The sequence below is a fragment of the Triturus cristatus genome, chromosome 9 (assembly GCF_964204655.1).
Source record: "Triturus cristatus chromosome 9, aTriCri1.1, whole genome shotgun sequence".
Lineage (NCBI taxonomy): Eukaryota > Metazoa > Chordata > Amphibia > Caudata > Salamandridae > Triturus > Triturus cristatus.
Genome location: NC_140592.1, coordinates 1167901959 through 1168190316, shown reverse-complemented (window position 1 = coordinate 1168190316; position 288358 = coordinate 1167901959). Strand labels below are relative to the sequence as shown.

General features: G+C 44.7%; 1 pseudogene; it reads left to right on the top strand.

Moving 5' to 3' along the window:
• The first annotated feature begins 115533 nt into the window (after positions 1-115533).
• LOC146799571 (metalloproteinase inhibitor 1-like) lies at positions 115534-277918 on the top strand (annotated as a pseudogene).
• The last annotated feature ends 10440 nt before the right edge of the window (positions 277919-288358 follow it).

Sequence of the window (288358 nt, the reverse complement as noted above, 5' to 3'; positions counted from 1 at the left end):
GAGAGAGATGCACTGACAAGCTTAGATCAAAGTAGGAGTATGGAAGATCAAAGCTCTTTGATGGGAAACGTCCTTTAGGACGAAGCTCAAATCACGCTGTGCTTTCACAGCACTGGTAGCAGAACAAATGCATCTTTAGCATGCAATCTTTCTGCACACAAGTCCTGGCTAAGTGGCCGTTGAAAGGCAAGTAGTAGTCCTGATTCAATCTTCCTCGTCTTTTCAATAAAGTGAGCGGAAAAATCATCACCACTAGAGAGTGACAAACTATCTTCGGAGTGGTGGCTAAAATTGCCAGTACCTTGGTGTTTAAGGATTTCAAAAAGTGTTTTAGGTCTGTTTTTGGTATTGTCCAGTTGCGTCCTAAAGTATTCAGCTTGGGAGCTAAGGATGAGTTTGATATAGGAGCTTCTTATTAACCTCAAGTACTGGAGGTGAGTTGTGGAGAGAGAGATTCTCTGATCGCTCGGCAAGCCTTAATTTACGCCAAGCCTCATTAAGGTGGCTGTTAAACCAGGGTTTGGAATGTCTACTGGGTATTCTTTTAAGCTGCTTCGGAGGAATTGTATCCAAAATGTCTGACATGGATTGGAAATAATGTTCAGTGAGGTCATTCACTTTCGTCATGTTTGAGGGAGGATGCAGGAGGTCGTTGCTAATGAAAGTTAGATTGGTTATGTTAATATTTCCCAGGTCTCTTGACCATTGTCTGGTTTTACCGAGCTGGCCTTGTCTAATCAGCACATTTTCCAAGAAGATGAAGGAGATTATGTAATGATCCAACCAACCATAGGGTAAAAGGATTCCAATTGTATGACATTGTCCTTGGCGATGAATAGTTCGAGGGTGGAGCCTCTATTGTGGGTTGGGCCATTACAAGACTGGGTCAGGTTGAGGTCATACAGGAAGGCCTTGAAGGTGTTTGGTATGGGGCCATTTGGGTTGTTCTAGTGAATGTTAAAGCCCCTTAGGACGATCTAGTCGGGAATGGTGTGTGTGAGAGGAAATAGTTTCCATTAATTGTTCAATGAAAGTTTGATTATTTCCTGGCCGATGATAAATTGTGTGGAGTTTGCATACCATCTTGTCCTCGGTCCGTTTTCGATGCCTAGGTATTCACAGGAGGACATTGGAGCAATTTGCGCGTTTTAGGGTGAGTATGGAGCGATAGATGCATGCTAGGCCGCCTTCAACACTTTCAGTTCTATCAAGTTTGATGATGTCATAGTTAGGAGGCATTAGGATGTCTAAAATGTTTGCTGAGGTGTTACTGAGCCATGTTTCAGTTAGGATCAGGAGGTCAAGGTCATATGCGAGAATGAGATCCGTAATGTCAGCTGCATGTCTTACCACCGACCTGCAATTAAGTATAGACTTGATATGTGCATTACAGCCTGGGTGGAGAACATGCCCAGGCTTCCAGTCCCCGTCTGAGCGCCGAACCATGTCGCTCAGACCAATCACAACGCTTGATAGGCTTAGGGGAGCCTGGGTGCTTCCTGCTTCTTGCTTCCACAGAAGCCAGGAAGAGGATGGAGAGGACGGAAGAGAGGTGCAGGCTGGCTGGTAAGTGATTTTTTTTTTTTTACCCCCTCCCCCAGCATTCCCGTTCCCCCTCCCCGCCCTGCTACAGCCTCCCAGGAGCAGGTGCCACTGCAATTACCATACTCAGAATCTGCTGTTGGTGCTTTACAGGAAAATTCATCTTTTTTTGCAATTTCCTAAGGTGGGTATTTTTTTGAATTGTCACTGCTGTTTCAACAAATCTTTGCATTGATTTCCATACTTTTTAACCACAGCGCTTTGTAATTGAAAATTATAGAATTCTTGCAAAATGTGATTCGTTTGGAGTTGATAAGAGATGGACTTTTAGTGTTCAGGGTCCACCTTTTTCCAATTGCTTTCTCATGGCAGCAATCTGATATTTGCTCATTTGCAATATTCTTGATTTTTAAAACCGAACATTTTGTTTATTGTTGTGGATGATCATCACTGTTGGTTCATGCTTCTTGAGCCAAGCCTTGCTGCATACTCTAGGAGGCAAACAGGCTGATTACTGGAATTACAGAACAACCTTTGCACCTCCTGAGCAAATCTAAACTTGTTCCAGGGCGATGCATTTATTTACCAAAGCTGCTGCTTCTTGTCCTAATAGTCTTAATAGAAAACAATTCCTCAAGTACAGAAAGCCAGAACGCTTATTTTTATCCTTATCAGTATTTGTTGATGGTACGGAATGTGCTCTTTTAAGTGGACTAAGGTCTTATTAGAAAGCTGAGCCCTTCTTGGAAACAGAACCAAATTGATCACATCAAGTCATTTGAGAAACATTATCTTTTGTGGTTGAATCGTAATTTAAGACTTCCAGGAGATCATAAACTTCAAAAACCTTTTTTTTTGTACCTATTCAGGCAGCTCTTTCTTTGATAACTGTTCCACTTAAACAATTCCTGCTGCTTTATATTTCACTAACAATGTATATGTTGTCCTTACTTTTCAGGTCATAGTTGCTGCTCTGTGCCTCCTTCTGGAAAGGCATGTGTTTAGCAGGCGCGCGTTGAACACAAGGAGGTGCATCTAGAACAATGGGTTGTGACGACGCGTATACTTTGCATTAGAAAATACGCCCCTCTTTGAGGTCTTTCCCATTACTTCACTTGACATACACCTTCAGGGTTCATTTAGGATTGTGGAGGAAGTGGTAAATCATCCATCATAGAATTCGTAATCATTGGAGAATTTGTCAAATAAAATTGCCGCCATTGCAAGGATTCGGGGGCAGAAGTGAAATCCAACAGAGGATTTACCACATTCTCCACAAATAGGTGGATTTTTCCTTACCATGAAGTCTAAATCAGCCTCATGTTGTCCTAGGCACCATGTTGGCCAGTACATTTATCAACCACTGGAACTAAGTTCAAGTGCCAACCTAAATCTTTGCATCTGAATAGGCCACTCTTAGGCAAAGATATTTGTAAGCCAACACATTTTACTCCTTCAAGTTTGCTGTGCCTAGTGTTACAATTATGGTCATGTGCAGTTTTGAAACAAAATAGGTAAATGTGTCTGTCTTTCTGCTACACACCCACAATGTTGAATGATACTATGGCCCTTTCTTCCTCCCATGATTAAATATCTTTGTCATGACTAGGAATCATTGTTTCTTTGCAGCGTTTCTTCCTCACTTTGTCAATGGTTTCGGGCACAGACATGAATCAAAAGGCACTTGTTGAACTAGTACCAGATGGCTGGTGCCCATCGATGACCCAATAAGGATGTCTTAGGTGCTGTTTACCACTCGGAGTATGATGCAAGAACTTGAAAGGGTGCAGTTCTGGATGTTTGGATAATTCGAATGGGGTGATGAAAAATACATCTATGGGGGGAGTTTTGGGTACAAAGCTTCCTATCCTATGGTGTTCCTACGTGTAGGAGAGGGCATGACTGGCTCAGTAGCAACAGATTATCCTGAATAAAGGGTGGCAGGACAAACAGGATTTGCCATGGGAAGGGGTTCTGCAAGAGAGATGGCACACATGGTACAAGAAAGAATCCTGCAGAGAAGGCGAACGGTCACAGCTCTTGCCAATAAATGCTTCTTGTAGCATAATAAAAGTAAAGGCTATTTGCTAGGGTAAAATGTATTATGCAACATTTAGCCGTATATGCATTTGGCCTTCTGTGGTACACAGTAAGGAGAAAACTTCACAGATGTGACTCACCCTACTACCCCAAGCCCAGCAAGTCTGTGCAAAGTATTAACTGGGATTAGTCCAGTTAGCATGTTTGGATCATGGACGTTGGTTTAATATTCTGAGACGATTGGTAAGGTAAAGGGGTAATAATGGACTCCTGGTGTATGCAGATCCACAGGACTCTATGCAGAGAGATGGCCATGTCACAAGATGGCCAACCAAGTAAGTGAGTGCTCTGTGCCAATGAATCCACCAATGGATCTAAACCACTCGAGATGGTGGTGTAGGGGCAGTGGTAAATATAGTACTCAGATAGTAAGATGCAGCACCTAAGTACAGTTTTGGGGATGACAGCTTAATGTGGTGCCCATACACTTAGGGCCCAATAGCAAAGATGCCTTTCAATACCCTCATCAGAATAGCACTTTAAGAGGGAAAACATGGTCATGATCCCAGTGGTGAAACCCCCATAAAAATAACCCACAGTAACATCCACATCAGTCAAAAACAGAATACTGGAGCCTTACCTGGAGCTTACAGAGCAGAAGGATATGTCCATACCACCTGGATCTCTTGCACCTCCTGGGTCTCTTACATCTTATGGTTGGAAGATGGATAAATAAGCTAATATTTCCCTGTGCAACCACAGTTTGCCTGCTGGATGGTCCAAAGACCAGCAGGCACTGGTTTTTGCAGGAAGGGCGCTAAGCGAGCCTAGCAGAAGTCTCCTAGCTGAAGGGAGACTCGCCTCAATGATGCATAAGGAGGGCTGTCCTTTACCAAACATGCACCACCTTGCGGATAGAGAAGGGTCATGGCCTGAGGAGGAAAAACCTTACATCAGTGTATTGTTTTCAAAAGGTCTCCTCTATAAAAAAAAAAATAAGAGGCCTGTCAGTGAACCCTTAAATGCCCTTCCTTAGTCGTGGTGACTGTCATCTGCAAATAATCAATTCCTGAGGGAGAAGAAAAGCTCCATCCATTAGGCATTTTGGTTACCTCAGAAAGTACCCATTACCTCCCAAGGCTGCAAATGTTGATATTATGAAACTAGGCCTAACCATGCCTCAAGCTCAAGGGATTAAATGAGTTGAGTGACCATCACAGGAGACTCCTTAAGGGGGCTGCCAAGCCCCCTTTCCTCTTGGCTCAAGCAGAGCTCACTGTAGAGCTCTATGCAAACTCCCAGGGAGCCTTCTGCTGTGCAAATGAAATGCACCATGGACCATAAACCCCACATCCCTTAGGGACCATCTTTTGATAATGTCCTGCAGATGACTCAGCTGAGAACATGATTCAAGGAAAACAGTCAAAATATCACAGATATAAATAACCAAGTTGATGCACAAAAACTTTAGCATGGCAGTGAGATATGAAAACTGATTGCAAATCCTTTGGGGAGTCAGTAGGTGGTGAAAGGTTTAAATATCAAAAGTGCTTTTTTAAGATTGTTTGGATATATAAACTATGAATGAAAGTAACCCCCAGGTTTGTAATCTCTTGCATGAGATGTAGCTGCACCTCCCTCCCAAAGAGCCTTACATGTTTGAATTACCTTTGAATTTTACACCTTCAGTAGCTGTAAACAAAATGGAAATTGATTAGATAAACTATGCAGAGGAAATCTTCAAAGCAGTGTCACCAACTACAACTAACAAATCAGCTTCAGATGAGAGAGAACCCAGAGATGACAATGGCAATGGAATTACAACAGGAAGGGGCAATAATCACAGGAGAATCAGGGATACGAGGAATTTAGAGAGGCGAGAAACAACCTGCACATTGACACCACGACCTTCTCTTCTCAAAGCCCTCCAATCCTCTGGGGTACCCACAACCATCATGGCAGCTGGCCTCTTGTCATTGTCTCCATTGATGACCGTGGGCTTTGTCAATGCTCCATTCATTTGCTGTGGTTTGGGTACTGCTGCATATTGCCTATTTTGAGCCGTACTAGATCTCCAAGATACGCGGGTGCATGCACTTTAGTGCTAAAGGAGGATCATTGGTTGACAATCATCTCACCTTATGGTTCACCATAGTCTGTTATATGAAAAACAAAGAGGGCCCCTGCTTACAGCCGAACACCTTGTGAATAGGCCAAATGCATATACGGCTAAATGTTGCATAATACATTTTACCCTAGCAAATAGCCTTTACTTTTAGTATGCTACAAGAAGCATTTATTGGCAAGAGCTGTGCCCATTCGCCTTCTCTGCAGAATTGTTTCTTTTATCAGGTGTGCTATCTCTCTTGCAGAACCCCTTCCCATGGCAAATCCTGTTTGTCCTGCCACCCTTTATTCAGGATAATCTGTTGCTACTGAGCCAGTCATGCCCTCTCCTTGTGAATAGGCTGCATCATGGATCAGCATCCACCGATGACTGCTCCGCTGGGCTTTCTGCTCCACACCTGTGTGCAACGATGACAACACCGTACATGCTCACTATCAAACATCACTGTGGGTAGGGGGTTGCTGGTATCTATTTAAAGGGACCACCAGTGTAGATCAAAATAAAAGGTATCTTTACTCAGACCTGCACCAACAACAGGCTTTTGTTTGCTGATGTATGCTTGGTGTTGAGACCTGCTGTGACATCATTAACTGGACCATCCATTTTAAAGGGAAAAAACTGTTCAATTTCCCGTGTCTTGCATTGCTAACAATAACCAACTACAGGAACTCTGGAATGATCCTTTGTTGATGTCAGCTTGGGTTCTGAGATATAGTGCAACATCATTCATTAGAGGTCCATTTACCTTGGACTCATAGTAGAACAATGGACGGTTGAGAGCTGGATTGAAGACAATGACGTGGCTATGGCAATGAAAGCTGGAATTGACTTTGTGCTTCAGCAGCTAATGGTTCACATATTGCTTTTCCCTCTATAACCCCTTCGCTGCTAGGCTGCCCCCGCCCCCCATGCGAAGTCATTTTTGGGCTATTTGGGGTAGTTTGCACTCAGGCGCCTGTAACTTTTTGCCCACATAAGGTATCCACGCCAAAGTTTGCATCCTTTTCTTCCAACATCTTGAGGATTCTAAAGGTACGCAGGGTTTGTTGATTCCCCTGGAGGGGCCCGAGAAATTGGCTAAAATACAGCAAAAAAAAAATTCTTCAGAAAAATGGGAAATATTTGCAGCAGAAGAAAGCGTCTGCTGTTTTCCCTGCAAAATGTATCAACAAAGGGTGCAAGGTGCTAAAATCAGCATATTCCCAGCTTTCAGGAACAGGCAGATGTTTGTCAGAAAACCAACATTTTCCACACAATTTTGCCACTTGACTGTGACCTAGTCTATTTTTCCTATTTTTTGTGTTTTCAACCTCCTTCCAGTTAGTGGTAGAAATGGACGTGTAAGCAATAATGGATCCCACAAAACTATATTTTATGAAAGGTGGACACAACAATGAATTCGCTTTTGTCACTGGGGGCAGGTTTTGCAGCAGTGCTGCAAGATCGGCCCCCCTGTAAGAAAAGCAGGAGTGGTGCTTTTTGCTAACACCCCGACTCCGCCCACCGACCCCCCACCCCACTCCCAGGTCCACATGGGCAGCAACCTGCCAGGGCTGGTTGCTGTTCCCAGTCCGTCCCTGTTTGCAATCCCCAAAGGCAGAGCAATTTATGTTTGCATTTGGAAGCTCTGCCTTTGGGGGCTTCAAACAGGGAATCAAGATGACATGACATTAGACACCTGCCTGAAGTTTTATGGAGAGGTATGTCAACAAATAAACTCATGACATGTTCATATTAGATGTACAACCTTAAGGGTTTTTCTATAGAACCAGATGAAAACTATAACAAAAGCAACATGCAAGCTCTTGCGACACAAATGTTACAAAAGCCTATTTTAGTGCTTTAAAATTGGACAAACATGCTCTGAGGCCTTGGGAGAAAAAGAAAGAGTAAATTGTTTGATAACTTAATTTTGTGTAGGCATGGGAAGATTAAGTGAATTGCCCAGAATCACAGGGTGTTGAGTCAGGCCCGAGACTCGAACCTGGTTCCCCAGCTCCAAAGTTGGCAGCTCTGGCCAGTACACCACATCCTCTCTTCTGGCTTGCTTGCCGATATCAGATGGTAGATAAACAGGATTACATTGCTGATGATATTTATTATGGCAATAACACACACAATGCCACTATACATAATTCAACCCTACTCTATGTCACATAATTACATTTCACCTATTTCAACTCCGCATGCTTCAACAAAACTCCACACAATAAAGTGCCACATAGTTCCATAACACACAAATCTACACCACGAAATTCCACAACACGCGACACATTTCAACATCTCGAAATTCCATGCCACACAATTCATCTCCATACAATTCCACATCACATCATTCCACTCCATGCCACAATTACAATCCAACAAATTCGACTCCACATAGTTCCACTCTGTTCCTTGCCACATAATTCCACTTCACATAATGTCACTGAAGGCACTTTTGCCAGAGTTCGTTTTGGCAGGCAAGGTCAGTTAACCGGACCATTTCCGATTGAGAAAGGCATTAGACAGGGCTGTGTGCTTGCCCCGTCCCTGTTTTCCCTCTTCCTCAACGGGCTTATTGAAGATCTCCTTGCCATAAACGACATCGACTCCCCCAAATTGGCTACCCAAAGATTTCCCGCATTAATGTTTGCGGATGACACGCTGCTGCTTTCTAAATCCCCAATGGGGATGCAGCGGGTGTTGAATCAGTTTGCCAAATTCTGTAATAAAAGGAACCTGGTGGTCAACATAAATAAGACCAAGTACATGGTTTTTAATGCTAGTACGGTTAATTGCCCCCATCCAATGGTGGAAGGTAGACCCCTCGAAAGGGTTCCAACTTTTGATTACCTAGGTTTAACTTTGAATGACAAAATGGGGTGGGGTCTTCTATTGGCCAAGGCCAATTTAAGATTAACCCAGGCAGCTGGGGGTATCCTAAAAGTGCAGAAGAATTGTACCCACAAAATAATAAGTGCCCCCCTTGAAATCTTTAGAGTTCAAGCCAGGGCATCATCCCTTTATGGGGCGGAACTCTGGGGACATGCAACAGCAAGTGACCTATCTATAACAGAAAATAATTTTATAAGGCAATTACTGGGTTTGCCAAAAAGTACTCCCTTGGGCCCGCTCAGATTGGACTTGAATATTCGCCCAATCGCAGACGCTATTGCTGCTCGGCCCCTAATTTATTGGAGGCGGCTGTGAAGCACCCCTGAGCTGGTGAATTACAAGGAGGAGCTCAAAGCAGTCATGGCTTCATTAGGATCTGGTAGGATCCATTGGCTAACATTTGTAAGACAATCACTTACAATGACTGGGCTCGAGGATCTCTGGTTAAATCCCGAGGTCTCCTGCCCAGCCATTTCTAAGAAAACCATGACATGTGTTGTAAAAGACTTTAATTTAAGGAATCTCTTCCGCCCAGTAAAAACCTCAAGCCTAACCGACATCTTTTTGGATGTTAAGTCTTTTTATAGCTTTGAGCCGGAGATTGATGTAATACAACCCACTTTGGCGAAGAAGCTCTATTTGCAATTTAGATATGGCACCTTGCCTTTCTACTCTAACACTGATAGGTGGACAGGGGGTCCGGCACGCCCTTGCCCAGGTTGCCGAACTGAGGAAGGAACCACTGTACATGTTATCCTTTTCTGTCCAGCATATGTTAACATCAGGAGGAAATGGATAATTCAGTTGTGTAAAAATCTGGGTGTAAAGCAATATTTGTTTTTTTTAGGATTCTAAAAACTGATACCAATGCAGTGATTGTGTCTGCAGTAGCCAAATATTTGCTTTCTATGTGGTCAATTCGAAGGAATTTGATAATTAACATTGCTACATATCTGCACTAAGTCTATTGGATATTGAGAGAACAGATTGTATTTTATTTAGCATAATGATCATTGTTTTAACAATTTTAGAGTCCTAGACACTATTTAAATGTTTTAAGTCTTAAAGGATATGTTTAATAACTTAGCTATACAACAGTGATTATATGTATGAATCATATTGACTGATTAATTATTGAATAGAATTGTTTTACTCTTTTTTATGTGCTTTTATGGTAAACCAAACCGCAATAAAGCTTGAATGATGATGAAGATAATAATCAAAAAAGTGACACGCGCATCTGCGTGTCAAAAGAGTTGCACAGCCTGATACACATTTGTAATCCATTGAAACACGTACTCCGTATTTTTTCAAAGTTAATCCCATTTATTTTCCATTTTAAATCCATTTTTATCCGTCACGTCAAGGATGTAAAGTTATTTTTTCAAGCATTTTCATTAGCGCAGGAATTGCCCATCCAGGCCTATTCACAGGCACGTATAAACTTCATTCCTCTGTATTATACAAGTTAACCCAATGCATTTCGGTCATATGAGACCTTCTTCAGGGGTATCTAAAAAGTAGTTAAAAAACTTTTGTTAAATGAGAACTTTTTGATCTCACCCAAAATAAAGACTGAATGCTATATTTATAACTGTACCATACTTTGTGTCTCTCCCTCATCCCTCAAAACCTTAACATAAAACATAAAGCACTCCCCCTTCAACCTCCCATTCCCTATCTAAAGCGTCTACAAACATAAGAGCCACGATGTTCCTCTCGCCTTTCAATTGATAAAGTTTTCCATTCTAAGCCGCCCGTACTTCAAACCTTCTAACCCTTCTTCTCACAATTCTATCGAATTCTTTTTCACTTCAAACTTTACTGTACGGTCAATACCCTCCCCGATGTTTACCTCTCGACAACTTGCATTCTGCTCGGTCGTTTTCTCTCCTAATGTTTAGCGCGTTGGCATCGGAGTGATTTTATTCAAAAACGTTTATCCGCTACACCTGTAGTCACCTCGTGTCACATGGTACACCTACCCCTCCTTCCCCCAAATGCACCTCCCACTGAAAACCAAACTACCCACGTTACCCAAACTTACTATTTGACTACATCACCCACAATACCTCATAATACAAAGAAAACTCAAAGAGAACAAACTACGTGGAAAGCAAACATAACAACCCTGTGTACTTCAGTTCTTCACCGTGACGGTTCACATTGCACAAATGTTCTTGTATTATTATATGACACAGAGAGTCCTTGGCGTGACATCGTTGCTTCGTGAATTTTTTACTTATTTCTTCCTTCTTTGGGGTGCTGCCAACGCGCAGCACCCCAAAGGCCGTAGGCACAAGAGTCGCAAGAGGACCTCGAGTAGCTCACCAAAGATGCAGGCCCACGGTGCAGAGGATGTGGTGAGGAAGCACCACTTATGACAGATATAAGCTTCCTTATATCTGAGGTCACTACGCTTAAAACCCGTAAGGCAAGCCTTTTAATCCTGGAGGCAGGGTGCTCGTTTATAAGTGTGAGGGTGTCCCTGCATTTGGATAAGCACACTGGGTTCTAAGCAGGGTGTGTAATGCAAGCCCCTGAAGCACCTGCAACATAGGAGGTCCCACAACCATTCAGGGCCCCCGCAGCCCTTCAGGGGTCCCCATTCAGTCAAATGAAAATATGAGCTATATAGGAGACTGAGAGACCCCTCTTCACATTCTGAAGGGGGCATCATCATTTTGCGTTACATCACTGGTTGTAAGCCCTATTCAACTGCTACAATACAAATACAATGGAATGAAACTCTCTGCAGCTGCTGCACCCCTTCCTGTGAGAGAAGTGTGTCCCAGTCCTATTGCACCTTGGGCATCCCATTCTCCTCCCTGCTTTCCCGCCTTATAGGAAGCTTTCCTGCCTCCTGTGTGACGCATCTGCTCCTGTAAGGAATGCCTCAATTCTGTTTAACCTAAACACACTTTTTCACAGCACTGGAAAGGGAGCTGGGGTACGGGAGCCGGGCTCCACTTGGAACTCTCCTATTTACAGAGGAGATGAATTAGCTTTTGGGAAAGTGGCCTTTGATCCGCCGCATCCTGGGTTTGCCCACCTTAATGCACTGAGCGGCAGTGGTCTGCAAGAGCAAACTCACTCAAGGGCGATAAAGTTTGGGACTGCTTTGCCTTGTGAAGTGGCGATGGGTTCCCAGAGGACCTGTGGCTTCCTGTCCTGTTTTCTTTATTTTTTTTTAAATCCGCTGTGATATCTTAAGAGGCAAGCTTCCAGCAGGAACAGGCCGCCTTTGTTCTCCTTCCTCTAAGTGGACTTTAACCCAGTTACTACAGACGGATTCACTGTAAAAACAAAGCAGCTGAGCACAGCTATTCTGCTGGCGGGCGCTCAGTGCCAGGGAAGACACACTACACCGCACACGGCTAGGTCTGGTCTTTTCTTACCCAAGAAGCTTTGCGGCTTGGTACAGCTCTATCAAAAGCACAGACTGCAACTTGCAAGGCTGCGATCTGTATTTTACATTTTCACACCAGAGCGGTTTGTATTGCTCCGAGTCAAGAATGGATCCTCTTTTTCTGTCAAAAAGAAAAAAACTACACATAGAAAAATGGTTCAATATAAAAACTGCACTTCTCTGTGCAATATGGATTTATTTGCGTTTTTGTGAAGCAGGCCAGTTGTTGGCGCACTGTCCTGTAACTGCGATCAGTAAAAGAATTAACATGTGATTGCTTAACACCACCTGTGGAGTTGGGCCGGGGCAGGACAATGAAAAATTTGCGAACATCCTGACAAGAATTGTCAATTCTATTAAGGACAGCGGAGGCGAGGATTATGCTTCTCATTTCTTTGCTTTATTAGAATAGCAGCCAATAAAAAAACATCTTTTTTTTATTCCAAACTACAAATACCATGAATCTCATGTACCACAGTACCATAGAGACTATCACTATATAGAGTCTATCTGAGGCAAACACCTCCTCTTTCTTTGCGTGACTGTTAGCTGTTAAGTCCAACACTTTAAACCAAAACTACTCCTTCTTGAACTGAGATCGCTAACAACTGTCCGTGTAAACCAAACATCCGAGAACCAACAGGCGAACTTCGGCTCTGAAGAATGAATTTTTGACGTCCAACGCAGACGAACGAGCTTCACATCGTGAAGGGGAAAACCATTCTCAACTATATCCTGAATCGAAGGCACTTCTCACTTGCCACTGGAATCTGAAACAAAGATAAAGTTCCGTAATAACGGTAATCCCCACATCATGCTCCAACCTCAAATGCTACCACAAAAAAAGGGGGGGGGGGAAGAGACACTGAAGTGGAATTGCTTTTGGTGCGTCTGGAAATAGTAAAAGTCACCCCTTCTGGGGAAAACCGACAACCTGCGAGATCCAAAGCTTGAATATCAGAAACTCTCTTGCAAGAGACCATACATTATAACATCGCAAGTTTGGCTGAAAGCTGTTTCCGTGACAGGTGGTCGTTAGGTGTCCAAGAATCCAAAAAGCGAAGCACCACCGTAACCTACCACAAAAAGGAGTACTTTGGGCACGGGGGCCTGATCATCCGAATGCCCCTAAGTAATTTACACACCACTGGCTTGCCTTCTAACGGGGCATGCCCAGCCGAAATAGCAGACCTGTAATTGTTTACTGTCTTATACGCAAAACCCGATGATGCCAAAGAAGCCAGGAAATTCATGACCATGGAGACATTAGCTGTAGTGAAATCGACGTCCCGTTGAATACACCAGCTACACCACTTGTTCCATGCTGATGAATACCGCTTAAGGGTATTATCTGACCATGCTTGCTTGACAAAAGCGGAAGCGTCTGTCAAAAGACCTGGGACCTGCCACCTGTCCCTGAAACTCGCCACGCTACCAGAGGCAGCTGATCTGCGACCACTAATGGATGAGGGGCCTTGAGCGGGTCCAGCAACAGGTTCCACCTCTGGGGAAGGAAAATTGGTACAGCACAAGACATTTCCAGGGCTATCGGGAACCAAGCTTGGTCTCTCCACAACGGTGTAACCAACACCATTTCCATCTGTTGGCGTCTGGCTTGAGCCAGGACCCTGGATATCATGACAAATGGTGGGAAGGCATAACAAAGGACTGGTGGCCAGGTCTGAAGAAACGCATCCGAGGCCAGAGCCTCCGGATCCGGGCGCCAGCTGTAAAAATCCAGAAGTTGCCTGTTCAGCCGTGAAGCGAACAAGTCCAACTGGCAAGGTCCCCATAAGAGGTTCAGCATTCGGAAGACTCGAGGGTGTAATCGCCAATCGCTGTAGTCCCGTAAGTAACAGGAATGCCAATCGGCCACTTCGATCTTCCGGCTTGGGAGGTACTCCGCCAATTCCCGACAGATTGTACTGAAGGCAATAATGCCAAAAATCCTTGGCAATTTCCGCCAGGATGCGAGATCGTGTACCTCCAAGTTTGTTCACGTACCGTACCGCTGATATATTGTCCATTCTTAGAAGAATGCAACAATTCGTCTTCTGCGGGGAGAGGCTGCGAATTGCGAACGATCCCGCCAACAACTCTAGGCAATTGATATGCAGGGAAAGCTCCTCCGGAGACCAACATCCCCCCGTCGAGATTGGACCGCAGCGGGCTCCCCAGCGACTGGCGTCCGATTCGATCACTACCTCCGGTTTGGACCCGAAAATGGCTCTGCCATTGCACGACTCCATGTGGTCGCTCCACAACAACATTTCCAACCTCGCCTCCTCTGAAAGAGGAACCTGCTCGGCATAGCTGAGGCCTTTGCGGAGATGTTGAATCTTTAAGCGTTGGAGAGCACGGTAGTGAAGCGGGCCTGGAAAGATGGCCTGAATCGAGGAGGCCAACATGCTCACTATCCGGGCTATGGATCTCAAGGACACAGTCTGCTTGCTCACTATCGATCTCAATTCTTTCTTGATCGTTCTGATCTTGATCGCGGGCAGCAGGAGCTGGCAGCTGCGAGAGTCCACTTGAAAGCCCAGAAACTCTTTAGCCTGCGTGGGTACCAGAACGGACTTCTGAGTGTTCACAATGAAACCCAGGGATTGAAGCAGGTGAATGGACCATTCCAGATGCGTCGTCAGTAACCGCGGACACTGCGCCATGATAATGATGTTGTCCAGATAAACGATCAGCCGCACCCCGCGCGAGCGCAATGACTCTATCACTGGCCGAAGGAGTTTCGTGAAGCACCATGGTGCTGATGAAAGTCCGAAGGGAAGAACCGCGTACTCGTAACAGACGCCCTGCCAGAGAAACTGAATAAAACGGCGATGAGGGGCGTAAATGGGCACGGACAAATAGGCGTCCTTCAGGTCCAGCCGGATCATCCAATCGCCTTCCTGCAACAGGTCGCGCAGTAGGTGGACGCCTTCCATTTTCAAATGGCGGTAAACGACCCAGCCATTGAATTCCTTGAGGTTCAGAACCAACCTGGACCCGCCCCCTTTCTTCTCGACAAGGTACACATTGTTGAGAAAACCTCGAGGATGAAATTGAGACTAGACAGTTGCCCCCTTCTCTCAGAGGGACTGAATTTCGTCCAAGATAAAACTCTGATCGAGACGGGAAAAATGGATGGGAGGGGCACGCTGAATGGGGGTGTTGTACATTTCCAATTTGTAACCCTGTACCGTTTCCAGGATCCAGGGATCCTGCGCGAGCGTTTGCCAAGCGTGCAGGAAATAATGAATGCGACCCCCAACTTCACCTCTGAACAAAGGATAAGCCTCACCTACTGATCCGGAATCTTGGTGGTTTCCCTGGTTGCCACCAAATCTTCCTCTGCGGAAGCGGTTCCGCGCTAGTCTGGAGGGGTAGAAATTAGAGTTTCCGGAAGAGTTATCCTGAAATCCTCCTCTGTGGTGCTGCTGACCATGCGGGGCGCCTTAGGAATGACCTCGGCCGAACGACCGCCCTCGATTTCGTCCGGCCCTGGCGAAACCCAGTCGGTAGGCCCGTCGTAGCGATTCCTGTGCCTTATCCAGGCAGCTGATAGTAGCCACGAATTTGGTAAGTTCCTTCAGAAAGGGTTGCCCGAAAAGGAGACCCTGGGCTACTGGCCCTGCTTCCGAGGAAGATAACTCCGCCAGTTTAGGATCTAGCTTCAGGAGGATAGACTTCCTCCGTTCGCTAGACATGGCGCAGTTTGCGTTGCCTAATAGGCACACCGCATGCTGCGCCCAACAAATGAGGTCGTCGGGATCCACTCCTTTGCCTGGAGACCCATCTCGAGGATTTTGGTCAAAGGCCCTGACAGATCCAGAAGTTTATCTTGGCATGACCGCCAACCACGGTCAATGCCCTTATTCGGGTCCTTAGAGTATTTGTTAAGATAGGTTAGCATGGTCGGGTCCACTTCTGGGGTCTCCGCCACGCGAGATGCTAGGTCCAGAACCTAAGGTGCACCCTGACATCCTTGTCAAAAGGGTGTCGGAGATTCGACTGGAGATAGTCCGCCACTTCGTGCAAGGGCATCCATGCTGTAGAGTTGGGATGAATGATATCCGTGGGGTCGAAGGTCAGATGTTTACGTGGAGGATTGGTCTTCACATGATGCTCCTTCCTAGTCTTTTTAGCAGGTTGAGCGAATTCCTCCTGATCGGAATCACCGTCAGCTGAGGAATCCCCCTTGTCTTCGTGGGAAGACTCAGTTTGTTCAGTTTGCGCCGGAAAAGCGTGGTCATTCGCTAGGGCCCTGGATAGCCGAGCAAAGTCCTCAGAGTGAGGGTTAATATTTTTCTTACTCGTTGGCTTGGGGTGGGTACTTGCGGCTGGAAGCCAACCCTGCTGCAGCACGTAATTATTAAGATGCCGCTTAAGGGGTGCAAACGCCCTCACAAGTGCTGAGCTTACCGAATGCTGCACTCCAGCATCTAGGGCCTCAACGAGGTCCTGCTCAAACGAGCCTGAAGGCTCTGAATCAAAATACTCCTCCTCATATGAATAATCAGCCATGGTATAAGCAGGGGCTGACACCTTTAGAGCACAACAATGGCTCGAAGGCAGGAGCTAATAAGGGGGAGAGGAACAACCCCAGGCAGGCCAGGCAATCAAGCCTCAAATAACGATGTTAAATAGTGGAGGGAGGGCCTGCCAACCTCTCTAGGCAGAGCCTATGCAATTATTATTCAGCCCACAGCCACAAACCAGTGTCGGGCGTCAATGGGGCAAAATACGGGCTTGTTTATTTTGAATAATGAGCTTTTCCCGCTCCGAAACAAAACCTCCGGTGAATTCCAGTCGGAAAATGGCCGCCGCGCATGCGCGGTAATGGCCACCCGTAAAAGCAGAAAGAGGACGCGCGCAAGCACAGACGCACCGTCCTCAAGCCCCAATACACTCCCACTCCACACTGAGACGGCGACGGGCGCCGAGCGCCCGGCCGGGGAGGCCGAAGTGCTCCCAAGGTTGCTGCACTGAGATGACTTGCGGGTAAGCAGACAGCGCGGAGGCAATCACAAAGAAGAACAGTGCTTAAACTTTAAATTGAAGCAATGTAAGTGAGCGCTAGCAAACAGGCAAACCGCTTTGGTAAAGCAGTTCCAGCACCACATAGACTAAACATAGAGACATAAAAAGGCAATAATTCAAGCAGTGCCCCCAAGACCCATACACCACAGTCATACCAAAAGTAGTAAGGGAGAGGCACTTAACTGGCTGCGGAGCAGCAAAGAAAGAGGAGGTGTTTGCCTCAGGTAGACTCTATATAGTGATAGTCTCTATGGTACTGTGGTAGATGAGATTCATGGGATTTGTAGTTTGGAATAAAAAAAAGATGTTTTTTTTATTGGCTGCTATTCTAATAAAGCAAAGAAATGAGAAGCATAATCAGAGCCTCCGGTCCTGACATAGAATTATTGGAGACCACACACTACTTTACTCGTGTGAGCCAGAAGTCCCATGCGACTCCGGCTCGGTTATTTAAGCTCTCTGGCCACGTCTGGCCAGAGAGTGATACAATGTGCAGGGGTCCTTCCGGGCTGGGGTCACGGGTCTAGTTAACAACTAAACCGCTACACCACTCACAAATAAAATAAGAGCAAAGGCACACAGAGGACATATTTGGAGTAAACATTGCTAGATAAAACACGATGTCTGGCGTAGCTCTCGAGAACAGTAAAGAGCCATTTACGAAGCTGGCGGGGCCTAACAAAATCTAGTTGTATGCATATTTCCATAATGATATGATGGTGCTGACACGGTAGATGTATACGGACAACCATATGTAGAAAATGCCGGAAGCCCGGTGTCCACGAAGGAGACCCGCTAAGAGGGCGGCCGCCTTAGTGCCACAAGTGGCCCAGGAGGCAGCCTCCCAGTGGTTAGGACCCTCATGGGTCTGGCGTGCTGCGTCACTTCCGGGTAGAGGGGGTGAGGGGGTGAGGTACATAGACCTCTCCTCGCCCACTGGCCGCCCTCTTTGCCCTCTACCCTGACGCTGTTTCCCACCCTACCGCATACCCGGTGTTCAGGCAGGGTGTGGGGGGTGGGTTTTATTCTAATGTATTCTTTTGTGTTGCAGGCGGAGTTACAGGGCGATCCAGAGGCTGTAAGGTACAGAAGGGTACCCTCTGCACGAGCACAGTAAGGGTGCTAAAGCCAAATATCCACAGGGAGGTCCTCGCGTTGGACCCTGGAGGAGCGACGGCGCCCAGTTAGTCCTACGGGCGGTTGTGGACCTGAGCAACCAGGGGTTGCCTGGAAGACTTCGCCCCCCTCTGGGGCGTGAGCAAGGGAGTGGACTCGTGGTCCACCGGTGGGAGGGGTCGCCCCTCCCCCAAATCTGACTGACACAGATTGGATTGGCCACGGTGTAATTTGGCTCATCAGGTGGCAGACGGCGAGGGGCTGTCTGCCTTGGGATCGCCCGTAAGCTAACCCACCGATCTTGGCATTGTGTAATGCTAATAAACCTGCAGCAATTTTCTCCACAAATAAGGTGTCTTGTCTGGTTATTTTGCTGAGAGATTGCTGTATGGGGGGGATGGTGAGTGTTGCCGATATTGGCACTATACATCCTGCCTGGACATTAATGTGTAAGATGCACAAGCAGCTTTTACTCTGAGTACTTCCCAAACTTTTTATAAAATGTTGTTACCATCCCACCTTGCCCAGCTACAACAAGCTTCTAAGTGCTCTCACCCAACAACTACTTGACAAGGAACCTCACAGCAGCGGTTGCCCTATCCTCATCAGACAACCAGGCACAAACGTCATGTGGCACTGCCCACCTCCCACCCCTCATAAAATGGGAAGGACCACATATATATGCCTGGGTTTACGCCCGACCCATGGACATTCCCTCGGTTTGTGAAAAGCTTTTTTGGTAGCTCAGCAGAACTGAGAACAGATACAGTAGAGGATTCTCACTAAATAACTGTAATGTGTGGTATTTCTATTGCTTTTCCTGATTTTGTTTCTCTGTGCCTACTGGAATGTGAGTGATTGGTGCACTATGTAACTACAGTTTGCGACCTGCACCCCTGTCTGTCTATGGCCATTAACACTAGTATTGATCTTCCATAAAGGGTGTCAAATCCAGCTATGGGCACAACTCTGGAGGAGGCTTTGGTCCAGCTGGATTCTTGACTCTTGGAACAAGTTGCAACCACAATACTTCAATGAAGCGGTGTAAGGAGGCTCGAGGGCCAGACTAGTGGTATGGAAGAAACCAGTCAGTCTGTGGGGTATTTTGGTGGATACTGTTTATTAACGTATTCGCCACAGTATGAAGGAGGCAGTCTGTGTTAAGGAAACAACTGAAGGGTCAAACAATAGCAGTCTCCGAAAAGAATCACTATAACATCTGGGTTGAAAAGGTTTAGTCCCGCTACCACTCCTTTAGTTATTCCAGGTTGTCTTTGCCTTCCCGTTTCTCTGTCTGGTTTTGCTCTCTCTGGGGAACACCAAAATAGGGCAGCAAAAGAAACAAAGAAAAGAAACACTCGGGTTAGGCTTTATCTCTTCCTACTCAGCGATTGTGCCACCGTCACCATAACGTCGTGAGGGAAAGGAAAATGGGAGTCAGGGAGGGACCTTTAAGGGGTGAGAGGGGTGTGAGTGGGGTATACGGACTCCGGTAGCATGCAGCTGTGTTTTAACTCCTTTTGGGCACCCCAGCTACCCACCAAAAAGACCCTCTGAGCGGCACTTGCCTGGGGCCACAACCCGTGAATAGGGCCGTGGCAGCTGGACCCGGGGCGTCCTCTCCCTCTCTTAAGCCACCGGGTTTGTACGCGGTGTACTCCTTCCCCGTTGTCGTCGCGACCTCCGCGATTCCTGCGCCTGGTTCTCCGGCTTTCTCCGGTCTTCCCCTCCTCCGTGGATCTTCGGAAGCGCCTCCGCCCCTCCTCTCGCGTACCTCGGCTTCTTCTCCTCTTGTTGCTCATTGCTCCGCTGTCCTCTCTCCTCGGCTGATCTCGATCTCCGCGTTGCTCCGGCCTCTCTCGTCCCAGGTTCCGCCCTTCTTGTTCTCTATTGGTGGATGCGTCCTGACGTCACGCATTCCTAGCGCGACTAGAACGCAAGCTATTTCCGGTGTCTCCTCCATGACTTCGTCCGTGTTTCCCGACTTCCGCCGGGCTGAGCCGTCCTTCTTACAGTCGTCCCCCCTTTGGAATGGACGTTGGGGCCATTCACAGCACGGATGCCTGGACAAATAATCCGCGCTCAGCTGCTTCATCCCCGGCATGTGGAGGGTCTGAAACGAGAAGGGTTGCAAGGCGAGAAACCATCGTAGTATGCGGGAATTGGTGTCTTTGTTCTGTGCGAGCCATGTCAAGGGAGAGTGATCAGTAAGGACAAGGAACTGTCTACCTAAGAGATAGTATTGTAAGGATTCTATAGCCCATTTGATAGCTAAACACTCCTTCTCTATTGTTGAGTAGTTCGTTTCCCGGGGGAACAGTTTTCTGCTGATGTACAACAGGGGTCGCAGTTCTTCACATGAGTCCGGTTGGGACAAGACAGCCCCCAGTCCGTGGTCCGAGGCGTCAGTTTGAAGGACAAAGGTACGTTCAAAGTCGGGGCATCGTAACACTGGGGCGGTACAAATAGCTCGTTTGAGGGCCTCAAAGCTGGCTTCTTGTGCTACGTTCCATGTCTGAATGTGTGTGGGATGTGCTTTGGACAGGAGTTCGGTGAGCGGACCAGCTATGGATGAAAAATGGGGTATAAACCGCCTGTAATATCCTATAAAGCCCAAGAAGGAACGGATTTCGTTCTTGGTTTTTGGCCTGGAAATAGTGCGGATGGCCTCAATCTTATCAACTTGGGGCCTGATGTGTCCTTCCTGTATGGAATATCCCAAATATTGTATTTTATTGGTCCCTAAGAGGGATTTCTTTGGGTTGATGGGGAGGCCTGCGACCTGTAATGCTAGAAATATGGATTTGAGATGTACCAGGTGTTCCTCCCAGGTGTGGCTGAAAACCACGATATCGTCAAGATAAGCTGCGGCATACTTCTGGTGTGGTTTTAGTACGTGGTCCATTAGCCTCTGAAATGTGGCTGGGGCCCCATGTAACCCGAACGGGAGTACCTTGAAGTGGTATAGACCTGAAGGTGTGGAAAACGCAGTTTTTTCTTTGGAGGTGAGATCTAACGGGATTTGCCAATACCCTTTCGTTAGGTCAAGGGTTGACATATATCTAGCTTGTCCCAGACGTTCTACCATATCATCTATCCGGGGCATTGGATAGGTGTCGAACTTTGTGATGGCATTCACCTGTCGAAAATCAATACAAAAGCGCAGACTGCCGTCTGGCTTTGGCACGATTACAATTGGAGAGCACCAGTTGCTCTGGGAAGGCTCTATTATCCCTGCCTGAAGCATGTCTTCCACTTCCTTTTCCACTGCCTCCCTACGGGCTTCTGGAATACGGTAAGGCTTCTGTTTTATGACTTTCGGGTTCAGGGTTACTTTTTAATGTTGGACCAGGGATGTTAAGCCTGGGTTTGTGGAAAATAGGTCTGGAAAGATGGTTAGCAAAGCGCCTAGCTCGGCTTGTTGTTCCGTGGTTAACACTTCTCCGAAGGGAACAGGGTGGTCCAAGAAGTCGCGGTCCGACAGGAGAGGAATGTCTAACTGCGGGGAGCTGCAGGCCAGCAAAGCAGGATTTTGTTCTCCAGTGGGCTGGGATTCCTCCCATTTTTTCAGGAGGTTTATGTGGTAAATTTGTTTACCCCCGGCTCTGTGGGGCAGTAGTATGCTGTAGGTGACAGGGGTGATCCTTTTTTCGACCACATACGGCCCCTGCCACTTCATTAATAATTTATCTTCTGTGGACGGGAGTGATAAAAGGATCTTGTCCCCAGGCTGAAACACCCTAAGCCGACTGTTACGGTCATAATATCTCTTCTGTGTCCCCTGCGCTTCCTGCATGTTCTCATGTACTAGTCCCCATATGTGGGTTAAGGAAGTCTTCAGGTCGGTAACATACTTCAGCAGGGGTTTCCCTTCCCTCCCCACTGTTCACTAGCCATATCCAATAAGGTTCTGGGCTTTCTCCCAAACAGCAGCTCAAACGGGGAAAACCCAGTGGACCGCTGCTCGTGTGTTTGTAAAGCGAAGAGAACCAGGGGAAGTTTAAGGTCCCAGTCTCTCCCCGTGTCAGAGACGACCTTGCGGAGCAGGTTTTTGATTGTTTTGTTGTACCGTTCCACAAGGCCGTCGGTCTGTGGGTGATAGACTGATGTTCTTATTTTCTTTATCCCGTGTAGGGTACAAATCTGGCCCATCATTCGTGACACAAACGGGGTACCCTGGTCAGTCAAGATCTCAGAGGGAAAACCGACTCGTGAAAACAGGGTTATCATGGCTTGTGCCACAGCAGGGGTAGTCATGCGAGATAACGGGAAGGCCTCAGGGTATCGACTGGTATAGTCGACTATGACGAGTATGTACCGGTGTCCACGGGATGAAGGGGTTAAGGGCCCAAGTAAATCCATTCCAACTCGTTTAAAGGGGATGTCTATGATGGGAAGAGGTTGTAGGGGTGCTTTGGTGATGGACCCTGAGCTTGTGTATTGGCATTGCGCGCCGGCAGCGCAGTGTTTGGCAACGTCCCTATAGACACCCGGCCAGTAGAACTTCTCTAAGAGGTATTTCAGGGTATTTTCCTTACCATAGTGCCCACCCCCCATTTTGTTATGGGCCAACTGGAGTACATGTTCCCGGAAGGATTGGGGAACAAGCAGTTGGGTTTTTTCTACAGACTCTTTTTTTTCAGCTCTATATAACAATCCCCTGTTTGCAATAAAATAAGGTCCTACCTGGTCTGGTGGCTCTTCCTGGACCTGTTCCCAGGCGTGTACGAGCGTTTTGTCATCCCGTTGGGCTGCCCGGAAACTATAAGGAGTTGTTCCATCGGTATCTGCAAGGGAAAGGGGAAAGGCAGTCCGTGATAGTTGTGAACAAAAAAACTCTTTTTTATCTCTTCGCCTTTCCCTTCTACTTTTCTTCTCTCGGGTATCTAGTGCTTCTATCTCGGTAGTACAAAAAGGTGCTTCGTCTAGCCAAGTGTGGGTATTTCTCTTTGTTCCCTCTATATATGCTTCGAATTTTGGGTGGTCGGTCCCTATGATAACGGGTTCTGGTAAAGAGGGAATCACACCCACCCTTTTTACGTGAGGGTCGTTATCAACATCCAAGACGACTTCCGCCGTAGGATACGACTTTGTATCCCCATGGACGCAAGTCACCTTCACTTGCTCTGTGGTTTGCAACTGGTGTTCCCCAACCAGGGATCCGTCTACCACTGTGACGTGGCACCCGGTGTCTAACAGTGCCTGTCGCTTCTTGCCATTTAAATACACTCCCGTTCTATAGCGTTGATAACCCTCCCTTGTTAACAGGATCCTGCCCCTGGTATACCCCACTTCCATGGGTTCAGCAGACGGCACTCGGTGTGGACATTGTCTGGCTATATGGCCCCATTCAGCGCAGCTGAAACATTGAGGACCTTGTCCGCTAGCACCTGCGGGAACAGGGGGTGTTTTTGGTATAGTGCGGAGGGATGGTAATGGCCTTAGGTCGGGTTTTAGAGGAGGTCTAAAGGAGATATGCAACTGGGGTCGTGAGAGTGGAACCGGAGTCTGGGGTTGTGTATTGCCTGCTCTAAAATCTGGGGCCCTATGGAAGGCACACGCTATTTCCACCGCAGAGGCGGTGGTGAGATGCGGGTGTTGTTTCACCCATGACTTCGTGGTGGGTGGTAGGGCATCCAGAAACTGTTCCAGGAACACCTTTTCAACTACCTCTTCTATAGTGGACATGTGGGGTGTCAGCCATCTGTTACCTAAGTCCCTTATTCTATAATACAAAGCCCGAGGATTATCCCCAGTAGTCCATTTTTCTTTCCTGAATATATTGTGATAATGTTCTTGATCGAACCCTAGTCTCTCTAGGGTCGCCTTCTTTACATCTACATAAGCAGTAGTCCCATCGGGATTGGCGGCTTGGTACGCAGCTTGTAACTCTCCGGAGAGGAGCGGGGCGATGTATTGGCCCCACCTCTCTTGTGGCCAGGCTGCTGTGGATGCCACTCGCTCAAAATTCAGAAAGACATAATCAGTGTCTTCCCCTTCCTTATACTTTTGCAGGACCGTTCCTGGGCAGTGGGATGGACTCAGGTGTGTACTATAGCGTCAGTAAGTCGTAGTATTGCTGTGTCCTGCACCTGTTGATTCGAGGCGACTACCGTTGCCTGGTCCTTAAGGGCTCCCTAACGCTTCCCTCTCTAGTCTAGCTGCCTGTAACTGTTGCTCAAACACTAACTGTAAATGTCTTTGTCCTTCGGCCAATTGTGTGAGCATATCTTCCAGAGGCACGGGCTGTGTCATGGCGTCGACACACAGGGACCGGGACTCAAGGATCCCACTTCTGACACCACTTTGTAAGGAGGCTCGAGGGCCAGACTAGTGGTATGGAAGAAACCAGTCGGTCTGTGGGGTATTTTGGCGGATATTGTTTATTAACTTATTTGCCACAGTATGAAGGAGGCAGTCTGTGTTAAGGAAACAACTGAAGGGTCAAACAATAGCAGCCTCTGAAAAGAATCACTATAACATCTGGGTTGAAAAGGTTTAGTCCCGCTACCACTCCTTTCTGTATTCCAGGTTGTCTTTGCCTTCCCGTTTCTCTGTCTGGTTTCGTCCTCTGCGGGGAACTCCAAAATAGGGCAGCAAAAGAAACTAAGAAAAGAAACACTCGGGTTAGGCTTTATCTCTTCCTACTCAGTGATTGTGCCACCGTCACCATAATGTCGTGAGGGAAAGGAAAATGGGAGTCAGGGAGGGACCTTTAAGGGGTGAGAGGGGTGAGTGGGGTATACGGACTCTGGTAGCGTGCGGCTGTGTTTTAACTCCTTTTGGGCACCCCAGCTACCCCACCAAAAAGACCCTCTGAGCGGCACTTGCCTGGGGCCACGACCCATGAACAGGGCCGTGGCAGCTGGATCCGGGGCGTCCTCTCCCTCTCTTAAGCCACCGGATTTGTACGCGGTGTACTCCTTCCCCGTTGTCGTCGCGACCTCCGCGATTCCTGCGCCTGGTTCTCCGGCCTTCTTCGGTCTTCCCCTCCTCAGTGGATCTTTGGAAGCGCCTCCGCCCCTCCTCTCGCGTACCTCGGCTTCTTCTCCTCCTGTTGCTCGTTGCTCCGCTGTCCTCTCTCCTCGGCTGATCTCGATCTCCGCGTTGCTCCGGCCTGTCTCGTCCCAGGTTCCGCCCTTCTTGTTCTCTATTTGCGGATGCGTCCTGACGTCACGCGTTCCTAGCGCGACTAGAACTCGAGCGGTTTCCGGTGTCTCCTCCATGATTTCGTCCGTGTTTCCCGATTTCCACCGGGCTGAGCCGTCCTCCTTCTTACAAGCGGCAAGGATGTGGCCTAATGGCTAGGGCGGTCGACCTCAAAGCTCAGGAACCGGGTTCGAGTCTCAGCAGTGACTCTCAACATCCTGTGATTCTGGGCAAATCACTTAATCTCCCTTTGCCTCACAAAAAAGTATGTGTCCATCTGTAACGCAACTGGTGCTCATGTAAAGTGCTCTGATACCTTCGGGTCTAGTTCACGCTGTATAAAATAAAATACATTAAAAAAAATCAGTACTGCACATATTTGTATTCACAAACATCGGGAGTATGAGAGAGGGCAGTCACTGAAGCTGCTTTTCCTTAGGTGAAATATTCAGCTTGCCAAGATGGGATGAACTTTTGCCTAAACATTGATATTACAAGTGTTGTTTCCAATCTATTGAATTATTTTAATTTCCACAAGCTACTAGATGGCTTGAGTAAATAAAGTCATATGTCATTGATGATTATTGTTTCTTATGTTTTTTTTTTATCACTGCTACTTTCTATTGATTCTCCAGTTCTATTTTACACCTGCTGGTAGTGTATTGATATGACTTTAGTACATTTAGTGACTCCTCATCGATTAATTATTTCCTTTACATGTTCTAAATTTGTATAGGGTCGGTGGAGCTGAGGGTCATGTGTGCAATTATTTCAATTAATGATGCAATTAAAAAAGCCTGATTCCATGACCCTTAGAGCATAGGCTGTGCCTCAACATGATCAGTGCGTCGCAGTCATGAGGCTGAAACCATGCACCGGTGTAGTTCACCCTAGACCTTGTCCACATAATCCCAGCATGTCATCCTCCTCAGCTATTAGCTGAGGCAATCAATTATTTGTCTGCCTTGCGCAATCTACTAGACAAAACTCATCAGCGGCGAGAGGCAGTGCAATCCTCATTCTTGTCATCCCCTTCCTAAAATGTTTGACCACTTGAGTTAGCCACACTTTCCCGCCCTTCTACATCCACACCCTCACTTCACAGGCACCCTACACAACACAGTTTCTTCAACCCAATAACCTGTTGCCCTGCCACTTTGCATCAACAGGCAGAAAACCCTCGGTCATTAAAAGTTAGGCACAACATCCCAAGACATCTCCCCCTATTTGGAATGCTGATTCAGTCACAAAGCTGTTGGACTTCCATTGAACTCCATTACATTTCTCAATCACCGCAGAGACTTGGAATGAGCTAACAAATTTTGCAGCACACTATCCATGCCACCTTCTCACTGTAGGGCATCAACTGCCACAACAATAAGGGGATAGATGGAAGGCTTGAATTAAACTCAGTTACTAGAGATCGCTTGGATCGCATTCCAGTCCATTATGTTTCACCCACCATGCCACTGTAGACAAAGGTCCACCTTATGCAAATCAGTACCAACCCTGCCCGTCATTAGAACAGACCATACCGCAAGCAACCCCAGGCTACTTTTGCCCTATTTGGGGCTCGCCAGTAGGGCATAGCTTAAGTCCAAAGCCACAGTGACCACAAGACCCAGGTCTGGGCATACCCATTGCACTTGGGGCATCAATTGCAAAAAGGTGATGTAATGGTACATCTTTTGCCAGGGCAAAGAGGTTGGTCAGCTCATTGGCAGTTCACTGTGGACCATCATGACCTGTCCCTTCCCTCCTCTGTGGAATTCCACTTTGTTACTGTCATTTCTTTCTTCAAAGCTCACACAGTGGTGGTGAGTCACCCACCGGGTACAAATTAACTATACTTTATCACCTTGAATTGTCCGCCAAAGTCATCAAGAATTTACAAGCACACATTCAAATATCTCACAGCCACTCTTGAAGGAGCTGAAACCGACAGCTTCTCCTGATGCAGATTATCTTTGACCTTTGAAGTTTGGCCCTTGCCCCTGGTAGGGTAATATTTTTGTATTGTTATAAATGCTTTGTTGGGTCATAATTTTTTATGCTTGTATAGATGGCATATATAGAGGTTTTTTATTATAATACTATTAGTAATCCTTATTACTATTATTACTTTTTTATTTTATATAGCAATAATAAGTTTAGTCTCAGGTAGTTCCATGTGTAGCATCTGACCATTCAGCAACACCTCTGAACTTTAAAATACTACAACACCCCATTACTATACCTGGTCCCACTCTTCTTATTAGTGCGTGGGCCAAAAACTAAAGAAGAGACCATAAAACTACCCTACGTCAAGATATCTCTTTCATTTGTAAAGCCATCGAAAAGGGTAGTTCTGGGCTTCAATGACTGGATAGCTAAAGAATTAGAAACAAATTTCCCCAAGACGTCCAAGTAAATCAAAAACATAAAGCCTAGCAGCCCCTGAATTTTTGGAAGAAATTTCAAAGCCAGAGAAAATCTAAAAGAATTGGAACAAAAGCGGAGAATAGCATATGATATTGCAGTTGGATCTCTCATACAAATAGCTTATAAAATGACAAGAGCCACATATTTTACTTCCCTGATCACAAATGCTAAAAATTCTACACATAAGGTATTTAAGATCATGAAAGACCTCAGGGAGCCGGACACAGAAGCAAATTCTCTGTTATTCTTGCAGGAACTCTGCAATGATCTTTAACGAAAAAATAGGAAAAATATATATGAATTTAGGCAATTCCAAGGCTGTAAATCTAGAGTCTCTTACTAATAAGAATTTTGTGTCTGACTTCAGGCCAGATCTTAGCACGGAATGAGCACTAGTGGCTATTACAGACTCTCTAAGAATAATCGTAGACAAGGGTTGCTCTGCCGCCCTTGTGCTCTTCGATTTATTAGCAGCCTTTGATACAGTCTGCCGTACGACCCTGCTTTCTAGGCTAGCTAATGTTAGGATATCCAAACAAGCAGGCAGTTGATAAATCTCAGAGGATGAAACTGCAATCATTACAAAATGCTGCGGCATGACTGCTACTGAACATCCCCAAGGGTAAATCCACTTCGGCGGGCATAAGATCACTTCACTGGCTCACTATCCAGCAACGAGTAGAATTTAAGGCCCTCTGCTTAGTGCACAAGGCACTCTATGAAGATGGTGCGGCGGAGATCCAGAAAGTGTTCCCTTGGTACACCCCCTCCAGCACACTTAGATTCACTAATATGGGCCTCATCCACACTCCTAAAATTCAGAGAGCTTGATAGGGTGGTCGGAGTCTATCATACTGTGCAGCCAGACTGTGGAACCAACTACCATCTACCATGAGACTTCAACCCAACCGGCAGTTTTTTAGGAAAATGCTGAAATCTTTGCTGTTTACCTCACATTAAATCACTGGTTCTACTGCCCATTTTTCCTCTGCACACTCCTAGCGCCAAGACGCCCCGGCATTCGAGCGATTTAAAAACTTCCTATCCTATCCTTGAATAGCCTCTTCCCTGACAGGCCAGAAACAGACAGTCAATCTTCCCCCATCAATCTCCCCCTTTTACCATCCGTTGCAGAGTTATACAGGGTTTTTTGTTGAGCTCTACGTTGTTTAATGTACATAAATTCCCCAGTTGCAGACACGGGTAGATATTTTGGGTTCAGGAGCTTAGCCTATGCAGATGATACAGAAACTAAGTATAAATAGCGGAAAATCATGAGACCACTAGAATCATCTTTTCTGAATTTATATTGACAGTAGCCTTGTGGATGAAACAAAACTAAAGCTAAACAGAGAAAGAAAATGGAGGTCCTTGTTTTTGGTAAACAATCTCCAAAGTGGCCGACAGCATGGTGGCCTACAGAGTTGAACTCTCCACCCATACCATTAGACTTGTCCGCATACCCTAGAAACCTGGGAATAACTTTTGAAACCCAACTCATCTTTCATCTCAGATCAATAGAATAACTGCCCTTTGTTTCCTGATTCTAAGATCTGCGAAAAATGGTCCTGCTCCTAACTGGTGGCTGATGCAAGACAGTGGTTCAGGCACTCGATGAGTCCCGCCTAGACAACAGGAATGCCCAACATCTCAGCATCACTCTCTTGCACAACTTCAGGTAGTGCAAAATGGAGTAGAGAGGCTATTACTCTGCATCCCAAAAATCCACATCCATCAGCAACCACCCCAAAAAAGTTACATTGGTTACCAGTGGGTTTAAGTCAATCTACCAAATGCACAAAAGCCTGATAAGTGTGGACCCGCTATATCCACAAGAAGCACAATCAAAATCAACAGCTGGGCTTTCTTGGCCCCTTTATGCTCCATCTTCACGTAATACCCAGAATGAAACAATGGATCAAAGTGGAAGAGCCTTCGCGGATCTGTCAGCTAAGATGCGGAACTCCCTTCCTCTACAGATTAGGGAAATCCACAATCAAACATCTTTTCAGATAACAGCTCTTTCAGTTTCCATAATTCCTGGCAAGCAGCCACCCCTCCCTCAGGCTAGAGTAATCTTTCAGCACCAGATTCTTGATTGGGTAGCTGTTTGCTCGGTAGAAACCTTCATTCATGTATTCACCATGCTATGTACTCACCGCTTTTGTTCTCTAAAATCTTGTGGTTTCTTGTCTTCAACAGGCTTACTCATCACCTAGCAAACCTCAGACTTCTTCATGCTCTTCGGTCTGCTTTTCATGCTTTTGCACTCCACCAATAATGCTCTCCATTATATTTCCTGCATCACCTCAATGCATTACAATCATCAATCACCAATATTACTCCTCTTCGACTTCTCAGACTCTTTTAAAACAATCGCCCATTCGATCTTGCTAACACCTCTTACATCTCCTGGTATTGTCAGCATCCATCTGGAGTGGGTCTCCGGCTACATATTGAATCAGTCCTTGTTTTTCTCTTGGTGCTTATTAATTCTTCCTTTAACAAGTCCTTCTCTGTCTTTGGTGATGAGAACCAATTCATCATCTCCTTTCTGTCCCTCAATTCTCTGCTCCGGGCTTGCATCCCTGACAGCCTAATGACAATCAGGCACTGGGATCGAACCTAGAGAAGCCCCTTTTTCCTGTGCTGGACTAGTGGAATGACGCATAAGTGAGTGAAGCGTTTACCAGGTCAAATGATGTACCTGTGCTGGCGGAATACACGCCTATATATTATAGACACTCTGCTGCAGAAGCTGCCCCAGTGAACTGAGTGGTCACATCCATTCTAAGGATCCGAAGGACTTTAACTCTATCTACAAGAGGTCTCTTGGGGTGAGAGTGGTGGTGCAATGCAGTATCATCTTCTCAGGGGCCCATTGTCTTCCCTCTGGTTCTGCAGCTGCAAGAGTGACAGAGACAGTAGCCGCACAGACATGGGGTCTGCAGCATGGTGATGAAGAGTAGTATAAAAGCTCCTCTGTAAGGTTCCAGCCAATTTACAGCAGCACCCTCCAGGAAACAGAAAACTTATCTTTGAGCAAAGAAAGAAACATCAGACACCATTTCTACTTGAAAGCAGACACAGCTCGGGAAAACATCTGTGCCCAGCAGAAGACGGCAAGAAGCAATCAGGATGTCGTTTTTATTGGGTAGTGGCCAGTGGGTCTAACTTTGAAGGTTGAAATAAAGAGCAAACGACTACGTACAACACGACAAGTTAACTGCTCACCATGGTTAGAGGTATGACTACGTGTTCATGGAATGATGACATTAACAGTCCCTCTCAGAGATATGGTTCAGCCGGTGAGATGGTATGGAACAAAAACAACTCCATAGAGACAATTTGTGTTCTGGTCAGAAGTAAGGGCTGCAATGGAATATGAGGTGGCTCAATGGGTCTCATCTGAATCATGCTGTGGGGGGGTTGTGTCTTTCTGTAGAGACATTTTGTCTGCTGTTCTTTTGGTGTAACTACTGATTTCTTGGCACAGAGAGGCTGTATTGAGGTGCGGTGGTGGCGACAGGGAGGGCTGGGCATTAGGGCATATATTCCTTAAAGTATTTCGGTCTGTGCAAGTGTAGGAGGAACCTTGTTCCATGTTATGGCCCAGACTACCTTGATTTACGCGGGCATTAGTTTGTCTGATTTATTTCATTGAGTGGTGTGGGTGCATTATAATGACCAGGATTGGATTGGAGAAGGTCAAGCTACGGTGTCGTAGTCAGGGCAAATGTTGGGCAGGGCCCTAACTGTGGTTAAAGCCTTCCAGGCAATCAGGGTATAAAATTAGATTAAAGGAAGGGTTACAAGAGAACATAAAGGCCAGAGAGAGTGTGGAATAAGGGGTGGGAACAGGAGTGTTCCTTAGGGGGAGGCAAATAACTATTAATGTACTGAGCACCTACAATTTATTTTATTTTATTTTTTATACAGGTGCAGGAAAATATGTTCCTCTGCTTGGAAAATATTTTACACGTGGATACACATTTTCAATATTGAGGTGCATCTGTATTTTGATATTTTTATTGTTGTTTATTATTTGCGTGACGCAGCTTTACCAGTGCTTAATTTGTAAATAAAAAACATAATGGTCAAGGCTCTCGTCAGGAGGCCACTGCAGCTTGCACCACAGATTGCCCCTCTCTTGCTGCCAAGTATAGTAACATCATAACTACTACCCATCACACTACAACAAGTGTGAAAATTCGGACTATTCCAGGTCTCCAAACTTTTAAGAATGGCTTGAGCCGCAGATAATAGTCATTTTAAATGTACATTGAATTAATAATTTCCCGTTTTTGTTGTCATCTCTAAACTAGTCGCCCAGTGCCGCCTTGTGGAACACTGTCACAAGCGCCAGTGTTGAAAATTAAGTGCCGGTGCTGAGCACTGGACACCACCAGCTCAAATTAAGCACTGGCTTTACCACGACAATAAACATAAACCGCAGAAATTTTCACAAGAAGAAAACCCACTCGATTAAGGACAGCCATATACATGGAAATTTACAATTATTGTAGATTTCCTGTCATAAGATGAAGATTTGTGTATATATAAAGAAACGTGTAACTTTACAGCAATCATAAGTGTAAAGTTAGAATGCTTAAGTTCTTAATTTGTCTTTGAACCAGCCACACAGCATATAAATAATTGAAAACCGGACCGAAAAACAAATAGACATAAACAATTTTATACATGAAACTGCCTCACGACCCAATTAAAAACAACCAACTGATTGCTTGGAAATTTGTAGAAACATCCTGGACATTCTAACTTTGCAGAAAACCAACATTTTCCAACATTTTTAGATTTCTGAATATACAAACAAATGCCACATCTCCAAAGTCTTTTATGCAAACGTAACTCTGTCACAGTTCAATAAAAGGAATGAAAGTCGTTATCTTATTTCCACCTGTTTACTTTGTTTTTTTATTTCATTTTAATATTTTTAAATATTGACAACCAGCTCAATAAGTACTGCCTAATCATGTCAATATCTGGAATGCCTGTTCAATGTGTTCTGGGATATCTCTGTTATCGTCTTTGATGCCTGTTACAGAGCCTGCACATATACTGACAGATATATTTACTCTTTTTAAAAAAAAATATGTATTTCAATAGCATGTATTCGTTCATTATAAGTGTGCATTATTGCTTATCAAGTTAACATTGCAAAACATGTTTACTTTTATAATATCGTTAGAACTTGTGCTGCTATCCCCAAAATATTATCCAGGCGAACCCTTTAATGAGTCCACCTTCAGCATCTTCTTGATTAACGCATCTGCCTTCTGGCTCAGTATTACGGAAAAGATGTCTGGTTTGTAGTCGTGTTTGACCTGTAACTCCCCGTAAAAGTGGGGATCACCACAGGATATAGCTTTACATCCATCACTGCTTTGAAGTTGCAGGGTTCTGAGGGTGAAATACTTGGGTCTAACAGCTGGTTTAACCTCTCGGGCACTTCCAAATAACGCAAGCGCGTGAACTTCATGGTCCCTGAGTTACACGGCCATAAGGGGGCCTCAGAATTATTGCAGCGCCTCTGCTCCACGCATCTGGAACAAATCATGTGACCATATATAAAAAATAAGAATAGTTTGTCCGCGCACATGGTGGGCTGTTGCCCACTTGCTCCAAATTGTGGACCTCTCCCTCTTTAGATATTCTTTTGGTGAAGGTGCCCCTTTCGTACCAGGAATCTGTGCCATATACTTTCAATGCCAGTTCATAAAACTTCACTATTGGAACACAGATACAGGCTCAAAATAAAGTTATTATATACACAGTGGTGGCTCGCAGAGGGAGTGCTGCGGGGCGGGGATGGCCAGGGTGGGAGGGTAGTGGACTGGGACTTACGACGGAATGGAGTAAAGTAAGTAAATAAATATATAAAACTATTTACCTTGCGCGCGCTGCATCACCGAGTTAGCGATAGTCCTAAAAAAATATTTTGGAAGAAAAAGTTCAGAAGTTTCAAAAACTTTGAACTGTTGAATTTTCTTAACCTTTTATGCGTGTAATTTTTATTAGGACAGGCACATTTAAATGAAAAAGACTCAACTCCACTCCCTGGGGTGATCGTCTTTCCCTTGAGCTCATCATAACCACACCTCCAACGTTAATTCATGATTCACGTAACATATGACAATACTGCAGTGGGCTTCCCTGCGGAGGGATACTTGTGGCTTTGTCCAGTTCATGCAACATCCAGGATCTGTGGGTACATCAAGGCATCTCCTTGGGCTATGTCATGGAATGGCACGGCTGCTTTCCGTAGCCACTATTCCAACAATCTGAATGCCCTGGTGGGATATCAAGGTGAAGGCCATTTGAGATGGTGCCTGTTCTCTCCAGGAGACGTGGGTGACCAGCCAGGTCCCAGCTCTGGAGCAAGGTCTGGGCTGTTACTACACTCTGTTTCCACTGCCAAAGCTGGCAGGGAACTTTAAACTGAACATCAACCTGAAAGACTCACAGTTTCTATGGCTACTTTCCCTTTAGCCCAACATACCCCTTGTGCAGCAATGTGACTTCTTGACTTCTCTGGGTTTTAATGAAGCTGACTTCCCTATGCTGATTCATGCAGTCAGCCTGCCTGGGGTTTGCAGTTGAGAGGTTACATTATTAGTCTCAGGTCTTGCTGCTCCTTTTTGGCTGCATCTCAACCTGTTTTCACTGTGGTACTTGATCTGGTGGTGGCATTCCTCAATCATACGTGTAATCTTCTCTTTCTTCTTTGCGTCAGTCTCAATGTCTGGCCAATTCATGCTTCTTTTCCAGAAGCCTGAACAGAACATGTTTCAAGTGTGAAACACTTTTTCGTGCTGAACGATCACACGTCACGTGTACAGCCCTTGCTGGCCTGACTGTTCTCCTGGGGCAGACTCCAGATGCTGCTGAGGAAGGCCTCCCTCCGGATTGACAAGATGTTTGCTCTCCAGACTCTCTTCTGTGTCATTCTTCACTTACAGGAAGTCTCTACCAGGCTCTATTGGTGGCTGCTGAATACGTTTGTCGCCACAAAGGCTGTTGCTGTAAAGGCACATCATCACCTGAAGCCTTGGGGTTGCTTTCATTTGACACACTAAAGGCCCTATGTCTAGGATTTTGTAGAACGCATACCTACACAAGACCGGTCTTCCCAGTGCTAATAGGACCCAGTGAGACAAACACAATTTCAGTTAAACAGATGTGTTTTCAGCTGTTTCCTAAAGCTCAAAATCTGAGCAGTCATAGGTTGCACGATATTCATTCAGCGGTCCCTCTGCCACCTCATGAAGCCTCTATTTTTTTCCCCACTGAGGCAGCCCTCTGCAGTAGGGTTATACCTTGAGTGAGCCATCTCATTCAGACAATCGGCTACCTGTGGACTCTTGCCTACTGCCTAATTCATAAACGAATGAGTGCTGGTGAACAAAGCTCTGCTCGGAAGCCTGCAGTCGGTGGAATTAAATATTGGCACGCCAAGTACCAAGGCTGTGTAGACTTAAATCTACCTCAAGCCTCTTTAATCCATTAGAAGGCACTCACTGCCCCTTTATCTCACTCTTGCAGGTTCCTGCTTTCTCTCGTTGTGGCGTTTTTTCTGTCTTTCTCTTCCTCCATCTTTTCACTTTGTGTGTTTTTCCCTCTCTAGTTCTCAGTAAATGTCTGATATGGAAAAAATAAGTATATGAGTGCTGGTGGATCCAGTGGCTCAAATTAAGCTCTGCTCTTGCCATACCTACAGTTGGAGGAAGTTAATAGCAATTTGGTGTGCTGTTCTGACATTCGCTCCCTTACTAAATGGTCACTCTGTCTTGGTGTGCATGGAAGCTCAGGTGGCTCAGTCCTATGCCAGTCAATAGGCAACATGAGGGGCCCTGTTGAAAGACAATGCAGAAGGTGTGATCTTGGGCAGAGACCCATCAGAGGTCCCTCCAATTGGCCTACTTACTTGGCATGGCCAACATTCTGGAAGACCGGTTTAGTTGGGTCTTTCCATCTCAAGGACAGTACTTTTTCATCTTCTCACATTACTGTTGCAATGTCAGAAGTTGGGTATCTATGGCCTATACGGTCGTCTTGAAAGTCTGATGATTTTCTTCTATAGTTGTGCTGATTGTCCTATTGGGAGGGTGGATTTGAATGGTAGACGTTCTCTCCGTGAGGTAGCCTCAGACTGTGTTTCATGCCTTTACTTCACTTCCCATCCTTCCACCGGTACTGAGACAAATTCAGGAAGAGATTGTGTCATTGATCCTCCTTCCTCCATACCAGCACCTGCAGCTATGGTTAGCCTTTCGGCTGTAGTTGGCAGAACAGCTACTATTCCATTTTCTGAAGAACATCCTACTCTAGGTATTTGCTTTGTTTCTTCCCTTGGCAGCAGTTAAGCTGGCTGCGAGGGATGGACTGGTCCATAGGGCAACCAGAAAGTGCCCGAAGGGCTACAAGTCGTTACAATGACTTGCGCTGGAGGGCGCTGGACTTAGGAATAGTATGATTTACTATTCCAATTCCAGTCTACTTACAGTAGGGAAGGTGTTGGAATAGTAAATCATACTATTCCTTAGCTTAGAGCGCCATCCAGCGTGTCATTGTAATGACTTGCGTTGTAATACCCACGTTGTAAAGGTATTGCGGTGTAAGCACCGCGATGTAACCGATGTTTCTCATACAGCACGTCTTTAAAAGTTACAAACTGCCCCAGTTTGCAAGCAAGGATCTATTTTTAAGCGATCTAATTCACTAATGGGGTCCACTTTTATTTTGGTGCCTGGGCCTATTTTCTGTCCCAGTCCTGCCCTGGCTGGTCAATGGCGGTAGCATCAAAACATACGTCTTCCAGAATGCCCCCTACTTTGGCTTGCTACTTGCATCAAGGGCTGAGTACATCTTCTCTGGGGTGTTAGTTAGTGACTGCAATGGCCTCTATTACCCCTGGGGACTATCTGCTCACATTGGAGCAGATTACTAATCAGATGCTTCTTCGTTTCTGATTCTGGTAATTGCCCACAAATTTGAAGTTTATGGAAGAGGCATCCTTTCAGCCTATTAACCATGATGCCTTCGTTTCACTAGTTGTGTGCCTGTACTTCTGGAAATATTGTTTTGCTGACATTGTATTTGCTGGCCATAGGACTCTGCACACTTCACTGCTAACCAGTGCTAAAGTGTGTGTGCCCTCCCCTTGAAACATGGTTTAATTGGCTATCCCTAATAGGTGTATTTAATTTACTTGTAAGCCCCTAGCAAAGTGGCACTACCTGTTCCCAGGGCATGCAAATATAATGCTCCTAGCGGGCCTGCAGCACTGATTGTGCCACCCACTTAAGTAGCCCTTTAAAACATGTCTGAAGTCTGCCATTGCAGCATGTGTGTGCAGTTTTAAAACTGCATTTTGACCTGGCAAAGAAAACTTTTGCCAGGCCCAAACCTTCCTTTTTTATACATATAGGTCACTGCACAGCCCAGAGGGCAGGATGCAGTGCATTTGAAATATGGGACATGTACTTGTTAGTTTTACATGTTCTGGTAGTGAAATCTCTTAAACTAGGCACCTGGTATAAATATCGAACGTCAGACACCAACTCTTCGGTACACTTCTAGACCTGTGGAGACTCTGCCAGGAAGGAGGACTAGTGTGCTGATGGAAGGACTGCCACTCTGCTGGAGTGCTGCCATGCTGGACTTCAGCATTGATAGAACTGCTGCCTTGCTGGATTGATATCCTCCTACCTGATTCAGAGGGACTGGACCTGCACCTAAACCCAGGACTCCCAGAGTGACTCCTAGGGCTAGTAGTCTGCGAGCCTCATGCTCAGAGCCACAGGGACATAACAGGCCCCCCACCACCTGAAGCAGCACCTAGATCAAGCTAGAGTAAGCCTCTGATTCCCAAGAGGTGGCCCTCAGGTCCTGGATCTTCTGTGTGGCATCAGTGGAGCTGAATTGAAGTTTTTGGGCTCTTTGCAAACGTGCCAAAATCTTCACTCGCACTGCCTGCCAATGCAAAGTTCCGTCAAGTTGACTCTTTTAATAACAGCATTGATTACTCACGTGGAGTGCCACCTGCAATGCCCCGGGGTGACCATTCACAACGGGATCTTTGTAATATATCGACGACTTCAGGCCTCCCCCTTTCCTGGTCATTACTTGCAGTCACCCGCCCTCCCGCATTACTGGTTGCACCCAGCCCTCCCCTGTAGTTGCTTGCACACGCTCCCCTTCCCCTTCCATTGCTCCTTGCACTCGCCACTCTCCTGCATCATTGTTGCTTCCACCTGTCCCCCATTCCACTCTCTCACGTCGTTGCTGCTCTAATCCGCTTTCCGCGTTGTTGCTTGAGCCATTCCCCACTCAACCCCTGTTGTTGCCTCTTCCCAGTACTCAAACAACTGTCGCTGTTTGTCTGTCACAACGCTCCCTCCTGGTCATTGCTTGCACTGTATCGTCACCCCTTTCCCCATCATTGCCTGTCCCGAACCACTGCCTCATTGTTGATTGCCCCTATGCCGACAGTGACTTTCTACTATGTTTAGCTACCAAAGGGTTACAGGGAAGTGCAATAAATACAAAGGTAAACCAATGTTCAAAGTCAGTCCAAACTACTAGATGTCAGAAATCTACATGTGAAAGTAGAAAGATTTTGTCAAATATTAGACAGGTGTCCAAAACTGGTCAATGGGCTGTAGTTGAGTCTCAAGTCATTTTCACAAGGCAGGAGCACACCAGAATGATATGAGGATGCCTTAGCAGCAATGTTCAATTATAGTGTTTCAAAATCTTTTTTTAGAAAAATGCAAGACAACCTATTTTCTAATGTAGGGTTCTCCAGTGTCGACCTTGGAGGACCGGATCCATGCCAGATTTTTTGCATATCTACATTCAGATAAATGTAGTTATCCAAAAAATCTGGCATGGATCCGGCCCTCCAGTACCGACATTGGAGAGCCCTGTTCTAATGCATAGTTTGACCACAAGGAATTGATGAGTGCAGCTGGCAATGTAAAGCTCTTCTATATTCTGAGAAGTTTGTCTTCCAGGAAACGTGTGCTTAAGTAACACCTGTTTTCTTGACAAAGTAAGCTCCTCTAATGATAAAGAGGAAATCATATTTATGTAATTTTACCACCAGGACCATAATACAATTTTCATTGACACCACAGCTGGCGTTTTTTAGCATAGCTTCTTCTAACTGGGAAGAAAGCCTCTGACGTTTACTAGGAGATGATCAGGTTGAATTCAAACTAGGTAAAGCTAGGCTGTCCAGTGATTAAGTCTGACAAGTGCTAGTGTGTTAACCATGGACGATTTCACATATTGTCACTGGGCAATCGTCTGAAGACTTAAGAGATGGCTTCACTCAAGGAAAATCTTTGATCTTAGCTTTCTTTCAACACTGCACACGCTGTTTGGGAGCCGGCACCATAGATGGCTTAACGTTGGACATCAATTGATAAAAGAATGGTATAGCAGAATGATTACCATAACAAGGTATCTAACTTTTTCATTCTCAATTGAATGATGCCTACCAAATCAGGTGTGGGGCTCTTTAACTATGAAAGGTCAGATCAGTTAGGAAAGCCCAATGACCTTTAACCTTGTGATAAAGAAGATAATCAATCTAGGAAATTGTTTTATTAATGATCTAGAGGACTATGTTAGGGACTACGGTAGAAACAGTGTCTACAGGAAATGAATGATGGCTATGAGAATGATCTGAACAGATCCAACATAATCAATACAAAATAGTTACCCTTCTTCAAGTATTTGCAAGAAAACGGGTACCCACCAGGATGAGAGAGATCTGCTGTGAGAAACAGAAGCACAAATTGCATTTATATATATATATATATATGACTATTATAAGGTGGTGTTGCAGATATGTATTTGCAGACCACAATGTAAGATATTTATTTGCTGCTGACTACAACATTTTAGAAAAGCTCAAAATCTCTATGGCTCTCTGGCGTAGACTCCCTGAAAGGGACAGCTTATTAAACACTCTCTCGTACCTTCAGGAGTTCCTTGTCAACAGGCTAGCAAAGAAAAGGGGAAGTCAGGTATTTTCCTGATCACAGCCCACAAGAAGTCAGGCGTTACACTTCCAGCGTGAGGTGGATGCTTCTCGTTTGAATCTCCAGAAGCAGGGATAGGAGACGGGAAGACATGGGGACCAAAAAGGGAGAGCAGAGGCAGAAGGCGCGAACCAGTCTCTACAGTAGATGAAGAAGCCGAAGAGTTGCCAACAGAAGCCCCTTCTGAAGTGATGCTTCAGGAGAAAACCAGATGCCATGCTCATGAACTCCCCCTTAGGTGACAGAGATAATAAACAAATGTTGTAAGAAATCTTACAGATGAAATTTCATATCACATCACGCTTACCACTTTGGCATAGACTAGTATGAATATAGAATCATTGTTAGTTTGAGCATCTTTTGTTACTTATTTGCATTTTCCTTCTAGGTGTTGTCATTTATTGGATTTGGTGTGCAGATTTTGATTTGTGTGGCTGTGGTGCAAGTTTAAACCACAATTTGTTCATTTTTGCGGTTTTTCGTTTTTAGGTCGAGCCTAGAGCAGCGCGCATGCGCTGCTCTATGAGACTTCTTGTAAGGGCCTTCAGAAAGCTCACCACACTCTTGTGCGTGTGTTTTTGTTTTCTCACAGGCTATTGGCATTTGCGTGCGTCTTTCTATGAAAGACAGCACGTAATTTGGCAAAGGCGGATGCATGTCCCGCCCACGGCCTATTGCTTGTGGTTACCCGCAAGGGCGACATCTGTTTTGTATTATCGTGCCCAGACGCGTGCGCGATAATGCAAAACTGATGTCTCGCTGTGGCGCGTGCACCACTTGTTTCTCCTGGCTTATTTGTGCTTTCTCCTAGTTTCTTTGGTGGTTCCGCATTCCCACCACCAGGCTTCAAGCATGTCTTCTTTCCAAAGATGTTTTTGCATTTGCAGCACTCTTAACCCATGCGAAGTACTCGTTGGTCGCAGCGCCTTGCCTGTGATTTACCAATCTCGTTTTGGTTGCCACAGCACGCAGCATTTGCTGTTTTCTTCCTCTCCACCCCCTCACACAGGAGATGAAAAGCTTCAAGTTCACTCTGGGTTATCAAGATAAAGGTTCTCTTGTCTGAAACTGTGTGATTATCTGACCCTGCATCCCCTTTTACATGAAGCCTCCCTTCTGGCTTAAACTATCGCTTAATGGCGATAATTCGTCTAGTTTCTAATCTTTATTTTTAAAGTTGTCTCCACGCGCTGAGAAATCCCGGAGAACATATAGTCATCAACCGGGTCTCAACGCTCAGTGCTAAGGAACTGGCACTACAGGGCAGAAGGGTCACCTGGGGGAACATGCATGGTCCTTACTCAAGACCGTGGTTCCGGAGTGTCGCTTTCACTTTCGCGACAGCAGGGTGAAAATGTGACTTTCTTTCACAAATGTTGTCTCCCTCATTGAGAAAGGGGTGAGTGGAGTGCAGCTAAAGTCAACATCCCGGTTGTTGGCTTTTCTCATATCCTCTATTCCGTCTGACTAATTTCTGGCAGCATTTCTTTTAACAAGACATTTGTAGCCGGCGGGGGTGGTTTTGAAGAGAACGGCAGTCATTATTCCGAGTAGATCAGACGGCGATTCTCTGGGTAACCCAAGGAACACGCACTCGAACACAGCACCGGCAATCGCTAGACGGCACACAAGGCCATACTTCCGCTGACTGCATCAGTTCTCAACAGTATTTGGCAATGCAAGCACAGGGGGAAAGGGGTGGGCGACGGTTGCTCAATCCGCTTGCATTCTGTTTCATTTCTCGCTGTCCGCACGAGAAGTAGAAAGTTAGGCACCCTCCCCTCTCCGCACGTGACTGCCGGGGTTTAAACTTTGTACAGAGCGAGGTGCCCCCCCCTTCACCCACTCACTAGTTACTTTCTGCCTGCACTCCATTTCCACAGACAGCAGCAGCCGCACCTAGCGCTTCCTAAAACACAAGAGACTCCTCAGCCGCTAACATGGGCAGCCCGATTTTGTGGAGTTTAATTCTGGTGTAATCTGGTGAGTGTAGCGCCTTGAATCGAGCACTTTTGTTCATAATTGGTTAAGTGGAATTTTAAATATATACATGTTGTTCGTTTTAATATTATTTACGATACAGCAGATTGTTTCCCTGAGCTGCACGCATGAATGGTGCGGCCGCACAATCGCATAATTCCAGTGGCCCTGGTTATAATAGAACAATCCAACATAGAATGGTACCAACTCTCCCTGCTGAAGAAAGTTACACAAACATCAGGATAGCTGTCTGGGTCCGAGTGCCCTGGCATGTGGACGAAGGCACACCCTCCTCTCCCAGGGAGACGCCTCAGCTCGCTAGCAGGCACAGCTGCTGCACTCCAGAAAAGAGGTACCCCCACACCTCTTGCACGGCATCTCTACACGGACTCTGCTCACACTTGCACACTTCGACCCTCAGGCGGACCAGGGAGCTCCTCTCCTGCAGCGGCAGTTGATGCCCCTCCAGGGACGCCTGGCTTGGAATCGGGGCACCCGCATTTGCGTGCTCATTTGCATATGTCCCGCAAGCACCGGAAGCAAAGCTGTGTCTAGCTGTAAACACATGTGGTGTTGCATTTCAGAGGCCTCTACCGGGAGCCACAATCTCTGGCCCTATTCAAGTGTCTTTAATGTGCCCGCCTCGAAGGGGCTTTAATAAGATATAGTGCTTGACGGGGACGCACTATGTGATGATATCAGTGTGGCGTATACTGTGAAATCAGCTGTCAATGTTGCACTATTGGGCAGTATTAGGGCCTCGGGGTCCTCTCTCTGATTTGTGCGACCGTGAGAGCATGAAGATGCGTGCAAACATCCTTATATATGAAAAAGCATATATAATCAACTCCCGAATCCCAGCATTCCAGTGTTTGAGCCTGGTGTGAAGCTAATATGCGCTCGGGTTTGGAGTGTGGTTTTTTCTTCTTTTTTATAGACACGGGCGTCATTTTAAATGGAACTCATTTTACTTCCACGCTGACTCACACAACCCACCACACTAACTCTCCAGAATCACCTCCAAACACGGAACATACTCCCTAATAAAATCCCACAACCACGCGCCAATAAACAGTAACTGTAAAAGGTTGGCTCTGGCTGATAAGCACAAAAGAACTCCCAGATGAAGACAGCGCACTGATGCTATAATAAGGACTGAAAGCGCTATGCAAAGCCAGAACATCATACTCACTGAAGTACCGAGTGATGGAAGCTGTGTCTAAAGGGACAAACTATTCACCCCCTGTTGGTGTGATGGAATCGACTCGCCCGTCATTTATTTGTTGCACGAGTCTGTGAGGTGCCCTCCGGCTTCCCACGCTTCCAGGTTTATACAGCGCCAACTCGGCATCGGAGCGATGTGCTCATGTTAAGGTTTAACTTTGGGAAGAAGTAACGGGCACTGTTTTGATGCACACCCTGCCCACGGCCACACATGCTGCCCGCCTTGCCATCTTCCAGTGGCCTCACTTTGATAACACTCCCTGAGACCTATCGCTAGGAGCATTCATTTGGAGCCAAGCTGCTGGCGACTCTTCCATGTGGAGTTATATTTAGATCTTAGTAAAGTATTTGCGGAAAGCTAAAGAAATAAGTACAGGAAAAGTCATCGTAGCAAAGAGCCTAATTAGTTGTCTGTACCGAATTCTGATCCTCAAAATTTGCACCTCTGAATTGTCATCTCTAAGGGGAGCACAGTGGCATGCCTCCAGGGCAAAGGACTCACATACCCGGAAGTTTGGGCCAAGATTATAGCTCATGTGTTTTTAATGCAGCCTGTTCCTCTGGCTTCCCTTTCTCATGGACAATGTTGGTTATCATCCCCATTTTTAACAAGCATTGGCATGGACAGTAGGTCTCGCCTTTGGGACCTTACAAGTGTTTAGCCATGCAACAGTGGATGTTGTTGCACCAAGGATATTGTGATGGATAACTAAACACTTATAAGGTCCCAAAGGCGAGACCTATTGGCTCTGCCAATGCTTGTTAATTCATAACCAGGACTCTACTTTGACAGTGAATATCTGAGGTTTTTCAAACACAGACTGCACTTATCATTCGAATGATCATCAATGAAAAAAAAGAAAGATATACATCCATTTAAACAAAGGATTTAATTACTGCGACAATAAAGATTTCAAATAAAATATCGCATGGCCCAAGCACAATAACGAATGACACTTCTGAATACCTGTCTTGAAAGAAAGTATTGTTCGATTAATGAATAAACATATAAAGAGCTTTTAATAACAGTGCAAACACAAAGGACACCTTATGCTCCCACCTTCATAAGGATGTCGTTCAAGCCGCTGAGGACTGATGAGACCACAAGTCAACTGCTTTGTATAATTTGGCATTTTAATTTATTTTCGATCTGAAAACCAAACAAAGCCAGACAACTATGCATTGTAATCATTAGCTCAAGATATTGCATCTCTAAGCAGACTTTGTGATGGTTACTTTATACTGAGCAGTTACTGTGACTCTGATGCCTACTTCAGGTCAAATACGACATTCAACGTGTTTCGACTGCGATATCACAGCACTGAGTACAGGCCTTCATTCCAGATGAGCTTACAAATGATGATCCATTGATTCAGAGTAGCTGTATCTTAAGTAAACTTAATCAGGTCTGTTGTGTTGTGGGCCCTAGGCCCACATACTGCTAAAAGTAGACTCAGACACAGGGACTATGGTTGTTAACTGGCCCCGGGCATGTGCACTAGGCCCCTTTTATTATCAGGGTCACCTGACCGGTGATGCCTGTGATGAGTGGGTGTTAAGTGTGGGTACAGCAAGAGGCTGAACACTAGGACGTGTCCAGCAGGACACTACAAGGTCAACAAATGTCATGGCTGGAACTGCGGCGAGCAAGCGGGACCCTGTAGTTGTCCAGTGTTGATTCCAGAGGTTTCTCTACTAAGCATTGTGTTCCATTAGCCAATAGAGTCACAGTGGATAAAAAGACCGCCAACTTGTCTACATAGGGTTAAATAATGAGGTAGTGCGAAAATCAATTCAGATTTCTCCACCAAAATGTTGTGAAATTCAATTTAAAGTTTGCAAAATTATGCTTTCATAGCATACTGTGGTTTTCCGGTATCTCTCATCACTTTTTTTTTTTATAACCAATCGCGCACCTCGCTTAAAGAAGTCTCATAAAATATTGACAGGAGACTGGTTTGAGCAGAAAATATATTTTGGCAAGACACTTTCTGTGAAAGCCACCCTCCTACTGGTATCTCACAAAACATTTTAGAGGTGTGCTCTAGCTGAAAAAAACGTGCGAAAGTGTATAATGCAAAATGTCATACATTTCGGTAGTGTGATGAAACGTTTGCCCAGGCCTAGTACTGATGCATTTTTTCCTCCAACCTCTCAATCACTGACCCTTCCCTATTTCCAACCTACTGCTCTCAGGTTCCAGCCACAGGCAGACACTGAAGTACAGAAGATGAAGACTGATTAAGGGAAGAAGACTCTCTTGAGTGACTCTACTGTGAGCAGAGTGAATGGAAGTGAGCCACTCACTATGTCCACATTGACCTCAAGAGGGGCTCGGCGCCAGGTCCTTCCTTCTGGAGTAATCCAACTCCACCAGTTCTAGTCCAATCCCTCCAAGTGCATTCCCAGACTGTTGAACTGTACCGCGCACCACAAGCAGACACACACTTACATTTGAGGACCTTAGAAAGGTGATGGAAGGAGGGGGGGGGGGGGAGAGTTCCAAAGCATCGTATGAAGGTCAGTACTCAAAGCCTTGTGACCTGAAATGATGCGTGTGCTCATTAGTCATTCGGAAAGCAACGCATGGCAAACACAAGGACTCTAGATGTTCCACGACTTGCTTGGCTGCCCGGTGGAGTGATCTGTTTTGGGCTGAGTACCAGTCATGCGCGCCTCGTCCGTGTTTTTTCGGGTTGTTACTGAGTTGTTCCCCGTACTGCCTTCAGGGTCAATAGCAGCATATGCATCAAGTCCCAGCAAGAACATCATTTGAGCAGCAAAGAAGTTGCACGTATAAATATTGAGCTTTGGAAGTCGGTGTTTCTTGGAAAGGTGCCTAAGCAAATCGAAGGGCGGGCGGGTTCTAAGAGAACTGCCGGCATAGTCTTAAAAGGTCATTATAAAGTCCTAAGCCAACAAACACTGCAGAAACCAGCAGGCCAGCTTGCAGCCTGCCACAACAAGCTGTCTACCAAATCAGTCAACTGAAACATTTTTGTAGGCAGATGAAAAAGCAAACATTCAGGCACTGCTGTCTATAAAGACAAGCATGTTCAGCTCAAAGAATAGTGAACCAGAGCAAACCAAGCAGTGGCAAATTTAGAATCAGAAACCAGGCTAGCTGCGTCCTTCTGTTTGATAAATTCCCTGGTTGCTAGGAGAATATTGTAGGACCTCCATTTTCTCTCCCCTGATTGCTTGCAGATCAAGGTATACGCCTATAAAAGAACATCTGCACACACACATTCCTAGGAGTTTAACTCACTACATATTCTCTGCATCCCAATAATTGTGGTTTGTTGTTCCCGTTCTGCCATGTCCTGCCATTAACTTGTTTACTTTTGGTTACCAGGAATACAACAACATGCTGTGAGGGCAAACGACAAGCTGTTGGGTAAGCCAAGGACTTAGCACATAGTTAGCATACCCGTATACTTTACTCAAGGGAAAGAAATGCGTTGGATGTAGAGTAAGGTTTTTACTACGATGACTGGTTTATAAACAATTGGGTTGGCGATATTCATTTCTTTATATACGAACCCCAGCGGATGATAATCTGCTATGGCAGAGGAGCGCTGCCGCCCCCCCACCCCCCACTGAAAAAATGGGAAGAATAAAATGATAATAAAACCAATTTATTATCATTCTATTATTCCTTCCTCGCTAGAGCCAGCCAAGTCTGGATGGGGCAGGGCCATGATGACAGCAGGGAAGGAGTAGTGGAGCACTGTAAGTGTGCATGGCGGTCTTAGGCCGGCCAAACCATCATGCGCACTTAGGTTTCTCCAACACAGCTGTGTTGCACAGCCAGGTTGAAGAAACAGCACAGACTCCGGGGCACTGTCTGAGCAGCAAACTGAGCCGCTCAGACCAATCCTGGCGCTGCTCTCATGGTATTGAGAGCAGCAGCGGGATTGGGTGGGGAGTCCCTGTCCCAGGGACTGTTGGGACACTATCAGGGAACAAGAGGAGGACTGATCCGGATGGCAGCATCAGCTGCAGAACAGATACGTTTTTTTCTATTCTTATTATTTCCCTAATCTCCCGTCCCGTCCATCCCTCTCCCGCACCCCCTCTTGAGTTTTGCGGCGGACACCACTGATGCGCATAACTGATCACGTGATTTAAGCAAAAGTTTCAAATAGGAGATTTTAGAGGTCCACTCTCGGCACAGATATCAGTGCATGAAGAGCATCGTACAAGGACACCATCAGACACTTTGCTGACCTCTGCTGTACAGCTTCTTTTGTACGTAGAAGTACAAATTAGATGTGAAAAAGACTTCCATGTTAGCAAATGCCAGAACTTGATTCACAGAATCAGCGCATGCTGACAAATACGCTGGCAAAGGCAACTTTGTACCATAGAAAATAAGCTGATGGAGTGCATTTTCCACAGAATTAAATTTAGGGATGGGGAATGATCATTGGTCTTCCCAGGGGGAGTAGTAAAGGGTAGTATTGGTAAGGTACTGGATAACCCACAAAGTATGCTCACCAGTTGAGGTATACAACGCACAACATATATATAAATTTATATATTTATATCTATAGCTATATATATGTTCACAGAAAAAAAGGTTAAGGTGACATTATAGCTAGGAATTGTGATAACATGTTGCTTCACATTTAAATAAAACCTATAAATTCACTGAAAAAAGCAAAGTTTAAAAGGACGTTATAGATAGGTGAAAATGTGTGTTAAAGCATAATATTTCAAGTTAACAAAGCCACTGAACTTCACCAGTTATATAACCCCAAGTACCTATAAATCATGCCTAAAGTAACTTTTACTCACGCCTTGGTCCCCGGGGCCTGGAAATGGGCCATGGAGAAGGGGTGCACATCTCCTCTCCTTTATAAATTAGTTCTCCTGCCCCCTGCGTTTTTGGCCCTCCCCAACAGGCCTAGGGAGCCAGGTTATCCCTAGCCTGCCCCCTTATATATTTTTCTTTAACCTTCATTTTCAGGACAGGGTCTAAGTCCCAGAGATTAATATGGCTGCTGCTACATCTATTTGGATGTGATGGTAGCCCATCAGATCTTATCTTAAGATCTGTCAGCTCTGAGGTTTCTATGCAACATGAAATATCTATATTTATTTAATATTAATAACTCTGAAAGTACTAAATGACATTACACAAAATTACAACAAGCACACTTTCTGGACAAAGATCTAGCTTTCTGCTTAATTTGTTGTAATTCTGTTTAGCCGCTTTGGCTATAGCTGTGTCTAGTTTTAGTACGGAAAAATGAATGGGGAAAAAAAGGTGTTTTGAGACCCCCCCCCCTCTTTTCTTGGGCCCCTGCTTGATGGATCAACCATCCCAAAACTTTCCAGCAAGGGAGCCTAGGTGGATGAACTTTTTTTGGGAAAGTTTGTGAAGATTCGTCAAATGGTGCCAAGGTTATAAGCATACCAAAAAATGCTTATCCTATGTAAACATGGCCCTAACATTAATTATCCAGTGGCCACTACTACTGAATATATATATATATATATATATATATATATATATATATATATATACATACATACATAAATCGATATATATATATATATACACATATATATACATAAATTGATCTATATATACACATATATATACATACATAAATCGATATATATATATAAACAAACACTACAGATATATACACTACAGAGGGAGATACACTACAGAGGGAGATTTTATTTGCCTGAATGTATGACTGCTTGAAGGAGGTGGGATTGTATTTTCTTGGACATGCAGAGTCCATGTATTAATAGGAACGGAGGAATGCAATCTTGCATAATTCACGGAGGAGGGCTGATTTGAAGGGTGGAACTGAACAGTCCATAAAGATGCCAGTGGTCTCTAAGCACAAACATCTGTTAGAGTCATGAGCAACTTTTGGAAACCTAAGCAGCAGGAAAGCCTGCGGCACATCAGTTCCACCTTCATCAGCACAGTAGTGGTGGCTTTGGGGAAACTCAGAGGCCTCTAGACAAGTGGAGACTATTTGTACAAGAGCAAAAACGCAAACGACAGCACTTTTTGATAAATGGAAGTAGTCAGGAATGAGCTGAATTGCTTTCCTTGCTTTTTCTCCTTTCATGCTACACTGGTGGTTGTATGTTAACCAAAGTCATCAGACTAAGAAAACCAAAGTATCAACTGATGCAGCCTGTTCTCTTGGAAACTCTGCAACCCTGCTCCTTTTCACTGGGCAGTGAGCACATGCAAATGTGAATTTTCAGAGTTCACATACAACCCCAACTGAGCAGACAACAGTACAGTTCCCAGCTTGCGTACATCACTCTCACTGCGGCACGTCAAAGCAATTAATACAAGTACAGAAGCACCTTGGCAGTGCATCTATGCTAAAGTACATGGGAGAGAAGCAGCATGTGCAGAACTACTACTGTATTACACAGGAGTGCACACAACTCCAACCTCATACTTTCTGGAGGCCTTCTACTGGTGAGTGACTATAAGAAGACATGTATTGTACATATACATACATTACATTCTGCATTACCTTGATGCATTAATTGCTGCTTAACTTGTATCTGACTGGTGGTACTAAAATATTCCCTGGACCATCCCTGTAATCTTAAATTGCTTTCAAGTACATCCTACAAGTATGCGGAATATGGTATTACATCAGCTGTAAAGCAATGAAGAGACTGATTTCCTTGGGCAGAGCCCAGAATCATAATCTCAACCATTGATTCTTTATAAAGTCTTGTGGCCCTTGCAACTCTGAGGAGATCCAGGTCATTCGAGGGGAGGCCTAAGCTAAGCCAAACTCCTTCGCCCGAACTGGTTATAATAAGGGATGGAGAGTTCTACCCTATTCATGGACACAAGGTCTTGTCTGAGAAGATTTCGGATGACATCCCTGTGAAAGAGGTGCAGGATGTATGAGTATTCCAGGCTTCCCTTAGGTCCCCTCTACATATCCTTTCTAGCCCTGGTCCCAGCCGTCATGAGTCTGGCAGAAGAAACAGAAAGTAAACAGTACTCTCAGTTTCCTGTTCACTTTCTGTGGCTCTGCTGCTTGTCTTTCTCCTACTCCTCACCAGTAACTAGAAGGCTGTGGAGAGGGTTAAGGTGGATCAGGATGTCTACCATCTGATAGCTTCAAGTGTGAAAATGTGCATGATGTCACGCATACTACCTCAGGTATCTTGGCCATTTGAAGTCTGTGAAAAAAGGCATACAGACACTTCAATGATCCGTCTAGAATGAGAGTGTCGCCCAATCATCTTTTGTCTGGTTGAGCACATTGCACACAAACGTCTGTGCCTGGTCAATTTCTGGCCTCAAAGGTGGGATTGTATAATACTACATAAGTACTACTGGTCCTGTCAAACGGAGAATTATTTTCTTGCAGATCTTCATCATCAGACAATGTTGATTTGTTTTTTACTGTTCATTCCATTATATTGACCGTAAAGTGACATCACACGGGAAAGAAATGAGCTGCATCTTGTTCTGGATTGTGTAGTCTCAATAGCTGTTGTAAGATGTATACATCACATTTGTGTCAGTGGCCTCAGACATCTTCGATGGAGTCTTTATATCAAAGGATTACTATGTATTCTTTTGCCGCCGGCAACCATTTTGGAACCTCATCCTATAAATGGACCGTCTATTGTTTTGTTGGTTGTTCCTGAAGTAGACTTGCTTTGTTTCTAAGATCAAAGAAACTTTTTTATTTTATTTTGATACGTCCAAACCTACGTCCAAACCGCCACTTCTTCGCCCGTAAATGGGATGTATTTTAATTTTAAGGATGTTTTTGCAGCTCAACCTTTTTTTCATGCAACGATATATTTGTTTTAAGATTACACATGGTCTAGTACAAGAAAAGAAAGCAATGTTAATCTTGCAACATTTACATAGCATCAAAATAAATATTTCTCAAATCTTGCCATAGAACCATTAATAACTTACATTTCATTCATCTATAAGTTAGGTTTCTACTTACAGTACTGATCTTCACCCCTAAGTGATATTATGGTGTTGCAACCCTAATTCTTTAATAGTCTTGCCATAGGACAGAAAGGTGGGCGTTAAATGTCTTACAGGTTTAAAGTCAAGGAAGTATCAAGCCAGGTATGGCCCCAAATGATATGAAATATCTGCAGTTGGTCGTTTAGTTTATATATTAGTCTTGCGTGAGTGGTTGCTGTCACCATGTGTCACACCAGTCTTCCAGTGTACGGGTCGTAGACATCTTCCATCAGCAGAGTATACATATTTTCGTTGTTGTCAGGGCTGAATGAAGCCATTATTTTGATGGTTTGCTATTCCAGGTATTTGTTTGAGTGCAATGGAATATAGCCAACTCTACGGAAGGTTGGAGCGCAAGTTCACTGGTTCAAGTCAGTTTTATCAAATCATTGGCCAGAATTCCAGAATGGCCCGCAAGATCACAGGATGTGCACGGTGTCTCCTCTAGGCGCATTGCATCTCCAGCAAGCATCGCCGGTTGCCAAGTGCACTGGACACAATTTGTGGAGTGACAAATTCGTGTAGAATTGTGTCTTAGCTAAATTCTTACACTGTGCGTGGCCAAAAGAACTGCCCATACTTTGTCTGATAGGACTGTTTGCCCGTGTGGATGCCAACGCAGAAAGAGTATCAGGGATGTCGGTTTAGAGTTCATTTCTTCGAACAGTAAACCATACAGCTCCGAAATCAGCTTCTTTTACGCATCCCCCCATTTTGGGAGGAACGTATGTATTACAGTCTCTTACCTCATATTGCTTTCGATGAAGAACAGCATTGAAGCAACTCTGTAATTGTTGACAATGGAAGAGACACTGTTATCTAGGCCTTGAAATGGCTTTAGCCTTGCATCAAATAAGATCTGAGAAAGTTCCTACACGCTCTTCTGCTTCCATCTTCACCAGCGGAGATGCAGGTCCGGTTACCAAAAGATCAGCATTATCCCAGGTGGATGCATGGAAGTGGAAGAGGCTGTCTTGTTGAAGAAGTTGATGTGTTTTCTTCCATACCTGGAGCGTCCCATAAATTAGGGGGCTATCCTTGGCTTCTTTTGGGATGCTCCTAAAATAAGGCCATTGCACTTCTCTTATGCCATTCAAAAAGCCATTTTCAAGTATGACCCAGACCGGCTTTTCTACCTCTTGTGCTAAAGAAATAGGCCTTTTGCAACAGGTGTGGAGCTTAGTAGCATGTGGGATGTTCCGTAATCGGAGCCCTCTGGAAGTTGTGTCAGAGTACAACTTGGGCATTGAAAGTTGGGGTTTTTGTGCTTGCCAAATGTAAGATTTGACCATTAGGTCTATATAAAGCAGTTGCCATTCTGGACTGTTAGAGGTAGCATACATAGTATGTATTTGAAGCAGAGCGCCATAATCTTTTTAAATATCTGCACATGGCCTCAGTTATAGTGTTGCTCCTTGCTATTTAGATCGAGCCTGGGCAGCGCAGGAGCTGCTCTGCGAGGCATGCTGTATTCAGGTATGAGGTTGAAGCTCCGCCCCTCCACGCTCATTTTTAGGTCTCGCTGAGACAGCGAAAGCTGTCTCTTTGAGACATTTTGTAAGTGGGCTTTCAAAAGTGCTACCCACATGGTTTTGCTGGCCTAGGGGTTGAGTGCACAATGGCGTGCACGTGCACAGCTGCTCCTCTGCTCCTTGCATTCCCCCCTCCCTTCTCACCCAGCCCTTTGATGCTCTGCTCGATTACTTTCACTTTCGCCGCTGTGACCCTTGCACTCCCCCCTCCCTTCTCACCCAGCCCTTTGATGCTCTGCTCGATTACTTTCACTTTCGCGCTTTGACCCTTGCATTCCCCCCTCCCTTCTCACCCAGCCCTTTGATGCTCTGCACGATTCCTTTTCATTGTCCTTAAATCCCTTTGCAAGTCCATCTTGTTTGGGTCACCTTTGCTTCATTAGCTTTGCTTCATTAGTCCCATCTTTCCCGACTAGGAACCGGTTATTTTTGTCCACTCCCTTTAATTTACTTTAATAATAAACTCTCGCCTTAAGTGAAGCAATTGACTTTTAAATGTCGTCGTAATCTTACAGCCTTGTTCTCAAACAGGAAAACTCCTGTCCTTCCACACGTTTCCCATTCGGCCATCTTTTCTTCTGCAGTAGTTGATAACATTGTGGCCATGTTTTAACCAAAGCATCAGGTTTCTGCAATTTTGTAACGACGTGGTGATGCACATACTTTCTGTATGTTGTACATTCCGCTGCCACTAATGTGTCCGAGGTTTGTGAGCTGTGATGCATGCTAGCGCGATCCCACGCCATGCGCCTCTTCAGCCCTCCTAAAATACACCATCCTCACTCTCCAGGTTAGAATTCGACACTTCAAAAACAAACGTGTAGCAACGATCTTCTATTAATAATGCTATAATGGCAGCGCTTCTATGCATTCCATCGGAAATGTTCTGTGGAAAGTATTTTTATTTTATCATTTTGCAGTGGTTCCGATAGGTCGGCAGTCATTGATTCCTTGTTTGTGGACCTTTGCCCAGGGGCATTTCTTCAATTGGTGCAGCAGGTGCAGTGGCACCAGGGCCCACGAACGCTGATAATTTGTGTATTTAATATAACTGTAGCATATTGAGGAGGTTGGGGGGTCATTTAATTACTTGCCCTGGGGTCCATGACACTGAATAGGCTGGTGTTTTGCCACGTAATTTCATTGGTCAGTGTTTAGCATTCGAGGTTGTACTCCTGAGTGACGTGACATAGAATGTAAGCTTGATTGTGCCAGGGCATGAAAAGAAAATGCTGCTCAGGGCACCAATTGTGTAAGGCGTCTAGACCTCACATATGCTCTTCCCTCTATGTTTTTCTCTCTGGTCTCACATGTGCTATTCCCTCTGTATTTTCACTCTGCCCTCACATGTGCTTTTCCCTCTCTATTTTTCTCTCTTTCCTCACACATGCTATTCCCTCTGTATTTGTCTCTCTTCCCTCACATGTACTCTTCTCTCTGTATTTTTAGGTCTTGCCTGATCCAGCGCATGCGCTGGTCTGGCCGAGACATTTTGTATACGGGCTTTTCAAAGTGCTGCTGTGGCCTAAAGCTTCAGTGCACTTTCACTTTCGTGGCCGCGTGGCCAAAGCTTGTGTATTTTAATGCTTTTTTAATTTTAAAGCTTTTGTAGAATCGTAACCTCACTTTGGCGGCCGCGGCCGCGTGGCCAATGCTTGTTTTTAATTAGGCCACCATAGGAGCCCACCTCAGAGCTTCCAAGTAAGCCTACCTCATCCCCCCCTATTCGCGTTGAGCCCTCCCCCCAGCATTCACCCTCCGAGCTTGAATGCTGCGTTTCCCTCAACCCACCCTTTCCCTGTGCATAGAATGAGGCACCATCCATGTTGTTATATGGAAGAGGGGGAACATTTAGGCCCTTTTCTATGGCATTACTGACTGGCTTGCAACGATGATGTATCCACATTTCAAGCCTGTCAGTAATTATGTAGAAAAGGGCCTAAATGTACCACCTCTTCCAGATAATGAAATGGATAGTACCTCACTCCAGGCACACAACCAACAGGATTTTGTAAACATGAGAAAGCTGCAATAAAACATATAGCAATTTTTGGGTTACAAATCTCGAGTCATCCACCTAAATCGAGAGTATTGGCATGGATGCTGTAGTGAGGTAAAGCACTCATAACAGATGCCCTGTATCCCACTCAACTCCCTCACTTGTCTCCGCATCCCCTTATTCCTTCTTGCTAATAGTTATGCATGTCTTAGCTCCTCCCGCCCATGTTTCTCTATCCCTCACATATCCCAAACCTACTCGCAGGCATGTACACACTAATTCTCCTTCTTCGCACCATCCTTCGTCAACCTGTCAGTTTTCTCCATTATAAGCAGGAGACAATGAGCATGTTCATCTAGAGGCATGCTGGCCATAGAATGTCTGGGCAGGGCCATACGAGAGCCGTTCTGTGGGACTTAACCAAAACAGCAGAGCTGGAAAGAATAGTCATGTGAATACTCTCAATTCACTCTTATTCTACCTACCTGCCTCCTGCTTATTTCTCCCTCTTTCTATTGCTCGCTTTGCCTCTTCTTTTCCCTTTCTCTTAGTCTCCACTTTCTCTCACTTCACTCATCCCCCCTTCATCTTTCTCTCGCTGTATTTCGCATTCAACCCCCTGTGCCCCATTCACTCTCCTATCCTGTGCTCTCTGTTTGTACACCCTGTCCTGTGCTACCTTGTACAATGATAATGCCTCCAGCCAGCGTCTTCTGCCTACACTGATCCCAACCTCCTTCCTTTGTGCCTCCCCTGCGTCCCTCTTATACACTCATATAGCGTTTCCCAGGTCTCGCTGGTTGCAATAGAGTAGGGGCTGGCAGTGCCACTGGTCTTTTGCATTTGAATAAAATTCTAAATAACCAGCAGCGATACCCATCCTCTCCTTTGTTGCACCCAGAGCAGTTTGTCGACTGTTGTAATAGTGCATAATAGGGATGTATGAGAGGCAGAATTTGCAGCTTCTTGGTTTGTCTTTCTTTTTGTTTTAGAGTCAGAGCTGGATGGGGTTTTCTTCACAAAATTTGCTGAGACAGCACAAATGACTACAGAGCATTTTTATAAAGTGCAAAAGGAAAAGTCTGCTTCTTTAGGACAGGTCTGTAAACCATCATATAGAAACATATACATGAATACATTACCCTGCCCCACTTATCCAAATTCTCACATGCCTACCACCCTTAAACTAAACTGTGCCCACTATATCCCCCAGCTGACAAATAGCATCAACATTCAAACCTCACAACTCTTCAGACCCTTGCTCGCTCTGACTACCTGTTATTCTCTTGCTCCCCGTCACTATTATGTTACCACTGGCCATCTTCCCTTCAGCTAATGCCAGCCGATACCTGTTCTCCCCACCCAACCCAAGTTGGATATGCCCTCTCCAAATAGTACATCATCATTGCCTTCTCCTGCAGCCAGAGAAACCCTTAACAAATATTTTCCTATCCCCACCCGAACTTTGTGCACAGCGCTGCAGTAGCTACCTTTCCAACAGCTCCCAGCCAACGTTCACCCTAAAAATGCAACCCTACCCCCAAAGACTTTAGCAGTAACTACATAATCTTCAACAGGTAATACTTGTTCCCCATTCATCAGAAACACATTGAAATCATCCTGTGCAATCCTTGCATGTTGGAAAACCTCTGCATCACTCAGTTTACTTTCCTGTGGGCTTTCTTAATGGCATTATGCTTCAGTGAATCCCACCATACCCATCTCTGTACAATCTCTGCCCATACAACAACAGTATCTGACTTTAAAAGCTGTATTCTCAACAAGTCCGCTTACCTAACTTTTAACAATGTCAGGCCTGATAACTGGACAAGATAAATTTCACCCAAGCTAATGAGCAGCATGTCTAAACGAGCACTACCCAGTGTCAACTCTGCCAGCCATGGCGACAGCTGTTCCGGATCTCATGCTGCTGTACCCCACCAGTATAGAGGTCCCTTCACAACTCCACAGGGACACCCAGAAACAGTGTATGGTACGGCACCCTTTCCTTGCTTAATGGATTTTCTTTTATTACTTATGGGTACTGCTGAGAAAGTTTCGGAATTAAAAAAAACACCTTATTTGCAACGCCAATAGCTCAAAAACTCACTAATGCGAGACCTATTGCATTGCAAATGCTTGTTTCAATTGGCTCCTGTTACTGTCCTTTTAAATAGGCTAGTTAGTCCCGCCTTAGTAATGCTTTGCCTGCATTTGTAACCTCCCATGGGTTCTGGGTTTTTTACTTGTGTTGTTGCCCAGTCTGTTTTAGCTACAGTCTGTAAGCACTATTTTCTTTAATGTCTTTAATCTAGCTGCTTTTGCAGGCACAACAGGCTCTTCATAACTCATCCTGTTTTCATGACAACGTGGTGTCCGATCATAGATGCTGCACTTTATCTTTCAAAAATGCTCCTTGCACAGCGCGGGCTCTTCAGCATGTGCACATGCTTTTTTATTTTTAATGTACCCCATACCACTCTTTCACTTTAATGGTGGCTGCGCACTTTTCTTTAAATTAGCGGCGTGTAATGTATTGACATTCATGGCATTGCAAATGCTTGTTTGTAAAAGCGCCCTATGCTAGATCACCCGCGTCTAAAGAAAGGTGCGTGGCTGCCATTAAAGTGAAAGCGCGGCATAGGGCGCTTTTACAAACAATCATTTGGAATGCATTAGGTCTCGCATTTGCGAGAGTTTAAACTATTAGCATTCTAAATGACAATGCCTTTTATTTATGTTTTAAAAGCCAAAATATAAATAAAAGGCGTTGCCATTTACAATGCCAATAGCTCAAACTCGCTTAAATGCGAGACCTATTGCATTGCAAATGCTTGTTTTTTTCCTTGCTCATAGCTCTTACTTTTGATTCTGTTGAGGGCTCACACAGCCAGCCGGGGAAGTAGGCCGTTTGGTGCGCTTTATAGTGGTTGTGTACCATTTTTATGTCTCTTTCCACTTGTCTCTGTTATGGTTTTTTCAGTGGCTTGAGACTGATTTTGCATGATTAGGCCTGAAATGTACACTTTCCCTGCCACCCATAAAGTTTGCTTCAATGTGATATAATGTCCATCCAGGAATAAATAGTCTTCAAGTTGGGCCTTCGGGTCTTTCTTTTTATCGGGGCGCTGATAGTACTGGGTATTCATTCTCCATGATCTGTGTGGTGGATCTGCAAATCAAAAGTTAATGAGATCAGAGCGTGATCCGAAACTGAGCCTTCCACCAATGCTACCGTTTATCATTTTTAGGTAGAAGTGTTCTATACATTAGGAAATAGTCAATGCAGGTCTCGGAACTCTGAAGGCATGACAAGAATATGTATTCTCTGTCCATTGGAGTCTCTAAACACCAAAGATCGACCAATGACTCGCCTGACATTAGGTCTTTTTAAGACCCCCTTCATTTTTATTCTGAAGGCCTGGTCTATTGGAGTGATCTTGAATGCGATCAATCGTGAGATCCCAATCCCGTCCTGGAGACTGGAGTTCAACTAGTCTTCTGTTCAGCTGAACAAAGAAAGCGGTTTTCATTGTATTCAATGCATATACTGAGCCCACTGAAATTATCTGAGCATATATTGAAAGCTTGGCGTAGACGTGCTGATCATATGACTCCGACTGTGTTTTGCATACTCAAAGTGGTAGGTTCTTGTGGATGAGAATTGCTACTCTGTTTTTCCTGTCGGTGGTTGTATCAACGCCGATGGATGTGGTTCTGAAGTTGTTCTAGAAGCCAAATTACAGTCGCACTGTAATTTGGCAGATTCCACTAAAGTCTCTTGGAGTAACACAATATCAGGTTTCTTGGATCTTAGGTAAGTTGGTACTTTTTCCGCCGAATAAAGCTTGCATTGCATTGACATTCATGGTCCATACCGTCAAAGGCTTGGCGATTGACATTGTTCTTAAGTTAATGCCCGGCAGCAGCGGGCGTATGAGAAGTAGAAAGTTGTGGTAGCTTGTATCATAGCAAGTGATCACTGATAGTCGAGGGTTCTCCGATAGCCAACCACTCTGCAAGGTTTTGAATGTTTCTTTAAAATGCCAATGTAAAGTACAATACCGCAGAATTTACTGGGAGCTACTTTTTTGGTTTGAAGGGCAAGCAGGATTTATCTCTGGGTAGAGTATGTGGCTGTTCTTTGTTTCTCACAGTTCGAAGGCCCTGCATGTTTACCAGCGGCGTCAACCTCGGCTTCTTCAGCAGCTGGCTGATGGGATTCATTCTATCAGGTGAGACACCAGCGTTTAATGCACTTGTTTCAATGCCTGTTGGTAGTATAGCTTGCATGTAGTCTTCTCGAGGGGTCTTTAATTGTGAGAATCATTACAGCTGAGTGGAGTACACCATTGTGAATACCCTTTTGTTTGAGCATTGGTATCAAGGCTAGGAACTTCACTTGCAGTATATTTGTATCCTGTGAAAAATCTCCTGAAGAGGCTATTTTTGTGTCTTTATATTCGTATAGGCTGTGCCTTTTGCCTTCTTGTAGTATGAGCTGACATGTTGATAATGCAGGAGGCAGGCAATTAAAGGCCTAGGTGGCCAGTTTGGAGTATGTTTGCTTTATCGAAGTTTATGGGCCCTCTGAAATTCCAGTTGTGGACAGAAGGCTAGGTTTAGAAGGTGCAGAATACAAAGCTCTAAGAAGCGACTCATAGGTTCTCCTTACTCAGATTCTAGTGCACTGTAGATGCAAATATTATTATGTTCTCTTATCACAGGGGGATTCCAGATGGATTTATGGTGCAATTTATTCATTTTACAGGATTGAGTAGATTACTTCCCTTGCAAACTTTAAATACGACTCTCAGCTTACAGATGCACTTGTTTTGGGGGGCATAAACGTTGGAGATGGGCCCAGGAGCTTGCTTGCAGACCATTCCAAAAAGGCTATTTGCATGTTTTGATAACTGGTCTCGATCTAATTATTTGAACAAAAATTGCCAAACCTCTGTTGATGCATCACAAAGGCGCACAGTAGTGTTTACTGTCCTTGTTGGTCCCTTACCGGGTGGTTTCCAGGGAGGCGGGTTCAGAGATTGATTGTTTCTTTGGAGATAGATTGCGGAGTAGCACTGGCGCTGGCAACACTAGGGCTAAGCTCTATGTTGTTCCTTTTCCATATGGGGGCACTGCCTGGAGCCATCAGAAGCTGCTGAGTGATGGAGGCTTGGTCTACACTAGTGGCACAATGTAGGGTCTGTCCGCAGTATCCTTTTTCCAGTACTCCGTCCAGATTTCTTTTCCAGGGGCGGATTATTGCTTCATCTGACCCCCGGGTGATTTATAAGGGAGGCACGCTACCTAGATGTTCTAAGCAGGGTGGGGAAACTGAAAATTGATTTTGCAGGGCAGGTCGGCTAAAAGACTTCCAAGAGGCAGTGATCTTTCTTGCGTTCAAGCTCCGTCCCCTCTGCATTCCATCCTTAAAGTAGTCCACATGCCGATACCAAGACACTTGGTGGAGAGGGGCCAGACTACAGGTCTTGTTCACAAAGGTGCATTTACATGTGAGTGAATCTACATATGTAAATTTACCCATTCACTTTACAGGAAATGTACAGCTGTTCACCATTTAAGAGTGTAAATTTACTACAAAGTTTCCACTTGCATGTCTCCACCGCCTGAAAAAGAGGGTGTATCCAAATGTATGAGTGTAAAGGTACTACCAGTAACTTTTCACATGTAGGTGGTGCTCCCCCTATTGTAAATTTAAAATGTTTATTAAACTTAAAAAAATAATTAAAATATTCTTATGTTAAATATTAATGTAAACTAATTACATTTATTTCAAATGTAGAACAAAATTAAAAAAGCAACAGCACTAACTAAATTTTGAATTAAATGCATTTAAATATATTACATTACAATTATTTTTGTAATGCTTTAAAACAGAATTTTTTTTTTTTTATTTAAAGATATATACATGTTAAAATGAAATAGGTAATGGAAATCTTTTATAATAAAATGAAAATAAGTCAACTGTTTTACAGGAAAGAAATGTTTTCAGATTGTTTCAAATGTTAACAAATGACTTAACCCACTCATCTGAAGAGAAAGATACTCAATGTCCTCTAACTCGAGACACCATTTAAAACCTTGCAGTAAAATATGAGGACCATCAACAACTTTTCCCCTGCTGGTCTCTTAGATATTGTGGGAGCAAAGGTTTTGTGCACTAGAGACAGAATTTGAATATGGCAATGAAGCCTAAACAGGCAGCCTTTACAGTCCTTTTAAAGACTGTGTCGTGTGCCACCATACAGTCGAACATTCTGACATGTGCAAAGTATGTAACTGTGTCATCCGCTCCCCTTGGGGTGAGAATGGGACCGTCGTGAATGGAAAACACATTAATAGCTCCTAAATTATCTGCAGTTAGCATCCTGATATTGGCAACTACAACATCCTAATTCTGCAGAACAAAGAAAGTCCTGCTTGAAAACAATCACCCATCCTTCTCAAGGCAAAATTTCGTAAGTGTGCAGAATGTGCACCAATATTTCCCATTTTCACAGGAAGTACGCAGGAATGGAAAACATTCAGAAAAAAAAATCGGATTTTTCTCTAATGTATTACCTTATTCAGTACAAAGGTTTATAAATAAACGTTGCTGATATTATATTTTATCTTATTTTGTAATTGTACATCATCTTTATGGCGGTTCACAGTAATATTTTTTTCAAAATGCCAATAAGTCTCACAAACCAGTTTAATTTTTTTGGGTAAACTAAAACATTTTAGCCCGCAACAAAATTACACCAGAAAGCTCTAGCAAAATCCGTTTTTGACTAAAGGCCTAAAAAAGGCCCCTCACACGTGGTGTTAAGATGTGAACGCTTTGTGTCTGTTTAGAGTCATAATTTAAACATGGTAATAAGTAGAGAATTAATTATTGTCAGCTTCTACGTCTTTATTTGAAATGTGTGTTATTTGTAGAGTGGCTTGAAACGTTAATTTATTTGCAAAATAAGCAATACACGTCTCATGACTGTTTAGAGATTGCTAGTTGGAGTAAATCAAGTCAACATTTTAATGACTGTAGGTGACGGAAACCATGATTTTAGTGATGTAAAGATTGTGGTGTTGGTGGCCTTAGAAAGGACGTCTTCCATCAACAACATGATACATTTCCATTGCCCCATCGGTTTGCCCTAAGAGCTGTCAAGTAATGTTCTGTTTTACTTTACAGAGAAGTCAGATTTAAAAAAAACATGCTACAACTGCTTTGCATGGAGCTACCTGGCATTTGCATGGTGCAAACGATATCAGGAAATTACACACAAAAAATAATACCTGTGCTCGAAGTCGACTGATGTGTTAGTTTAAATAATCAAAGAGTGTTGTATTCGGGAAGAAAGCAATTGAACAGAATGGAGACCACCATGGAACAAATTGCTGAATGTCTGCGTGTGTAACGCTCATGGCAAGGGTGGTATTTTGAATTACACAAGGCTTTTCCAACAGTGAGTTTAAGTTTGAGTTTTATATAGTGCTAGCAAGACCCGAAGGTATCAGAGCGCTTTACATGTTCTGAGATCACGTTTACAAGAGGGACATAAGGGCCACTTTGCATTGTAAGACTTGGCGTTTGGCTGATACACTGACCAACAAAGTTGTCAAGACTTCCATCTGTCAACTAAGAACCCAGTGGAGAATCTTTCCGTTCTTGCACTTTGCTGTCTTGGTGCAGGCAACCATCACCCTTGGTACTCATCTGAGCACTGCAAGGAGCACTAAAAGGACAGCACAAAGCAGAAGATGCTGGTCCTTCCTCACTCGGTGCCACAACAAGAACAAATGGACTTCCGCAAGACATACAGGTATACTTCGCGTACCCTCACTGGCCCAGACGCGCCCACAACTCATTGGGCCACAATTAGAGTGCGTATTTGTTCCGCATGTATGTCACCCACGCACACATGCAGCTCACTTATCCTCATTGCAGACAAACATCCCAGCATCCTCATCACTGAACCAACACTATACTCAGCACCCCTATATTTGTGACTCTTCCGCTGCTGCAGTATGTTTCTGCATCACCCTGAAATACAACTGGAGAACATCACCTGAGCCTCCAACCAGCATCTAGTACCCCATAACATCAACAATCAACTCGAACCTCATCCTCGCATGCAATATCCTTCATGCTTTCCAAAGGGGAGTTGGTACCACTCTGGGGCCACGCCAGTGACAGCAAAGCTCTATACAAGGGAGAGGTGTGGCGCAGCGGCCAGAGCTGCTGACTCTGGTGTGCAGGGCTCAAGCTTCGATCCTTGGCTCTGGCTGCAGCTCAGCTCAGCATCATGTGACTCTGGGCAATAGCTCCCTTAATCTCCCCGAAGGCCCCCAGCGCCCTAAAACCCTTCAGGGGTGATATGTTCGCGCTTTACAAATACGAATCATTACTATTATACAAATGAAATAAAAATTATATGCGTGAAACTGCCAGCATGCATGGTGATGTCTACACTTCCAGTAGCATTAGTACACATTTAGGGAACACAACTGCAACTCCCAGAATGCACTGACATGTTGATTGAAATGACTGGCCTGTGAGCAATACGATGACTGGGAGTCGTTTGGAAACCAGGTGAAAATATTTAAGGAAAATCTGATGGAATGTATAGGAGAACGAGGCAGGGGATTGTCTATAAAAACGAGAGCCTGGAACTTATGATAAAGCTAAAGTCTTTTGGCACAGCTGTCAGTGACTGGACCCATCTGCATTTAGCTGAAAAGGTTTTGTTAGCATGTTAAAATCAGGCAAAAGAGCCTCATTAGTTTTGCTCAACTTGGACTGACGTCACATGCTGGAAAAAACCAGTTCTTGCCTGTCTGCAAAGAGCCCCTTTTATCTGCTGCTGGATAACAGTTCTGCAGAGATTTTCAGCGATTTAAAGTCCCAGGCGCGCCCATTTTCCTTGCGGCATTTTATCACAGGCCTAAGTGTACACAAGCGAAAAGGAAGTGTACCGTCTCGTTCTGTGCAGCTGTTCCTCGTCAGCCAGAGCGCGCACACGTGCACCGGTGCGTGAGAATTCTTTGAGTCGGATTAGGTAAAAGATCTGGCGGCGTGGCTGCGTCGAAGGTGGTGAACGAAAAAAAGGAAGCTTTAGACGTTTGGGGGGGGGGGGTTCTACTGAGCTGAGTTTTCATAGCAGGGCGGAAAGATTACAGTAGGTTCCATATTAAAAGAAAAGATTAACATGCCGCGGATGCCTTCCACGGCTTGAATGGGAATCGCTGCAGACGAGCCGGTTGCCATGAGCGACGCTAATGAAAAGCAGCCCTCGGATCTGGCGCGCAGAGGGCCGCAGCTATCTATCTGACCGCACCTTCCAAATATTTATAAACCCCCTCAAGAAACAGGAAACCCGGACGCTGCGCAGCCTTGGACGACTTTTCTTTCCAGGCTGCTTTGCCGAGACTTTTTAGTCAGCTGTATTTTCTCTCATAAAGTCTCAGACAAGGCACTCATATTTCCGAGTTCGTTTTGAGTTTAAGAGGATTTCGCATTTTTCCCTTGCATCTGTCCAGATTTAAGTGGATCATTTGTTCAAAGAAAAACTTTCAGAAAATCCTGACTAAAACTACACATGAAGTTATTTCCCTATGAACGTTTTAGTCAGACTGAGTGCACGCATGTCTGCCCCTCCTAGTGACTGCCACTGCTGGTTGATAAAAGGTGAGCAAGACACTGGAAGTTGGAGCCAGAGGCTTGTCTCTGGCTCAGCTCGAGGGCATCTTGAGCCCTCGAGCCTAAAACGAGCCTTCATGTGGCTCCTGCCTGGCACCCACCTGATGCCCCAAGAATTAAAGGCAAAGGATTCATTAACCTTTGATGTGATATGGGAGAAAGAAAGAGATACCCATGTAGTGGCTGAAGTGCTCAATGTGAAACCAGAAAACGTGGGATCAATCTCGGCTTCCCCTCCTGACCACATTGTGTGATCCTTGAAAAAGACTTTATTTCACGGTGCCTCCTTTTTTCCTTCACTATCTCCAATAAGAGCACCTTGAAACGGAGGAGTTCTGGATGTGTGCTACACCAAAATCTTTCTTCTGTTTGATTTAATACATTATAATGTTGCTAGGACACATGTAGGGTGTGGTGCGCAGGACAGCTGGATTGCCTCTTGGTTCACTTAATGGCATTGTCATCAGGGAGCTGAATGGTTCAAAGTTCATGTTTAAAAACCTTTTCGGAAACGCCTCCCAATGCAGTGATATCATCTGATGTTCTAAGGTGAACTGCTTCCACATTTTAAATTAATACATTTTGTAAAACATTTTGAAAAAACTCATTCATATTTGACCTTATGTTTGCTGCACAAGTTACATGCCAAACATGGTCATGGATTGGCTTGTCCACAGGTTCTTAAAGCACGGACAGACAATAGGCACACCTCTTGCTAGACCTGTGTTGTTAATTTGTTGACTTGCCAACCTCTACTCCTTGAAGGTCTCATCTGGCATCTTCTTCCCTGGGTACTATTTTAAGGTGGCCCAAGTTCATGGTGGGCTCTGTTTCCTGTCATGGACTTGCATGTGACAACACATCGGATGGCAAGGATTTATAAGCAAAAAGTTTAGGATAAGAAAGTGTCCATAATGTCATGGAGAGTTGGAAACATCTAGAGATCTAGTCTTATATCAGAACATATGGCCACTCAGGCTGGCCCGATCGGTGCCGTCACCAACCAAAGTGCATTATTAATCTTACTTTTGACCTCCTCAGGACCTCTACCAAGCTTTCACGGTTTCAAGGTCCGTTTGGTAGGAGCTCATTCTGTTGTGGAATCTTCTGTGCATTCTGGTACTTGTAATGGCAAAACAGAACTACAAGTACCAGAATGCAAAGAACAAGCCAGGATTGGATGATCAAAGTTGCATTTGACCCTGTGAAAGTTCAGTGCTCTGTCGGTAGTCTGCATTGCAGTCATTCTGAAGTGTTTTCCACCTTCCCGAGGGTTTTCGATGTGGGTCTCCCAACAAGTAGAGGCGCATTCATAGGTTTTAGAATCTGTTCCTCTTGATGCCGTAAGGGTTACAAAATGCAGATGCTATTTAAAATGAAGCATGAGAAACATGTCCACTCACACCTCAGCAGGCACTGTCATTCGTGCAAACTCGGCCCAGGAGTAACCAGTGACCTCATCCAAAGTTGCTCACAAGAAGGCCTGCCCTTGCACTGCATTCACCGGCAAACACACAACAGATGAGTCTCCCAAAGTGGGGAAGTGTTTCTGAAAGACAAAAAGATAATGCCCTGAGAAGCAGGATGATTTCTCGCTGCATGCAGAGGCCATTCTTGACATGCAGGGTTCTTTTTACCCCGACAATGCGGGTATGTGTGTGGGGGGGAGGGGGCTCTGCGTGACATGGCAGATCTGGGCATTGAAATTCTGCATTTGAAAGACAGCCCTAAATACAGACAACCTCCTAATGTACTAAAGGTGCCAGCCCAGTGACAGATGGACCACTGCCCATGACTATGCACTCTCATAGCCTCCCCCAGCACAATACATTTGGAGGGTGAACTGTTGAGGTATTAAAAAATGTGCTACTATGCCAAAATGTTTATGCAAGGTGTGCTTTCAAAGTCATTTCAAGTGGGCCTTTGCCTTATTTTTGGCTATAGTTCATGGGAAATTTGACAGGGTAAAGATGGTGTGGCATGGTCTGTGTGTGCTCTACAAATACATTGTCCATTCGTTCAGTTTCCGGTTGAGTTCCATTTGGAAGATGAATTATGGAACAGTCCAAGTCCCTGTCCATCTCCAGCGTCCAATCTTATGGTCATTTGTAAGATTAATCTATCTATTCATGGGTTCTCTTTTCAGAGAATCATTATCATTAGGACACTTGAACATCATCGATAGCAAGAAATTAAGATACTACTGTCACCAGGTACTGTCATTGTCCTTACTTAACAGTAAAAAAAAATAGAAATTAAGGCAACCCACAGTGCTCTCAAAAGTAACTAGATCCTAAAGCCCTACTTGAGAACTGCTACCATAATAAATCCCCCAATCCGTACATCCTAAATACCAAAGCTGGGCCTCCAATTAATTAACCAGCGTGAAATGATCAGAGTTGAAATGTACCATGAGCAACATGGAATTCCACTGCTGTGAGTCTCTGAAAGAGATGGACAAGGCCCACTACAAATGCCAGAGAAGATGCTACCAGAGAACGATTGACGAAACAAAACACTTACATCACAAAGTGCTTTATCTAGGCTCCCATCCCCAAAAAAACGAGGCACTTCTTCAGCATGGACCAGCAACTGGCTACCTTGCATACACCGAACAAACCTTATGCATCGCAATGACACTGTGAAGATCCTCCGAAGTTCTTTAAGTCTAAAATAAACAAAATCTGTCACTCCATCCCCGAGTCAAACAATCTAAGAATGACGCTACTGCAAGTGACAACAAGGCACTGCAAGTGACAACAAGTATTGGCAAAGCCAATAGCTCTCACCCGTGAGACTGATTGGCTCTGCAAATGTCTTTTCTTCATGGTGAAAGCAAACACAAGTACAAAAAAAACAGTCCCAGAATGCTTGTGTCCGGTCCAGGGAAGACCTGGCTTGGCAGTTCGGGCTGGGCTGTTTCCATGACGCACAGAGTCAAGACTGAGGTGCATATGGCTGTGACTGAACTGCAGTGGCAAAGTGATCAAAAGAAGAAGGATGGATTTAACCCAGATCTGTGACTGGGAGCGAGTGTCTGAAAACGTTCAGCACTCCGTCCATCATCTCCTTGTGTTTGCTTTGTTTGCCCTAAGTTGGCAGGGTATGCTCAGACGTGGGCCCCTTGCTCACTTTTCCACTGGATTCAATCTAGCCTGGCTGATGAGGGACGTTACCCCGAAACCGGTCCCAGGATGCTTGTTTCCGGTCAATGGAAGACCTGGCTTGGCAGTTCAGGCTGAGCTGCATATGGCTGAGTCTAAATTGGGGTGGCAAAGTGAGCTAAAGAACGATGATGGGTTCAACCCAGATCTGTGACTAAGAGTAGGTGTCGGAAAAGTTTCAGCGCTCCGTACATCATCTCCTTGTATTTGTTTTCTTCATGTTGTACATTATCAAAGCAATTGCTGTACAAAATGAAGGAAATATTTATTTATTTATTTTACAAAAAATGAATAAAAAGTAAGCACTATACCGCGGCGTCTGGGTCATGCCATTTTGTAGGCGCATGCATGCTTTATACACTCGTACACGCCTACAGAATGATGCAGCCCATCGGCCGCACCAACACGCTTTTTTTTTTTTTAATGGGGTCCAGTTGCAGGTTTGGACAGCAGCAACTGGAGTGGTAGGGGAGCAACATGCAAGAGAGTGGGGGCACAAAAGCATGCATGGATGAACTAAAGCAACATGGAGTTGCATGGGGCACAGAAGCACACGAGCAAGAGAGGGCAACAATAACGTGGGTGGGGGCAGAAGGGCACAGTAACAGAGCAATGCTGGGGAGTACAACAGCGCACAGTCTAGAGTTGGGGTGGGGGACAAAAGCACACAGCTAAGGGAGAGCGGTGTAGGAGAGTAGGATCTGCTTCTTATGGTTTCCCCACCTTTTGCTGATGTTCCACTGTTTTTCGACTTTAGTCTGGCTGGAGCCCTGCTAACCAGGACCCCGGCCTAGCTGTTTCCTCTCTAAATTGATTACCAGTACTTTAGGTACACTCCAGATTGGATTCTGGGGTACCCTTATAAGTCCCTAGTATATGGTATAATATGTACTCAGGGCATAGGTACCCCAGAGGCCTACCAGGAGCTGCAGCCTGTATTGTGCCACCCCTGGGAAGCCTTCCAAAATGACACCACAGGTCTGCTACTGCAGCCTGGGTAAGGTGGTGTATGCACCCCTTACTGAGATATAGGTTCACTATATCTCTGCATATCACTACACATGTAAACCTATCATTCACCCCTATGGCAGGCCTTAACAATCCTGAAGGCAGGGTGCTAGGTTTCATGTGAGAGGGTGCCCATGCATGAGCAGCGCCCTTCTGCAGCTCTCGGAACCTTTATTTCGGAGTTGTTTGTGATGCAGCCAAACCATATACTCTTAAGTGCATTATAACCAAACGGTAAATGCTAACTTTGGAATGGCTGCACGGAAACATGTTGTGTTTGGTGTCAAACACCTTGGAATCATACCCCCACACCAGTAACTGGTGTGGGAGTATGATCCCAACCTTCTAGAGGGAGAGACATGACAGCACTGGTATACCAGGTACCAGCTAACAGAGCCCTGGCATCACAAAATGGATGCTGCCAGCCACAGACACAAGTTTGCCCTCCTGCTGCTGGACGAAACTCCTGCAGGGGAGGCCTGGACAATAGGTTTCCTGTCACAGGGAGGTGTCACCACCTCCCAGACAGGCTTTAGTGTATTGGGGCTGGGTGGGTGCACTCCAAGAGTGCTTTGAAGTTCAGCACTGGGGGCACATTTGGTGTCCCTGTGCATAGTCCAGCTCAAACCGGTTGCAGGGGCTACCAGCCCCTGCTCTGGCGCGAAACTGGACAAAGGAAATAGGTGTAGCTACCCCTCTTTCCTGACCCTCCCATAGGTGGGTCCCTAGAGTTTGTCCCACCCCTTCCTTGGGTATGAGATAGGAACCCTGGGCTACAGAACTTTAGATTACACCAGCACGAAACTCTGATACTGAATCCTGGAACTTTGACGATCTACACTGAACTAGATGACTGAAGAATCTCCCTTGGAGAAAAGGAGTTACTCCCCTGCAATGCAGGCACCAAAGACGCATCTGGCCGGTTTGCATCTCCGAAGCTCCTGAAGACTCCGAAGAACTTTGCAACACAGGAGGTGGGTTTCTGGGGTCTTAGAGGTCGATTAGTGCCCCCAGCAAGTCTGAGGCCCGTATCCCTCGTGGCGACCATGCAACCCGAGCCCCTGGACACCGCGTCACTTTGCAGAAGCATCAGCTTTCCAACAACTCCTGCAGCTGAGCTTTGGGTTACTTGTAGCCCTGACCCCGAGCAGCATTTGCACCGAAGATTGCCCGCTTACACTCCACGAGTGTTCCGTGAGCTGGCCCTTTGTGTTTTCTCTCGAGGTCCCTTCACAATCCTTGGTCCATCAACTGGTGGGTCCCTGTGAAGGCAACTTTAATTGGGCTTCTCTGGTTGCTCCAGACGTGCCCTGACTTTTTAATGCTTGGGGAGTCACCAGGACCTTACTGGTTCGCACCGAAGCATCTTTACTCTTCCTGCGTTGGTTGCTGTTGCCAAGGCTTGTTGTGTTCTATCCGAGCACCGACACCGCAGCACTCGACATCCTTTGTGGGACAGCTCAAATCCAGCTCCTGGTTGTCGTCGACGCCTCCTGGTCCTCATGACTGCAGAGTCAAGCTTCACCTCTTCGCATCTGAATCACCCAACATCGGTGGGCATTCGTCTATCGTGCCCCTGGTCACTAGCAAGTGACCCAGACTCTGTCCCCTCTGCTTTCAGGTTCTTCTGATCTTTGATCCAGGCTTGGATAACACCGGACACTTTTCTCCTTCCCGGCAGCAGCACTTTGCAGCAAATCGCCTTTGAAATCAACGACAATTGCCGACACCATTTGACACCTATGCACCCGGCTTCCCTGGGTGAGGTAACTCGAGTATTCCAGTGCTCCCATGGGTGCTGGCCCTAGAACCCCTAAGTCTAAGGGGGTTTGCTCAAAGTCCTCTCCTAAGTGTCCTTGACTTCTAAAAATCCAACTGCGACTTTCCCATAGAATAGTACGGGGCTCGCCTTCTGTGTTTGCACACTGCACGCGTCCCCCGTGGGTCTCCTGTGTCACTACCTTGGGTGGTTCCTTGGGGTCCCAGTGATTCTACATGCTCTAGGCACTGTGTCTAGTCAAGTAGTGGTTCTTATACCAGTTTCTTAATATATGGTTTGGTTCGTGCCTAGGGCCCATTGTATATTGCGCTATTTACTGCCGTTTTAGAACTGTAGTATTGTGTATTTTGGACTCTAATCTCATAAAGAGATTAGTAGTGAGTGTTTAGAAATAAATACATATATTTTATATATACCTCGTGTGGTACTCCTTTCATTTAGTAATTCAAGAGGTTATAATCTGGTAAACCAAGCTGCTTTACACTCCTTCAAGACTTAGCCTGAAGGCTGCTCTCCATAGCTACCACTAGGATAGCTTTCAATAAAGGTTGTCTTTAAACCTATCATCAATAAGGGTTGTTTGGACTGGTACAAAGTGCCCACTATAACTAGTGGATAGCGTATACCAGGCCAACTTCCCACAAGTGGGTCAGAGCTGGGGTAGATGAAGCACTTAAGGGAGATAGCTTATAGACACAGGCACTGTTGTGGAGTGCTTCAACAAAAAAGAAACAATTTTGGTGTTAGGTGGACGTTGGTAAGCATTTTAACCCCTTCAGTGCCCCGCCCTTTCCACGCCCTGTGCCGGGCGTTTCATTAGCGGGCGGGGTTCATGACGAGCTGGACTCGTCATGGGCACAGCGCAACCGCGGCCCATGACGAGTCCAGCTCGTCATGGGCACAGAAGGGGTTAACTCTGTTTATCACAATCACAAGACATTGGTTGCAAAGCACAACGAGTCCTTGGAAAAATCATTGGTGAATTGGACGAAAATATGCTTTGCGCTGGAAAAATTGCACTCTCTCTCACCTAAAGACTGCCTGTCATACTGAAGCTGTGCATACTTATCCTTCTGTGAAATTACACACTTAAGGTCTTGTGGAATTCAAATTCCTCATTTTAGAATCTCATGGACAGGAAGTAAAATCATGGAGAAGTCCAAGTTTCAATATATTAAAGTTCTACACGAGTGTTCTCCAAAGTCGGTCCTGGAGGGCCGGATCCATGCCAGATTTTTAAGATAACAATAACTACATTTATCTAAATGGGGATGGGCTAAAAATCTTGCATGGATCCGGCCCTCTAAGACTGACTTTGGAGGTCTCTGTTCTACACAGTACTTGCTTAGTGCCAGAGTCCATCTGCTATGGTGTTTCAGGCACAACACACGTAGGCAATGTATCTGGGCTTTTAGAGTTTCATAAACTCTTCTGAACTTGCTTTTGTGTAGAGTAGTTAAAGACTGACAGCTGTCATGCACTGCACTAAAACTCAAAACATGAAGCAATATTATCCCACGGATAGGCTAAAGACCAGACAGGCCTGCTCGGGAAACAATCTTCAGTTTGGTTGGAACTCATGGCAAATTAGAAGCTTTTAAGCTGGTCACCGAGCTAGTCCACAAAGCATGTTTAAGATGTGACCATTTTAAAGGAAAATCCTTAGTCTTTGTCAACGTGATTTCCTGCCAGTAAACAACTTGTTGGGTAGTCTCCAAGTATCATATCCAGCTTACTTCAAGACAACATGGCAACAAACAAGACATGATGGAAAAATAGTTTCTCCATGTTGATTCTTATTGTCTAAACAAAAGGGGCTGACTCCTGAAGTGAAGTCTCGAGGCAAAGTAACTTTCCACTGTTTTGACACCAATAGTGAAAGGGAGTAGGGAAAGAAGCCATCTTCACAATAGGATAAAACTGATTTTCCCTCCTTGGGAAGCAATTTACCCCAGCCTCGAAATACCAATGCCTCATGCTTCAAGAGGTCACTTAGTTATCCATATTTAATGTCCAGAAATGGCAAAACACAAAATATTACTGTTAAGGTGGAAGAAAAACATATAAAATAGAGAAAGTATTTTTACAATATCATTTAGAAAAGGGTGTATTTGTTCTGAAGCACACCAAGAACCAAATGGGGCACAGAGGCACAGCTGACACCTTAAGTGATTAAAAGGCAAATCTAATGCAGTATGGGGCTTGTCACAAGCAGCAACATCTTGTCACTGTCAAAAACGTGCACTTAAACTATGTAACACTTCCAAAGTTACACTATAGCCGGGTAGAGTCTGTGACTAATGTCTTTCACTCGTATGAGGTGGCAGCCACACATGCATTAGGCGTTGTCTTGAACACAAAACACATATGGATCATACAGTTGTGCATATATGGCAGATCTAAAATACAAGTACAGAAAAAGCATCTTTGGGAAGCACAGGGGCAGATGGATTGCATACAGTTACTAGGGATGTATCTTCAGTGGGGACTACGTGGTGAAACACGCACCAAATATATCTGCACCCCGGTCACATACTGCTGTGCTCGTGCTGATGAAGTAGGGGCCTCTTTTTGCATTACTGTTGCTGTAGGGTAATTGTTCCCCCTATCAGATGCAAGCTTGTGATGTGGAGAGTTTGACATTGAGCCAAAGTGTAAGCAATCGGGTCCGTGAGCCCCCACCACACTGCCACTTGCTGCTTCTTCAGGCCACCACAGACTTGGTGTCAGTGCTCAATTTGTGCTGGTGTTTTCCAGTGCTCAGCACCGACACATTAATTGTTAACACCAGCGCTTACATATGACACTATACCACATGGTGGTGCTGTGTGTCTATTTTGGTAAGGCGCACATCAGTTTAACAATCAAATACATATTTTACAAATAATTCCAGAGCCTCCAGGCCATTCTTACTGCTTTGGGTAGTTTGGGATTGTCCAAACTGTCACACGTCTAGAAGTGTGACGTTTAGTAGGGAGTGTCTGTATTTGTGTGTGACAGTGATGGCAGTTCCAGTCAGTAGTGCAACCTGAGCAAGACCTTGGGCCTTGGTACTTGTTATTTACAAATGAAGCAGAGTGTGGTGTTAGGGCAATGACCTAGAAGGTCCCTGGAGATGGGTACCGCTTTAACCAGGGATTAGAGGCACAGAATAAAACAAAGTTGTTTTTCTGCATGGATACCCACTTAATAACGCGGTATACTGATAACGCATTCAAAATAATGGTTCTCTACCAAGTGTTACTCAGTAACTCACGTGGTTAATGTACTTACATGAGACAGGTGTATGTGTAATCTTGGGTCACTGTTTGAATCCATATATAATTGATGTCTGGTTGATGTGACTGTATATATGTGTCTCAGTGTGCCTGTCTGGTGGACCCATGTGGTAGGTCAGTAGGACAAGGTGTAGCAGTTGCAATGATGAAGTGCCGTGGTGAAACTAAGAAAGGATATCAATGATTTCTCCTAGTCAGGAGTTAGAGTTAGTAACTTTCCCAAAAATGTTCACCGACCTCCGCTCTATGGAGCGTTGATAGTGTAATAGGTCCTTCCTTCCAGAATAATATATATATATATATATATATATATATATATTTTTTTTTTTCCCATTCATTCCGAAGGTCAGAACCTATTGCATTATCAAGGCTCCATATTTGCCAAGTCTCATAGGTCCATGTGTGACGTGCTGTTATGCCATCATTCAAGTTTTTGGGGATTCTGGGATATGCAGTCCTGGTTTTATAATGAGATAAATAAGACTACAAGTCCCAGAGTACAAAGGAAAAAATGTAACTTCAGCGGCTAGTCACTCGTCGACCTGGTAGACCTGTCAGGGCTGATGCTTTGCTTGGCAATCATCTCTTGGAAGAGTATATGTGTTTAACAGATTGTGAGTAAAGAGTTTTGATGGAGATGTATTTTCCACAGGCGTGGAACAGCAGGGACAGCTGGGGCCGTATTGCATGAAGTGCCCGTGTGGCTACTTGCACGACCTCTTTTGTAATACATTTCATGCCAGTACACATATAGCACCGGCGCAATCGTAAAGGGCCATTCTGTCCTAAGCATGGGCATGGTCCCATGATAAAGGGGGGAACCACTCTGTCTCTGAGCCATGTTATGAATGCAGTCAAGAGGAAAAGTAACAGTCAGGAGATAAACAAAGAGGTAGTGCACAGTCAGTGATCCCCTGAGGGGGACTCCTGCAATTTGAAGGGCTATGTGTGACCATAATGGTTAGCATGGGCTGCTGAAAGATAGGAGGGAGGTTTATTTTGTAGTGGGGGCAAATGGAAAGAGATTGCAATGTGTCTCTCCATGTGCTGCCGTTCAGAGTGTGCTTGTGCTATTCATTTTATGTATTATTGGCTACAGTCTCAATGCTTCTTCTTGCAGCTTGTGAGAGGTGTCTAATATCAGAGCGGTGGCGGCTCTTGTGCAATGCTGGGTGTAGCTGTGTGGTACTGCCAGGTAGGACTCTTCCGATAAAGCATGATTTGTGGATGGCAAGATGGGAGGAGGCCATAGGCAATCTGGAATGAGACCTCTCGAAGATTACTAGTAATGGACAGCTCATATACTATCTGCCTCAGAAGACTAAAGCTCTGCTTGGGACCTGCTGAGTTGAAGAGAGGATGGGGCCTAACAACTAGAGCGGTCGATCTTGAAGCTGGGGAACTGGGTTTGACTCAAGATTCTGTGATTCTGGGCAAATCACTTAATCTCCCCACGCTTAACAAAATGAATGTGTCCGCCTGTAATGCAACCTGTGCTCATGTAATGCGATTGGATACTTTCCGGTCTAGTTCGAGCTATCTAAAACTAAAAAAAATGACCTGTGCATGAGAATCACCATTTAACAAGCCACATCAAGTGAGCCACCAGCATCAATACTCACTGCAGCTTTCCTGGCTTACTGGGTTCTCTGAGACAGACCAGGTGAGCAGAGAAAACCGAGTGGCAGTGTGTTGACCTATTGACACTGGAGTGTACTGCGAGAATGGGGAAACACAGGAAAAGATAGAACAAGAATAGGTGCAGGCATATTTCCCTCATAGGGCAGCAGATTACACTTTTAAGCAACCAAAGAAAATCGAGAAGCATCTTTCTTTATCTGGTGGGAGAAAAGGTCTATGGCACTATATCAAGGTCGATAATGCTGACCTTCAAAACTATTGCATTCTCTACTTTACCTACAAATACATAGTGAAAGTAAATAGACCGACACTATTTTACCTTTACACCACCCCTCTAACCGTATTAACTATTGTATTGTATTTATCTGTTCTATACCCTTACTTATCTTGGGATGTCGTGGTATAACAATGTAGCGGATGCAATATTATTGTTTTGCAATGCAACACATAGAATACAGTGTGTTTAAACTAGGAGAAGTCGCCAGAAAACCCCCCACACGTTCTCCTAGTCTGCAGTAATCGAAAGGTGTGCATGTCTCGCTCTGCAGTGAGGCATGCACCACAGTTTCTGAGCGCCCTTGCAGAGCTGCACCATTCTGCATATTTGTTTGTTTTCCCACAGTAAACCCCCTCGTTTATATGACAAAGGGCTGTCAGGCTGTGAAATCCAGGGCCATTTAAGTGCCACCTCGGAGGCAGATTTAACCTCAACAAAACTCACCCTGGTTTGTGGAGTAACAAAAAGCGCTTGCAGATTCCACTGTTACAGAGATACCAAGGTCCAGGGATCCCAATTCTGGAGAAAATTGCTAAATTTTTTTGTAACTTATTCCTTGTGGAGGATGACTCAAGACACTGGACCTCTATGGTCTCAGAAAAGTACATGCATTCAGTTGTGAGTCAATTCACTCCTTCTCAATTAGGTTTGAAGGACAAGAAAATCAATATAGATTGGTAAATTCAAATTATTATTTTATTTGTTCAAGCAAAGGACTTCTGTTTCAGCTAGTCCAATCATTTGGGATTGTATTTTTCAAATAAAGCGAACAAGCAGAAGTCAACAGCCGACACGTGTTTCACCCTTATGGCTCAATATCGGGCGAGGGCTTTTTCAAGGCTTAATATTCAAGGATGCAGCACGGTACATTAGCTTCACATATCACTATTCAGGGTCACTGCACAATACATTAGGTCAGACTTCAGAGTCAGAAAGACAAAATCTCTGGATAATTCCAGGCGCTTATTCTTCCCACCGAGGTATAGAAGAATAAGCGCCTGAACAAATAAAATAATAATTTGAACTTACCAATCTATATTGATTTTCTTGTCCTTCAAACCTAATTGAGGAGTGAATTGACTCACAACTGAATGCTTGCAGATTCCACGTTTGCTTAGATGGGGCAGTATAGGAGATCTGGTGTAGAACCTTTTAATCCACCTGGGACTAGGATTTGTTGACCCATCTGTGTAAAATACAGTGTTGTCACCACCAGCCAGGGAGAAAGTGAAAAGAGAAAGGAAGAGAGATTGAGTGTGTTAATGTGTGTATATGTTTATTAAACTGTAGCTGCTTAGAAATTATAAACCTCACGGAACACCAGGAAAGGACTGTAAAATCTCACAACTGTCCTCTTAGAATCTATGGCTTTTTGGCAAAGTTCTGTGACATGTGGGCTTTAAATGCACTATATTACCCTGTTTTTTGTTCTACTTTTATGTTGTGGAGAGATAGAGTAGAACATCTCCTTGAAGAAATCGGACTTGCTCGATGTAGGTCAGAGCAGCTATTATGCACCACCACTTGCAAAGATCACCAGCCCCTTCTGCTGAGAGTTTTAAACCTTCCTAAATTATCTCTGTAGTTTTGAATGTAATATATTATTACAAGCTGATAGTTATACAGCACTTTGTCCATTTGTCCCCCAGTTTCCACCTAGCTGAATTAGTAGCGTGTGTAGTCTCTGAATGCTAGACGTGCACCAGACCGTGTCTTGTTGCTACTGCGTCTGGTCTTCAAGACATCCTCTGCATGATGGTCTGTTGCTAGGTTTGCCCTGCTACAAAGCCTGCTCTTGTTGCCCAACATCGTTTGATGCTGGAGTGGGGCTGGTGCTAGACCTGCTCCCCTGCCCAACAGTTCTGTGCTAGTAGATAGACTTCTGTGGATGACATCCCCCCCATCCAGACTAAGGACATGTTGAGTGGCTGGACAACAATCAGACTGGGGCCTTGGAGGGGAACTGCTCAAAAACAGACTTAGCAAGAAGGAAGAGATGAGGCCACTTTCAAGCCTGCAAACACTTTTCTAGCTAATATCTGGTAAGACTGAATTTCCACCTGAATGCTTATCTTCTGTTTAAGGTATAGTCATTTTGATTCAGGACATATCTAGTTCTCGTAAATACACCATGTCGTTGTTTGGCCTATGACACTGGGAATTTTTAGTTCTCGACTACCATACAATGCAAGCTGTCGGCAAATTGACCTATTGTCAGCTTACAATGGGTGTAGAGCCCACCCACTGCTTACCAAGGGTTGGCTTTATTGCCAGTCCCATGTAATTACTTCTTATTCATTAGCTTGCATGGGCTTTACTTTCTCTTCTTGTGTTTGTTCGTCCCCTGGAGTATGTCCACATTTCCTGGGTTCTTCAACTGCTCTATTTCAGGCACAATTATTTTCGTTTTGTATGAGCACTCTATGAAAGTGCATGTGTTTTCTAGCTGTCTCCCTCGTGTACTTCTCCTGCCCCCCTCCGTGGCTCTATGTCGCTCTCTTTCGCCCATGTGCTTCTTCCTTGTCCCCCCTACATGATGTGCTTGCCTGAGTAATCCCCTCAAGTTGCTTTCTGGCCAGCGTGCTTCTCTTGCCCAGTTCCACGTTGCTCGCTCTTGCCTATGTGTTTCTCTTCTCCCTCATGTTTTGCGAAGCTCTCTTGTCACTTTTCACCTGTAGGACCTCCATGTTGCTTCCTTCCACATGCGCACTCAGTGTTACTACCATCCCCACTGCCCTCTGTGTTGCTTTCACTCCCACTGCCCACCCTGGTGTTCCCCACCACCTCCCGCTGTGTTGCTTCCGCCTATTCCCCCCCACCCAATAAAACAAATTGTTTTTAGGTTCCGTTTTATTTACCAACCCAACCAAGATCGGTCACTAAAAAACACTAAAATGCCTTGTGTCATTTTGTAGGCTTGTGCGATGTGCGCGCCTACAAAATGCCAGAGGTGGCAGGATCATAACTTTTTTTTCTCTTCTTGAGTAATGCTGCACAACATCTGGGATGCTATAGAGCATGTCTAAAAAAAACTTGGTTACGCCAATAGGTCCTAAAGGCAAGACCTATTCACTTTGCTAATGCTTATTTATTTATTTATTTTATTTTATTTATTTAACTTGTATGGCGCAACAGCTACCCAAAAAGGGTTTCCCGGCGCCTGGACGAAAATACTGTAAGGAAAAACTTTATTGGTTGAAAAGCCAGGTTTTAAGGGCACAGCGAAAGTAGGAATAGGATGGCTCTCTGCGCAGGGCAAGAGGAATCGAGTTCCACAGCGAGGGGCCCAAAACAGAGAAGGATTTACCTCCCATTCTAGAGAGTTTGAAACGAGGCACATCAAATTTTTCAAGTGAAGAGGAACGGAGAGAGCGGGTAGGTGCATACTGACGTACAAGAGTCTGGAGGTAGTCAGGTGCACGGCCCCATTTGATTTTGTGCATAAAGGAAAGGGCCTTAAATTCAACACGCTTGTCAATACAAAGCCAGTGCAAAGCGCGAAGATGGGGGGAGATAGAGGTGCGTCTAGAAATTCCGCACAAAAGTCGAGCAGCGGAGTTTTGCACGAGTTGCAGCCTACGTGTTACTGCTCTGTTAGCACCTAGAAACAAAACGTTGCCATAGTCCAAGCGGGAAGTACTAAGGGCATGGACTACGGTTTTCTGGGTATCTTTAGGCAACATCCAGATGATTTTACGCAGCCACTTCAGAATGGTAAAACAAGTGGCCGACACCTTGGTGGCATGATGGTGCATTTTCAAGGAATCGTCGATGAAAAATCCTAAATTACGAACATGGTCAACGGGGCGGGGGAGAGAACCCAACTCAATCGGCCAGTGACAGGCACCCCAAAGATCTTTCTGTTTGCCCAGAATAAGTACCTCAGTTTTATTTGCGTTAAGCTTAAGACAGTTGTTGTTCATCCAAACAGCAATTTGACGTAGACCCGAATGAAGAACAGAAACAGAGGAGGAAGGATCAGATTTGGAGAGTGAGAAGATGATTTGAGAGTCATCAGCGTAGGTGAATAGAGATAGGCCATTGTTGACAGCAATGTCAGCCAGAGGTCTAACATAAAGATTAAAAAGCAAAGGACTTAAAATGGAGCCCTGAGGGACTCCAAATGGTGATGAGTGGGTGTTAGAACTGTCAGATGCAGAAAACACTTGGAAGGTGCGATCAGCAAGAAAGGAAGATAGCCAGTCCAGAGCCGGACCACATACACCAAAGGATTCTAGAGTGTTAATTAGGATAGGGTGAGAGATGGTATCGAAAGCAGCGCTCAGATCTAATAAAATGAGCGCTACTGTCTCACCAGAGTCCAATAGGTGGCGCAATCGTTCAGTGACTCCTAAAAGTGTGGTTTCAGTTGAGAAACCAGCACGGAAGCCAGACTGGGAAGAATGAAGGAGATTGTTGGTGTCCACAAATTTGGCAAAATGAGTGTGAATGTGTTTTTCCAACAGCTTAGAAAAGATGGGGATAAGAGATATGGGGCGAAAATTAGACAAAACATTAGGGTCGGCATCAGGCTTTTTTAACAGGGGGATAACTATGGAGTGCTTCCAAATAGGAGGAACAATAGAAGATATAAGGGAAGAATTTAGGGCTTCCATGATTACCTGGAGATGGGCGGGGTCAAGTTGTTTCATTATGGAGGCCGGTAGAGGGTCATTAGGAGAACCCGATTTAATAATGCCAAGAGTGGAGATAAAAGTTTCCAAATTCAGAAGGGGCCAACAGGATAGTGTGGGAGAATCGCTGAAATGTTCTTGACAAGTATCAATCGAAATGGGAGAAGAAGTAATGCAGCTAAGGAGCGAGTTAGCAATTTCAGAGTGAATGAGTTTGATTTTGTCAGAAAAAAATATAGCCAAATCATCACAAGATTGCCTGGAAAGAGGCGGATGTTTAGCTATGGTCTGAGCGCCAGCCAGATTTCTCACTAAGCTAAACAGAGTCTTAGGGCGATTAGTGGCAGTGTTGATGATATTACAAGTGTAAGCAGCACGAGAGGATTTGCACAGATCATGATAAAGTTTTAAAGAGTTTTTGTAAACTATTTTCAGATCAGGGGCATAGTTTCGCCGCCATTTCCTTTCTAGTGCTTTGCATTTAGATTTTTCAGTCCTAAGACTATCAGTAAACCAAGGCGCAGGTGGGTGATGGTAAGTTGCTTTTTTTTTTTAACAGGGGGAAGGCATAAATCAGCAGCATGGGACAGCCAATTTTGGATGTTTTCAGCAGCGACGAGTGCCTGCATAGTAGCAGGGGGGGATGTTTCCCTTAGCAGGTTATTCAGAGCGTTGGTATCAACTTTTTTCCAGTCTCTAGTGAAAAACTTAGACTGTGGGAGAACTGGGAGGAAAATGTCAGGGGCCTGAATTTGAAATTTCTGTAGGAAGTGATCCGTCCAGAAAACAGGTAGTGCAGGTTCACATGCCATAGATGTGATGTTGGAAAAAATAGGATCTAAAAGATGGCCTGCGTTATGAGTGGGACCAGTATTACAAAGAAGCAGATTCATAGCCAAAAGATCGGAAATTAAATGGGAACTGGTGGCATTAGCAGTATCCTCCAAATGAAGATTAAAGTCGCCAAGTAGCGAAAAATTAGAAGAGGTCAGAAGAAGAGAAGAAACCACACTGGGCAGCGACGCCAACCACAGTGAAGAGGAGCCTGGAGGTTGATAGAGCAGGAGTCCAGAAAAAGAAAAATTTGGAGTAAGTGTAAGTGCAAAACGTGCGGCTTCACAGTTAGAAAGAGTGATGGATTCAAAGTTACATTGGAAAATATGTTTATAAATAACAGCAATACCCCCGCCTGGGCCCGTAGTACGGTCCAATCTAGCAATGGCATCGTTGGATGGTAAGGCAATGGCTATATCGGGGCCGGAACTGTTGTGAAGCCAGGTGTCGGTTAAGAAAAACGCATCTGGAGAATCTTCCAACAGAAGATCGAAGATGAAGCTTTTATGCTTCGGAAGAGAACGACAATTCAGACTCAGGAAACGAAACTTAGGAGCTGTATTATCGGACATCCTAAATGTAAGATCATTAGACTCCAAGGAGTGGGACAAGGCGAAGGAGCAGTGGGCCCCAGAGCATTGCTTGTTTGAACTGGGTTCTACTTTAAAGCACTCTTTTTAAAAATGTATGGCAGTGACCGAAACCAAGCTCAGAACTAGTGTCTAAGTGGCACAGTGCATGACTCCTATGCATACATACTAGTGCATTTCATGTGAATGTGGACTTGCTTTGTGGCATTGTAAGTCTCTAGTTGATACGCAGCTGGGCTGTAGGGCATGCACTTGGGTAAGGGTGTGTAGTTTTGTTTTCACCAGCTGATGGTTTCATATATACATTGATGTTGCCAAGAATGGGTATTACTTTTGTAAATAACTCTGAACGAGTGCCCCTAACTCCACCCACTCCATCCCAGACTCCACCCCTTACCCTTCCCACCAGCCGTCTCTCCCTTTTAGTTGGGAAAATCCTAATACTTGTGGGAAATGTTAGTCTCAATCACCCCCAACCCTCCTACCCCCCAAATAATATTGACTAAGCTATGCCACCGGCAGGTACCTAGTTCCAGTGGAAATGTGCCCGCTCACCTTGTCTAGCTACCTCCAAATCTGAAGAAAAAAACAATGACGTTAATTTCATTTCTTTCACTGCAGCTCTAAATAAGTTCTCAGTTTATGGCCACCAAATGTGCCTTGTTTACGTTCTCGCCATCATTTTTAGCATGTGCCACAGAAATCCAACGTACACAGAAGAAACTAGTCTTTTCCACTTGGTGTGTTAAACTGAATACAACTGGATGTTAAGGCTGTAACTCAAGCTCGCAGGAATCCCGAGTAATAAACTCAGCTGTTAACTTTTGGCATTTTGTCGTTCACTCAGAACATTCCACAGGCTACTTATGAAGTCAAATATTTAGATTTCTGGACTGTGTACACTGAAACCTTTTAGTACTGTTTACATGTTTTAAAACAACAATTATGTGCTCAGAATATTGAAGCATGTTTTGTATGCGCAGCCATTCTATATCCCGCTGCCAGCACTAGAAGCCTGGATGGGTGTCAGAAGGAGCTATAATGCCAGGCATTACATATCAACACCATTCTTTGAAACAGATACTGTTTTGTATCTTGTTTCTGCATATTTATAGTGTGCTGAAGCAGGAAGATGACTTCAGAGCACTACAAAGTTATTGTAAGGTTCATATGAACTTCAAGCCTCCTTGGTCATCCATATTTCCTTAAAAGTTTACTCAGAATATGATGGTTTCCCTACAAACTCTGAATTTCTCAAATGTGGAGTTCCCGATGGGGTCTATGGGAGGTCATTCCTGTTCCATCGGGACCATCGCCCTCCGCATGGGACGACTCCTGGTGGCCCCCGGCCCTAGGCACCGCACCCAAGCCAACAGACCACTCACGCAACTTGGGCTTCATCCTGGACTCCTCCCTATCGATGACCAGACAAGTCAACGCCGTCTCCTCATCTTGCTTCCACACCCTCCGCATGCTCCGCAAGATCTTCCGATGGATCCCGGCCGACACCAGGAAGACGGTCACCCAGGCCCTCGTCACCAGCAGACTTGACTACGGAAACACCCTCTACGCCGGCACGACAGCCAAGCTCCAAAAAAGACTTCAGCGTATCCAGAACGCCTCCGTCCGACTCATCCTTGATGTCCCCCGACGCAGCCACATCTCAAGCCACCTGAGAGACCTGCACTGGCTCCCGGTCAACAAGAGGATCATGTTCAGACTCCTCACCCACGCACACAAATCCCTCCACGACATGGGCCCAAGGTACCTCAACGACCGCCTGACCTTCTACACGCCCTCCCGCCAGCTACGATCCGCTAACCTCGCCCTTGCCGTCGTCCCTCGCATCCAGAGAGCCACCGCCGGAGGAAGATCCTTCTCATACCTGGCGGCTAAGACATGGAATTCCCTGCCTGTCCACCTGCGGCTGACCCAGGACCACCACGCCTTCAGGAAACAGCTGGCTGTTCGAGCAGTAGCATACCCCCTCCCCCAAGTGCCTTGAGACCCTTCCGGGTGAGTAGCGCGCGTTATAAGTTCCATGATTGATTGATTGTTTACTCCTAGACTACTACCAACAAGCAGCCTCCCTCCATCTTCTGCAAGGATGTAAGGGCTACAAACGGATTTCTATGGGGTTAAGGTATGGTGTGGGAAGGCCTGTACTATGTGACGAGCACTGCAGACATTTAACGTCAAGCTCTGAGCAGACTCAGAACTGAACACAGAGCCCTGCCCAGTAAAGCACCTTGGCCGAAACATGGAAAGCTAATAAAGCGCTTTCAGTGCATGCTCAATAGGTCTCTCTGCTTGAGGTTGAATGCCTATGACGATCCTAATTTTGCTTTTATGGCAACTTTATACATAATTTTTAAACTTTATATTTATGTAAAAGGAAACAGACAATTTACAGTGCAACTCACTGCGACCTTTTTATGGACTGCTTCTGTTTTCTAAAACAAATTATCAAAATGTTAAATCATAGATCCTCAGCAATTTCACTTGCATCATCTTTGACAAAACAGATCCACCCCCCCCTCGCCCCCCCAGCGAAGCCACAGAATGCACTTTTACCAAGAGAATCATATGGAAAACCAACAATGAACAGCAGGCTTCTTAAACCAGATCCCAAGCGAGCGGAAGCAATATGCACCCCATCCAAGGGCATCCTACTCCCTTTGGCATCCTTCGAATAGCCGAAGGCAGCATCATATTGAAATAAATTTCTGCCACGACAATACACTACACTACGGGCCTGATCTAGAATTTAAGGGACAGGCTACTCTGTCCCAAATGTGACGGATACCCCATCTGTCTTATTCCAAGTACATTATATCCTGTGGCACTTGCAATGCGGCACACAGGATATTAGGTGACCGAGCACCCATACCACACTCTCAATCAGGCTCCAAGCCCTTAACTGTGATGGCTGCCTCCGAGATGAGGTGTCTCCCACATCCCATGGTTACATTCCTTTTGACTTGTAGCAGCGCCCTGGCCGTATATATTCAGACGGAACTAGGAATATCTTCAAAATAGCCAGGCAGGCCAAGGAGTGGAGACCAATCTATGAATAATGGTAGATATCTCAGACAAAACCATCATCATCTCATTACTTGTATAGCTAGCCTACTATGAAGATGTTCAACTTAGGAATCATGGACTTGTGCCGTATTGCACCATCGATAGTATAAACTACCTCATGATGCTGCAGCTTCAGCATGCTCCGAAGAGCTAGATTTCATGTTGAGTTAGTTGTCCATTTAAGGTGTTACGCTTCTTTGGATATTGATCTTATGATTATCTTGGCTGAACACTTGTCTGTTTTTTGCCTCATAAGTGAGATCCCTGTCAAATGTAATGGCCTTAAGGGCTGGTTTTAAGGCCAATGCGGATTCCAAGAGTGGTGGTCATAGGAAAGAAATTGTAGGTGGACTGGAAGGATCACAACCTCTATTTTAAACTCATTTAGAGCAAGTAAACTTTTATTGGGGTGTGAGTATCTGTGATGCTGGCCACTAGCCAAATATTATTGCCATTGATTGTAGCCACAGTTGATGTGTTCAAGGCTCTGCCGCAGAGATCTCATCATGACATTGAGGCCTTCGGCAACCCTACACATCAAGTGAGGGGACCCAAGAGGAACGGTTACTAGATACAAAGATATCAAGTAAGAAAGATGTGAGAAAGAGCAGATCACATGCACACTTGCTTGTACTTGTAGCTCTAGAGCAGTGTTCTTCAATCTGTGGGGCGCGCCCCCCAGGGGGGGCGCGCCACCATTCCAGGGGGGGCGCGCACTCCACACGAAAATCTGATGGCTGATATTCGGCCGTAACGGAGGTTTTGAAAACAGCGGCATGGCAACCCTCACACCTTCAGCCCTTGATGAGCTGTTAAGAGGTGCTTGAAGGTGACTGAGAGGGAGGGGCTGCAGCTTCAGGCACAGGGGCATCTATTCAGATGCAAACAGCCCTGAATGCGTCTCTGCAATTTAGAGGGGCCTCACACATTCCCTTTCTGCCCAGGGCCCCAAACATCCTAGAACCGGCCCTGATTACTCCGAGGCAGCACGTGGTTCTCTTCACAGAGCTTAATTACTGTCACTAAATTGTAAGCAAACCTCGGTTCTGCAAACATGCAGTCTATAATTGGAATAAAATAAAGAAATGGCACAATCGCACCCACACTGAAAGTATGGAGGACAATCAGTTAAATCAGTTATCTTGGAGTATCTCCTTTAAGTACTGTACATCACAGTGGGGGATGGCAAAACTAACATTTTGGAAAGAGAGCCTGTCGTGAGGAGCCCTACCCCTCCCTGGAATACTTGAAAACTGCATGCCCACCCCTGTGCCCACCCTGGTGGATCCTGTCCAAGTCCTGGAATGGCTCCTGCAGCAAGGGTGAAGTTCTTGATGGGCCTCTTCTCAAAAAGGCTCAGCTCAAAATTAATATGAAAAGGTGGGCGAGTGAGTAAGTGAAGGGATGGGTGGATGGCTGGATGAATTAGTGAAAGGGTGAATGGATGAATGAAAGATTGAATAGATGGAGAATGAGAGAGTATGGATGGATTGATGAGTGAGTGGAAGGATGGATGAGAGAAAAGGTAAATAGCTGAATGTATGGGTGGAAGGGTAGCTGGATGGGTAAAAGGGTGGATGGATGAGTGAAAGGATGGATGAGTGAAAGGATGGATGATGAGTGAGTGGGTGGATGGATGAGTGAAATGTTGGATGGGTGGAAGGATGAGTGACTGGGTGGATGGATGAGTAAGTTAAAGGATGGCTGGATGGGTGAAAGGGTAAATGGCTGGATGGATGAGTGAATGGATGGGTAGAAGAGTGAATGGATGAGTGTACAGATGGATAGGGTGAAAGGGTGGATGGATGGATCGATGGATGAGTGAAAGGGATGGTTGAGTGAAGGAATGGTTGAGTGAAATGATAGATGGAAGAATACGTGATGGATAGGTTTGCAAATCGTTGAATATGTTTGGATTTGGCTGGGCTTACTTATATACTATGGCGTGACCTCCTCTGATGTGTCTGTAAAACGTACCTATTGTCCTGAAGTTTTGTCCTGAATTTTGACCTTCTGTCCTGAATTTCTGTCCTGAATTTTGACCCTTTGTCCTGAATTTTTACACTCACCGTTGGCAGTAGCAAAAATCCATCCACAGATTGACCGTCTCTGTGGTGAAAAACAGGCACACCCGTCACATTAATGTTGGTGGTGTTATTATCAATGTGTCATGTGTAAAACAAAGCATCCTAGTAAAAACAATTTGCACACATTTTATCTTGGAACATTTTGTTTGTTTTGAGCTGTGTAATAAGCCTGACATTAACCACACCCACTCACAAATCTATCGTTCACTAAACTCCCATTGCGTTGAACATTATTTGCCGGATATGGCCCGGGATATGCGGGTGGCAGTCAATTATGTAGTGTACAAGATTCCAGAAATTTCTGTCAGGTGGTGGGGGGGGCCCGACATTTCAAAAAATTCAGTTGGGGGGGCTCAACCTACAAAAGTTTGAAGACCTCTGCTCTAGAGAGATAAAAGGTTCCTGGCAAAGGATAATGTAAGAAGACCTCCTTAAAAGATTGTAGGCTATGAACATGATTTACTAAAAATAATTAACTGTAGGTGTTGTAGGCTTGCTTGCGCCAGCAATTTTTGTTAATGGTATTCACAAAAATCTATTCTCAACATTTTGCTGCATGGAAAATATTTTTGCACATCGGTAATTCCCATTTTTATACATCTCTGAAACACACTGAGAAAGCCATTGGTGATCAGTGATCAGTGTTTTGAAGAACACATAGTATACTACAACAAGGTGGGGCACATGATTAACAGAGGGGCTGTACAGCTTCTTTTGTGGTTGCTGAACAGTTGTGCGGCATGCACACGTGTGAAGAGTGCACAGCAAGTTTACTGTAACCCCCTTCAAAGTGCTGCTGTTTGGGGCTCTTTTCACATCGAATTTGCCCACTTGCTCCAACATTTTTGACACTAAAGTTATGTGCACAAATTGGGTGAGAAAAGCCATTGCGAGTGTTTGTGAGTCCTCCCCGTCTAGCCTCCCTGAATTCTACAACAAGGGATCTGTTGGCAGATTTTCAACAGTAATTTCATTTAGGCTCAAAATAATTCACCAATCCCCACTGATTCACAAAAACTTGGTAAACTTCCACCCCCACTTTATGTGATTCACCCAAGGAAGAGACAATAGTCCTCTGCCCATTATGATGCCAAGTTTTGTGCGCCCCTCTAGGTCGCTGAACAGGTTCTGGACCTCACGTTACCAGGGACCGGCCTAAGCTTCTGCGCACACAGTCGATCAGCAGAACGCAAGGGCTAAAAGAGAGCCAGATACTAGTTTCATGCAGTCGGGCACTCAGGCGGGGGTGCACTCCAGGGCACCATGCAGAGGACAGTCCCATCCCAACACATAGGAATCTCGTCTTGGGAGTCCAAGTTTTTCCATGATTGCACACATCCATTTTTCACAGACATTTCACCAGGAAAAACCTAGTGTAATTTGTCAGAGGGCAAAGAGTCAGAAAGAGACAAAACGTGTGGTAATCATGTGTTCAAACTCCAGTGCTGCATGTTTGACCCATTTAACCTGCAGGAATTGGAATTATGCGGTAATACCCCACCATGTAAATACTGGACTTGGCTGTATCAGTGTTTACCAGGAGTGGTATTAACAATCCGAAAAATGGGGAGCTAAGAATGAGGCCTATGTTAATTTGGATCTGTGCTGATTGCAGGAAAAGCCAAGTTTTCTTAATATTTGCTGCCAACGAAGGTATTCAATTGGTAAATTTGATTTTTACAAGAATGCCTGCACAAGAGGGCAAACGAGGGGGCTCATGGGTGGCAAACAAGGTCCTTAACACGTAGAATGTGGGAGGTATGGCTGCCACTCTGCAGTTTCAGGACATCACATCTGCTTCTAAACCTTCTGTGGTAGACAAACAATGCTGCACTGAGCTGAGTCCTGTATTTTTCTTTCTTTTAGTTTGTTTTAAGATCTGTTTAGAGAAGCTCATCTCCTGCTGATGCACACTCCACTGATCTTGAATGGACCTGCGAGCAAGCCTGAGAGCAGTTATTAAAGCTCGCTGCCAGGCCGCTTTGGAGTAAGCCCCCTGTAATCCCGCCTCGATTTCCCACCACAATGCAGCGATTAGGCGGGGATCAGCCATGCTCTCTCCATCCCCCATGAATTGTTCCTTACACTATCTTGTCATCTTTGCAGGCGTGGTAAACAGAAGGCACCGTGAACTCACTCTGGGCCCTGCTGACGAGGAAGGAGGTCAAAGGGCCCTGCTCTTTCTAGGAGGGCAGACCCTCCTTTGATCTGTGGTCACTCAAGTGCACTAGGTGCTGCCTTCAAAGGCTCCCTGGACATGGGCTTGGGAATCAATGAAGGGCACCACAGCAGAGAGACCCTTCACTGCCTTTGATCCTCAGAGCTTGCCACCTGTTGTCCTTGGAAATGGGACCAGGGCAATGACCTCTGGGAAGCCGGGGTCCTTCCAGATGCCTTCTAATACCAGATTTCGATTCGGAAATATTTTGTCGCATCAACACGATCACTAATTGGGGCCTGGCTGCATCTGCCTGCCCCTCTGTCCCACTGGTATGGAATGGATGCCACATATTAATGCACTGAGAACAGAATAATAACTTTCACGTTTGCTGCCAGCATTTGATAGTCTCTGGTTTGTATCTAGACATTAGGGGTTGTATTCTGTGCTACAGAAGGAAAGTCTTAAATGAATTCTATAACAAGTACAAAGGGGCACTGCTGAATTATGTTAGGGCATCCACAGGGTGCAATCCATGGTGGTTGAAAAGAAATACACGGTACACATAGCGCATGGACTCTTCGCTGGACAACAAAACCTAGAAAAGTCGCCATCACTAGCTGAACATATTGCGGAGTTTTCATGGTCAAACAGATGTACACAAAAGTTGCTGATGAAACTTTAGATGATCCAGTAAAAGTAACTAACATGGCGACTGAGATCAGGCAGACAACAGCAGTAATGTTTGCCTTGTCTCCAGGTCAGTGCTTGCCAAACCTTTTAGAACCACGACCCGCTTGTTAGAAGGACCAACTTTCGCAACCCACCGAGCTTTAATGGTCCTGAGGCGGAGGGTTTTTAGTGATAACCAAAGCATCGTGTGAGAGTGCACTGTCATTTAAAAGCACACATTTCCCTGTCATTGGCCACCACATTTGCACAGACTGTTTTACTGATAAAACTCACCAGCACCCAAATGATGTGTGGAAATCGGTTTTCAGTGAATATTTATAATTTGTACATCACTGAGTAAAGTGTCTAGATTTCTTTTATCCTATTCATATCTTTGTTCCATCACGCTTCAGAGGTACAAAAAAGTGCTTCATTTTTACTTTCTGAACTTCTGAATGTGTGCAGGTAACTTAAAGGTATTTACATTTTGCTGTGCATTATAAAACATGCAACCCGACAGTCTTTCGTTCCACAATTTCTCCACCGCCGCAAGACTGTCACATAGTTCACTTCACCTTTCTTTCTCTGAATGCAAAGTGAGAGGAGTTTGTAAACACCAATAGTCGTGTTAAAATAATAAGCAGCAATTTGTCTTTCAAGCACAGCAAATGTGACAAGTAAAAAACAGTTTAAAGGCATCATTATTTATTTCTTGTTCTTTCACTACCCATCAAAAATCACCTCACTATGATCCCCAGTTTGGGAAACACTTTATTATTTATAATCATAGGTCAAAGTGCTGCAGTGATTAGTATTGGGAGACTTCATGCTAATGTTCACTCGCAGTTAGAGACCAGCCAGTCTGAGCGGGGCACTTACAGGGCACCTTAAGTGAAAGTGCAACGACTAAGGAATGACGAGCTGTATAGGCAGGCAGCTACAGTAAGATTTAACGTCTTTCCATTTTACAGCACGCCATATATTAATACATAAACAACACAGCTATTTGTGAAATTGTCAGAAGTCAAGTTAGGTGTATTTAAGGATGGATGGATGAATGGATAGATAATCACTGCTTACAATTCAAGCCCTGAAGATCAGTTGAATATGCTAGCTTTTCAACAATAACTTACCTCTAGAGCACTTATCTTTACCACACATAGGATCCCATAATTGACACCACTAATGACAACATATCTAGTGACATCATATACCACATCTCCAATGACATCATTAGTTTAAATGAAAGCGGAGGGTGAAGTATTACTGTCAGCAGTCATGTGCCTTTGAAAACAATGCCTCAAAAAGATGGGGTGCTACAGTTAGACTCTGCGCTAACACATAGTAAATGTAGTCGGAAGTGGGGGTGGGGGGAAGGGAGTCCCTTTCAACTGAAAGATGTCTCTACAGTAGTTGCAGGTTATGTACAAAGACAACTGCATTTCGACATTTGGCGAGGACAATGGTCTGTGTTTTCATCGATTTCATCTGTGCTGAGAATGATGATGTGATGTAATCAGAAATAGTTTAAAGGATCACTTCATTGAGGACATGACATATCACGTCACCATTCTCACCACCAATCAACAGGGAAATTACAACCAAAGACGCTTTCGACATCTCTTTGATGACAGCGGGGATGCAATCTTGCTTCGAAATTGATCTATTTTGTTGACATTTCTATTTTGATTGGGATAATGCTGCCTTCCACATAAGGTGTTTAAATGCATCTGTTGCTTGAGCTGATGTGTCACAACCTTTATTAACCTTCTAGTCTCTACAGGGACATCTGGATGTTGACAATCCGTAATACCTGTTATCTAAAAGCGCAACCGCATCAGTCTCTTACAACAAGATCCCCTACCTATCTTAGGACAGCTGGATGCCAACAGCGGTCCAGCGCCTGAAAACTACATTTCATGTCAGCGAAGATATGTATGATTGTACATGACAGTGCAGTAGCCTTTTCCCTATATATCTTAATACAAAGGGTCATTTAGATGTTGATGGTGTCACTAGCTTCACAAACACATTTAGGGGTGTTGGTGATATGTATCAATTGGAAATATAATTACAGATTACAGGATCTTTTTATATGACCACACATTCGGCGTAAGGACATCTAGATGGTGACAAAGGTACTGCAGCCATACATCTCCTGTTAACATCTGTTAAATAATTAAGGCTGTAGCTGCAGTAGCAGCCTTTCTCCTCCACATGTTTCATCTGTGAGGATATTCATAAAGGAGTGAGTTGTAATGAAACGGTGTAGAATGGATCTAGAATTCCAAAGCCCAGTCAGGAAGGTGTCTTGGGGGTCTGAGCACACGATCTATGGTGGACAATACAAGGGCAGCACATGGATGCAGGTGTAGGCCAGTTTCTAGGGCCTGGGGCAAATATGGTGTGGGGGGGTTATAAACATCAGGGACCCTATAAGATGGAAATGACAAAAAGAAATCAGGGAAAAGAAGGTGCTGTACTAGTGTAAAAGTAGGGAATCAGGATGCTAAGAGATACCCATCTGGGTTTATTTTAATGTATTTTTCTTTATAGAGTTTTATAAAGCGCGAACATGACCAAAATGTTGGTGTCAGAGCGCTGTACAACCTAATAAATAGCATTAAATATACCAGTAGCAAGATATAGAAAATACAGCATGAAAAGATAATACAAAGAGACATAGTGAAAACATCAGCAAATAAATCAAATTGCCTCAGATAGGAAGGACATTATTCAGTAGTCTCATTTTTACTTTGTTTTTAAAAGAACAAATGAAGGGGTGGTCCTGATCTCTGGTGAAAGAGAGTTCCAAATTCTTGGGGCAATTCCAGAGAAAGATCTCTTATAGGTTTTCTTTTTGTGAAATTTGGGGGGTTTCAGCAGTAGGGAGCATGTACTACGAGACGCTCTATTCCTCCCGGATAGCACCAGTTTCTGAGCCAGGTAGCGAGGAGTGTTGTGGTGGATGGCTTTGTATGTAATGCATGCTATTTTTAGGTGGATCCTAGATTCATACGGTAGCCAGTCCAGAGAGTGGAGGGCTGGGGTGATGTAATCATTTTTCTTTACGCCTGTGATGAGCCGTGCAGCAGCATGGAGGATAGCCCTCAACAATGCTAATTTTATTTTCGGTAGGCCAACAAGAGTAGCATTCCGATAGATAAGTTTGGAGACCACAAGAGCCTGAACCGCCATCTTGAGATCTACATGGGGCAGGAAAGGCTTTAGTTTTCTTAAGATGTGGAGATGGAAATTGGCCACTCTGGTTGTGGAGCCGATGTGATTCATCATGGAGAGGTTGTTGTCTAGTGTTATTCCTAGGGATTTTGCTGAATCAACAATATGTGGGGTACAGTTCAAGGCGGTGAGTAGTGGGAGCCAGTCTTTGATGTTAGAGGTGGTGTTGGTAGGCGAGATTAATAGGAATTCAGTTCTGAGGGTGTTAAGTTTGAGGTGGTTAAGTGTTAACCAGTGTTGAGTTTTGTTCAAGATGTTATTGAGAGTGCTGATGTCGTTAGGAGAGGTAATCTTCATGTACAATTGCGTATCATCAGCGTACATATGGTAGGAGATGTTGGAATGTTTGAGGATTTCAGTCAGGGGTTCCATGAAAAGATTAAACAGGGTGGGCGAAAGTGAAGAACCTTGGGGAGGAAGGAAGACTATGGCAAAGTATTTTAAGTTGTAAGAGAACAGTGAGGGATCGAAAGACTGCCGGGAGACAAGGGGGATCAAGACACTAAAAGGCTCTAGAGATTACAAGATGGTGGTCCGGGAACAGGTCAAAGAGCAAATCAAGAGGAGACAATCAGAAATCAGGAGTGGCTACAACGCTGCATCGAGATGAAGAACCAGGAAGTGACAAGCACACAGGGGACCTTATAAGAGGGTAACAAAGAAGCGGGGTGTAAAATTGTTACTCTCTGAGTTGAAGGTCAGATACAGGAACTGATGAGAATAAGAGGGTCAACTGAAGAGCTTAATGGAAAATGTGGTATGGTCTTATTGAAACACTACTAAATGGATCACATTTCACACACGATCTTCATTTCACATTTTATCCAGACCAACAATGTCTTATATGTAATTTGTGATAAGGGGTTCATGCTCTGAGCCTACTTTGTGCCTCAGAGAGAGTTCAGATCACCACATTCCTACTGCATACCCCAGCTGTGGAGCCGCACTGCACCCATCGTGATAATTAGACTGACCCAATCCATGGAAAACGACTGGCTGATCCTACCTTTAAAAAAAAAAAAAAAATTGCCTCTAGATACAGTGCAGCAAAACAGTGAGGAAAGGGTGTCAGGGCACTTGACAATGCATGCATCAAAATAAGAGTGAAACAAGCAAAGAATGGGACATAAAACAGGAGTTTATTGAACGATTTTGTTATCTTTGTAGTGCAAATTTGTGGAAACCAGATTCAGAAGGTGAGGACAGGTTGTAGGAGGCGTTTCTAGAAGTGCTGTTTAAGGTCCTTTTAAAAGTGGCGATTGGTGTGGTCTGTCTGGTCTGTGACTCGTATGGCATTCCAGATTGTTGGTACATTTCTAGTATATGACTTTCAGAGTGAAGACTTTTTGAGCCTGGGGGCGCCCAGCTTGAGCAGACCGTGGCTTTTTAAAGTTTTGGCTCTGTAAGAAAGCTAAAGTTTTTGATATGCAAACTCCGTTATTTAGTTTGTTAAGTTTAATGTTTAGTTAATTAAAACCATTACAATGAAACTAATACAATAACATAAAAAGAAGAGAGTACACCACCAGGCTATGGTAAAACAGTACTGCACTAATGATAAAAGACATTGGTACATTAAAAGAAACCAATGATTCTATACTTTAACTCGTAATTAAAAGAGAAGGATGAAAACCGCAATGTGTATACAGTCAATTAGTTACTCCTACCTGGATAAAAATGTGTATACTACCACCCAGCGCATACTAGAATATCTATACTGTAATAATACTAACCCGGGCAGATCATAACAAATGGGTCTATAAAATGAGATGTGACATAATAAAAAAAGGTAGAATCTCCAGTTTAAATACCTTCAATTCATCATCCCAACCAAGCTGATATATATGTTTGATATATGTGTTTGTCAACAGATACAAAAAGCATGCTCTGGTTTGTCCAAGTAGCTGATGCATGCAGTCTCAAATGCAAGGCGACAGGCCACAGGAAGTCAACGTAGTGATGTGAGGCCTGGTGTTTTGTGCGGAGATATTTTTCTATTGGGGACAAGATGTGCTACCGAAAGGAGGATTGCTCTCAGGGGAGGTAGGTGCGGTTAGTAGTCTAGTCAGTCGCTTGTTTCCATTGTCTACAGCTGAAATAACTATAGCCTGGACGGACAGTTTAGGGTCTTATTTTGGGAGTAGGCTTTAGATGGAATCTGGCATTCTTGGACATCTCTTTGAAATGCATATCAGTCTGGAGCAGTTTTTTGAGTTTGATGGCAAGGGATTTAAGTTTTTGGTGCGGGGCCCATGTACTTGAATATGCCAGAACACTCGACTGGAGGTTCCTTTCCTTTGCATAGTGAGAGAAAGGAGATATTCAGACTTCTGATAGTTTAACTTGAGCAGCAGCGGCTCCTCAGCATTGGCGGAGGAGCATCGCCCCGCCTGCCAGCACTCTCAATAATGTGAAAAATAAAACGATAATAACGTTCTATTATTGTTTTATTTTTCTTATGCTGTGTCTTGGGGGAGGTGCCAGGGTGGTGACAGGCAGGGGGAATACTGGGCACTGCCTTCACTGCTCATGTGGTTTGACCGGCTGTCTCAGGCCGGCCAAACCCACTTGGTAAGAGCAGGCACCTACTCCCAGTCTGTCCTGGAGTGCAAATATATGAGAGCAGCTTCAGGATTGGCCGCAGGGCTGTCTGGGAGCCTGTGCCTGCCTGCAGTGGAGAGGAGCAGAATAGCGTGATCATGGAGGGCATCAGGTAAGTTATTTTTTAGTCTCCCTCGTCCCCCTACCCACCCCACCTTTTTTCCCCCAACACGAGCCGCTCCTGAATTTAAGATTACTATTTGCCCTTTTTCATCCAGTTTTGTATATTTCACATAGCTCTTAAGTTCCCCTCTCCACTTGTAAGTAGCTCATGCAGTCCAGGGAGCATCCCTGCATTCCGGTGCTTGCAGTCCTGTTTATCCTATGAGTACTGGAAGGAATGCGAAGGTAAAACCTGGCCTGGATCGCCGATTCACACAAGGACCTGGAAATCTAGGCCCTTTAAATCACATCAGAAAAATAAAAACAAACCAGGCAACACAGACACATTTTGTAGTAATCTTCAGGGCAGTTTTACACTCCTCAAAGTTTTAATCCCTTAATTAAGATTGGGCCTTGTGAAAATAAACACAATTAGCAGTTCATAAGAACTGGAGTACAAGGGGAGAAAGCAATTTCTTAAAGACCAGCTAGCGATGCAATAGTAAGGAAATAAGTGTGAGAGCCCAGGTGTGCCCGCGCCACAGCAGTGTGTCAAATCCAGACTGCACCACTTCCTTCCTGGGTGGAGGAATGGTTTCAGCATTGCCGTTCTCTCCATAATTCCCTTGTTTATAGGCAGGGCAGCTGGAATTATGTGGCAAAGGAGGAGCAAAGGGTAGAATACATACCTCTGCAAGAAAAAGCAAATAGTGCATTAGTACGCTACTCATGCTACAGCGGTATAATCATGCTGTTTTGTAATATTTGCACCCATTGATATAAAAGAGATGCCTTGAAGCATCGCTAAAAACCATTGGCAAAGCCAACTGGTCACAAAGGCGAGTCCTATTGACATTGACAATGATTGTTTTTGGCTTCAGTCTGACTCCGGAAACACCGCTTTAGAATTGCATAAGGGAAGTGTTTCACTGGGAGGCACAGTAAAATTCCAGACCCAAGGAATTAAAACGAGAAGCAAAATGTTTCTGATTTTTCTGTACTGTGAGGGCTCTCCGGGAAAAAAAAAGTCCAGTATTGAAAAGAGGTTCTGTAATGTATCATCAGTTTGCACTAATACTAAATCCGTCAATCTTTTATAAATGAGATATTCCCAACCTGTTGAATGACGTTGGAATATGTAAAGATGCTTTCAGTGCTACAGAAAAAAGCCCCCACCCCCCTCCATCAGTTTCAACTAATTTGTACAAGTTTATCCCCTGAATACAGCAATCAGCATCTGAAATGTGACCATTTAACCCTCCCAGACTGATTGTGAACTGCATCAGCTAGAAACTCTGCTTGTTGAAAGGTGCAAATTACGCAGCAGATCATGGGGCAAATGTAATAAACCGGTAATTACACAGGAAACGCGGTGGTTGCAGAATCACGTGGCTTGTTTGTTGTAAACAGAGAGCATCATTTTTGGTGAATAGTTCTTTCATAAGGGAAAGTCCTTCCAGTGCGAAACGAGTGACCAGTATCGGTATGCTGCCTCCATCGGTAATGTTTTTTCGGATACAGCAAAACATTCCAATTGAAATAAATTAATTTAAAAAACTTAGAATCAACTACAGACATCTCTTTGTCGTTTGCCTGCATTTCTGTCTCCAGCATGGCCAGGTTAGCATTAAAAGACATTGGTAAAGGAGCTCTACACAAGGACCAGGCCCGCTGGCTGCAAAGCCTGGGGATGCAAACGTGGCTGTTTGTGCATCTTTAGATGGGGGACAGTCAGATTGAGAAGGCGTTGACTCTTGCAGAGTGACTGTTTGCATGTGACCATCAGATCGAGTGTGTGTGCACATCTCCGGCCTCAGCCACTCATTAAAACATAAAAAACGCAGTCCCTGGGAGTAATATATGCTCTTAAGAAAGTCAACACAGGAAGCTAGGGAAAACAAATAAATCAGCGAGATGTAATGCACACTGGAAAAACATCAGAGGAAAGGGAAACATTGCAGAAAAGGAAAGCGATGGTGCCACCCGTGCGCCTCGAGTGCCCTCGTCAGGCCATGCGTGTCACTGCAGGGACAGATCGATTGGCAGGATAGGTTCATGCCGACCCCTAAGTGTAGAGTGAGGGGCAGATTTAATTTTAGCAGAGGAAGGGGAGGAGCCAAAACTCTAAAAGAAACGAGTAAACAAGTATTCTGTGGTTAAATCCAAGAATAATTGGAGCACTCAGCCCATGGGGACTTTGGAAAGATTACTTGGCATGCGCTCCTGAGAATCAGAACCCGCCCTGCTACCATCTTGGCACAGACTTGAAAGGCTTGAACGTTCAAGAGAGTTAGTAATAAGACCCTCGGTGCACCGTTTCATGCATTAAAAGACGAATTATTGCCAGGGCTTTTTTTTAGGCATACACCCTGTGATTTCAGCTCACTCAGCTTAAACAATTATTGTGTCACAAATATTTTTGCAACGATTAATCAGCAGAACAGACTTTTTTTCCTTCTCCGACTTGTGTAAATTCCCGCCTCTGGAAGGCTCAGGCCTGGCTCTGCACGCAGAGCTACCCTGCCCTAACACGACACTCGCTGCTGTACGGAAAACCTCAAGGGCTGGGCTTCCTTCATGTTGTGAGACAATATCAACCACCCACTGCAGCATTCACCACCCAATGCCCCTGCCATCACTACCAAAACAACTACTAACGCTCAGATACCTAAACGTTTGGCAGTTCAGACTATTTCAGCCTCCAAAGCTATGAGAATGGCTTTTGTGGCAGTTATTAGTAATTTCAAATGTACATAGAATTAATAAACAAGCGTCGTGGTGCTCATTGCTAAAAGCAAAAAACAATGCCACCATGTGGCAGCTGTCATAAGTGCCGGTGCTGACAAATAGGTGCCGATGCCGAGCACCAGAAACCACTGGCTCAAATTAAGCACTGAGTAGCAGAAGCCTGGAAACATCATCTTATGAGATAAATAGGCAATACAATGTAGGCCACCATTTTATTTCTACCAACCTGATGGGTGAGCACAGTATATGCGGGATCCCACTAATTTCCCAGGGAATTGGTTCTGATCTGACTTTGCACACAGTGACGTAAAGATACAATTAGGTGATATAGTCTTTCAACTTCCCACATGAGTAACACGTGTAGGGACAGATGCATGTGTGTAGTGAATGGTTTTGCACACGTGTTAACTATTTGTGTGACCTGGCTATCCGGATGGCTGCGGCTTCAGTACCTGAAGGTTGCCTTATTGATTGCGTGCATATAGCCAGGAAGATGGCTCTTTTATGAAAAAGTTGTGTTATTAATCTAGGCCTGAATAGGACACTTAACACCCATTCCTCCACATTGGGTAATTACTCGCTATTTGCAGCAAAACTTTACTGTGAGTGCCAGGAACAATGTGAACGGCCAGAACCCGAGTGGCTGCTGCTTGCGGCATTTGGGCTTCTGGAGCTCTTTGTAGCACGTAATGTGTCCCTGCATCAAACATTGACACAAGGAAGCATTCCACGATCAAATAAAGCGATAAATAACAGATTTGTGTTACGCATTATTGCAAGTAATTTCACGTAATTTTGTAAAGTTGTATAATTATGTGAAAGTAAATGACACACATTTCACACACCCCATAATTTAGGTGTGAAGTGAGGGGCTGGTAAAGGGGAAAATGAACAAGGGGTGACGCACTTGTTACAATGTATCTTGTCTCCAGTCTGTCTTCCGTTAAAGCTCTATGTTGCCCTTGTGTTCTGCTGTGTAAATTAGTAAATAAATAAAGAAACATGCCCATAGACCTTGACATTGCAGTGTTTTTAGGTTAGCCAAATGTCTACAATTCCAATATATCAAAACAGGCATTTTAACAGTGGCCCCTAATTCTCTGCGATGCTGTTTCACCAGAAAAGCTCATTCAGAACCCAATAGAAATCACTAACTAGATTATAAAATCTTGTGACTTTGAGCAAGCCCTCCATTCCCAGGCCCAACAGGCCTTTCCAGATTCCTATAATTGGCAATGTAGGTTATGAGCAGCATGTGCACACGCATGCACTCGACTTAGACGGCCTTTCTGAGTCACTCTTTATCAAATATGTCGGGTATCCTGAAGCTAACACTGGGAGTTGCCTACAGAGGCCACCAGATCAGCTGCAGTCAGAGCAAAGGAGGGGGATTTCAGAAAAAGAGCCTCGTTAGGTCTCGCCTGACCCAGCGCATGCGCTGGTTTGGCGAGACATTTTGAGAGGGCTCCAAAAAGTGCTACCAGGCCATCCTAGAGCTACAGTGCATGTGCGCGGGCGTGCGCGTCGCGCTTTACCGCGATTACTTTCACTTTTGCGGCCGCTATGATGTTTGATCACGATCACTTTCGCGGCCACACGGCCATTTTGATGTTCTCCGTGAGGCTTAAATAGATTGCAGCAGTTAAAATAAGCATTGGCATTGCCAATAGGTCTTGCTTTTGGGACCTTAGAAGTGTTTAGTTATGCAACTCTTGCATGGCTAAACACTTATAAGGTCCCAAAGGCGAGACCTATTGGCTATGCCAATGCTTGTTTTTAGTTGCTTCTAAAACTTGATAAAGGTGGAAGGTGGCTGATGAGGAAACAGAATAGCATTCCAATGCTTTGAGGAAAGATATGTTAAAAGAGACATCGCCCATTATGACCCAGGAGATTATCAGAACAGCAAAATGCAAAGTTATTAAATTTAGAGTGAGGCCTCCTCCTCGCTTCTTGAATTCTGCAAGAAGCTGAAGACCTGGCTCTTCGAATAATTATTCGAGGCTGACTCACTACACCCTAAGCCCTCACATACACCTGCTCCAGCACCCGGATAACGTATCGGGTGAGAAGCAGCACTTTACAAATTCAACATAACATAACTGATGTAATAACCCTAGTTAAAACTGAAACTCAAGCACACACACTAGTCTGATCTTATACTAACAAAAGGATAGACTTGTATACCTGAAGAATGTCATGAGATGATCCTACAATTCTGCATCGGCATTTTATATCAGATCTCGGGTAGCGTTCAGGCAGTCAAACAGGCCTATGTATTTCCAAAAGTCGCTTCTTGGTCATCTATTGGCTTCGAAGGTTTTGTTTATGGAGGACGTCACAGAGTCTTCCTCTCCAAAATGCAGCATGAGAATTGTTTTTCCCACATTAGAAGCCCCGGTGTCGTGGCACCAGCAGGTGGACCCTAGCATGACAGGTGTAGGTTAACCTTCAATGCTTGTCCACCACTATTAATACTGAAGTTCACCTCCAGTCTTGCGGGCAGGCCTATGAAGCAGTACACCCTAGAACAGTGACCCTGTCACTGAGATAACAGAACCCTTGAGAAGGGCCAGCTCTAGGGCGGTGCAACCGGTGTGACCGCACCAGGTGCTCACTTTAGGTGGAAGCATCATTTTTGCAAGTATATTATGGTTTTAAAAGCGCTTGCTGCCTCCTTCCTGGCCACCAGTAATTTTCAGTAACAATAAAAATGTCATGATGACTCTGGTGATTAATGTTCTTCCTAGAGAGAGATCGGAATTTTGTCTAATGGAAGATTTGACTCATGGAAAGGTAGCTCAGAGGGTTAATGCACCTGCTGCAAAGAACATGTACCATGCAGATCACAAAGTGCACATAATGTAAATAGGCCAGTGGGCTACTGCTTTTGTCAGAGATATCCTTTTGTTACTTGCAGTTTATAAGTTAAAATCCTAACATAGAACAGTGAGCTATTAACTGTCATCTACTCCGCAGCAACACAAGTCACATTTTTTATTGACTTTTGATACGTTTGAGCAACAAACAATTTATTAGTTTAAATGGTCAGATCATGCTGCAGATCTTGCATTATGAGGCAAATATGGCAGATTGAGAACAGGAAGAGCAGTTCCTATGGGTAGCTAGTTAGGGAGGGAGAGGAAGTGGGGAAGCACAGGTCTTTTCTTCGTAATGCCCTCACACACCCCAAGGGATGTCATGCTTCATCATTTGGGCATTTGCCCCTCGTCAGGCCGGCGCTGCAATGCCTGACGGGCTCCCGAAACCGGGGCTCTTTGTCGGGGATCTTTTGAAGAAGCCGTATGGGTGCGTGTGGGTGTGAGGACAGGGTAGTGCACGAGGAGTGAGATGTTTTAAAAAAGGTATAGGGCCGTCCTACTTATTTAAGTATTTTTATTAATGAGGTAGCTCTAGCCTTGGTAAAAAGAGGTATAGAAGCCCTATTTAGGAGTGATGGTCCGTAAGGGCTAATCATGTGAGGGTGTGGTCAACATGTTTCGTGCCCCAGCTGCCCCAAAAAGGGTCAAATGGCACTTCGTCAGGACCAAAAGTAGAACGTTTAAAGGTGAGTGCACTACCGTTTTAGCACTAGTTGCTTGGGACGGTAGGGGGTGAATAATAGGGAACTGGTACTGAGATGAGGATAGACCTGTGGTAAAGGAAACAACCAAAAAGGGGGGGGGGGGGGGGAAAGAAGGTAACAATAACCAGCGAATAAAACCAGCAATCAACATATAGTGAATGCACTGGACATTAGTGCGCCTCAGTGAAGAAACAGAGTACACAAGTCTACTTATAGTGCACTCTAGGTGTTATAGGTATTTTGACCAGTGGGTGGTGGAGAGACGGGGAAGATCCGTCATGGACCTTCTAATGGTAGGGTGTCAGACGTCGTGATCGTACCGACGGTGCCGTGCTACGTGGACGGACTATAGAAGGTCACTGTAACAATCGCCAGCAGTCTCACCACCGATTATGCCCCTTGTCAGGAAACCGGGAGTGTTTCCGCGTTTTCCCGATGTCAGGAATTCACGAACTACAAATCCCTGCATGCACTGGGGCGCACCCGACAACCCTGTCTACATAAGCACTTCCGCGGGAAGCGGACGGTGCTTGTCAATCAGAGAGCTTGTGGATGTTTGTGGCGGAAGGTGTTCCCCGCCGGATTCCAGCGAGAAGCATTTCAGCATCCATCCCTGTGACGGGCCGTGTCCCGCGTTGCCGAGGAAGCCAGCCCGTCCCGCGTTCCCGAGGAAGCCAGCCGTCCCGCGTTCCCGAGGGAGCCAGCCCGATTCAGCGGCGAGCGAGACGCCGAGGTATTTGGGAAGGTAGTTTCTTCAGCTATTCTGGTAAGCCACGAGTGTTGCTTCGTCAACATAACTTTATTGACACCGTGAGAGACATTGCAATATCCCGGATTACTTGTTCCCTCTTTGCCTGGACATGGTGGGGTCGGTGTAATGTAGACACGGACACTGAGTGCCTCATTGCCGTCCTGCCTCGCAATTGGAAAAGTATCCACGAAGTCCCGAGGAAGGGATTATCATTTGGTTATTTGAACTTTACTTTCGCTGTGACTGTGCACGTACGGAGGGCTCCCGCTTGGACCCATTCCGTCATTGGCTTGTGGGGGTGAGAGAGTATCACTTCCCGAAGACCTAGTGCTTTCTAGTGACATTGAAGTAGGGGATTGTGGAGTAACCCAGGAAAGGGTGTGTGCGGCTAAAGGCAGTTAAGGGGGAGCCACAGTGAGAGTTCCGCAAGAAGAAAGGTACTTATCTTCCCAGAGGAGAGTACCACCCCGACCTTCATCCTGGAGAGTTCCTATCCCTGGCCTCATCTATTTATGTTATCCACTTCCCTTTTTCCCACAGACCTGATCTCACGCAGTTAGGTTACCTTCCGCTGCTGGGGAGTAGGTTTTTGGGAGTCAGGGACCTTCTCATCTATCGTCTCTGCTGGAGTCTACATTGCAGGTTAGTGGCGGGTTATTGGCTTGGGCGCTACTGACAACCTGGCAGACCTGACAGATTGACAAGCCCACGTTTACGCCCAGCCCAGACGATGGATACCAGTGTAGTGCTCACCTCTCTGCTGGACAGCCTGACGGCTCTACAGCAAGAGGTTCAGACATCCCGACAAGAAAATCAGAACATCCAGAGAGAAGTAAGCTCCTTGAGGAGAGAAGTGGCAGGTCTTTCTCGCAGGGGTCAGGGGGAGAGTTCTTACATTAGACCAGCAACCTTGCCCCCTCCTGTCTCTACCACCACTAACCCGTCTCCTGTAGGGGGCTTTTTCACCACCCCTCATTCCCACGCATCTACAGACATGGTTCCTACGGTTCACGTGGTACAGAATACCAGCATTCCGTTAGCCCCACCTGAACGCTTTTATGGGGATCCGAAAAAGTTCGAGACCTATTTAAATCAGTGTAGGCTTCATTTTCTCTGCAAACCTACAGTATTTCAGGGAGATGCAGCTAAAACGGCATTTATGATGTCTTATATGGGGGGCAACGCAGCCAGTTGGACCATCCCTCTGATGGAAAGAAACGATCCAGTCCTCCATAATTTCACGGAATTCTGCTTGGCCTTACGGAAACTGTTTGACAGAAAATCCCACATGCTGTCACTGGATCGTGAATTACTCACCTTACGACAGGGATCATAAGTCCTGCTGTCCTACATAACCACGTTCAATCGGTTGGTGGTGGAGACCGAGTGGCCCCCTGACAAAAGACTAACCCTGTTTTATCAAGGACTCAGGGGGGAGCTCAAAGATGTCCTAGCCCAAGTTGTGCAACTGCCACAAACATGTGAAGAACTGATCGACTTAACCGTCCAGTTGGATCATCGTCTCCTAGAGAGAAAAGGGGATAAGAACCGAGGGGAAAACCGATTTTCCTATACTCGGCCACGGAACGTCCCGGAAGAACCACCTAAATCCCCAGAGGGGGTGGAACCCATGCAACTAGGAGGTCTTCGAGGCCCTCTCACCCCAGAAGAGAGAGAAAAAAGACGAAAAATGAAACTGTGCCTCTACTGCGGCAAGAGCGGCCACTTCATACGAGAGTGCCGTGCTCGGACGCCAATCGGTAGCAAAACACCAGTGTCTCGAGTACAGGCTGCTATGAAACTGGACGAACCGACGGAAAACTAAAATGTCCGAATCAGGTTGAGGTCTCTGGTTTGGACGTTCCTAGTGTCATGATCTCATCGGTAATAGCCAATACCCTGCAAGCAGCTGTTGCCCATCTGAATATCGGGGTGTCTTTGTGGCTCACGCCCCAGAACATGTTGGAAGTAGATGCGCTGTTGGATTCTGGAGCCACAGGAAACTACATAGACCAGGAGTTTGCCCGGCAATTAGGGATCTCCCACGAAATGAAAGAGATTCCGGAGCATGTAAAGACAGTAGACGGAACAGCCCTTTCTTCCGGACCGGTGACATATCGGACCCTGCCTCTGAGAATGACTATCAAGCCAGACCATCACGAGTATATCCAATTCGACCTCATAGACGCCCCTCAATTCCGTCTAATCCTAGGAGTACCGTGGTTGACCTTACACGACCCTGACATCAGTTGGGCAGAGCGCACGGTGAAATTGGCCTCCGTGTATTGCCAAGAACATTGTAAAAGTCTAGACAGTGAGGATCCTGAAGTAGGGGAAACACCGGCCGCTTATTTAGCGCTTGCCTGCGAGTCAGAACAGTCCAGTCGCTCCAGCACCCTGCCGGATGACTACGGCATGTATCGCGATCTCTTCGATAAACAAAAGGCAACTACCCTTCCGCCTCATCGAGAGTACGATTGCCGCATTGAACTGATACCAGGAGCACCCATTCCATGCAGTAGAGTGTACTCGTTGACTGAGCCGGAAACCCTTTATCTCAAGAAATACCTCGAGGATAATCTGGCCTCCGGATTCATCAGACATTCCTCCTCTCCCGCTTCTTCTCCTCTTTTCTTCATTCCGAAGAAGGACTGCGAAGAATTGAGGACGTGTATCGACTACCGTGCGTTGAATAGGATAACCATCAAGAACCGGTACCCACTCCCTCTCATACCGGTACTGTTGGACCAGCTAAAAGGGGCAAGATACTTTACCAAACTTGATCTCCGAGGAGCCTACCACCTTGTCCGAGTTCGTAAAGGAGATGAGTGGAAGACCGCTTTCAGAACTAAGTTCGGTCTTTTTGAGTACCGGGTGATGCCCTTCGGGCTCTGCAACGCCCCGGCGGCTTTTCAGTTTTTTATGGATGAAGTACTGCGGGGTTATTTGGATACCTTCTGTGTAGTATACATAGATGATATCCTAATACATTCAGCAACATACCAGGAACACCTAACCCATGTTAAAGCGGTGTTAGCAAGATTACAACAACATTCTCTGTATGCTAAACTGGAGAAGTGCCTCTTTCATGTTCAGGAGGTCGCATTTTTGGGATACATCATCAACGCCCAAGGATTTCAAATGGAAACCTCTAAGGTAGAAGCCATCACTCAATGGCCTACTCCCCAGAATATCAAGGCCGTGCAAAGCTTCCTTGGGTTTGCCAACTTTTATCGGCGCTTTATCCAAGATTTTTCAAAGGTGATCCGCCCCATCTCTGGGTTGCTACGAAAAAACGTTCCTTTCAGGTGGGGAGAGGAAGCTGCGCGATCCTTCCAGGAGCTGAAGGACAAATTCACTCAAGCCCATATCCTACGACATCCTGATACACGGCTCCCGTTCATACTGGAAACGGACGCTTCACAACACGCCGTGGGAGGGGTACTATCTCAGCGTCATCCTGAAACGGGACAAATACATCCTGTGGCGTTCTATTCCCGAAAACTTACTCCGTGTGAAGTCAATTACACCATCTCAGACAAGGAACTCCTGGCTATAAAGAGAGCTTGTGAGGAATGGCGACACTACCTCCTGGGGGCGCAGCACACGGTAGAGATTTACACGGATCATAGGAACTTGTTGTTTCTGAAGACAGCCAGAGCTCTGACCCCTCGTCAATTACGCTGGACCTTGTTCTTCTCGGACTACGATTTTGTTATCAAATACCGGCCTGGACCCCAAAACGGGAAAGCGGATGCCCTTTCTCGCTTGGGAGAATCAGACAACAACATCTCCCCGAACGTAGATCCACCACCGTGTATACTCACCGAGAACAAGCAACCCCGACCTACGATAGCTCTTCTCACCTCTTCCGACTTCCTCGAAGATGTGAAGGTGTCGTTAGCAGAGGTCGACGTGCAAGCCTGGATTCAAGAAGAACCCGAAATCAGGTCGGAAGTAGAGGAGTTGGCATATCGCTACCAGGCGCTGTGCATTCCTCATCCCAGTCAACAGCAGCAGGTTTTGCAATGGGCTCACGACTCTGTTTTGGGCGGACATCTCGGAACCTATAAGACTATCGCTTGTGTGGAACGATCGTTTTGGTGGCCAGACCTGCGAAAAGACATTCATGACTACGTGAAGAATTGTGCTGTTTGTGTGCAAGGCAAGGCCAGACATGTGAAACCAGTAGGGCTACTACGGTCCTTGCCTATTCCCCCACGACCTTGGCACACAATATCAATGGACTTTGTAGTTGAGATGCCCCCCAGCGATGGGAAGACAGTAATATTGGTGCTGATTGATCATTTGACCAAGATGGGTCACTTCATTGCCTTGGGACGGTTACCCACATCCCAGGAACTATCTGGGGTTTTTCTACAGCATGTGATCCGAGCTCATGGAATACCGAATGTCTTAATTACTGATAGGGGGACACAATTCACCTCCCGTTTTTGGAAGGCTCTCTGCAAAACATTGGCCATCGATGCACGTCTTTCATCCAGTTACCACCCCCAAACAGATGGCAAAACAGAACGCCTAAATCAAACCATGGAACAATATCTCCGCTGCTTTTCTTTGCAAAATGCCATACACTGGCCTACCTTGTTATGGATGGCGGAGTTCGCATACAACAACGCCACACATGCCACCTTGGGTTGTTCCCCATTTTATTGTAATTATGGTCATCACCCCAACATGCTCCCGTTTGAATGGCCAGTCAAAACCCCCGTACCCAGTATCCAAGAACATCATGCACACCTCAGGGCCGTATTAACAGAAGCTAAACAAAATCTAGCAGATGCCCAGGCCACTCAAAAGACCTATGCAGACAGAAAGAGAACAAGAGAACCCGAGTATCAGGTGGGGGACAAGGTGTGGCTGTCGACAAAAAATCTACACTTAAGGGGAGTGAATAAATTTAAGCCCAGATTCGTGGGACCCTATAGTGTAGAAGAAATCATAAACCCAGTAGCCCTGCGACTGTCCTTACCTAGGGCCTGGAAACTCCACCCTGTCTTCCATGTCTCTCTTCTTCAACCCTGTCTCCCCAGCACTAGATTACCAGCAAAACCGCAGCCCCTAGAGATAGAGGGTCAGGAGGAGTATGAGGTGCGAGAAATCCTGGATTCTAAGTTGGTCCGGGGGAGGGTGCAATATCTCGTGGACTGGGAAGGTTTTGGGGTGGAAGAGAGAACCTGGGAACCTGAGGAGCATTTGCATTGCCCAGATCTGGTAGAACGGTTTCATGAAGAAAACCCAGGTAAACCAGGTCGACCGCCGAGTCGTCGGTCCTTGAGAAGGGGTACTGTAACAATCGCCAGCAGTCTCACCCCCGATTATGCCCCTTGTCAGGAAACCGGGAGTGTTTCCGCGTTTTCCCGATGTCAGGAATTCACGAACTACAAATCCCTGCATGCACTGGGGCGCACCCGACGACCCTGTCTACATAAGCACTTCCGCGGGAAGCGGACGGTGCTTGTCAATCAGAGAGCTTGTGGATGTTTGTGGCGGAAGGTGTTCCCCGCCGGATTCCAGCGAGAAGCATTTCAGCATCCATCCCTGTGACGGGCCGTGTCCCGCGTTCCCGAGGAAGCCAGCCCGTCCCGCGTTCCCGAGGAAGCCAGCCGTCCCGCGTTCCCGAGGAAGCCAGCCCGATTCAGCGGCGAGCGAGACGCCGAGGTATTTGGGAAGGTAGTTTCTTCAGCTATTCTGGTAAGCCACGAGTGTTGCTTCGTCAACATAACTTTATTGACACCGTGAGAGACATTGCAATATCCCGGATTACTTGTTCCCTCTTTGCCTGGACATGGTGGGGTCGGTGTAATGTAGACACGGACACTGAGTGCCTCATTGCCGTCCTGCCTCGCAATTGGAAAAGTATCCACGAAGTCCCGAGGAAGGGATTATCATTTGGTTATTTGAACTTTACTTTCGCTGTGACTGTGCACGTACGGAGGGCTCCCGCTTGGACCCATTCCGTCATTGGCTTGTGGGGGTGAGAGAGTATCACTTCCCGAAGACCTAGTGCTTTCTAGTGACATTGAAGTAGGGGATTGTGGAGTAACCCAGGAAAGGGTGTGTGCGGCTAAAGGCAGTTAAGGGGGAGCCACAGTGAGAGTTCCGCAAGAAGAAAGGTACTTATCTTCCCAGAGGAGAGTACCACCCCGACCTTCATCCTGGAGAGTTCCTATCCCTGGCCTCATCTATTTATGTTATCCACTTCCCTTTTTCCCACAGACCTGATCTCACGCAGTTAGGTTACCTTCCGCTGCTGGGGAGTAGGTTTTTGGGAGTCAGGGACCTTCTCATCTATCGTCTCTGCTGGAGTCTACATTGCAGGTTAGTGGCGGGTTATTGGCTTGGGCGCTACTGACAACCTGGCAGACCTGACAGTCACGAGTGACTAAGTCGCATACCAGTTTATAAAAGGTACTGTGTGATGCTATAAAATCCTGTGCTGTGCGCGTGTGAATCCATCAAACCGGTATCCAAAGGCAGACAGGAATGATTAGGAATAAAAACGATAAAACTAGTGACATAATGTCAACGTGAAAACGAAAGAGAGACATTAATTACAACGATCATTTACCGGTCAGGGAAGGTGAAGGTTGTTTGTGAACTAGTTCGCATACTAGTGTGAAGGCATGCCACAACGCGCTGATTTTCGGACATCCTACACCGTAAGCGAAGCAAAATTTAGATGGACTCACCCCTCACGACCTAGTTCCGAACAGACGGGGATAACACAGAGCACAATAGTTGCTCCGGTTTCTATGGAGAGGCCAAACACAGATGGGAGGAACAGGTAGGAGAGAAAGGAGGTTAAAATTACGTTTGCATACTAACCAAACTGACGAACAGGCTTACCAACGGGATCCAGTCATACGTTCACGGTACTCACGTAGGTAGACTGGCAACTTGCTGGCGTCCTACCCTCGCTCTGGGCCCCGTGCAGGATACTTCCCTGGTGCATCTTAAATAGCGTTTGTTAAAAAGACGTCCCTCGACGTAGTGGCCATGTTGGAATGGGCTCTACTAGCGCACATGTCATGTGACATCCGGCGCGTGTGGAAGTAAACGGCGGCCATGTCAGAACGGGGCAACTACAGTTCTGGGATAGTAACTGAGTCAAAAAGGGTTAGAAAGGGGGGGGGGCGGGGAGGGTAGGAGTGATTGCAACAACTCGTCGTGTATATTGACACGTGTAGTTATATAAGATACCTCTCTTGGAAAAGGATATAATATATGTCATTATTTTTATAAAAAATAAAAATAATAATTTCCTTTTCTGGTTGTGATCCCTGGGGGTATTGCACATGTCGGTCATAGAAACCTTAGGGCACAACCCAAGATGAACAGGAGGTAGGTGGAGTAAGGGGGGTAGGTTGATGCGGACAAACCTTCAGGATAGCATAGGAAGGGCTAGTTTTAGTGATTTGTTTCAGCCAGAATATTAATTTCCTTTTCTGGTTGTGATCCCTGGGGGTATTGCACATGTCGGTCATAGAAACCTTAGGGCACAACCCAAGAAGAACAGGAGGTAGGTGGAGTAAGGGGGGTAGGTTGATGCGGACAAAACTTCAGGATAGCATAGGAAGGGCTAGTTTTAGTGATTTATTTCAGCCCAAGGTATGTCATCGTTCAGGCCCCTCGTGTGTGACGCAAGCTTGAACACCCAGCATTGTTCCTTTCTAAAAAGGGCTTCTTTGGTGATAACTGGGAAAGCCTCTAAAATAGTCCAATTTAGCTCATTTGGTGTATGATTATGTGCCGCATAGTGAGAACACATCTTGGTGTTAGTTTTTTTGCAACGTACATTGCTTCTGTGTTCGGTTAGTCTTGTCTTCACTGGGCGTGTGGTCATCCCAATGTATTGCAACGAACACGGGCATGTAATTAGATAAATGCAATTGCGTGTGTTGCAATTTGTGTGTTTCTTCTGGGTCCAAATCCAGTTGGTAGTCAATTGGACTGTTTTACTTACTCGGGTGAGTGGGCAAACCACACATTGGCCACAGGGGTAATGCCCGCTTACCGGAGGCAAGTTCCACAAGGTATTGGAGACTGTAGGGGCCGGTGGTTTGGGTCTAGTGTTAATTAGGAGATCCTTGATGTTGGCTGTGCGTTTGAAAGCAAATCTCGGTTTTCTTAGAGACAGATCACCCGAGTCTAGTATTCGCCAGTGTTTATTGATGACCCTTTTTAACAAGTTAGACTCTGGAGTGAAGGTGGTCACACATGTGATGAGGTCTGATTCTGGTTTTGTCTGTGATTCGAGAAGGGTTGACCTATTGGTATTGCGTGCTCGTTTTTTTGCATTGTTGATAATGCGGGCAGGATATTGTCTCAGAGTTAGATTCCTACCAAGTTCAGATGCTTGCTTATTGTAGTCATCTATCTTGCTACAGTTCCTACGGATGCGTAAGAACTGCCCGTAGGGGAGATTGTCTTTTAGTGCCTTGGGGTGAAAACTATTGTATTGTAAAGGACAATGGCTGTCGGTGGGTTTTTTGTAAGTTATCGTCTCCAAGGTACCCATGTTTTTAATGATCATCAGATCGAGGAATGGTAGTTCCTGTTGGGAACAGGTTGCAGTAAATTTGAGGAAAGGGTTCAGACCGTTCACCCATGACAGAAAATTCGGGATAATATCCATGCTGCCTTTCCAAAAGATTAAAATATCATCAATGTAACGTCTCCAAAGGAGAACGTTACTCAAGAAGGGATTGGTGTCAGTGAGCACATGTTTGCCCTCAAAGTCTGACATGTAGAGACATGCCAGGCTCGGGGCGAAGGTGCTGCCCATCGAAGTTCCTTGGGTCTGATGGAACAGTTGATCCTCAAATAAAAAGAAATTCTCAGTAAGAGCAATATTGGCACATTCCATAATAAAGCTCACGGGGGTTGGTGAATCCCAGTTGGTATTGAGCAGGATCGTCTCCACCACCTCAAGAGTGTCAAGTTGAGGGATATTGGTGTAGAGGGCCTCCACATCCAGAGTGAGAAGTACATCTGGATATGGGCCCTCCTGGTTAGTAAGTTCAATCAGTTTTAGAACATCTCTGGTGTCTTGGAGAAATGTGGGGGTGGTTTTCACCAATGGGCGGAAAAAGTAATCGCAAAATTTGGATAGAGGTTCCAAGAGGGACCCTATGCCGGACACAATGGGTCTCCCGGGGGGTGGGGAGACCCCTTTGTGAATCTTTGGCAAAGTGTAAAAGTAGGGTAGTCTAGGGTTGGTATTGACTAAAAAGTCAGCTTCGTTTTTTGAAATCCATCCTTGGTGGAGTTTCGCCGTGACCATGGAGTTGATTTTGGTGGAGAGGCGTGGTGTAGGGTCTGTAGTGAGCGGTGTATAGTAATTAGTATTTTGTAGTTGGCGTAGACATTCCGTCCGGTAGTCTGTGCTAGCCATGATAACTATAGCACCACCTTTGTCAGCTTCCTTGATAGTAATAGAGGCGTCATTAGCTAAGGTTTTTATGGCTAATGTCTCAGCTTGAGTGACGTTGGAAAATTTTCGAGATTGAAGTTTCTCAGAAATTTCTTTGAGAACTGCTTTCTCAAAAGTCAAGACTTCTGGAGGCACCATACTTGAGGTGGGTGTAAAGGTCGAGGGTTTACGTAGGCCAGTATCCGTTGGAGGTAGGTTGGGTTGGTTGCCAAAATGGGCCTTCAGGCGGATTTTTCTGAAGAGATTTTGCACTTCAAGATTAGTCCGAAAGACATCCACTTTGGGGGTAGGTACAAATCCTAGGCCCCTTTTCAGGACGTTAGTTTCTGTGTCAGTCAGAGAATGTTCTGACAAGTTGACAATTAGTTTCTCTTCTCCTGGTGGCTCCGTAATTCCATATGTGGTGGTGGTTGCTGAGCCTGGTCCTGCCATTGTACTTGTTTCTGCTGGTTTTGTCCGCCTCTTCTTCTTCTGCCTCGCCCCTTGCCCCAGCCTCTGCCTAAAAAAGGTTGTGGTTGGTAGGGAGGAAACAGGGGTGGTGGTCCTTGTGGATATTGCCACATCGGTGGTCCATGAAATGGAGTGGGTCCCTGGTAGGGGGATGGTCCTTGGAATGGTCCAGGTCCTTGATAAGATTGTTGACCATATCCGTACATGGTATTGGTCGGTCTTCTAGGATATTGGTTCTGATGGTAGGGACCTTGCGCCTCAGAACTGGAGTTACTTCCTGAGGAATTTGTACGACGGCGAGAGTTAGTACTTTCGTCGGATAGGTAATCATCTCCAGAAGGCACAAAATCATCTTTTAAATAAGGATATACCTTTTCCTTGCTGAACCGCGTGATGTCCTTTTGAAGTTTCGTAACTTTTTGTCTCATCAGGTAGTCTTTATTGTCATTGATCTCTTTCGTGATCTCGGCCAGCTTAGCCTTGAAGGCGGCGTTAGCAATACTGGCTTTGATATTGCCTTCCGCTAAGGTGATTTTTTGTAGAAGTTCATCTGCCAGCCTTTTGGCGGTCTTAATAATAAGTACCAAAAGATCCCTGGTACATTTCCATGCCACCAGGGACCATTCTTCCTTGAATTGTTTATCTTCTAGAAAAATCCTCGGGGTATTGGTGACGATCAACCCATTAGGTGCTATATTGGCACGTAGGTATTCCGTCATGATGGCTCCATGCATGATAATTTTCATGAGTTGCCTTTTCATGTTTGTGATGGTTGTCCAATCGCCGGCAGAGCTACTGGTAGAAGCTCCTCCATCTGGATCCAGTAACGAGGGTCCACTCAGAATTTCTGAGACACATTCCTCATCAAAGGAGAGACCTTGATTATTATCCATGGTGGCGTAAGAGAACTGGCTACTATTGGTAGCAAGAGAAAGAACAAAGGTCCCACGGCTGAGCCGCCGCGCTTAACTTTTATATTCAGAGAGGGACAAGGCGCCTAGTTTTGAATCAGGTCCTGCTCAGAAGGCACCAGAGGAATATTGAGAACAGGAAGAGCAGTTCCTATGGGTATGGGTAAGAGCCATTATTATTTAGAAAACATTTGCAAACTAGGATTTTTAGCCCTTCATGTTTGAACTGCTGTTTTGGAAAAGGGAGAAGTGCTGATGACAGAAACTCCATGGCTCGGAGACAAATGGCTTGTGCTTCCACATTTTATCGTATTTGGGGACATTCTGTGATTAGAAGCATATCCCACTTTGTGAACACATTTTACTGTCAATAACTGTTTATAACCTTAAATAATCATGTGTATCCATTGGTTGATAAAACTGGGCAGTGAAACCAAACAAATACAAAAAATTGGGATGTTTGCGCATTCTGGCCACGCCTCTGGCTCTGCCCACTAATCCAATCCTTGGGTTATTCCCGCCCTCTGATTCTCCGCCCACAGTTCCCCTACTTTTTTCCCCCACTTCGACCACTGATATATCGTGTTGCTGGATAGTGGGAACACCACACCAGTAAAAAGTACCATACCTATGATATTATAAATTCCAATAAACTGTTGACTAGCAGGTAGCCCACTGTACAACCTGATTAATGAATCATTATCACACTGTTGTTAACAGGCACATTTTGTAAATATAGGACCTACATTTACAAACGTTACTAAGGATTCTGTATGGTCCCGTTATTTGCCAACTGTGTCCACTGGCAGACTCGGGGCGGACTCGGTCCATGCGGTAAGTCGTGAGGGGGTGACACCATGAGTTACCCGCACCGGGTGACACCAACCCTAGTGACGCCACTGGCTGAAGGCAAAGATGCACCGGGGTCCAGGAATATGAGGGGCTCACTGCACCTCATGCATCATTGCTCTCTTACGATTCAAGTTGAAGATTGTAAAGTCCATTAATGTTCTGGGCAGCAAAGCAACATTAAGAACTATCCTCAGACAGTAGACCAGGTCCAGAGGAAGGCTAAATGTATGAAGCTTCACAGAACTGAAACCCAATAACATTACCAGATTGACCAAAGTATTCTGGTCTTATGTAGGAAGCATTTGAACGCACAAAATGAAATAGCAAGTGACATCAAAACGAAAGATCTCATTTCACAGAAAAGTTGTAGTTGTGGGGGAAATGATTGATTGCATCTGCCAAAGGTTAGAGGCCCAAATTGATGGCCCATGAAGGACCAAGATATATCATATTAAAATTAATCTGTAGGGCAGTGATTCATAATCTTTTGACTTCTTCAAACCCCACTGAGAAGCCAGTGACCCCCAAACCACTTCTACAATTTTTACCTCAACAATAATACACAAAAAAGTATACTTTATATGAAATCTACATTCTTCTGCTACCGTATGTTTAAATATGAGAGCAACTACAGACCAGGACATTTTCACAAATCAATAGGGAACAATTTCAAATCCGAACAATCAGCAGAAGTGGTGGGACAGAAGTAGTACCTGAACTGACATTGGCCTCTGACAGACACAGGGCACCAATCAAGCTTAATATGGATGAAGCTGGAGACCATGAAGCGTCTTTGTGTCAAAAGGTGACAATGGCAGTGACTGTATAAAAGTTAGAAGGCCAAGAGTTAATTATTTCAGAAACAGTGCTGCCCACTGGGAAGTGGTGCTCTGCCTGCAAAAGTATTTCAAGTCTGCTGAAAAGTGCAGGCATGCCCACTTACCAATGTAGATGCTTGGAGTCTAAGTGCTGGCCCTTTAATGGAGTGGATGGGAGAACCTGGGGTCTGGAATGGTTTTTGGCCAGTGTACCTGTGAGTACATACCTATATTAGATGTCTTTCGAACACTGGCACTCAAGTTTGTTGAGGATTATGATTTTCTAAAAAGTCATAATTATTTCGACATTGTTTTTAGGCAGTAGACGATTGCTGGGTCAGGTCAGGTGCACATTCACCCAAGATTTGTCCCAAGGTAGCAATCCGCTTCTGACTAGCAACGTTTTAAAAATGCTTACGATTATTTTTTGTTCACATATCATTATTGGTTTTATTAATACGTATCAGATGCATGGCGGGGGGCAATAAAGAAGACTTAACTAAGTTAATTAGGTAATTAATGTTACTTGCTCTGTGTCTCCTTGGACCCCTGGGAAGCCGCAGGAGCGTCGTAACGGTCAACAGACATCAAGAAGGTTCTGACAATTCCCATCACCATGGAGGCCAAGATCCGGTTGTGGCTTGTAATGGCTCTGATGTCCATTTCAGCTTATCCAAGCACAGACTGCTGCAGCTGTGGGCAGCACCACCCCACAGGCGGCCTTCTGCTACTCAGGTTTTTTTATTCGAGACAAAGTTCTTGGTGCTACCTTCACAGATATAGTTGAAGAATATGGCAGCAACTACAGGTTGATTCGGTATGAAATTGAGACACTTAAGGTGTTCAAAGGTGGCTCTGAGATCCAGCACCTGAAATTTATCTACACCAAAACACGATTCGGCTGCGCATATTACTTCCGTCCGGATGATTACAATAAAGACTACTTGATAACAGGTGTAATGCAGAATGGTCGTGTGGACCTGAAATCCTGTAACTACATTGTGGCCTGGAGTCAGTTGTCTGAGGCCAAGAAAAAGGGGATGGAAGGTGCCTACAGTTGTGACTGCGAAATCTGCTATTCATCAGAGTGCAGAGACGATACAAGTAATAAAAAAAAAAGATATATATATAAATATAAATTAATGTTACTTGACAAAACTATTATCCTATTAGACGGAACCATTTCTATATTTGATATTTGGTTCAAAATGCTCAAGATTATTGACAGAAAGTAATGGTTATCGGTCGTATGTGTCAGCAGACCCCTCAATCATGGTCCCAGACCCATCATAGGTTAAGAACCACTACTGTAGGCTGTTAGAGATATCCGTATTCCAGTTGCATGTATTGCTGTATCTGACACGTACAGGCTTTGCGATCAAAGCCTAGTCTGAACTCTTTCACTTTAAATGCCCCATACCGGAGCAGCTTAGAAGATAAGCGCACTCCCACAGGGAAGCCGAGGCACAGCACTACTTCTTACCGTGTCTATGCTTCCCCTGTATCTCCTTTCCACATATCGCCACACCATCCCATTGGCTTGTTCCTTTTACTGGACAACATCGTAGCTCCGAAAGAGCGGAGGGAGGTGGATCCCAGACGTTTTACAAAGTGTACATTTTCTCTCCTGCCCTTGTACCCGCCTACATGTCCTCCATCCCTCCCTCCCCATGCGACTGCCTGCCTCGCATGCACCGCCGTCTTCTATATAGTCTTCGGCTGATACTGTTACCATGTTCACTGCCCTGCACTTGAGCTGGCCTTGGGTATGGCCCATGAAAGCAATGGAATGTTCTCTTCTACTGCATGGAAAGTATATTCCCGACACAGGCCTTGCTCAGACCCGAGGGATCAGGAGCAGGGCCTTTTCTGCAAGGCCAATCAAAACTTTTCTACTGAACAGTGGCAGCTGCCATAAAACTAAAGTGGGGACGCGGGGGAGAGACGGATACAGGGGGCAAGGGATGGGGAGTTTTTTATTTTTGTTTAACCTTACAGTTCCTTTCGCTGCCACTGCCTCAGACGCCCGCCTCTGTGGTCTGCCAGCAGTCTCTGGGAAAGCAGGCTCCATACCCAATCCAGACGCTACTCTCATGCTATGAGAGAAGCACCAGGATTGGTCGGAGCCACCTGGTCTGCCACACAGACAGTTCCATTGGAGCCTGTGGCTTTTCTCCAACCCGGCTTTGATCACAGATATATTGAATAAATAGAAATGTGCATGTCTGTTTGGCAGGCCTAAGACGGTCGGCTGGCCAAACTTGCAAGCACACTTCTAAGTGTTCACCACTCCTCCTGGCCCCGCCCACCCTACAAGCATGCCAAAGCCAGTCGGAGAACAAAATAATTATGTTTTATTATCATTTTATTTTTCTGACTCTGACGAGTGGGGCAGCTCTCCTCCACCATTTCGGAGGAGCCGTCCCTGCTACTGAACTTGGTGAAGAAAATTGTTACTGTCTCCTCTCTGGCAATATTGAATGAGTTTAAGGGTTTATCTGGTAGCATCCTAGGCCGCCGCCTAGCCTCACCCTGCACTAGAACCAACCCTTATGTTTTGCCATTGAGGTTAGTTGGCAAAGCCATTCTTCGCTGCCATAGATGTGACAGCAGTGCATGTTTACATCACATACACTAAGGTTGTGGCAGAAAAGTACAGGCCCTGTGGAAAAATATACATATTACTATGTCACACAATCCACCTATACTAATCTCACTATGGCCAGTAATGTAGCAAGGCCGCCATGGACCCTAAAACAAGCAAGGAAAATGTCTACTCGGTCCTCCGTTGGGCTGGTGAAATACAGCAAATCTCATGGTTCAATGGACCCCTCTGGACTCTGGCACCGGTGCACTGCACCTGCTGCACCAACGGTAGCTACGTCCCTGACTATGGCAGGTCAAAGCAACAGCACACAGCGCTTCTATGGCAAAGTGGGAAACAAAGTGTCTTTTTTGTGCTGGGCACATGGGTGACCTGGTGAGCCACAAGTTGGCCTCTTGTGAACAGCAGGGTCATATCACGAATGCAGAGCAAATCCCTCAACACTGGAGCCCTTGGCTCAGAAAGGATCCTGGCAGAATTAGCAGGGAGACCTCCTCACCCTAGGAGGGTGGTCCCATCAGCCCGGGTCAAGGTCAGGCAGAGTGCGGAGGAGAGAATCACAGACCACAGCTGCCTGTCCGTCCTGGCTGGGACTGCTCATGACAGACAGACACGCTGCATCCGATTCTCATGCCTGTCGCTTCTGGGCACGCGTGGAAGGAAACGGGGCTATTATCCCTAAGAGTTCCTGCAGTGACGTCAGCCTGTTTCAGAATGATATTGAAGAGTAGTCAAATCTGCAAAACATAAAAAGTCCACAAACTGCAACAAGAACCTTTTTTTTTTTTTTTTTACAAAAGTCGAATACTTTTAAGCAGAGTCAACTCAGATGTAACAATGAAGAAAGGAAGAGAAACTCATACCATAAATGAAAGATAAAGTGTGAGTCAAAATAAGGAACATTTTAATTAACACATTTGGTATATTTAGCGGCCTCCATACCCACTGGCTGCTTACATTGACAACTTCTAGAACTTTTATACATTTTGGGCCCTGTGAGCTGCCTTCTCACTTCTGAGAATCTGTCGGCCCTTTTTCTCAAGCTACATTCTTGTGGGGTTTCAGACGCGTAACAGGAAATCATAACAAATGCAGCAACAATAACAGCGATGTCAACTTAGATTTGGCCTTTTGAGAATTAAGAAGGAGTAAGAGGCAAAGCACCTGGAGCTGGAAAGTAAAAGAGGCCTGAAGCGCACACAGCAAGAGAAACAATACTGGAGAAACCGAGTCCATGGATGAACTGGAACAGGAGGGCTTTAAAGATATCAATTAGCTGAAAGTTTTGAAGAAATATATATATATATAAAAAACTAAATGCGAGTCCTACTGTAGTCAAAAGCAGTAACTACCTGGGAAAGAACTAGCGGTCTCGTATGGCTTTACACCATCACATTTATGCATTTATATCAAATATTCCAGTTGACAGCAATGTGGCTGAGGAGCACACCCCTTAGCCAGTGAAAGGCACACCCTCCATTATTCCAAAATACCAGAGAGGATATTGAAACAGGCAAGGTTTATTAGCACTTGTCATGGCAAATCGAATAACGCACATCCGATGGTAGATACTGCTTCCCAAAAATTCCCAGGATCCATTAAATATGAAAAATAGTCCCGTTGTTGACACGCCTCATGTTGACGGAGCTTTACACCAGAGCGAACAGTGAAATGCATAGACAGGAACTGACCTGATGGCGGTTCCTGTCAATGCATTGCAACTTATATCCAATAATTAAACAGGGCCATAGTTTCAAATGGGGTTAAACGTCAATGCACACTTCCAGAATAATAATGTATTTTTTACACATGGCATAACATTTTTCTACATCACACTATGTGGTCTCTGCACTGTTCTACTTTTAAGTGATCCGACAATGCCCCATCAATAAAACCGATCTCTAAGCCCACCAGGTACTTTGCAGTATTTCCACATTACCAAGGTCATCAAAAGTTATTATATGAACAAACACATTAAAGAGTCTGACTAGAAGAACACTGCAAAGTAAATCAAAAGAAAGGGCGCGAAAGAGGTCAGGATACGGAGGACTCAGCCTCCTTTATTCAATCTAACAACCAAGAAGAGTCCCTCTGCTGTAGTGGATGGGCTATCTTTTCATTATTCTTTATACTTAAGCAAAACAGAAGGTTTTTCTTAAAATAACCCTCACCCACCAAGATGTCCCATGGTGGCATGCTTCATCATAGGGTGCGGGACGGGGCATGCTGCAGTGAACCTTTCTGTCCCCCCTTCTACTATAGGGTTTGGATGCCACCTCGAGTGTGTGCACCAAGGGTAAAGTGCCACTAGCTCACCCGTATGCCACTTAGCATCTCAATTGATTATCCATAGAATTTGCATAAACCACATTTGCACTGATAATGTATGTATGTGGCACGTAATTTAAGGAGTGCATGTGGAATGTGTTAAACTTTGTCTTTGTAACAGTTGTCTCTTTTCAGGAACGACGCTGACCAGCAGAACTCTTGATTGGTTCAAAAACCTACTAGGTGGTTGTATCCTTTCATAACCACCAACCGATTTTGTATTTGTGGTTAACTCACCTTATTTTTGCACTTTCATTTGGTCCTGAAGAAAACCATGTCACCTCCACAGAGGGAATCACGGTTAAAACATGTCGACCAGTTAGAGACCATGACAGGTTGAATCCTCCTGCCATAGCCTACACCTGGTTTTATCCTGGCCCCTGAATGTCCCATTAAAGCTTCTCCTAACATGCCAGGTAGTTAGTTTTACTTCACTTTCACCTTCCTTTCACACTCCCTCCACGCCCGGCTCATCTGAAGGTTTTTAGAATAGCTCTCGACCACATCGACAAAACTTCCCTGATCTGCTCCCTCTCAGAGAGGGGGTGGTAGCCCGCACTGCAACTAGGTTCGCAGTGCGAGGAGGTTCCCAATAATAAAGCATGACACCTACGGGTGGGTGAGGGAAACCGTCCTTTAAAAGGGATTGCCCCGCACTTCCCCCCTTTCCACTTTAGACCCAGGAGTGCTTTTCTGTGTTGCCATATTTAATTAGCGGGGGGTCGCCCACTGTTGGCCGTTAAACCTCCACAGGCCTCTATTTGTGTGTACAGTAAGTTTTTATTATGCCTGCAAAATGTCTGAAATTTCTCAAAATTTCAGATTATGCTATTTCACATGTTTGTTTTTATCTGAGTGTGCATCGCGTGTTAAACAGCATCACAAAATACCAGAGGAGACTGCTACAAGTAAAACATGGCTCACTGAGGCACATTTTCTACTCAAACCATTTTCCTAGTAGTATCTCACAAAACATTTTAACACGAGATGTGCGTTCGGTAAAAAACAAAGCGAGATAACATCAATTGCAATTTCACTCCAAAAGCATAATTTCATGGAAAAAAAAGTATGTGGTTTCACCCAACCCTAGTTAAAACAGAAACTCAAGCACACACACTAGTCTGATCTTATACTAACAAAAGGATAGACTTGTATACCTGAAGAATGTCATGAGATGATCCTACAATTCTGCATCAACATTTTATATCAGATCTCGGGTAACGTTGAGGCAGTCAAACAGGCCTATGTATTTCCAAAAGTCGCTTCTTGGTCATCTATTGGCTTTGAAGGTTTTGTTTATGGAGGACGTCACAGAGTCTTCCTCTCCAAAACTGCAGCATGAGAATTGTTTTTCTCACAAGAGTAGCAATAGATCATGTTTGATCAATTTTCACTGTGCATAGATCGGCGTGAGGAGGGCACATAAGAGTTTAATTTGGGTAACCGCCCAGATCTAGAAAGCTCTTCAATAGTACTGTAAGGTGGGGCCTTTAAATACCCAATATCAGAATGTGCTGTCTGTAGTGTCAAGAGAACCAAATGTCTTTTTCTCCGTCCACTATCATCAGAAGACCCAGCTGGCTCAGAAATGTCTGTGGGACACAGACACAGACAGACAGACTGACAGACAGACAGACACACACACACACGTTCTGTACTATTAAGGAACTGCTGAGGTAGACAGTCTTGGTAGACAAGGGGTCCAAGTCTTAGGTGAGGTGACCAGCTGCTTCATAGAACTTGAAAGGGCTATCCACTGAGTACAGAAGGAACAATGACACCACAAGCAATGGCACCACTGCCCTAAAGTAGTGACACATGACATGGGAGACCGCTCTGGAAGTTCTGATAACGGTACATTCAAGAGATATGTTAACTACTGGGGCCTGGTGTCAAGCGCCTCATTAGAGTGACTGAACTTGCATTATGTGACAAATCTTCTAAGCTCTAAGACTTCATGCTCAATTGAGAAGGGATATTGAATTGTATTGATTTGACATTGTCTGAAACACTGTGGAAACAGTGCTGTTTACCATAATTAACCAATAGAGCATCAACATTTTAAGTGTTCAAGTTAAAAATCTGCATTATTGGCACTGGATGTCTGCATACAAGATAAACGTCTAGGTATCTGCACATCCTCTGTGATGGAGAGGCCTCAAAGCAGTGTCCTTGGTGTTTACAAATGGCAGCACTTGTTTACTAAGACCAGATTTAGAAAGACGTGGGCCTAAAGCTGAACTAAAGTATCGCAAAAAGATCAATACATCCTATCTTATGATTTTAATGGGGCCCAGGACACACCAAATACCTATGCTTTATGGCTTTTGCTTAGGAAGGACATTTTATAGTGGGTTTAGGGAACATATCCCCCGTTTAGCAACGGTAGTCTGAACTTGTGAAATTGGCCTCTTCTTAGAGCTTTGTGTATTGACCGAAAAGTCATGAGACAGTATTAAAATCAACATTGTCTGGTTATTGCTTGAAATGGATAAAACAAACAATAATGGGTATTTCTCTGTAATCTAAGCACACACAGTTTTTGTGTGTGCATGCCAAGCTGCACTAACTTTGCAGTCCAGGTGCAACAGAAGCAATGTGAATTTCCACAGTTCTCTGAACCTACAGGCAACCTTACCCTTACAACATGTAGCTTAGATGTAGATCTGGGGAAAAGGAATGGAACAAGAGAGCGATACACAAACACTGCATATTATCGCCCTGCCCATTTGAACGGCTGAGCCTGATCTTCACTGCAGGATCGTAGATACACAGATGATGAGAAGACTTGTAGTATGGCTGTGGTACTAAGATTGGCAACTTACTTCTGATATCATATCTGACACTATCTGTATTTCCCATGCTCTATTATGGAGTGAAATTCAATATTTTTCCTTAGCTGCATTATAGATAAAGGTGATTTGACAATATGTGCTACATAATTAAAGTTGATTTTGTAACTGTAAACAACACCCTGAGTTATGTTTTTGCTGAAACCCCTATCTCTTTATTACTAAGCAATATCTTTTTGTAGATGTAATTACATTCAGCAGTCTGGTCGATAACTATAGTACGACAAGCAGTTGCTGACACCATGTGGTTCGCCTGCACACTTCAACAAGGTTATGCTTATTCTACGAAATATCTAGTCTTGTTCTACTCACAATATAAAATATAAATCAGATATGATTACACTTGCTTCTCTTGTAGAAACAATGCAAATGAATATTCAATTCTGAATATTAATGGATGACTCCTTTTGGAATAAACAAGTGCAATAGAGTTAGTAACTTTGATGGATGACTGTAGGGATCCTCTCAAAATTGGTCACAGACCCATACTTTGTTTGCTCTATGCCGACAATGCTGCGCTTATGTCCTGCATCCCTCTGGGGCTGCAGACTTAATGGCTTTGTCGGCTTCATGTCTGATCTTGGGTTGACTGTTAACATAGGGAAAACTTTTGTAATATAGTGTCTGAGGCAAATTCGGAAGTGCCATGATTTCACGATAAGCAATGTTAAATGAAGTTTTACCTTGACCTTTTGGTATCTGGGCATTTTATTTGATGACCGCGGTTCATAGACCGCAGCCGTCAACATTAAAAAGCAGTATTTTAACAAATCTATGTCTGCATTTCTCAATTTTGCTATCAAGCTAGGCAATAAGCCAATTAGAGAAAAGCTAATCATCTACAATTCAAAATGCATACCTGTGTTCCTGCACGCGCAGGAATATAGGGCTTTAATAACATCTCTCAGCTCCAGACGCTTTATAATGCATTCTTAGGAATCATTTGGCTGTCCCATCTTGTTGTTCCACCTTTGTTTGTCAGGCAGAACTAGGGGCTCTGTTCTTATCCGATTTGATTAGTATTCAGGCAAATTTACTATGGCATAAAGTTTGGACCAGAAATTTAACTATTTTAAATCGTTTAATTTTTAAGGATGGTCTGAAGTTGACTAGTTCCGGAGAATTTTCTTAGTTCAATTCTGGTTAACATTTTTGTATGAATTTGGGTCATGCTGAATACTTTGATTCACCCGATGATCTACACAACCTGAGTAGAAGTGACTTAAAAAATCAATGTGTGTCCTTCCTCAAAGACCAAACCGGGGTAATGGCTAAATCCAGTGTTATTAAAAAAAAATTGACATTAGTGACAGACGGCGTTCAGCCGTATCTCACTGCTGTACAGAATGGTCAGCATAGGTTTGTTTTAACAGGTTTTAAATTAGATATTTTCCATGCTTAGTCACTTTTCCTGTTGTTAACGAATGGTCAGAGGTTCTGACCAGCTGCCCTTGTGATGGTCATTCTAGGCAATGCACACTCTGCACTTTATGGCCTTTTGTCCTTTTTATGCTGCGCCCCATAAACAGTTCATTTTCCCTTTCTTGCGTGACTTTAATTTTAAACCATGTCGGCCACCATTACTGTTCCTGCAATAATTGAACTCTTTAGTGATTTGTTGCAAGATTTCTAGTTTTTTATGGTCTGTGATACGGTTACGGTAACACATGACTGCGTAGTAATGATGTCCACCTTTTCCTTTTTATGTCTACCCTTTAATGATTATGAAATGTGTATTCAATCTGTACGTTTTGCTTTTATGATTTCTTTTAAGATAATCAAATAAAGCTGACTATGCTTCCTTGTGCAAACTAGAAAAGTGCAAAATATGAGTTCATAATACAGATGGTCGTATACTTGAAAGAGAAAAAAATTCAAGTCTAAATCCATAATGATTGTCACGGGAAAATACGTCTCTGATTGTAAGACGTCTTTTGTCAACATCCCTGAATAACTGGTTACATGGATTTCACATTCTAAATGGTCCTTCCTGGCTGCAGCATCTATGTATCATGAGTGCCTAGAATGGACACTGTGATCCACGAGAAAACTATACTCCAAGGTCATGATTCCAAGTTGCACGGTACTAGCAGATCTACATGCAAATCTACTGTTAATCGTGCCGTAAATCTGTATCTCTACCATGCACGTACAAGTTAAGCGCCATGGAATGGGGAATTACCATTTGGACCAGATTTACTGGTCATAAAACCACATGGATTTCCCAGTTCGATGGGATTTAATGCATAAGTTAAACACCTGCCATGAGCATGTGGTCTATGTATGCTTGTGCCTCAAAGTGTTGGGGGGAGGGGAATGGGTGTGAGACCACTGGCCCATTCTGAAGGATGAGGTGCGGAATTCCCTATGGTATTTACACTCCACCTAGTCACAACCTAACTGTTCAAGATGACCACCACCACCTCCGTTCTGGTGAGTTCCATGGCTCAATGGCTCATGTAATTCTCCTCAGCTTTACTGAGATGTGTGGCATTGCGTGACCCCCTGAGACGTGAGGCCTCGTTCCTGGCACGCACACACACACACTGTGCACCTCTCTATCTTCGTCTTGTTTTAAAAATCAGAATGTTCAGAAGAATTGGAGTAGAGCATTGCATGAGACCAGCATGTTCCATGACGCATCATGGCAATGCTCTGACTATAGAAAGAAATCCCCTGACAAGTCTGGAATCTGGTATATTCTGTTCTACAGAAAAACATAACCTATACACACCTTAAACACCTTGAAAGGAATTGGTAAATGCTTTGTACACCTCACTTTCTTCCATCATTCAGGTCGGAAGCAAACACAATTAAATTCACTTTCATTAATGTAGGTGATGTTCTATACGGCGTCTTCTTACGTCTCTCTGGAAGATACCACTTTGGGAAGATCAAGCTCCAGATAATCTCTAGTGTGATGTACTCTGGGAAAGAAGCATAGAATCATAATATTGTCATTCATCATTAGGTCTACCTCAATGTGTCACCTGTGAATACTATAAATTTGTTTAATTCTGACCTTAGCAAAAAGTGACAATCTGTCTGACCATTGTGACGAAGCAAAGTTAATCGTACAGTCCTTGCGTCAGCAAATCTCACCCATGGCATCTCTAACTGTTGTTGCTTTAGCTAAATCACCAAGATTCTTTCTAGATGTCTACTTAACTTATTATCGAAAAAAAAACATGACGGTCTGTTTTATCCAGAGGAACTTTCCATACTCCTGGTTTCCTTATCTCCCCTTCCTTACATTGTCCCTTGTTTAATGGTTGGTTTTGACCTGAGAATGCTACTTACTGCAATTATACCTGGTTTTTGATGGGTGTACCTCTTGGCAGGGAGGAGAAAGCTAGAGTGGATAGCCCACAGGGTTAAAGCAGGTTTAAAGTAAATGCAAAGTGTGTCAGTTTTTGGATAGCAGCAAAGGATGATATACTAGACCAGTGAACTGTTTCAGAGTACAACATTAGCGAGCACGCACTTTCAGATTGTACGTGTACATCATAATCCTGCCCCAACTGATCTTCTGGTCTACTTTGAGACACCTATCCTACAGAGAATGAGTGACTAGAGGGTGTGTCCCACATTATCCTCAGACTAGTTTATCATGGGCTTCCACTATGACAACCAAGAATTTAATTATTTCTGAGTTAACGTCAAAAGATTGGCAATATCAGATTGTGCTTTCTGACATATCCAGCCACAAACATCTAGATCTGGGCCTTATACAGAAAGTTCATCTTTTCTTTTCAGAAGCTGACAAGTTAAAAAGGTATTGGATCGGCTGGGTCACTTCTGCCTGTAACACAGAAGACACTTCTTTACGGAAAGGGGGAGGGCGGCCATGCTTCTTCATAAACCCTCACCACACAGTTACTTAAAATTTGGAGAATTAAGGAGGGAGGTATATGTTCGCTAAGCTTAACATCCACCAGACAATCTTGATTGTTGAGTTCACAAATGCATTTAAGAGCAAAAGATCTGCCTTTCTTAATAAATGAAGGCAGATATTGTTGGAAATTGGGTGGAATTAACCAAGCCATGGGTTAAGACTGGAATCTCATCGTTGAGCGTATGCTAGAGAGATAAGGCAGGCCTGATTTTGGTCATGGGAAGGATAGAGATGAAATAACTGACCAATCTCTGGTAGACATTTGCCTGCCTTTTCATCCCTGAGTTAGGGTCTATACATTATTATCTTATGTGTATGCAACTAGCACAGTATATGTTTCTGTTAGCCCAGGGAATGTTGCAGAGAATGACGTCTTGTGACATTCTGTACTTCTGCATCTGGATATGAACTTGGTTGCACCCCAGTCTAAAATGTGTAGAACACTGACAGCCAGAATTAAGCTGCCTAGGGTAAAGTAGATATTGCGTCAGCTCCTGACTAACTACCAACAAGGGTTCGGTATCATCAGCACCGGTACTATTGGCAGCATGTAAAATGGCACTTGGGGGTGATCTGATGCGAGATTCAGCACTACACCAAAGCAGTGACAGAGAAACAGCTGGAGACTACTCACATGTGAATTGCCAAACACCCCAAGCTTTAAACATTCAATGCAAGATGTAGTGACAGGTATATGTGAAAAGAATGTTGTCACCAAGCATCTGAGATAGTGGTGAAAATATGACACCAGACGTTTGGTAAAAATGGAACGCATGGAATGCTGCTGTAAAAAGTTCCTACCAAGTTCAATAAAGATTGGAGAGATATTGTTTGTATTTGCAGTAATTCAGCTATGTATGTGAAAAAGGTGGATGATGGTCTGTCAAAATTGATACCTGAGCTGAAGTGCTTCCCTGTAAGAGATCCTTGTCACTTGCTAGACGGTATGCTGAAAGCATCTTTACAATCTTCAGAGTTAATGAAGAATGCTATTGACTTTGTAGTCCATTCTGGTGCAGTAAAAATGTATTTGGACCTCATATACCTCATCAGTGCAGAAAGCAAGCAATAATTAAAATTAAATTAAAATTCCATAAACACCGGAAAAACACTGTTTCTGTTGTTTTTAATGGCATGGAAATGTGTAACCACTGATAACCACTGTTTTTAAGGTATTGAAAAAACTGAAAAAACCCCACCAGAATTTACCAAAAATAGAAACTGAAAACAGGAAAGCCTAGATATAACCCTTCTGCAACAACGGACAATTTCAGGCAGCACACGGTCGCTGAATATGATCTCAACGCTCTTTTTACAACACAAGCTGAATATGTATTGTCCTGCTTCAACTGCAAATAATATGAAGGCTGTGAAAAAGCCAGTTGACTGTTGCAACAGCTGGAAGCTAACCTGGCCATCTTGGTGATTAGGGTTGAGGATAATACACTCTTTACCGATCCATTGGATACTGACCGGAAATCAGAGACATACTTTTAACAGTTCTTCCACTCCCAGCATCCGAACACTGATCATTTAGAAGCGAGCTTCTTTGCCTTGTCAAACTATCAAAATTATCAGTAGATTAGCAAGAAGGTTTGAAGGAAGAGATAGATCTAGAAGAGATGCAAGCAGCTATAGAAGAAATGGCAACGGCAAAATCACTGGGGGAGATGGATTCCCTATGGGATTTTATAAAATCAATGAAACATGGACCACTTTAATGTAAAAAGCTGTGTTAAAAAATTCCTTACAATATTCAAGTGGTAGAAGGAGTTCTTCTTTCAACACGGACTTGAAGATTCTTGCAAAGCTCCTAGTCAAAGGTTGAAGAAAATTAAGGCCCATCTAATACAACTAGTTCAAGTGCAATTCAACCCGAGGTGAACATCTTGAGACCACATGAGAAAACTCTACTCTTCTGGGAAAAGTGCATCATGATGCAGATCAGAAAAAGCTTTTGACTGCGTTGAATGGAGTTATTCGTTCGGGGGGCTGTCCACATTTTCAATTAGTCCAATGTTTGTTCAAAGAGTACAATGTCTTTATCAGTCACCGCCTCTTAGGATCAATTGTGGACGGTTTCAGTCAGAAAACGTCCCAATACTACAAGGTTCTAGGCAGGGATGCGCCCATCTCCACTTTTTGCCTTCTGGTAATATAGCCGTTAGTGCAGACAATTAGACAGAATACAACAATGGAATATATCATGATGGAGATCAGACCACAGTTAGGTGGGAGCAGGAGTGTGCTACAACAAAACTTGATCTCTAACGGTAGGTTCAAAGCATTTGGTGTAGCACATACGGAATTTCTGTTTATTGGCCAACCAGAAATGGAAATAACTACTATTAACTCAATGCCTGAGACTAGTCAAGGGCCCTCTCACCATATAATCCTCATACATCTGTATTTTATACCTATCTTAGAAAATGCGGGGCAGTGGCGAAGCAAGAGGGGCACAAGTTTTTGGGGTGGCGGCCCTGCCCCCGCTCTTACATGCTTTTGCCACGGGGCAGTAAATGCAGGAATCGCCAGCACCCCTCCTCTCCCCTGCTCTTACATGCGGCCTTCGTTTTATATGGTGCTATAATAGATCCTAGATTCTAAGTCGCTACGGTGGAACAACTTTACAAGGTATTGAGTGTAACATTGGGCCTGGATTACATGGAAAAGTATTGGGGAACAGTCTTAGGACACCAAAGGGAAAGGTTATGCAAGGCTTAAACTCAGTTTTTAAAAATATTGTACTGATGGCATTGGACATCACAGGCAGTATATTGGTTTAACTTGCATCCTTACTGTCCTGACATCCTGAATACAAATTGTGGGCGTTGTGGGAGGGACGTTGGGACATTCTGCTCATTCAGCAATCTACAGGGCATCAATGCAAGCTGAAATGAGAACTGCGCATCCCCCTTTTCGCTGCCTCCGTGGTGATGTTGCGTGACTTTCCAGGCGTTGCTGGCTTAAGATCCACAGACATAGTTGGTGGCTACCGCTCTCTGTTACCACCTATTGCATTTTACAACACTGAAGATCTTGGAACCCCCCAGGCGAAGAGGAATGGAAAAAGGAAACAATCCATATTTTTGTTCAGCTGGAAGAGTAAGAGGAAACTGATTGGTCCAAGTAAAACTCGTAGTTAAGTCATTGTTTCATTCCTAGTAATGGAGAGTAGACACTGCACTTGGACATTCTCAAGATGTGTTGAAAGTGGACCCTTATTGCACATGATAACATGTGATGATTGGGTCTTAGGGTGGATACCTGTGGCTGGGGCTGTACACTTTTTCTTCTGATTATATACGTTGACCTGTATGATGTTGCTGTGAAAGATATTACTAGAGAAATGCAGCTGAGGGTTGTTTAGTAGGTTGTCATATTCTGTGTTATTCATTCGGACATATTTAATGGAGCATCAGATGTAGATTATATCGATACTGTTTTTCTAGTCTGCCTGTGATATAAAGAGAAATACAGAATTTAAAAAACTCTTGAACCCTCTGCGGGCTGCTGGAAGTCCAAGGTGCTAAGTAGAGTTTAGCGTAATTCGCTTAATGTACTATAGCACAATTATGCAAAATTGCAGCAAAATTACACAAGATTACATGGAATTACGCAAGGAGTGTAACCCAGCGTGCAGCAATTTTTACTTAGCCCATTTGTACAATATCCCAGCAGCATTTTTATGCCGCAGGAGCATCATTTTTGTATGGAGCATAATTTTTGTGATGTTCCCGCTGGAGCATAATTTTTGTGATGTTCCCGCTGGAGCATCATTTTTGTGATGCTCCGGAGGCGGAGTGTGCTGGACCATATTTACAAGGCCACGCAAAGCCACCCTGTGTGGCTTTGCATGGCCTTGTAAATATTGAGTAAGGAAAAGCCTTACCATGTGTGGAAGGGGTGTTGCTGTTGGTGTTCCGAAGCAACACCAATGAATTTTGACATTGCCCCAGATTTACAACATAGGGTAAATCTGGGGCAGCGCCAAAACTGAAGCCGGTGTAATGAGGAGAAAATGCTTACATTTCTCCTCGTTTTTTAGGACGAGCCTAGAGCAGCGCATGCGCTGCTAGCTCGACTTTAGTAAGGGGCTTTTCAAAGTGCTACCCGCCGGCCACCAGCTTGTGGTTACGTGCACAAGCACGCGCACCTCGCTCCGCCTCTCCAATCATTGCTGCGCGCGCATCCCTCGCGTGCTTAGTACGTCATCGCGATCACTTTCGTTTTCACCGCGATGACGTGCTAAGCACGCGAGGGATGCGCGCGCAGCAATGTCCCCTGAAAAGTACCGTCCCTCGTAGCTTATTTCCAGTGTCTGCTGTAATCACAGGCAGAAGAATTCTCTAAGAGGGTGCTCGTGATGGCGTGTATTCAACTTCAATTACCTGTCACCCCTGTACGCATTTTCCTTTTTGCCAACCCAGAACAGCAGATTACAAGCAGCTTGCGGCAGGACCGGTGAGCAATGAGCATGGAGGGGCGCGTAGGGCTATTAGCGGATACATTACTGGATTCATTGCACAAGATCACACTGTTTGAATTGATACTTGTACTCGCATGTACAGCCCTGGAGGGTAAATAGCATACATATAGATTCTCCGACTTAAAATCCTTCTGTTTGCAACTGAATAGCCTAAACGAATTCTTAAAAGTTCCCAATATTACACGCTTTCAGTCAATTAGTTACATTACTCGCAACAAAAAGCTAGCTACTGTATACAGAGTTACAACAGAACTCTGGCTGTATATTTTATTTTATATCGAAGTTAAACCATCCGCTTGAGGCATATTCATTGCCAACAGAATCCAGTTTTGAATGTCATTGATTTTGTGATTTGCTCAACATCAATTTGCGGCTCTCACTTCACAACGATATGTACACAGAGAATATGAAAAGAATAACACTTGAAACCCTCTCCAACCAGTAAATAGTGGCAGGATATTTAACTGCGTGACTTATTACACGTGTTACTGCGATGCCCTTCGAAGAGTAGTACTTAAAAAATAATCACAACGATTACCACAACGAAAGATGCTATGCAGATGTTGAGCAAAATGCAAAAAACAAAATGAGGTGGCCAGTCAAGCCATAGCCTTTATTTTTTTAGAAAAGCAATGCTGCACAGTCTTGTGGGTGCTATACAGCTTGGCTAGAACCATTGACAAAGCCAATAGGTCTCAAATGCATTTTTGTTAATGTTGAAGTTTCTCTTCTTAAGTGTTTAAGTCATATCATAAAATTACATCTGCCTGCCATTTGAGTGCTCAGTTTTTCTTGTCTCCTAATCAAATAATATTAATAAAGTGAATGGTGCAGCTGAAAGACTTGTTATTTAAAAAAAGATATCGCTACTTAAACAGCCCAATCAAAGAATATTTTTTAAATGAAAATGTTTTATTGGAAGCGTGAGGTGGGCAAGTTTAGGTGATGGTTTATATTCTTTTTTTTTGTGGCATATGCATGCAATAAAACAAAATAACCCCTTTTCCAGCTTGCCAAGGTCAGACATACTGACTTTGCCCCTGCTTGTTTAGCTGGGCCCCTGTCCCATAGAAGGATGAGACTAATCACACTGGCAGGCAAGAAACCTTTATTCTCTGTCCTCATCAAAGGTCTTTCCAACTCCTACCTTTTGCACTGGCTGTCGTTTTGAAGATGTGCCTGCTGCCACTGGGGCCACCACCATTTGCTGTGGTCCCATGTCTTTCCCAGGGACGTAACTACCATTGGTGTAGCAGGTGCAGTTGCACCAGGGCCCAGAAACCCGAGGGGCATAGTGAACCCTGATAATTGCTGTATTTTACTAATCCCCAACAGCAGTCAAAGGGGCCATTCGTCTTTCGTGCACCAGGCCCCCTGGCATCCTTGTTACGTTACTGGTCCCTCACACCTTCCCAAAGGCTTCTGGATGACCGACTGGCCACAAACAGAAGACTACTGAGAAGAAGGTAGTGCAGGAAGAGATAGGACGGAGGTGAGGCTTGTGAGCGTGCACGGTCCCCACAATCCCAGAAAGGATGGGTCAGCGTTCCATAGCGCCCATAGCGTTATCTTTTCTTGCAAAGAAGACTTTTAGGAGTAGAACATTTTAAAAGGGCTCATTGCTTTGTTTTTTGGTTTAAAGGGAGCTGGCTCCCCTAAAAGCTTCCAGTCTCCACAGCTTTGCCTGTCTCCATTATGGAGGTAGGAAGGGGAGTGGGACAAGTGCCATGGTTTTACTTTCTAAGTAACAACAGATCGATAAGCATTCATCATACTTGATTCATGGAACAATTTAGTGATTTCTCAGTTTTTTTCATAGAACCCCACTTTTCTGAATAGTGGTAGTTATTGGATTATCAATAAGTTATTGACTGAGCATTCTAGAGAAAGTAAGTTGGAGGTAATAGGCACCAGTGAAAGAGGCACATTACAAAAAATACCTAAAATGGCCAGGTAAAAGATTCAAATACATACAAGCATTGGCATAGCCAATAGGTCTCGCCTTGGGGACCTTATAAGTGTTTAGCCATGCAACAGTTGATGTTGCACCAAGGATATTGTGCTGCATAACTAAATACTTATAAAGTCCCAAAAGCGAGACCTGTTGGCTATGCCAATGCTTGTTCCTCTTTCTACATGTGCTGCATTCACACACAGAACGAGGAAACACCTCCTTTGATTGCTTTTGTCCTGCACAAAAACAATCATGCCAACAACACAGACCGCCTTGCACCATGGTTCAAGGGTGCCTGCGTTGGGGCTCGACTGCAGTCTGTGCACCGGCGCTGGCAGAAAGGACAGAAATGTGCGCATCTTGTACATACATTCCTGCCCTTTTCTTTTGATGTAGGGCAGCGCAGCTAGAAGCCTTGCAACGCATGCCCTACGCCAAAATATTGTAAATATGCCCCCATGTTTGTTGTTCCTGTGCTCCTGCTGTAGGATATTTTTTCCAATTTACTCATAGCTAAGCAAACAGACACAATTTTCGGCAATTTTGTGTTAAAAGAGTAACGCAAAATGACCCACATTACTCCGGGGTAATTAAAATTTCGCCCAGATCTTGTGCTAAGTTTTCGCTCCATCTCACCATCAGTGTACAAGAGAGCGGCGAGCGCGAGCCTGCTGTGCTAGTACTCTTCTGTTCACATGTGATACCTGGGTATAAAAATGGGGTCCTCTGAGGTGAACAGGCACCTGTCCTTTCATCTATGAACATTTCCTTGACTTCCTTCCTAAATGGTTGACTTTTTTTCTGTCTTGAACTTTGGCAAATAGTGCCCCGGCAGTGGAAACCGCATTGGCACGTAGTAGCAATGTAGGGGGACTGACCAATGCAGCAAGATATCAGGGCGTAACTATGGACAGTGCAGCAGGTGCAGTGGCACCGGGCCCATGGGTATGAGGGGCCAACTGTTCCACGATGATGGTTGTTTTGTTTTTACAGAGCCAGGTGATGGGGGCACATTTTCTTCGCTTAAAGAAGGGTCCATGACACCTATGCTAAGCCACTGAAAAATGTGCACAGCCCTAGCCCTGCCTGAGGGCACATGTACCATCACGGAGTCTGGTGGGATAAAAAGGAAAGTCACAACTGAACCGTGTTCTGCATTTATCACTACTCTGTAAATGCACTTACGGTCAAAAGTAGCCCCCATCTTCACTCACGAAGACAGGGAAAATATTTTCATGAATATGCCCTCGATCAGCACTTTCTGCCAACAAAACCTAGATTTTAATTAGCCCAATGCATTCCAAAGAGAAATTCAAGCTAGACAAAACTTCTGTGCTTCCTGTAGCTCAGGATGCTATGATTTAAAGACAGGCGGCACATTTTCCTCTGCAGGATGCAATGCCTATAATTTAACAGATTTCTGCTTTTGCCGTTGGTATGAAATGCCCTATTTTGTCTGCTTTGTGATTGGGGAACAATAAAGTGCAAGAGATGAAGCTAAGAATGTGACCACGGACAACAGTGATAGCCTGAATTAACCATAAGTAAAAAATGAAATGTGCCAGTAAATGCTGCTAATGGAAGATTCGGCCAAAAGGGCAATATACCCTAATTTTGACTGGTGCATGATGGAAAATTCACATGACAAATATAGGGCCAGTAAGTCTTGCGGGCCAGGCTGTATCAGGATCACAAAGGCCTACAAGAAACTGGTGCATTCTATCTTGAAGGTGGTTCCTAATATCAAAGGTGAGAAACTTCCAAAGCCCAATTCACCACCTGCCAACCTCTGGCCTGCAAAGGCGGGCCATCTGAACAGGTTCCCGGTCTGTGCAGACTTGTATGAGTACCTTAATTCCATGTCCGGCAGTAGATGAAAATGTGTGCTGGAAGTTTTGGCTGGCCAGTCAATCCCTGCATCAAAGATAGCTGATGGACCCTTGCATCTGCTGCCAGTCCATGCATCGTACCCCATGCGGAGGAGATATAAGCATCTGAGGAGACCTGCTGCCAAACACATCTCATCATTCTTTTCTGATTCAATAATTGGTTAAGTCCATGGAGAAAACATTGCGGTAGATTGTCATGACAAGGATGGGCCGAGGGGAGGGAGAATATAGGCAATTGTCAATAGCAAGATGATGTATCAGATGTTACTAGTGAGTGCCTGGACTAGATGTTTCACTTAGGGATTTACGGCAATGGTCTTACTGAATAGGGAGCAGGAAAACGTTTTAAGTTTGGAAAGGCTTACGCCATTTTAGTTGAACTCTCAGCTGATCATGTCTAATGGCATCTATTCAGGCTCAGATGTAAATGTGTATAAGGCAGGTCAAACGTCGGGTGGCCCCTGAGAGACACCAAACACACAAACCGTGATGGGAGAATGTTTCAAATAAGTCTAACCACTAGCAATCACTCGGGGTAGCATTCCAACCAACCACTCTTTTGCCCATCATGCCACCTCAGCTTGAACCCTGCCATTTGTAAATCAGTCTTGACCCTGCTCCAATAGGAACAGTCTAGCCCGAACTGTCAGTGGCAAGGGTATGCCACTAAGGACCTGGCCTGGTAGTATGGCTGGGTCCAAAATAAGGTGGCATGGTGAGCAAAAGAAATATGGGTTGGAATGCTACCTCAAGCGATTGCCGGTGGTTTGACTTATTGGAAGCATTTCTCCCATTACCCGCCCCCCTCCATCAATAACCAGGCAGTGTGATCCACTACATCTAGTAATGCACTTTCATTCTTGAACCTGGTGCTCAAACTGGACTATTTGTAATCCTGGATATTATATTCATGCAAATATTTCTGGTGTTGATTAGCTTCAGTTTTTCTACAGCCTTTACAGATCACAGAAAAGTTGTTTGGGAAAAAATATATTCTTTTTCAGCAGAGATGTCAATGACTGCCTACTCTTGTAAGGCTGGCACCAGTCCATCTCCTAGACGGAGGTGATAAAGGTTGTAATGGATTTTGCAAACAAATCAGGGAACTTATGCAGGACCAATTTAGGGGATACATGACAGGATAACAATCTAATTAATTTGTAAAAACATAAGTGCTGGGCCTAAAGTTGTTTTTAGAAGTCTGTGTCCATTGGTATCGAAGGTCGGTGTGCCAAATGCCAAAGCTGAGTACTTTAAATTCCATATCACGCCTCTTTAATCAGCAAACACTCCCTGTCTCTTTATCTCACCCTTGCAGGTTATTTTTCACCCCTGTCTTTGCCCTTTCCTATTGTTTTTCAGCCTTTTTCTCCCCTCTTCTTTGGCCATTTGTGTTTTCTCTATCTTGGATCAAAGTTTGTTAAGGAAAAATAAATGCCAGTCCCCAAAAATGAGTGATGATGGCCCCCACCTGGAATAACCAGCTCAAATTAAGCACTGGGGTACAGTCAACTGTTGTGCCTGTTTTAGAATGTCCTGTACCTCCTCCATCTCCCTAGAGTAGAATATGTTATTGCCTGCCGTTGAAGGTCCACTGATGGGCAAGAGGTAATACAGATGCTAATGAGAGGAAAAACATAGGTTTAGCAATCCATCAGCACAGGAAGTGACATCACTGGTTTATCGCAAAAGCAATCTTCAAAAAAGAAGACAGACAAGACAACTTAATTTCCCATCATCCATCAGCACAGAAAGTAACACCACTGGCATCCCATCATCCATCAGCACATGAAATGACATCACTTCCTGCCTGCCTACTACTGCAATCAACTCTTCATGGCGACCTATCGCCCGGGTGTCCCCAGCAAAGGGCTGACATAGACACAGGTATTTTCTGTTTGGGCCAGAAAGGGCTTCTATTCCATAGACGATTACAAGGTAAGATAATATGTGCTTCACCGAGCACTCCACACTGCCAATCACATCTCGAACTAAACGACCCATATATTTGTGCTGCATTCCCACAACAGATTCAACCTCATAAACATCCCAATAATTCCACACACTCTCAAACTACAGAACACACATTCCAGATCATGCTCAATAACACGTACTGTGCAGTAGTCCAAGCACCAGACATCACAGTCCTCATAACCTATCACAAGCTTGAAACTCTCTTCATCATAGAAACATGGTTCATCCGCACCTGCCCCATCCTCACACATCCTAAGCATTCTTTTTCCCACAGACTAAAGCGTTGATTGTGTGGACCCTGTACAGAAGAAGGGAGGAGCCCTCACTGTCACCCATAAGTCCTCCTGGTCCTGCACCCTAGGCAAACAAGTAACACTGAACTCCATGGAGCTTCTGACATGCCGTTCCCCACCTCTGCAACTTAGATCACCACCACCTATCTCATCTATAGGCTCCTGTGTAGAACACTGACTGCATTGATGAATTCTTAGATCTCTTCACCACATCGTCCAGCTGGCATGCCCACATCACCTCCTGCGGGTACCTCTACCTCCAATGCAACATAAGCTCAGAAAAAGAAGAGACGCACTGAAAGTGGTACAGCATGTCATGCAACCAACACACTCAAAAGGCTTCATACTTCACCTGGTCTTATCAACTTCACCGACAATTCAATAAAAACCACCCATCGCCCAGGACTGGACCAGATACTTTGCCATCCCTAACTTCCTGCTCAGAGTCCTACCAACAAATCAAGACCAACACAAAAGAGAAGAACAAATCTTCAGATCCTTCAAAGTCTTTTCCATAGACAACTTAATGCTTGAGTTCGTCACGGATCCTAATCCATGTCCAATGCCAGAACCCTGCCAAACAACTTAAACCCCTTTTTGGAACACATTCAAGTGCAGGTCAAAGCGTTCAGCACCCTGCTACTCTAAAGACTTTGCTGACGGAGAACAATCCATCTGTAAACCGGAAAGAAAATGGAAGAAAAACAGAACTGATGACCTCACAATGCTGAACACACTTTGCATAACTCACAGACTGTTCATCAGTCAAAACAAAGTACCATACCAACACCATCACTGAATGTACCAATAGACGCGGAACCATTTTAAGACAATCGAGCACTACATCAACCCCCAGCTATACTAGTCAATTACTCACACCACAGAAAAATGCAATGTCATCAACCACTTCGTCAGTTCAAAAAACAAACGATTCAACAGCACACCGAGTACATCAAGCCGACTTCATCTCTTACACCCACTTTTCCCCATTGAATCTTGCAAAGGTCAACCTTCAAAGTCCTAATTCTGCCTTACCTACTCAACTCCCTCCAAGCCACTTCTTATGAAGCTGATGGCTTACATCATCAAAACTCCCTCTGGCAATGCTTTCTCGCCGCTACTCACAATTGCCAATGCTTCACTCACTAAAGGCCTCTTTTACGAAGCTCCCAAGACAGGCCAGATCCTCTCACTCCTAAAGAAATAAACACTAGACACTTATGATCTCATCAAATACCGGCCCATCACTTACCTGCCATTCAAATGCAACATCATTGAATAAGCAGTGTCTGTTTATTCATGATCAAATTAATGCTAACCGTCTCCAGCACGACTACTAGTCAGGCTTCATATTACACTGCAGCATTGAAACCTCTACCTTACACATCACAGACGATGCCCTCCAGACAACAGATGACGATGGCCCCTACCTCCGGATATTGCTGGACCTCTTAGCTGCCTTCAACACAGTTGAACATCCCACCCTCATATGCACCCTGGAGTCTCAAATGGAATTCACCAGTGATGTCCTTCACTGATTCTCCTACTATGTTTCCAACTAACACCAGTTTGTCCACACAGATACCTACTGGTCCCAAAATATCCCCGTCACCTATGGAGCCCTTCCTCCCCCAGAGTTCGACATTGTCCCTTGTCATCTTTAACCTCTACAGGGATCTGCTTGGTGCTCTTTTTCAAGATAACAGCATCAAGATTCACCAATCTGCTGATGGTACACAGTTTTACTTGATAGTCACCTCCGATTCAGATGTCCCACATCTCAAACACTGCCTGCCTATGATCCAGTCCTGGATGTCCAGGGCGGATCTGAAACTCAACCCAACCAAGACAGGATTCCTGTTATTTGCAAACAACAACAAAGAAGAAACAGTACAAACCTGGTTAAACTACATAAACCTTGACAGCTTCAAGACCCATGTTTCACCCAAATCTAAGTCACTTGGATTCACCAATTACACTAACCTCACTCTTAAGGAATACATTGCCATCAAAGATGAAGACAGCCTGGTACCAGCTATCTCTTCTAAAGAAAGTGAAATGTTTCTACCAGAAAGCAACTTCAGTACTTCAATCAATCTAATCAATTATAGGCATTTATATAGCGCACTGCTCACCCGGAGGGTCTCAAGGCGCTGGGGGGGGGGGGGGGGGGGGGAGGGACGCTACTGCTCGAACAGCCAGGTCTTGAGTTGCTTCCTGAAGGCGAGATGGTCTTGCGTTGTCCGGAGGTGGATGGGGAGGGAGTTCCATGTCTTGGCTGCCAGGTAGGAGAAGGATCTTCCTCCGGCGGTGGCTCTGCGGATGCGGGGGACGGTGGCGAGAGCGAGGCTGACGGAGCGGAGCTGGCGGGTGGGCTTGTGGAAGGTCAGGCGGCTGTTGAGGAACTTGGGGCCCAGGTCGTGGAAGGCCTTGTGTGTGTGGGTGAGGAGTCGGAACGTGATTCTTTTGTTGACGGGGAGCCAGTGCAGGTCTCTCAGGTGTCCGGAGATGTGGCTGTGTCGGGGGATGTCCAGGATGAGTCGTGCTGAGGCGTTCTGGATCCGTTGGAGTTTCTTCTGGAGTTTGGTGGCGGTGCCGGCGTAGAGGGCGTTCCCGTAGTCCAGCTGACTGGTGATGAGGGCCTGGGTGACCGTCTTCCTGGTCTCGGTGGGGATCCACCGGAAGATCTTTCGAAGCATGCGCAGGGTGTTGAAGCATGAAGACGAGACGGCGTTGACTTGTCTGGTCATCGAGAGGGAGGAGTCCAGGATGAAGCCTAGGTTGCGTGCGTGGTCCGTTGGCTTGGGGGTGGCTCCCAGGGCGGGGGGCCACCAGGAGTCGTCCCAGGCGGAGGGTGATGATCCCAGGATGAGGACCTCCGTCTTGTCTGAGTTCAGTTTCAGGCGGCTGTTCTTCATCCAGTCGGCGACGTCTTTCATCCCTTCGTGTAGGCTGGCTCTGGCGGCGTCCGGGTCGCTGGTGAGGGAGAGGATCAGCTGGGTGTCATCGGCGTAGGTGATGATCTTGAGGTTGTGTTGACATGCGATGGTTGCGAGGGGGCTCATGTAGACGTTGAAGAGGGTGGGGCTGAGCGATGACCCTTGTGGAACGCCGCAGATGACTTCGGTGGCCGCTGACCGGAACGGGGGGAGGCGGACTCTCTGGGTTCTTCCGGCGAGGAATGAGGTGATCCACTCCAGGGCCTTCTCCTGGATGCCCGTGTTGTTCAGGCGCCGTATCAGGGTGCGGTGGCAGACAGTGTCGAACGCTGCGGAGAGGTCCAGGAGGATGAGGGCCACAGTTTCCCCGTTGTCCATTAGGGATCTGATGTCGTCTGTGGCTGCGATGAGGGCGGTCTCCGTGCTGTGGTTGGCTCAGAAGCCGGATTGCGAGTGGTCGAGGGGTCTCGAGGAAGGCGGCTAGCTGTCTGTTGACGGTCTTCTCGATGACTTTGGCAGGAAACGGGAGGAGCGAGATGGGGCGGTAGTTCTTGAGGTCGGAGGGGTCTGCAGTTGGTTTCTTCAGCAGGGCACTGATCTCGGCGTGTTTCCAGCACTCCGGGAAGGTGGCGGTGTTGAAGGAGGCGTTGATGATGTCGCGGAGGTGGGGTGCGATGATGTGGTCGGCCGTGTTGAAGATGTGGTGTGGGCAGGGGTCCGTAGGGGATCCGGAGTGGATGGTGTTCATTGTGCGTGTTGTGTCTTCGGTGCTGACTGGGGTCCAGGTGCGGAGGGCGGCGGTGGGGGGCATCGGTTCGGTGGTGGGGTTCGTGGTTGGTGGGCCGAAGCTGTTGTGAATGTTGGCGATCTTGTCGTGGAAGACGGCTGCGAGGGAGTCGCAGAGGTCTTGCGAGGGAGTGATGTCATTGTTTCCGGCGTCGGGGTTGGAGAGCTCTTTGACGATGCTGAAGAGTTCCTTGCTGTTGTGGGTGTTGTTGTCCAGTCGTTCCTTGAAGGCTGTCTTCTTTGTGGCGCGGATCATTTGGTGGTGTTTGCGGGTGGCGTGTTTGAGGGCCGTCATGTTGTCTGTGGTCTGGTTGGTGCGCCAGGTGTTCTCCAGGGAGCGGCAGTTCTTCTTGGAGGTGATGAGCTCGTCGGTGAACCAGGAGGCTTTCTTGCTGCCGCGTCTGCTGGGGGGGTTCTTCTTCAGTGGTGCGAGGGCGTCTGCGCAGTTGGTGATCCACTGTGTGAGGTTGTTGGCGGCTTCGTTGGGGTCCGTTGAGCTGGTGGGGGGGTTCTGGCTGAGGAAGGTGGTGAGCTGGTCGCCGGTGATCTTGTTCCAGCTCCTGCGGGGGGCTTGTTGAGGGTGGTGGTGGGTCGTCGTTTTACTGAAGCTGAAGTGGACACAGCTGTGGTCAGTCCACTGGAGATTGGTGGAGTGGCTGAAGGTGACGTATTTGCTGGATGAGAAGACTGGGTCAAGCGTGTGGCCGGCGTAGTGGGTGGGGGTGGTTACCAGTTGCTTGAGTCGGAGGTTGGCCAGGTTGTCCAGCAGAGCAGTGGTGTTGCGGTCCTTGTTGTCCTCCAGGTGGAAGTTGAGGTCCCCCAGGAGGATGTAGTCGGTGGAATTGATGGCGTGCGGGCTGACGAAGTCTGTGATGTCTTCGCTGAACTGTGTGCGTGGTCCCGGTGGTCTGTAGACGAGGGTGCCTCTGAGCGTGGTCTTGGGGTCGGTGTGTATCTGGAAGTGGAGGTGTTCGGCGGAGGTGAAGGTGTCATCGGAGTTGGTCGTGATGCGTATGGTGTTCTTGTGGATGATGGCGATGCCTCCTCCTGTCTGGTTGACGCGGTCCTTCCTGGTGATTTTGTAGCCTTCTGGGACGGCGATGGCGACGTCGGGCGCTGAGGAGGCGTTCATCCAGGTTTCCGTCAGGAAGGCGATGTCTGGTGCTGTCGAGTCGAGGAGGTTCCAGAGTTCGACGGCATGCCTGTGAACGGAGCGGGTGTTGAGCAGGATGCACATCAGGTGTTTGTTGCTGGGGCTCGGTTTAGCAGGTGCGGTGTTGGGTCGGAGGCCGGTGAAGCGGCAGGTCAGGCAGGTGAAGGGTCCGTGGGTGCGTCTCGGGGTGGCTCGGTAGCAGGCGGTGTTTCGGCCGGCGTTGAGTGCGTGGAGGGTTTGGTGTCGTAGATGTGCAGGGTGTGCTGGCGAGGGCGAGGACCAGGGGGTCTGGCGCTGGGCGCGGTCCAGGCGCGGACGGGCGCAGACGGGCTTACCTTTAGCGCACCTTCGGCGCTCAATCGGCGCTCCCGCTGCGCGCGTCCACTGCGCGGTCGCCCTGGGGGCGTCATAAGTAAGGAGCCAGGAGAGAGTGTTGTAACTTGAAACAGCAATGTGATTAAGCATTTACCAAAGACATTAATGCTTTCCCTTACGATCATGTTTTCTCCGTTATGTTGACCGAAGTTTGGACTCCATTTTGTGTTGTCATGCTGCCACGTGTTCGCCACGAGGAGAGTCCGGCCTCTGTGTTAGTTGCTCTTGTAATCTGCCCAGTAACAGTCTATAAATAGCCCTTCTGTCCATCTGGCGCATGCCCAGACTTGACCACATCTGTTACTAGTTAGCCTTGCTTGACCATGTGTTCGCGGGCTCAAGGAGTGTGTTGGCTCCGCCCATGTATTGATTCAGTATCGAGAATGACCATAAATGGTAATGTTCTTCGGCCTCATGTTGTATCCACCCACTTATGAGCCCCTCTAATGTGTATAAAAGGGGACCATGTACGCAAGTTCTTTGTGCTACTCTATGCAATGCTGAAGAGTGTTGTGTGGATTGTAGGACCACCCTTAAGGGTTAATAAATGCTGTTTTTGTACTTTGCAGTTTCCGTGCCAACTTCCTTATAGATTCCGTTACAGGAGAGCGAACCCTTGTGTCTTGCGGGCCTAGCTGGGGCCTGAATTCATCAATTGGCGCCCGTCACGTGGGGCTCATCGGCGACTCGGATGCTCGAAGGACTGGTCGCGACGAAGGTGAGGAGTTTGGCCGGGGACGTGATCACTGCCAGCGGCGTCTTAGCCCTGGCATCCCGAGGTTTTTCTTCCTTCCCTTCCGAGCTGACCGTCTGGGTGGCGCCGGTCATCGACTGAGACCTCTTCTGTCGGTCCTGCCGTGAAAGCCGTTTGGGCGATTGTGGAGCTTGGCAGTTGGAATCTGGACTCTTGATTGGTAAGAACCGTTGTACGGTACTTGCTCCGAGTTTTGAAGCCTGATCTGGCTATTTGAGTTTGATTTGTGATGACTAGTCATATTTTGGGTTTGTCTTTGTGAAAATATATGCGTTGCAACACATATAGGCAGGTAATGTGGAGAGATTTCTCCGGAACTGTGTAAACTTTGAACGGCGCAACGATTAAGTGCCATTTTTTATAATATTGCATATTTTGCATTATTTCTGAGCATGCCTGCTTTCAGCGCACTTCGTAAGTGGTGCTGCTGTTTTGGAAACCGGTTGAACCTCGAGGAATCTGCTCCAGCTCCCCCAGAGGGGACTCCTAATAGGGATATGTATGTGAAGCATGGTCTTTCTTCCATAATGTACAGCACAGTATGGAGGAAATACACAAAAAAGGATCCTGAGTTGCGATGGCCTTTGTATGGATCGTTTGATATACGTAAGATTGAGTATGTGGAACAGTGTATGTGTAAGCGACGTGCTCGTCAGGATATGTTTGAGTGTGTGCGATTATGGGTGAAGGAAGTGCGTGAGCGAGAGAAGCGTGAGAAAGCGCTGTTTGATAAAGAACAGCGGAAGAATGATCATGTGCGAGCACAAGAAGCGAAGCGTCGGGAGGACAGAGAGCAGACGGACAGACAAGAGAAAGAGCGTAGGCTACAAGTTTCTGGTCAATATGTTGTTCGGCACCCACTTTATCCTGTCCTTAATAATGCTGATGATGATTTTTATTTGCTAGATCGCTCTCCGCCCCCTTATGTTGGCGCATCCGCTCCGCGGCCGCAAGATTCTGACCCGGCTTCGGGTAAGGTAGACACACGGTCCATGCTGTCGGCCGAGCAGATGGCTGAGCTTCGGCAAATTTCCTTCCGTGCACTCAAGGGCAAGGTATCCATGGAGGAATTATTCCAAACTTGGGGGTCGTGGCAGGAGAGAGATAAAGTGTATTTTCTGGGTCATTTCGCGGATGAAGTGATTGATGCTTTCCGGAAACGTTCCGGTGTCTTTGAGCCTGACGAAGTGTCTTCGGATGCCAAAGCATTGCGTAACGGTGTTTTTTCTCCCCCTAAGGCTCCTGATGCGGCTCGGCGGCTGTTCGCCTTGCGGGACGAGGTGCTGGCCCTCAGAGAAAAAGCGCGCCAACAAACAGAGGAGGAGAAGCAGTCGGATTCGTTTGCAGCAGGGGGCCACCCATCCACCTCCCTGTCAGATAAGGATGACGTAGTGCATGTTAAACCAATGCGAGAGGCGGCGCCTTTGTATGTTCCTCCTAAAGGAGCGGGGACTAGCTCGGACATTAACTCCGCCGATGCTAAGGGATATTTCGTGTATAATTGGGTTTATACTCCGTGGCATAGGGCTGATGTTATGGCATTAAAGAATGCATTGCCTGACCCCCGCAAGAATCCAGCGGCCTTCTACGAAGAAGTCGAGGGGGCCCTGAATTCTTGCATCATGACCTTAGCGGATATAGACCTGTTCTTTGGCCTTATCCTACCGCCGGATACGTGGCGATCTGTCCGAAGGGTAGATGATACAGTTGCCTTCAAAGCCCGGTGGTCTGAGCTTGAGGATGAGGACAGGGAGAGGAAGCCCGCACAGAAACCACCCCAGAATATTTTAGACCTCCCTGCTGCTATTGTGGCTAAGTTGAAAACAATTATCCCCCCTAAAAAGATTGACTGGAATATGTTAACTGCATGTAAACAGACAGCTGACGAGTCAGTTGCATATTTTTTCACGCGCTTCGAAGAAACGTTTCATGACTTTAGTGGCCAGTCGCTTACTGACGAAACGGGCCGCCACCTTTTCGCGGACAAATATGTGGCCAATCTGCTACCGGCGGTTGCGGCCCGTCTAAAAGCGAGCGAGAGTTCTTGGTCCTCCGCGACCCCGACGGCGCTCCTGACTATCGCTCAGTATTATGAGCGTCAGGAGCACGAAGCGAAGGGCCAGGAGGAGAAGAAGTCAAAGGATTTAAAAACAAAGGTGATGTTGGCGCAAGTATATGGCCCGCCCCGACAGGGTAATAATAGAGGAAGGGGAGGATCTTATCGTCCCCCCTCGGGCCGATCTGATTTGAATAGGAACCAGTGTGCGTATTGTAAGCAATCGGGCCATTGGGCCAGGGATTGCCCAGTGTTGCGTGCTTCGCGTCAGGGGCATACTTCGGGTGGCCCGAGAGGTAGAGGGGGTTTCTCGAGTTCTAGAGGGAATTCTAACGATAATGTCCGTTTTGACACTGCTGGGCAGCACCGAGATAGATCAAATGTTTTCGATCGCCAGCATCAGTATCACGTGTCGGAGATTGACCGATCGGGATATCGTGATTCTCAGCATGCATAGGAATGCGTTGGATGGGGGTACGAATCAGTTGAGGTGCCGGTCGATCAGACGGGTCCTTATGTATCGGCTGAGGTTTTAGGCTCTACTGATCAGTTCCTAGTGGACACAGGAGCGACACGTAGTGCATTGTCTAGGCACTTGGTTCCGGGGGCTCCCCCATCCGGCTTAATGGTTACATCGGTAGGGTTTGACGGTACACTCTCCCGAAGCCCTCTTTCACAGCCCCTTACATTTACGGTTGATTCTTTTTCTGCGCCCTGTCCGTTTCTGCTTGCTCCGTACACACCGGATAACATTATGGGCCTTGATATGTTAAAGCATTTTAGGGCTACGATCCGCTGCTCCCCTGAGGGTGTGAGGGTGATCTTAAATGACAACTACCCCCGGTCTGAGCGGATGTGTGCGATATCAGAGGATGCGTTGCTAGCTACCCTCCCTCGCGCTTTATGGGCGACTTCGGACACAGATGTGGGACAAATGGTGATTCCTCCGGTCCACATTAGTGTCCAGGAGGGGGCGGTGTTACCACGCCTCCCGCAGTATCGTATTTCCCAGGAGGGCGAGGAGGCTCTCATACAGATTGTGCAAGATTTGATCGCAGTGGGAGTAGTGGAAGAAGTTCCCTATAATATCTGTAACAGCCCGATTCTCCCCATTCTGAAAAAGGACACGGATGCTAAGGTCTATCGGTTTATAATTGATTTGAGAGAGGTAAACAAGATCGTGATACCTCAGTACCCAGTGGTTTCCGATATCACGACGTTGCTTACCTTGGTCCCACCTACGGCGACCATGTTCTCAGTGATTGATTTGAAAAATGCCTTCTTTTCCATTCCCATTCACCCCGATAGTCGATATCTTTTTGGGTTCACTTTAAATAATAGATCTTATCGTTTTTGTAGGATCCCCCAGGGCTACACAGAAAGCCCTAGTATTTACAGTCAGGCTTTGAAACGACAGTTGGATTCCTTTGTTCTGCTCGAGGGGGTCGCCCTCATTCAATATGTCGATGACATCTTGCTGGCGGCTGACACCCTGGAGTTGTGTGAGAAAAGCACGTTATCCTTACTTTCCTTTTTAGCATCCCACAATCATAAGGTATCTAGGAAGAAATTGCAATTCTGTAGACCAAAGGTGACGTATTTGGGTCACCTTTTGTCTAAGGAGGGGCGTGCACTCACACCGGATCGTATTCAAGTAATTTTGGACACACCGAGACCATCCACACAGAAGGATGTGCGTGCATTTTTGGGCCTTGTTTCTTTTTGTAGACAGTGGATATTGGGGTTTTCACACATAGCTAAGCCATTGCTAGCTCTCTTGACAAAAGACACGCCTATCCCAATCCCTTGGTCAGATGAGTGTGATGCTGCTTTTCAGCAACTGCGACAGGCCCTTTGTTCAGCACCAGTGTTAGGGACCCCTGATTATGCAAAACCCTTTTCGCTGTATGTGCATGAGAAAGATGGATGTGCATTATCTGTTTTAGTGCAGATGCATGGCGATAAGCAACGCCCTTGTGCATACTTTTCGGCCGTACTTGATCCTGTCGCCCGAGCATTACCAGGGTGTTTTCGCTCGGTTGCGGCGACAGCTGTGTCAATACGCCAAAGTGAAGGAATTGTGTTATCCCATAAGCTGTTGGTGTTAGTTCCCCATGCTGTTGATGCCCTGCTTAATCAAACAAAGACACAGCATTTGACCAGTGCCCGTTTAACGGGATATGAGTTGACGCTCTTGGCTCCTCATATTACGTTGAAAAGGTGCGTAACGTTAAACCCGGCCACATTATTGCCATACCCCGAGACCCAGCCTGAGGCGCGGAAAGCGCATGATTGTATTCTTGTGACTGAGGAACAAACAAAGGGTCGTATTGATCTCCAGGATACGCCCTTTCCAGATGTAGATGGAGAACTGTGGGTAGACGGATCATGCCTGAAGCTACCAGATGGTACGACTTCAGCGGCGTATGCAATAACCACGTTGCAAACGATAGAGGAGACAGCACGCATACCACAGAAGTCAGCTCAAGCAGCGGAACTGATAGCATTAACACGAGCATGTGAGCTCAGTACAGGATTGTGTGTGAATGTTTACACAGATAGCCGCTATGCCTTCGGAGTAGCGCACGACTTCGGCCTACTCTGGAAGGAGAGAGGGTTTTTAACGTCACATGGAGTACAGATAATTCATGGAGAGTTAGTTCATAATCTTTTAACTGCATTGACGTACCCAAAGAAAATTGCCATTGTTAAGTGTAGCGCCCATAGGAAAGTGGTTGATAAAGTTGGAGAAGGGAATGCGTTAGCGGATCGAGTAGCACGGGAGACTGCGACGCAGCCCGGTACTACTGCCATGTATGTAGTGAAGTCACGGGTGGAGAGATGGCATGATGCGAAGGAGGAAGTGCGAGAAATGCAGAGGACTGCTTCTGACAAAGAGCGGGAACAATGGGCTAGCGAGGGAGAACTGGATGACGAGGGTTGCTGGAGAAATAAGCAGATGGATAGATGGAAATTACCCACGGCCTTTGTACAACCTATGGTTCAGATGGCACATGGGCTAGCACATGTTGGAGCTTCCGCAATTGTGAAATTGCTTACCCAAGTCTGGGAGCATCCAGAGATTGCTAGCACGGCAAAGAGGGTGGTGCAGACCTGTATGATCTGCCTGAGGTATAACCCAGGAAAGGGTACTCGAACTCCAGCAGGAGGATTTGCGACACCCACTGCACCCTTCGAGGTTCTGCAGATGGATTACATCCAGCTTGAGCGCTGTAACAATTTGAAGTATGTCCTAGTAGTGGTTTGCGCCTTCAGTAAATGGGTTGAGGCGTACACTACGAAAGACAATACTGCAATGACTACAGCGAAGCTGCTGCTGAAAGAGTTTTTCCCTCGATACGGCGTTTGTAGACTTCTGTGGAGTGATAATGGGCCTCACTTTGTAGCGGATGTTATAAAGTATGTCTTGAAGGGCCTAGGCATCACTCAGAAGTTCCACGCCGTGTTTCACCCTCAGTCTGCAGGACTAGTCGAGAAGTATAATGGTACACTGAAGCTTAAGATCGCTAAAATTCAAGCTTCGACGTCTTTGACTTGGCCAGACGCCCTGCCACTGGCGTTACTGTCAATTAGATCAGTACCGCACTCCCGAACTGGCCTTACGCCATACGAAATCGTATTCGGACGCCCAATGAACATTTGGGGTCCACCAAGGCCTAAGGCTGTGTATGATGTACCTTGTGTAATGATGAGCGATTATCTGGCATTAAATAATTTAATTACCGGGACTTAATTTGATACAGAAACATAATAAAATAGCTCAGTAAATAAGAGGCAGAATCCGTGGTATTAGAGGTTCGGAATGGGCTTTATTCCAATGGTCGATTATAATCGGTTGCTCCAGGTTCCATCACCACGAAGGTTCAGGAAGTGAAGTACACACATTGTTGATAATTATTCACTTTTATACAATAGGCATTACAGTGAGGCCAATGCAAGAGGCGTAACAATTGATAGCAAAGATAACATTTCACATGCGTAGCTGAAGGAGGCGTAATTGGGTGTAACAAGAAAAACGTCATTGGTTATGATGTCACATATGGGTGGACCTATAAAATAATTTCGCAATGTCAGCAGAAATACTTGGCAGAGATGCGCGCGCAGCAGCATGACGTATGGTTGACGTGCGAATAGGGGGTGAAGGGGACTTGACATTTAGCTCTACATGTGGCGACAGAAGTCTGGAGGGTCAAGTCAACCTAATCCCAAATCATATCTAACATCCTATGTTTAAAGAACTATTTTATCCAGAAGAGAGGTCTCTTAGAGTAGAATCTTATTCTATACTGACTATACTGACTGTTAGTGCGTGTACAAGCTTCTAAGTGTCTACACTAGATGCGAGGGCAGGAATCTTCCATAGTAACAGGGCTATGAATTACTTGCATAAAGACAGAGAAACCGAGCCTTTGCTCGGTAGCTGGAAGAATGTTTACTGAAACTACTAGACAGGAATGCATTGGGCAGGGAACGGAGCAGATAATTTCGAAGGTGAAATACAGTTCTTGGCAGGCAGCAAGCTGATGTCAGGCTTCGTGAGCCGCGAAGGAATGAGACAAAGTTCATGGTCACAGATGCAGGCTCAGGCTGGAGCTTCAGAGGCAGAAAGCAAGAAAAACTTGATGACAGAATCCGGGCCTACTTGCCTGGACTGTAAGATGGCATAAGTGAACCTTATAAAGCCGGTGGCCTTTCATACTTAGGAATGGAATATCCGGCCTATTCATGGCGGATCTGAAAGAGGACATGTTGACGGTGGACGCACATGTGTTTGCGTCTTCATGACTGGAACTGGAGGGAGCATACATGTACTTGTGATTCATACATGAAACCGTTGGGGTCCAAGATAGGGGACATAACTGATCAGAAAAATCCATATTTCCACATTCCCTCCTTGTCCCCTACTTGCCCGTCAAGAGATATCAATCTTCATCAATCCATTGATCTGTTAATATAGCATCATTTGTTCTTCTTTCTTCTTCCGGGATTTTGAACGAAAATCTTGATGTGGAATACACGATGTGGCACACAGACCACAAATCGCTGGTCCACATTGCAGGCATAGACAGCAACTGAATAGTATGAGAAGGCCAATACCTAGGAAGGATAGAACTCTCCATCCCCAGGCTGATAACACGCTCCAAAACCAACCGGACCAAGTCCAGGTGCCTGGATTCTGGTGTATCTGGCTTACAATCTTATGAAGGCGGGTTATAGCTTTATATACAGATGGCGAATTTTCTGGTATGAAAATGCAACAGCTTGATCCGATGACCCTACAAGCTCCGCCCCTATCGGCCAGGATGACGTCAAGGACAAGACGATTTTGAAGCACAACAATCCGCATAGCAGACTGCTCTTCTGTTAAATTGCCTAAGGCGGAAATAGTTTCGTTCACTACTGCTTCAAGGGTTCTAGTTAATCTACGTATTAGCTTACTATTTGTAACGGTACCTATATAGGGAAAGAGACCTTTATTGAAATCTGTGTATTTTTCCCATGCTGTTTCAGTGTAATCGACAATTGGGAGATCTCTCCTTTCTCTATAGTGTACTAAATGAGTATTTCTGTGATAATCAGGAGGAGCTAGAAAAACAGGTGGCAAAAGGAATCCAATGTAGCAGGTACCATCCCAATCTAGAGGCAAACGTACATAGGCCGTCTGACCACATATGAAATAGGAATGGCGGAAAGCTCTAAATGTAGACTTGCCTTGATCACTAAATTCTACTACAGTTGTGCATCTACTATGGCCCATATGTATGGAACCATTCTTTCTTACACATAATTCACCTTTTACTGGAAATATTGACATGGCGGGCAAAATTGGAGTAGCTTCGGATTCGACATTTAGGATCATAAGATTAAGCGTAAAATTACCTAATCCATATACTTCATTTTCTAGATCAGTTCCTGTTCTCTTGGGAAGTCCCTCCTTGTTAGGGTAGCAGACTTTAAGTAAAACTAAGTTCAAATTTCCCCATACCCAGTTGTCTTGATAAACTGCAGAATTTGAATCTAGGGAATTAATTAAACTAAACCATGCTCCACAGGAGCCGTTGTGTGTGAATGGGTATGGAAAAAGAGGTAGAATTCCTTTATAGTTCTGATAGGGAGGGAGTCGGCCACATATCCAACAATTTGTAGCATTGCTAACCTGATGGGAATGATGTAACATACTAATAAAAGTGTTATTGCGCAGCGCAAATCTATACGATAATTCATGCGGAGGTAATTCACTAAAAGAATGTTCAGCAGTAACATTATAAACATGTCTAGAAATAGGATAATATATGTGCAACAATATACTTGCAATAATTATAAAAAGACTTAAGGAAAACAAAATTAATAACGTCACTGTACAATGACTACGCAGTGATTTACAGTACGCCTGTCGTTTCAACATTTTTCGGGTGCATTCTCTATTCAGGTCCAAGGGATACATGTCAGAGACAATTCAACCGCTTCACCTCGGAGAGGACTTAAACAATCAAATTGCTTGACTGATTGGACCTGAGTTTTAGTTTGTAAAGTTCGGAATTACTCTTTTCAACAAAAGGAAGTTTTGAGTCAATGGGTGAAGACACACAAGGTGTGGTATTCACATCCGCTGGTAGTCCATGAAATTTCTTGATATGACTTGAATGTATCCAGCCTTTTCTGCCCTCGATCTTCACGGCTGTCCTTGTGGTGAGCAAGACCAATTTCGGTGACTTCCACCTAGGATCCAGCTGAGTCTTTCGATCAAAGTTCCTCACTAAAACGAGATCCCCTGGAATTACGTTATGGGGTTTCACCTCAGTGTTGTCAGGAAAGGCTGCAGCTACCTGTGAACGACAAGATTGTAGTGCAGACATCAAGGAAGCCAAATAATCTGTCAGCATATTACAGTCAATATCAGTTATTTTGCGTGGTATAGGCGTCCCCCACATATTTGGCGGTCTGCCAAAGATCACCTCATACGGGGATAGCCCTGTTCGTGAGTGTGCTACCATTCTCATGTAAAAGAGTGCAACTGGTAATGCTACTACCCAATCGACACCTTTCTCCCTGCATATTTTGGACAATCTAATTTTCAGGATCTGATTATGTCTTTCTACGAGACCTGCTGCCTCGGGGTGTCGGACACAGTGGAATTTCCACTGATAGCCTAACAAAAGTGAAACGTGTTTCATCAGTTCGGATGAGAACGGCTGGCCGTTATCTGAGTAGACAGCACGTGGTAAACCATATCGTGGGAAGAATTCTCGAACTAACTGTTTGGCAGTAGTCGGGGCAGTGTAATCTGAAACCGGGTATGCCTCTGTCCAACGGGACAGAGCACAGACAACTACGAGAACATATTTGAATCCTCGACATCGTTCCATCTGGATATAATCCATCTGAAGGATTTCAAATGGGTGATCAGGAGGCTGAAATCCACCCTGCTCTACGGGAACGCTTTTTCCTGGGTTAAACTGGCAACAGATCATACAGGTACGAACTTTTTGTTTAGCTGCTGCTCGTAAATGTTTATTGAACCAAATGTGTTGGATGCTGTCTAGCATAGCTTTTTCTCCTAGATGTGCTGGACTATGTATAGTGTTAATAATAACTTGGACCATTGAGTCAGGAAGGAACCACACAGATTTTTCCTTCGTCATCCATCCTTGGTCCGTTTGAATCCCTCCTAATTCAGTCCATTTCTTTATTTCCTCTGGTGTAGCATGTGTCTGTATGTCAATTACGTCAAGAGCGGGATCTTTAATTGTCATACAATGTGTTGGCGTCGGGACTATTGTCTTTGTCATGTCGGATGTTTGAGTTTGAGCAGTCTGTTTAGCTGTTCTGTCAGCTAGATCATTGCCTTGAGAAATTATATCAGTAATTTTCGTATGAGCTTTACATTTCATAATTGATATTGCAGTGGGTAGATGTATTGCATCTAATAAGGCATGAATGAGGGGTCCGTGCTGAATGTGGGCACCATGAGAAGTTAAATAACCTCTCTCTCGCCACAGCACGCCGAAGTCATGTACAACTCCGAATGCATAACGTGAATCAGTGTATATGTTGACTTTTTTATTTGCGGCTTGAATACAGGCTTGTGTCAGAGCGACGAGCTCTGCTGCTTGAGCGGACAAGGTATTTATACAATTTGTTTCAATGATTTCAGTGTCTGTTGTGACTGCGTAAGCGGCCACTAACTCTCCTGTACCTTTTCTCATACATGAACCATCTACATACAACGTCAGGTCTGGGTCTGACAATGGGACATCGGTTAAGTCTTGTCTGGGTTTCGTCGTGATTGTAATAACTTCAATACAGTCATGGGCTAGTGGGTCTGTTCCGATTACAGGTAAAAGTGTGGCAGGATTCAATGTGTTACAACGTCTGATTTCTATATGTGGCTGAAACAATGTTAGTTCATACCCTGTAAGTCGTGCTATAGTCAAATGTTGTGTTTGCGTTCGATTCACAAGAACCTCTACTGCATGTGGTACTTGAACTGTCAATGGGTGTCCTAACACTATAGCATCGCTTTGTCTGATTGCTAAAGCGGTTGCTGCCACTGATTTTAGGCATGCAGGCAAAGCCTGAGCTACTGGATCTAATGTACTAGAAAAATAAGCACATGGTTTGTGTGCTCCTGCTTGTTCCTGTGTGAGTACTGACAAGGCAGTACCTTCGCGTTCTGTAACAAAAAGTGTAAACTGTTTATTGTAACATGGTGTTGCTAAAACCGGTGCTTGACATAAAGTTTTCTTTAAGCTTTCAAAAGCTTGTGTATGTTCCTGAGTCCAAGGGAGAACAGTCGATGTGGCTGCCTCCTGTGTTGTCAACTGAATGAGTGGTTTTGCTAGGAATGCATACTGAGGGATCCATTGTCTACAATATGAAGTGAGGCCTATGAAAGCCCGTACCTCCTTTTGTGTCTTGGGTATTGGCATGTTAGCTATTAACTGAATGCGGTCGGGTGTAAGCTGCCTTCCCTCCTTGGACAGCGAGTGTCCAAGATAAACAACTCGCTGGACACAGAATTGCAGCTTAGAAGGGGACACCTTGTGCCCCTTTTCGGCCAGAAATTGTAAAACTGTCAGTGATGCTTTCTCACATTCAGGTTCCCTTCTGGCGGTGATCAGCAGATCATCGACATATTGAAGCAAGGCAGTGTTTACTGGCATGTGGATACTGTCGAGTTCTCGTTTCAGTGCTTGGCTATAGATGCTGGGGCTTTCTGTAAATCCTTGAGGTGCGCGTGAGAATTTAAAGCTACGTCCATTTAAACTAAATCCGAACAAATATTGGCTTTCCGGATCTATAGGGACGCTGAAAAAGGCATTCTTGAGATCAATTACAGTAAAGAATGTTGCTTCAGAATCAATAGCTGTCAGTAATGACGAGATATCTGGGACCACAGGAAATTGTGGCACGATGCATTTGTTCAATTCGCGCAAATCAATAACCAATCGATATACTGGCGGGGCCTTCGGATCTGTTCGTTTAAGAATCGGAATTATCGGTGAATTACATACATTGGAGTCTGTTTCTACAACCACTCCTTGGGCAATGAGCTCGTCAATGATTTGTAGTAAAGCCACTACAGCATCTGGTGGTAACTTGTATTGTCGCATTCGTGGTAGTACCACTCCTGCCTTTAATGTGACTCGATATGGTGTAATATTCATGCAACCAACGTCAGTAGGGCCTTGTGCCCATAGATGTGTAGGTAAAGTCTGCAGTCGGGGATCCATATCTCGAGACACATAATGACCTTTGAAATCACGTAAAAACAATCTTACTCCTTCCGGAGAACAACATATTATAGCTCCTAGAGCTTTCAGTGTTTTTATACCTAACAAGTTTTCTGGACATGATTTAGTAAGCAATAAATCTGTAGTTCTGGTCAAGGGTCCTATCGTCAGTGGAAGAGGCTGTGATACTTCATTAACAATAGGTTTTCCTGAAAAACCAAGGGAAATATTCTGTGAGCCTGAGAGGGGTGCCCCTGGAACTTCACTACGTTTTATGGTTGTTCGACTTGCCCCTGTATCGAGTAAAAATTTTCTGTCTTGACCTAATAATTCACTATGTACATAAGGTCCTTCTTGGTCTACCGGGATCTCGATAAGGGGTAAGTCAACTTCCCTCTCTAGGCTGGTTCATGCGTATCGTTGATAATCAGGATAGTCGTACTGTGCGGTCTGGTACAGCTGTTGTGTCGTGGTTTGTGTGGCAGCAACAGGCAACGCTGGTGCGGCTGGCACAAACTGTATAGACTGTTGTGGAGCTGGCATGGCCTGTGCATGCTGCGATGCTCCTTGTTCATTCTGATCCTGTCTAAGTGGCCGTGGTCTTTCTTTTGTAATACCTGTGGCGATATTACGCTTCAGGACTGGACAATCGTGTATGTAATGACCTGGTTGTTTACAGTAGTTGCATGTCCCTTTTACAGGTCCTGCTGATTCACCGGAATGTGTCATACCCTTTTTATGTCCTTCAGCTGGAACTGTCTGGGAGACTAGCATTTTCATTTTCGTGTCTTTCATGCGTCTTTGTTCATGATCTTGTTCCTCTCTAATTCTATTGTGATGATACTGTAACATTTGTAACATTTGTGATGGGGTGTTACCTTGCCAGGTACTCTCGAATTTTAATACTCTATTCTTCACTTGGGGCAAAGAATTTTCAACTAATTTTGTCACAAACAGATGTGGGTATGATTCGCTACTTGCTTTTATACCACTATTTATACCAAAACATTTTTCGAATCGGGCATAGAAATCACTAGTGTCTTCATCTTGCTTTTGTTTACAGGCTGAGATTGCACCCCAGTCTTCCTTTTTCGTGGTTAATAAACGTGGCAGTACCTGAACTAGTAAACCTGGTAGTGCTTTAGTTTTGTCCCCAAGCCCCGAACCTGGACCTCGGGCCTTTTCTTCATTTTCTAATGCTGTCCAGTCTATCTTTTGGTCTCCCACCTCCCACTCTTTTTCCTTGAGTTTTTCATAAATGCCAGCAGGCATTAATACCTTTAATATTGTCATAATGTCGGGATAGGTATACTCTCCCATGAGTAACATGTCTTTAACTTCTCGGTGGAAACCCGCTGGGTCTTTGTCATGACTGGGTACCACTTTCTTCATTTCTAACAATTCTATTTTCGATATGGGCGTATATACAAATACACGTTTAAACTGATTGTCCTCGCCCTTTATTGGGTGTACTTCTCGTAAAGGATTCTGTCTGTCCATGTAATACATCGGTCTTTCCTTGATGGGCAGTGAGACATGTTCTGGACATACAAAAAGAATGTACTGCTTTCTTGATTCTAGTATTTCTTTAATTAGCTTAGTACCTGAACCTCTCCATCTATTCGTGAGTAATTCAGTCAATATATCAGGTAAGGGACCAGGATCTGAATGTTGGCTTTTATATAGTATAAGAAGTTGTTGAATCATATAAATCCCAGCTAAACGCTGTTCATCTGGGGTGAGATTCAAAAATGTGTGTGCTACTGTATCATCATCATATTTTCCGGGACTGTCAACCCAATGAACGGCTGACCTGGCTAATTCTTGTTCATCCATAGAATCGAGAAAATGATAACCCCTTCGTTCTCGCAGTAATTTGTCAGCGGCTTGGAACGAATGCTCGGGGGACCTTATATTTATTATAGGTGTTTGGAAATTTCTGTTATTTTCTAGACATATCGGGCGTATCGGGTCAGTAAGATGTCTAGTACTATTACAAGATCTTCCTCTACCTACATAGGCTATGGTTTCTGACTGTCCTGTGGACAGTCCTGATCCTTCCTCCTCGCTTTGTTCGAACTGGTCTACCGCTAATCTCTCTTCGTGTAGGCGTTCTATTTCTTTACGGATCTTTCGGCACATGGCTATTATACAGTTTTGCTTATCATGTCTCCCTTCTGATATATTCTGGCTCCATCTGGTAAGAATTTGCATTGCTTCCGGGTCTACCCCCGGTCGGTCTTGATTTCTGATCACACAATTTATGAGGAAACGTAACAGTTCCCCTTGTATCTCCACTTTCTGGTATTCCATGGCTCTGTTAATACATTCAGAATCTCGCCCTGTTTGGACAAAATGATATATATTATCTAGATGCATAGTCATTCCTGGTAACTTCCCTAAATACACCGCGGCTCGTCTGATACGTAGTGATGCCAGGATCATTTCGTCCTCTTTGCCGGGCACAGGGTCATATCTACAATCTATAAGAAGTTCCTTAAGCGTGCGAGCATTTATGAGTTTGGGGGTGCGTGGATGTGCTGACTCTTGAAAAGTAAGTTTATTTATTCTGGGTGGCGTAGAAAAAATATTGGTAGCACCTCCCGTAGCCCCGTCTGGGGTATCGGGCGTGAAAGGATTCGTTGAACGTGATACAGCAACTATAGGTGTGGACATAGCTATAGAAGTAGCTGTAGGAGCAGATGTGGAAACGGACGTGCTTGCCGGAACTTGTGTCAGTATTTGATGCTGTAAGGATACAGATACAGGATCTTGGCGTTGAACCTCCCCGGCCGACGGTCTGTGTGGGGCGGGGTTAGCATACTTGGGAGCTGCGTCATCTAAATATGAGGAAAGAAAAACATCTTCTGCGGTTCTAGGATGCCCCTTGGGATGTGCCTTTATTGGAAATAATGGGGGTGGCAAATCTTTTGGTATCCCCGCAGTAGCCTTAGGTAATCCCTCGGCCAGAAGGGGATACATACCCTTCATAAGGGCATGTCTTTGTCTGTCTACTTGTTCTGATTTCACTCGTGTACCTTCTTCAATTAATAGATTTTCTCGGACTTCATTTGAATTCTCTTTACTCTTCTCTTCCTGTCTACGTGCTTTTTCTGTACGTCTATACGATTCTTTACGCCATAATTCAATGGCGTCTTTCTGTGATTGTCTAGCTTTCTTTTTCCATAATTCTTCCTCTACTTTCACGATGCACTCTGCATCCCAGGTCCCAGCCGCGGGCCACCTCTGACTTTCTGGTAATTCCTTAGTGTAGTCTACCCATAAATCAAGAAATAATATAGCGTCTAAGCCGTGTTTATGATACATGAAGTACCCTGGAGTGTCCCTAGGAGGAATAGGAACAGCTTCTTCGAGTACCCCTTTTCTAGTTGTGATCTGTCTTAATTTCGAAAAGAGCGGCATATTGAGAACTGATCTGATACTTGATCTTGAACAAACTTAATACAATAAACACGATAATGAACAGTCACTCATACCACAATATGCAGAACGTATTAACACATTTAACATTTAACATTTAAGTGAGCACAATGATGATACGATCTAAGGAAACTTAATTACTGAACATAATACTCGGCATTAACTGAATTATTCAGAATTTATATACTAGGTATACTAGATATACTGCTAAACAGTACAGATACACTGCTGAAACAGTGCAGACCGGATTTGTGTACCCAAACCCGTCTGGACCGGCACAACTTATGTGCACGCCAGAACGCCTCCCCAGTAATGGTACTCACCGGGTAGCTCGGAACGGAAGGCCTCGGAAACTGAACTGAACTTGAACCGGACTGGACTCGACTCGAACACTTCGGAAACTGGACTCGGCTCGAACACTTCGGAAACTGGACTCGACTCGGGACTTCGGAAACTGGTGGGCCTCTGTATACCTCGGATCTTGCTCTCTCAGCTAGGCTCTGGTCGGGATACTTCGCACTTCTCACCGCCTCGTCTGGGTGTTGATCGCAGCCTCAGTCGCCCCCGCTTGACCGGAGGGAGATACAGGAAATCCTGCTGGTACGCGTTGTTGTCCGTCCAGCTGTGGCAGGAGACCGGGCCTGCAACGCACCGCCGGCGCGTGAGATGAGAAAGTGTCCCTATTCGGGCGCCATTCATGTGGTAAATAATTTAATTACCGGGACTTAATTTGATACAGAAACATAATAAAATAGCTCAGTAAATAAGAGGCAGAATCCGTGGTATTAGAGGTTCGGAATGGGCTTTATTCCAATGGTCGATTATAATCGGTTGCTCCAGGTTCCATCACCACGAAGGTTCAGGAAGTGAAGTACACACATTGTTGATAATTATTCACTTTTATACAATAGGCATTACAGTGAGGCCAATGCAAGAGGCGTAACAATTGATAGCAAAGATAACATTTCACATGCGTAGCTGAAGGAGGCGTAATTGGGTGTAACAAGAAAAACGTCATTGGTTATGATGTCACATATGGGTGGACCTATAAAATAATTTCGCAATGTCAGCAGAAATACTTGGCAGAGATGCGCGCGCAGCAGCATGACGTATGGTTGACGTGCGACTAGGGGGTGAAGGGGACTTGACATTTAGCTCTACATGTGGCGACAGAAGTCTGGAGGGTCAAGTCAACCTAATCCCAAATCATATCTAACATCCTATGTTTAAAGAACTATTTTATCCAGAAGAGAGGTCTCTTAGAGTAGAATCTTATTCTATACTGACTATACTGACTGTTAGTGCGTGTACAAGCTTCTAAGTGTCTACACTAGATGCGAGGGCAGGAATCTTCCATAGTAACAGGGCTATGAATTACTTGCATAAAGACAGAGAAACCGAGCCTTTGCTCGGTAGCTGGAAGAATGTTTACTGAAACTACTAGACAGGAATGCATTGGGCAGGGAACGGAGCAGATAATTTCGAAGGTGAAATACAGTTCTTGGCAGGCAGCAAGCTGATGTCAGGCTTCGTGAGCCGCGCAGGGAATGAGACAAAGTTCATGGTCACAGATGCAGGCTCAGGCTGGAGCTTCAGAGGCAGAAAGCAAGAAAAACTTGATGACAGAATCCGGGCCTACTTGCCTGGACTGTAAGATGGCATAAGTGAACCTTATAAAGCCGGTGGCCTTTCATACTTAGGAATGGAATATCCGGCCTATTCATGGCGGATCTGAAAGAGGACATGTTGACGGTGGACGCACATGTGTTTGCGTCTTCATGACTGGAACTGGAGGGAGCATACATGTACTTGTGATTCATACATGAAACCGTTGGGGTCCAAGATAGGGGACATAACTGATCAGAAAAATCCATATTTCCACACACAGTTAACGGATAACTTGGTTTCTATTCATCAACAGGTCCGAGAGGCGCTCCCTGATCGGTCTACCGGCGAAGGACATGGTCTCCGGCCTGGGGACCATGTCATGGTGAAAGTCTTCGACAGGACAAACAGCTTGGAACCGAGATGGGTAGGCCCTGAGCAGGTCCTCCTCGCGACGAGGACGGCTGTGCGAGTCTCGAACAGGAAGAATTGGATCCATTCCTTGCACTGTCGAAAGGTACCGCCCGGATTGGTGGAGCCTGCCGTGCTGACCGATCAACGAGAAATCCTGGCAGCAGAGACAGGCCGTGCTGGGGAGCCGAACGTCACTGAGGAGCTCTTTCCGGACCACGCGACTCCTGGAGGAAGGCGATATCATCTTCGACCAAGGAAGTGAGTTTCCAGTACCGGGACATGCTGTCAGAACGGCCCTTGGGTTAGTGAAACGGAGAGCCGATGAGGCAAGGGGGGGGGATCAGCCCTGCATTAGTGTAGTGACACCCGTCTTGGCCCGCTGGTGAAGAAATCAACCGCTGCCCAAGGGGAAGAGTTCTGACAGACCTATTAGTTTCAGGAAGATATCAGGGTATTGTTCTTTTTGACATGGAGAAGAAGAAAATCCTTTGTGCATCGGGGTTCATGCTGACAGTAGCTATTGTTGGGATAGCCACATGGTTTGTGGAGGAGGTAACTCCTGCTCGGAAAACACTTGTGTTGACGACTCCAGTGCCTGCGGAGCACTACTTTTATACATTACCATATCAAGAGTTGAAGCATCGACAGTCCTATTTGAATAACACTTTCATTCAGATGCTGCATCATACCCACGTTGCTACGAACGCTACGAACTGTTGGATATGTGGGATGATGCCAGCCCATCAGAAGAAAGGAGGTACGCCATTCATACCACTTCCTTTCTCTCATAATGGCTCTTGTAGAGCATGGTACACTTTGCTGTTTGCCACTCGGAAACCGACAGTGGGACGATTGCTTTTCAGACTCAATAAAGAATGTCATCAGGATAAAAATGGATATCCGCAAGCGAATGGGACAATTTGGGAATGGGAAGAGTACCGACCAGACAATGAATCCATTCCCTATATCTTCACGAACACCAGAGACACTGTGGGGAAGGACAAATTTGTGATCCAAGTGGCACAAGCTCAAGCGGACCTGTGTGTCCAGAGTGTGGGTTTTATCCCTGTTGGTGTCAGTGATTGTATCACTGTCTTGAACATTGATGGATTGAATAATAGTACCTTCCTAGCGTCCCATAATACCTACTTTGTGTGTGGAAATAAAGGTTATTACCGTTTGCCGGCGGGGTGGTCTGGGGTATGCTATGTATCATTCCTATTACCTCCTGTATTCCTAGCACCCGCATCTTATCATAAAGATTTGAAATTGTTGAATAATGTGACTGTAAATAGGTATAAACGTACTCTATCGATTGATGATGTGGATCAGACTGATACCAGCTTGCAGCAGTATATTGATTTTAACTTAGGACTGTTTTTCTTTGTTGGAGCCGCTTTGAATAGTAGGAAGATCCGAAGATTAACAAGAGTGGTAGAAGCTGTAACAAATCAGACTGCTGCTGCTCTTGGGAATCTTACGGAAGAGTTACAAATCACTAGGATTGTTGCATTGCAGAATCGTATGGTATTAGATGTAATGTTAGCTGATCGAGGTGGAGCTTGTAAAATTATTGGAAGTAGCTGCTGTGTGTTCATCCCTGATCATACGCCATCAGTTTATAACGCCATTAATAAGCTGCATAAAATAGCAGCTGAAATCCACGCAGAAAACGGCACTTGGTCCTTTTCTGGATGGTTTTGGGCATTGGTTACTGCCTGGGGATGGAAGGTCTTAACTGGTCTATGTATTATTATAGCAGTTCTGTTCCTTTTTTGTATGTGTGTTCAATGTGGACCATTGTTCTGTTCTGTATGCATTTCATTCTGCATCCCAGATAAGAAAGCTATTGCCGATGTTGCTCATCAGAAGCGTCTGGCTAAAGAGGTTGAAGGAATGATGACCATTGACATATATGATGATTATTCTGGTAAACCGGATGTCTTCAGTAAATGCTGAAAGGGTCGTCTGTTGTAACTTGAAACAGCAATGTGATTAAGCATTTACCAAAGACATTAATGCTTTCCCTTACGATCATGTTTTCTCCGTTATGTTGACCGAAGTTTGGACTCCATTTTGTGTTGTCATGCTGCCACGTGTTCGCCACGAGGAGAGTCCGACCTCTGTGTTAGTTGCTCTTGTAATCTGCCCAGTAACAGTCTATAAATAGCCCTTCTGTCCATCTGGCGCATGCCCAGACTTGACCACATCTGTTACTAGTTAGCCTTGCTTGACCATGTGTTCGCGGGCTCAAGGAGTGTGTTGGCTCCGCCCATGTATTGATTCAGTATCGAGAATGACCATAAATGGTAATGTTCTTCGGCCTCATGTTGTATCCACCCACTTATGAGCCCATCTAATGTGTATAAAAGGGGACCATGTACGCAAGTTCTTTGTGCTACTCTATGCAATACTGAAGAGTGTTGTGTGGATTGTAGGACCACCCTTAAGGGTTAATAAATGCTGTTTTTGTACTTTGCAGTTTCCGTGCCAACTTCCTTATAGATTCCGTTACAGGAGAGCGAACCCTTGTGTCTTGCGGGCCTAGCTGGGGCCTGAATTCATCAAGAGGAGCAGCTGGGTGGCGGGAGCGGGGCGGCGAATGGAATCACAGGGGGGTGGGGCCGCAGGGAGGCAGCGGCGGGAAATTCCAAGAAGCAGCGGGCAACGGGAAATTCCCAGGAGCAGCGGGAAATTCCCAGGAGCAGCGGGCAGCGAGCGAAGGAATCTGCAGGCAGGAGGCGGCAAAGGCAGGCAGGAGCGGCAGCAGTGAGTGGGGCGACCAAGCCCTGTGGAGGGCTGAGCGGTCACACTCTGTGGTTCCCTACGGTCCCCTTAAGTAAGGAGCCGGGAGGGAGGAGCAGCTGGGTGGCGGGAGCGGGGCGGCAAATGGAATCACAGGGGGGCGGGGCCGCAGGGAGGCAGCGGCGGGAAATTCCAAGAAGCAGCGGGCAGCGGGAAATTCCCAGGAGCAGCGGGAAATTCCCAGGAGCAGCGGGCAGCGAGCGAAGGAATCTGCAGGCAGGAGGAGGCAAAGGCAGGCAGGAGCGGCAGCAGTGAGTGGGGCGACCAAGCCCTGTGGAGGGCTGAGCGGTCACACTCTGTGGTCCCCTACGGTCCCCTTAAGTAAGGAGCCGGGAGGGAGGAGCAGCAGGGTGGCGGGAGCGGGGCGGCGAATGGAATCACAGGGGGGCGGGGCCGCAGGGAGGCAGCGGCGGGAAATTCCAAGAAGCAGCGGGAAATTCCCAGGAGCAGTGGGAAATTCCCAGGAGCAGCGGGCAGCGAGCGAAGGAATCTGCAGGCAGGAGGCGGCAAAGGCAGGCAGGAGCGGCAGCAGTGAGTGGGGCGACCAAGCCCTGTGGAGGGCTGAGCGGTCACACTCTGTGGTCCCCTACGGTCCCCTTAAGTAAGGAGCCGGGAGGGAGGAGCAGCTGGGTGGCGGGAGCGGGGCGGCGAATGGAATCACAGGGGGGCGGGCCGCAGAGAGGCAGCGGCGGGAAATTCCAAGAAGCAGCTGGAAATTCCCAGGAGCAGCGGGCAGCGAGCGAAGGAATCTGCAGGCAAAGGCAGGCAGGAGCGGCAGCAGTGAGTGGGGCGACCAAGCCCTGTGGAGGGCTGAGCGGTCACCTGTTCAAGCCCTGGCACTCTTGCATTATGATAGTGGTAATCCCCTTTTCTATGGCCTGTCAAACTCCTCACTCGTTCCCCTCAAAAGTATTCAACATGCCTCAGAACCTCTCATCCAGGGCCTCTAGAAATATGATCATTTCACCCCCATCCTGATGGAACTTAATTGGCTCCCTTTAATGGCCTGCATCATCTTCAAAACCAGCTGCATCCTTTAGAAAGCAGTCATGACTAGCACCGCTGCTGACTTTGAAGACAAGCTCACCATCTCCAGTGGTTCGTGGAACACACAAACCCAGGCCAGCATCAGACTGCAGTCTAAGAAATGTGACAAAGAAAAAACAAGGCGGCAGGCCTTTTCTATCTATGCACTTAGGATCTGGAACATCTCTGTATCCATCAGGACCCGCCCAAACCTGCTCCAATTTAGGAAAGATACGAAGATGCACCCATTTAAAGAACACTAAATCACACTGTATTATCTGGTCCACAAACAAGCTACCTTTCCTTATCACTTGTTGATCTTATGCTTGTCTTTGACCTTGTACAGTGCTCTACCTGCACTGTGTGGGTGTGTGCTATAGAAATGCCACAGTCTATAGATAAGCAATCGCCTGAAACGAGTCCGTAAGAATGCACACATTGGTATCAAAATGTCCACTAAATATTTACCTAACCACCTATGTGTTATTAGGGAACTGGGGAGGGTCTGGAAAAGGTGGATAGTTTCTTATTACTGCAGGCCGCCTTTGAAGACTAGCTGGGCTACTGATGCAATTTCTTTGGCACTGGACCATCCAACACGCATTCTGCCCCAAGGAACAGCTTCTCTGGCCTGCCAAAATTACCCATCCCTTTCCATATATTCAGGTATTCCCTTTCCAATACTGGGGCTGGTGGCTCACTGAGGGCCATGTTCCTTTTCTGCTTGAACACAACTCTTGTCTCCAACACGTCTTTATTACTTGGAGCGAAGCAGGAAATGCTCTCCAGAGAAGTGTTTGAATGCATTTGATTGGTTACCAAAAACGTCTACTTTATAATATGCTGCCTGAACTCTCACCCTTCCATTCCAAAAGTTGTGATAACAGCCGTCCCTTTGCCGTTAAAGAACCTGTGACTAAGTCCTGGAAAACCAGCACTAAGCAACTCAAAGATATCAAAAAAGGGAGGGACAAGGGGGGGCTTAAAGGTCCAGCATATGAACCCCCAGGTGGTCAAGCAAACAGAAATTATCATAGAGCCACTGTATTTGTTTGTTTCCTCTTCTGCGCCCTCTTCCTCTGCCCCAAGTCTGTAGACATTTGAACCTGCAGTTCTCAACGAAGTCGCCAGGGGTAACTGTAGACAGAGGCTGGGGCACCACTGTATACAAAAAACCTACCGACTGCAATAGTCTCCTGTTATACAGTGGTCACCACCCAAGAGCATTGAGAGACAACCTACCGTTCGGGCACTTCTTAAGACAACAATGCAGCTGTAGTACTGTCCAAGATTACGAGCCCCATTGTAGCCTTCCCCACATCATTCCTTCACACTTGTCACTCACATCTACACCACAAGGTTCTATACCCCATTGCACCTGACAGCCTGAGATAAAAAGATCTCTGACAAAGAACCCCTCATAGGGTGCCCATAAGGCATTGCAGCGCCAGTTTGACGAGGAGCATGCCCTATGATGAAGCATGACACCCAGCCGGGTGTGTGAGGGCCCCACTTCCCAAACTTGGAGATACCCTGTCTCTACCATAAGGTCAGGGTAGTGGACCAACCCAGCCTCTTCCTTTCTCTCCAAGGAAATACATACCGTTTCTGCTAGCTAAGCAACTCAACACATTGGTTCTTTCCTTCTGCCTGATGTGAATGTCTGTGAGAGGCGGGGAGAGCGGGGAGAGGATGTGGCATAACGGCCAGAGCTGCTTACCTTAAAACTGGGGAACCAGGTTCGAGCCTGGGCATCGGCTCAACATCCTGTTATTCTGGGTAAATCACTTAATCTCACCGTGCCTACCAAAAAATGAATGTGTCCCTGTGTAACGTAACCGGTGCTCTTGTAAAGCACTCCAATACCTTTGGGTCGAGTTTGTGCTAAATAAAACTACCACAAAAAAAAACATAAAAGGAGCTACTTTCTCTCTTTTTACTCTGTTGACTATACAGTTTTTTACTATTTGTTCACGCCGACGTCTTTCCAGCAATCACTAAAGCCACACATATATATATACTCAGGGAATTGAACCTACAGATCGCCATATATCTTGAGTACAAGTGCATCACGTCTTAATAATGTTCAAGGCCACCCACGTACTGTTCGGAAGGAAATATTCAGCCACATGTCACCGGTTTACTGTTTCCTTTAGGTATTCGGTAAAGTGTGGACTGACCTCTGATGAACAGCCTAGAGCGTTACAAAGAACATTTTTATTGCAGCAAAACAAGGGTTTTTGTGTCTACAAAATATTAAATATACAACTGGATCCCAACTCAGACCAGGTTACAGAAACCAGGAAGTGACGAGGCGAGGGAGAGCACCGGATACGTGTACATAGTTATATTGCATTACAATAAAGTGCAATTTGAGACACAGGGAGACACATTTCACAAAATGTACTGCAAGTGCAATGCAGGGATTGGTCCGTGGCAGTGAACGTCTCTAACAGAGGAGACCTTTTAGAATTTGAATAGTGTGTTATTCGCCAGTGCAATTTGTCCAGTTGCAGGTTGTTGCATTATATAAACTTGTGAAATGTACATACTAAATGACATAGTTCGCAGAAATGTACTAATATGGTCTATTCTACCCCTTCCTTGGACTGGTGTCTTGCAGGTCAGGCAACGCATGAAATAGTCCCAGGCAGCAAAATGAAAGCTGCCAAAATTTATGAACTGTATAGTAAGAAACACCATGGCAATATTTGTAATTTGTGCAAATCTGGACTTTTAAGGCCATGCTGCTTGGGTGGTCTTTGACAGTGGGGAACTGCAGGTATTTGGACTTGCTGTGGGCAATGTGAGTGGCAATAATAGAGAAATGTGGCAGTGACATTCACTAGGTTCCTTCCCTATCAATAAGAGAACATCTTTGACACATCCTTGCTCTTCTACCCAAATAGTGTGATTAGTCCCAGTGGCGGGACAAAACTTAGGGTGGGGGGCCCTGCAAATTACATGGAGGCACCCCCCCCCCCTCACCCTCTTAACTGAGCCAGGAGCTATCAGGCCAGGGGCCCGCTGCCAGTGCGCAGTGCCGGAGGGGGCCCCCTGGAGCTCAGGCCCCCCCTCATCGCAGAGGCTGCTGGGGCTAATGTTACGCCACTGATTAGTCCATACGTGCTGCCTGCAATAAAAGCATCCACAGTCTGTACAGAGAACACTGTTGCTTGCCACTGCTACTTAGTCATTACTTAAGAGTTTTATATAGCGCTGGTAAGAACCGAGGGTATCAGAGCGCTTTACATCGATACATGCTCTTAACAGATCACTCATTTAATCAGTACATTTGTTCAAAGATGTTTACCACCTGCTCACACACAGCCACAATACTAGCCCATGTAGAGTGACCAGTCAGACTGGCCCATCTGGTCCTTCCAGATTGCCCTGCAGCAGGCACGCAAAGCCTTCTGGGCTTAAAGGGCTTCTGCTCCACCCCTTTCGAGCGACTTAACCTGTTACTGCTGAAGCTTCCAGGACACTTTTTAACTAATGTGTGCCGCCTCGCTGCAGATGGTTCCTTAATTATAGCCTAATACACCCAAAGCAGGTCATCCAAAGATTTAAGTGCATTAAAAAATTATGGAAACTGTGGTTCTGAGTGTTACGGGGCAGGGGCTAGAGATGTGGCCAAAAGAGTGTAGGAGAGTAGGGTCTGCTTTCTATGTTCACCCCCACTTTTTGCTTTTGCTTTACTGGTTTTCGACTTAGATGTGGCTGTGGGCCTGCTAATCAGACCCACAGCCCTGCTGTTCTCTCTCTAAATTAATACTATGTTGGGTTAGGTGCATAACCCAATTGGATAGGATCACCTTATTGGCCCCTGTACAGTGTACCTTAGGTACCCAGGGCATAGGTGTACCCTAGGCCTACCAGGGGCTGCAGCATGTATTATGCCACCCCTGGCCTGGCCTTCCATTATGACACAACTGGCTGATCACTCAGCTGGGGCAAGGTCGTGTCATCACCCCTTGCTTAGGTGTAGTATTCCTATACCTACCTTATATATAGACACATGTGTACCTATCAGTCACTCCTATGGCAGGCCTTAACAATCCTGGAGGCAGAGTGCTTGGTAACATGTGAGATGGTGCTCTAGCATGAGCTGAGCCTGTCTGCAGCTTTCGGAACCATGTCCTTATAGCTGTTCTATGATATAGCCTACCATATACTCTTAAAGTGCCTTATAATCTTAAACGGTTATGGTAACTATGATTTGGCTTTACCAAAACATGTCGTGTAAGGTGTCTAACACTTTGGAATAATACCCCCATCCCATTTCTGGGGATGAGGATATTATCCCTCCCTTCTAGAGGGAGAAGACATGTTGTAACCTACTTACCCGGTTAAAGTTAACCAGAGCCCCAGCATCACAAAATGGATGCTGCTGCCACAGACACGAGTCTGACCTCCTGCTGCTGGGAGTGATCCCGGCAAGGGAGGCTTGGACAATAGGTTTCCTGCCTTGGGAGGTGCTAGCACCACCCCAGACAGGCCTTAGTGTATTGGGGCCGGGAGGGATGAATAGAATGAGATATGCCTGGGGCACACAAGGTGTCCCGTGCATAGTCCAGTTCAAACCGGTGCTGGGGCACTCCAGCCCCAGTCCTGGCGCGAAACTGGACAAAGGGAAGGGGGTGTAACCACCCCCCTCCCAGGTCCCACCCATAAGGCGTGACCTAGCAGGTATCCCAGCCCCCCAGATTAGTATAAGAGTGGGAGTTGGGCCTCAAGACTTTAGATTATCCTGAACCTGCAACTTGAACAGAAACTCTGGACCTTCGACATTCGACGAAAGAAGAAGACTGAAGAATCTCCCTTGTGGCCAAGGAGTGGCTACCCTGTGCAAACAGGCACCATCAAGAGACTACCCTTTGCTTTGCTCCAGTTCTACGAGGGACCGACTGCAGAGCCCGACCAGAGCCTTGACTTCCAGACTTCTCCGACCCTGATCCACATCCACAGCCGTGCTGAGATCCGTGGAGGCGACGAGAGACGTGGGACCGGCTACCTGGGAAAAGTGGCTAGTATCTTCAAGCGCAGCTTCTGAGGCACCCTCGAAGTTGTGCACCGGGGATTGAGAAGCCCCAACCCCAAGCACCATCTGCACCGAAGACCAGCCCCCCACACTCCACGAGTCCTGCGTGGGGCCCTTCTGCATTTTCCTGCTTGCCGCGTCTGTCCGGTTGCTTGCCTGCTGGCTAATGGCCTTTGAGACGACGCACCCTGAAATCTTCAGCGCTGGTTTGGCTCCTCCAGACTGGCTCCCGCTTCTCTGCAAAGAAGAAGCACCCCAGACCTTCCTGGTCTGCACCTGAAGCAAGTCCTCCGTTCTTCGTGGGTTCCGCTTGCCAAGGCTTGGTGAGTCCTAGTCCAACTTCGACGCCGCCGACAGCAAGAGCCTTCGTGGGACAGCTCGCCTCCTGGTCCTGGTCGTCCTCGACGTTCCCTGGTCCTCGTGGCTGCAGTGACAAGCTTCACCTTCACCTGCAATCTTCACGACATCGCCTGGTTCCTTCCTGGTTCCACGTGGTCACTGGCTAGTGACCTTGACTCTGTCCCCTCTGCTTGCAGGTATCTTTTCTTCCTGATCCCAGCCTTGGGATCCACCGGACACTCTTCACTGACTGCCTGTCAGCATCTTTCTTCAGGCATCCATAGGAGTCGACGACGAAACCCGACGCAACTTCACCCCTATGCACCCGCAGCCTGTGGGCTAGGTAACTTGGGTACTCCGGTGCTCATCAGGATAGTGACTATCCTAGTGTCTAGTTTTCCAGTCTCGACTTCCTAGCTACTCCGGAAGTGTCCTAAATCTATTTAATTCAAAACTGTACTATTTCTATCGATTATACGCATTACGCGTGAGTGTTTCCACTCTGCACCTGAATCCCGTGGGCCTCCCACTTCCTAACCTTTGGTAGTATAGTGTAGCCCCAGCGATTCCCTAGGCCTAGGCCTATCCTATTTCCGTGACAGTGGTCCTTATACCACTTACTTAGTATATGGTTTGCGTGGCCCCTAGGGCCTAACTGTATTACTTAGCTGTGTGACTTAATGTATGCATAAATAAGACTGTGTTGTACTTACCTCTAATCTCATAAAGAGTGCTGAGGGTTTGTCTAGAATAAATACACTTTATTTTGATATATATCTGTTGTGGTGTCCTTTCATTTGGTATTCAAGGGATTATATATGGTATCACAGCTGGCTTCACATGCCATTCAGAGTTTAGCCTAAGACTGCTCTTGTCCATGCTACCACTAGGATAGCTGGTCTATAAGGTTGACTTTACAACCAATCACCATAAGGGTTGTTTGGACTGATATAAGGTGTACACTAGAACTAGTGACATCATACATCAGGCTAACTTCTCACATTGGTGAGCAGCGGTTGGGATCTGAGCTTGCTGTGGTAATACCATTGTAATCTTGAGATTCTAAATTGAAAGATCACACAGATATTGTTTAGGTACATATAACATAGATTATAATACTTAAGTCCTACTGGACTTAGTGGTTGTAGGTTGAAGGGAGTAACACACCCTGACTACAACTACTAGAGAGGTTTAGTAGATACAACTAGTGTAGGTAGGTGCACACACCACACCCTCACTAGAATCATGTCCCTGAATGGAGATCACACTGATGCTCCCTCAGGAGAGGAGAATCCTAGACAGGTTCCCTCTAGATATGATGCATTCACTTTCCAGGAGATGAGACAACTGTGTACCTCCAGGAGATTAAAACAGGGTTCCAACCCTACCCTTAGACAGCTAGTGGAGCTTCTGGAGGCCTATGATGCTGAAAGAGCTGCCAAGGATGGTACCATAGCTGTAGATAAGGGTCTACCCACCACAGAGGAGTCAGATGGGGCTTCAGATGAAGAGGTAGACAGCCAGGGCCAAGTAGGAAGACTTAGCCAGGCTAACCTAAGTTTACATGGGAGTTTGCATGGGGTCCCCCCATACAGACCCCCAAGTGGGCTTAACCAGAGAAGCAGGAGGGACAGATCCCCTTCAATGGAATCCATCCACTCCCATGTCTCTAGCATCTCTAGTGTTTCCTCTCACAGGGGAATGACTTTCCCTGAGGGAAAGGAGCATGAAGCCAGAATGAGGGAAGCTAATCTGAGGATTCAGAGGGAAGAACTTGCCCTTGCCAAAGAGAAGCTTGCTCTGGCTAGAGAACAAAAGTTAAGTGGGTTAGAACCCACTGGTGGCAGCAATATCCCTAAGGATAGAGACAGGCACTATGATAATAGAAACCTGAGCAAGATTGTCCCTCCCTACAAGTGTGGGGATGACATCCACAAATGGATAACTGCTTTGGAGAGAGCTTGCAAAGTACAGCAGGTACCCCAAAGTCAGTGGGCAGCTATCTTGTGGCTCTCCTTCTCTGAGAAAGGCAGAGACAAGCTCCTCACAGTTAGTGATGAGGATGCAGATAATTACACTGTCCTGAAGAGTGCTCTAATTGATGGGTTTGGCCTAACCACTGAACAATACAGGTTGTTGTTCAGGGATACCCAGAAGACACAGACTCAGGACTGGACTGACTTTGTAGATTGTGCCACTAAGGCTCTGGAAGGCTGGCTAGTGGGAAGTAAGGTTAAGGACTATACAGGATTGTATAATTTGATCATGAGAGAGCAAATCCTTAACAACTGTCAAAACCAGCTACTGCATCAACACCTGATTGATTCTGATCTGACTTCTCCCCAAGAATTGGGAAAGAAGGCAGATAGATGGGTCAGGACTAGAGTTAAGCAGAAAAAACAGAACCAGGGCGGTGATCAGAAAAAGGCAGACCAGAAGGGTAATGATCAGAAACAAAAAACCAGAAGTCTTCACCAGGCCCCCAAAAGGCTCAGGGGGAGGGTGGTCCCAAAAAGGATAAAAAGAAAGATGGCCAAAAGAAACCATGGTGCAACTATTGTAAGTCCAACTCACATTGGTTTAGTGAGTGCACCAAAAAGGATAAGCCCCCAGCCACCATTGCCCCTAAGGCAACTGTACCCCCTAGTTCAGCTGTAAGTGGTGGTTCCCAGCAAAAGGGTGTAGTAGGGTTAACCCTGGGAACTGAGGAGGATTCTGGCCTAGTCAGAATACCTACTCAAGCTGTTCTGATCTGTGATGGGGACTTAGCTTTGTCCTCTACTATAGGCCCCAGTAACCTGGGCAAGTACAGACAAACTCCTTTTATCAACCAAAGAATGGCTCGGGCCTACAGGGACACTGGGGCTAGTGTCACAATGGTGACACCTGCCTTTGTGGACCCTGGACAGATCATACTAGGTGAGAATTACCTAGTGACCAACACTAGCAATGCCACTACCTCCCATAGTGTGGCTATTGTTAACTTCTCCTGGGGAGGGGTAACTGGCCTCAAGAAAGTTGTTGTTAGTTCAGACCTTCCTGTAGAGCGTTTACTGGGCAATGATCTTGAAACTTCAATTTGGTCTGAAGTGGAGTATAGGACCCATGCAGAAATGCTGGGGATAGATGCACATGTCCTTGCTGTGACCAGGTCACAGGCCAAAAAGTGCACCACTGAACAAGTGCTGGATCCTGAAACTATGGACCAGTCACAACCCAAGAGAAAGAGCAGTAGGGTTAAGGCTGTGCCTTCCCCCCTGCCTCAGGTGGTGGATCAGCCCTCCCAGGAGGAGGATTCTGAGAGCCCTGAAGGAACTGTCCTAGAAGAACTTGAACCTGATCAGGTTGAGTTTCTTGGGACAGGGGGACCTTCAAGGGCAGATCTGAGGCAGGCTCAATTAGACTGCCCCTCTCTTGAACCCCTCAGACAGCTGGCTGCTGCTGAGGCTGCAGGGAATGCTCAAGGTACCCATAGAGTGTATTGGGATGAAGGGCTACTGTACTCAGAGGCTAGAGACCCCAAGCCTGGTGCAGCCAGGAGGTTGGTCATACCACTGAAGTTCAGAGGCTTCCTTCTTACCTTGGCCCATGATATTCCCCTTGCAGGACATTTAGGCCAGAACAAGACTTGGGACAGGCTTGTCCCTCACTTTCACTGGCCCCATATGTCAGAAGATACTAAGGAGTTTTGTCGCTCCTGTGTCACCTGCCAAGCCAGTGGCAAATCAGGTGGCACCAGAAAGGCCCTCATACCACTACCTGTGGTGGGGGTTCCCTTTGAAAGAGTGGGCATAGATATTGTAGGACCAATGGACCCACAAACAGCATCTGGGCACAGATTCATACTGGTGATAGTGGACCATGCCACCAGGTATCCAGAAGCTATTCCCCTGATGACCACAACAGCTCCTGTTGTGGCAAGGGCCCTGCTTGGAGTATTCTCCAGAGTGGGCTTTCCAAAGGAGGTCATTTCTGACAGAGGTGCCAACTTCATGTCAGGATACTTGACTGCAATGTGGAAGGAGTGTGGTGTGAACTACAAGTTCACCACACCCTATCACCCACAGTGCAATGGGCTTGTTGAGAGATTCAACAAGACCCTAAAGGGAATGATAAAAGGTTTACCAGACAAGCTTAGGTGAAGATGGGACATCCTTTTACCCTGCCTTCTGTTTGCTTACAGAGAGGTCCCACAAAAGGGGGTTGGCTACAGCCCTTTTGAGCTTTTGTTTGGGCATCCTGTAAGAGGACCCCGGTGTTTGGTAAGGGAAGGATGGGAGAGACCTCTCAGACAACCCAAACTTGACATAGTGGATTATGTACTTGGTCTCCGCTCCAGGATGGCAGAGTATATGAAGAAGGCTTCTAAAAACCTTGAGGCAAGCCAAGAACTCCAAAAAGCTTGGCATGACCAAAAGGCTGTGCTGACTGTTTACCAGCCAGGGCAGAAAGTGTGGGTGTTGGAGCCAGTGGCCCCAGCAGCACTCCAAGACAAATGGTCTGGACCCCACACTATTGTTGAGAAAAAGGGAGAAGTCACCTACTTGGTGGACCTTGGGACTCCCAGAAGCCCCCACAGGGTGCTTCATGTCAACAGATTGAAGGCATATGTTGACAGGGCAGACATGGGGCTACTCATGGCTACAGATGAGGGGCAGGAGGAAGAGAGTGACCCTCTCCCAGACCTGCTGACTCAGAACCCTGATGATGGCTCAGTTGATGGTGTGGTCTTTTCTGACAGCCTCACTGTCCATCAGCAACAGGACTGCAGGCAAGTTCTGCAGTCCTACAGACATATGTTATCTCTGACCCCAAGTCAGACAAACTGGTGCACCCATGAGGTGGACACTGGTGACAGTCTGCCTGTGAAGAGTAAAATCTACAGGCAACCTGACCATGTCAGGGACTGCATAAAAGTTGAGGTACAAAAGATGTTGGAGCTGGGAGTCATTGAACCTTCAGAGAGCCCTTGGGCTAGTCCTGTGGTTCTTGTGCCAAAACCTCACACCCAAGATGGTAAGAGAGAGATGAGGTTTTGCGTAGACTACAGAGGTCTCAATGCTGTCACTAGGACAGATGCCCACCCAATACCTGGGGCAGATGAGCTCATTGACAGACTGGCAGCTGCTAAGTTTTTGAGCACATTTGACCTGACAGCAGGCTACTGGCAAATCAGACTAGCTGAGAATGCAAAGGCCAAAACTGCTTTCTCGACCCCAGGAGGACATTATCAATTTGTGGTAATGCCCTTTGGTTTGAAGAATGCACCTGCCACTTTCCAAAGGTTGGTGAATCAAGTCCTTACTGGGTTGGATGATTATTGTGCAGCTTATCTTGATGATATTGCTGTCTTTAGCTCCACCTGGGAGGATCACCTGGTCCACCTGAGGAATGTTTTAGAGGCCTTGCAAAAGGCAGGCCTCACTATCAAGGCCACTAAGTGCCAGATAGGGAAGAGCAAGGTTGTGTACCTGGGCCACCTAGTTGGTGGGGGTCAGGTTCAACCACTGGAGAGCAAGATCCAGACCATAAAGGACTGGACTCCTCCAACTACCCAGACTCAGGTCAGAGCTTTCTTGGGCCTGACTGGGTACTAAAGAAAGTTTGTTAAGAACTATGGGTCCATTGTGACACCACTTAATGACTTGACCTCCAAGAAGATGCCAAAGAAAGTTCAGTGGACAGTAAGCTGTCAAAAAGCATTTGATGACCTGAAGCAGGCCATGTGCAGTGCACCTATTCTGAAAAGTCCAGACTACTCCAAAGAGTTCATTGTCCAGACAGATGCTTCTGAGTTAGGTGTGGGAGCTGTTCTTTCACAACTGAATGTAGATGGTCAAGACCAGCCCATTGCTTTTATAAGTAGAAGGATGACCCCCAGAGAGAAACGTTGGTCAGCTATTGAGAGGGAGGCCTTTGCTGTGGTTTGGGCCCTGAAGAAGCTGAGGCCATACTTGTTTGGCACTCACTTCAAGATTCAGACCGACCATAAGCCCCTCTTGTGGCTAAATCAGATGAAGGGTGAAAATCCCAAACTTCTTAGGTGGTCCATTTCCCTACAGGGGATGGACTTCACAGTGGAACATAGACCTGGGACTGACCATGCCAATGCAGATGGACTCTCCAGATATTTCCACTTAGAACATGAAGACTCAACTGGTCAAGGTTAGTTTAATGTCCCTAAGTTTGGGGGGGGGGGGTTGTGTAGGAGAGTAGGGTCTGCTTTCTATGTTCACCCCCACTTTTTGCTTTTGCTTTACTGGTTTTCGACTTAGATGTGGCTATGGGCCTGCTAATCAGACCCGCAGCCCTGCTGTTCTCTCTCTAAATTAATACTATGTACTTTAGGTGTATAACCCAATTGGATAGGATCACCTTATTGGCCCCTGTACAGTGTACCTTAGGTACCCAGGGCATAGGTGTACCCTAGGCCTACCAGGGGCTGCAGCATGTATTATGCCACCCCTGGCCTGGCCTTCCATTATGACACAACTGGCTGATCACTCAGCTGGGGCAAGGTCGTGTAATCACCCCTTGCTTAGGTGTAGTATTCCTATACCTACCTTATATATAGACACATGTGTACCTATCAGTCACTCCTATGGCAGGCCTTAACAATCCTGGAGGCAGAGTGCTTGGTAACATGTGAGATGGTGCTCTAGCATGAGCTGAGCCTGTCTGCAGCTTTCGGAACCATGTCCTTATAGCTGTTCTATGATATAGCCTACCATATACTCTTAAAGTGCCTTATAATCTTAAACGGTTATGGTAACTATGGTTTGGCTTTATCAAAACATGTCGTGTAAGGTGTCTAACACTTTGGAATAATACCCCCATCCCATTTCTGGGGATGACGATATTATCCCTCCCTTCTAGAGGGAGAAGACTGTTGTAACCTACTTACCCGGTTAAAGTTAACCAGAGCCCCAGCATCATAAAATGGATGCTGCTGCCACAGACACGAGTCTGACCTCCTGCTGCTGGGAGTGATCCCGGCAAGGGAGGCTTGGACAATAGGTTTCCTGCCTTGGGAGGTGCTAGCACCACCCCAGACAGGCCTTAGTGTATTGGGGCCGGGAGGGATGAATAGAATGAGACATGCCTGGGGCACACAAGGTGTCCCGTGCATAGTCCAGTTCAAACCGGTGCTGGGGCACTCCAGCCCCAGTCCTGGCGTGAAACTGGACAAAGGGAAGGGGGTGTAACCACCCCCCTCCCAGGTCCCACCCATAAGGCGTGACCTAGCAGGTATCCCAGCCCCCCAGATTAGTATAAGAGTGGGAGTTGGGCCTCAAGACTTTAGATTATCCTGAACCTGCAACTTGAACAGAAACTCTGGACCTTCGATATTCGACGAAAGAAGAAGACTGAAGAATCTCCCTTGTGTCCAAGGAGTGGCTACCCTGTGCAAACAGGCACCATCAAGAGACTACCCTTTGCTTTGCTCCAGTTCTACGAGGGACCGACTGCAGAGCCCGACCAGAGCCTTGACTTCCAGAGTTCTCCGACCCTGATCCACATCCACAGCCGTGCTGAGATCCGTGGAGGCGACGAGAGACATGGGACCGGCTACGTGGGAAAAGTGGCTAGTATCTTCAAGCGCAGCTTCTGAAGCACCCTCGAAGTTGTGCACTGGGGATTGAGAAGCCCCAACCCCAAGCACCATCTGCACCGAAAACCAGCCCCCCACACTCCACGAGTCCTGCGTGGGGCCCTTCTGCATTTTCCTGCTTGCCGCGTCTGTCCGGTTGCTTGCCCGCTGGCTAGTGGCCTTTGAGACGACGCACCCTGAAATCTTCAGCGCTGGTTTGGCTCCTCCAGACTGGCTCCCGCTTCTCTGCAAAGAAGAAGCACCCCAGACCTTCCTGGTCTGCACCAGAAGCAAGTCCTCCGTTCTTCGTGGTACCGCTTGCCAAGGCTTGGTGAGTCCTAGTCCAACTTCGACGCCGCCGACAGCAAGAGCCTTCGTGGGACAGCTCGCCTCCTGGTCCTGGTCGTCCTCGACGTTCCCTGATCCTCGTGGCTGCAGCGACAAGCTTCACCTTCACCTGCAATCTTCACGACATCGCCTGGTTCCTTCCAGATTCCACGTGGTCACTGGCTAGTGACCTTAACTCTGTCCCCTCTGCTTGCAGGTATCTTTTCTTCCTGATCCCAGCCTTGGGATCCACCGGACACTCTTCACTGACTGCCTGTCAGCATCTTTCTTCAGGCATCCATAGGAATCGACGACGAAACCCGACGCAACTTCACCCCTATGCACCCGCAGCCTGTGGGCTAGGTAACTTGTGTACTCCGGTGCTCATCAGGATAGTGACTATCCTAGTGTCTAGTTTTCCAGTCTCGACTTCCTAGCTGTCCTAAATCTATTTAATTCAAAACTGTACTATTTCTATCGATTATACGCATTACGCATGAGTGTTTCCACTCTGCACCTGAATCCCGTGGGCCTCCCACTTCCTAACCTTTGGTAGTATAGTGTAGCCCCAGCGATTCCCTAGGCCTAGGCCTATCCTATTTCCGTGACAGTGGTCCTTATACCACTTACTTAGTATATGGTTTGCGTGGCCCCTAGGGCCTAACTGTATTACTTAGCTGTGTGACTTAATGTATGCATAAATAAGACTGTGTTGTACTTACCTCTAATCTCATAAAGAGTGCTGAGGGTTTGTCTAGAATAAATACACTTTATTTTGATATATATCTGTTGTGGTGTCCTTTCATTTGGTATTCAAGGGATTATATATGGTATCACAGCTGGCTTCACATGCCATTCAGAGTTTAGCCTAAGACTGCTCTTGTCCATGCTACCACTAGGATAGCTGGTCTATAAGGTTGACTTTACAACCAATCACCATAAGGGTTGTTTGGACTGATATAAGGTGTACACTAGAACTAGTGACATCATACATCAGGCCAACTTCTCACAAAGAGAACAAAATATTTTGTAACTATTTTGTGGACCTTTCACAATCATACATAAAATATAGCACAGGCACCTCAGATGAAAAAGAAATGCAAGTAAAAATAATCAGTGGCAAATGCATTTGTTTGTGTTATGAAAGGTCAGTTGGTTAATGTGGTATGTGTGTGTTCAGACATTCACAAAACGGAATCCTGGCAGGTGCACTGGGAAATAGAGACGTGTATTTAAAGCTGGCAAGTTTTCCAGGTCCATGAATTTGCTGCTCCAGTTCTGTTTTTTTTCTTTTGCATTATGGGACTCGTGGTTCAGTTTTATTGTGGAATAGACAAGATGACAGGTCCCAGAATTCAAAGTAAGAACCTGCAGCGGGCCAGCACATCAGGCATGAACCTGGGAAACTTGGCAGAACTGTATTTATAGTGCTACGAGGTCCCAGTCTGCGACTTAAGCACTATGAATGTGCTTGTCCTTATACAATGTTATTACACACAATATAAGATAGGCTGCTCCTTCCAAAAGACATTTACAGGTAGAGAAGGCTATGTTTTTCCATTGCTTCTTGTGCCTCAGGGTGTCACACTAGCTCTGCCTCATCAGCCCACGTGCAAGGTGCCCATAAAATACATTGGTCCCAATTGGGAACTGTGTGGAGTGCAATTCCAGTGTGGAATTCTGGTTTGCCAAATTGTAAGAGGTTCAGTGTTCCTGCACACACATTTACTCAGAATCCTTGCATGACCCCTGCTCAAACCTCACGCAAGACATTCTAAACTCCTTCCTCCACCCCATCTTGCAACACACCTTTAGCACATCTTCAAAGCAGGTGGTAAATGTGTGTGTTAAACCCCATGTCATGTGGACTACCACCTGGTAAATCCAGGTCTGCACAGTAATTTCCCATTCCTTGGGGTAGAACTCCAAATTGCAGACTGCTGGTGCGTTGTTACTGCACAGTACAGGTAATTACTGGTGTGGAGTTTGCACCCTGCCAGTATTGCACAGCTTGTAATTGGGATCATGGTGGGCTTTTAATGTGCCTAGCAAAAGATCAACAGTGAAAAAAGGTCCAGTTATCACATCCCATCTTATCTACAAATACAGAGAAGGGTACTTTACCACTCTTCAACTTAAACAGCTAGTCTGCAGACCTGATTCCGAGTAATTATTGCATTAAGCAGAGTGTATTGTGGGGGGATGTAGGCCCTGTTGTTCTGTGATGTTCACATGGCCTTCCCCACAAGGACTCTCATCATTGGATGTACTCTTGGGATGGGCCTCGTAACTGCCCCGCCTGAATCTCTGAGTTTGCTCCACCTTTGGGTAGATCTCTTCATCTCTTTGCACTTTCTAAGGTACATATTCTATGTAGTTTGAACTGTATAAATACCGACCACTCCATAGATAGATGGCAAGTATTGGCATATGTGGCCACATCTTTCCTGACACTTCTTTCCTACCCCCAGGAGTAAGACGGCTACACACTTATTTATGACAGTTTCAGCCATATCCACACACAAACACTCCAAACATAGATCAGACCGCATACACTAACACACTACAGTCCATCAATCAGAGTTAAATGGAAGCAGCCATTGCTCACTTATATTCTCTTCAGATTCGGTCAGCGCCATGGCAACAAAGCGTATTTTTAGCTGGTCCTGATGTATAACATCAGAAGCCTCCCCACAAAGGCTGCATGACAAATAATCATTAGTCCATCTATGACACTCAATGGAGTAGCGTGCTACCCCTCCCCCACAGATGCACTTTGGCACCTTTTTAGGAGTTTGAAGCCCTGTGTAAGTATAAATGCACCTACAATATAATACAACGTACTTGAATCCCATAGCACTGGGAGGCGATTATGATGGTAACACAGAGCTAGGCACATCTCTATTGATATAACCTATGCCTGACTTTACTTAGGCCCTTATTCAAAGTTGTACTTAAAATTCTGACTGATGCGCCAATGGATCTTTGCACACACATTGGAATTCTGAGGTGTGCAATAATTAGCACATTCCTCAAAGTTCTCTGGACTTGTTTCGCCTGAGGAAATCGATCACGATCAAATGCTGGGACAAAAATGCACACATTTTCACGTTAGGTCATATTCTGAGCTGAGGAGCACAAGAGAATGTGTTACCCATTCAATACCCCACACCATGGTAGCAGTAGTTACCATATGCACTAATTATCACCTGAATTCTACATAATTACCAATCATGGCCTTAGTTTCCAAATGTGTGTCTTTCTTGATGATTACAAACCAGTACATAGCCTACAATATGCTAGTCTCGGTTTGGGCTGACAAGCCACCTACTTTGCCCATGTGTGAACCTGTTATAGCCTCTAATAAAGCTCTACCTCAGTCTTTGCCATGATAATACAATGACATATGTTAAACAGGGAAGGGGATGGCGGTGTGACTTTGTGTTTGTGTGTGGGGACACTGATGGGTCTCATCAATTATGTCTATTTTCCTGCAGTCACTAGCCCTGTCTTTGCTCTTGCATTAGGATGACGTCATAGAGAATAGCTAAACGGATCATCAAGACATTCATAGACATTGATGATAAATAAAGACCGCCAGACTCATCTAAAATATCGAATGCCCTGCTTATTATAACCTTGTCGGCCATGCTTAGGGAGACATTTAGAGTGCGGTAGACAGTGAGCGGATCTGCCAGAATGGATAACCCCATGGCGTCTACTACCCAGACAGAGGACAGTCCTCCCTATTTCGAGATCGCAGTTACCGGGCCACGATTTCTACGCTGTGAGGGCAGCTTTGGCGGTGACACCATCTTTAGAGCATGGCGGGCTTGCTGAATGGACACTATATTTAAAACACCCACTCAGAAAACGTAATGAGAAAAACTTTCAAAGCAGGAGTTTGTTTTTTGAGTACGAAACACAGATGGCCTGTTGTGCAAGGAGCTTTTACTCTACACATGGGGGCTGTGCTTCACGTTCCCTGCCTGCATCCACCATACCTTGGGACGGAATAATGCTGCCCCCTAAAGCGTGGGAAAACCCTCTTTGAGACTTGGTTGGCCCTTGACGCCATGTCAGAACATCAGTAGAGCCAGTGGAGGCTCCTGCTGTGTCAACATAACCCTGCCACCAATCCTAAAGAGAGCCGGCGGTGAGTTTGGTGGGGAAGAAGCGCTGTAGAATGATGATTGTGCCCCCAGTCTGCCCAACTCAAAAGGATGCACTTAGTTTCACTTGTGCCGATGCTCCTGGTGCCTTGAAGCTACCAGCCTCTGGTATACGTGGTGCTCAATTTCTGAAACAATATGTGCCAGAACCCAAGGTTTCACATAGGATGAAACTGCAGCTTGTACCACCCACTGCTCATGCCAGTGCTACAATATTCCAGTACTAATGGCCTTGACACACTACTATTATCATTTTTAGTGCAATTTGACTTGCTGACCTGATGTTCTCTGCTGAAAATAGGCAAACAGTGACACCCTGTAGACCACTGTCATAAAAAAGTGCCAGTGTAAAACTCAAGTGCTGGTGTTGATTAGCATAACAAATTAAGCAATAGGCATATAGTGCTTAGACAAACACCAGGATTGGTCTGATAAACATCAAAGCATCATTCTTTTGAGAGTAGGTAAGCCTGGAGTTAGTTTAGGCATTTCCGATTGGGATCTGGAGAAAGCGAAACATAAACCTATTCGTACACACACACATACACACACCAGACTTTAAAGCACCACACAAGTGTAAAAAAACTCATCAATTAAAAAAGTGTCTCAAATTGCTGCTAAGACGTCTATTGTTTCAAAATCTATTTCTCAAGCCTCCACCTCCTCAATGGCTCTTTTCCAGGCAGTCTTCAATTTCACCAATGTGCTGTGCATCACAATGGCTTTCCCCCATGTTTTTGACAGTATGGCCTCTTTTTTCTGTGACAAGATCAAGGGCATCCACAATTGTTTTGCCCAACTTCTGATTTCATCCTGTCTCATACAGCATAATTCCAAGACTTCACCCGTTTTTGTCCTCCTATCACAGCTCTCCCAGTGATTAAGGAAGAGGAGCAGGTTTCTTCCTTGTTTACCACCCTAAGGACAGGCTCCCCAGATGATGTTTGTCCAGTATGGACTCTAAAGTCTTTGCCTTAGTTTCACCCATAACACCTATGTCTAGTGGATGGAAGACGAGGTCCTTAAACCCCTTTTGAAGAAGTCAGATTTGGACCGCAGGGCAGGAACTAACTAACTAACTAACTAGATTCAGCTTTCTTTTACAAGCACTCACTAACATTTGTGAAAATGTCTGCTCCAGCAACTTTCCAGATATCTTGAAGCACACCAGTTGCTAGCCGGATGAGTTTAAGGCCCTGTTCAGACAATGAGACTGACCCTGTGGCTGCACGGAGTGATATCAGACAATATTATAATGATGGCATTTCCATCTGCCTTATACTTCCGTTGCAGTTGTGTCATCCTGTTCCCTCCAAATGAGGATCCTGAAAACCAACGTATTCTATTACACTTGAAAGCATGTTTTGTTAATGCTACCTTCATTTCTAGATTGAACTATGCAGATGCTGGCTATGTAGGTCTCCCTGAGGTAGCTATTTATAACCTTCAATGTGTGCAGAATATGGCAGTGGGATCTATGGGGAATTTTAGGAAATTAGATAGATTCTCCGAGCCTCGCCATAAGCTGCACTGCATGCCAGTTTCTAGAAGGGTCCATTATAAGGTGCTCCGCTTTGTGGACAGAACCTATCATGAAACAGACCCCATGCTGCTTATGTTTGTGCTTTCAAGTCTAAGCAACCACTTCATTTGGGCTATTCCCTCCTGCTATCAGTCCCCCCCCCCAATTTACAAATGTGTGTTGGGTGGGATGTAGAGGAGGGATGTTCTTTCTCTTTTGCTGTTCCTTCTATTTAGAATGTACTCTGCCTTGGCCTGAGCGAAATCGAGAACACTGCTATGTTTAGGAAGGCCCTAACAATTCATCTATTTTATTGAATATTTTCAAATCTTTTCTGATGTTGTCAGTCAGTTTAGCCATAGGACAGTTGATGCATCTTATAAGCAACAGCTCAGCTCACACCTTGCAAGAATGGGTTTACAACATATTTAATGGTGATTGGCATTCACTTATTCAATCTCAGGAGGAAGGGAAGACACATTAGGAATCAAATCCGTAACTTGCCTAGTAGATTATGCTGCAACGTCCTAATGACTAGGCTGAAAACACACCTTTGGTCGACAGTCAGGCATGAGTATGTTTCTGAAGATGGAATAAACAATATTTCTTGAGCTCATTGTCATTTCATAGAATGAATTTTCGGAGAATTAGCAAAAAGGGCCATTGCCGTGTACCAACTTGGCAAAAACAGGTGCTGAAGTGCTTTGTACTGAAATATGTAGAAGCTGCTTTTCAGTAGCCAGATCACTCATTGCCTTGCCCTTTTTAGGTCAAGCCTAGAGCAGCGTGCACGACCTTTAGAAATTGGTCTGCACTTTTCAAGCACTCGTGCTAGTGGTGGCATCCACCTTGCGGGAGCGAGCAGCGGCGCGCAGGGGCCATCTGTTTCCCGTTAGCATGCTTGTTGACATTTCTCTACTCTCGCTTCCCTGCCTGTCTCATCCTGTCTCTGCCTTTCTTTAACAAACATAAATATTAGCTCAAGTTCCATATGTCTGTAACCTTCCTTTGTATGTAATATCTGCCTTTCTTTTTAAAACTAAATATTAGCCCAAGTTGCATATGATGATGTTTGGGGCCAGACTGCTGCATGCCTAGAAGCTGGCGAGTGCGGAGAGGCTGGCGCATCTTATCTTTTCCATGTCTGATCCTTGTGGCTTCTTTGAAATAGGAGAAGGAGGCAAATGGCTCTGATAATACCAATGTCGTGAAGGTTGTGACTTTGGCACCATGTCAATCTTGTGCATCACTCTAAATGGCAGGAGGGCGAACTAGATTCACACAAGGAAATTACGTCATTTGTTTCCAGAAGGCTAAGAGTGGGCGTGGCGAGAGATGCGAGTCCTGCTTCTCCTTTTCATGTTACAGCAATGGCATTATCATGCGCTGGAATCCCGGCATCGCGCTTCACCCCCAAATCGCTTGATTCTGGTCAAAATTACTCTACCTGCCTATGCTGCGAACTTGTGAGAATATTTACTACAAATGTGACTGACGTCAATATGCAAAATAACAAGCATTGCCATAGCCAATAGTTCTCGCCTTTGGGACCTTCAATTCAAATGAAAGGACTTCCTGCTGTCCCCTGAGGAGAAGACGGAGCTGTTTTTCATGTATTTTCTGTGTTTGAAGTTGCGCAACAGCGCGCTCAGCCGGGCATGTAGTACAGACGAATGAAAAGCAAAATAAGGAATAGAAATTAAAAACAACAGTAACAAAAACAAGCATTGGCATAGCCAATAGGTCTCGCTTTTGGAACCTTGTAAGTATTGAGTTATGCAGCACAATATCCTTGGTGCAATAACAAACTGCTGCATGGCTAAACACTTATAAGGTACAAGGTTTAGTCATGCAACACTTGATGTTGTTGCACCAAGGATATTGTGCTGCATAACTAAATACTCATAAGGTCCTAAAAGCGAGACCTTTTGGCTATGCCAATGCTTGTTTAACAATATTTGTCAGTTGCTTGTAAACATTGTCAAATCCACTAAAACATGTTTGTTTTACTCCCATCAGGTTTGACCAATAAGTTTAAAATGTACAATGTATCACTATTTTCTTGGGTTTGTCTCCAGGATAACTCAATCCCATTGTTAGAAGTGTCAGCCCCGCTTCCATTGGATGATCTGTTAGCCCCCACACCCACCTACACCCCACCGTAAAGTTCAGGTCTAGTTAGGCTCCTGCCCTGTAGACCAGCCTGCTCCTGGTGGCATGTTCCATCCTCATTTTCACAGTTAAGGCTTTTTGAATCAGAAGATCAAAATCATGCTGTGGTGATTAGTTCTACGACAACAATTCTGATTCAGTTATATGCCTGTAGGGCGGGAGGTCTCCAATATTGTAGTGGGCGAATCCATTCCCATTGAGTAAATCAGAAAATACGTTTAATTCTGTTAGGTTACATTATTAAATAGAAACCAAATAAAACCATTTTCTTTAAACACACTGATATATTAAAAGATTGATATTAACGCACTCGAAAAAAGACTCCTGAAAACTAAATCATTTGCAAAAGTGCTTTGGAATTTTAAAGCTCCTCAGATGTTTATTTAGGGTTATGAGGTATTAAATAGCCATGGGTCACTCATTGTTGTGTAGGCTGTGGCGATGGATGATACCCAGCACTTCATTTCATCTGGTGGTTGCTGGTGGGGAAACCACCGACACTTATTTTTGGGGGCCGGCATTTATTTTTCCTCATCAAACATTTACCAAGAACAACAGAGAGAAAAACACACAAAGCAGAAAGACAGAGTAGGAGACAGAAAAAACAAGCATTGGCATATCCAATATGTCTCGCCTTTGGGACCTTATAAGTGTTTAGCCATGCAACAGTTGCATAACTAAATACTTATAAGGTCCCAAAAGCGAGACCTATTGGCTATGCCAAGCGGCCGTGCGGCCACGAAAGTGAAAGTGATCGCGAGCAAACATCAAAGCGGCCGCGAAAGTGAGGCGTGCGCGCTCCCGCGCACATGCACTGTAGCTCTAGGCTGGCCTGGTAGCACTTTTTGGAGCCCTCTCAATAAGTCTCGCCAGACCAGCGCATGCGCTGGGTCAGGCGAGACCTAAAAACATGAGAAAGGGAGGAAGCAGGGACCAGCAAGACAGATAATTGGACAGGAAGTGTCGGGTAGTGGATTGTAGAGGCCTGAGGTGGATTTTAAGACTATGCAGTCTTGGAAGTCAGTGTGACGGCAATTCATTGCTCCGGCAGCGAGCTTTTGAGCACATCTTCAGGCACTCATTCTTTCACAAAGTCAGCACTGATAATATCCCCTTCCTAGTGTTTATTTATTCATTCGAGCTTTCCCTATCTTTTAGCCAGAAATGAATAGAGCTGGTCGTTTTGTGCGTGGCCTCAGTCACAAATCATGCATTTCTTCCCAAGTACTTGGGCAGGGCTCCGAGGTAAACAAACAGCGGAAGTGGAACATCTAAGCAATATGGCGACTTGAACTCAGACACCGCCTCCCCACCGCGGAAAAACAACACCCCTCCTCCCCCAGCGCCTGTCTCGAGGCCAGACATGAGTGTACAGCCAGCTGATATAAAACCACAGAGCGCAGAGGAGACCTAGAGAAATATACGAGTTCTGGTCATGAGGAGAACGCACCCTCTTAAGAACAGAGAGAGTCCTTATGAGAAAATGTTTACTTTCTTTATCCCCTGGCTGCATACCGCACCAGCACGTGCACTGTGCTAGCGGCACTTCCGTGTTTACCTTCGGCAAATGTTTCAGGGCTGGAACTCAGAAGTAGGCCCAGGGGTGTTTCTTGTGAGGGTACGCCGGCCACGGCATGTTTTTTTTTAATAGATCACATGTAGCACAGATGGAAAGACGTTCCAAATGTATATCTTGCCCTTTGCGGATACCACTTTAAATTTAACCTCTAACTCGGGTGAGAGGGAGGGCACTTCTGGCCCAGACAAAACAGGCCTCTCTGTTTTTTTTGCAAACAGCAGTTGAAAAAATATACCACTTCAGTAACTTGAGAGCAAAGTACTTTGGGTTCAAACAGCAGCTCTGTGGGCTCATAGGTTTCTGCTCTTTGCTGAGTGAGCAATTACTGTACATCCCTTTCAATATGTTAGCAAAATCTGACTTACACCCCCCACCCCCCCTCCTTGGAGGACCAACTCATTGCAAACTCGGCCGAAACAGTATTTCCAAGTCAAATCGAGAATTACCAGAATGGCAGAAATATGGCATCTCTGATGTCCACCCAAACCCCTGTCCACTCTGGACATTTCACTTCCTAAAAGCTGGGAGGGGAATCAGTATTCCTGATTGCTGCAGTAATTCTCCAAATCTCTGGGAATACTAGGGACAAACTTAGAAACCTTATTCCTGAGCCTAGGAATTACTGATGCCTGCAGTACCGGTAATTTTGGGTGCAGGAATACCAGTGTGGTGTTCCTGCCGTACCTGCACTGGAGGTCTTCATTCTTACTCTATGACAAGTTCAGGACCTGTATCCAACACGTTACTTTTCAAAGCCCCTACAAAGTTCCATCGTCTTGACTTCGCGATGATGAACGTCCACGTGAGCTGCACATTTTGTCAGACTCCATGGCACACTTCATGTATGGGATTCAAATATACTCCAAGCTAAAAACATCCTGTCCACTGCAGAGTGATAACAGGTGTATTTGTGGACAGTGTGAGAGACTGGATTACTATTTGGGAAGGGTGACTACCCACCTCAAGGAATGATCACAACCCTTGTCCGGGTGAAGCCTCCAAGTCACTAAATTAACCAGAGCTCAACCCCCTGGTAGCCATGGCACAGAGCAGAAAGGTTAACTTCGGGCAATGGGGGGATAACACACAAAAGATGGCCCTTTCCTATAGATGGTAATTGTCTGGTGTTAATAATGAGCATTCATCCTTAGCCACCAGGAAATATTTCTTGGAGCAATGGGTCCACAGAAGTCAACAGCACCCATTCACCAGACACCAGCCATGGGTAGATTTTCCTCGGCACGTGGCCCAGCGTGGGTGGGCTGGGGCCATGCCGAGTGGGAATACAGATGGGTTCTCACTTGCGCACCTACGGGCTATGGAATGAGTTTGGATCAATATAGACACTCCTACATCCCTGCAAACAGGGTGGTTTATTGGGGGACAGAAGCAGTTAGTAATGAGAAGCCATACTTGAATGGTATGGTTAAATTTTTTTAATCTGCACTAACCGTGTCGCAAAAAGTCAATAGCAATTTAAAGATAATAAAATAGGAGATTATTGGAACACTAAATGAAAAAAATATACCTAAGATGTTATGAAAGTAATAACAGCATTGTGCATTGTATTTGCTGCTGATCTATAGAAATATACCCTAACCCATGCTTACCATTCCTCTTGCTATTCTAAACCTGGAGCATTCCTCATGTTGCCAGTGTCCAAGTCCTTGGGCATATCGCTCGGCCTATCAGAGTGCCCGCCGTAAAGAAGAATCCTTTCTTCATCCAGGCTAAAACAAGGGTATTTGTTTAGCCAATCTTTCATTGTAAACATTATTGTCTTTCTTCCCATGATGTGCATGGGAATGCGGCCAGAGAAATGTGCACATATAAGACGGTCTCAATGTAGCATGTAAACTGGGCCACTGGAATTATGCGGCAGTGGAGGGCCAAATTATGCAGCAGGGTTGAGTACACTTTGTGGCAAGAAAAGACAAACTGCTTCATGATTCCGCACATTTCATGATAGTATTTCTTCATTATTTTACACTTAACACTGTCTGGACATTGGTTGAACCTCATTGGTATCAGTTTAACACCCACATTTAGCAATAAGCAACAGAAAGGTGACCAGTTAAGCTTTGCCAAGGGCCTTCCACTGCACTGTAACACGTTTTGCTGCATCATTAGTAACATTTGGACCGTTGGTGTTAAAAAAAAATGTTTTTGTTAAAATCTGCAGATTATGCAGCACATGATGGATTATGTGGCAGATCAATAATTATGCGAAAAAGCCATGGCTGCACAATCGCAAAAGCCCAGCATACAAATTGCATTCATTTAGGGCTAAATGCAGACCTATACATAGGATTGCTGTTAAAGACATCAGTAATAATAACTCACATACATATTAGAAGACATTAGTTACAAGACAACAATACTGCAGTGACAAATAAAATCATAGTATGACCAACAAAAAACGCATATCATTTTACAGTACCAGGGGGCAAAGACAAAAGGTCGTCAGTCATATGCACCATCTGCAATACTAGGTATTCCACCTTTCTGAGCGACAAAACAAACTCCTAATTTTGCAGTGTTTATCCCAATACATTTTGACAGGTTTAAGTGTTACCATCTATGCAGGTGAGATGGTGAAGTCTAGCATGGTGGCATATCTTGTAATCCCTATTCAAGTGACAACTCCTGCTTACACACGAATCCTCTTTGTGGCTGTTTTGACAGATTTGCGGCTACTTTGGCACTGATACAGCGAGTTGTTCAGCCTTGCACTAAGAGGCCTGGTGAGAAAGTAGGGCCAAGGACTAAAAATCATATTATAATTGGTACATTGTAGTATTTTGCCTGCCATTTTTGTTTCGTTGCCTGGGTAGTGTAAACAGAGTAATAGAAAAACAGAACATAGCGGGAGAAGCCCTGTATTTTAACTTGCAGAGCCTACTACATAAGCAGAGTAAAACTGCTAAGGCCATCAAACCTTGCCCTGTGATGGCTCATGGGCCTTCTGATGGGTTTGCTGATCACCACTAGCTGGCCACATATGCTTTATATAAATAAAGATATATTCTTTGTAAATAACACCTCTCAGAGTGTACGCTTACCAGAGGCATGTCTTAGCCAGTTAAGATCGAAGACTGAGAGCCTGAAGCAATCACTGCGGTTAACCCAACTGGAACAAGCACTGGCAAAGCAAATTGGTGTGCTGTCAGGTTTTTGACTTTGTCAATGGTTGCTTTGTCGTGTTTTGAAAAAAAATGTATTTCAGGAGCTGTCAAGCACTTGCCAAACATTGGCTAAAATCAAGAGTATTTTTTCCCTCACACATTACAATTCGCCATTGCCATCCATGGTAGTGAAGGGAAGTACTTTGTGTGGGTGTGGTGCTTGTGAAAGAGAAGAATGCTGTCGCTCATAGTGAAGAGAGCCAACAGTTGAAGTGGAATGACCCACTGACCCATGCTCTATGCTGTTGTGAGCAGAAGAAAAACATGAATGACACAAGAACAGACCAATGGATGATTTAAAGGAGTAATCCTTATGAACGGCTCTCCTTTGGAGCAGGTTGATGCGTTCACTTATCTGGGAGTCACGTTACAGAAGAACATGGGTTGGAAAAGCCAAATAGATCTGTCTATATTGAAGTTCCAACAGCAGACAGGATTCCTTTTAAAAAGATTTAAAACCTCGCAGACACAACCAATTGGCCCACTTCTCGAAATTTATTCGATGAAGATTCGTAGCTCGTCCCTATATGGGTCTGAGTTATGGGGGTTTGGTAATAACACAAAACGGTTGAATGTCATGGAGAGCGAGTTTATCCGGAAAGTTGTTGGAGTCCCACAAAGTACTCCCTTGCTGCCTCTTTTTTGGGACCTTGGTCTGAAAACCTTACAGGATACAGCTAATCTGCGCCCACTGCTGTATTGACGTAGAGTGTGGACAACTGTGGAGCTTAAGCATTACGCTTTGGGCTTAAAGGAAGTTATGGAAAAAGATACTTTTCACAACATAGACTGGCTGAGGTCTATAAAAATGTTACTGTATAAATTGGGATGGAGAATCCTCTGGGATGATCCTCTAAATGCGGTCTTCCCTTCAAAAGAAACTGTGAAGGCTAAATATTGGGAAATGATCAGGCTGGAATTATCTGTAAAGGGGAGTACATCTGGTTTGACAGCCAGATTCTTAGAATTCAAGGCCTGCCCTAGACAGGAATTGTACTGGGGCCTGATTGAAGTACCAAGTGATCGCAAGCTTTTCTTCCAGTTTAGGATAGGTACCCTCCCGATTCGTACATTCACATCTAAGTGGGCCAAAGGGTCTCATGATAAATGCCCAAAGTGTGAGGACGTGATTGAATCTCTGAGTCATTTTGTGCTTTTTTGTCCCCTTTATGTATTACCACGTAAAAGATGGGTACTACCTGTATGCCGGTTAATAGGAATTCGAAGGCACGAGGTGGCCCTAAGAATCCTGTGTTCAGATCCGAGCCCGAATATTGCTATAGCAATGGCAAAATATATTAAGTGGGCTTGGATAATATGGTCTAGACAAATTAGTACTAAAGTGACCTATCAATAGGTGCCTCTATTTACTTGTTTATTTATCAAGCTGTATTCATAAAATCCTTAGTTCAGGATATCTTGTCGTCTAGATTGTGTATATCAGAGGTGGGTCAAATATTATTGTACAAATATGGATCTATAGGCACCAGCATCTTTTGTAAACTTGAATTGATAAATATGTCTAGTTTTAATTTATATTGATGTATATGGTTGATGTTTTGATACTTTTATGACTTAAATGTCGAATAAAGTTTTTCGAATCGAACAATGGATGAAAAGCACTGACTAAAAGACCTTATAGGTATACCAAATCAAATGTATTTATTTATTTTTAAGTGATCAGTCTTTTAAAAACAAAAACCATTGCACCAATGACTTTTAAATAGTACTACTGCATACTTATATAAACACGTAAAATCGTTAGTAAAACTTTAACATGGTTGGTCTACAACATACTTCTATACATCAATTATTTAAAATTTCGTTTAAAATGTTTCAGTCAATTTCCTTTAAATACACATTTAAAAGTTTCACCCCCCTACATACTAGAGGGATTGAGGCCCCGTCAAGCCAGGTGATTACGGCTTCTCTGCACGTTCGTATGTTCATACTATTCAGTACTGCTTTTATTAGTGACTTCCGTTCTTTTAGTAACTTCGGGCATATACAAAAAATATGCTGAATCGATTCGTATTTGTATCCACAAAGTCTACAGTCTTGGTTGTCACTTTGATCCTTCCATGCTGGGATTAAATCTTTTGTTTCCCACATGCCAAGACCCAGCCTCATAAATTGATGTTTTAGTGTAGGCGAGAAATAGGCTGATAAATATTCCTGTGGCTTCCTTTTTCCTTTTTCCGTATGAACTGATAACCGTCCAGGCGTGCCGTCTTAGCAGTAAGGTATTCTCATCCTTTGAATGAGACAAGAGTTTTATTGTGGCATTAATTAATTTGTTAAAAGCCTTTTTCCCTATGCTGAGATTCCAAATGTCTTGCGCAGACAGATCCTCTATCACCTGATTTAAATAACTACCCCAGGATCCATGCATCCTTTTTTCTTTTTGTCTGCCTATTTCTTTCCAGCATAGTTGGTCTATGGACCCGCTTTCAGAGGCACGTAACCTCCAACATAATTTAATGAAGGCGCCTTTGCTCCAAAATTCCTGATTTTGTAAGCCAAACTCTAGCCTCACCTGGGCAGGCGATGCACATTGTTGGATATGAAAAACTTTTTTATAGACTTTTGTTTGTATTTTGTTCAAAATAGGAATGTCACAACCTTTCATTATTTCAGTGCCATAGGTTACTGTTGGCATTAACTGTGCCTGCAAGACAGTTAATAAGTTACCATATGATGGACAGCTTAATTTCTTTTTTAGAACGTTAAAACCATATATCAAGTTTTGAGATTTTGACCTCATTGAGGTGAGCTGTGATTTATAGCTCAGTTTTTGTTCTACCATGAACCCAAGATATTTATAGGAGGTGACCACTTCAACTTTTTTACCCTCTATGTGCCATGTGAATCTCTTGTATTTGGCATCCACCAACCGCACAACCTTTGTTTTTAGTAAATTCAGTTCTAGCCCTTGTGCTGACAAATATTTGGCTAAGGCGCTCATTCCTCGTTGTAAGCCGATTGGAGTTTGGCTTAATAGTACTAGGTCGTCAGCGTACTGAAGGCACCTGATTTCCTCATTGGCTATCGATGGGGGATGACTATTGGTTTCCAGGAAAGCGTCTACAAGATCAGATATATACAGATTGAAAAGAATTGGAGCTAACACGCACCCCTGTTTCAGACCATTTTGGGTGTATATTTTCTTTGTTATCCACTGGCCATCCCCTAACTTTACCCGACTCCATGTACACGAATATAGTTCTCTGATGGCATTTAATAACTTTGTTGGGATGCCCCAGCTGTCCAGTTTTTCCCATAAACGTTTACGGGGCACACTGTCGAAAGCTTGCTTAAGGTCCACAAAACAGTCAAATAAGCGGGTGTTTTTAAATTTGGCTTTTTCGGCTAACAATGTTAGTGCCGTTAGGTTTGTTAGTGTGCCTGCTCCAGCCCGAAACCCTGTTTGAGATCTTGGGATGAGGTTTTGATAGTCTGACCATTTTTTCAATTGGGTTAACAAGCAGCTTGCATATAACTTTGCTTCAACGTCAATTAAAGCAATCAATCTGTAATTTATCGGCTTTGTTGAGTTTCCCCCTTTGAAAATTGGATGGATGATGCTTCCCCTCCATGATTCTGGGATTCTATTTGTAATGAACAACTTGTTGAATAATGGAGTACAGTAATGGGCCCAATATGAGGCATCTCCCCTAAAAAGGGCATTGGGGATTCCATTGGGGCCTGGCGCGCCTTCTGATTTTAATTTCTTTATAATTTTTGTTAATCCGCTTACTTCCGTTAATTCATCCGAGTTTTTGTGTTGTAGGGCGATATGTTTGTTATTGAAGTAGATGACCCCCGGGGGAATTTCCTTTTTCCGTTTCTCGCTCCACCTGCAATCCTTTTTTACTGTTTGACTGACTCTTGTTGATTTGGGCTTTGGTTCTTTATACATAGTCATTATGTGTGCTACCCATGTATCCTCGTATACCATATACATAATTTTAGTAAAATCAAAAGTTCTTGGTTGACACCATATCTAAAAAGAAGGTGTATCAATAGGAGAGTAGAACGCTGGATAGGTGCTAGGTTGTGAGTGGAGAGTAAACGATAATGTGTAAAGTAAACAACATTCTTTAAACCATTTAAATGCATTCAGACATCGCGGTGTCTGTGTTATATAAAAGAGCTTGACAATAAGTCAATTAATGCATCATTGAGTTGAGTAGAAGCCATACAAATGAGTTCCCTGCCAGATAATGGCTGCAAATTCAATAAGATAGCTCAGGAGGTTGAGTGTCTCTTGCGTAATACAGACTGGAGTATACACTCAGTCATTCAGAGGTTACAATGCCTGGAAGAATGCTTGGTGGGTTAATCCACCTGAAGCGCAGGCGCATGTGAATCCTCAAGTGCACTTTACAAAGAACATTTTTACTTCAGCAAGAGTTTCGCAAGCTAAAGCTGCTGCACAAACAATAGTAATGGGTGAAATGGATATATCTGAAGACACATTAGAAAAAACAACATTTGATGAGGAGGTGATGAACAAGAGACATGTTATTGTAAAATCCAAAGCTCATAATGTGGCTTGAAGCCATCCTACCAGCTTGTAAACATTTTCAGGTCAGTCAGTCAAATAATCTATATTTGCTCGAAAGGATCATAAAAGCACAGGATAAAACAAGTTACAAACCAATAACAGGCTATAAACTCTCAAAGATTAAATTACTCAGTTACACATCTTCAATTGTCTTTCCGTCGTCTCGTCACACTGTATACCTTATTCCCCTCGCCTGTGTAATAAAGTTCAAAACTACGAAACAGATTGTATTAGACTCACAGCCTTGTAGAAACAGTAAACCTTCTTGATGAGTTTTAAGACATTTCCATACCAAAATTGGGCGTAAAAACCAGGTTCTAAAAGCTGAGTATAAAGTGCAGAACAACAAAGTGCTTGGTGGACTATATGGACCCTGAATCACATTGGCAGCGGGGTAATGAAGCTTTGTCAGGTCAATTTCTTGGCTTTTTCTCTTTTTGTTCTCCGGCTGGATTGTAGAACATATAGACCCATACGAACTTACACATTTTCCAATAAAGACAGAATTGGTTAAACCCTTTCATACAAGAGTCATGTTCTATACTTTGCAGTTAATCTGAGAGTTTGCAGTTACATTGAGACCCTGCCATAGTAGCTGATATACTCCTATGCAATGGCATTATGCCCATTGTAGGTGTCACTTATTCATTCACTCACACACTTTGCTTGAGTGAAACTGTACATTTTCAATATGAATATTGTTACGCCGTTAGAGGGCACAGTATGCAGATACTTTTAACATTTAAAAAATATATAGTTGGAGCTACATGTAGATAACGATTTGAATAGGATTCACAATTACATGATTTGTTGGCCATGGCAAGAAACAGACCTTTGGAAACAGGAGTGCAGTTTCTAGGGTAACAGAAAGCGATCATAAAAACGCTGAATTTGGTGCTGAAACGCTGTATCTTGAATTTGGAGGTAGGGTCCAACATACCGTGGCCTGTTAATATACTGGGTGCGCAAAATTCCAAAGCCACATAGCTTGCAAGTGCAGGTAATTGTGTTTTTTTTAACTATGTGTAGCTACACAAGGTGCTGTGTTGTGCATATTTTTTAAAAAGCGAGAAGACACTCAATTCAATTGGGAAGGGGGCAATGTTTGCAGTTCGGCTGCCATCCACACCATACTGTGAAAAAGATATTTGTGCAAATTGTGCAGCATTTCTTTTGTTACGAGTGGGGCGCTGGACACAAAGGAGGGTGAAGGGTGGGAAATAGTACCTGAATTGCAACACCAGCAGCAGACAGATACGAGGGGACAATCAACAGATGCCAGATTCCGAGGGCAGACTGAGGTGGTGCTGGGTGATGCTGAGGTGGTGGTGTGCTGGTGCGGAGGTAATGCTGAGTGATGACGAGGTGGTGCTGAGTGATGCTTAGGTGGTGGTGCTGCGCTGGTGCTCAGGTGGTGCTGTGCAGAGTTGATGCTGCACTGGTCCTGGGGTGGTTCTGTGCTGGTGGTGGTGCACTGATGAGGAGGTGGTGCTGTGCTGATGCTGCGGTGGTGCTGTGTGGAAGCTGAGGTGGTGCTGCACTAATGTGGTGCTGTGTTGTGGTGGTGCTGCACTGGTGCTGAGGGATACTGAGGTGGTGCTGAGGTGGTGTGCATGTGAGGAGGTGCTCAGGTGGTGCTGAGTGAAACAGAGGTAATGCTGAGTGATGCTTTGTTGGTGCTCAGGTGGTGCTGAGTGATGCTGAGTTGGTGCTGAGGTGATGCTGCACTGGTGCTGAAGCAGTGCTGCGCTAATCCTGAAGTGGTGCTGCGCTAATAGTGAAGTGGTGCTGCGGTGGGGCTGTACTGGTGCTGAGGTGGGGCTGCACTGGTGGTGGTGCACTGATGCAGAGGTGGTGCTATGCTGGTGCTGAGTGATGCTAAGGAGATGCTGTGTTGGTGCTGATTGATGCAGTGTTATCTTTAAGTGATGCTGTGCTGATGCTAAGGTTGTGGTGCTGCGCTGAGGTAGTGCTGCGCTGGTAGTGAGGTGGTGCTGCACTGGTGCAAAGGTGGATTGGTATGTAGTGGAGTTTAATTATGTGGTGTGCTGTAGAAATTTTGCAGAATGATGTGGAATTCTGTGGTGTGGATTGAATGTACATGGTGTGTTGTGTAATTGTGTTGTTGAGTTGAATTATGTGGTTTGTCGTCAAATTATGTAGTGTGGAATGCACATTTGTGGAGTTGACTTATGTGGCATGGAACTGTGTGACATTGAGTGAAATTATGCTGATTGGAATTGTGTGGCCTTGTGTGGAGTGTATTTATGTGGTTTGTTGCTCTGTGAAAACATCATAGACCGGTTGTATGACAGAACCCCGCATGCATTTACCCCTTACAACGCAGGCACTACCCTGACTGCGATGTTACTAATCATTACTTTACCATGCAAGTCATTACAATGACTTGCTTTAGTAGCCACTGGACTTTGTGATAGTATAAATTACTATTCAAACTCTAGTCTAAGCAACAGCAGGGTAGGCGCTGGAGTTTAAAATCCAACACAAGTCCACCAACGCACCCACTAAAGCAAGTTGTTGGAATGACTTGGGAGTTAAAGGAATGCATGGTAATGTAGCAAGTGATGTCGGGACTGCGTTGTAAAGACAGGTCGTTGTTGTGACTGCGGGGTAAAGGATGTTTCCCTCATAGACCACGTGAGGCAGTAAAATCATTGTGGAACTGCAAAGATTGATTTCCACATAGAAAGTAAACCGCAATGCATTAAGGGATAGAAAATGTACACACAGCAAAATCTTACAAACTGAACAGCTCTAAAACCAATGCGATTTTCTAAAAGCGTCAATTGTTATTGAACTCCAATGGATCCACTGCTACAATACATTACACTACGAGTCATTTACTCACGGTCGGCCAATTGTCGGAAGGAACTGGTGAGGTGAGAGGTAAGAGGAAGTGAGGAAAGTACTTTAAGGTGGTCTAAAGAGTACGGGGTTGACTGTAAAAATAAGACACTTGAAGAGACTGCAGGGTTTATTCTGAGGGGCGATGAAGAGAGAAGGAGCCCCTGAGGAAGATTTTGACATGAGTTCTGGTGAATACGAAACCAACAGAGTACCTGAGAAGAGTTAGCTATCAGTGTACATGAGGTAAATAAGCACAGGGGCATTGAGAATATTTGATGAAGAGTACGCGAGATAGAGCAGAAAGCGAGAGATTTGAAATACGGAGAAAGGTGCGTTAGTTGGGTGAATGCATACTTATTAACACTCCTAAAGCTGGTTGTGAGAATCCCAATTTTCAAAGAAAAAAAGCTGCTTCAGCTTACCTTTCTCCCACTTAAAACTCCTTTCACTTATATATTAGTTAATGGGAATTTAAAATTATTGATTTTTTCGAAACCTGCTAAGTGATCCTAAATTTTGCCACATAGGAAGACAAAAAAGTGAAGTGCGTAAAGGGAGCGAGAGGATGGGGTGGATTCTCCAGCGAATATCTGAAGAATCGGAGATACATAAAAGACTGGGTTACGGGTGTGATGAAGAGATAGTGGCTGATACAGATAGTGAAGAGAGTTACTAGGAGGGATGGGGAAAATAAGAGTTTTGGAAGAGATGACAAACCAGCAAAGGAAGAAGGATATGTAATTATCAGCTACAGATCCAAATTCTGAGGCTTGGCTCTGGAGTGATGGTTCTCCCCACTCTTCCCTTCCAGACTAGATCTCTTTTTCAACCACTTTAAGGGTGCCTGGAGAACAGCCTTCTACAGAAACGCCTTGGCTACTCCCCTCTAGTCTTAGACCAACACGGCTTGAAACTGAAATAGGTAATTTGATGACTGATCCCCAAAGATGTTTTAAAATGCTTTGAACTATAACAATGTAAGCTCCGGAAATGCTGAATAATTAATAACATAAACCAAAATCTATGAGAATGTAAGCTCCTGAAATGTTGCAAAATTCTTGACGTCAGCAAACAAAATCCCCACTGAAATCTTTTGTCTGAACACTAATTATCCACAAGGATGGCTTCTAATATTGCCAGTTCCATACATTATGTAGCCTCTTATATGATTGAAATAGATGTGAATATTAGCTCCTGAAAGGAGGACCACGGTGTAAACTAATAAACCATTACACGACAAACGCTGCCAGGCTCTCCTAATAACAATATATATATATTTAATTCAATAATATTTTTCTTTTGCAAGTAAAAGTGAGCAGCAGAAATAGAAATCCTGTGGAAAGGGAAATATAGAGGAAACGGATATGGAAATATGAAAAACAGCACGCCTTTGCCCTTGATAAATGAAGATTACTTACTTGAGCTTTACATTTAAAATATACATTTATTTTCCCTTATTGATTTTGAATAAATTCTCCAGACAGAGACAAGGAAGTGGATGTATTCTTCTGCAAGGACATGGTATAAATACGACATACATCATGGTCATGCTCTAATCTCCAAGAGCTGCTCAGATCCACTAACAATTAACATCGGGTTGACTCGTGGAAAAACTGTCAAACACACGGCCCGGCCCGTGCAGGTAAGAACTGTGGGGCCGGGTGGGAGTGTGATTTCGACAGACGAAGATGAGGGAAAATTATTTATTTATTTAATTTTCCCTTGCGGTCGTCTGTCGAATCCCCTCCGAACCATGCCCCACCGTCCCTACCTGCACGAGCCGCTCCTGCGAACACACACATGTAGCCACAGACCCACTCGTCACACATGCTACCATACAACACACAAAGCCACATGTTCACTCTCACACATACAAACACTAGCATCATATACATTGGCTCGAGTTAAATGTCAACCCAAACTCAGGGCCACTCCTGGGGGCTAAACTGTAGAACAGGGCCTTCAAGCAGCGCTGGCCAGGCAAAAACATCTTTTGAGGCATTCATTTGAACTCTAGCAGGGCTCTGGCCTATTGAATTCCTGAGCACTTCCTCACAGGCTTTAGGACATGGATGGGAAAAGCTTCCAACAGTTGGGGACACACATACAAGGCAACAAGAAGTGGAGCCGGCATCTTGTGCTGCAGTCACCCTGCATCTTTTTTTTAACTCTTTTTATTAACTTTGCTCAAAAGACCATTGTTTACATGAATCACTTGTGTTTGTACATGATGAGGTTTCAACATTACAGTAATAATATGCAAAAGAGGTAAGAGACTGTAGATCAGTAATGGCTCCCAGTGCATACTTTTACAACAGGACACGTTCCCCCGAAACATGTTGGAGCCCGGTTCATCCCTTCCATCCATCCATCACGCTGCGCCTGCTCAGCTGATACTTATCACTCTTTCCCCCAGAGTCACTCTGTCGTTGCCATGGTGCCCATATTTTCTCTAATTTTTTAACACAACCCCTACTCCTATACACCGTCTCTTCAGCTCGCTGGCACCAATCAAGATCCCTTTCCCACCCATTTTTTTTTTAGTTTTATATAGCGCAAACTCGACCTGAAGGTATCGGAGTGCTTTAAATGAGCACCAGTTATGTTGCAGAGGGACACATTCATTAGGTCTCGCCTGACCCAACGCATGCGCTGGTCTGGCGAGACTTATTGAGAGGTCTCCAAAAAGTGCTACCAGGCCAGCCTGGAGCTACAGTGCATGTGCGCGGGCGCGCGCGCCACGCTTTACCGGGATTACTTTCACGGCCGCTTTGATGTTTGGTCGTGATCGTGATCACTTTCACTTTCACGGCCGCTTTGCATAGCCAATAGTTCTCGCTTTTGGGACCTTATAAGTATTTAGTTATGCAACTGTTGCATGGCTAAACACTTATAAGGTCCCAAAGGCGAGACCTATTGGCTATGCCAATGCTTGTTTTTGGTAGGCACATGGCGATTAAGTGATTTGTCCAGAATCACAGGATGTTGAGAGTCACTGCTGAGACTCGAACCCGGTTCCCCAGCTTCAACGTCGACCGCTCTAATCATTAGGTCACAACCTCTCCCTTCATCTAGAACACCATTCACTGCGTATTTGGACTCCAGGGCATGTAGCACACAGTACAAGCACACCATAGCAACCTACAATAGACTTACAAGGAGGGATGAGCAAAAGGTCCTTTTCATAATAATAATAATTGTATCAGAACTGAGGGGATTTTCCACAGGGGGCTAAGAAGACCGCCTCTTGTAGTAAAGGTTCAAGAGTCGGGATTCACTGAGGCGAGGTCGAACTTCAGTTCACTGGCATAATGAAAAGTGAGGGGGCCTCCCTGCACGGTACGTAGAGGCGCCCCCTCCAGGCTCAATCAGGAGCTCTCTGGCCAGAGTGCAGTGCCAAGGGGGCCCCCTTGGAGCTTGGGCACCCCCCGCACCACGGGGGCTGCGGTGGCCTGTGTTACGCCCCTGCTTCAGCTGTGCCCCTGTTGGGCTGATGGAGGAGCTAAATTAAACAAAATGGTCGGCGCCTCCAGTAAGCTCAGGCACATTGAGGATGTAGAAAAATGCGTAGCAGGCCAGAAAAGCAAACACCTGCAATCCGCAAAATGTACTACTGAAAGGTCAGTTTTTTAATAACAAGTGAATTAACCTACTGTTTACTTGACCCCATTGTCGGGGAGGTAATCGGCGATCCTGCCATTCCAAATTTGCTGTTTTGGTATTTTAGGCCCGAAGATGTTTACATGAAGTCAGAACTGTACAAAGAAGCAAGAAAGCAGCATGGGGAGAGCGACCTGAAACACACGCAAGTACCATGGAAGGTGCAGCAGGGAGGGCTAGTGGGAGGGTGCATTAACAGTACCTCGATCAAGTCAGGAGCAGCGGACGGGCAAGGATTCAACTTGAATTTATCGGGGCTTAGTCCCTGCTCCACAGCCAGCATCAGAAGTGATGTTTCGGCTGCACTGGCCAATTATAGAGCCGGAAAAGAAGAGTGATGTGAAGACAACAAATGGTAAGCAACGGGCGAGGTTAACCCCTTGAGTGCCCATGACGAGATGGTCTCGTCATGGGCCGCGGTTGCGCTGTGCCCATGACGAGACTATCTCGTCATGAACCCCGCCCGCTAATTCAACGCCCGGCACAGGGCGGGGAAAGGGCGGGGCACACAAGGGGTTAAAGCTCTTTACCGAATACAACAGTGTCTCGCAGCGAGACGCATGCGCGAGCTCATGCCCTCCCAGGCTCGACCCTAAAAAGCATTTTCACTTACCTCAGATGGCAAGGAAGGTCATATTCCAGGTAACTGAACTCTATTTTAAATTACACTAATAATTTATGTATAATCTACTCTTAATTGACCGAATACAAAGAGGGCGGAGCCCCAACCAACATCCATAATGGAGAAACTACCACTGCCGAGATCAGGGGTCGACCGCCATAATGCTGCTAAATGATGCCCATGGTGCACACGGAGCGCATGCTTCTTTTTTCATTCCTTAGCATTTGTTCGAAGATTATATTATATACTGCAACAGTTGCTTATATAAATCATTTGTATCCCAGTTCTTGTACATGATCATGTCCTTTCTCCTTTTCGTAAGATGGATTCACATTCATTGTGTTTTTGATATACTAAGGGCATCATCTCAATAGTCCATGTCTTTTCCTAATATTTAATTTTTGTTGAACATTATTGTAAATAATTATGTCTTCATTAGTACTAGTGCATCCAAAACCCAGCAACCATGCATTAGAAATTAAGTAGACATATCGTTGCCTCCGGAAAGTTCTTTAGTCCTCAAACGGGTATAGAAAATGCTATATTAATGACAATATTAGGTGTGGCAGGGAGGGCTCTTCAGGAACACTTGAAAGGTTCAGAAAGAAACCCTGCTTGTGCTGTGCTGCTGAATGGCGTTGACACCAAACTCAGACAGAGCACACTTGACTGCAAGGCCCCACACCCAACTAGCTTTCACGTCACAATGCATGAGCCGCCTCCCTCCTCCGAGCTTCCTTTTCTATCACTCATTGACTTTACGCTTGTCTTTGACCATGTGCAGCGCTCCACTGCCTTTTAGCTAAGTTCATGCTATAGAAATACCATATACATACTAGCAACCCAAGAATCAATTTGTATGGGGGGGCACCCCACACACCCCAGAAAGGTATACTCATCATATTGAGTTCAGTTGTCTTTACAGTCACATTTCCTCCTGGAGTAAGGTGTGACTGCTTGTACCAGCTAGTGAATTTTACAAAGGTTCCTCAAATTGTGTGCAATGCCCTGGATCCTGATAAAATGCCGTACGTAGTGTAGGCACCGCTATAATTACAAAGTGTGCATAAACAGCAAAACATAAGGTTTTGTAAGACAACAATCCTACAAACTGAAGCCATGTGGCAAGGGTTTAGCATTTCAGAATTGAGATAATTCTAAAAAGCTCTCCTGAATTTTCTGGGATGCACAAACAGTCCCAAAGTGAGTTTTGTTCGTTATCTGCTTCCATTTTAAGACATTTTCGTTTCTGGACTGTGCACATGTTTTCCAATAGCTCACTGTTCTTGATGGAAGTGACTTCATTAGAGCGCTGCCTTACCTCATCTGATCTCATCTGTGATGTTATCGCCTCCCAGATGAATAATGCTGGTTTTACATTCCATTGCGGTGACGTATGTCCACCCGGGGTCAGGCACTCCACCCACTCTCTTGGCTTCAGCTACGGTTCATTATAAATCATAGTAGGAGACGTTCTGTAGGGGATGCCTTTTAAGGGAGAGCAGACCTTGAAGAGGGCAAAGTAGGCAAGCAGTGCTGAGTGTCAAACTGTGCAGCCCAAACCACCTAGTGTTGCTGATGACACAAGTACGTAGAACCATTCGAACCCAATCACAGAGATAGTAAAAATGACAACACATGCCCCTGGGTGGTCCAGTAATATCAGAGGAATTGACATCATGCAATGGATGAACAAACACCTGATAAACCTTTAATGCGCAGAATTATAGATGTTAAGCACAGACATAATTATAAAAATTACTTGAAACAATAGTCAGTCATGGTGTAGAGCAAGTCTGCTCATGGAAGAGGAAACACCACAAACATGATTTATGGTGTCAAGGAAGGTTTTTGCCAACTAAAAGAAGATCCCAAGGGTACTTATATCATCCTGATATTAAGGTTACGGCATCAGTGGTGGTCCCACAAGAGCTGGCTTAACAGCAATATGTCATAACTATGTCCGTAATGTCTGCAAGAGATGGGAGCAAAGCACATCCTTTTAGGTTAGACATGCACATACTTGAGTCTACCAAACCTAAGACTGACAAACCTGCTTGACATGTTAGGTGCTGCGAAACAGCTCATATGGCACGCATGCAAGAAACCCACAGCCCCCCCTACAGCCCTGCGATTCACGTGTCTTTGGCATGTGCTTGAAATGGAGCAATTTTCCCACAAACTGGCACACACTGACCAACAATTCACACATGTCTGGCAGGCGCTAGTGAACTACCTCTCCCAAATGGAACATACTTGCTTCACCCCACCCACGCTTAAACACTACTACTCTTTGAATGAGGGGTACACCCTTCAATACCACTGGGGCTGGTACTACTGTACTGCACCTCCACCCTCCCCATCCCTTAAGATGGTTCTGATTCGCCCCTCTCAGGTGGAGTAATGCAAGACTGTTCCCCCCGAGGTTGTATCATGACCAGGTACCGGGTGATTTCCCCGGTGTGTTGTTATCTGTTCTGCGGCAAGTCCTGTGACCGGTCACTCATACCTGTAATGTGTTCCACACCAGCGATCTCTCGCCAAGTACAGTGACATCCCTGTTGTGTTGCTTATCATCCTGCTATGCTATGTGAAAGCGCTGTGGGTTTGACTCTGAAGCCCTGTCTTGTTTTACTTCATGATAAAAACTTTAATAAGTAGATTTCCTTGTAAAACAAAATCCCCCCTGTCTCATGGGCAGGTGGGTGGCGAACGTTTTCTGTTCTAAAAGTTGCGTCATAGCTCGAAGCACTGATCTAATACATTTATTTAAGGTCGAAGAAGTTGCATATATGTGCATAGTTCTACCAGGTGTATAGGAATTACCCAAGGGAAGGCATAACATTTGTAATTTTATGCTTTTTGGGCACAGGGCAGTTGCATTGACCCCCCACCTTCCTCTGCCACAGGACAATACACTGCTCTCACCATGCCTTCAGGATTAGAGATGGTCCCTTTTTAACATAAAGTAATTTCATGAGAATCTCCGTAGCTACTGCAGAGCTTTTCATACAGTAGGGAGGCATAGGGTGGCATCCGGCTGGGCTGCTTCCACGCTGACAAGCCCTGACTATGGTACACTAACATGAATTCTCCTTCATTGCGCAAAAAACAGCTTTGAGCCGGATTTTCTCACACCCTTTCCTGTAAGTGTGTGAAAGGTTTCTTAAATTACCTGCATTATTCTCTCCCCTTTCCTCCCTTTTCCGCCCCTCGGTGTTACACAGGGCACCCAATTATTACATTCCCCATGCCCTTTTATGAGTCAATGGAAGTGGGCAGACAAAGCAGTTGTCCTTTCAGTCATCCTGCTGGAATTCTCCCTCCTTTTGTTCTGCAGCTCAGGCTGCTGATGGCTTACATGAGACAGAGCCCGGCTGCCCGGATTGTTCAGCCCCAGCTGCATCCTTCTGCAGCGCCTCGGGTGTCAGCGCCATTCATCTCCCTGGGGGCCTGGCCTCGGAGCACGCGCCGTTCACTGGGAATGTTCAGCCTGTGCTTGCAAGGGAGGGCAGTGCAGGCAGTGGGGCCGCAGTACAATGGCGCACACGTCTCTGCTGGTTCCACCAGCTACAGACCTTGGGCTCTCTACAAAGGGAGGGCTAACCAGTGCCCTTGACAAGAAGGTCACCTGCTCCAGTACAGCAAATACTTTTAAATGTCATTTGGAATTACGGTAACAGTACACTGCAGAACTGTAAAAGGGAGACTGAATGTTGTAAATACGATGCCACGGGTTGTTAGCTATGCCATGCTGTGCACTTGAATAAAACAATATATACTAATGTTTACCAGTGTCTCTGGTAGGAACGAACTGGCAGTCTGACTTTGGACTTTAAAGTTTGCTAAAGTTTAGCTCTCAGTGTCCTGGACATCTGGACTCACAGAGAGAAAAAAAGCCTCCAAGAGCTATTCTTTGACTTACCTTATGCCAGCTTATGCCAAGCTCTGGAGTTACTGCTGGGCTGGGATGGTGGACAACCACAGCTTGAAAAGCACTTCAGTTTGGAAATGAAAATTGATAGAAGTAAACATGTAGTAACTAGCTATCCCAAACCGTATAGATTCTGGAGATGAAAAGATAACAAAAATTTTAAGCATTTACAATAAGCATCAGGGCAGTCCAGCGCTAATAAGGAGCAAATGAACACCAATGTTAGTCTGTGAAGAAAAGGTAACAAGCATTGGCATAGCCAATAGGTCTCTCCTTTGGGACCTTATAAGTGTTTAGCCATGCAACAGTTGCATAACTAAATACTTATAAGGTCCCAAAAGCGAGACCCATTGGCTATGCAAAGCGGCCGCGAAAGTGAAAGTGATCGCAATCGCGATCACACCAAACATCAAAGTGGCCGTGCGGCCGCGAAAGTGAAAGTAATCGCGGTAAAGCGCGGCGCGCGCACCAGCGCACATGCACTGTAGCTCTAGGCTGGCCTGGTAGCACTTTTTGGAGCCCTCTCAATAAGTCTCGCCAGACCAGCGCATGCGCTGGGTCAGGCGGGACCTAAAAACTTAGAAACAAATGACCCAGAACAAGCTAATGACCAAGCTCCTAGGGTGATAGAGTCCCCACCTCTACTCTCCTCTCATCTCCCTTCCCAGCCCCACTGTATCAGTGGGAATTCTTTCCCCAAAGTCCTCCAGCTGATAGAGTGGGTGCAATAGTGAGAGGGCTACCACAGCACAGCAGTCCAGGTGGCATTTTTGTTTTCTTGCAAACAACCCACAAAGCGGGAATTTGTGTCTGATAAACAATGCTGCAAGGCCACCTGCTTACTAGGAGGTTTCTCCCAGTTCATGGGCGACATTGAGGCTTGTCTAAACAGGGAGACCCTTCAACACCATCACAATGGTGGTTCTTTGGTGGCCACAAAAGGGCTTCCAATCGTGGAGCCATAGAGACGTCCTCGTTAAAAAGAAAATGGGGTACCAAGGAATAGACACCGTTTTTCAGTGGATTTTTATTTCCCCCCATATCTAAGTGTCCCCCTTTTTCCCTTTGCAGGACTTTAAAGGAAACAGTGACACAAATAAGGTAAACCAAGAGAGAATGTGAGTGGCTTGAGTATGAGCATGGGACCAAGATGAATTTATTTGCTTCATTTAAACTTCACTTGGTGTTGGGTGATACCTGGACTTCCACCCTTTGTGATTACACCTCATTTGGAGATGAGGGAAATTGCTTTATATCTGATGGCAGGCCGTTACGTCTCTACCATTCGACACAAACTCATGTGGGTCATTTCTCATTGTTGTGTTTGGCAGTCAACATGGCATCAGAAGTTCTGCTCTATTTATGGTGAAGCTGCAGTTGACATGTCAGAATTTTGTTTTCCTGCATGAGACTGTTAAAGAAGAAAAACAGTTTTGTCTATGCTCCAGAGTAGAACTCCCAGCACGTGAGAGGCATTGACTTTCGTTGCTCAAAAGTAAACTCCAAAATGGACCTGTACAATTCTGGCAGAAGCTCTGTTCGAAAAATTCTCCCCCAAACAATTCATGGTTCCGCACATTGGACAGGTCTTGTTCTCTCACATAGAGCAAAATGAGTTCATTGGAACAAGTCAGTACACAGTGTTCTAAAAGGTTTCCAGAAACACAGAATCTCTTTGTGGGAGCTCTCTCAGAAGAACATTTTAGACCACAGCCTCTCAACAGTGGAAAGCTCTTGTGAAAGTTGGTGGGAATGCTTTGGGTTAAAGTTTGCATGCATTGAGTATTTTCTGCATATTCTCATGAGCTTACAAATATCTTGCAAGAGACGCTTGTGGTGTGAAGCTGAATCAGACACAAGAGGCCTGAACTGTGGAGCAGCATCATTTAGCGTCCACCCTGAATACGTCATGTATGACTGTATGCCTCAACTGATTTATTTACATGCATTTTGTTTCCCAAATTAACTTAGATTGACATCAGGTCTTAGCTGAAGATGTTTGCTTTAACACTGCCAATGGGCTGGTTGTCTCCTTTGCAGGCGCTTTATTGCGCTTCTTGTTGGTTGGAGAAAAGCTCGTTATGTATGACACTGCTGATAGTGAGGCTTGGGAGAAGAAAGTTGTCAAGGAACGAGGAGCAATGATGGTGAGTTCAGAGTGTACCAGGAGGATGCAACATCCAAGCCCAACAGACGTGCATCTGACGGTGTGGAGATGGGCCCTTAGGCACGTCGACTCCCGTCAAGTGCGGTTACCTCATGGGCTCTCAGTGGTGAGAATGAGATATGGACGTTCTAGAAAGTGTTAACTGTATTTTTAATTGGTGTTTCATAGCTAGTTAGGCTGACTTCATCTGACTTTGAGAGAGAACAGATCTCTCTCTGTTGGGCTTCTCGGAGTGTGAAGCTTCACGCTGAACTCTTTCTGTTTCCTGGACTTCAACTGAAGTTTGACCTTATGCTGACACCTTCAATGCTCCCCTCTAGAAATTCTCTTTAGAGAGCCTTGGTCCCAAAATATACATAGATTAGAAAGGAAAAAGTTTTTTCATGGAACACATGATCACATCAATTTGTTTTTTTTTGCATTGTGGCTGTTACTATTTTGAATCTCACTTTATTACAACTCAATTTACTGGCACACTTTGGTCTCCAGACCCTGTTGTTATACCTTTTTTAATTGTTCCTGCTTTGCATATATACTGGTTGGATTAATGTTCTAGAATAAACCTTCATGGTTGAATTAATTGATTCTGGCTTTTTTTTCAGTGTGGAGTCATATTGGTTTCACAGAATTGGAAATGCGTTTCTGATGTCAGCCCCTTAAAATGCTGCACGCTGACTAACAAAGGTCTTTATGACCAACGGGGAAATGTATTTGATGATTTCACTAGAAGACTGAGGTTCAGATATCCACGCTCCATCAACAGTTACTATAGGAACTCCTAATGGAGGGTCTTTGTGAACTTCAGTTTTCCCAGGACCAAGCATTTATTCAGACTGAGCATGTTGTCTCTTTCCACTAGTGTCGGCAGGTTGTTCCCTATTGGTTCTCAAACTTCTTCATAGTCTTTCTTTGAAGTAAACTGACTGCTTCACGTTACCTGGGTCGCAATATTTGTAGTAATGTTATATCGTTTTAGGTTTCCTCAGACTTTCCATGCATTTAGGGCAGCTGATCACAGCCTGGGTTGTTCAAACAGGCCCAACTCCCCTCCTAACCAACCTAAGTCTCAAGGCCAAAAGGGCACAACCCTTTCTTGCTTCTTTGGAGAGGGTACTGCCAGTTAGATTTTCCTGGCCTCCTAAGAGGTGGGTATGGCCATATCTCTGAGAGAAAATGGGAAAAAACAGACACAAATTTCACATGCTCCCTACAATGCCATACAAACCCGAAACAAGGTGTTCCAGAGAACATCAGCAAAACCAAAGGGGATGATGGGCGGAGTGTTGAACATTGCAAGCACTCACCCCCAGTCAACTGATCTGGGTTTAATCCATCATCATTCTTTAGCTCACTCCGCCACTCCAGTTCAGACATGGCCATATGCAAATCAGTCTGACCCTGTGCCTCATGGGAACAGTCCAGCCCGAACTGCTAAGCCATTTTTTCCCTGGACCTGAAACAAGCATCCTGGGACCGGTTTCTGGCTAATCAGCCATCATCAGCCAGGCTAGCCTGAATCCAGTAGCAAAGTGAGCAAGGGACCCACGTCTGGGCATACCCTGCTAACTTGGGGCGAACAAACCATAACCAAAGGGGATGATGGACGGAGTGTTGAACATGGCAAGCACTCACCCCCAGTCAACTGATCTGGGTTTAATCCATCATCATTCTTTAGCTCACTCTGCCACCCCAGTTCAGACCTGACAGAGATGCTCCATTTCGGCACCCTGACCCCCTCTAAATCAGTGTGCACACAAAAGGCAATTATGATCATGGATATTTATTTTACCCTTAACTACACAGTATACATATGTACTAGAATATTCATTATAGAAAATACTAGCAAAAGGAAACAAAAGATTGGAAAGAATAAAAATACAAAACTTATTTCTCAAACCTAGCCTACTTTTGTTGGCAAAACTGCACCACTATGTAAACCATCCCCAGATACCTCATTGTGGACCATGTGCCTGGGTAGCTAGCTGCAGTGGCGTAACAAAAGTCCCTGCAGCCCCTCGGTGCAGAAGAGTGTCCCCGAGCTCTGGGGGGCCCCCTCCGGCACTGGCAGGTCTCTGGCCTGAGAGCTCCGAACTGGATCTAGAGCGTTGGGGCCCCATGCATGTACTTTGCGGGGGCACCACTCACATTTCATTATGACACTGGCTAGCTGGTTAGCAGCAAAATCCTTGGGGTGGGCACAGCTGCCGGTGCTTAAACGTCCTACTCACTTATAGAGAAGGGAATACATCAATTTATGTGCCTGGATACAGTAGGAGCTTAGAAAATGGCATGGCCACACTTTGCTGGTCAAGGGTACTTGTTAACCCGTCACCAGGACTTGTCGCCTTTGGCCTGTTGCTGGTGAAAGTGGCATGGTGACCAATATGTCACATGGAAAGCATAGAACTGGAAGCCATTTGTGAATAGCTCACTCTGTTATGTTCAGGACACAATTTGCACATGTACTTTTCTTGTTATAAATGATACTATTAGTAATACCATATTGCATAATACAATATGTATGCAGCCAATTATCATTATAACCTAAGGACTTCTACTTCAAGAGGTAGCTAGTACAGATTGTAGGAAGGTGGAATCTGACTGCATGGTTACCCCCACTTTTTGCCTGGTGTTTTGCCGGTTTTCGACTTAGTTTGACTGGGATCCTACTAATCAGGGCCCAAGTCTATCTGCTTTCTCCCTCAATTGGTTGTTCATGTACCTTAGGTACACTCCAGATTGGATTCTGAGGTACCCTTATCAGTCCCTAGTATATGGTGTACTATGTACCCAGGGCATAGGTACCCCAGAGGCCTCTCAGGGGCTGCAGCATGTATTATGCCAACCCTGGGAGGCGTTTCAAAATGATACAACAGGTCTGCTACAGCAGCCTTTGTAAGGTGATGCATGCACCCCTTACTTAGATATAGGCTCACTATATCTATCCTTAACACTGCACATATACACCTATCAGTCACCCCTATGGCAGGCCTCATCAATCTTGAAGGCAGGGTGCTGGATTTCATGTGAGAGGGTGCCCGTGCATGAGGAGAGCCCCTCTGCAGCCTTCGGAACCTCTATTCCGGGGTTGTTTGCGATGCAGCCAAACCATATGTACTTAAGTGCATTATAACCTCGGGGTAAATGCTAACTTTAAACGGCTGCATAGAAACATGTTGTGTTTGGTGTCAAACACCTTGGAATCATACCTCCACACCAGTAATTGGCGTGGGAGGTATGATTCCACCCTACTAGAGGGAGAAATATGACAGCACCGGTACACCCGGTACAAACTTCACAGACCCTGGCATCACAAAATGGATGCTGCCAGCCACAGACACGAGTCTGCCCTCCTGCTGCTGGACGAAACTTCGGCAGGGGAGGCTGGACAATAGGTTTCCTGTGACCACCTCCCAGACAGGCTTTAGTGTATTGGGGCTGGGTGGGTGCACTCTGAGAGTGCTTTGATGTTTGCACTGGGGGCACATTTGGTGTACCTGTGTATAGTCCTGCTCAAACCGGTTGCAGGGGCTATCAGCCCCTGCTCTGGTGCGAAACTGGGCAAAGGACATGGGTGTAGCCACCCCACTGCCCTGACCCTCCCATAGGTGGGTCCCCAGAGTTTGTCCCACCCCTTCCTTGGCTATAAAGTAGGAACCCCTGGTTACAGGACTTTAGATTTACCTGGACGAAACTCTGCTACAGAAACCAAGTACTTTGACTATCTACTCTATGTTGAATGACTGAAGAATCTCCCTTGGAATAAAGGAGTTACTCCCCTGCAAGGCAAGCACCTGAAACGCATCTAACCGGTTTGCATCTACGGAGCTCCTGAAGGACTCAGAAGATTTATGCAACACAGGAGGTGGGTTCCCGTAGTCTCTAAGGTTGATCCATGCTCTCAGCAATTCTGAGATCCGCATCCCTTGTGAGGACCATGCAACCCAAATCCCTGGGCACCGTGTACATTTGCAGCAGCATATGCTTTTTGGCAACCCCTGAGGCTGTGCTTTGGGCTACTTGTAGCCCAGACCCGAGCTGTGTTTCCACTGAAGATTACTGGCCTACACTCCACGAGTGTTCCGTGGGCTGGTATTTTGTGATTCCTCTTAAGGTCCCTTTGCGATCCCTGGTCCGTCGACCTGTGGGTCCCTGAGAAGGGAACTTTAACTTTCAGTGGGCTTTCCTGGTTGCTCCAGATGTGCTCTGACTCTCCATTGCTTGGGGAGTCCCCAGGACCTTGCTGGTTCTCACCGAAGCATCTTTTCTCTAACCGCGTGGGTTGCAGTTGCCAAGGCTTGTTGGTCTCTAATCAGGACACTGCCCCCCAGCACTCGACATCCTTCATTGGAAAGCTTGCCTGTGGACTTTGGTTATTGTCGATGTCTCCTGGTCCCCGTGGCTGCAGAGTCAAGCTTCACCTTAACTCACCTGAAACACCTGACATAGGTGGGCATTCGTCTATCGTGCCCCTGGTCACTGTGGAGTGACCAAGACTCTGTCCCCTCTGCTTTCAGGTTCTTCTCAGCTCTGATCCAGGCTTGTATCACACCGGACACTTCTCATCTTCCCGGCAGCAGCACTTCTTTGCATCACACCATTGAAATCGATGAGCGTTTCTGACACCACTTGACCCCTATGCACCCGGCTCTCCTGGGATAGGTAACACGGGTACCTTAGTACTCTCAAGGGTGCTGGCCTTAGAACCTTCTATGTTCCAAAGGGATTGCTTGAAGTCTCTCCTAAGTGTCCTTAATCTTTAAAATTCCAACCATGACTTTCCCATAGGATTGTACGGAGCTTGCGGCTGTGTTCTCACACTGCACGTGTCCCCCATGGGTCCCCTGTGTCACTACCTTGGGTGGTTCCTTGGGGTCCCAGCGATTCTACGTGCTCTAGGCACTGTGTCTTGTCAAGTCGTGGTTGTTATACCACTTCTTTAGTATATGGTTAGTTCTCCCCCTGGAGCCCACTGTGTATTGTGCTATTACTGTCGTTCTAGTGCTTTAATATTGTGTATCTTGTTCTCTAATCTCATAAAAAGAGTGTTTAGTAATAAATACATATATTTTATATATACCTCGTGTGGTTCTCCTTTCATTTGGTCATTCAGGAGTTTATAATCTGGTAAACCAAGCTGCTTTACATTCCTTCGAGACCAACCCTCCATAGCTACCACTAGGATAGCTTTCAATAAAGGTTGCCTTTAACATAATCATCAATAAGGGTCGTTTGGACTGGTGCAAGGTACCCACTATAACTAGTGAACAGCATATACCAGGCCAACTTCTCACACGGATTACTAGTAAGGCTGTATCCCCTATAACTCAGATTGTTATATATTTTTTAAAGATATTTTTAGTATTTTTAATGCAGGTGCGGCATATACGTTTGCACATTGGATACAAATTCATCCTTGCATAATCAACAGGAGACATTGTTACATATACTACATTTATACAACTCAGTGATGTGGGTGTTTTGTACTTACTCTTACTCTGCCCTCCCCTTCTACTCATCTGTGTACCCTTGCCTTTCAGCCTGGGTGTCCCATTGTGTTCCCCCACCCAGGAGTCCATAGTATACATAGTACAGTATCCAGGGATCCCATATTTTGTGGCATCCACGAGCTTTATATGTTGTTTCCACCCCTCCATTTGTGTATTGTGGGTGGTGTTGCCATTCCCCAGTTATGTGCCATATCTCATTTTACCACTAATAGGCCTAGGTTTTCTACCATTAACTTGGCTCTGGGTAGGTCTACGTCCGTAGGTATGCCCAGCATTTCGAATTTTGGGTCCATGGGTATCGTCTCACCCAGTATTTTCCTCAGCGGTGTTGGTCCTCCAGTAGCCTTGTATCGCTGGCCATTCCCATATGGTATGCATGAAGGTACCCTCCTCATGTGTGCATCTGTAGCAATCAGGGGTGTTTGCCCTCCCCATTTTATGTAGACAGGCTCTCATAATTAACCCTGGGCGTAGTTCGCGAAGTAGCGCTACGCGTAGCTACGCAAAGTGCACTTTCCACTACGCGAGCTACGCGTAGCACTTCACAAACTGCGTAGTACCCTGTTCACACTGTGCAAGATTACGTTTACAATGATTGCACAGTGCGGACAAGCATACGGCACTGTGCAAGCATTGAAAGTGGCATCTTGCACAGTGCGAGCTGTAGTGTTCTGCCGCTCGAGTAGATTTTTACTCGAGCGGCAGCTTTCTCAACGCGGACTGGTAGTTTCTCATCATGAGCGGTCGCGAGCATACGCGACCACTCGCAATGAGAAACCTGACCTCCCTGCATTGAGAATCTCGCCGGGAGGTTTATTTTCCACGCTCGCGATCGGCAACTTGATGTTGCTGATCGCGAACGAGGAAAAAGTCTCGCCGGGATGTCATTTTGCCTGCTCGCGGTCGCCAACTTGACGTTGAGGACCGCGAGCAAGCAAAAAATGACCGCTGCACTACGCTACGCGTGTTTGCACTGTGCTACGTGGAATTCGCGTAGTGCGAAGTAGCACAAACTTCGCAAACTACGCGAGCCTAGCGTAGTGCTTTGCCCAGGCTTAATCATAATACATTCTGTGCAGTACTTTGAACTGTATAAGACGAGACTTGATAGCTACCTCATGTGGATGCATCAATGCTGCCTCCCAATTAAGGTCTTCCATGCATCCCAGTTCCTGTTCCCATTTTGCCCTTAGTTTTATGAGGTTGTCTGGTTTATATTTTATGAGGGTTCTGTAGGTCCATGAGACCGTTTTTCCACTGATTTCCCCCATAAGTAGCCTTCCCTCCAACGGGGCATATTCAGGGATATTCTCTGTGTCTATTTCTTGAGTTCTCCAGGCGTGTGCCATTTGTATTTATTTGTAGTGTTGAGTCTGGTATAGCCTATATATCCCCTGTTTAATTTGAAAAGGTGGAGAGCTCGCCACCATCTAGTACGTCTGCTGATTTTGAGATGCCCAATAGATTCCATTTTCAAAAGGCCCTCAGTTTTGTCAATTTTCTTAGTCTCGTCCCTTCCCATTTATTTATTTATTTAAGCTTGTACCGCGCACAGCTACCCACAATGGGTTTCCCGGCGCCAGGGATAGACTGTAGAAGAAAAGAGAATGTCACCTTGACTTAAGGCCTCTGCCGACTATTGGTCACGCTTAGTAAAGAGCAGGGTCTTCAAAGCCTTACGGAAGCGGAGTAAGTTGGTCTCAGATTTTAATGCCAATGGGAGGGAGTTCCAGTATTTAGGACCAAGAGTGGAAAAGGAGCGGCCTCCCATTTTTGCCAGCTTCCATCTTGGTACTGTGAAATTGCCAATGTCCGATGACCTTAATGAGCGCAGGGGTCTATAGGGTTTTACCAGCCCCATAACATATACTGGGGCGCTACCCTGCTTAGCCTTGAACATATAGCAGAGTGCCTTGAATTTAACGCGTTCTGGGATGCTCAACCAATGGAGGTCACGCAAAGCGGCAGTGGCTGAGGTGCGTCTGGGGACATTCTTTAGCAGGCGCGCGGCCGCATTTTGCACCACCTGCAGCACATGTATAGTAGCTTTATCTGCGCCCAAATAGAGAATGTTGCCATAGTCCAGGCGTGATGTTACAAGTGCCTGGACTACAGTTCTGCGAGAGGAGAGGGGGAGCATCCACAAAATCTTGTGAAGCCATCGCAAGGTTGAAAAGCAGATGGCTGAGACCTTAGTAGCCTGTTGTCTCATAGTTAGCCTGTCGTCAGTAATGACGCCCAGGTTGCGAACTGCCGTAGATGGTGTAGGCGCATTTCCCAGTTCGATGGGCCAATGGCGAGGACCCCAAAGATGTTTGTTCTGTCCCAGAATGACCACCTCGGTCTTCTCCCCATTCAGTTTGAGACAATTTCTCCGCATCCAGTCGGCCACAAGAGTGAGGCCCGACTTGAGTGCGGAGTTATAGTGGAGTTTCTTTTGTAATTCGGTCATTCCACCTCATGTGTCTTTCTACTCTGTTCCACGCGTTTATCGTGACTTGTGTGGCTGTCAGTAGCTGCCCAACGCCCTTCACTCCATATATGTAGTGAGTGTGTGGGTGTGCCTCATTGTTTTAGTTCTAGTGCATATGTGGGGTAATCTCTCGGCATGTATTCACATTTGTTTATGACAATCAAATGAGCAGCCCAGGAATATGCCCTAATATCTGGAAGCGATATCCCCCGGTTGTACTTGTTACGATGCAATGTGGTGAGCGCTACCCTAGGAGTGCCGTCGTCCCACAAGAACGTCCTTAGTGCCCCATCTATCTTAGAGAAAACGTCCTCAGGGAAAGGGTAGTATGTGTTCTGAAGTACAAATAGAAATTTTGGCAGTGTTATCATTTTATATAATACCGCCTTCCCGAGGAGTGTCAAGGAAAATGATATCCATCTCTCGATGTCAGCAAAAAATTCAGCTAAGACTCTGTATATATTTCTATTAAGGCTCTCTAGCCTGTTTGTTGAGACGTGTAACCCCAACTTTCAATTGTCTTAGGGCAGCATCTTGTTCAAAACTTTGGGTTGCCGGGTATCGACAGGATTTTTAGCAGTTCATTTTATACCCCGCATGCTCCCCGTATTGCTTGAATATGTCAAAGATGCATGGGAGGGTATTTCGGGGGTTAGTGATGTATAGGAGGATATCATCCGCATATCACGATATGCGTTCATTTGTTGTTCCGTGTTTATCTCCTCAAAAACCCAATATCCCCTATTGTGCCCTGATTATGCATGCCAGGGGCTCTAGTGCAAGTGCAAAGAGCAGCGGGGAAAGGGGACATCCCTGTCTCGTACCGCAACCAATAGGGAACTCTATAGAGGTTACTCCATTCACTTGCACGCAGGCTGATGGTTTCATATAGGAGAGAAATACAGTTTCGGAACTCAGGACCAAATAAAAATTTCCTGAGGGTTGACAGGCGGAAGGGCCAGTGCACCGTGTTGAAAGCTTTTTCAGCGTCTAACAACAGTATTAAATGTGGATCAGTTCTGGCACTTGCCATTTCCAGCCAGTTATGTAATCGGCGTAGGTTTAGTCTAGTTTACCTTTTGGGCATGAATCTGGATTGCTCATGATGTATTAATTTGGATATAACTGGTGTTAGTCTATGGCATAATATAAGAGCTAGAATTTTAGTTTCTATGTTTAGTAACAATATGGGCCTACATGAGCTACATCTCTCGGTGCCTTGCCCGGTTTACGAATTACAGCTATTGTGGCTCTTCAGAGATCCAATGAGAGAGTCCCTGCCTTTTGAGCTTCCTGAAACTGGACGAGTTGGTGGGGGCTCCTTGCCCGGTTTACGAATTACAACTATCGTGGCTCTTCAGAGATCCAATGAGAGAGTGCCTGCCTTTTGAGCTTCCTGAAACAGGACGAGTTGGTGGGGGCTCAGCAAAGCCACACTCTGCTTATATAGCTCTGACAGTATTCCATTGGGGCCTGAAGCTTTCCCCAGCTTCAGAGAGCCGATCGCTTCTATGATTTCCGTGAGTGTTATTTCCTAGTGCTTGGGCATCTACTTTATCTAAGGTGGGGATATCTATGTTAGAGAGGTATCCTTCGATCTGTGGAGTCTTTGTCAGTGGGCGCCCCGCGTAGAAGGCCTCATAGTATTGGGCGAAAGTATTTGCTATGTCAGTGGGTGTACACTGTAGTTGTCCATTTTCTGAGGCTATCTGAGACACCCATCTAGCTTCTGCTTCTTTTTTTACACAGCCATGCCAGCAGTCTGCCTGCTTTGTCTCTGGCATCATAAGGTGCCGCTACATGGCCTGGAGTACTGCTTGCGATTCTCGTTGGGCTAGGGCTTGATATTCCTTGCAAAGGGCTTGTAACTTTCTCAGTAGTGAGGGATCTTCGCTAGCTAGGGTATGGATCTCAATTTGGAGGAGCTGTGATTCGATTTCTTCTATCTCCTCTTTCTCTCTTTTCTTTGTGTGTGCAATTATGTTCTGAGCCCTGTTCTCTATTAGTGTAATACAAAATGGAGTACATTAGCTGGAATATGACTATCTGGAAGCTAAGGTAAGTAAAAAATACTGTTAAATGAATGCTTGTGGGCGTTTATGTGAATGTGTTAGTATGTGTAAGCATTTGTGTGTGTGAGTCAAAGTAAAGGTCAAATGGCATGCAATGTCACATCCGGTACCCTTGGCATTTTGGTGACGACGTCCATGGAACACAGATCATCTTTATATGCCACTTTTTTCTAATGGAAGCAAAAGATATTTTGTCACTAAACAGCCAGTATTCCACTTCTAAAATGTGAATAGAGGGATCCCGAAATTAATTCCTCTGCAAGACCCAAATTGTTCCGGGGCATAAAATACGGTGTCCACCAGTTAATGTGGAAAGAGTTAGGGTGGAAATACTCACATCGCTCTGTATCAGAGGAGCAAAGTGTGTGATTCCCACTCTGTCTCAAGGGCTGTGTGCAAAATGGTGCATTTAAAACAATATTTAAGGTGTGCCAGGAAACCCTTACCCTCCCCAGGGATGTTAGGGCTTACTCCACTCTCCCTTCTCCCGTTTGAGTAAAATGGTTACGAATTAGTGGTCACAATGTTCCTTGACAGTTAAAAGTCTGCTTATGCAATGCGATGCAGCATGCTTACAAATGATGCAGCCATTTTAGCCATGCTGCACGTCATAAGAGATGCTGAGATGCTGAGCATCACGGCTCAAGACCAGTTTATTTTAACATTCTGCCTCCTCATTAGTGATTCTAAGTAATTTGTTCTAACTGTTTTTCTACTCAGCATGGTAGATAATCAAAAGTAACACACAATTCCCAATTAAAGGGCACCTACAACAGGGCTAGGAAAATCCTCTGAGCTCATACAGCAATGCTACTGCCCAATGAAGTGGAGCTGACAGGAGCAGACAAGTTGCTCACATTCTGCAGACAGTACTGATAATATCATGCACTGCCAATTTTAAAAAGACGCATTATTACTACAAGAGCCCTGACATTCCAGTCATAGCAGTAAGCCTCTGGCTCAGAGCAACCAAAATAAGGAGTAAGTAAGACTCATTTCTCAAATACAATATTTAATATCATTGAGCACAAAACAGCAGCTTGCCAGGTTTTGGAGAAAACAGATAATTTACCATAAAATACGGGGTTTTCATGTTGTATACATAAGTTGATTTCCAGAGACAGAAGCCTGCTTTTTTCATGAAAAATCTGTATTTTGTACTGAAATAGCTGGGCCTGTATTACATATAGGGTGCACTGCTTCCAGTCTGTGCCACCTTCAACGGGATACGCTGGGCACAGACTGGGCAGTGTGCCCTGCGCCTATGCACGCGTGTACTGTGTACGAGTGTACCGGCTGTTTGAAGCGGTTGGTTTACCTTTCCCTGTACAGGCAGCAGCCCAGCCTGCATTTCGAAGGGGTGCACAGAACCCAGCCGCCACCCTGTGTGTTTTTGAACCCCATATGATTCTCCCCATTTGGGTGTCTAAATCTTTGGATATTTTAACTGCAACCTGCAGTAGTAAATCAGTAAAATAATACAGCAGTGTGGGGAGAACCGCAATCTAGGATAGTGGTATCAGCCCATGCTCCTGTGACCAATCGAGGGAGCGTGGGTCAAAACCCAGTGTTACATCATGCGGGTACAGTGAAATGAAGCGAGAAGTGTTCAACCGGGTAAGGCCCCTGCCACTATTCTGTCTCCTCTCCTGGTTTGCCAGTGGTTCCATAGCAATGGTAAATGCAACTGTGGGGAGGGGGCATCCTGGATGAATTCCCCTTTTTATCAGATAAGGCGCGGAGGGCATCCTGTCCGTGCGTAGTTTCGCAGTTTGGCAGGCAGACAGCAGCGATACCAATGCATAGATTCAGGCTAGAAATAGTGAAAACAAGACTGCCTGGACGAGTTTCAAATAAAAAGTCAGCCCAGCTACATCCATGTTTTGTTGAGCAGAATGCACGCAAGGTCACAATTCGCATCCCTTTGCTCATGTTTGAATTCAGGCAGCGTACCAGCCATAATAAACATTTTAATTTTACCAACCTCTCATTTTTAGTGTCAAACTTCACACTTTGCCAGTTGTAGATAGAGAATATGCCTCTCCTTCGGGCCTTTCAGCTCTGAAGTTTATATGCATGCCTGTCCAAGCTTCTGGGGCTGTTCCTAGTTTTTTTTATTTTTCTTCATTTGTATCTAATCTGGCTTACCCCTTATGATATTTCAACCTCAAAGTAGGCATTCCACTCTCTTGTGCAAGAGATAAACACTGCTTGAAGGGACCAGGGTCTCCAGAAAACCCTGTTTCCCTTGACATGTATTTTTGTGGTTGTTTTTGTTCACATCAGTGAGCACTTTGCCTGGTATGCTGCGTGGAGTCTCACACATTTAAATGGTACCACACTTGGGAGATTACAATGGAGCCGCTTGTTTATGAGGCAATGCCATTGTGATTAATCTTCATTTTGCATTTGTAATTCAAAAGGAGCGCGTGATGAGCTCAGCTTGAAGGGGTCTTTTTTTTTTTTTAATCAAAATGGCCGCGCTCTCGGACTCAATCAACAGCGGCCTTTATTCCTCGTTTGAGATGTTCTGAAAGCAAATGAGTTTTCAGGAAATGCTTCCAGCGGAGGGGATCCAATTTGCATTCCCTGCAGAACTGTATCACACCGCCACGCTGCCGAAGAGTACAAAAAGGCTGCGGAGGAGAAAACAAAAGGAGATCCCGGGTGTAGGCTTCTCAAAGGGCTCTTGACATGACATGCCAAGCCTCCGGCACCCCTACTTTCTTCTATTCTGCGCTCGCAGTGTGGCTTCTCTTTTGCCCATCATCCGTTCATTGCAAAAAGAGAATAAAATGTGTGCATGCAGAGATGTCCAACGGCTGTGTGAACTGTTCCCGACCTCTCACACCACCCCCACTCTCGACGAAGATTGACAAGACCACCAACCCCTCAAGGAAATGTACATTCCAAGGGTGGACAAGCGTAGAGTAGGTCAAGTGCCGTTTAACTCCTGGAGGAGGCACTGAACGAGACACACCTGGATCTCAATATGTGGGGCGTCGCTTCTCTTTTTCTAAAATTCATATCTCCTCTAGCTTTGGGGGAACACTAAAAAGTCTCCTTTTTTTATATCAGTAGCATCAACCACATATCTAATGTTGCATTTCAATATAAACAGTACACGGCATGCTAGCTTTACCCAAACATAGTAACTGTAAACTCTGTAAATCCACTAAAATCTATCACTCAGGTGTATTCTAAAAGAATCTCAGTGCAATCCAATAATGATTTCAATCAAGATTCACTAAAATGTCTGAATGGTTCCCGAAATCACAATTTGCTGTGGTTTTTCCGTCCATGTTTTTCCCCAACTGAATTTACATTCGTTATCTTTAAGTCAGACATCTTGTGAGAGAACTCCCATTCGCAGTGTTTACTCATATTTAGAGCCCTGCACGGGGCAGCAAATTTCATTATCTACAGAGCCTGCCACATTGCTTCCAAATGCAGTCTTGTTCCGCTTTCCACCTCAGCCACTATGTAGTCTTTCCCACCAGAATTACCAGCAACTAATTCTAGACTAATGATCAATGGAACTTATCGTTAACATCAGTAAACCATTATGGTTTTAGTTCTCTCTATGTTTTGTCTGGTCAGAGAGAAGCTGGTTTTAACTCTTTGCTGATGGACTTTGGCAAGACTTTAATCCAATATACTGCAACACCAGTGGAGTGTGCGGTCTCGTTCATTTTGTTATGTAAATCATTCCTGCCAGTGACGTGTACTACAAGGCAATGTATGTACCGGTAGGTTTACACCAAGAAAGAGAACTCAACCGCTGGGGGAGTGTCATACCACTCTTCATATAGGTGGTCTGAAGGTTTATTAGACTAGAGGGAGAATAAGTTGTCTCCTTGACCGAAGTATGATTTAGAACGGATATGCTAGCATTGTTCCTAGTCAATAGGAGACCTGCGATTGAGATGTTCAAGAATGTTCTTTTTGAGTGGGCACATTAGACAGTATGCAGTTGGAGAACATAAAAACGGTTTCTTGCTATCATCATAGGAAAAATGAGAACTAAGAGTTATGAACAGATGTTCATTGATGAATCAATAGCAATATTTTTAACTCCTTGTGGAATTTTGGGGTGAGGGAAGTCACCCCTGCTGAGAAAGAAAAGTATTTCAAAATCCTGGGCTCTGAAATCTTTGGCTCATAAATGGATGTTGCGGGGGCTAGACATTGATGTTTAACACCTGAGGCTCATGGGAGATGGTGCCTTGAATGGGAGCTATGAAACTTACATGTCAGTATGATTCTGCTAGATTTGTAGCATGCATGATGAACGAGACACAGGCACCTAAAATGTATGTTACAAAGAGAGAGCTATCATCTTCCCATCCCAAGTCTCTGCTGCCATGTTGCAACATTCAGATATATTGTAAGGATGGCAAAGTATCATATTTCTGATGACAAAAGACGCTGGTGTTTGCAAGGAAGCGTATGTCTCTCAGGACAGATGACACCTTTGGTCCAAAGGTATAACTGGATCCAAGGCGTGATTAGGACACTCTACCAATTAAGGAGCCATTATGTCTGAAAGCTTCCCCTGTACACCCATGGAGGGGTCAATTTCTTTCTTGGGAGCCCTCTCGAGTCTCACCAAAAAGGAAGAGCATTTTGCATCCATAAACAGAACCTTCTTCACATCAGAAAGCAATTCACGGTGGAGAGACACTGAACTTCAATAATACACCTTGTGTGAAAATCCCACAATGCTACCACTTAAATGTGCATGCTTTTAACTGCAACTTACTTAGTTAAAAATCCTAAGGTATTACATGACTCTTTCCTCCCAAATGTCAACCTAAAAAAGGAAGATGGTTTCTCTGTCTTATGGTTATGTGGTAGGGGATTCTTATGATGGACTAGTAATCTAAAAAAAAGTGACGAGGGTCCTGGTTTTAGATGCAGAATTCTCTTTTTTTGGGGGTTAGACTAGAGAAAGATCATAAAGGGATCAACAGCTTCTCAGGGGCTGTGTAGGGGATGATGTGAATGCTGTGGCTCCTTAACCCTTTCCGTGCTCATGACGGACCCACTCCGTCATGAGCCACGGGTGCGCTGTGCTCATGACGGAGTGGTTCCGTCATGCCGCGGCCGTTGGCGGCCGCTCTGCCCATGCAGCGCTAATTCCCTGCCTGTGCGGGCGATTAGCGCAGTGGCCGGAGACGTGACGGAACCACTCCGTCATGAGCACAGCTCACCCGTGACGGAGTGGTTCAGTCATGAGCACAGCGGCACCGCAACTGCCCCCAAATCCCCCCAGCGCCGCGGCGGAATTCCTGCCGCGGCGAAGGGGTTAAATGCTTGTGCTCTCTCACCACACCCTTGAACAGGTGCATCGCTGGAAACAGGGCTGCACCTGTCCTGAGATGCATGTTTTTCCTTGGAAGCACGTCCTTTGTCATCAAAAAGATGAATCTCTGTTCTCTTTACCACATCTCTGAATGTGGCAGGTATGGCAGTGTGAAAGCTTGAAGGGAAGGTTGGTGGCAAGCATTGGAGCTCTCTTAGTATCGATACCCTCGATTTTAGGGTTCTGTGTCTCATTCTTCATGCATGCTACAAATCTAGCACTGTCTTGATGACAAGCTTGATGGCTTCGAAACCCAGCTTTCATCAAATGCCAAGTCACCTGGATGCACCTTGGACACCAATGTCACCCTCAACGGCCACACTAATTTGGCCTGGTATCACCTTTCTCTTTTAAAGGAAATGAAACCTTTTCTCCCAGAAAGCTACTCGATGGAGTCCAAGACCCCACACATGCACCCCACCCCATAAGGGCATCCTAACGGCTGTAGCACGTCTCATCCAGAGCCTGAAGATATATTATTACATTACCGCCATCCGGAAGGAAATTTACTGGGTCTCCATGCCAGCCCACATCATGCTCAAACCCAAGTACATCATTTACAAAGCCAGCACAAACCGCACCCTGGCTTATCTTACATACAAACTCACCATCTCTGGTGGTTCTTGACACCCCCACAACCAGGACACCATTAGATTAAGAAGTGTAAAAAAGACAACAAATAAGGCAGCAAGCTTTTTCTGTTTATGTACTAAGAATCAGGAATAATATCCCAGTATCCATCCGGACCCCTGTGCTACTTCAGTTTGGGAAAGGGTTGAACATTGCATGACAATGCATTAACAGTCCACAAACCAGCTCCCGTTTCTACCTCTCATTTACTGTATGCTTGTCTTGGCCCCTGTGCTGCACTCCACTGCTAGGTTACACTACAGAAATATTGCATACATTAATGCATACAGGGATTTGAAGTTCCATATGAGAATTTTCAATTTTAAATATTTTTTCTGCCACTGGTCAAGAGTATTAAAGCGACTTCATACATTTAACAAATCTCCACAAAGTGCATTAAAATGAGCACAGTGGCTTTAATAAGAATTCTTGCAGCTAGCCATGTTTAGATCTAATTGTTTAAGAGTTGATGGCTAGATAAACACCCAAACCATAGGGAGTATGGAAGAATGTTGGCCAAGCAACCAGCACTTGAAAAACAGGAAATGCAATGTTTAATCAATCGTGTGACCATAAATAAGTAATTAATAATTCTGGGTGATTTCATAATTGCAGTTTGGCTTGAACTTCTATTTCACATTCACTTCCATTGCCAAATAAGTTCTCCTAGAATTGGCACGTCCAAGACACTCTTGGAAAGTTGCACTTTCACGACTCTCCCACCAAAAAGACTGCTTTAAAGGGATGCTGTGCAATATGCATTATAACTTGAATATTTGAAGTCTGACATTTCAGTTTTGTAGAAATGTTCTGCTTTTACAAGTTGCTGTTAAATGCAAGTCAGTTTTACTATAACAAGTATCAAAAACGCTCACCCAAAGGTTGACCTATTTTACGAATTATGGGGCTTGACCATGACATATTTGAAAGGAAAAGCTGACTTGAATCGAACACAGAAATAGAGACAAGAGGGCTAAGAATAAAACAAGAAGCATCTGAAACAGGAATTCAAAACTAGGATACAGACTCCCAAGGTGAAATATCATGAATATATTTATTTCAGTCACACCACCATGTGGAGACTATACCTTTTCAAGTAGGCAGGTTTGGTCTTGATTTTTCTTTTTTTCATGGTACAGCTAACTTTACAGGCAAATGCTTAATGGGGTTTACTAGCCCAGGGACTTTAGCTTCTATTGAAATGTCTACATTGTGGAGAAGTGTGGCCCAATGATTAGAGCGGCAGACCCTGATGCAGAGGTCTAGCCTGGCACCAGGGTTCAATTCCCCGCCTCGGCGGGTCTTGGGCTCAAAAATTCCACGGACCTGATAATTCTCGCCTCGGTGCCTATTCCAATCATGGAGTCCCACTCTGCAACTCTGGGCAATAGCTTGCTTAATCTCCACAACGGCCCCCACAACGCTAAGGATGCCTGGCCTCCACCTTGGGGGTGCCCAGGAGTGGACGCCTCACAGTGCGCTATACAAGTATCAAATTTACATTTACCACTTGCCACCTACCAGGCCCATTACCATGATTTTGCTCCACAACTGCAGGTTGTTTTGCCCACAGTAGTGGCAGGACAAGGTGCATCAATGGCCTGCATGGGACGCTGGAAGAACTTCCTTCTGGTAGCTGCCCGGTACTTCTGCTGGTCCCATGACGTTGAGCTGCACTTTCTCAGCATTTTCACCATCAGCACTTTCTCAGCATTCTCCCATCTTTCTTAAGGATCAAACAGTAGGCGGCTAGGCGACTTGTGGCTAGGCTGAGACAGCATTCAGAAGGCATTAGCGCAGCCAGGAGCTCACCTGGAACCTTCTCTTCACTGTGGGATGCTCCTTTTTGCTGACCATGAACCCTTGAAATACCACATTTCTGGGTGCACCAGCAGTGGTTTAAGCTAAACACGTTTTCGTCCTGTTTAAGAGGCAGTGACCAATAGCATATGTTAGAAGAAATGGACCCGAGTGACATTTATTGCACATTAAGTACTGACTTTTTAATATTCGTTTTCATTCACATAAAATTGGGACATTCCACAACAAGTTCAGAGAGTGGGAGCATGTGAATAAGAAGAAATTATTTTGAGCACCAAAACAATATCTGAGAACTAAACAAACATTATTTACTGTCCCGGCTGTCAGTTAGATTCTAAGTCCATGTGCCAGAGAGTCCATAGGTCAAAACATGGAAAGACAATTTGTCTGAGGCTCCTTGGCTGGTCCGCTGACTCTGACAGGTGAAATGTAACCTCCAATGTGGGTGGGTGTATTTTCAGAATACTGGGAGATTTTAGGTTCCCACAAAAGGTTCAGGGTACAGAGTTCTCCTTTGCATATAAATGAGAGTGCGGCACCATGGGTCGGCATGTGGGAGAGTTCTATGGTGCACCAGCCTTGAGGGATCCCCTCTGCGTACCTTGCCTTCTGTACCTATTTTCCAAAGGGCCCCCTTGCAGGAACATTTTCCTCACCACCCGGGCTGTGCACATTCAGTGTATCACCTGTCAAGGCACTGTGTCGCGGTGCATGCTTTGGAAAGCGGAGCATATTGACAGGCCAAAGTGATTCCCTCATTTGCACGTGGCCACTCACTCAGGCAAGTGAAGAAATGCCCACATAGTCCTGCTGCTAGGGTCTGTCCATACTCTGTCCTAAGGAAAGGTTCAACTAAGGGGTCTACAAAGTAGCACCGTCCATCAATGCACAACTCCATGGCTCGAAAACCAGTTTGTGGGCGCAACCAACAGGAAATTTTTGCTTCAGTTATGTGTGAAGGCTAAAGATTTTGCCCAGCTTCACTGAGGAGAAATGTACAAATCTGACTGAGTGAGGCGTTCCCTTCACCCTCCGCTAGTTCCAAAGGTCCTATCTAGTACACTGAACTGCACTCTTGCATAACAAACAGCATTATGTGCAGGTTGTGTTGGGCATGATTTCTTTGTCTAGTGGCCCCAGGAATTCCATTGGATAAATCTGCTGTGTACCATTATTTGTTGGATAAATCTGCCGTGTACCATTATTTGTTGGATAAATCTGCTGTCTACCATTATTTGTTGGATAAATCTGCTGTGTACCATTATTTGTTGGATAAATCTGCTGTGTACCATTATTTGTTGGATAAATCTGCTGTGCACTGTACCATTATTTGTTGGATAAGTCTGCTGTGTACCATTATTTGTATGATAAATCTGCTGTGTACCATTATTTGTTGGATAAATCTGCTGTGTACCATTATTTGTTGGATAAATCTGCTGTGTACCATTATTTGTTGGATAAATCTGCTGTGCACTGTACCATTATTTGTTGGATAAGTCTGCTGTGTACCATTATTTGTATCATAAATCTGCTGTGTACCATTATTTGTTGGATAAATCTGCTGTCTACCATTATTTGTTGGATAAATCTGCTGTGTACCATTATTTGCCATTTCTTACAGGCGGGAGAATTTTGCCATGCAGAAAAAAACAAATTTACAGAAACAAGAACTCCAAAGACAATCTAAGCTCATAAACATTCAACTAATGTTTGAACTATTTTCAATATATTATTCATGCAGCACATTTTCATATAGGTACTGAAAATATTATTGATCCTGACCATCGTCTGAAATAGAGGTGGGCAAACCACTGACAGCTGAAGCCCAGCTCGAGCAGGGAGCTTGGCTCTGGCTCGGCTCGAGGTGCGGTTGGAACCTTGAGCTCATAACGAGCCGAGCTTCCATGTGGCTTCTGACACCCTCCTTCAACTAGGGATATGGTGTTACGGCCAGAGCTGGCGACTATGGAACTCGGAACCAGGTTTGAGTCTCGGCGGCAGATCAACATCATGTGATTCTGGCAAATCAATTAACATCCCCAAGCATTTAAACAAGGTGTGTGGCCTTGTGTAATGTAACTGATGCTCATGCAAAGCGCTCCAATACTTTTGGCCACGTTTGTGCTTCATTTTAAAAGCTGCAGAAGAGTGCAGTAAGATGTAAAAACAAGGCCTTAACATATGGAAAGACAAATAGATCCCATTTACTAGCCGAATTGGACATAGTGAAACCAGAAAACCTAGATAAATCATGGCTTCTCTGCTTAAATTGTGTGATCTTAGGCACGTATTTTATTTCACCAACACTCTTTTTTCTTCATTAACGCTTATAAAAACACTTTTGAATATGTGAGTTCAGAGTACCAGTTATACAAAACTATCACTATTAACAAGTGCTTCTCAGTGCTGGCTATAATGTGCCCTGTCAATGTCACAGCTTCCACATGTTAAGGAGAGACACTTTTTTTTTTTAATGTTGAAGAGACTATCATATTTTATGTGATGTTTGTTGGATTTTCAGGGCTTGGCTCCTGCATGGGCTCTAAGATCTGAGCCAGACCCTTGACACAGCTCTTTCTGTTAATTTGTTGGCTCGTCTACCTCTAGTTTAAAACAGTGCAACTTCACATGCCCTCGTAAGGGTGGGAAATCATTTCATTGATAGTAGTTAGAACATTGGAATGTTGAGAGCTCCATTGAGGACAATGGAGTGGTTCCAGGTTTAAAATAGCAGGTAGAAGCCTTCTGCTCCAACATTCCAATGCTTCTCTTTCTATTTCTCCCTTTTTGATTTAGAACTTTCTATCTTTAGTGAGAGAATGTTCTAATGGCCTTAGAGCTCTTCTGCCTCGTTCTATACCTGTTGTTAAAGGCCCTCACCCCTTGTTATAGGCCCTCGCCAACTATGGTCCAAAGCCTTTCACAACCAGCATAGCCCTCTGCATAGTGGCTATCTTGGGAATGTTTGTTGATATACAAGACACACAGTGTGTATAATTTATTGATTTCTCCTACTTCAGCGTTAATGTGGCAAAGAACGTTAATGTTTTATTGGTAGTAGGGCGGACACCCCCTCACCCTGGCCCATAGATCTGAGTAAGCCTGGTCCAAAACTTCAAATAGCTTACAACACATTTTTTTCCCTAGCAAAGTGCAGGTTTGAAAGGAAAAGGTTCAGTAACAATATATTAATATTAATAAAACAATCGCATAGCTCACAAACCGAATGGTTTCTAGGCGCTGCATTAATAAGTGGGATCATCTGACGAAGCAAAGTGCTCGGATGCCTGAGGTTTTAAGTGTTGAGGAATGGTCAAAAATAGTCTTGCTACTACTGACAACAGGTTGGGGTCCCTTTCGTCATGACATAGCATGGAATTTCAACAACACTTTTCCTTTTTACTATGCCAACACAAGCATGAATTATATGATAAAGTGACAATTGCGCACCTCGTGCCCATCACAAACCACCCATCCTTTGCGCTTTGTGCACCATTAGCAGAGATGTTTTAAGGTTTGGGCAAAGTGGGTTCTGGCCCAGGGCCCAGCCAGCGCCGGACTGGCTGTAGCGGGCACCGGGCAATCCCCGGTGGTCCGCAAGTGTGGGGGCCGGTTTTCCTACAGGGCCGTTTTTGCAGCGTAGCTGCAAAAACAGCCCTGTAACAAAATCGGCCGAAAACCGGCCTTGGCAAAGAGCCGGTTTTGGTTCCCAGTCCGGTCCTGGACCCAGCCTTTCAGAGGGGGGAGTGCGTGGGGGGCTCTGATAGCGCCACCTCAGTTCTGCAGAAAGTCTTGTCCTTGTGACTTGAATAATTCTTAAACAGATTGTTCTAAATACTGTTTTCCTTTAAGTTATTTTAATGTGGATGTTTTGTGAGTCTATTACAAACATTTTGCAGAGAAATGTTGTGTTTATGTTTAATTCAACATCCATGAAAAAGTTTCTTTTAGATCAAAACAGGACCTCACTTTTGAGAAATAAAAGGGTGTCACAGAAGTTATTCGCAGCAATATTACACGTCACAGTCTCTGAATATTAGATGTAAACACATTTAAAATGTGGGTGACTTTGTGCACTGTCAGTGACCTGGCCATAGAGGGCATGAAAGAGCTGATAGTAGAGCATAAATTCAAAGCTACTCTGAGCAGGGGCCCCAAAATACGTTTGGCCCAGGGCCCACAAAATCCTTAATATGTCTCTGACCATGGAAGGGTGAACTGGTCGTCCTGCAGCCCCACAGTTGTTTGTCTTTCCTCCTAGCTGCTCTCATACACTTACTCAGCAATCCAAGCCCTGTTGATGACATGCAGGGCCGTCCTTGACCCAGATACTATTTCTGTTCCTGCTCAGCATGTTCTTTGCTGCTGTTTGTAAAATAACAAGCACGTTTCCTCCCCTCCCAGGAGCTGACAACTCACAGCCTTGGCGAGAGAACAACTCACAAGTGTATTGACAGAGTTCATGTCAAGGAGGCATGTCAACCGGGCCTCTCATTTCATCATTTCATTTCCTGCTTTGAAGGGTGTCCCTGCTGAAGTATTTCATATAATTGCAATAGGGCACCAGGGCAACATCAAAACACTCCATAGTGCCAATATCGAAACACTCCGTAGCGCCTCGCAGACACACTCTGGGAGCGTGCACAGATAGAGGGAACGGAGCCATAAAGCTAGAGTTGAGGGCTGGATTTACAAAAACAACATGCGAGACGGGTGTTTCCTCGTTTGCAGGGTCCTCAAGTTAAAGTTGAATTTTTGTGCGTCTGGCCTGGTGCCCATTAACGACTAAAGCATGGACATTTACAGGAGGCATTTAGGCCCACATGCATCAAAGCAAAAACCAGTCGCAAACTGGCAGATTCTCAGAATCGGCCCCTTTGCGACCGGTATCTTTGCATTTGGGATGCAAAAATCGCAATTTAAGTAATCGCAAATTGAGATTCCTTAAATGCAATGCATTAAAGTAAAAAAACTAGCGATTTTGCTATTAGGGGGAGCAAATTACCATGAAGTTGAACTTCATGGTAAATTGCAAAAACTTTGAAAAATGCACTAAAGTGCATTTTTCAAAGTTCCATTTTACACACACACATGCCCTTGGGACATGTGTGGGTGCAAGATGTACTCATATGCAGATTTCAGGGGTGCAACAGGGTGTCCTTTAGACACCCTGGCAGCCTTGAAATTGCATTCTCAATTTGCAATTCTCTAATTGAGAATCGCAAATTCAGAATGTCTTCCCATTCATTCCTATGGGCCTCTAGGCCCATAGGAATGAATGGGGAGGTATTCCTTATTTGCGACTCGCAATTTGCGAATCGCAATTAAGGAATGTTTAGAAATCGCTATTTTTTAAGCGATTTCTACATGTATAGCCTTTTGCTATTCCTTATTAGCGAATGCTTATTTTCCACTAATAAGGAATCGCAAATGGCATTGTTGATGCATGTGCCAGTTAGCCTTTCAGATTTGCTTGGAACCAAGAAATCTTATTGTCATGATGAGTAATAAGTGAAAAAATCTTCCTTTATAAACATTAATGATTAAGCAAGTATTCCTTTATTAGAAAGGATCGCCTCACATTCTAGGCGAAGGCACATATGTCTACACTCATTTTCACTACTAGCTAACACCCTTTCGCTTCAAGAATTCCAAGAAGAAGCTCCGAACTATATAGCCATTTAAGACAACTTTCAAAGCAGCTTTGTCTGTGCCACCAGCCCCAGAGACTTTTTAAGGCATGGGCATAGTGGCTCTGGCCCAGGGGCTAGGGCTCCAGCCTTTCTGCAGCGAGTCTTGCCCTGATTACCTTGAATAATTCTTAAACAGATTGTTGCAAATACCGGTTTCGTTTAATTAATTTTTATTGTGGGCGATGTGTCAGATCTATTACAGACATTTTGCACAGAACTGTTGCGTTTATGTTTCATGCAACATCCATAAAAAGTATTTTTTAGATGAAAACAGGAAATGGGTGGATGTCATCTAGATTATTTGCAAAATTAGTGAGTTGCTGCTGTGTTTGACCAGGCCACAAAGTGCATTAAAGAGTTGACACTGGATCACAAATCCAAAGCTGTTACGAACAGCGACCCCCTTAGTAGGCTTCGCCCTGAGCCCTCAAAATCCTAAAGGTGTCCCTGACTAGCCTGCAGTAAAGTCCACTTTTCTGATGCGCTCCTGCCGCCCAGTGCCACCCTTTTACATGAGTCGCTGTAGGTCCAAGCTGTCCAGTGTAAGAAGTGAGCAGCCTTTGCAGAGCAGCCTGTGTGCTGACCTTGAGCCTTTGATAAGGTCAACCACGCTGGAGCAGGTCTCAGCCAGAAAACAACAATGCTGACTGCTTCACTGATGTTGGTCAGGCAAAGCTTCTAAGTGTGGCCCTATTTAGGAGAGGACAAAGAGGTGAGGCAGAGGGGAACTGAGGGCCAGACATGAATGCATTTGGCAGTCGCATTAACTGTTGCTCCATGACTAGTGCTTTAAATTGGCATTTCTGAATGTTTTGCCCTTGAGTACTGGAACGTCTCCTTGGCCAAATAGAGTACCGATACTCATGGGGCAGAAAGGCAAGTTAGTGGAATGGATATATACAGTAGCAGCGGCGGCTCCTCCACAAAGGCAGAGATGCGTAGCCCCCCTACCTCAGAGCCAGCAGCTGAAAAATAAAATATTCTATTATTGTTTTATTTTTCAGCTGCTGGCGGAGACAGTGTGTGCAGTGAGGGGGGAGGAACGGCCCATGGGGTGGGGTGGAGGAGCGGTATTTGTACGTTTTTTTGGGGTGCATAATATTTTATGAAATTTTTGATAAAAGAGAACATACAGAAAAAAGAGCTCAGAAAAGGTACAAATGGATATGAAGTAAAACAAGATGCACGCAAATAAAAATATATAATATAAACAAGCATTAAGAATAATTTATAAAGTACCTCGAATACATAAAAAATCATATCACTGTAAGAGAAATGAAAAGGGGACAAATTCACAAATCTATATCTATAAATTTATAGAGCTCCTAAAGTTAAATGTTAAACCTAAACATAGAAAGTTAATACCTATAATGACAATTACTTAACGAGTTAGACCTAGATAATCATCAGTTGGTTTCCAAAAAGTTTGATTATTCGGAGTATTATGAATGATACCAGATAATGTAAAATTAGCACCTCTCCTAGTAAAAATTATCCAAGCCCACCACGCATGAACTACTAATAATGAGGCATCTTTCCAATTAGTAGTAATTGATTTTAAAGCTGCGGATCTTAAGAAATCAAAATGTTTGTTGTTCATTAGAGACATTTTAGTGGAGAGTGAAGAGGATTGACAAATTACTATAGTATATGATAAAGTATCTGTGACATTCAATATTTGAGTAATAACCTGCCAAACCTCATTCCAGAACTTCGTAACAATATGACATTCATATAACAGATGTCTTAATGAACCGGTATTTAAACAACAGTTCCAACAAGTAGATGAATTCAAAAGTTTTGCATTATATAATTTTTAGGGGGTCCATAGACAATTAAAAAGTATAAACAAATTAGTTTGGTATGAAGATACAGGCAACCAACCCGAGACAGAATTCAACCAAATTTTCTTCCATGTATCAAAAGATAACGACAAGTCTAGTTTTGTATTCCAAAACGTAGAAAGAAAATTGATATTACCCCCATTAGAATTATTCAATATTTTATATAACAATGAAACTACATGGGCTGAAGAAGCTATTGTTTGGAGATACAATTCCAAATAAGAAGAAGCAATTAAAGGAAAGTCATCTGAGAATCAATCAAGAACAGAGTTACATAGCAATTCATATTTAAAACTATCTGACGGTTGCAAATTAAATCTGTCTTGTAATTCATGAAAAATTAAAAAGGCATTACTATTGTAAATATCTTTAAAATAAAAAATACCAGCTTTTATCCATGAAAGCTAAAAATGTGTTTGGTGAGCTAATTTTAATAACGTATGATGCCACAATGTTAAATTTGATGAATGTGAAATGGAACACTGAAACACAGAATCCAAATCATGCAATATCAATTTTGTAGATTTCAACATTACTGATTTTATTAACAAAGCAGAACAATTGGACATTGTGAGTAAAGCAGGTAAAGGAAATGGTGATATTAAATTTAGTTCAATGCAAAGCCATGAAGGTGAATTTTTAGGTTCCATATGCTGAAACCATAAAGAACTTTGTTTTAAAATAGGAGCCTTATGATAAACAAGGAAATCCGGTAAAGCAAACCCACCATTGTTTTTACACAATTTCAGTTATTTATAACTTAACCAAGGAGATTCGTTATTACAAATAAATTTAGAGAAATATTTATCAATTGTCTTATAACATTTAAGTGGGAGTTGAATAGGTATCATTGAAAAAAGATGAAAATGTTTTGGAGCCATAATCATTTCAATTGCATCTAATCTTCCCCAGAAAGATAAATGCAAAGTGGACTATTTTTTAAATGTATCCCTAATATAAGCCAAAATAGATTCAAATTCATTGACAGAGATTGTTTTATGGTGCTAACAAATAAAATGCCTAGATATTTAACCTTATCATTTTGCCAAACAATTTCTTTATTGGTAAGCATATCAGATGAACAATAAACATTTAAGGGAAAAAAATCCATTTTGTTAGTGTTAAGCTTATAACATGAGATCTCAGAAAACACATCAGTTAAACTCAATATTGGAAGGATAGAAGATTCTGAATTAGAAATATATAAGACAATATCATCAGCATATGCTGACATTTTAATGGGGGCTTTGTTTATCTGAAGGCCTTCGATTTCTACACAATTTCTAATAGCGATTAAAAAGGGTTCAATTAGCAATAAGAAAAAGCATAGGAGATAATGGGCAACCTTGCCTAGTTCCCATAAAAACGAAACCTTTACAGGATAGTCAACCATTAATAAAAAGTTTGACAGATGGACTAGAGTATAAAGTTGAAATCATACGAACAAACAATGTACTAAAATTGAAAGCAGATAAGGTGCGAAAAAGGTATTGACAATGTACTTTATCAAAAGCCTTTTCCGCATCTAATGCCAATACACCTGCTGGTAATAGAGTTAATGATCCAGCATCAATGGCATGAAATAATAATCTAGTATTATTTGTCGAATGCCTGTTTTTCATAAAGCCAGACTGGTCCACATGTATAATATGAGGAAGCATAAGAGCTAATCTAGTTGCAATAATTTTAGTATAAAGTTTACAATCCTAATTTATTAAAGAAATAGGGTGAAAATTTGTAACCAAAGAAGGGTCTTTATTAGGTTTCGGGTGGGCTCTAATCAGAGCTTCAGAGAACGACCCTGAAGTAGATCCAGTACTACTAAAATAAGAAAACTACTAAAGCAAGTGTGGTGAAAGGTGAGGTGAAGATTCCATATTAAATTCCAAAGGAATACTATCTGGGCCTGGAGATTTATGTAACTTCAGAGATTTAATGGCTGAACATATTTCATCTAAAGTAATTGGAAGAGCCAATTTAGGTCTGTCTGCTAGCCAAATATTAGGTAAACCACATCCTTCCATAAATGTATCAATATGCAATATACCATTAGGAGGTGGTTTATTATATAAGCCTGAATAATATTTCATAAATTCAATCATTATGTCTTCGCTGGATAAAGCAATTGATCCATTTGGAGTGTGAATAGCATTAATTTGATCTGTATTTTTTTTATACTTAGATAGTTAGCTAGGCATCTACCAGCTCTATTAGCACTAAAGCAAAATTTAGCTTTGTTATTAGAGATGTGTAAGCTGCTCTATTGTGTAATAGAGTTCAATTCATAACGAAGTTTTTGCAATTGTACCTTATATTTGATGTGATTAGAAGTAATATATAGACGTTCAAATTTAGCGATTTATTTATCCAAATCTTTCATTATAATATTAAATGATTTATTTTAATGTGCCCTTATAGATATCGTTTTTCCTCTGATAGATGCTTTAAATGCGTCCCATCGATTAATGATAAATGTAGGACCTTCAGGATTGATTGAAAAATAAACATGAATTGCAGACAAAAGCTTTGGCTAATTTTTGTCATTAAGAGCAATATTGGTATTCATGCGCCATCGACCTTTAACATGCTGACGGAAGTTGAAACATAAAATGCATGTTATGAGAGCGTGGTCAGAAATATCTATATTCTGAATAGTGGGATTAAAAATCGAGGATATTAGACCACAAGATATTAATAAATAATCAAGACGAGAATAAGAATTATACGGGTTACAAAAAAAAGTAAACTGCTTGTCTGTAGGATTATGTAGACACCAAACATTTACCATTTTGGTAGTTCTAAAGATGGATTTAAGAGTGAAAAAAGCTTTTGGAGGACGGTATTTGGTTTGGGAAATTCTAGCAAACCAATAATAAGAGGAACATTACACAATTTTAGTACTTCTGATGTAAATTGGGACTAAAAATCTGGATCATCGTGTGTGGGCCCATATACATTAATTAGATATAAAACAATATTTTCCATTTTGATATTGGCTATAATGAAATGACCATCAGAATCAGAACATTTATCCAAAATTTGAACATGTTTCTGTTGATACAAGAATAGCAAATCCATTTTTCCTATTAAGAGCAGGAGAAGAAATATTAGAACCCACCATTTTTTTATTCATGTAAGATAACACTGTATCATCCACATGGGACTCTTGAAGTATGCCTAGCTAAATAATCTAAAACCTTAATACATTTAACAGGGTGCCCGTAAACCTTTAACATTCAATTAAACAATTTTAATACTGTTAATATATGACATTGTGAGAGAAGAAAAAAGATAGATAAAAGAATTGACGAATCAGATAGAATGAAAAAAAGAAACAGAAATAGTACTCTTGAATCGCACACATGCATGTCAACAATGATCTTACTCTACATGCCCTTACATGCCCTCTCTAATCAAAAGGCTAGCAAAAAAGAACTCAAATATCATTGAGTTCAGGTATCCATCTCATTTATTTCCATGGAGAACTGTGACTGTTGATCCAAAAAGATCATCTGGATGCTGAAAGGACTTAGAGGACCCATCTTTCCATATTCGTATAACGGACGGATCTAACAAACCATACCTATAACCAGCATTTCTCAGTCTTGGTCGAAGATCAGCGAATTCTTTGCAGATTTTAACTGTTTCCTAAGTGAGGTCCTGATGAATAAAGATTTTATTTCCATTGACCATTAAAGAAGGAATGTCTCTGGCTGCCTTTCATATCAACACTAAATGGTGATGATGCAAGACTTTAAGTATCATTTGACGAGGCTTATCCTGTCTTGGATTACGATGAGAAGGAATGCTATGTGGCTTATCAATCTCACATTTTTCAGGAAACTTATTCGTAAAAGACCAGGTAATACGTTTTCTAAATATAACCTGCAGTCATTACCTTCCCTATCCTCTGGTAAATTAAACATTTGCAGATTATATTGTCAGTAATAACTTATTAATTGGTACTATTTTAGCTCCAATAGGCATAAGGGGGTCAATTTTAGATTTATTATTATTTTAATAGCACTGTAGGAAATTTTCATGGAAAGGCCAGCCATATCCTTTTGTCAACTTTTAATTTCAGATGCAAGGTTATCTGTATTGGAGCACAGAAGTTGTAATTCTTACAGTAATGTGGATAATGAAGGCTCATTAATTAAGACCTAACTGGTGGAGGAGAAATATTTTGTTAGTGTTTAGTAGACATAGCTTCAGTATTCTTGCCATGCGTATCTCAAATAATAAAGCCAGTCACAATATTCCTTGAAAAACAAGTAAGTAGGAATAAAATTCTACCTTAAAATGAGCTATGCAACTGTGGGAATGGCCTAGGCCACAGCTGCGTCCTTTCCTGGGAGTCACTCCACCCTTCTGACAGGAAGAGTTGGCAGTACTAGCACAGAACACACTGGAGAGCAGTCCACAGCAAGGGGCTCAACCCAGCAGACAACGAAAGGCACCAGAAGCACTCACCAGAAGGTGCTGAACAAAAGAAGCCTCCGCATCTCCACAAAAGTGGTAAGACCCAGCTGTATTGCACAGCCAGGTTGGAGAAACAGCACAGACTCCCTGTGTCTGAGCGAGTGTTAATCCAGCCCACTCAGGCCAATCCCCACGCTGCTCTCATGTTTGAGAGCAGCGCGGGGATTGGATGGGGAGTTTATGATGCCAGGAACTGGAAGCAGAGGAGCACAAGGCGGCCGGCAGCACCAGCTAAGTCTTTTATTAATATTATTTTTTATTATTAAACCCTCACCGTGCCCCCTCACCGTGCCCACTCATCCCACCACTCTAAATCTCCATCGGCCGCCACTGTACACTAGCGTAGTTGCAGCTAACTAGCTGACAATGAATTAATCTGTCCATTTTTATGCTGCACTCTGACAATCGACTGCCAATCTACCATTGTCCTGTGCTGCTGATAACAAATTCCTATAGTTTGAGTGCTGAGAGGCTGCATACTGGCCAAGAAGAAAGCTCCAGGAGTACATTGTATTATGCATTAGCCTGAAATTCGATACTGGAATGTCACTAACAATACCACTAGCCCTTATTATTTGGTGGGCGTTCATCATTTATTGGACTACAACCTCCTAAAGTTAATTTGCAAAAGAACCGACATCCTGATGGTGAGTGGTTCCAAAGCACTCTTAGTTCTTCCATCTGGCCACCTTCCTAGGACAATTCCCCATCTAAGATGACTCTGTTAGGAATTTAGGACTTAGATTCTAGAAACAGCTCATCAGTGACCTCCTACTACCACCATCTCTAGTTTCTTAGGAAAACCTTTCCTCTTTTCCAACACCCATTACAAGCAGCAGATTTTGCCATACTTGTTTATACTCTTGAGACTAGATCAGATTAGAACAATGACCTTTCTAAAACCTATAGATTTCCTTCTCATGAAACACCAGTGGTTACAAAATCTTACTATTGGGCTAATATGCAGCTTCAGGAATTGAGATCACATCACTGAAGCTTAGAGAAAATTCCAGTGGCTCCCTGTTTCTCAGCATATCCTATTAAAAGTATTTGCACTGTCCACCCCTCTGTCAATCTGGCAGCAAAAACGTTATCTCCCACAGTTCTGCCCACATCCTGTGTTCAAGATCTGAAAGGCTTAGGGTTTTTTTTCAGTTTTTCTCATTTGTCCGCCTTTTCAGTGACTTATCTTGGTACTATGATGGCTTTCAAAGACTGTGCTCTTTACAGGCGTCAGCTGACAGATAAGTTATTAAACAGTCTAAAAAAATGAAGAAAAACGATTTCTGTTAGTAATCAAAATATATGTGCTTTGCAAAAGTTCCTTTGGTTCAGTGACTTTTTTTAACCATATAATGTACTGTTCTAAAATAGGCATCCACCAGGTTAGAATAGTAAATTGAAAATAGCCGCCATGAATAATCAGGCATCAAATATTTGCACCATTACTGTCAACCACCCCCAAGATACTGACTCCATGCATGTGTGACTTTGGTGGTGCACCTGTTTGCAATGTTGGGAGCCACTAGTACGCCTTCCCTCCAAAATCGTATGATGCAAAGTTTGCCACATTGGCCAGATTTCTTCACCCCACATCTCGGTTTGTTGAACTACCAGATGCCTGATTTTCATACCCCTCCATTGCTTCATACTGGTAACTTCTGGTCGACTTCCTGCAACTATGTGTATGTGTGGGGGGTGGAGCTTGCCGGAGCCGAAGATGGCCACGCACTGAACGAGCTCTGTGTGCCATCTCAATTATCCTTCAATTATCCTGCGTCCATGCCTGATAATTAATCTCCCAGCCACGTCGGAGGACTGCTGGGGACATTGACAACGCCTGGGGTGGCTTTCTTCGAGATCGCATCAGTCTGGACGCGGTGGCTTGCTGGGGCCCACTCACGCGCTCTGTGTGCTGGTTCGACTTGCAGCCTCTACCGCTTTCACCCGCCTGGGAGCTGCTGGTTCCGGACCGTGCTGTGCATCGGGTTGTGCCGCAGAGCCCGGTAAATATCCTCCCTGCGGACTCATCCTTGCCCCGGGAGGCCTGTGTTGGGACGGGGCCTTGCCCAGAGGCATTACTACCCTAGTGCGCGGCCCGGCGCGTCTGGTGCTGCATGGCGCCTCGGGGGCTGCCTGGGCTGCGGGCCTGCCTAGGGGCTGAGTGCGGCACCCGAGAGTGGTGAGGCCGGCCTTGCGGAGTGCTGTGCGGGCCGCGCCGCTCTCCGAGAAGCGTGGGAGGACTCCTGAGCACGGCTGTGATTTGGAGGTGAGGTGCGCTGGTGGCGCACGGCGGGGCTAGCTCTGCGGCTGCTTCCCTCGGAAGCCCTACGGCTGGCCCTGGGCGCCAACCGTGCACTGGTTCCTGCAGCGAGGCAACCGATTGGGGTGAGGTATGCTGCCCAACATCCATCAGCGAGTGGAGAGAAGGCTTTGTGGTCTCTCCCTGGGGCACGGCACTCCGGGCCGGCAGCCATTTCATGACGAGCAGACCCCTGGTACGCACCTGGGTGACCCGGCCTCCTTTCTGCATACCAGCTTGCCACATTTAGGGGGGTGCTGACAGCATGTTGGAGCCTGCACCACACTAGAGGGGAGCCAGAATCCCCCTCCCAGTACTTGCACTTTCTCATCACCTACGTTGGTGGGCTCACAGAGCTCCTTCTCAAATGGGATAATAACAATCATATCACCGGCTACGACTACCATCTCCCGGGGGCAGCTGGAGTCCACTGGGGTGGCAAAGGCTCTGCCCAGAACAGCTAGGGGACTCAAACAGGGACTTCATTAAGTTTCTCATACATCGGAATTCCCAACAAGACTGCCTGTACCCTTACAGTTCTGCACTGCATTCCTCTCACTTAGTCTGCCTTGTTGGCCTCCTTCCTAATCCGACCGCGCCCGTGGGGCGACTCCATCACCGCTGGCTTGTGTGTGACCCCTGACTTGTGGCCTGATATCATCACCCGCGCGGCACATCCTTCGCCTACTGTCAGTCCTAGTATCTGTTGCGCCTACTCCGCAATACCTGGAACTTACGATGTGGGGCCCCTTGTGGTCTCTGCACATCAGATGCATTGAGGCCCAGTGCTCTGGTCTCCCCACCGTGTTAGGGGCCCCTAACCGGTGCTGAGGTGAAGGTCGAAACACAACTTGCCCTGTTGGCAAGGGAGTGGTACAGCTGACCCTGAGAGCACAATCCACGTTGGCTTCATGACATACGATGGGCAGGTTAGACAAGACACAGCCGGAGCTATAATTCGAGCAGCGCAAGTCTAGGATTAAGGACGTGGAAGATGCCCCCCCTCCCACCGACGACCGCGAGGAAGTCTCCGAGAAGACAGCGGGTGATCAAAGACAAATCCTCGTGGCAATGCAGAAAAGTCTGCAGAAAAAGGTCTTTCCACCATCGACAGCAAGATTGACACTCTTGCATACCGGATGGACAGAATGTCAGAACGCCTTGACAATCATGGCAAACTAAATGATATGACTGAAAGGAGGGTCACAGAGGTCGAGGAGGCACAGACGGAGGTCGGCGCCGCACAAAAACTGCTTGCTAAGATGATAGCTGCCCTGCAGGAGAAGACAGAAGACTTAGAGGCGAGGTCCAGGAGGAGTAACGTACGCATCACGGGACTGCCGGAAACAACACCCACTGGCAATATGGAGGTGTTTACCGAAAAAACTGCAGGTCAAACTCCTGGGTCATGAGATATTCTCGGATATGTTTGTTGTGGAACGGGCACACAGATCGCTGGGCCCTAGGCCTCCCCCGAGGGCTCTGCCAAGACAGGTAATAGCGAATCTCCTGAAGCAAGCAAGAACGAAAGGTGTCCTCCAGTTCGAAGGTTCCGCGATCTACCTGTTCCCGGACTTCACGTTGAAGGTTCAGGAAGCCAGGTGTCAATTTGATCCCCTAAAAAGGGGACTACATGACCAAAACATCGAATTCACAATGCTTTACCCAGCTAGACCGAGGTGCTTGTCGTAGGGGGAGACCGATCGGCGTGGACGTCGGCATGGTGGCCACCATGCCTACGTTCAACACCCATCCCATGCCTGAAAGCGAAGAACTTGGGCATCTGGTTTGACTCCGACCTGACCTTCGGTCCTCAGATCAACCGGGTGGTCGGATCATGCTTTGGGACCCTCAAAAGTCTCAGGAAGGCACTCAAGTTTCTACTCGTAAATGCCCGACAAACCCTTGTGCATGCATTAGTCACTTCAAAGATGGACTATGGCAATCTCCTCTATCTAGGGACTCTGAAGAAGAATTTGAGTCGTTTACAGGTCCTACAGAATGCCGCTGCTAGGCTAGTACTTAGACTACCCAGAAGAGCCGCATCCTCTGTGGCCCTCCGGTCCTTGCACTGGCTCCCGATCAGAAGTAGGGTTGAATTCTAAGCACTCTGCATGTGCTATCGGATCATCAACGGGAGGTCTCCTCTCCCTTTGAAAGGACTGCTGACGCCTTATGAACCGTCCCGCTCCCTCAGATCCTCTGGCTCAGGACTCCTCGTTATCCCCAAGGTGTCTAGAGCACGGATGGGCGGAAGATCCTTTAGGTACCTTGCAGCCGTCAGATGGAACACATTACCCTTAATACTGCGTCTCGAACCATCTGAACTAATCTTTAGAGCCAAGCTTAAAACTGCACTATTTGAACAGTAAAGTATTCCACTCCTGTAGGTTCCAGTAAGCAGCCGCTCCTTAGCGCGGGGACACGCCGCTGTGCGTCACCAAGCGCTTTACAAAACTCCCTAAATAGAAATAGAAAATAGACTGAGAGTCAACTTAAATGGACAGCCCAGAATCTTCCTAGATCCCAAATCACTCCAGAAGGCATTGAAAGACCTTCCTAAAACAGCTGGGCGCAGTCAGGACTTCGAGGGGCTGGGAGAGGCGTCTGGTGGTGCTGCCGGGGACGAAGATTGAAGTGTCCCTCGCCGATCTCCCTCATTTGATTTGGTTGATCCGAGACTTTTTGCCTGAATCACTGTGCCTGCTTATACCACTCATGTATCCAGTGTACCGCAAGTATTGTTTAAGCTTCTATTGTTCATATACATGATAGGGATTGGTTTGACCTCTGTTTCTATGCACCAAAATTACCTCTACGCTTTGAACGTGGGGGTCGGGAGGAGGGGGAGACATGCTGTCGCAGCCGACTATCCTGCTTTGTAAATGTTCAGCATGAAGGCTACAGAATTGTTTTTGATGGCAGACTTATCATTTCCATTTTGCATTTTTCTTTTGCTTCCTTTTTCCTTAGAATTGTGCGGTAAAGGTAATATTTGCCTCTGTGTGTTACTCACCAAAATAATGTAATTGTCGTATGGGTTTTGTTGGAGAGGGGGGTGGGTGGGAGGGTATCGTCAGCGCTCAGTTGGGGATTGCATGGCGTGGGCGGGGCATGATGCAGATTATTGGCTTTTCAGTTGTCTTTTTGTCAAGCAATGTTTGTTGTTTGCTTGTTTTCTTTTGGACACAGTATACACATGGTACTTTCGAAATGCAGTAAGAGTGTCTCTGTTTCAAAGAATATTTTTTCGTTCTCCCAGTCCAGCATGGGCCAAGAGGGCCTATGCCGTCACAATTTTATGCATGGTCGCTAAGGCGATGGTTTGAAACTATTAACTTGGAACATAAGAGGCCTCAACGACTTCCGGAAAACTAGGAAAGTGATTGCCTACCTCAACAGACATAACATAGATATCGCGCTCTTGCAAGAGACCCATCTGCCCACTGACTCACAGATGCTCACCCACAGGCGTCTTCATGGCACCTTTCACGCCGCCGGCTTCTCTACACACGCCAGTTGGGTGCTGACATGGGTCAACACTAAAGGTGGCATATCCCTGGAAGCTTTGGTAACGGACAGGGAGGGGCGGTTTGTTATTTCTAAAGTCAAAAGGAGGGGGTTGGAGTTCATAAGTGTCAATGTGTACAGCCCAAATTTTGACAACCCACAATTTTTCAGAGACCTGCTGACGCACATGTGTCGCTGGGCATCCCTTCCACTGATTTGGGGCGGTGATCTTAATTGTGTACTCGATCCGGTGCTGGACCGCTCTGGGGGTCCGGTGCGGAGATAGTCAGGCACGGCTAGAGCTGTTGAAGATGCTCTGGCTGAGCTCAATATGTATGATGTCTGGCGCTCCCTAAATAGAGGACCAGGGGGATTTACTCACTACTCTGCCCCGCACAACCTATCTACTAGGATTGATAACTGGTTTGCCTCCAGCCTCCTCACCGCAGCTATCCGTAGCTGCCAACTCCACCCTCGCTAATACTCTCCAGTTCAACTATGTCACGAGATGCCATTGAAACGGCCAGCCCCCTTCACCTGGTGGTTCCCGCCTTATGCCTTGCTCGACACCGTGTTCAGGGAAGAATTAGCAGAATCTATTGAGGTTTTCTTCGACACTAATATAGGCCCTGTCTCACAGTTCTCCACGACATGGGAAGCCTTCAAAGTGTATATAAGGGGTATTGCTATTTCTAAGCACTCTGGAGTGCTCCGGACTATCAGGAATCAACTAATAACCCTGGAAAGGGAACTCGCTACCCTTGAGCAAGAGGTTCAGAAGGGCAGTGCCGAACTGGCGAGAGCAGAATTAAACGTCAAGCTGGCAGAGTATCACACGACTGCGGACAGAGAGGTCAAATTCCTTGGCAAATAAGCTGTTGACAAAATGTACGGTGAAGGGGAGCGCCCATGCACTACACTCGTGGCAATCCTGAAGGGTAAGCGCAAGACTACTGGTATTGCAGAAATTCGCACTGACACAGGCGAACTCATACCCAATCCCAAGGCTATCGCAAATAGGTTTAGGGATTATTATTCTGAGCTATATCAGTCCCGCCAATCGGGAGGAGGGGACGGAATGGTAAATTATCTAGAATATATCAAGCTCCCCTGGCTGGAAGACATACACAGGGAATACCTGATGAGACCACTCGAGGCATGGGAAATCCATCAGGCACTTAAAACTATGAGGGCAGGGAGCACTCCCGGGCAAGACAGCCATACAAGGAGTACAAGGAGTTAGGGATCTCCTGGTGCCCCACCTGATATCCTTTTTTGAGGAGATGGGAGAGAGTGGTATGATGCCGCCATCGATGTGGGAGGCTCTGCTGGTCGCCCTTCCAAAGCCAGGCAAGCCCCTGGATAAGTGCTCACCGTATAGACCGCTCTCCTTATTGAACGTGGACACAAAGATTTTTGCAAAAGTTATCGCCAATCGCTTGGCCCCGTTGGTTCCAACCCAGGTCTGTTCCGAACAAGCTGGCTATGTTCCCAGTCGCACGCTTACCCTCAATCTGTACACAGTTTTTGGGGCTATCCAACATACTAAACCTGACGTCAAGGCAGCTGTGATATTCTTAGATGCCGAGAAGGTCTTCGACTCGGTCGAGTGTGATTTTATGATGTTAGTTCTGAGGCGAATGGAGGTGGGAGATCTATTTTCCAACTTAGTATCCGTCTTGTACAACTCCCCCACTGCAAGGGTTAGGGTGGGTAATTTAGTCACACCTCCCTTTAGGATCTCCAGGGGCACTCTCCAGGGGTGCCCATTGTTGCCGCTCCGCTATGCCATTGTGTCTGAGCCCTTGGCGTGTGCACTACGGGAGTACCATAGTCATCGTGGGATTCAAATTCCTGGGTACAATCTAATCATCTCTACTTATGCAGACATTAGAGATCCCGAATCCAACCTCTCCCCAGTTTTGAGAGAGGTGGTGCGTTAGGGCGAGTTCTATGGCATCCGAGTTAACTGGGCTAAGTGCATCATTTTCCCTCTCACACCGGCGTTGGACCCCATCGAGTTAGATTTCCCGCTACAGTGGACTACTGACTCGGTAGGCTCCCTGGGCATACAAGTCCACACTGACTCCGAAGTGGTGTTAAATGACAACTATGGTAGAGCTGTGTCGCCAGACTTGAGGAAGAAGTCGGCAGATAGATATGTCTGCCTTTATCTCATGGGCCGAGTCTCTTTGATGGAAATGGTAGTGCTGCCTCGATTTCTTTTGCTGTTCTGCAACATACCGATCATACTTCCCTCCCCCTTTTTTAAACGTATTAAATGACTCGTGATTCAACTCGCCTGGGCTGGTAAGCAACCACGGGTACGTTGGGAGATTTTAACACTACCTTACTCTATGGGAGGTCTGGGTGCCCCTGATTTAGAACTTTACTACTATGCAGGTCAATGTATGCCTGCCTTTTACTGGCTGCATCAGCAAGCCCCCGCTTCATTTGCATATAGAGAGGGTTGCAGCTGCGCCCTCTCCACTGGCTTCGTTCCTGTTCAAAGTACTTCACAGACGCTCGAGAGTGTTGGACTCTATTAACACTACTACACATGCATGGTCTGATAGCTTGAAGAAGCAGGCTGCAACCATATTATATTTTCCTTTGGCCCCTATTGAGTTGTGTGCTTGGCTGCCGGTCCTTATGGAGCCAGGGGTGCAATGTACACTTACAGTACTCGACATTACTTGGATCGGCGACATCTTTGTGGATGGTGTTGGGCTAGAGTGGGAGGACATCGTCCCGGACGGGCAAGAGGTTAACCCACTGACGATATTTTAATATTATAGAGTGTGGCAGGCTATCCGCAGTATGTTGGGTGACGACTTGTCTGAGCCCCCGGAGGTTGCGCCTTTTATTCTTTTGCTCAAAGTGGAATCCCCCTGTAAGGTGGTTTCAAACATTTATTCTTTAACCCAGGACTATCGGAGGCACCACTTCACTAAAGCTCAACTTGACTGACAGACTGATTTAGATAGAGCCCTAGATAACGCCACATGGCGTTACTGTTGCGAGGCCACGCGGCGTGTCTCCCTGAATGGCCGGCACTGCCTCATACATTTTAATTTTATCAATATAGTGTATTACACACCGCTCCGGCTTCATAGATATGGGCTTCGTGACTCTGCGAGGTGTGAGAGGTGAGCCTTGACTCTGCTGGGTTCTTTCACATGGCTTGGTTGTGCCCAGAGGTGGCTGATTACTGGTTGGTTATCTTCCAGAAACTTAGTGAAATTATGGAAGAGAGCCTGGACCCGGATTGTTGCTGGCGCTGCTCGGCTATTCCAAACACATTCGTAAAAATATATATATGGGGCTACTGTTGGCCAATTGGTGGTGGCGATGCACTGGGCCCGGGGCTTCCCTCCCGGCATAGTGCAGTGGACCCGCGATATGTTATATTGCAACACACAAACTGAAATATATAGCGAATTGCTCCCTCCCTGGAACAGTCCTAAGAATTTCTGGAGTCTTTATCAAGAATATCTTGCCACTCAGTCCTAATTGGTTCTCCTGTTGCCCCTTTCTCTTTGTCCCCAGATGGGTCTGGCGGGGGGGCGGTGGCGACGCGCTGTTGGCTTCCCTGGTGGGCATTGTAATTGTGTTGTGGCTTGGGATATTGCACCAAAGATCAGTTCTCATGGAGTCTGCCGAGGTCCTGTCTATACTCACTGTTCCTCTGCGATGTTGAAATGTATATCAATGACTAATGCAATTGTCTCCTGCTACTGGTCATTACCTCTTGCTGTAAAGTCCCTCGATGCTGTACACTCCACGTAGAAGGTCTCTGGATCAAGCATGTGTGTATACTGTGACTGTTTTGTTATCGTATTTTCTTTCTTTTAGTCAGAATTGTCATCATTTGTATTGTCTTACTTGACTGCAAAACTTAATAAAGAAATTAATTTTTTTTTAAAACTGTGTGTGTGTATGTTTTATCAAAGCAATCAATCTGTTTATGGCTATATGCTCCGAAGGGCCCTGCCCTGAGGAAAGTAACAAAACTCAAACAGTTCTGAACTTGATAATTGTGAGCAAAGATTTCATGAGAAATGTGAATTAAACAACCATTAAAATAAATGTTAAAGGGTAGTGAAATAAATTGCTGTTTCTGTTTATTTTCTCACTCAACATGTTGCAAATTTTAAAATTTAAATGTGCACAAATACAATTGATCTAATGCAGACAAGTAAAAACCACCAGGAAACAAGGGGGCGGGACACGCTAGCATTGCATCTCATCTTGGCTGAGTTCAGACTGTGAGGTTGTTCCAGTTCATGTGTTTCTTAATGCAGAGTTGTAGGGGCTGCCAGACACTGTGTACCATGAGAGATGTGGAAGAAACGGTGTGTGTACTGAATGGCTCATGGTGTTCTGACTGGTAATGAGCACCAGGCTGCAGTGGCATGGGAGTTCCTGGGAAAGTCACTACTGAACTACTTTGCAAAAGCTAAGAAAAACGCAAAAAGTTGCCTCCAGGATGCAGAGGAAGGATTCGACTCATTCAATCAGAACACTGTGAGACCAAGACCTAAAAATTGTAAGGTCTAGAAAGAGGGTTAGGTGTAGAAATGAGGTATAGAGGTAAAGCAAGGGATATGTATAGCCAAGGCAGAAGCCAGAATGAAAATACTCTCATTTGAACCATACCTCTAATACTACAATCATACAAGGCAGGCAAACCCTACCCTCTTTGGGACAGCATCACCGTTTATACATACATCCAGCCATATATACATCTATCCTTTCACAGATATATATATATATATATGTATATATATATATATGTATATATATATATATACACATATATATATATATATATATATATCGAGCACGATCCAGCATAAATCCGTTAAACGAAAGAGCAGGAACGGACCACCACACAGCCAAGTATTCTTTTGAATTTCAGTGCTTTATTCCATATTTTCAGCCAGCATGACGCGTTTCGACCGGGAAACCCGGTCTTGATCACATGACATGCCCCGATCACCTACGTGTTTAAATACAGGTGTAATTGAACATTGGCCCCTCCCAGAAGTAAATAGGGACAACAGACTATACTCTCAAGTCATTTTAGTTACATAGTCATTGTTATATGTACATCTCTAATCCAATATCTATATTTTGCAATTTGCTGGAGTAGATGTGTGAATACAGACAATTATAAGTATAATTATACACACAATGATTTTTAAAAAAACTTTAAAATGTTAAAATTTTCAAAATATTAAAAATTCAAAGTTCTGGTGGGCAAGTGCCCATAATCCAACATATATATATTTTTTGTTGAATCAGACAAATAGCATGAATATGCATATTAGAGCCAATGTAAACATAATAACAGTTAAGTTTAATGGGCGAGTGCCCAATATTTAACATATGTGTCCTTGTCTGTACTCAGGAAGGGGAACATGTGTATTTATATACCTGCATTTTCTTTCGTATTTACTTTTCTGATATAAAGTGCCCAGTGCAAAAACCAAAAAATCATCTAAAAATAACACACTAAGAGTTTCTCAATAGGGGTTTAGCATTAATACTAAGTTAACTGTGATTAAATTTATACCTGATTATTACAGCGAAAATCATGTCTACTGTTCAGTTTCGCTAATTCTTTTAAGAGCTTCTTAACAGTACAATGCATATATAAAACTATCCATATTTTCATCCATATACCGCTCAATTTTCCCCATCTTATCATTCCTCATCCTTCCACTCATTCACTCTATTACCCATCAATTCTGCTACTCTCTCATCCATCATCTCACCTTGCCATCTATCAGCCTTTTTACCTGTTTTTCCTTATTTCCTTTCTCCTCTCATACTTTCTCCTTCTATTTACCCATCTTCTGTTTAACACAACTACTTTTTCTTTCTTACGTTTGTCTCATGCTTACTTTTTCTCTTTGGCCCTTTGTGTTTTCCCCTTTTTCATGAGTTCATCCGTTTTAGGTTTTTCCTGCATAGCAATTACCCTGTTCTTGTGAAATCTATTGTATTTAATATATCTTAAAAGGGACTTACATTCTACCTTCACTTCTTATTGGTCTGTGTGCTTGCCACTTACTTTTCCTCCATTTCTATTGGCTGTAGACTGTTGTTCCCCCTGTGCTTTTCTTATCAGTTTCCAGAGTCCTAACTACTCATTCCCATCCACTTTGATGGGTGAAACATGTTTTTCTTTTTAGTTAAGACTGCATACAGTTTACAATGTTTGTTGTTTATGTTATTACTCCTGTCTTTGATTAAAACATTTTTGTGTTAGCACGCTTTTCAAGCATTGTTGTACAGGATGCTGAGCCAGCGCTGAGACACGAACCGGGCTCCCCAGCTCCAAGGTTGGCAGTTATGGCCATTAGACCACATCCTCTGTCCTGCCCTTTCTCTTCTATTTTCACAAGTTCACAAGAGCACTTTCTGCCTCTGGCAGGCTGAAAATAACCAGCCTGCTAACAGTGAAGATGAAAATGTTGTAATATAAACAACAAGCATACATATTACCTACCTTGTTATATTTCTTCAAATTAAAGTTTTGCATATTTCACAGTATTGAACGAAAGCGATGAAGTGATATGAAAAGTACTCGTATATAAGCGCTACACTGCTTTGACAATGGCATGCGCTGCGGGAGTGGACAAACAAGCTAGCTCCGGCAGCGGAGTCTTTGTATTATCAGTTGCTTTGCAGACACTGACTATGAGAGATGGTGCTGTGTGTGTCTAGGGTCCGTCAACACATAAGTTTGGGCTGCTGGATCAACCCAACAGTTGTTAAGTGACAAACATGGGCACATTAAGCCCACTGGAAAAAGGAGAGCAAAGAGATGCATAAAAGACAAACCCTGCCTTCCAATCGCATGCATTATTTTCTTTTCAAGTTTCCTCTGAATGTGGGGGTGTTGTTAACAAACCTCTTACGCAGCGCCCTGTCACCTCATGGCAAAAAGGTGAAAAAAGGCTATGAATTGCAGATGCAAATTCCCAAAGTCACCCAGCGCTGTTCTGCCAGACGAAGGCCTTCAGACAGCGGATTTCTCGCCCACATAAAAATCTGAGGACTTCCAACAAAACCCAAATTTAACAAGCATTGGCATAGCCAATAGGTCTTGCTTTTGGGACCTTATAAGTATTTAGTTATGGAGCACAATATCCTTGGTGCAACATCAACCGTTGCATGGCTAAACACTTATAAGGTCCCAAAGGCGAGACCTATTGGCTATGCCAATGCTTGTTTATGTTGGCCAATGGCTTCAGTATGCCTAAATACAAAAGTAAGAAAACGGTATCTGGGAATCAGCAATCAACACAAAATGTGTCTTCAATATTGTTAGCAGATCTTCTTTTTTTTTAAACGATCGAGTCGATTGAGGACCTTGTCATAGAAGAAGATAGCAAACTATGTGGGATAGCCCATTATACTTAAGCATGGCAAAGGTAAATCAGAAGTGTTCCTGACATACAAGGAGAACATTTTACTGCATGTGACAGGCATCAGAGTTGTGCAGTGCACCAGCAGCTGAGATGGGGCTCGTGCCTGAAGTTGAAGGGATAGCTTGACAGTTATGCTGAACACTAGCAATAGAGCTGTGTAATACTGGAGTATGGTCAAGTGTTCATACCTGTCTATTTACCCAACCTGATTGATTCTGATACGGTAGTCTCACTTTCAACATTATACGTATGAGATCAAAAAAACTGCAAAGGGTTGTTGGTTAAAAATGCCTCCGCTGGATAGACTATTGGGTGACTATGGTTGTATTAATGTGCAACCAACTGATGGTTGCTCAGTCCTGACTCAAGCTAGCAATGTCACCTTGTTACATGGTATCAAGATAACATATTACAAGGACTGGACTTCGGTGGTAGTATTCATTGCCCCCAAGCTAGTTATACAATAAACTGAAAGGTAGGAACCCGAGACTGCAAATCTCCCTACATATTAAACCATCGAAGAAACACTCAGGAATGAAGGCGTGGTTGGTGTCTCTAAAAGGTTGTGAATACGGTGGAAACCCTGTATCTGTCAACTTTACAGTTGAAGTGAATCCAGAAATTTAAAGAAAGTCATCATCTCCCAAAAGCAACTGAAAAAAGGGTATTACAGAGTGTGGTAAGTTTGCAGACAGGCAACCCTATTGCTTATTATGAGGGTGAAGACAGTGAGGCTGAATTTAAAGGTGTCCAACCCAACCACCGCCTGATAGAAAACCAGTTATGGAAAATCGAGCTGTGAAGCGAAAGCAAAATAACCCATTACACAAATCCTTCCACAAAGGTCGCGCAACGGAAAAAGAACAGAATAAGTTCATTATTTGAGAGAAAAAGAACTCACTGCGCACATTTTTGACAAGAAGGTTACTTGGGTTGTCACTTTGTCAACATTTTAGGATCATAGCTTATACTTTTGGGTAAAGGCCAATAAAACATCACATACAGGGTTCCGTGCACTGAACCGCTGTGAATAAAAACTCAAGAGTTTAAAAAAAGAATCATTAATGAAAATGCAGATGTCAAACATCTATGCTTAGAAATTTCACAAAATTAAGTTACATCATAGAAAGAACGGTGAAACCTGCAAAGAAAATTCAATGAATCATCATAACATGTGTAGAACAGTTTACTGAAAGTAATTTAAAAATCAAAAGTAAGCATTAAAACATAACATTTTCAACGAGTTGTATCACATATAATTAACAACACAAATTAATAGTAATTAATTGCACTAGGGCAACTCACGCAAAGCACATTAAAAAACATATGCACAACCATATGCACAACAATAAATAAATAAATTATTCAGACTCAGAGTCCGGTGAGTGACTACTTAGTTGAGAGGAAACATGCATGAACATAAGTACAGTACACATTGTAAATGTTCCAGAAAAAATAAAATAAAATAAGAAAATTAGTCACCGTTGTCATAGGACCAGGAAAACCGAACCTTGGAGGCAGATGAGGCAGAGAAAAGCAGCGCGCAGGAGAACATGTCAGCAGAATATCGTGGTCATGATTAAGAAATTAAGTAAACACACTGGTCACGAGGACATGAAACAGTACCTTTGTTTCTTTAGGAAACCGCCAATGTAGAGTCTCTCCAGGAATATAAAGGAAGGGCTCCACATCATAAATGAAAATATACAATGCCGCCTGCTGCATGATGATGACGTTCAGAATTGGCAAGTAAAAACGTGGTTGGCAAGGAATGTGTAGAGCACACTGAATATTAGCAGCTCCGGGTAACCACAAGATGGCGGCACGTAGGGCACGTAGGGCACGCCGAGCTGGGTGGCTCACCGCATCACTGTGGTTCAAAATGGCTAAGCAGGCATGTAAGATTGTGAGAAGGCACTTGTCACAAGGATGAGATGGCGGCATATACGAAGAATTCGTAACAGGTAAGTAGGCGCGCGCTGTGCTCATGCGCTAGTGAGATATTTGAAAAACAGGCAGCGGTTTAACTGCCAAGGTGCAATAAAAGGTATTAACGGAAATATAAAATTAATTATAAATAAAGTACTCACGAGCAACCCATCAAATAGAAATCCAGAAAGGCTTTGGCATTATATATATCTATAGTTCACTCAGTTACCTCGTTGAGCCGCTAAGTAAATCTTCTCACAAAGAGGGGTTAAGAACACTTGTCACAGAGTTTAAAGTTTGCTAGTCGCATTTAAAAACACTGCCAAAGGTCACAAAATGTCAGAAAAGTTGATGTGGTCAACAGCATTGGAGGTAAAGTAGAACAAGAGAGCCGCGTGGCCGTGAAAGTGACGCGGCCTGTGGTGGGGGAGGGGCGTAGCGAGGCGCTTGGGAGAGCAAGCAAGAGGAAAGCCAGATGGTGCCTGATCGCGAGAAAAGCCAGATGGCGGATGTGCACGGGCCCACGTGCGTAACCGCAAGCTTTAGGCCACAAGCAAAAGCTTGTGGTTGGATTTCTGAAGCCCACTCACTAAATGTCTCACCAGACCAGCGCATACACTGGCTCAGGCAAGACCATAAAAATTGCACAATTTTTAAATTCCAGCTGGGTAGGGAGCAGGCAGACATCTGCTGCAGAGTGCTGTGTAGTCTTTTTTTTAGATTTTGCCTGTAAGCTCAAGTCATATATGTAGCTCGCATATAAGGGCTACACCGCTTTGAAAATGGCATATGCTGCGAGCGCAAGGAAACAAGACGTAAAAGTATGGGGCTTGTCGCACATTTCCTGGCACTAGATTAAAGTGGCAGCGGAGTCTTCGTATTATGCTTGCGCTGCATAGCAATTGTGAAGCCGGGTAGACCATTACCCCATGCTTGAAGAAGGAAATCTCTGTGCGTAGTGAACGTAAGCAGGGATTATAAGGTGAGCAGTGATGCATATTGTTGTCTTTCCTGCCCCACATACAGCTCAATCATTTCATCTGATACACAAACCTTCCATATGTAAGATGAACCTCTGACCGGCACAAGCCACTCAGGGCCATCTCTCAAGTTTGGGGTCCATCCTCCGTACAGCTCAGTCAGCTGTGGCACCACAGGGAAACAGCCACATTCAGAGATTTCTGCACTGTGTGTAGGCTTGTTTTTGGCCCAAAGTGCCACCTCCCTCATGACGTGAGTCCCTTAGTAGTAAAAAACAGACAGTATTGTCTCTACCTGTGCAGCGTGATGACGTAGTGAATTTGTTGACACTTATTATATTTTTCAAAAAGAGACCCCTAATCCAGCAAGTTTTTTCAATGCATCTGTAAACCCTTGGGGAAATTAGCGTTATGAAAAGGTTGCATAGTTTCAGTGTATCAGTGTTAGCTGCTTCAAAGAAAAAAATGACAATGATATTCTATATGCACATGACAGTTTTGTGATTCAGTCACATGGTGGACACACAATGACAACAGCTCTAGGATGTAAGAATGACATCTGTCATGTTGAATATGTTGTTTTGCCGACAACAATAGGTTAATAATCTGTTAATTGTGCAGGACACTTATCCAAAGCACATTCTATACACCATATTTATATACAATTATAATTAATCAATCTAAAATGGTTCTTGTTTAATTGATCTTGGAAGGATTACAAGCAATGTTTACCATGCAGCGATTTGAGGCTGCGATCCTGACATCACTGGCTATATGTTGTAATGTAGAAGGATGAAACCTACTGTAACTACTGTTTATTTACACATTTAGGTTTACAAATACTGGAGCATCTCTCAACGTTCCAAACAGCTGTGCACATGTTAAAGGCATCGGAGAAAAAAGCCAGCAGAGACCAATCATTGCTACAAGGCTTAAGTAGGTATCTCCATAGGGAATAAAAAACACATAATTCAGTTAGGTTGTACCAGCTTTTGTTTAGTGCATATCTTCCATTTGTAATGCTAGTGGGGCTTGTCAAAGGGACTGGGCTTTTGTATACAATGGCAAGTATGTTTGAGACCGTGGCACGCGGTCCAGTGGCCCGCCATGTCAGGGAGCCTATGGCTTCCACTCCTCTGCCTGCCAGATGCAGGAGTCTCCACCTGCCTGGGACCTGTATCAAAACTAATACATTTTCCTACACCGGCCCTGCAAGGGTTGAAAGGTTGCAACAAAAAAATGTTCTTAACATTCAAACATATAACATTCTTGTTAGGTTTTGCCTACACAGCGCTTGCTCTGTTCTTGTTTGGTTTTTCCTCCACCTATTTCTTAATCTCCCTGTGGCGGCACGCATTGCAAACGTTTTTGGCTGCTACGTGGTTTTTTTTTTTTCTCCTCCGCCCTTTACATAATATCCCTGCATTATATTACCACCAGTTACTGCACAATATTTTGCCTTTCTCAATAAACAAGTCATAACATTTTTATGGAGTTTCAGTAACGTATATGGCACAACTGCTCACCAAGCTAAAACTTAAAACAACAAAACAATTATATTAATCACGTAGGCGAAACCAATTGCATTTACTAATGCTTGTTCTTTCCCTCTTTGCTATGCATGTCTGCTCACTTCCCTCAACCCTCTGCAACTTATAGCCAAACAGTATTATTTCGGAGCACTTTGTTACCACATTGGCAGAGGAAACCCATGAACAGCTAATTGATGTTTACTGTGACCCATTATACAAGCCCATGGCACCCAGTGGCAGCCCCCGCTTTAGCTGCTTCAGTGAGAGGTTACCTACAATCCTGGGTATAGCGGTATGCCTACAGCTACAAGTAGGAATAGACATACATGTATGGGAAGTTTCAGAGGCAGGTGAAAGGTTGTTCTAGAAATAAAGCTACATCTTGCGTAGGTTTAAGTGTAGAGGTAGGTGCAGCTAAAGGGTAGAAGTGTGTGCACGTGTAGAGACAGGAAGGAGTAAGTGTAGATGTAAACGTAGGTGCAGAGGTCGAGGTAGAAGTTAGTGCTCGGAGAAGTACAAGGGTTGGAATGAATACCCTGTTTTGCCATCATTGCATTTTTTATTTTGTGTTCATTAAAATTAATTTGCACTGAAATGCATTGAAGGATGTGGCTATTAAAGGGTTTGCAATCATTACCTCCCCTGCTGGCAACAGGCACTGTTGACACAGCACTATGAAAAAGTTGTATTCATTTCAACGTAGGTGCCCATGCTGTCTACCAGACCCGCTTATCACAGCTATCAGTCCAGCACCTCAAACAGGCCCACACTCTTCATAAATAGCTTACACATGTAGGAAAACAGCCATGGCACAAGAAACAGAAGGCATCAAAGACCTTTCTGTTTCACCAAACACATTCCGCCCTCCTTATCTAATTGAACAAGTCTTTCATAGGTTGCCATATCCAGGGAGATCTTTGGACCCTCGCTGTGCCAAAGGCATGAAATGCCACTTTTTATGTTAAATAATATTTTTCCTGGCACTGCGACATTTTAATGCACAGGCAGGTTTCTGAAACTTTAGAATTCGAAGGGTTTCTTCGTTTTTTCCCATAGCTTCAAAGTATAAAGTTATATAATTCCTTTTTATTATCCTCCCCATTAATTTATATAATTCCTATGATCATTTATCCCTTTTTTTACTTTCTATAATTCCATTTTTATTTTCCCCACTTTGCTTTAACACAGATCTAAGAGAATAGAAAATGTTTTACTTCTTTAAGAATCTCCAATCAATGTCTACATTTTCGTGTGAAAACCTCTGACTTTTGGACAATGGCACTTGCATTTCAGGCTACACATACTAAAGTTGTCGCCCAATTTAGAAACTCATAATTCAACATGCTTGACCTCGAGTCTGAAAACATTGCACACAAGCAAAATAGTACTACATAGAATACCACTGTTTAACTATCGTTTTCACCATGTATTTTGGCAGGGCAAATAAAGTATTAAAAAAAAAAGATATATATATATATATATATATATATATATATATATATATATATATATATATATATATATATTGCTCTGATTGGCGAGCTCTGTGTTGGAGCTAAAGGTATAAATCACCAGCACCTGCCAGGAATTGGAACTACTAAGTGTGGACTCTCTTGCTTGAGGTTGATAGAGCACCACGTTATTCTGAAATTTGTAGGGGTGCATCATATTCACTGTTAGTCCGCACCCACATATTAATCGAAGTAGTGTTAAGGTGTGACTTAGAAATGTATCGCTAGAGTTGTTTAACATAAGTGTGATTAAATGTAACCATGCTTTTCATGAAGAGTAATGTCGCAGATCCCTGTAAATGTATTTTTAGTCAATATATAGTGATTGATTTTCATGTAATGCAATGTATTAGGTTAAATGCGCACCATATTAAAGTTACACGTGTAATCTGCTTACCGCAATCCTCTGCTGATGCTAATACTGTATTTAGACACTTATTTGCCCATGTCTTCTTCCATTAAATTTTAGCTTTACATATATTACAAATATTTTTTTTTCATAAAGACACATATGTCATCAGCAGAAGATTGCGGTCGCGTGAGTTATAGTTGTCTGCAGTAACTATAACGGGGGAATTTCATTGGTTTTTTATCAGTAAAATGTCCAGCTAACTATAACATGTGTGAAACCTATGGTTTTTTCAGTGAATTTGCAAGGTTTTTTAAATGCTAAGTTACTTTACGCCATTCGTGGCGTGCGCGCCCAGTTAACGCAGTTCGTTCCGTGCGCACACGGTGCGCTTCGCGCACCGTGCGCGCACAGTGAGCACGCGGTGCGCTTCGCGCACCGCGCGCCCACTTTACGCAGTTAGTGCCGTGCACGCACAGTGGTCACGCGGTGCGCTGCGCGCACCGCGTGCCCACGTTAAGCGGGATGGGCCATGTACGCACGATGCGCTTCGCGCACCGTGCGCACACGGGGGACATATTTTGCGCATCTTTGTGAAATGTATTCTTTGTTAACTTCTTACCTCAAATAGGCCATGCACAAATTGGGCCCTTCGGGCACCATTTGCACACGGGGTGGGGAGAATGTGGATAATTTTGTATTTTTTTTTTATTTTTTACCGTGCGCGTACGGTAAGCGTAATCGGCGATTTTCCGAAAATTTTTTTTATTTTTTTTGGGCTTGGGGGTGGTTTGGGGACCCCTGTATCAATGCTGGGTGGTTAGGATCTCATGAAACTGCTTCTTTATACATTTTTGGGGTTGGTTTTTGCTGCCCAACTCAGGAAGCGAGAGAGAAAATGGCGGCCGCCGCTTCCTGGTTTCGACCGATTCGAATGTTTACTAAGATCTAAGAGCCAATCAGAATCGCGCTCGCGCACGCCACCGTACGCGTACGGTAAGCTTACGGTAAGCGCACGGTAAGCGCACCGTAAGCTGCCACAGATATATATATTGATTTAAAGGCTATTTTCTCAGAATCTACTGAACAGATTTACACCAAACCTACAAAAGGCACTTCCTTGACCTGGGGACTACCTCTCTGCCAAATTTCATTAAATTCTGTTCAGCCGTTCGGGCTGTAGCCCTGTCTAAAGGTCCTATGGAAAAATGCATGGGAAAAACGCGTTTTGGGACCCCCCTTTTATCTCAGCCCCTGCTTGACGAATCCCCCCGAGACTTTCAGGGTAGGAGCGGAGCGTAGCGCCCCACCTATTTTGAAAAATTTGCGAGGATTCGTCGACCGGCGCCAAAGTTATTCAAAATAGAATGTTGCGGATTTCCTATGGAAACGTGGTCCTAACTATAACTACCTACTGGCGACCGCCAGTAGGTAATATATATATATATATATATTGCTCTGATTGGCGAGCTCTGTGTTGGAGCTAAAGGTATAAATCACCAGCACCTGCCAGGAATTGGAACTACTAAGTGTGGACTCTCTTGCTTGAGGTTGATAGAGCACCACGTTATTCTGAAATTTGTAGGGGTGCATCATATTCACTGTTAGTCCGCACCCACATATTAATCGAAGTAGTGTTAAGGTGTGACTTAGAAATGTATCGCTAGAGTTGTTTAACATAAGTGTGATTAAATGTAACCATGCTTTTCATGAAGAGTAATGTCGCAGATCCCTATAAATGTATTTTTAGTCAATATATAGTGATTGATTTTCATGTAATGCAATGTATTAGGTTAAATGTGCACCATATTAAAGTTACACGTGTAATCTGCTTACTCACGTATCAAGGAGTTGTGGTAAATAATTTAATTACCGGGACTTAATTTGATACAGAAACATAATAAAATAGCTCAGTAAATAAGAGGCAGAATCCGTGGTATTAGAGGTTCGGAATGGGCTTTATTCCAATGGTCGATTATAATCGGTTGCTCCAGGTTCCATCACCACGAAGGTTCAGGAAGTGAAGTACATACATTATTGATAATTATTCACTTTTATACAATAGGCATTACAGTGAGGCCAATGCAAGAGGCGTAACAATTGATAGCAAAGATAACATTTCACATGCGTAGCTGAAGGAGGCGTAATTGGGTGTAACAAGGAAAACGTCATTGGTTATGATGTCACATATGGGTGGACCTATGAAATAATTTCGCAATGTCAGCAAAAATACTTGGCAGGGATGCGCGCGCAGCAGTATGACGTGTGATTGACGTGCAACTAGGGGGTGGAGGGGACTTGACATTTAGCTCCACATGTGGCGACAGAAGTCTGGAGGGTCAAGTCAACCTAATCCCAAATCATATCTAACATCCTATGTTTAAAGAACTATGTTATCCAGAAGAGAGGTCTCTTAGAGTAGAATCTTATTCTATACTGACTATACTGACTGTTAGTGCGTGTACAAGCGTCTAAGTGTCTACACTAGATGCGAGGGCAGGAATCTTCCATAGTAACAGGGCTATGAATTACTTGCATGAAGACAGAGAAGCCGGGCCTTTGCTCGGTAGCTGGAAGAATGTTTACTGAAACTACTAGACAGGAATGCATCGGGCAGGGAACGGAGCAGATAATTTCGAAGGTAAAATACAGTTTCTTGGCAGGCAACAGGCTGATGTCAGGCTTCGTGAGCCGCGCAGGAAATGAGACAAAGTTCATGGTCACAGATGCAGGCTCAGACTGGAGCTTCAGAGGCAGAAAGCAAGAAAAGCTTGATGACAGAATCCGGGCCTACTTGCCTGGACTGTAAAATGGCATAAGTGAACCATTTAAAGCCGGTGGCCTTTCATACTTAGGAATGGAATATCCGGCCTATTCATGGCGGATCTGAAAGAGGACATGTTGACGGTGGACGCACATGGGTTTGCGTCTTCATAACTGGAACTGGAGGGAGCATACATGTACTTGTGATTCATACATGAAACCGTTGGGGTCCAAGATAGGGGACATAACTGATCAGAAAAATCCATATTTCCACATTCCCTCCTTGTCCCCTACTTGCCCGTCAAGAGATATCAATCTTCATCAATCCATTGATCTGTTCATATAGCATCATTTGTTCTTCTTTTTTCTTCTGGGACGAATGAAATCTTGGTGATGGGACACACGATGTGGCACACAGACCACAAATCGCTGGTCCACATTGTAGGCATAGACAGCAACTGAATAGTATGAGAAAGCCAATACCTAGGAAGGATAGGACCTTCCATCCAAAGGTAGATAATACATTCCAAAACCAACCGGACCAAGTCCAGGTGCCTGGATTCTGGTGTATCTGGCTTACAATCTTATGAAGGCGAGTTATGGCTTTATATACAGATGGCGAATTTTCTGGTATGAAAATGCAACAACTTGATCCGATGACCCTACAAGCTCCGCCCCTATCGGCCAGGATGACGTCAAGGACAAGACGATTTTGAAGCACAACAATCCGCATAGCAGACTGCTCTTCTGTTAAATTGCCTAAGGCGGAAATAGTTTCGTTCACTACTGCTTCAAGGGTTCTGGTTAATCTACGTATCAGCTTACTATTAGTAACTGTACCTATATAGGGAAAGAGACCTTTATTGAAATCTGTGTATTTTTCCCATGCTGTTTCAGTGTAATCGACTATCGGGAGATCTCTCCTTACTCTAGTATATACTAAATGAGTATTTCTGTGATAATCAGGAGGAGCTAGAAAAACAGGCGGCAAAAGAAATCCAATGTAGCAGGTACCATCCCAATCTAGAGGCAAACGTACATATGCCGTCTGACCACATATGAAATAGGAATGGCGGGAAGCTCTAAATGTAGACTTGCCTTGATCACTAAATTCTACTACAGTAGTGCATCTACTATGGCCCATATGTATGGAACCATTCTTTCTTACACATAATTCACCTTTTACTGGAAATATTGACATAGCGGGCAAAATTGGAGTAGCTTCGGATTCGACATTTAGGATCATAAGATTAAGCGTAAAATTACCTAATCCATACACTTCATTTTCTAGATCAGTTCCTGTTCTCTGGGGAAATCCCTCCTTGTTAGGATAGCAGACCTTAAGTAAAACTAAATTCAAATTTCCCCATACCCAGTTATCTTGATAAACTGCAGAATTCGAATCTAGGGAATTGATTAAGCTATACCATGCTCCACAGGAGCCGTTGTGTGTGAACGGGTATGGAAAGAGAGGTAGAATTTCTTTATAATTCTGATAGGGAGGGAGTCGGCCACATATCCAACAATTTGTAGCATTGCTAACCTGATGGGAATGATGTAACATACTAATAAACGTGTTATTGCGCAGCGCAAATCTATAAGACAACTCAAGCGGAGGTAATTCACTAAAAGAATGTTCAGCAGTAACATTATAAACGTGTCTAAAAATAGGATAATATATATGCAACAATATACTTGCAGTAATTATTAAAAGACTTAAGGAAAACAAAATTAATAACGTCACTGTACAATGACTACGCAGTGATTTACAGTACGCCTGTCGTTTCAACATTTTTCGGGTGCATTCTCTATTCAGGTCCAAGGGATACATGTCAGAGACAATTCAACCGCTTCACCTCGGAGAGGACTTAAACAATCAAATTGCTTGACTGATTGGATCTGAGTTTTAGTTTATAAAGTTCGGAATTACTCTTTTCAACAAAAGGAAGTTTTGAGTCAATGGGTGAAGACACACGAGGTGTGGTATTCACATCCGCTGGTAGTCCATGAAATTTCTTGATATGACTTGAATGAATCCAGCCTTTTCTGCCCTCGATCTTCACGGCTGTCCTTGTGGTGAGCAAGACCAATTTCGGTGACTTCCACCTAGGATCCAGCTGAGTCTTTCGATCAAAGTTCCTCACTAAAACGAGATCCCCCGGAATTACGTCATGGGGTTTCACCTCAGTGTTGTCAGGAAAAGCTGCAGCTACCTGTGAACGACAAGATTGTAGTGCAGACATCAAGGAAGCCAAATAATCTGTCAGCATATTACAGTCAATATCAGTTATTTTGCGTGGTATAGGTGTCCCCCACATATTTGGTGGTCTGCCGAAGATCACTTCATACGGGGATAGCCCTGTTCGAGAGTGTGCTACCATTCTTGTGTAAAAGAGTGCAACTGGTAACGCTACTACCCAGTCGACACCTTTCTCTCTGCATATTTTGGACAATCTAATTTTCAGGGTCTGATTATGTCTTTCTACAAGACCTGCTGCTTCGGGGTGTCGGACACAGTGGAATTTCCACTGATAGCCTAACAAAAGTGAAACGTGTTTCATTAATTCGGATGAGAACGGCTGGCCGTTATCTGAGTGAACAACACGTGGTAAACCGTATCGTGGGAAGAATTCTCGAACTAACTGTTTGGCAGTAGTCGGGGCCTTGTAATCTGAAACCGGGTATGCCTCCGTCCAACGGGAAAGAGCACAAACAACTACGAGAACATATTTGAATCCTCGACATCGTTCCATCTGGATATAATCCATCTGGAGGACTTCAAAAGGGTGATCAGGAGGCTGAAATCCACCCTGTTCTACGGGAACGCTTTTTCCTGGGTTGAACTGACAACAGATCATACAGGTACGAACTTTTTGTTTGGCTGCAGCTCGTAAATGTTTATTGAACCAAATGTGTTGAATGCTGTCTAGCATAGCTTTTTCTCCTAGATGTGCTGGACTATGTACAGTGTTAATTATAACCTGGACCATTGAATCAGGAAGGAACCACACAGACTTTTCCTTCATCAACCATCCTTGATCCGTTTGGATCCCTCCTAATTCAGTCCATTTCTTTATTTCGTCTGGTGTAGCATGTGTCTGTATATCAATTACGTCAAGAGTAGGATCTTTAACCGTCATACAATGTGTTGGCGTCGGGACTATTGTCTTTGTCATGTCGGATGTTTGAGTTTGAGCAGTCTGTTTAGCTGTTCTGTCAGCTAGATCATTGCCTTGAGAAATGATATCAGTAACCTTCGTATGAGCTTTACATTTCATAATTGATATTGCAGTGGGTAGATGTATTGCATCTAATAAGGCATGAATGAGGGGTCCGTGCTGAATGTGGGCACCGTGAGAAGTTAAATAACCTCTCTCTCGCCACAGCACGCCTAAGTCATGTACAACTCCGAATGCATAACGTGAATCAGTGTATATGTTGACTTTTTTATTTGTGGCTTGAATACAGGCTTGTGTCAGAGCGACAAGCTCTACTGCTTGAGCGGACAAGGTATTTATGCAATTTGTTTAAATGATTTCAGTGTCTGTTGTGACTGCGTAAGCGGCCACTAGTTCTCCTGTACCTTTTCTCATACATGAACCATCTACATACAACGTCAGGTCTGGGTCTGACAATGGGACATCTGTCAAGTCTTGTCTGGGTTTCGTCGTGATTGTAATAACATCAATACAGTCATGAGCTAGTGGGTCTGTTCCATTTACAGGTAAAAGTGTGGCAGGATTCAATGTGTTACAACGTCTGATTTCTATATGTGGCTGAAACAGTGTTAGTTCGTACCCTGTAAGTCTTGCTATAGTCAAATGTTGTGTTTGCGTTCGATTCACAAGAACCTCCACTGCATGTGGTACTTGTACTGTCAATGGATGTCCTAACACTATGGCATCGCTTTGTCTGATTGCTAAAGCTGTCGCTGCCACTGATTTCAGGCACGCAGGCAGAGCCTGAGCTACGGGATCTAATGTACTAGAAAAATAAGCACACGGTTTGTGTGATCCTGCTTGTTCCTGTGTGAGTACTGACAAAGCAGTACCTTCTCGTTCTGTAACAAAGAGTGTAAAATGTTTTCTGTAACATGGTGTTGCTAAAACAGGTGCTTGGCATAGAGCTTTCTTTAAGCTTTCAAAAGCTTGTGTATGTTCCTGAGTCCAAGGGAGAACAGTCGATGTGGCTGCCTCCTGTGTTGTCAACTGAATGAGTGGTTTTGCTAGAAATGCATACTGAGGGATCCACTGCCTACAATATGAAGTGAGGCCTATAAAAGCCCGCACCTCCTTTTGTGTCTTGGGTATTGGCATGTTAGCTATTAACTGAATGCGGTCGGGTGTAAGCTGCCTTCCCTCCTTGGACAGCGAGTGTCCAAGATAAACAACTCGCTGGACACAGAATTGCAGCTTAGAAGGGGACACCTTGTGCCCCTTTTCGGCTAGAAATCGTAAAACTGTCAGTGATGCTTTCTCACATTCGGGTTCGCTTCTAGCGGTGATCAGCAGATCATCGACATATTGAAGCAAGGCAGTGTTAACTGGCATGTGGATACTGTCGAGTTCTCGTTTCAGTGCTTGGCTATAGATGCTGGGGCTTTCTGTAAATCCTTGAGGTGCGCGTGAGAATTTGAAGCTACGTCCATTTAAACTAAATCCGAACAAATATTGGCTTTCCGGATCTATTGGGACGCTGAAAAAGGCATTTTTTAGATCAATTACAGTAAAGAATGTTGCTTCGGAATCAATAGCTGTCAGTAATGACGAGATATCTGGGACCACAGGGAATTGTGGCACAATGCATTTGTTCAATTCGCGCAAATCAATAACCAATCGATATACTGGCGGGGCCTTCGGATCTGTTCGTTTAAGAATCGGAATTATCGGTGAATTACATACGTTGGAGTCTGTTTCTACAACCACTCCTTGGGCAATGAGCTCGTCAATGATTTGTAGTAAAGCCACTACAGCATCTGGTGGTAACTTGTATTGTCGCATTCGTGGTAGTACCACTCCTGCCTTTAGTGTAACTCGATATGGTGTAATATTCATGCAATCAACATCAGTAGGGCCTTGTGCCCATAGATGTGTAGGTAAAGTCTGTAGTCGGGGATCCATGTCTCTAGACACATAGTGACCTTTAAAATCACGTAAAAACAATCTTACTCCTTCCGGAGAACAACATATTATAGCTCCTAGAGCTTTCAGTGTTTTTATACCTAACAAGTTTTCTGGACAGGATTTAGTGAGCAATAAATCTGTAGTTCGGGTCAAAGGTCCTATCGTAAGTGGAAGAGGCTGTGATACTTCATTAACAATAGGTTTTCCTGAAAAACCAAGGGAAATATTCTGTGAGCCTGAGAGGGGTGCCCCTGGAACTTCACTACGTTTTATAGTTGTTCGACTTGCCCCTGTATCTAGTAGGAATTTCCTATCTTGGCCTAATAATTCACTATGTACATAAGGTCCTTCTTGGTCTACAGGGACCTCGATAAGGGGTAAGTCAATTTCCCTCTCTAGGCTGTTTCATGCATATCGTTGATAATCAGGGTAGTCGTACTGTGCGGTCTGGTACAGCTGTCGTGTCGTGGTTGGTGTGGCAGCAACAGGCAGCGTAGGTGCAGCTGGCACAAACTGTATAGACTGTTGCGGAGCTGGCATGGACTGTGCATGCTGCAAGGCTCCTTGTTCATTCTGATCCTGTCTAAGTGGCCGTGGTCTTTCTTTTGTAATACCTGTGGCGATATTACGCTTCAGGACTGGACAATCGTGTACATAATGACCTGGTTGTTTACAATAGTTGCATGTCCCTTTTACAGGTCCTGCTGAATCACCGGAATGTGCCGTACCCTTTTTATGTCCTTCAGCTGGAACTGTCTGGGAGACTAGCATTTTCATTTTCGTGTCTTTCATGCGTCTTTGTTCATGATCTTGTTCCTCTCTAATTCTATTGTGATGATACTGTAACATTTGTAACATTTGTGATGGGGTGTTACCTTGCCAGGTACTCTCGAATTTTAATACTCTATTCTTCACTTGGGGCAAGGAATTTTCAACTAATTTTGTCACAAACAGATGTGGGTATGATTCGCTACTTGCTTTTATGCCACTATTTATACCAAAACATTTTTCAAATCGTGCATAGAAATCACTAGTGTCTTCATCTTGCTTTTGTTTACAGGCTGAAATTGCACCCCAGTCTTCCTTTTTCGTGGTTAATAAACGTGGCAGTACCTGTACTAGTAAACCTGGTAGTGCTTTAGTTTTGTCCCCAAGCCCCGAACCTGGACCTCGGGCCTTTTCTTCATTTTCTAATGCTGTCCAGTCTATCTTTTGGTCTCCCACCTCCCACTCTTTTTCCTTGAGTTTTTCATAAATGCCAGCAGGCATCAATACCTTTAATATGGTCATAATGTCGGGATAGGTATACTCTCCCATGAGTAACATGTCTTTAATTTCTCGGTGGAAACCCGCTGGGTCTTTGTCATGACTGGGTACCACTTTCTTCATTTCTAACAATTCTATTTTCGATATGGGCGTGTATACAAATACACGTTTAAACTCATTGTCCTCGCCTTTTATTGGGTGTACTTCTCGTAAGGGATTCTGTCTGTCCATGTAATACGTGGTTCTTTCCTTAATGGGCAGTGAGACATGTTCTGGGCATATAAAAAGAATGTACTGCTTTCTTGATTCTAGTATTTCTTTAATTAGCTTAGTACCTGAACCTCTCCATCTATTCGTGAGTAATTCAGTCAATATATCAGGTAAGGGACCAGGATCTGAATGTTGGCTTTTATATAGTATAAGAAGTTGTTGAATCATATAAATCCCAGCTAAACGCTGTTCATCTGGGGTGAGATTCAAAAATGTGTGTGCTACTGTATCATCATCATACTTTCCGGGACTGTCAACCCAATGAACGGCTGACCTGGCTAATTCTTGTTCATCCATAGAATCGAGAAAATGATAACCCCTTCGTTCTCGCAGTAATTTGTCAGCGGCTTGGAACGACTGCTCGGGGGACCTTATATTTATTATAGGTGTTTGAAAATTCCTGTTATTTTCTAGACATATCGGACGTATCGGGTCAGTAAGACATCTAGTACTTTTACAAGATCTTCCTCTACCTACATAGGCTATGGTTTCTGACTGTCCTGTGGGCAGTCCTGATCCTTCCTCCTCATTTTGTTCAAACTGGTCTACCGCTAATCTCTCTTCGTGTAGGCGTTCTATTTCTTTACGGATCTTTCGGCACATGGCTATTATACAGTTTTGCTTATCATGTCTCCCTTCTGATATATTCTGGCTCCATCTGGTAAGAATTTGCATTGCTTCCGGGTCTACCCCCGGTCGGTCTTGATTTCTGATCACACAATTTATGAGGAAACGTAACAGTTCCCCCTGTATTTCCACTTTCTGGTATTCCATAGCTCTGTTAATACATTCAGAATCTCGCCCTGTTTGGACAAAATGGTATATATTATCTAGATGCATAGTCATTCCTGGTAACTTCCCTAAATACACCGCAGCTCGTCTGATACGTAATGATGCCAGGGTCATTTCGTCCTCTTTTCCGGGCACAGGGTCATATCTACAATCTATAAGAAGTTCCTTAAGCGTGCGGGCATTTATGAGTTTGGGGGTACGTGGATGTGCTGACTCTTGAAAGGTAAGTTTATTTATTCTGGGTGGCGTAGAAAAAATGTTGGTAGCACCTCCCGTAGCCTCATCGGGGGTATCGGGCGTGAAAGGATTCGTTGAACGCGATACAGCAACTATAGGTGTGGACACAGCTATGGAAGTAGCTGTAGGAACAGATGTGGAAACAGATGTGCTTGCCGGAACTTGTGTCGGAAATTGTTGCTGTAGAGATATAGATACTGGATCTCGGTGTTGAACCTCCCTGGCAGGTGGTCTATGTGGGGCGGAATTAGCGTACTCGGGAGCTGCGTCATCTAAATATGAGGAAAGAAAAACATCTTCTGCGGTTCTAGGATGCCCCTTGGGATGTACCTTTATTGGAAATAATGGGGGTGGCAAGTCTTTTGGTATCCCCGCAGTAGCCTTAGGTAATCCCTCGGCCAGAAGGGGATACATACCCTTCATAAGGGCATGTCTTTGTCTGTCTACTTGTTCTGATTTCACTCGTGCACCTTCTTCAATTAATAGATTTTCTCGGACTTCATTTGAATTCTCTTTACTCTTCTCTTCCTGTCTACGTGCTTTTTCTGTACGTCTATACGATTCTTTACGCCATAATTCAATGGCGTCTTTCTGTGATTGTCTAGCTTTCTTTTTCCATAATTCTTCCTCTACTTTCACGATGCACTCTGCATCCCAGGTCCCAGCCGCGGGCCACCTCTGACTTTCTGGTAATTCCTTAGTGTAGTCTACCCATAAATCAAGAAATAATATAGCGTCTAAGCCGTGTTTATGATACATGAAGTACCCTGGAGTGTCCCTAGGAGGAATAGGAACAGCTTCTTCGAGTACCCCTTTTCTAGTTGTGATCTGTCTTAATTTCGAAAAGAGCGGCATATTGAGAACTGATCTGATACTTGATCTTGAACAAACTTAATACAATAAACACGATAATGAACAGTCACTCATACCACAATATGCAGAACGTATTAACACATTTAACATTTAACATTTAAGTGAGCACAATGATGATACGATCTAAGGAAACTTAATTACTGAACATAATACTCGGCATTAACTGAAATATTCTGAATTTATATACTAGGTATACTAGATATACTGCTAAACAGTACAGATACACTGCTGAAACAGTGCAGACCGGATTTGTGTACCCAAACCCGTCTGGACCGGCACAACTTATGTGCACGCCAGAACGCCTCCCCAGTAATGGTACTCACCGGGTAGCTCGGAACGGAAGGCCTCGGAAACTGAACTGAACTTGAACCGGACTGGACTCGACTCGAACACTTCGGAAACTGGACTCGACTCGGGACTTCGGAAACTGGTGGGCCTCTGTATACCTCGGATCTTGCTCTCTCAGCTAGGCTCTGGTCGGGATACTTCGCACTTCTCACCGCCTCGTCTGGGTGTTGATCGCAGCCTCAGTCGCCCCCGCTTGACCGGAGGGAGATACAGGAAATCCTGCTGGTACGCGTTGTTGTCCGTCCAGCTGTGGCAGGAGACCGGGCCTGCAACGCACCACCGGCGCGTGAGATGAGAAAGTGTCCCTATTCGGGCGCCATTCATGTGGTAAATAATTTAATTACCGGGACTTAATTTGATACAGAAACATAATAAAATAGCTCAGTAAATAAGAGGCAGAATCCGTGGTATTAGAGGTTCGGAATGGGCTTTATTCCAATGGTCGATTATAATCGGTTGCTCCAGGTTCCATCACCACGAAGGTTCAGGAAGTGAAGTACATACATTATTGATAATTATTCACTTTTATACAATAGGCATTACAGTGAGGCCAATGCAAGAGGCGTAACAATTGATAGCAAAGATAACATTTCACATGCGTAGCTGAAGGAGGCGTAATTGGGTGTAACAAGGAAAACGTCATTGGTTATGATGTCACATATGGGTGGACCTATGAAATAATTTCGCAATGTCAGCAAAAATACTTGGCAGGGATGCGCGCGCAGCAGTATGACGTGTGATTGACGTGCAACTAGGGGGTGGAGGGGACTTGACATTTAGCTCCACATGTGGCGACAGAAGTCTGGAGGGTCAAGTCAACCTAATCCCAAATCATATCTAACATCCTATGTTTAAAGAACTATGTTATCCAGAAGAGAGGTCTCTTAGAGTAGAATCTTATTCTATACTGACTATACTGACTGTTAGTGCGTGTACAAGCGTCTAAGTGTCTACACTAGATGCGAGGGCAGGAATCTTCCATAGTAACAGGGCTATGAATTACTTGCATGAAGACAGAGAAGCCGGGCCTTTGCTCGGTAGCTGGAAGAATGTTTACTGAAACTACTAGACAGGAATGCATCGGGCAGGGAACGGAGCAGATAATTTCGAAGGTAAAATACAGTTTCTTGGCAGGCAACAGGCTGATGTCAGGCTTCGTGAGCCGCGCAGGGAATGAGACAAAGTTCATGGTCACAGATGCAGGCTCAGACTGGAGCTTCAGAGGCAGAAAGCAAGAAAAGCTTGATGACAGAATCCGGGCCTACTTGCCTGGACTGTAAAATGGCATAAGTGAACCATATAAAGCCGGTGGCCTTTCATACTTAGGAATGGAATATCCGGCCTATTCATGGCGGATCTGAAAGAGGACATGTTGACGGTGGACGCACATGGGTTTGCGTCTTCATAACTGGAACTGGAGGGAGCATACATGTACTTGTGATTCATACATGAAACCGTTGGGGTCCAAGATAGGGTACATAACTGATCAGAAAAATCCATATTTCCACAGAGTAATGAAACTAATGCTTATAGTGTGATTTAGGAGTGTGTTTAACAGTGTAAAGGTCTGATCGCATATACGTTTAGAGAGAAAGGCCTGTTAATTTCTTATGTTAGCTAAATGTTGTAGACCGAAAATGATTTCCCTTGGTAAAGGCTTTGGGTTTCAGGAGGATGGAAAATCTTAGAGAAATGAAAAGTTTTCTTTCCCATGTTTCTTTTGCAGGTGCAAGGATTCGTTAGAGTGACTAGGTCTTTGTTTTGGGAGTTAGGATGGTACGAGAAGCCAACAGGGGAGTACATTGGAATTTACGGACGATACTTTCAGCAGAGATGGTGTCTGGGATCCAAGGTCAAGCTAACCATTGTTGGAAGAAGTACAAGTTTCACAGGAAAAGTACTGGAAGAAGACCTGGCTGAAGAGGTGTGCCGAAGGGCGTGTTCTATGTTTTGGGGATTTTGTATTAGGGACAGTGCCCCGAGGGTGGAGCAGTTGAGGTTTAGATGGGGAGTTAGAAGGAGCATCTTAGAACGAACTCTGAGTAAGTGAGTGTACTTCTAAGGAAGTCTTCACTTCTGACACCTTTTTACTCTCTTGCCCGGGAGGGAAAATGCTAAGTAGGGATGTCACCTTAGAGATAGTGTAGGAATAGACTAACTGTTTTTCTTTTAGGCTAATGACTTCTAATGTAGAGACTGGACTAATTATCGCATTTCTGATGCTATTGGAATTGATTATTCTTCTTATTCTGAGTCGAATGAGACTCTTGCGTAGACTCTCTTTTGTACTAGTGCCCATTTATTTTCTTCACCTTGTACTGAGGTGATTATATGTGCAGTTATTCTTGGTTGTAATAAAATCTTTTAAAAATTTAGATTTGGAGTCAGTGGTCCTTGGGAACTGAAATTTGATTCTGTTGATTATGTTCTAAGAATTGAATTTCCTCCCCTCTACACTATTTAGCAGATAAAAAGATCCTGGCGACCGAAGAGGATTCTTGGCGAGTGTAAGGTAGGCAAGAATCCGGCCCTATCAAGGTTGAGCGAGGTACTGAATACAGATATTGCGGATGTTGCTGACTGCTTCATAGACATGCCCTTCAATCAGGAGAACGGCCATGTCCAGTACTTACAGACAAAAATATATATTGATGAAGCGGAGTCAGCAAAATCTGCAATATCTGTACCCAGTACCTTGCTCCTCCTCAAGCAAGGGAGTCGACACTTAGGAGTGTTGCCAAATATTCAATTCATTAATAAAGTGCTCTGGTGCTACCCTGCCGCGTTTCGGCTGCTCTGCAGCCTACATCACAGATATCGAGGCACCATTTTGTTCCAATATGTGCACCGCACAGCATGTGACCTCACAACGGTCACTCAAGGCAGACCTTTCGCTATATTACAATTGCCATGATCGCATCATTATTGCTTTACAAAACATTTTAAAACATTATAAAATAATTTAGATATTTAAATACTGTATATATTTCAAAGCAGGGCATATTAAATTCACATATGGGTCGCAGAAAATTTTAATGCTGTTAAAAACTAATTCAAACTAGTTCTCAGTATAATATACCAAACTATTGATGTTAAAAGTTTACATTTAAAACAAGCATTCTTTACAAAATCCTAGTGTAGCAGCATTGTATAAAGCCCTAATGGGCAATGCTTGTTCTACTAATTGTACAACTTCCGTGTTAATCACCACAATCATGAATTTTGAAATGCAATTTCTACACTTCAGAATTACTGCTTTAATGACTGTCACTAGAAAAAACTTGGAATTATGCCCAACTGGGCTTCAATCAATTTCTCCCTTCTCAAATTAAATGTGGAGTTGTTGCCTTCTATACACCCACCTATACCCATACCTAAAACCCTAATGGGCATGCACTGTCTCACTATATTCTTGATACTCTGAATTTTTAAATATACATTTTGTAACATAACGAATTAATGATCTTACATTTGACCATATTTGTCTTAAGCAAGAGTCTGTCTTACTGACCCCTCTGCCCATGTGTTACAAAGGTGCTGTGTGCTAATTTCTAAAATCTAAAAAACCTGAACTACCTTTATTCTTTGAGAGATGAGATTCATTGGCTTGTCTACAAATGCGTATGGAAGTCCTCCTCCATGTTCAGTCCACCTTGGGTATTTGTACTGAGCTCAATGATGTATCGAGTCTCAGTGATTTTTCTCGATCCCCCCCTCTCTTGTTATCTGCTATTACATCTACGACAAAATATGTCAGACCTTGAACATCACACAAATGCTTTTCTTCGAAAAGACGAGCTACTGGATAAGTTCTAAATTCATTTTTAATAGCTCGTAAGTGCTACCTACATACATTGGTCTACAAGGACATTGTAGAATGTAGACTTATTGGTTGGTCTTGCAGTGGTAAATTCACTTTATGTACATAATCTTATTAGAGAATCGTAATTTAAATTCTTTCACATTTTTACCATGCTAGCAGGCCTTGCATCTGCTGAATTTCCTGAAACCTGGACTGTCACCAAACCAGTTTTTGTTTGTTTGTTACATTCAGGACTGTTCTTTATTAGATCACTCATCAATTTAGCTCTCCTGAAAGTATCCCCTGGTCTGCGTGGTGGGACTTTACCTAGCACTAGTTTCTTATGAGGTGCCAGTATTTCTGTATTATAGATCACACTTTCCCTTCTTCCTTATTGAAAGGTGTGACTAGTTTAAAGTGGGACTCAATTTTGGTCTTTTTATTTTTGTTTTCAAACAGGTTGCTCCCTCTGTTTCACCTTAGCTTTTAATTTTGCTTCCTTCATGCAGGTCTGCGAATATCCCCTTGTCTGGAACCTCTTCGTCAGATCTTCTAGGGTCTTTTCTTATTCACATTTCTCACTGCAATTTCTCCTGATTTGCAGACTCTCACTATAAAGGATGCTTCTGACCTAATTCTGGGGGTGAAAGCTGGAAGTGTGCAATAGAGTGTTACCTGCAGTAGGTTTCCTAAATACCCAGGTTTCTAATGTGTTATTCTTGACATCATGACATATCCCATCAGATCAAGGACTTTGACCTCAGTCTTGCTTATTGTACTTGTGAAATGCAGATTGAGATAATTTCTACTGATCTTTTCCACAATATATATATATATGCTGAACTTTGAGTATTTTACCCCAATACCTTATGACAAGCCATGCACTATCACTGTAAACACTGTAAACTCCCAGGCTTGCAGACGGAAAACTGCCCTCTAGCATTCATTCTTCGAACTTGCCCTCCCAAGGTCCTAGTTTCTGTATATCTTTGTCCCCAGTAATTCTCTCTAGAGAGGGGATGTGGAGTTGCTGTGCAGTGTCTTGTATCTGCATCACTGCATGATCAATGCTTCAGTTAGAGACATATCCGAAAAGGCTAAGGGGCTTATTACGAGTACGGCGGTCCTGGGACTGCCGTACTCGCGGTGGCAGTCTGATCACCACCACCATGGTGGGTTTGCCCACCGCATTATGAGTGTGGCGGTGGTACCGCGATAAGACCGCTGACAGGATTAAGGATGCCCCTGCCGCAGCGGTCTGTAAATGGCCTAAATATGCTGGCCACCAAGCATATTAAGACCTGCATATCCACTGCCCTTTTCATGGCGGGGACCACGCCATGAAAAGGGTGGTGGACATGCAGGTACGACAAATCTGGTCTTGGGGGTGCACGCGGAGGGGCACATGTTGTGCCCCCCTAGAATTGCACCCTCATTCCTGCATGGTGTGGCATGCAGGGCATGTTGCATGCCACACTGTGCAGGAATGTGCAGTAGGTACTCTCACCATGGCAGTATGCTTGTTTGGCTCTCCAATGAGCCTAGCAGTCTGCCACAGTGACACAGCTGCTGCACCGCTCACCCGCCCTGGATTCAAGATGGCACTGCCGGAGTGGCGGTCCCATTGGAAGTTCACCAAACTTGTAATAAGGCCCTAAGACAACAATTGCATCAAAGCACTCTTCCTTCCACATTAACTATGTACCAGTTCGGTGAACTTGCAATTTGGCCCACTACATGTAGCTATCTGGACAGCAGTATAGGAGTTTCCTCTTTGCTGCATTTCTGCTATTTTGGGGCAACTATCTATTTCCTTTTTTTTTTTTAAATCATTTTTTTTTCAAAACAACACAGTATCCCCCCTCCCCCCCCAGACCCTCACTAGGGGAACAAGTAATTCATATATTTAACCAACAGAGAGCAGATTTATACATAAGAGAAAAAAAAAAAAAACACAAGACATGGAAGGCAAACAGAGTTTTGCGATATACGACATATCAATATCCATTTTTCGCAATCAATTTTCTTGCGTCCAGGCAATCAATGGTGCCCAGATCTTCATACCCCTCTTCCTCTTGGCCCTCCCTTTGTTCTTATAAATGGCAACCTCTAGACTGCAGGTCGCCAATAGTCGAGCTCTCCATTCGAAGAATGATGGGGGTATTGGATCTATCCAGGCAGAGGCGATACACATCCTGAAGATGGCCATACCAACAAATATTAGCCCCTGTTGCTCGCTTGGACGGCAGTTGTTGGAAACCCCCAACAATACTTCTGTATTTGTAATATTATTCTTACAATGTAGAATCCTTGATAGAAAGTCGGAGATTTCAGATAGAACTTTAGTTAAAACAGGGCATGAAGCAAACATGTGCGTTAAATCGGCTGCCGGAAGAGCACATCTTGGACAAAGCGTTCCATTCCCCGTCCCCCATTTTGTGAGTCTTTCAGGAGTGTAATAGAGTGAAAAAAATGTTTTGAAAAATTGTGCCTGAAGTTTCATAGACATTAAATGGGTTAATGACATCTCATAGGCCTCGCAAGGGATTTGAGATATAACCCCCAGTCTGGACTGCCATGTCGTCGGATGTTTGTTCATATCATTGGGTAATAGAGCATTTAATCCAGCATATAACTCTCCAATTCTAGGGGTCTTAACTAGTCTCAATTTTTCTATAATATAACACCGATGAAATTTGATAGGGCCACCCGTTTTCCCATTTAAAAAATCTCTCACCTGGAGAAATTTAAAAAAATCCTGATTTGTCAGGTGGAACTCAATTTTTAATTCATTGAATGATTTTATTCCCCTATCAGAAAAAAAGCACCCTAGTCGTTTAACACCTAGTTCAGCCCATCTTTGTATATATATATCATGAAATATTTCTGGAAGATCCACGTTCTGAAGTACGGGGGTATAATATGAATATCGACCTAGACCGATTAGTTTTTTTATATTACGCCATACTTTAAAAATGCTGGAAATAGTTTTAAATTTTACTTTTTTGAAGTAGTCATCGTTCATATGGCGCCACAGACAACCAATACTGTCTTCACCCAAGATTAGTTCTTGCGGGGTGGGTGTAATATGACCCATTGGGTTCTCCATTAAGAGACTATTGCTATATTTTAGTACAGTGGCCCAATAGTATAGTTTAAAGTTTGGTAGTGACCATCCCCCACGTTCTCTAGGTAAAGTGATCCATCTAAGTGCTCTACGTGATTTATTATATCCCCAAATAAAATGTGAAATCATAGAATCAATGTTTTTAAAAATTAGTGGGGAAAATTCAAGACAGATGGCTCTAAAAAAATATAAGAATTTAGGAAAAAATAACATTTTAACCACATTACATCTTCCACCAATAGTTAAATGTAGATTGTGTAGCCGAGATAATTCTTTTTTAGTTTGAATTATTAGGGGTTGAATGTTATCTTCCACAATGTTTTCGACTTTAGCACTAATGCTTACCCCGAGATATATTGCTCTATCAACAATCCTCATATCATTCATAATGATTTTGTTATTTACTACTATCTGGGTTTTGCCGGAATTCAATTTATATCCAGAGATTTGGCCGAAATCTAATGCCTCTAGCTCTATATGTTTCATCGCTTCGATAGGATCACTTGTAACAATAGCTATGTCATCTGCGTAGCCCAAGCATTTTATTTCTAAATCGCGAATTTTAATGGGAAGTATTGAAGTTTTAAATTTTAATCTTTGTATAAATACATCAATATAGATGGCAAACAAGAGGGTTGAACAAGGGCATCCCTGTCTTGTACCCCTATGAATGGTAAAGCTGTCAGACAAAATGCCATTTATCAAGACTCGGGCAGTGGGGTTTATATATAGTTGTTTAATTGCCTGTTTATATTTTGCTCCAATCCCGCAGTTCCATAAAAATTTCCAGGATACCCTGTCAAATGCTTTTTCTGCATCCAACAGTATAAGCGACATAGGGTCACCTGTCACTCCTGTGTAGTCAAAAAGGGAAATGACTCTTTGTATATGATCGGTTGTGGATCTCCCAGGAATAAAGCCGTGTTGTTCTTCCAAGACAATTTTATGAATAATGGGTGCCAATCGGGCTGCTAAGATTTTAGAGTAAATTTTTGAATCCCCATTAATCAAAGTAATCGGACGATAAGAGCCCATTTCTTTAGCGTCTTTATTTTTCTTCGGGAAGACAATAATTTTAGCGTTTGACCAAGATTTCGGTGGGTTCCCTCCATGAAAAATATGTTGAAAAAGTAGTGTTAGAATGTTTTTTAGTTGAGGGGCAAATGTAGCATAAAATTCAGTAGGGAGTCCGTCCGTGCCCGAAGCTTTTCCCTTAGATAGGCCAGTAATTGCCATTAATATTTCTTCCCAGGAAATTGGACTATCTAGGAATTCCTGGTCATCAGATTGCAAGCGTTCAGGGATTGACAGATCTAAATAAGTTTTGGGGTCCCCGCTATCGTTATTATCTTCATGGTATAGTTCCCTATAAAACTTCTGAAAAGCCATTCTTATTTCCGCGGGTTCAGATCTTAGGCCCATATCTGGATCTCTAATTTCTTTGATTAAAGCGGATGAAGTTTCTTCTCGAGTTCTAACAGCTAGCTGATGCCCCACTGTTTCGTTAAACTCGTATATTTTTTTCATATTGGCGTTAGCCCGAGCAATAGCTTTTCCGACAAATATTTCGGAGACATAATTTTTAGCTATTGTCACTTTACCCATCTCATTATCTATCGTCCTGCCTTCCTGTATTGCTTTAGTTAGATCCTCTTCAGCTCTTCGTAGATCTTGCTCTAATAATGCCATGTTTTGTTTTTCCCTTTTATTATTATTTAAGGAGAATTTCAAAGTTTCACCCCTGACACAAGCCTTCAAGGTATCCCATACTACATCGATTGAAGTAGATCCAACATTTTCTTCAAGGAAAACCGGGATCCATGTACACATTTGTTGACAATATGCTTCATTATAGAGTAATGCTCTTTCAAATGTCCATATATTAATTTTGGATCTCGTTGGTGAAATCATGAGGCTAAGCATTAAAGGATTATGGTCCGACAGAACCCTAGCTAATTTGTCGATATAATAATTTGATCTCAGAGAATTGGACATAAGCATATAATCAAGACGTACTTGTTTTAAATGAGGGAATGAGAAAAAAGTATATCCAGGATCTGTAGGATATTTAGTTGCCCACCCATCAATTAAACCATGAAGCAATCACATTTCTTTTAAAGCATTAAAAACTTTACGTTTCCTACCCTGATATATAAATCTCTGATCCGAAAGCCATCCGTTAGGTAAGTGGATGTTTAGATCTCCACAGATAATCATGGGTAGAGGCCAATGTGTTAACTCATTAGAGATCTGGATCAATACCTCTGGATCGTCGCTATTACTTCCATATATTGTGCATATAGTTAGTTTTTCTTCCCCATTATTAATATGGCATTCGGCTATTACGAATCGTCCAAGTGTATCTACAACAGTTCGAGGGAATTGAACTCCCCCCCCCTTCGCTAAGATAGTGACCCCTTTAGTGCGTGTCCCCTGAGTTGTGGCGGCAATCATTCGATATCCGAGTGTTTTTAGTAAATGATGTTGAGCCCCCTCGATATGTGTCTCTTGAAGACAAACAATAGCAGCCCCAGTAGTTTTAAGACCTTCTGAAACTTTCTGTCTTTTCTTTAGATCGTTAAGACCGCAGATATTCATAGATAATATGTTGAGTCTAGCCATTATAGTTTTTTATTCTCCCGACACGTTCAGATTTACTGGATTTTACTTTTTTAATAATCTCTAAATGGTAACTATATAGTTTGTGATAGTATTGAATCATGCTCTCCTTCCCTTTGAGTGAATCCTTGTTCCCCCCCTCTCCCCTCCTCCTTCTCCCCACCCCACCACCCCCCTCCCTCCCAGCCAACAAATGAGGCATCCTAGGTGCCAAGGTACCCAAGTGTGGGCGTCTGAGTGATTCACCCGACTCAGCCCCCAGGTGGCCCACTCCTGTGTCCCATGAAAAAGCGGGTGATGACAAATTTAATAGATCATCTCTATAGACTAACTAAGTTTGTTCTATTATAGTCTGGATTCATAGATTGTTACGATAGCGGTCCCCTTGGGCCTTTTCACTCCAATATTTTAAACGCTCAGAATTAAGGTATTTTTTTACACAAATATCATTTTCTATCTACAATTTTTTTCCCTTGGAAGGATTATCAGAATATCTTGGTTCAGGTTCAGATATTTCCTTTAAATATTCTTGTGCTTGGATATCACTTATAAAGCTTCTCGTAGTGCCTTTATAGATTATTTTTAGTCTCGCTGGATTTTGAAGGTAAACAGTTGCACCCATTTTTTCAAAGGGTGTAAATAACTGTCGCATCTTCCACCGTCTCTCTATGGTGGAGTGTGCGAAATCTGGTCGAACAAAGAATTTAAATCCTTTATATTCTCTTTGAGATGTTGCTCTGGCTAATTTGTAAATGGATTCACGAAGGAGGAAGTTCCCAAAATTAATTAGTATTGCTCTAGGGTATTGTTGAGGTTTCTGAGAATGTTTAGATAACATCAAAGGGAATCGATGAGCTCTCTGTATTTCCTTGTCCAAATCCCAACCTTCAAGTTCCGGGAAGGTGGATTTAAGAAGCATGATCATGAAACCTCTTGCATCGTTTCCTTCGGATCCTTCGGGAATTCCAAGGAACCGCAGATTGTTTCTTCTCGATCTGTTTTCATAGTCCTCGATTTTAAACATAAGGTCCTTTATGATCCCGTCATGTTCTATTTCTTTTTTGCGGAGATCGATAACATCGGTTTCCAAATTTTCTGTACGTGTTTCTACAGAGACCAATCTGTCTGAAATCTCAGTGCATGTATTACCAATTTTCTTAATTGCACCTTGCAGTTTTTCGATGGCATCATGATTTCTTTGGTTGTCTTCCTTAAGGTCTTTGTGGAGATAATTAATTGAGCTCAGGATTTCACCAAGCGATGGTTCCACTGTTGAACCAGAATTTTTCAGATTGAAGTTCCCCCCTTTTATCTCTTCCAAATCTGAACATTGTTGTTTCATATCATCCATACTCTGTAAGAGAGGATTTTCAATGTAGAGCGTATTTTTCTTTTGACCATATCAGTTCCGATACCGGGATCATTAATTTCATCGCGAATTGCTTTGTTATGTCTTTGATGTTTAGATCTTTTTTCCCTAATCTTTTCCTAGGAGTTGTACCTGAAGTGTTTTTGCCAGATTTTCGAGAATCAGGGGAGTTTAAATTATTGTCAATTTGTCCAGAGCTCAAATCGCTTGAATCCGTAATAGCACTAGGTTCGCTTGATATAGACAATCCAGTTTCGTATATATCGGAGTCCGAGTCTTCCTCAGTAGTTGCTTTATTTGCGGACAGTTTTTGATTCTCACCTGAGGCATGATCAGAGGCAAGTTCCTGTAGTATTGATCTTATCGGCTGATCCTTGTTGCTATTATTTGGTACTTGATGTTTAATTCTTGTTTTGTGTTCGATTAGTGTAATCTTTGCCCCTTCTTTTTTCTGAGTAGGTACAGGGATAAATCTGCCAGAGGCAGAATGTTGATCAATAATTAAAATTTAAAGATCCAAGATCCATAGTGACAGCACATCCCGGGAGTTCATCTCTGGCACTGTTCATATCGCTCTCATATTCTCCAAATTTACTAAGACAATCCTTTGGTAGAGGGCTAAAGATAGTAGAGGGAGGTTATCGGTTGTCCAGTAATTTTAGCAGTAGCTTTTAGGTTTTTGATTGTTTGGAGTCGTTGTGCTTTCTTAACTGACAATTCCGTGTCGGAAATATCCTCTTGCCTTTTCTCATCCGTAGATTCATTTTGTTTTATTTTCGCCTTTACCTTCCCATTTTCATTCTCTTTCTCTTTTTCTTTTTGTAGGTTTTTTTTATTCCTTTCAACATTATTCTTTTTAGCCTTAGACCCTCTTGTTTCCGGTCCTTTTAGCCGCCCATTATTTTTTTGCGATATTGGTGATATTCGCAACTGTTGGGTAATCATAGAGTTCCCTAAGTCATGTGCATCATGTATATTGTGAGCATCTTCTATGTTATTCAGATTTTTTTTAGTATTTGCAGATAATTGTATATCTACCTCTCTTTGTTTCTGCTGTGAATTCTGTGAATTCTGCTCACCGCCCGTCAAATGAATAACCGGTACAGGGACATGTTTCTCATGTTTCTCATGTTTCTCAGCGGATGCTGTAAGTCCATGTTGCATCAGAGCGTCTGGATCATCTTCTACTGCTGCTGTTGCCATATCTCGTACTATCCGTGTCTGTATCTGAATCTGTATCTTAATCTGTATCTGAATGGATCTGCTATTCTGTATCTGAGACTTACTGGCACGGTTTATTGGTATTTCTACAGCCCCCGTTATCATCTTTGTCCCTTCTCTCGTTTTTATCTGTTCGATTGCCCAGTATAGCCAGGCTTTCTTTTTCCTTTTCTTTTTTTTCTGTTTACTTGTTTTGTGTATTATAACAGAGTTCAAATTACTTATGTTTAGTCTGTTTGTTGTCACCGTGGATTCAAAGGACTCAAAGAGTTCAACAGGGTCATAAAATTCAGCTCCTAGCTTTCGCGGACCAACTCTTTCCCTCGTTGTCCCTCTCCCATTCCCTGGGTTTGTCGAGAGCATTCAGAGGCACTCTAAATCACCTGGAGGCTGAGGGGTTTCCTTGACGACGAAATGCAATACCAGGAAATTCTCAGATGTGCGAGCGTGCGTGCGTGCATAGCACGTGACACGTGATACGCAGCTGACACAGGAATAAATACGGGCGCTTCAAGTCTGCTGATGACGCCCACAGCAAAGAAACTGGCAACAGCGTGAACACAGTGCCACAAACAAAATGCGACCACGCTCGATATCGGGAGACCTCCAAGAGCTGCAGATTTGAGAGAAAATCCCACACAGACGCTCTAACAATCCTCCGCACAATGAGAGTTTATCATTGAGTTTATCATTGAGCCAGTAAGTACTTTCTCTGGGTTTTTTTTTAAGTTAAAAGAATCGTGTCCCGTAGCCCCACTGTGTTGCCCCTTTAATGTCTTTCAATGTCTTTCAATGACTCACTCGAGACATATCGTCTTGCTTGCAAAAGCCTGCCATATTTCACCGAACACCCGGGACCCCAGTGCAGTCACAGTCACAGGCAGTTGCAGATGCAGATGGTAAGCGATATATGAATAGCAGATGGTAGAGACTAGTAAATACTAGTAAATGTTAGATGTTAGATGTTGATGATATACAGCAAGAGGCAGACAATAATTGGCAATCTCAAACGGGACCGATGCCAGGCAGACTGATGGGCGGGCAATTAGATTAGATTGGACTCAGGCTCAGAAACATGTTCAAGAGCATAGTGAGCAAATTTCAGCTTACTACAAACAGTTTAGCAGGTCGCTCGCTGCCGGTCGTAATCCTTACTACATTGTCGTTTCTCTCCTCTTAGTCAGCCCATCCTTTTCCACATCTCTTTTTTCTCTCGTCCACTCCTTTTCCTTCGCCTTCTCACATTCTGCACACAGGAGTGAGGCACACAAGGTGAGACCGAACCGACCTCTCACTCAGGCGCCATCTTGCCTCGTCTGCATGTAACTATCTATTTCCTTACACAAAAATGTGGTCTGATGTGTATGGAACGTCCAAGCTATAAAAAAAGCTGTGACAAATATGTCAGCCGATAATCCATTAAATGGTTTCTTGACATGTGGGGCAGCAAACAACAGAGTGAAATAATTTCTATTAAAAAAAAATCTTTACATTAGAAAACAAGCAATGCAAAACCAATGAACGGCATGGAAAATCAGAAAGAACCCCACGATTTGGAATGAGAAGATGGTGACCATTACAAAACATTTCATCAACTTGAAAGTTTGTAAGTGCCATTTGCCAAAACTGTTGCACTAGAAATTTCACAAAATCACAAAAAACTACTCCCAAAGAAAAGCAAAATCTCCCCAAACAAATGAGCTTGTCCCTAATACCTCCTAACCCCAGAAAGGTCACCAGAAGCTGATCCTACAGCCATTACCTGCTGCTCACAAACAGAGGTCGTAAGCAAACCCTCAAGGACCCTGATCCAGTTGTTGTGAGCCCTCCAGAAGAGCAGGTCTAAAGCGATAGCATTCCCATCAGAGAAGCCTTAGAAAGGGAACCTACTCACCCTTCCTCTCAAACAGAGAAAGAGCAAATTGACCATCTGGCAGATAGGGTTAACTAATCTCTTCCACAAGGGAATGAAACACCCATCTCTGACTTAGATATAACTAGTACAGTAGGTGCAGTGACACCTACATTCCATGTACCACTGTATTTCAGTAGCCAAGACAGCTTCAAAGTGGAGCTCAATTTCCTTTCTTGTATCAGGGCCCTATGCCGTTCCCACCTATGACGTGTACTGTGCGATAAGCTCTTCTCTACCGGTGCCCAGATGCCATTCCTGGTGCTTTAAAATACCATAAACATTAAAAATGTACTATATGGTAATATCATTTATAAAGCCCCTGTTCAAAGTATAATGACAACACTGAAATTCAGAAAACCTAACATTGAACACCAGAAATTGCTCTATCTGTTGATCAATTCATACTTTATTCGATATAAGAAAACATTAAATCAGGTAACACATTTACTAGAATAAAAATCAGTAAAGAAGTAAAAATAAATACTGCAGTACAGTAATCAGACGCACAAAAAAGAAGCATTTGAGAATATTGAATTCAGGAGTCCATCGTATTTGTGATCCTGATAGCAGCAGACATAAAACGACTGACAACCATGTACACCCAAAATATTAACCAATAATTGCAGAAAGGGAAATGAAGGTCTACACTGGGTAAAATTAGAAACTAAGTGCTGGGATAAGAAATCTAGTTCTAGGTACAGTTTAAAATTTGCAAAAACAATGTAAAATGCATGGCAGGAGGTTGCGTCGCAAGGACAGAAGTTTCAAATATTTGACACCGAACTCCCCTTTGGAAATTCCAGGGGAAATGCACAATACGCATCCTAAAAGGTGTTAAGGGGGAAAGGTCCCAGGTATTTTCGGTATTAATTAAGTATGGTGCCATAGATTTCTGTGTTTCAGTGCAATTAAAAAGGTCAAAGATTTATTTTATTTGGTAAAAAGCGTTCTTAGCACATTTTTAGGTCTCGCCTAGTGACGCAGCAAATGCGCTGCACGCCTTGGCGAGATCTATTGTTGTCGGTTTGGTGGGCGAAGGGGGACAGGACATGTGCACGCGTGTTAAAGACAGGACATGTGCACGCGTACGTCTAACAGCTTAGCTGAAGACACAGCAGATGTGTGTGTACGGGTGACAGGAGATGTGCACGCGTACGGTTCTGCTCGGTTGCTCCCTCTCTCCTGCCGTGTCTGTGCGCACGCAGTACAAAACATATGCACATGCTCTGCTTTTGTTGTTAAGGACTAAACATATGCACGCACTCTGCTTTCGTTGTTAAGGACAAATCATATGCATGTGCTCTTTCGGTAGCTTCTTTATACTTTCACTCTCACTTTTAATGAGGAGTGCCTGTTTGCAGGTCCACCGCGGCCCTAGCTAAAAGCTTCGCAAATAACCGCCGCACGCCCTGTCCACGGTCCCCAGCACGCGAAGGCAGCCTTCAGAATAGCAATGCTCTCCTTGATGTTTGAGACACATTAGTCCTTTTCAGGGAGCGGCCAACTTGCATGTGTCTCCCCCTCCGAAGCCCCTCGCTCAGCTGACCAAATGGCCTGGACAACGTACTTAAAAGCCTCGCTTGTTCCTCGTGTTCAGCTTGACTCCTTGGGACATTCATATTGATGAGGTGTTTCCCTGCGTGGGCAGGCCATTAAACCCCGCGGAGGTGTCGGTACGGCTCACTGTCACACGTTTCTCTCATCCCCCTTGGTTTTAGTGGCGTCCAACACTGCAGCCTGACAACATCGGGGCCTGGTACATAAGTGGTATTAAACAAGTCAGCCTCCACCATGGAAAAATAAAAAGCGGACTCGAGCCCTTTGGGAGTTCAACTTAAGTACTGAAAGTTACCGAGAGTGTACTAACTCACCATGCTACTGCGCCACAAATATGTGAACGTTTAGTCTGTAGGTCACCCAAATATGTCAGCAGTATATGTATTAACTCACTAAGCGATACCTAACGTATTTTAACATTTAACCTGCAGGTTATATTCTGATGTTTCCAATATGCTCTTTAACTTACTAACCTATGTCACCAGTATGTTAACAGGGTGTGGCTTAACGGCTAGGGCGGCCGACTTTGAAGCTGGGGAACCAGGTTCGGGTCCGGGAGGCTCAAGCATCCTGTGTTTTTGTGCAAATCACTTAATCTCCCCGTACCTAGAAATCAATGTGTTCCTCTGTAATACACCTGGTGCAGCGCTCTCATACCACTGGGTCGAGTTCGCAATATAAAACTACAAAAAATATATAATATATTCTTTAGGTTAATCACTTATCACTCCAGCAGGTGCACTAACCCACGGCGCAGATTTGTAGAGCCGTGTTCCCAGCACTTCCCCCTCCTCTCCCACTTGTTTGGGCTTTTCGTACCTAAGACTCCTCAAGCCTACAAACTCCTGACGCCGTCACATAAGAGGTCTCTTTAGTCTCTAAAAGGGGTGGTGTCTGGATATCCCAGTTACTGAGAGGACATTTTAGAGCCAAGGGTAACACGGCAGCTATAAACGCAATGATTTACACCATGCCACAGGGAAGACAAACGGTTTATTTGACTTGAGGGGGGAAGGAAAACAGCACAGAAGATGTGTAATGCATATTTCATGGCGGCGTCTTGATGTCTCTACGACCAATTGTTTGTATATGTAGCTTTCATGTACTATTCGTTTTCGCTTTACTTACCTCTACCCTCCCTCTCTTCAAGTAGGCGAATGAGGGAACACCTCTTTTCTACACTTGGCTCCATAAAATGGGACCGTCAGTGTAAGAACGAACATGTCAGCTTTTTGGGCCGGTCGTCTCCAAATGGTGGCAGTTAGGAGGGGTGCCGTATTTGATGAAAAACTGTCAAATCCATCCCAGTGATCTTTAATTTGCCTCTTATGATTCAGTGCGTCAGACAGTCACCATTTTAATTCAAGCGATGGGCGTTTTTGTGTTTCCATAAAAATGCTTGTTTTCCACGTGTCAACACTGGGCGCAGCCCGCAGGGTCCATAGTTCGGGAGCTGGCCACTAACCCACATTTCTCTCTCTCTATATTCCTGGCACTCTCTCCATTGCTTTTTGCTGCACTCCCCAGCACCTGGCACTCTGTCCATCTCTCCCGTCTCCTCTACCTCCGTCCTCCCTGCCCTGTCCCCTCGATCCCAGTGTCTTTTTTCCCTTTGGAGTCCTATTGCCTCGGTGCTATTCCCCCCTCTCTTTCTTCCTCTCTGTCCCCCATTCCCTCCCTCCCACTTGCTCTCTCTTCTTCCTTCATCTCTCCCTACTTCTTGGTCTCTTTCCCCACTGGATCTCTCTCTCTTACTTCTCTCTCTCTCTCCCCTCTTTCTTCACTCTCACTTCCCACCGTATCTGTCTCCCCGCCCCCCCCCCACCAAGTCTTCCTCTGTCTCTTCTCTCTCTTCTTCCCCCTCCTCATCCTGGGGCTGTAATAGGGAGCCCCGAGGCCCTCTCTGAAAATGCAAGCTGGAGGTGACGTTAAGTGTGAAAGCACCAAGGTGTTAACCGATAGACGAGTCGGGGCGGGGTGGGCAGCAGGTAGAGGGTCAAAGGGGGCACTGGCTCTCAGAGAGGTGAGAAGGGGCGGGCAGCAGTCTGAGCACAAAAACAACACCAGAGCAACAGGCAGACGCTCCGTGGGAAGCCTGATGTAAACTGAAGAAACATACACTTCTTAGCACTACAAAGCAGCTGAAGTGCGCCTTTCACTAGAGCCAACAAGCGGCTGCCATTGCCGGCTTAACAGATGGGGATTAAAGAAATAATTCATTGTCACTTTAATTTGTTTGCTAGATGTGAAGGCTTTCCTTCCTCTTTTGTTTGTCCTGACTCTGGAGCATGTGTGCATTGCTATGTCCTTACAATGCTCACTTTTTCATGTGTTCTTTTTCCCCATTCTCTTTGTGTTGCCTTCTCGCTCGTGTGGTTTCTCACTCCCAGCTCTACTTTCCTCTCTTTAGCACCTTTCATCCCCATGCCCGGTGTTTCTTCCACCCCTCGTCCCCATGTTGTTTCCCCCACCCAGCCCCTTGTAACTTCCCTGCCACCCTCTTTAAAGATAAAAGAGCGCTTTCAAGCTTTTTCCTCCAACTCGGATTGGTAACTAAAAAGAACAAGCATTTGCAATGCAATAGGTCTCGCATTCACGTGAGTTTGAGCTATTGACATTGCAAATAACAATGCCTTTTTTATTTGTTTTCGTTTTAAAAACAAATAAAAGGCATTGTCATTTACAGTGCCAATAGCTTTAACTTGTGTAACTGCGAGACCTATTGCATTGCAAATGCTAGTTATCTGATTTACTAGTAGTCTCATAACTAGCAAAAAGATTGTCTGCTCAGACCTAGACAAAGTGTTATACTTAGCCATTTAGAAACAATATGGAAATCCTGAGTTAAGCAGTCCTCGATTACCCGTCTGTTTAAGTCTGAATGGGAATTAGACTAGATAGATAACAACAACAGGAGCAGGCAAGTAAATTCTATCCTGAAAGTAGGGAAGCCCCGATTCTTTAGAACATGAATAATGCAAAGTACTCTGTAGGAGAGCTAGTAACATCTACAAAATCTGTGTTCCTCGACCTGTAAAACCCGGGACTAAGCAAAGGCCCAAACTCCTGCACTGTAACACAATGAAGAAGCCCACTTCGTGTTGCGTCATGTAACTATATGTGGTAGAGGTCTGTACCCCAAACTGAGGAAGAAGCTTAAATCAGTTTGTAGGGACATAAAAGACAATCTTCTTGAGGACAGGGGGCGATACCAGCTGGTGCTGTTATCAAAGATGACTCCTAAGTAGGAGATGGTTGGATATTCCCAAAAATATGATGGTTAACATAAAAGATTCTTGTCGCAGTGGACTTGAACCCCAGCATCATGACATAAGATTCATTTTATCAGTCTATTTATAACGTGGCAGAATTAGCATTCACATAATAATACACACCTTGAGATACCAAATGAAGTGTGTCCACCTAAGTTAAGGTTAAGCTACGACACTTAAATGTGGCTGCAACACTTCATAACAATTCTACCACCAAAACGTATGTGGCAAACACATGCCACACACAATAAAACAAAAACCCATTCCCA